This window comes from Papio anubis, chromosome 16, assembly GCF_008728515.1.
Source record: "Papio anubis isolate 15944 chromosome 16, Panubis1.0, whole genome shotgun sequence".
Classification (NCBI taxonomy): domain Eukaryota; kingdom Metazoa; phylum Chordata; class Mammalia; order Primates; family Cercopithecidae; genus Papio; species Papio anubis.
This window is the reverse complement of record NC_044991.1, coordinates 29,748,255-30,033,100: the sequence shown is the minus strand read 5'-3', so window position 1 is coordinate 30,033,100 and position 284,846 is coordinate 29,748,255. Positions and strand designations below refer to the sequence as shown.

Here is a 284,846-nt window from a genome sequence, read left to right as displayed (position 1 = left end):
TGTTTGCAATATCCCTCATGCAGAGCCTGAGTAAATAAGTGAGTCTTTTAAGATCATCTCTGAACAGGGGATGTGGCCCTCTGCCTCCCTGGTTCAATGAGGTACACTGATACCAGGGTGGAAGAGAGATTTAAAGCAGCATGTCATAGTAAGAAAGCCTGCAGAGCCACTTCTGGTTGACAATCGTGGATGATGAGTGCCGGCAGTCCAGCTCCTTCTGCTCTGAGCTGTTTCTCCACTGCTTTGAGATCAGCCTCTTAACAAACTTGGTCCCCAGGTACAAGCCCTCCTGAGACATTTGGTTAAGGAGAGGAGCTTCCCATTTCTCCCCGTCTCCTTTCAGCCACCAGACATCAAAGGGAGCAGTGCTGAGGCCGTTTAAATGGGCTTCTCCATAGAATGAGCCCTTCTGTTGGAAACTGGGTTATGCACAAACCATTCACAATGGCTCTTTACACCCCAGGAGCACTAAGATCCCCCTAATCTTCAGTCAAAACAGAGCATGAAGGTGGTGTATTCATCCCAAAGGCACTGGGCATCTGAAAATTAGGGAGGGGTGGGACTACCCACATTCAGGGCTTTGACTTTCCAGCCACAATGACAAGACCACAAGACCTCAGGGAGGACTCCATCCTTCTCATTCTTTATGTTGTGGACCCGTAAAAAGTGCAAGGCGGGAGGCTGAGGCAGGCAGCTCATGAGATCAGGAGATTGAGACCATCCTGGCCAACATGGTGAAACCCTGTCTCTACTAAAAACACAAAAATTAGCCGGGTATGGTGGCGCATGCCTGTAATCCCAGCTACTCAGGAGGCTGAGGCAGAAGAATGGCTTAAACCCAGCAGGCAGAGATTCCAATGAGCCGAGATCGTGCCACTGCACTCGTCTAAGACTCAGTCTCTAAATAAATAAATAAAAGTGCAAGGGTTTTTTTGTTTTGTTTGTTTTTTCTTTTTTTTTTTTTTTTTGAGGCAGAATTTTGCTCTTGTTGTCCAGGCTGGAGTGCAATGGTATGATCTCAGTTCACTGCCTCCCTGGTTCAAGCGATTCTCCTGCCTCAGTCTCCTCAGCAGCTGGGATTACAGGCATTCGCCACCATGCCTGGTTAATTTTGTGTTTTTAGTAGAGACGGGGTTTCACCATGTTGGCCAGGCTGGTCTTGAACTGACCTCAGGTGATCTGACCTCCTCGGCTTCCCAAAATGTTGGGATTACAGGCATGAGCCACCGTGCCTGGCCACAAGGCATCCTCACAAGAGTTTTGCTACCATTATCTCCTGTTACAATTGAGGAAATTGAGGTATGCGGAGGTTAAATGATGCACCTATCAGAGCCAAGCAGATAGATGGCACAGTTATATTAGTCTGGTTTAAGAAGAGTTTAATTTTTTTTTTTTTTTTTTTCTTGAGATGGAGTCTCGCTCAGTCACCCAGGCTGGAGTGCAGTGGCACGGGCTCACTGCAAGCTCCACCTCCCAGGTTCACGCCATTCTCCTGCCTCAGCCTCCTGAGTAGCTGGGACTACAGGCGCCCGCCACCACGCCCGGCTAATTTTTTGTATTTTTAGTAGAGACGGGGTTTCACGGTGTTAGCCAGGATGGTCTCGATCTCCTGACCTCGTGATCCGCCCGCCTCGGCCTCCCAAAGTGCTGAGATTACAGGCATGAGCCACTGCGCCCGGCCTTATGAAGAGTTTAATAAAGGTACCATTTACAGAGATGCTGACAGTGTATTTTTGTTGTTGTTGTTGAGATGGAGTCTTACTCTGTCACCCAGTCTGGAGTGCTATGGCTCAATTTCGGCTCACTACAACCTCCAGCGCCCAGGTTCAAGTGATCCCCCTGCCTCAGCCTCCTGAGTAGCTGGGATTACAGGCACCTGCCACCACACCTGGCTGATTTAGTAAGGACGGGGTTTCACCTTGTTGGCCAGGCTGGTCTTGAACTCCTGGCCTCAGGTGATCCGCCCGCCTTGGCCTCCCAAAGTGCTGGGATTATAGACATGAGCCACTGTGCCCAGCAGTATATTGGTTTTCTATTGCTCCATAACAAATAACCACAAACTTAGTGGCTTTAAACAACACCCCTCCATTAGGTCATAGTTCTGTAAGTTAACAGGCCAGGAATGGCCTGATTTTCTTCTCAATGTGTCACAAGTTTAAAGTTAAGGTGTTGCTGAAGCTGTCATCTCATCTGAGGTTCAGAGTTCCCTTTCAAACTTTTTCCAGTTGTTGGCAGAATTCAGTTCGTTGCGGTTGTAGGACTGAAGCCCCGGCTTCCTTGCTGGTTGTTGTCCAGGAGCTGCTTTTATCTTTTAGAGACCACAAAAGTCCACAGGCAATTCACAGCATGGATGTTTTCTCCTTCAAGGACAGCAGGTGGCTGTCTCTCACTCTTCAACTCTCTTTGACTTCTAAGGGTCACCTGATTAGGCCAGGCCCACCCAGGATAATCTTCCTCTTGATGAACTCAAATCAACCTAGTAAGAGTGTGAAATGCTATCATATTTACAAGTCCAGCCCACACTCAAGGGGAGGGCATTATGCAGGGTGTGTTCACCAGGGGAGCAAGAATCTTGGCGGCCAGTTTAGTATTCTGCAACTCAGAGATAGGAAGCAGGAAACCACCTGGAATACTGCAGCTCCCTGGGAATAGCAGTGGCGGGACTTGCTTACAAGCCCTAGTTGAGAATAGATGAGGAGCTGAGAGACACAGAAGGCTGTGGGGAGAGAGTATCCAGGAAGATGCTGGGTCCTTTGGTTGAAGGATACAGGTAGTCCACAGTTAGTCGGCATGGAGGGAGCTAGAAAAATAAATAGCCTGACCTCAGTTTCCTTTCTTTTTCTTTTTTTTTTTTTTTGTAACAGAGTTTTGCTCTTGTTGCCCAGGCTGGAGTGCAATGGCGTGATCTCGGCTCACTGCAACCTCCACCTCCTGGTTCAAGGGATTCTCCTGCCTCAGCCTCCCAAGTTGCTGGGATTACAAGTGCCCACCACCACGCCTGGCTAATTTTTTGTATTTTTGGTAGAGACAGGGTTTCGCCATGTTGGCCAAGCTTGTCTCGAACTCCTAACCTCAGGTAATCCACCTGCCTCAGCCTCCCAAAGTGCTGGGATTACAGGCATGAGCCACCGCACCCGGCCTCCTTTCTTTTTTGAGATGGAGTCTTGCTCTGTCACCCAGGCTTGAGTGCAATGGCGAGGTCTTGGCTCACTATAACCTCCACCTCCCAGGTTCAAGCAATTCTCCTGCCTCAGCCTCCTGAGTAGCTGGGATTACAGGTGCATGCCACCACACCCAGCTAATTTTTGTAGTTTTAGTAGAGACGGGGTTTCACTATGTTGACCAGCTGCTCTCAAACTCCTGACCTCGTGATCTGCATGCCTCGGCCTCCCAAAGTGATGGCAAAGATCCCAAAGATTACAGGCATGAGCCACTGCGCCCAACCACTTTCTAACTTTCATCTTCTGTTGTAGTTGTCCTTTGGCTGATCTTAACACGAAGCTGAGTAAGCGAGCCAGCTTACTGATGCAGTCAGTAGAGGCCAACTTCTCAGGGAGATAACAGGTTGGGGGAGTATGGAGTGTGGATCGGGAGAGGTAAGGAGATGATATTTGGCACAAGTACTTCTTAGAGTCACACATCTTGTCATGATAGACCTCAGATTCAAATTCCAGTCTGTTTAAAGTCAAATCATACCATTTATGCATCCATCCATCCATCCTTCTGTTTCCTGAGTGCCTACTGTGTGGCAGGCACTCTGCTAACCTAACAACCCAGAGAGAGACATACTTATATTCCTATTTTATAAATGCCTAAAGAGGTTAAGTAAATAATCCAGAGTCACAGCCTATGAGTGGCAAAGCTAGAATTCTAATTTAATTCCAAATTTGATTTCTACCCTCTCCACCCCCAACCACCCATACTGACCAACATATTCGTTCATCAGACTTTTACTGCATGTCTTAAGTAAGCTGTGCACTGTGTTCAGAGCTGAATGATACACCAGTCTTATGTCTTCATGATACCCACAGTCTGGTAGAAGAAACAGACCTGTACACAGGTTATTGTGCAGTGTTCGGGGACAGGAACTTTGAGAGAGGAACGAATGGTGCCCACTTGTGGGCATATAGGAGAGGTCTGCTCGGCTGGGGAAAGACAGCATCCTTTTGAGGTGGGTTTTGAAGGATGCATAAGATTTTAAGGGGACAGTGCATCTTTGGAGCGCATCATATCTTTGTAGTTCTGGAGGGGGCACCACGGACGCTTCTGGATGACTTGGAGTCACACGTGTCTTGGGGAGAAAACTGCTCCTGTCTGGGCCCTGACTGCTGAGGAGGGAGCTGCCATGCACTTTTCCCTGGCATTTTTCCTACATGCTGAGTACAGAAGCTTTAGTTTTCTGGCATGTTCTGTGCATTCCTTTCCTGTTCTCCCTGGTTTTCCTTTCTCTTGTAGTATTTTAGTATTTATTTTACAGTGGTATTCAGTCTCTGAAGGCTTTTGAGGGCATCACGTGTAGCAGGCTGTGGTATTTTTAGGGGTTTAAGACTTTTTCTGAGGGAACCTCCCCTGTGTAGAGGGAGAGAGAGGGACGCCCCGCTCAGGTTGGAGTCAGGGTCAGGGCCAGGCCCAGATTTGGCTGGCTGCCTCGTGTCCAAGCCTCAGAGGGAGGATCTGTTGGGCTTTGCTGAATTTTAAAATCTGAGTTCCTGCCATCAGGACACAGGGGTCACTTTTCTTCACTTTTGGGCAGCGCGTGTCCTCTCGTGTCCCTCCCATTGTGGCCGCCTGACCAGTGGCGAGGGACTCCTCGGTGTGGGTTTTCTGTCCTCTTTGCAGAAATGTCTAATTTGGGGCCTCTGCCCAGTTTGGGGTGCATGATTTGTTGTTGTTTTAAATTGCCATGTAGTACTGTTAATGTGTTGTATATTTCCGGTAAGAACCCCTTACCAGATACATGATTCCCCAAAACTGTCGTCCAAACTTTGGGCTCATTTTTTCCTTTGTGGTGCAGAAGCTTTTCAGTTTGCTGTAGCCCACATGGTTGTTCTTGCTTTCCTTGCATGTGACTTTGGTACCCAATTAAAAAAAAATCATTCACAAACCATTCCATCCTCCATGAGGTTTTTACTATTCCTCTCTTTTTAAAACTCTTTCCAACCGATGAGCATGGATTCAAGTTGTCCTGAAAGTAAGCTCCCCCTGTCTTTTCTTACAGGAATTTTATAATTTTTTGTGGTTTCAGGTTTTGTGTTCAGGTCTTTAATCCATTTTGAGTTGATTTTTTCTGTACTGTGTAACAGACGGGTCCTATTTCTTTCTTTCTTCATTTTTATTTTTTGCATGTGGATATCAGTTTCCTCAAAATCATTTCATGAAGAAACTCTCCTGTGCCCATTGTGTCTTTCTGATGTCTGGTGCTGATTTCTTTTGCTCAGGAGGTATACCCAGTAGTGGGATTGCTAGCTCTTACCGTAGTTGTATTTTCTGTCATTTTCTTTGAGACAGGGTTTCTTCTGTCACCCAGGCTGCAGTGCAGTGGTGCAATCACGGCTCACTGTGGCCTCTTACCTCCAAAGCCCAATCAGCCCTCCCACCTCAGCCTCCAGTAGCTGAGATCACAGGCACACACCACCATGCCTGGCTAAGTTTTTTATTTCTTTGTAGAGACAGGGTTTTGCCATGTTGCCCAGGCTGGCCTCAAACTCCTGAGCTCAAGCAATCTGCCCACACTGACCTCCTGGTAGCTGTATTTTCAGTTTTTTGAAAACAGTAACTTCCAACTCTTTACCATACAATATGTGCTAATTTATCTTCCCATCAACAGGTTATAAGAGTTCCCTTTTCTCCAATTCCATACCAGCATTCTTTTAAAAATTTTATGGCCAGGAACAGTGGTTCATGCCTGTAGTCCCAGCGCTTTGGGAGGATACAGGTGGTGCTACCAGAACTCCCAGCACTTTGGGAGGATGAGGGGAGGGTGCCTGTAGTCCCAGTACCTGGTGGGAGGATGTGAGGGAGGTGGTGCCTGAAACCCAGCACTTTGGGAGGGTGAAGTGGTGGCAGGCTGTAGTCCCAGGAGGATGAGGGGAGGTGGTGCGCGCCTGTAGTCCCAGCACTTTGGGAGGGTGAAGCGTGGTGGCAGGCGTCTGTAGTCCCAGCACTTTGGGAGGATGAGGGAGGTGTGTGCACAGTCCTGCACTTTGGGAGGATGAGGGGAGGTGGTGCGCGCCTGTAGTCCCAGCACCAGGGTGAAGGCGGGTGGCAGGCTGCCTGTAGTCCCAGCACTTTGGGAGGATGAGGGGGAGGTGGAAGGCCACTTGTAGTCCCAGCACTTTGGGAGGATGAGGGGAGGTGGTGCCTGTAGTCCCAGCACTCTGGGAGGGTGAAGCGTGGTGGCAGGCGTCTGTAGTCCCAGCACTTTGGGAGGATGAGGGGAGGTGGTGCGCGCCTGTAGTCCCAGCGCTTTGGTAGGATGAGGCGAGGTGGTGTGCCCCTATAGTCCCAGCGCTTTGGGAGGATGAGGTGAGGCGGTGCGCGCCTGTAGTCCCATATACTCAGGAGGCTGAAGTGGGATGATCACTTGAGCTAGGGAGGTCAAAGCTGCAGTGAGCTGGGATCACGACACTGCACTTCAGCTTGGGTGACACAGTGAGTCCCTGTCTCAAAAAATTAAAAAAAGATCTTTTTAGTAACATTTATTTCAATAAGAGTAAAATGGTATCTGAATGTGGTTTTGAGGTACATTTTTTTTTCTTTTTTTGAGACGGAGTCTCACTCTGCTGCTCAGGCTAGAGTACAGTGGCATGATCTCAGCTCACTGCAAGCTCCACCTCCTGGCTTCACGCCATTCTCCTGCCTCAGCCTCCCAAGTAGCTGTGACTACAGGCGCCCGCCAGCACGCCTGGCTAACTTTTTTGTGTTTTAAAGTAGAGACGGGGTTTCACCGTGTTAGCCAGGATGGTCTCGATCTCCCGACCTCGTGATCTGCCCGCCTCAGCCTCCTAAATTGCTAGGATTACAGGCGTGAGCCACTGCGCCCGGCCGAGGACTTTTTCTTACGTGTTGGTCAATTTTGTGTCATCTTTGCAGAGAAGTCTACTCAGGTTCTTTGTTTTGGTTTGGTTATGTATTTTTATGCTACCTTGCGTTGTTTTTTTCTGTGTACATGTTTGATAACAACCAGTTATCACTTACACGATTCCCTCAGATTTTCTTTTTTTCCTTTTTTTTTTTTTGAGACAGAGTCTCATTCTCTCACCCAGGCTGGCACGCAGTGGCACATCACAGGGACATGTATATTGGCTACCTACAGCTTTGCAATGTAATTTGCTATCAGGGATTGTGAGTTCCCCAACTTTGTATTTTTCAGGATTCCTTAGATGTTCAGGGTCATTAGTGGTTCCAGGTGAATATTAGCATTTTATATCATATTTCTTAAATTTTTGGTGTATAATAAAGTACACAATTAGAGGTTATGCTGGGACATGTTTTTATCTTTGGGGACATTTTGATACATGTATATTTTGAGTAATGATCAAATCAGGGTACTTAGCATGACTGTTCCCTCATTGAGGTACTATTTCTTTGTTGTGAGTACATTCAAATTGCTCCCTTCTAGTTCTTTGAAAAATACAGTATTTTGTTAACCAGAGTTACCAAGCTGTGGTATAGAAAACCAGAATGTGTTTCTCCAAACTCACTGTAACTTTGTTTCCATAACCAATCCCTCCTATCCCCCTCCTTCCCCTCTCCTCAGGAAACCACTGCTGTACCTTCTGCTTGAAGGTAAAGTTTTTTGGATTCCATGTAAGTGCGCCCATGTAGTGTTTGTCTTTCTCTGCCTAGTCGATTTCATTTAATGTAATGTCTTCCAGGTTCGTCTGTGTTTTTGCAAATGACATGACATCATGAATTTATTCCTCCTAACGAAAACTTTGTACCCTTTGAACGGCATCTCCCTGTCTGCTTTACCCCCCAACACACCACAGCCTCTCATAACCCCTTTTCTACCCGTTATTTCTATAAATTTGGCTTTTTTAGATTCCACATATACATGAGATCATGTGGTACTTATCTTTCCTGTCTGGCTTATTTCACTTAGTGTAATGTTCTCCAGGTTTATTCATGTGGTTGCAAATGACACAATTTCCTTCTTTTAAAAAAAATGCCCAGCAGCACTAATCATTAGGGAAATGCAAATTAAAACCACAACAGTATCACTTTACATCTGTTAGAATGATTAATATTTAAAAAATGAAAGGTAACAAGTGTTGAGGGGGATGTGGAGAAAATGGAACCCTAGTACACTGTTGGAGTGAAGGTAAATTAGTACAGGCATTATGAAAAACGGCATGAAAATTAATCAAAAAACTAAAAATAGAATCACCACATGAGGTCAGGTGCAATGGCTCACACCTTTACTCCCAGCACTTCGGGAGGCTGAGTTTGGAGGACTGCTTGAGCCCATGAGGTAGAGGCTGCAGTGAGCCGAGATCATGCCACTGCATTCCAGCCTGGGCAACAGAGCAATACTTTCTCTTGGGAAAAAAAAAATTACCACATGACGCAGCAATCCTACTTCTGGCTATATATCTAAGGAAACTGAAATCAGTATGTCCAAAGAGATACCTACACCCCCATATTTACTGCAGCATTATTCACAACAGCCAAGATAGGGAACAACCTAAGTGTCTATCAACAGAAGCACGGATAAAGTGTGTGTGTGTGTGTGTGTGTGTGTGTGTATATATATATTTATTTTTTAAACTATAAGTTCTAGGGTACATGTGCACAACGTGCAGATTTGTTACATGTGTATACATGTGCTGTGTTGGTTTGCTGCACCCATTAACTCTTCATTTACATTAAGTATTTATTCTAATGCTATCCCTCCCCCATCCCTCCACCCCACAACAGGCCCCAGTGTGTGATGTTCCCCGCCCTGTGTCCAAGTGTTCTCATTGTTCAATTCCCACCTATAAGTGAGAACATGTGGTGTCTGGTTTTCTGTCCTTGCGATAGTTTGCTCAGAATGATGGTTTCCAGTTTCATCCATGTTGCTACAAAGGACATGAACTAGACTGGCTAGCCATATGTAGAAAGCTGAAACTGGATCCCTTCCTCACACCTTACACAAAAATTAATTCAAGATGGACTAAAGACTTAAATGTGAGACCTAAAACCATAAAAATCCTAGAAGCAAAAACCTAGGCAATACCATTCAGGACATAGGCATGGGCAAGGACTTCATGACTAAAACACTAAAGTACATATTTTTTTAAAGAAAATCTTCTTCAGTGATTTTCTTATCTAGTTTTTCCATGCCTATTTTCAGCAGGTTGCATTAACATATACGTGGTGACTTAGCTTTCTAAAAAGAGCTATGGTATAATGAATATATGCCACTTGCCAGAAACCATGGTCAATACCATACGTACCTCATTCCTAAGTGACCTATAAACATAGCAAGGCCGGCATCACCATGTCCATTTTATAGATGAAAAGACTGAGGCTTGGTGGTGCTGAGAGATAGGTCTAAAGCTACAAGTTTACCAAGTAACAAAGTCAATTTAATCATAAGCACATTCATTTCTTTGTTCACTTTTCAGATACAATGTTTAAAAACACGTCAAATGATTAAGCACTTCCTATTTGTTTTACTCTGAAATATAGTGATGTCCTTTGCCAGTTACTTAAAAATGTTTTGTCCTTACTCTGACGTATGAGTAACTGGTGTGTTTGTTTTTGAGAAGGGTCTTACTCTGTCATTCAGGCTGAAGTGCAGTGGCATGATGTCAGCTCACTGCAATCTCTGCCTCCCAGGCTCAAGTGATCCTCCTACCTCAGCCTCCCAAGTAGCTGGGATTACAGGCACACACCACCAGGTCTGGCTGATTTTTTGTAGAGAGGAGGTTTTTGCCTTGTTGTCCAGACTGGTCTTGAACTCTGAGTGCAAGCAATTTGCCCAATTGGCTTCCAAAAGTGCTGGATTACAAGCATGAACCATAGTGCCCTGCCTACTGTTGTTTTTTGATAGCTTGTTTGCCCTCTTTTTCCCTTTCTTACCCTCCCTCCCCTGATGGTCTCCCTCCCCTTTATAGATATAGGGTAAGTGGCCTCAAGCCAGTACCTTGGACATTTACCTCTACTATATTTTGGGCCAGGACATTATAACTAAATTTAATAACTATTTGAAACAAACATCAAGTTAAGATTTTGCTACAAGAAAGGTGGGTGGACATATATGAATAGTTTGGGAGTAAATGTCAATCTTTACCTTCCTGAGGCCTTATATTTTTTGTTTTTGTCCTGGTAGTTACTTTCTACATTTTAAGTTTTTTTTCTTTTAAAACCTTTATTGTTGACAGGTTTTTCCACTTACATTATTTATCTCAGAAATCACAGGAGAGACTGTACCCGGTATTAGTTTTCTGTGGATGTGCAACCACCACAAATGTACTGGCTTAAACAACAAGTATTTATGATCTCTCAGTTCCTGTGTGGCACAGTTTCGTGTGTCCTATACTCAGGGTCTCGCAAGGCTCAGTCAAGATCTTGCCTGGGCCATGCTCTTCCCTGAAAATTCTACTAGAGAGAAACTCACTTCCAGGCTTTTTCAGGTTGTTAGCAGAAGTAACTTCCTTGAGAGGCTGTAGTTCCAAGGAGCTCAGCTTTTTGCTGCCTGTTGGCTGAAAGCTGCCCACAGTTCCTTGCCACGTGGGCATCCTCAACTTAGCAGTTTACTACATCAAGCCAGCAAAGCGGGTATGTGCCCCAGTCTCCTACGATGCAGTCCTAAATAATGTGGTCAAGGGAGTCTTAGACAATATAATCAATGGAATCAGAGGAATCACATCACTTTTGCTGTATTCTCTGGGTTAGAAGAAAGTCACAGGTCCCACTCACATTGAAGAGGAAGGGATTTCACAAAATCATGGACACCAGGCACTTTATATCTATCCATGCCCACATTTTACAGAACAACAGAAAGACCATAAAATGGAACTCTGAGAAATTATCATTCAACATACAACTTTGGTTGCCAAGCCCTCAGGCTACTTTTAAAAATATAAACGTATGTCCCAGTTTAGATATATGAATATTTCAAGTTTCCTGGAGTCCTTCTTTTAAGATCACAAAGAAGGAATGTAACTTTATAGCTTAGGTGATATATAAAAAAATGAAGATCAGATGTAACCCGAAACTGAGTTTTTTTTCTTTTCTTCTTCTTTTTTTTTTTTTTTGAGACGGAGTCCCACTGGAGTGCAGTGGCACGATCTCGGCTCACCACAACCTCCACCTCCCAGGTTCAAGCGATTGTCCTGCCTCAGCCTCCCGAGTAGCTGGGACTACAGGTGCACACCACCATGCCTGGCTAATTTTTGTATTTTTAGCAGAGACAGGGTTTTGCTATGTTGGCCAGGCTGGTCTTGAACTCCTGACCTCATGATCCGCCCGCCTCAGCCTCCCAAAGTGCTGGGATTACAGGCATGGCCAACTATGCCCGGCCCAGAAACTGAGTTTCTACTCTGGCAAGTTAAACATAAAAAGTTAGTACATCTCAGGCTGGGTGCAGTGGCTCAGGCCTGCAATCCCAGCACTGTGGGAGGCCCAGGTGGGCAGATCACCTAAGGTCAGGAGTTCAAGATCAGCCTGGCCAACATGGTGAAACCCCGTCTCTACTAAAAGTACAAAAATCAGCTGGGCCTGGTGGCAGGTGCCTGTAATCCTAGCTACTTGGGAGGCTGAGGTAGGAGAATCTCTTGAACCTGGGAGGCAGAGGTTGCAGTTAGCCGAGATTGTGCCACTGCACTCCAGCCTGGACAACAGAGCAGACTCAGTCCTTAAAAAAAAAAAAAAAAAAAGGCTGGGTGCAGTGGCTCAAGCCTGTAATCCCATTGCTTAAATGAATGTATATACTCTTTTCTAACTTGAATTTATTCCCTATTCTTAGCGTATGAACTTTTTAATAGACTTTAACTTCTAAACAGTGAATTGAAATTCTCAATACAGTGAATTCTATAGGAAAAAAGAATACTACATAAAATGATTATTGTTCATGTATTAGTCACTTCTACAAATTACTTAAAGCAAAACTATTAGAAGGCAGGCCATAATTAAGGGAAGATCTCAAGAAGACTCCTAGTGCAGTTCTTAATATTTTTACTCCTGATTTTCATACTATTATTAATAATGATAAACCTCTCATTTGAAAATACTTGTACAAGGAAGCAGGACAAGTGAAATGATTTTGTAAACCCCAGCCAATCTCCAAGAGAATAATGATCATATTAAAAGTAATGGCAATGACATCACTCTGCATTAGTAAATAAGAGTTTGTTTATGAAGCCCTTTTACATGCCCCAAACCAAACTTGATTTCCAGTGACAATATGTTAATATTATGCTTTATAGAGCTCTGAGCCACACACTGATTATTTGTTCATGTGTTAAGGTAAATGCAAGATTTTTCCCTGGTCCCATGCCCAAGCACTTGCCTGATTCTCACATTTAATTACTTGGGCATATCTTGATTACTGTATCTTTGGTACTGCATTTTCGAAAGAGGGCATTCATTTTATCCACGGATAATGTTTATCATCAAAAAAAGAACCTACCCTTACTTTATTGCATAGATTGTCTGAAGTCCATGGCTCTTGTTAGAAAATTTGCCCATATTTTAGTAAAATTTTTGTCCTAAGACTGGGTAGAGCTAGGTGGGGCAAATTTGCCTCTGCTCCATGTCAGCTTCTATGGCTCATTGGGAAGACTGAAGGGTTCATTTTCTTTATTTTGAGACAAAGTCTCGCTCTTTCGCCCAGCCTGTAGTGCAATGGCACGATCTCAGCTCACTGCAACCTCTGCCTCTCTGGTTCAAGTGATTCTCCTGCCTCAGCCTCCAGAGTAGCTGGGACTACAGGCATGTGCCACCATGCCCGGTTAATTTTTTCTATTTTTAGAAGAGATGGGGTTTCACCGTGTTAGCCAGGATGGTCTGGATGGGCTGACCTCGTGATCCGCCCGCCTTGGCCTCCCAAAGTGCTGGGATTACAGGCATAAGCCACCGTGCCCAGCCTGTTATGGCTTTTTAAAAATAATTGGAAAGAGCTCCACATAGTAAGAGAGTGAGGTCTTCCACAACCAATCAACAACGAGCTGAGTCTTCTCACCAACGGCCATGGGATGAGGCATCTTGGAAGCTGATTCACTTATAGCAAAGCGTAAGAAATTTTCAAAGTATTTTTTTTTTTTTTTGACACAGAGTTTTGCTCGGGGGCTCAAGCTGGAGTGCAGTAGTGTGATCTTGGCTCACTGCAACCTCTGCATCCCAGGTTCAAGCAATTCTCATGCCTCAGCCTCCCAAGAAGCTGGGATTACAGGCATGTGCCACCATGCATGGTTACTTTTTTATTTTATTTTTTTATTTTTAGTAGGGACAGGGTTTTTCCGTGTTGGTCAGGCTGGTCTCAAACTCCTGGCCTCAAGCAGTCCTCCTGCCTCAGCCTTCCCAAGTACTGTGATTACAGGTGTGAGTCACCATGCCCAGCCAGAAAGAGTAATTTACCACTAATCACCTCCTCCTCTTTCCTGTTACTATTGTCCAGCATTTTATTTTCACCTCAATTTTTCTATTGCCCAAGTTGGTTATCTATTGCCCAAGTTGGTTATACTCCTAAGGTGCTTATTCAGATTTACCTGTGTTTACCAGTTTCTTTACCCACTGCTATGCCAGTTATGAATTTACTGCCTCTCAGCTCCCAAACTCAGCTTGGTTGTCTTGTGTATTGATACTGGAGCTGGATCCTGTGTACTTGGATTTCTCCTTTACCAGCTGATACAATGCCACGTTATACTAGGTCAGTAAGGGGAAACAGGTTCACTGCAGAGGAAAGTGGCTTCTCTTTCTGGTTCCTGTGTTCTCCCATTCTTGTCTTCTTAGTCCTATTGGCAGCAGTGTGCATGCATCCTGCAACAAGTTTTGCTGACACTCTGGAGTGGGGCTTTCTACTTACCAATGTGAGCTCAGAATCCCTTGCTCTCTAGCCTTGCTTCTTGCATTTTCTTCTTCCTGGGATCAAATTTCTTCTCTTTCTTTTATTGTGTGGGTTATTATTATTATTATTTTTTTAGATGGAGTTTTGCTCTTATTGCCCAGGCTGGAGTGTAATGGTGCGATCTCGGCTCACCACAACCTCTGCCTCCTGGGTTCAAGTGATTCTCCTGCCTCAGCCTCCTGAGTAGCTGGAATTACAGGCATGTGCCACCATGCCCAGCTAATTTTGTATTTTTAGTAGAGACAGGGTTTCTCCATGTTGGTCAGGCTGGTCTCGAACTCCTGACCTCAGGTGACCTGCCTGCCTCAGCCTCCCAAAATGCTGGGATTACAGGCGTGAGCCACTGCGTCTGGTCTCTTTTATTGTTTTAAGGAGGGCTTATTAGTAGTAAATTCTGTCTTTGTTTAGCACTTGATCTTCAATGATGAACATGTCTTTCCTGAGCACCCACTTTTGAATGATAATTTGGGTATAAAATTCTAGATTGGCAGTTAATTCCTCTCAAGACTTACAAGATATGATTCCACTCACTTTTGTCTTTTTTGTTTTATGAAGTTTGCTTCTAGTTTAATTTCTTTATAAATAATCTGACTATCCTTTTACTGATTCTGCTGTCTTTAATGTTTGAAAGTTTCACTTTTTTGTCTAGATGTGAATTTCTTATGTTTTCCGCTATCACTGTGTGTTCTGAATCTGAAAATGAGTTATTTTATTTCTAAAGTAAAGTCAGCCAGTATCACTTTAAACGCTTCCTCTTACTCATTTTCCAGTTTTTCCTTCTGGTACTTTCTACTGACATATGCTGGACTTTTATATTCTATCCTACATACCTCTTAACCTTTTATATTTTTAAATTTTCATCTCTTTCTGCTATCTCTTGATAATGTCTTCAAATGTATTCTCTTTTTCTGTCTTTAATGGTTTTTTAATGTCACGTTTATCCTGTTCACTAAGTTAGTATTTCAATGATCTTTGTTTAATTCTGGTATTAGAAAGTTGTGTCTAATCTTTACTTTATCCTGTCCACTAGGTTTTATTATTTCAATTACAATATTTTTCATTCTGCATTTTTTTTGCCATCTGTTCTTCAGAATCTTTTTTTTTTTTTTTTTAACTTTAAATCCTTATATTTGCCTTTACTTATATAAAACTCTTGGTGGGTTATGTGTAAATCTGTTCTTTTGTGTATCTGCTGACCATCCCTCATGGGACTTGTTTACTCATGTGTTTTGTAATTGTGGATTGTGAAGTCATCTTAAGTGGGGCTTTTCTGTGGGAGGCTGTGGGGCCTAGGTTATGGCTATGCTCCTACAGAGTGATACACTGTGCATCCTCCTAACACCTGAGTTGACACTGTCCTGGAACCAATTTAAATTGCCACCTGTAGTTTTCCACACTAAGTAATTTAAGTTTTGGACTCAAAACCATGGCAAGATGTATTTCCAGGGTTTCAATTTGGAAAGATAAACTTTAATTTAAGAAAAATCCGGATTCTAGAGACCTCTTCTGTGAGAATACCTTTTTAGTTGCATCTAGATAGGCAGAAAAACTTAAGCTGCTAGCAACTATCAACTTTAATAATTCACCCACCCCCATCCTCGACTGCCACAATATCACCTCAACTATCTACTTCTATTTATTTTTTGTATTTGTAAATTTTCTTTTCACATTGTATGGTATGGCTGCATGATAATTTACTTAAACCTTTATTTATAAGCTTTCGGATTGTTTTTTCTATTTTAATACACAGTATTTCTATGAAAATTCTCAAAGGTATTGAGTATTGTGGATATTATTTAGGATAGAGTATAAAGGTTAAATAACTAATCTAGTATCAATCTTCCAGTACCTGTGAAAATTTTCAGGTTGTATGAAATTTTGTCCAGCAGCATTCCGCACCACAGGGAAGGCAAATACTTGGAATCAACCAGGTTGGGTTTTTCTCTTCAGAAGAGTAAAATAAAGGAAAGAGTCAGTGTGGTTAGGCTCGGTGTGGTGGCTCATGCCTGTAATCCCAGCACTTTGGGAGACTGAGGCAGGAAGATTGCTTGAGCTCAGGAGTTTGAAACCAGCCTGGGAAATATGGTAAAACCCCGTCTCTACTAAAAATACAAAAATTAGCCAGGTGTGGTGGCAGGGGCCTGTAGACCCAGCTACTTGGAGGGCTGAGGTGGGAGGGGATCACTTGAGCCCAGGAGGTCGAAGCTACAGTGAGCTGAAATTGCACTAGTGCACTCCAGCCTGGGTGACAAAGTGAGACCCTGTTATGAAAGAAAAAAAAGAAAAGAAAAGGAAAGAAAAAAAGGACAGGAGGCAGTGGCCAGAACAGCATGTAAGTGGGATAATTCTTGGGTAATGAAAAGGACTAGAATGCAGGTGATGGACTTTGGTGACAAAATGCAAACTATGCATACAACAAGGAGAGTTAATGTTCAGAATATGTGAAAAAACTTTCACAATAACTCCAAGGAAAGACTTAGGTTTTCACTACAAAGAAATGCTAAGTGCTGAGGTGATAGATCTACTAAATACCCTGATTTGACTATTGCTCAATGCACACATGTACAGAAACATCACACTGTATCCCACAAATACCCACAATTATCACATATCAATTAAAATAAAACTTCTAAAATATGGAAAACTTCTTAAAAGTAAACAAACAAACAAAAATCAGGAAAAGCAGAGGCCACAGAATTAAATCAGGCCATTTAAATGGACATTCAAGTCAGTCAGGATGAACTCAAGTATAAGACTTTAGGAAAAGTGTGAAAGTTTTCACTGAAAATTTCCAAGAGATCTGAAGGTGGCAGTGCCAGGGAACTAGCAGTGGGGGTGGGTAGCACATGTTTCTAAGAGCAAGAGATTTTCTAATAGGAGGAGAGAAATAATGATTCCCAAGGAATTGGAAGGAGCAAAGAGACTCTATAAACCACATTCCCACCTGAAGTACTTTAAGTACTCTGGAGTTTGAGAGAATGTGTAATCTCTACTTGACATCCAAGGGAAGCAATGCCCTCAAGGGAAATCCAGGTTACAGTTACAGCCAGGAGATGCAAGGAACTGTCAAAGATAGAGCAGCCAAAGGAAATCAGGACATTGGCTTGTCATACAGCTGGACTTCCAGAGATGACAACTGAATGTTTTGTGCAGTGTGGGAGGAAAGGGGTGCTGGACCAAGGGAGAGAATTCAGAATATAGTGGTAAGAGTGCAGGAGAGAATGGGAGAACAAAGGGGCTTAGGGTTTGGATAGTGATCACAGAAACCAGGAATGTTCAGCAGAGAGGGTTGCTCCATCAGACAAAAGAATGGAGAAGTGTGCAGGGGCCTTCTTAGCCATCCCACATGGAATCAGATAGCTCAGCAAGAAAGTCTAAATCTAGTCATTACGTGTCCAGGAGTGGGCAGTCCTCCTGCTAGCATTGGCCCTATGTTTATGGTTCCTGTTAAGAGGACAGGGGAACAGGGACCAAGAGGTTACTACAGAAAGTCAAGTTGTGCTCTGAAGCGCCCCCTGCAGGACCCTGTCCAGAGAGACAGGAGCGGTTGAGGCTGCTGGTCAGCACTCTGGGCTATTTTGTGCTCCCTCCCACCTGCTCCTCCTTTTGGCCCAAGTTCTAGTCCCACTTGCTTTGTCACCCCCTCCCTGTTTATGGCAGCTTCCTCTCTGGTCTTCAGTGTCCTCGTTGATACAGTGAACATAGCATCTCTCCTCTAATCACATATATTCATACAGTAAGCATAAATGATGTGAAAGTACTTTGAAAAATGTAGTAAGTGAAAGAGCACTGACTTCTTCCCATTTTCCCAAGTCCTGCTTCAGAACCACTCTCCTAGGCCCCCAGTCCCTAGCTCCATCTTGGACCTTTGATCAAACTTTGCCTACTGAGGGGCATAACTACATGGTATCCCCAGAACGGGGACTAATATTACAGCCCCCATTTCTTCTCTGCTATTTGCCATGATACTCTTAAACCTAGAGACTGGGATCCTCTCCCTAGGCCAAAAGGGAGGGGCACACAGGCATCATAATGGGCATTCAGACATGGTATGATGCAAGGGGTGGGCATGTTATAAATGCTGGGGTAGGTCTGGGCACATCCCACTTACTCATTTGGACTCACTGGGAGAAGGGATTAACTAGAATTCTCATTGGAAGAAATGACAGGAAAGCTCCCTCCAATTTCTCAATTTCCACCCCGCCCGATACCCAGTTTGATTCCGCACCCTCCTAATCCATGCCACCCTTGTAATCCAACCCGCTCTCCTAAGGCAACCCACTTACCCCCCCTTTATCCTCAATCTGCCAAGCCCCTTCCTCCTCTCCAGAAGCATGTGGATTTTTCAGTTTTCTGCCCTAACTGTTATCCCACTGTGGCTCATACCTGCCCTCCCCACTACCCTACCCTAATACTCTACCTGCCCTGCTCTTCTGCTCTTCATCACAGACTATCTATTTGCCAATGCCGTGGTCCCACAACTCTTTCTGGCAACTTCCCTATCTATGCCTCTAGCCCTCTTAGCCCTGCTTGCCAAAGCTGTGGTTTCAGAGCTCTTTCCTGTGACTCCCCTATCTATCCACCTACTCCTCCTCCTAGCCCTGCTTGCCAGTGCTGTGGTCCCAGAATTCCTTCCTGTCACTCCCCTGTCTATCCGCCTACTCCTCATCCTAGCCCTACTACTTCCCGATACTCTAGTCCCAGAACTCTTTCCTGTGACTCCTTTATCTATTCCTCTACTACTACTTCTAGCTCTGTTTGCGAATGCTGTGGTCCCTGAACTTTTTCCTGTCACTCCCCTATCGATCCCCCTACTCCTCCTTGTAGCCCTTCTTTCTAGAACTCAGCCTCCAGCCCTGCCACCTGCAACCAGACCTGGCGATTCAAAGATCTCATCTTGGAGATGTTTTTCCTGCTCCTGGAGCAGTTTTGGTGCAGTTCAGAATGGCCAGGACCATGGCTTCAGCAGCCTGACGTGGTGGACAAAGGAAATGCAAGACAATGGCAAACCTGCATTCAGCCTCAGTAAGTCACGGGAGCCCTTCTCCATGGCCAGGTCCTGGTCACCTACTGCTATCTGTATTTTGCCTTCACTCCCATCTTGTTAATCCTCTTTGATTTTCTTTCTCTAAACAGTCTGCTCCTTTCCTTCCCTGCCTGATCAGCCAGATGGCCTAAGCTTCTACATTTGTCCCTGGCTTCTCCATGGAACTCAGTCTGTAGCCACAGAACAAACCACAGGGCCAGAGACAGAGAAAGTAGAGGTGAATGAGGAGTGGGAAGCACCTCATCTGTTCTCAAGGAGGGTAAGTCCTGCCCTGGGTTAAAGTAAGGGCAAGAACCATTACCCCTGAGAGCTCACAGGGCACAAGGCCCCTGCTAGAGACAGAGCGAGACTCAGTTTTGATTTTGTTCATGTTTTTTGGGTCTTTTTTATTCCAGAATTTATTTGTATTCACCCTAGGATTCCAGAACCACGGCAGGGACTTTAGATATCTAGAGTCAACAGAATCTCAATTAAAATCTCACTATATTTTTGAGAATTTGACAACTAAAATTTATACAGAAATGCAAAAAGCCAAGGTTAGTCCACATTCTCCTAAGACATTTTTGCCTACCAGATACCAGAACTCATCATGAAAATTATAGTAATTAAGATAGTGTAGGAGTGGGGAAAACACAGACAAGCAGACAAATGCCACAGATCCAGAGCACAAGGACTGCCACACTGCTCTGCCCATGCATGGCTACTGAACACTTGAGACGTGCTATTAAGTGTAGAACTTACACTGGAATTTTGTTGTTGTTTTTAAAAAGAATTATTTATTTACCAAATCTGAGACATGTTAGATACAACCAATTTTGTTTACATATTTTAAATCAATTTTGAAGTGTTACACACACACACACGCACGCATACAACAGTTGTCCTGAGGTGAAAGTCACCTTCTCAATAAACTGTTGCAAGTGTTCTCACCCAAGGTTGAAAAATTGTTTATCCTGAACATGAAAACCTGTAACAAACTTAATTATGTAAAAGTCATTACTTGTAGTTTTCCTGTTGCAAAGATTAAAAAAAAAAAAAGTACAACTAATATATATGAGTCATAATGTAATCCTGGATTGTCCCCATACCAAAACCAGAGGCTCTTCTAATTTTAAACCCATCATCGGAGAACAAGAGAAAGTCATTTCATTTTACACAAAGCAAAATGTACATGTGTTGAAAAAGAAAGACCTAAAGAAAGACCGAAACAAAAACCCCGGGGCGGACCCTGATGCCCGAAACAAAGACCGCTGATCAAAAACAAAATGGCGGCTATATATCACTGCAATGAAATCCAAGAGGCTTCAACCCTTTGGCATCAGAAATCCAGATTTTTCCAATTATGTAAATGCATGTTTCTTATGTGCCAAGAGGGAGGGAAGCGGATGTGCCAGTGTGGAAAGAAAAAGAGCCACCACTCACTGGCAATTTTAAACCCATCATCAGAGAACAAGAGAAAGTCATTTCGATTCTCTCACCCAGGGAACTAGCTTTAACAGAAAATTAGGAGGTCAGGCAGAAACCCAAAAATGATTATTAGCTACTTGTGTCATCAATTTAACTGGAGGTGACTGAGTCCTAAGGTTCAATGTAAAAATGTATGGGGCAAAATGTATGCTGAGTTGTAGCTTTAAAGCAAAACAAGAAAACAAAGTAGAAAAGTACCCAGCCTGGCAGCATACGCCCAAGTCAGAGAGCTCTGCCATTAGGATGGGCAGAAACCATCAAGATTCATACTGTTGTTTCTCGTAAGGACTCAACAAAATCTTAGTGACCTGAACCACAAATTGAGGGAGTCCAAAGAATGCAGTCATTTTAGTACAGTACAGGCTTTGTGCTGACTTCCTGAACAAACTGCATTTTATTGTGAAAACAAAAAGAAGAAATAATAAAAAACTATACCCCATATTTCACTTAATGGAGGGAGCATTCAAATAAGAAATTATGCCAATCAACTGTCAAATTTCCACTATAACTTTCCTGAAAAGGTGTTTCCCCCTCCAATATCCCAGTATCTACTAATCACAAAGAAACATAAGTTGTGAATGTATAGTTCAGAAAATAAAAATGGAGAAACTAATGATATTATTATGACCAAGATGTTTGGTAAACAGTGAATTCAGAGTTTAGGATCATCAGGAAGAGGCCTTTTTTTTTTTTTGAGACAGAGTCTCTGTCACCTAGACTGGAGTACAGTGGTGTGATCTTGGCTCACTGCAACCTCCACCTCCTGGGTTCAAGGGATTCTCTTTCCTCAGCCTCCTGAGTAGCTGGGATTACAGGCTCACACCACCACGCCCAGCTAATTTTTGTATTTTTAGTAGAGACAGGGTTTCACCATGTTGGTCAGGCTGGTCTTGAACTCCTGACCTTGTGATCCGCTGGGATCACAGGCGTAAGCCACCGTGACCAGCCAGGAAGAGGCTTCTTAAATAAGCCTCTGGACTTCAAAAAAGCTTTTCAGGTAGTAGATCTGTCCCAATGTCATGGCAACTAGAACAAGAGCTTCAAAGAAGGACCAAAGAACCACTCTGCTGTTTGTGTTGTTGTTGATGGCTCCATGTATCCTCTCCCGATTTCCATGTATTCCTGTTTGTGCTTTCCAGCTGTCATCGCCACTGCTAGCTCACTGATCATTTCTTCTAAGTTGTTCTGGTGAGCTTCTTTTTCCATGTCTTGTCCTTTTGGAGCCTCCCCAATATCAATGGTGAACATCACTATTTTTGGAGTCATGGTAGACATCTGGTTACTAAAACAAACTTCGGAATCCATGTGAGCAGCAAATGTGTATTTCCCACTGGATTCTCCATCTCCTATGTAAATCCCTTTATTATCTGGTCCTATTATCTCCACATTGATGTCCAGGAAGCTGCCCTCCGCCACCTCAGAGATGAGGCCCATCTTGGTACCCGAGGTGACCCGCTCAAAGGAGCACTCCTCGGCATGTGGGTTGATGCTAATAAAGTAGCCTGAGACCATGGCCAGGAGCGCGGCCAGGAGCACCAGCAGGTCAGCAAGGGTCACCATGGTGGGGCTGGGGCCGAAGCCAGGACCTGGACTGCGGCCTCCAGAGGCGCCCCTGCTGCCGCCCCGCTAGAATTTTAAACAGTAGGAAAAACGGACTGGGTACGGTGGTTCACGCCTGTAATCCCAGCACTTTGGGAGACCAAGGTGGGTGGATCACGAGGTCAAGAGTTCGAGACCAGCCTGGCCAAGACAGTGAAACCCCATCTCTATTAAAAATACCAAAAAAAAAAAAAAAAAAATTAGCCAGGAGCAGTGGCAGGTGCCTGTAATCCCAGCTACTCAGGAGGCTGAGGCAGGAGAAAATAAATAAATTAAGTAGAAAGAACAATGTCAAATGTCTCAATTTTTTTTTTTTTTTCTTGAGACAGGAGTTTCACTCTTGTTGCCCAGGCTGGAGTGTAATAATGCAATCTCGGCTCACTGCAACCTCCATCTCCTGGGTTTAAGCAGTTCTCCTGCCTCAGCCTCCCAAGTAGCTGGGATTACAGACATGCTCCACCACGACAGGCTAATTTTTTGTATTTAGTAGAGACAGAGTCTCACCATGTTGGTCAGGCTGGTCTCCAACTGCTGACCTCATGTGATCTGCCCGCCTCAGCCTCCCAAAGTGCTGGGATTACAGGCATGAGCCACCATGCCCAGCCATGTGTCAATTTTTATATTGAAACTTTGAAAGTAAAATAACTTGGATATACCAAGTTAAATAAAACATTATTAACATTAGCTTTATCAGGTTCCTTTTTCTCTCCGATGTGGACACTAGATATTTAGCCTAGGTACACAATATTTAGTCTAAATAGGCAATACATGTCTCACTTCATATTTTTATTGCATGGCACTGATCTAGAAGATAACAGAACTATATCTTTAGGACATCAAATTAGGAAAAGATGCCATAAATGGCAATTAAGAAGCAATAACCATAAAGGGAAACACTAATATAATTTGACCACATTTAAAGTTCTGGTGTCAAAAGACAGCATTAAGAGACTAAAACAGCAAGCCACAAACAGAAAAAATGTATTTGCAGCACACATGATTCTCAATAAAGAACTTCAACAAGCTAATAAATAGGCAACCAATCCAATAGAAAAACACGTTCAACAGAGTCTCCCGAACACCCAAACGCATCCCGCAGAACATAGTGTCAGAATGAATGTATGGCGGGGAAGAGTGTTTAGGCACACACTAAATTGGGTGGCTAATTCACCCATCCTAGGGATACCTTTGGATCTTTTAAAGTAAGTGATATTATATGAAGTATCCAAAGTCATTCATAAAAACAAAACTTAAGATAGGGACTGCTAAGGCTGGAGGGACAGGGAAATGCAGAGTTGTTTCATGAGTGCAAAGATGTTCTGGAGACTGGTTTCATGCAATGTGAATATACTTTTGTGTACTTAAAAATGCCTAAGATGGGAAGGCCGAGGAGGGCAGATCACAAGTCATGAGTTCGAGACCAGCCTGGCCAATATGGTGAAACCCCATCTCTACCACAATATAAAACTATTAGCTGGGCGTGGTGGTGTACGCCTGTAGTCCCAGCTACTCGGGAGGCTGAGGCAGGAGAATTGCTTGAACCCAGGAGGCAGAGGTTGCAGTGAGTGGAGATTGCACCATTGCACTCCAGCCTGGATGACAGAGCTAGACTAGACTGTTTCCAAAAAAAAAAAAAAAAAATGCCTAAGATGGTAAGTTTTATATTATGTGTATTTTACAAATAAATATTTTAAAAACCTCTAAAGTCACCATGTTACTTAGAATCAGAAAGAGTTATTCTGTCTATATTATCGTGTTGGTGATACTGGCCACATTGACCAGAATGTTCTTCATATAGAAAATCTCCAGTTTTCTGAGACAGACACAGAGTTTGGATTCTTGACATCTGCTTTTAAGTAGGGAGAGATTTCTGACTCCTTACAAAATTTCTTTTAGAGAATGATTGGCCAAGATGAGATCCAATCATATGTCCATCATCTCCTGGGTCATCCACTTGGTGGTGAGTCCTTTCCAGGCCATGTGCAGGGGCAGTTCCAGTAACCAGGCAGGAGCTGAGAAGCCCAGGCAGGTGAGTTGAGCGCTGGAAGCAGGCGGGGTGTGAAGTAAGACCCTGAGAAGTGGGAGCGGGGTGAGGTGGATGGGCAATAAAAACAAGACCTACTCCAGAAGGGTGGTACCACAGGGACAGTTGCCTGGAGATGGAAAAGGATGCAGTTGCCTGGAGTCGGCAAAAGGCGCGGAGCAGGTAGGGAGCAAGAGGGCACCCAGAGTGCTCCAGACCAGACCAAGCAGCATGGAGGCGATGGTGGGACACCCGAGGGGGCAGGCGAACCCAGATGAGGTTCATCGGGACCAGATTTTGTGGGGTCTGCGTGACCGTATCAAGCCATGTGGAGGCCATGGTGGGACATCCAAGAGAGGAGGTGACGCCAGATGAGGTTTATTGGGACCAGATCTTGTGGGGACTGCGTGACCATATCAAGCCGTGTAGAGGCCACGGTGGGACACCCGAGGGAGCAGGTGACCCCACATGAGGTTCATCAGGACCAGATCTTGTGGGGACCGCGTGACAAGATCAAGCCGTGTGGAGGCCACGGTGGGACACCCGAAGGAGCAGGCGACCACAGATGAGGTTCATCAGATCTTACGGGGACCACCTGACTAGATCAAGCCGTGTGAAGTCCACGGTGGGACACTCCAGGGAGCAGGCAACCCCAGAGAAGGTTCATCGGGACCAGATCTTCTGGGGACCGCCTGACCAGATCAAGCCATGGGGAGGGCACAGGGGACATCTGAGGGAGCAGGTGACACCAGATGACGTTCACTGGGACCAGATCTTGTGGGGACTGCCTGACCAGATCAAGTTGTATGGAGACCACGGTGGGACACCCGAGAGACCAGGCGACCCCACATGAGGTTCATCAGATCTTATGGGGTCCGCCTGACCAGACCAAGCTGTGTGGAGGCCACGGTGGGACACTGACAGAGCAGGCAAACCCAGATGAGGTTCATCAGATATTCTGGGGACCGCATGATCAGATCAAGCTGTGTGGAAGCCACGGTGGGACACCCAAGGGAGCAGGCGATCCCAGGTGAGGTTCATCAGATCTTGTGGGGACCGCTTGACTATATCAAGCCATGTGGAGGCCACGGTGGGACACCTGAGGGAGCCGGCGACCCCAGATGAGGTTCGTTGGGACCAGATCTTGTGTTTACCGCATGAGCAGATCAAGTCGTTTGGAGGCCACGGTGGGCCACCCGAGGGAGCAGGCGACCCCAGATAACGTTAGTTGAGACCAAATCTTGTGGGGACAGCATGACCAGATCAAGCCGTGTGGAGTCCACAGTAGGACACCCAAGGGAGTAGGTGACCTCAGATGAGGTTCATTGGGACCAGATCTTGTGGGGACCGCCTGACCAGATCACGCCGTGTGGAGGCCACGGTGGGACACCTGAGGGAGCAGGCGACCCCAGATGAGATTCATCGGTACCAGATCTTGTGGGGACCGCCTGAGCAGATCAGGCCGTGTGGAGGCCACGGTGGGACACCCGAGGGAGCAGGTGACCCTACATGAGGTTCATCAGATTTTGTGGGGACTGCGTGACCACATCAAGTCATGTGGAGGCCACAGTGGGCCACCCGAGAGAGCAGACGACCCCAGATGAGGTTTGTTGAGACCAGATCTTCTGGGGACAGTGTGACCAGACCAAGCTGTGTGGAGTCCACAGTGGGACACCCAAGGGAGCAGGCGACCCCAGATGAGGTTCATCTGGACCAGATCTTGTGGGGACTGCCTGACCAGATCACGCTGTGTGGAGGCCATGGTGGGACACCCGAGGGAACAAACGACCCCAGATGAGGTTCGTCAGATCTTGTGGGGTCTGCCTGAGCAGACCACACCATGTGGAGGCCATGGTGGGTCACCCGACGGAGCAGGCGACCCCAGATGAGGTTCATCAGATCTTGTGGGGACGGCATGAGCAGATCAAGATGTGTGGAGGCCATGGTAGGACACCCGAGGGAGCAGGCGACCCCAGATGAGGTTCATCAGATTTTGTGGGGACCGCCTGACCATATCAAGCCATGTGGGGGCCACGGTGGGACACCCGAGGCAGCAGGCGACCTCAGATGAGGTTCTACCGAATCAGATCTTGTGGGGACCGCCTGACCGGATGAAGCCGTGTGGAGGCCACGGTGGGACACCTGAGGGAGCAGGTGACCCTACATGAGGTTCATCAGATCTTGTGGGGACTGCATGACCACATCAAGCCGTGTGGAGGGCACAGTGGGCCACCCGAGGGAGCAGATGACCCCAGATGAGGTTAGTTGAGACCATATCTTGTGGGGACAGTGTGACCAGATCAAGCCATGTGGAGTCTACAGTGGGACACCTGAGGGAGCAGGCGACCCCAGATGAGGTTCATCTGGACCAGATCTTTTGGGGACCGCCTGACCAGATCACACCGTGTGGAGGCCACGGTGGGACACCCAAGGGAACAAACGACCCCAGATGAGGTTCGTCAGATCTTGTGGGGTCTGCCTGAGCAGACCACGCCATGTGGAGGCCATGGTGGGTCACCCGACGGAGCAGGAGACCCCCAGATAAGGTTCATCAGATCTCGTGGGGATGGCATGAGCAGATCAAGATGTGTGGAGGCCATGGTAGGACACCCAAGGGAGCAGGTGACCCCAGATGTGGTTCATCAGATTTTGTGGCGACTGCCTGACCATATCAAGCCATGTGGAGGCCACGGTGGGACACCCGAGGCAGCAGGCGACCCCAGATGAGGTTCTACCGAATCAGATCTTGTGGGGACCGCCTGACCAGATGAAGCCGTGTGGAGGCGAAGGTGGGACACCCGAGGCAGCAGGCGACTGCAGATGAGGTTTGTCAGGACCAGATCTTGTGGGGACTGTGTGACCACATCACGCCGTGTGGAGGCCACGGTGGGGCACCCAAGGGAGCAAGTGACCCCACATGAGGTTTATCACATCTTGTGGGGATCGCATGAGCAGATCAACCTGTGTCAAGGCCACGGTGGGACACCCAAGGGAGCGGGCGACCCCAGATGAGGTTTTACCGAACCAGATCTTGTGGGGACCACCTGACCAAATCAAGCCGTGTGGAGGCCACGGTGGGACACTTGAGGGAGCAGGTGACCCCAGTACAGGCTCGTCAGATCTTGTGGGGTCTGCCTGAGCAGACCAAGTCGTGTGGAGGCCACGGTGGGACACCCGATGGAACAGGAGACCCCAGATGAGGTTCATCAGATCTTGTGGGGACCGCCTGACCAGATCAAGCCGTGTGGAGGCCACGGTGGGACACCTAAGGGAACAAGCAACCCCAGATGAGGTTCGTCAGATCTTGTGGGGTCCGCCTGAGCAGACCAAGTGTGTGGAGGCCATGATGGGACACCCGATGGAGCAGGCGACCCCAGATGAGGTTCATCAGATCTTGTGGGGACCGCATGATCAGATCAAGCTGTGTGGAGGCCAAGATAGGACACCCAAGGGAGCAGGCCACCCCAGATGAGGTTCATCAGATCTTGCAGAGACCGCTTGGGCAGATCAAGCTGTGTGGAGGCTATGGTGGGCCATCTGAAGACCCCAGATGAGGTTTGTTGAGACTAGATCTTGTGGGGAGAGCGTGATCAGATCAAGCTGTGTGGAGGCCACGGTGGGACACCCCCGAAGCAGCAGGCGACCCCAGATGAGGTTCACAGGACCAGATCTTGTGGGGGCTACGTGACCGCATCAAGCAGTGTGGAGGCCACGGTGGGACACCCGAGGGAGCAGGCGACCCCACATGAGGTTCGTCAGATCTTGTGGGGACTGCATGAGCAGATCAAGCTGTGTGGAGGCCATGGTGGGCCACCCGAGGGAGCAGGCGACCCCAGATGAAGTTTGTTGAGATCAGATCTTGTGGGGACAGCGTGACCAGATCAAGCCGTGTGCAGTCCACCGTGGGATACCCGAGGGAGCAGGCAACCCCAGATGAGGGTCATCGGGACCAGATCTTGGGACCACGTGACCATATCAAGCCGTGTGGAGGCCACGGTGGGACACTCGAAGGAGCAGGTGACTGCAGATGAGGTTCATCGTGACCAGATCTTGTAGGCACTGCCTGACCAGATCAAGGCGTTTGGAGGCCATGGTGGGACAGCCAAGGGAGCAGGTGACCCCAGATGAGGTTCATCAGATCTTGTGGGGACTGCCTGACCAGATCAAGCTGTGTGGAGGCCACGGCGGGATACCCAAGGGAGCAGGCAACCCCAGATGAGGTTCATCAGATCTTGTGGGACTGTGTGAGCAGATCAAGCCATGTGGAGGCCACAGCAGGACACCTGAGGGAGCAGGTGACCCCAGATGGGGTTCATCAGGAGCAGATCTTGTGGGAACTGCTCTTCAGTTATGAACCTACAAACTCGATACGCAGCATCACATGTATGCTCTCTGCAAGGGTGATGGGCCTGGTAGGATGGAGGAAAGGCCAGAATGGGGAGTTCTCCCACGGAAAAAAGGAGAGAGTCCTGGTGGCTGTGGAATGAAGGGTGTGGGTCCCAGTGAAGGAATAGATGCCTTCTCGCACCCCACCTCCTTTCATAGATGTTAGGAGCGACATCTTTGGAAGACGCCTCGCCTACATCACATCAGATGTATTAAATACACCAAAATGCATCCACATTCCACGAAACATTTTCACTGTGGAGATGAGAGACTGAATACCTTTTTCTAATTTTGCTTTTGAAATATATTTTGCAAGATTGTTACATTTTGGTTTTCTTGGTATTTTGGTTTCTAATAAGCTAGAGGTTTCTACTCAGGTTTCTGATCTTCTCTCAGACCTTCAGAAAGCTCAGAGGTAGGAGCCTCTGGGCTACGGTGCTCCCCTGATGAAGCAGCCCTGCGCTCCACTCTCATCACTGTGCACACTCCACCAGCCTGTCACATCAGTTCCCCCTAGGCTGCTGGGCCTTAGACGGAGCCCCTGCATCCAGCCATATATATATATATAAATTCTTTGCTTGTCATTTTTGATTAGTGTAAGAAGCCTAGACTGGCTAGAAGTTCTGAATTTAAATCTGTGCTCTGTGACACTGGATGCTCACTTTTCCTTTCTGGACTTGTTTTTTCATCTGAAAAAATGGAAATGCAACCTGTCACCCTCTGAGAGTGTTTTATTTTAAGAGTTGAAGACTTGTTTAAAGCTCGTAGCTCAGAGTAGGTACACAATAAAGAATGGCCATCATTGCTCTATTAGTCATTACCCAATGATTATGAGCCTTCACTTGTCTCCAGGTAAAATAAGTTAATTTCAGCCATGTATTTCAGGTCCACGCACAAAACCACCTCCCAGCTCTCTTCCCTGGACAACCCACAGGTACCGAACTCACCAGGTGGAAAGCCAGGCTCACCCTGCCTCTTCTTCCCCACCCTCTGCTACTCCTCCAGAAGGTCCTGTGTCTCAGCCAAAGGCATCAGTCATCCACTCTCCCTGTTAGAAGCCCAGGAGTCATCCCCAGGGTCTCTCCCTCACTCCACACGCATAGGGAGACACGAGTCCTATTGGTTTCTTCACATTTCTCTCACCTGATCCACCTGTTCCCACCTCAGCGAAAGACTGCATGTCTGCATTCACACCACTTTTCACCTTCTAAACAGCACCCCAATCTGCCTCTCTCTCCATCCTCACTCCGGAAGCCTCAGCAGGGCTATGCTATCTCCTGCCTAGATTGTTCTGATGGGTTTCCCAACTACTCTCTTTCCCTCCCACCCATCCCCTCCACCCCTGCTAGCTAGGGCTTTGCTAGGAGGCCAATTAGATCACATCAGTCTCCACACAAGGTCTTTCAGTGGCCCTCACAGCTCCTGAGCTTAAATAAATCAGCACACATGGCCCCTTTGGTTCTGGTTCCTGTCTAGATTCAGCCCATACTCCCTTCCATCTCTCCACCCATATCTCTATTTCTTTATATAAATTATTATTATTATTTGAGACACAGTCTCATTCTGTCACCAGGCTGGAGTGCAGTGGCGTGGTCTCAGTTCACTGCAACCTCCGCCTCCCGGGTTGAAGCGATTGTCCTGCCTCAGCCTCCCAAGCAGCCGGGACTACAGGTACATGCCACCACACCTGGCTAATGTTTTGTATTTTTAGTAGATACGGGGTTTCACCATGTTAGCCAGGATGGTCTCAATCTCCTGACCTCGTGATCTAGCTGCCTTGGCCTGCCAAAGTGCTGGGATTACAGGCGTGAGAGCCACTGGGCCCCGCCTATAAATTATTTTTGAGAGGCGTCGCACTCTGTCACTCAAGGCTGGATTGCAGTGGTGTGACCACAGCTCACTGCAGCCTTGAACTCCTGCCTGCCTCAGCCTGTGGAGCAGCTGGTGGTATAGGCGCGTGCCACCACAACTGGCTTTTCTTTCTGTACAGACAGGACCTTACTATGTTGCCCAGGCTGATCTCCAGCTCCTGGTCTCTAGCAATCCTCCCCGCTCAGCCTCAGCCTCCAAAAGTGTTGGGATTACAGGTGTGAGCCCCTGCATCCAGCCATATATATATATAAATTCTTTGCTTGTCATTTTTGATTAGTGTAAGAAGCCTAGACTGGCTAGAAGTTCTGAATTTAAATCCGTGCTCTGTGACACTGGATGCTCACTTTTCCTTTCTGGACTTGTTTTTTCATCTGAAAAAATGGAAATGCAACCTGTCACCCTCTGAGAGTGTTTTATTTTAAGAGTTGAAGACTTGTTTAAAGCTCGTAGCTCAGAGTAGGTACACAATAAAGAATGGCCATCATTGCTCTATTAGTCATTACCCAATGATTATGAGCCTTCACTTGTCTCCAGGTAAAATAAGTTAATTTCAGCCATGTATTTCCTTAGTCCCCACTCCCCATGCCTCTCTTGTCTGGTGTCATCTCACATCATACAGCAGCTCAGTGATGGTGCTGGCCAATCTTGGTGTATATTCACATCTGTGTCCTTAGCACTCCATGGTACTAGCTCTGCAGCCACCTCTGTGGCCTGGCATAAAAGATTCGTAAGATAAGGTGGGTGAAAAGATGTGGCCCCAGAGGCATAACTAATCCAGAAAAAGGCCACTGGGAGTGCTTCTGGACCTACCAGGTACAGTCTGATGTCTACCTGGATTCTCCCTTTTAGGATTTCTCACATGGTTCTTACCTGGTATATTCAAACAGGCATTTTCTCCAAATAGGCTTTTCTTTTCAAAGTCTTTTCTTTTTAAGCCAGCTTGGTTACAATGGACAGCTGGGCATTATTAGGTCCACAGGACCAAGGGGATGACTGACATGAAATTGCTGGAGAAGATGGAACTGACTAAAGAGGACTAGAGAACTTTGTCTAGTAGAAAGTGGCTATTGTTTTAGTAGTTTTAAAACTTGCCAAACTCAAATGAACAGGGTGTTAGACTTAAATTGTTTGATCATTATACAATGTGTATGTGTACCAAAACATCAAACTGGACCTCATTAAGTATATACAATTATAATGTTTTAATTACATAATTTAAAAAATTCAGTATCTTCCAATTAGTTTGGAGAACTGAGTAACATAAAAAATTAAAAATTGCAGGACAAATTTTAACACAAATTTTTACTTAATTGGCACACGGGATTTAAAAGTACCATAACTTAGTAGGCAGGAAAATGAATTCTTCCTACATGTTACTGTGAGGTATTGTTGCCACCATTACGATCATTAAATAGTGAAATAAACTCAGAGCCACACATTCAAGGTCTTATAACAGTGAAGTATTGAACCAAGTTTTCAAACTTAATAAACCATATTTAATCACATTTTTCACAAGAAAAATAAATTATATACTTTCCTTATTTAATATATTAAAGGTAAATTCACTGATAAGACCTTGAAAAAGTGACAATATTCTAGCCGGGCGCAGTGGCTCACACCTGTGATCCCAGCACTTTGGGAGGCCGAGGTGGGCGGATCATGAGGTCAGGAGAGCGAGACCATCCTGGCTAACATGATGAAACTCCGTCTCTAGTAAAAACACACACACACACAAAATTAGCTGGGCATGGCGGTACGCACCTGTAGTCCAGCTACTAGGGAAGCTGAGGCAGGAGAACTGCTTGAACCTGGGAGGTGGAGGTTGTAGTGAGCCAAGATTGCACCATTGCACTCCAGATGGGAGAGCGAGCGAGACTCCGTTTCAAAAAAAAAACAACAAAAAACAAAAAGCAACAACATTCTGAAAGTGTTGACATAGTACTGTTTTGGACATGAAGTGTAATTCGATAAATGCTGCCAACATTTTTCCAAAGATCTCAGAGTGTAAATTTTTTTTTTTTTTTTTTTTTTTTTTTGAGGCAGGTGCTCTGTAAGCCCAGGCACGGAGTGCAGTGTCTCGGCTCACTGCAAGCCTCCCGAGTTCCGTCATTCTCCTGCCTCAGCCCCTCCAGTAGCTGGGACCACAGGCGCCCGCCATGCGCCCGGCTAATTTTTCTATTTTAGTAGAGGCGGGTTTTTACCATGATGCCGATCTCCTGACCTTGTGATCGCCAGCCTCGGCCTCCCAAAGTCTCAGGATACAACCACGGCCTCCGGCCTCAAAATCAAATTTTTTAAAATCTCAATTCTAGAAGGAAATAACTTACGTGCATGTTTCTAAATGCAAAGTATGTTATTGCCAAGGAATTAATGACCAGGAAGCAGTAAGCAAGAAAAGGGATTTATTTTCTTTTTAGGATTATTTTAAGAATTTCTTCGTAGCTTAGCTAATTATCTTCAAATCCCAAATACTATATTCTCAAAGATCACACTATCACCTACTACATCATAAAACAAGTTATATGGTGTGAAAAGAAAGAAATCTCGGGACTCCCAAATCACTAACCCAAAGGCAAGTCAAGGTGGGAACTGCATCAGGCAAACTTGCTCCCAGTTTATTCCTAAATAAGATAGCTACAAAGACAAAGAGGCTACATACCTCCTCCCTCACCATTTGCCCACAAGGGATTTCCTTAAGCCAGACTAAGGCGTTAAGTGAAGATTACTCTCCCCTTCTCTCACATATAAATTGTGTAATCAGAAAAAGGCTAATCAGAGACTCAAAAGAATGCAGCCATTTGTCTTATTTACTTATGACCTGGAAGCCCCCTCCCATGCTTCAAGTTGTCCTGCCTTTCTGGACAAAATCAATGGACATCTTACATATACTGGTTGATCGCTCACATCTCTCTAAAATGTCTAAAAGCAAGCTGTAGCCAACCACCTTCGGCATGTCCTCAAAACTTCCTGAGGGTGTGTCACATCCACAACCTCGGCAAAGTAAAATCTCCAAATTTACTGAGACCTGTCTCACATATTTTGGGTTCACAATGGAACAGAGTGGCCCTCAGCTTTCTGCTGCACAGAGCTGACTTGAATCTTCTTTGGTGATCGGGGAGTTCTCATCACACCCCATCTGGTGGAAGAGCATGCGGGCATTCCATATCTTTGTTGTACACAAGTATGTGTTTGCTTTACAGCACTGCATTAAGAAATCTAAATAAAGTTTTCTTGTCTTGACAATCTAAAGCAAAGGCCCCATGAATCCAGCAAGTAACTACTTACTAAATGTGTTGAATGCAAAGCATAAGTAAAACGAGGATCTTTTTAGGGTATCGCTTAGAGTGGAAGTCAGGGGACCTCAGTTCTGGCACCAAAATCGATCCCTCATTTGGAGGGTGATAGGGCAGGAAATAAGGGGAGGAAGGGCAGGAAATAAGAGCTGTTTGATAACAGAGTAAGGGAAAGAGGATAAATATCCTATGGAAGACAAATTTGAGCAAATGGCAAGCAACATTTAAAAGTATGTTCTGTGGCACAGGGTGGGATCATCCCTGGCTTCGTTTGGCAATTTCTGCAGACTGGCCAAATCTAGATAATTTCTGGCAATGATACTCTATTTAACCACCATCGTATGCATGACTACGATGGCATGATCTGGAACTCGAATATAGTTTATCTAGTACAGGCAGAAATTTGGAAATGCCCCTGGAATATCTCAAAATTAGGTTTCAGAAATGCTAACATCTCTGCCAAATGATTTTCAAATAGCTAACTGTGATTGGGTTTTTTGATGTAGTTTCCCTCATACATTTTTTTGTCCTGGGAGTGGGGGGTTTGGAGGTAGAGACTGCTTTGCCACGCTGACTCATGAATATGGTAAAAGTATAGGTGTTAAAAATATGTTCTCCGCCGGGCGCGGTGGCTCAAGCCTGTAATCCCAGTACTTTGGGAGGCCAAGACTGGCAGATCACAAGGTCAGGAGATCGAGACCATCCTGGCTAACACAGTGAAACCCTGTCTCTACTAAAAAATGCAAAAAAACTAGCCGGGCGAGGTGGCGGGTGCCTGTAGTCCCAGCTACTCGGGAGGCTGAGGTAGGAGAATGGCGTGAACCTGGGAGGTGGAGCTTGCAGTGAGCTGAGATCCGGCCACTGCACTCCAGCCTGGGCGACAGAGCAAGACTCCATCTCAAAAAAAAAAAAAATATATATATATATATCTATATATATATGTATATGTTCTCTAATTAATTATGCTCCTATGTAAGTGAAAAGGAAATTTGAAAATTTTAATGGACAACTTCTTCTGAAACTTTTAAGGTTACATTTCTTTATTAGTTTCTCCTTGATATTCATTTCATCTCAACAGCATGCCTCCCCTCCCCCATCTACTCGTGGTTCTATATATAGCCACAGCAGCAGTACTAAAAAAAAAATAGCCTATTCTATTTTTAATATAAATAATCCTACTTCCAATTTTATAGAAAACTAAATTTAAAATGTGCTTCACCAAAGCATTTGCACTCCAGGGCTCATCATTTAGGTCTAAGTCTTCTGTAACCTTGTCATTAAATTTATACCACTTTCCTTTTCTACATCCCCCTAGAACCCAGAGATCAAACACAAGCTTAAAAACAAACATCCTTATCCCCAGCATTTATCTCTATGCACTGTCTACAAATAAAGCAGCTACCATTTTAAACATCTAAGAAAAATGTGGCAACGATTATTTCAATTTATAAAATAAACTTTTCGAATTGAAGGGGTAAAACTGGTTACATCAAGCTTGAAAAATTCAGAATGAAATGAGGTCAAAGAACAAAGCCAGCAAGCCAGCGTGTCCTGCACCACAAAGGTGAGTGTGGATGATAAGGGAGGCGGAGAGGACAGCGGAGAGGCTGCTAGCTGATGGATGAGCAAGCACCGCCTCCAGAGATCCTCCCCACCTGTCCTTCATGAAGGAAAAGCAGGGGCCTGCGTGTGCTGCCCATTGTATGTAATGACACTAAGTGCATAGTTGTCTGTGAGGGCACCTTTTTTTTTTTTTTTTTTCCAGGAACCCTCCACCTTCCTAGATCTATATATACTTCACCTATCTTCACCAATTTCCAAAGAAGAATTCTGCCAAGCCATTCCCAAAACTGTAAGGCTCCACATTCAGCACCCAGGGAAACTATGCTTTAGCAAAAAGGCCATATTAATGTAGATTAATAACAGCAAGACCCAATGAAGTCAGAAGCAGATAAGATCCGATTTCCTAGTTTAATCCCAGAATAACTACCTCTTCAATTTAATTACAGTATCTCAGAAAGGCCAAGTCTGGGAAAGCCTAGGTAGCCCCTGGTTTGAGCATTAAACATTCTCCTTCACAGCAGTGACAAGGCTGCGCTCTAGAAACAAGGCTCCTGTGACAAGATCTGCCTGTTCGGGAGCAGCAGCTGCTTCAGACAAGGGGCTTCTCGGAACACGGGGCCACAGCCTTTCATATGGCGAATGAAACATGAGAACAGAAGAAGAAAGAATTGAGTGAGGAAATAGTTTTTAAAAATTTCAGGAAGAGAAAAAGTTACCCTTATTTGTTCATCATGTTTACTGGAGCATCTAATCTCCCAGTCAAATCCAAATCTCATTAGATCAATTATCAAGACACCATGTCAAAGCTTAATGTAGGTTTTTACTTAATGTAGTTTCTACTGAAACAGAATTCACAGACATAAACAAATACATAGAAAAGGTAAATACATTTTATTCACCTGACAATGAATGAAATCCAGCTTGCTACAAAGTAGTTATCTAATTTTCTTTTCTGTTTTTTCCCTGTGATTTAAAACTGGCTCATCTGGTAGCAACTTGGTGACTGGAGTCCAGTGAATCAGCTGGGTTTGAGCTACAGGGTGTGGGAGAGGAGTAGGGAAATCTGATTTTGGCTTGCTACTCATACCACGATTCCCAGGAAAGTTACTGTACCTCAGGCTTCTTGTCTGTAAAATGAGAGAATATTGCCTGGATACCTCACGAGCTGATCATTTCAAGGGAAGATTAAAAAATAAGGCAATATACAGACCTAAGAAATATGTTTTTGAGGACAGATACCTTATAACAGCGGTTGACAAACTATACCAGTGGGCCCAGTGCAGCCTGCCATCAGCTCCTGTAGATAAAGTCTTGTTAAAGCACAACCATGCCCATTTGTTTACTATTGTCCATGGCTGCTTTTGCGCAACAGCAGCAGCAAAATTGAGTAAATCAAAGACCACACGGCCCATAAAGCCTGAAGTTTTTTTTTTTTTGTTTTTTGAGATGGGGTCTTGCTCTGTCGCCAGGGTGGACACGATCTCGGCTCACTGCAACCTCCACCTCTCGGGTTCAAGCGATTCTCCTGCCTCAGCCTCCCGAGTAGTTGGGACTACAGGTGCACAAGACCACACCTGGACACTTTTTTGTATTTTTAGTAGAGACAGGGTTTCATCATGTTGGCCAGGATGGTCTCGATCTCTTGACCTCATGATCCGCCTTGCTTTGGCTCTCAAAGTGCTGGGATTACAGGCATGAGCCACCGTGCCCAGCCAAAGCCAAAAATTATTTAAAAAAACAAAACTCGCCAATTCCGATCTGTAACGTAACTTTGAACTTGATAAATGTGTAAAGGTGGTTTTAATGAATTATTTTAATACTATTTCTACTGCATGTATCTTCTTCTTCTAAATAGTCATAACCCCAAATCTCCTTCCTGGTTATAAAGTGACATGCTAGAAAGATTCCTTTTGGTTTTGAGAGGTTTTTTTTTGTTTCATTTATGTTTCTTTTTTGAGATGGAGTCTTGCTTTGTCACCCAGGCTGGAGTGCAAGTGGCAAGATCTTGGCTCACTGCAACCTCTGCCTCCCAGGTTCAAGCGATTCTCCTGCTTCAGCCTCCTGAGTAGCTGCAATTACAGACATCCACCACCACACCCAGCTAGTTTTTTTTTTTTTTTTTTTTTTTTTTTTTTTTTTTTTTTTTTTTTGGTATTTTTAGTAGAAATGGGGTTTCACCATAATGACCAGGCTGGTCTCGAACTCCTGACCTCATCCACCCACCTCGGCTTCCCAAAGTGCTGGGATTACAGGCATGAGCTGCCATGCCCAGCCAATTTTGTGGCTTTTTAACTACAGTTCTCCGAAGAAAGAATACAATGCTCATTGCATTTTAGGGGTCTCCTCCCCAGAACTGACCTGTGGAGTGCATTTATTGGAATGGCAAAGCTTCCTTTAATTAGAGTGGATGTGAATACTAAAAACACCCACATACAAAACTCAAATGTGAACAAGAAAAATTGTCCAGTGTGCTTCAACATCTTTGAGGCTTCTAGGCCCCAAAGGAGCCACGTGAGTTCCCCTGCTCCCTGCCTGGCTTGTTCCCCTGTTGGCTGAACTGGTGTCCCCCATCAATCCTCAACCTCATGTGTCTCCATCTCCTGTCAGCCCATTAAACAAGCCAACCACATCCTCCCACAGGCACCAGAGACCACCATACCCCCTTGTTCCTACAAAGCCTGCCTCCACGCCCCTCTGCTTCACTCTATTCCTGAGTGCACCCCTCGTCTGGCCCTGCCTGGTGCGTGGCGTCCTCTTCCCCAGGCCGTGAGTATCTGTAACTCATAAGCTGCTGTCGATCACATCTGTCCAGCGCAAGGTGTCATGTGTTCAGCTACCTTGTGCTATTTAGGGTGGGGCATTCTTCCTTCACCAACATGGTGAACGATGATGACAGAATGGGGTGCAACTGGGAGCCACCAGCAGTCAGGCTATGGGCAAATCATTTCTAAGAAAGGATGTTGGCAAAGCACCACAGTATAAAAATTCCTTCCACTGCACAGATCAACTTGCTTTTTACATGAAGTTTGTTTCATTTGAGAAAAGCACTGGGATAATGAGCACCAAAGAGATTCTTCCCTATGCTGTATTACGTGGCAGCAGGCCGACCTCCCGCTGATAATCAGAGTCAATTTTCCCTGCAGGTTGTGACTTTTTTCTCTTCTGGGTGGTTTCTTGGCACCAGCGCTAAAAGTGATCAAGCAGCAGCCGTAGCTGAAAGTTCAGCAAGACTCTTATGCCCACTGATGGAAATAATTTCCTTCTGGAAGTCAGGACTTCTCAACATGTAGAGCTTGAAGTTGCAGGGACCAGAGCATAAATTTCAAGTGAGTCACAGAGAGTTATGAGGAAGGTGGCGCCATCTCTATTTTCCATCCCTTACACCAAGTGAAGACACAGCGGTGTTACATAACAATCATTGATTTAAGGTGTATACTCTGCCCTGGAAAGTAGTACCTGTGGTAAATTAAATATGGCTAAAGATATTTTGCTATGGGTCCCACTGAGATGTCACTGAGAGGGAGAGTCTATTTCTCCTCCTCCTGAATCTGGGCCAGGTCTGTGACTTGTGTGGTTAATAGTGTGCTACAGAAGTGATACCCCACGAGGCTGGGACAGGGGCTCACGCTGCAATCCAAGCACTTTGGGAGGCCAAGGCAGGTGAATCCCTTGAGTCCAGGAGTTCGAGATCAGCCTGGACAAAGTGTTTGTAAAATCCCATTTCTATAAAAAATACAAAAATTAGCCGAATGCAGTGCCAGGTAGCTGTAGTTCTGCCTAATCAGGAGGCTGAGGTGGGAGGACCACCTAAGCCCAGGAGGTTGAAGCAGCAGTGAGCTGTGATTGTGCCCTTGCACTCCAGCCTGGATGACAGAGTGGGAGGCTGTCTCAAAAACTTAAGAAAATAATTAAATAAAACAGTGGATGAGATAACAAAAATGTATTGTACACCATGCAGCCGTAAAAGAAAAGTCACATCCTTGGCAGCAATGTGGATGGAGCTGCAGGCCATGATCATAAGCAAACTAAGCCCCGAACAGAAAACCAAATGCCGCATGTTCTCATTTACAAGTGGGAGCTAAACTACCAATACACCTGAACATGAAGGGAACAACAGACACCGCGAATGACTACCAGATGCCCCACCCAAAAAAGCGAGAGGGACCCGCTCTGCGGGTCCTCCGCTCACTGCCTGGGTCATGAAGTTGCTGGGACCCCACCCCCAAGCCTCAGTGTCATGCAATCAACAGATGTAACTAACCTGCATGTGTACCCTTTAATCTATAATAATAAGAGTAAAGAGTATTGAAAGAAGCGAAGAAAATAATAAATGAAAAAACACAATCTATAGTTATCCAAACAATCCACGACTGTCACAAACACAGAACGAGGACCCAATGGACAGAATGAGGCAGCCAAATACTCAACCCAACATGGTATGTAGGGAACATATTTTTCAAAACACCGAAAAGACACAATGGGAGAGAGTCTGGTTCAAGAAGTGATTTTGAGAAAACTCAATATTCACATGCAAAATACTGAAATAAGACCTTTACATTGTATGGTACACAAAAATCAACACAAAATGAATTAAGGACCTAAACTCAATCTTGAAACTGCAAAGGTCCAATAAGAAAACATAGGTTGGGCGTTTATTTTGGGAAACCTGTATCCACGCACACAGGTTGCAAAAAGTAAAAAAATGATCATAACATTAAAGGAAAAATTAGGGGAAATACCCCCACAGATAATGCAATGGCTTGGCTCTGTGTGTGTGTGTGTGTTTTGTGGGGTGGAGGCTTGATACAAAAATTACTGCTAACATATGCAAATATAAACAATGACACTAGTGACACTTTAGAACTTCTACAGGGGGAAGGAAACAATGAAACAAACAAACAAAAAATGCATCCTAAAGACTGGGAGCGAATTATGGAAAGTCCTACCTCTGAAATAGGTTGTTATTTAACACCTACCATAAATTAAGTGAAAAACAACAACAAATACCCAAGCTAAGAGGATGAATAGACGTGTGTGCAAAGAAGACAGGAAATTGACTCACAGGTAACAGTTTCTCAGTATCACTAATCCTCACAAAAATGTCAATCAGAACTGTAGTCAGGTACCATATAATTCCAGTTAGAATATTACAAAAGACAACAGACAAAAATCAAAATTGCTGAAGGCGATGGCTGGTGCAGACTTGCAGGAAGGAAAACGCTTGTACGCTCTTTGTGTGAATGTAAATTAGTATACACGCTATGCAAAACTGTTGGAGGTTTCTTAAAAAAGTAAAAGGTCAAAGTACAACTACCACTCCAGGTAGCAACCCCACCACTGGGTACACATTTAGAGGAAACGAAATCCCTGTGTTGAAGAGGTATCTGCCTTCCCATGTGTCCTGAAGCACTAGTCACAATAGCCAAGGTATGGAATCAACCTAACTGTCCATCCACAGATGAAGAGATAAATGAACTGGATATACACGACGGAACGCACTTCAGCCTTCAGCCACAACACTCCAGGAAATCACGTGATCCGCAGCCACCTGGAGAAACCTTGAAGACAATTAGGTGAAATGAAATGAGAGACACACACACTGCGTGACATTAGGCAAATGGAATCCCAAGAACACTGTCTCCTAGAAGCAGAACTTTCAATAGGTGTTACTAGAGGCTGGAGAGAGGAGGGGGCATGGGCAGGGATTGGTAACGGGTACAGAGTGACACTCAGAGGTGAGGAATCCATTCTGGTGTTCTAGTCCACAGCAGGGTGCCCAGGGTCAACAACCTCTGAGGGAATTTTTCAAAATCAGCTGGAAAGGATGGTTCTGAATGTTCTCTCCACAGAGAAATAATCACGATGGAAGGTCACAGAGATGCCAGATTTGATCATGATGCTACGTATATATCAAAACGTCCCTTGCACCCTCTGGTTACATACATACACTCTATAGCAATGAAACTGCCATCAACTGTTGGGAGAATTCATTCTAACTGGAGTGAGATAGAATCTGAGTGTGGTTTCATTTATGTTTTGGTGTGAATCAGCCACGCTGATAATCTTATCTTTTACCTGTGCGTCAACCTCATGTTTTCCGGTCCTCTGCCCACTTTTACACATCAAATTAAAAACAAATTAACAATAACTTGGCAAATATAACTAATCATGCAAACACACAAAATCAAAACCACCACTCAGATTCCATCTCACGCTAGATGGAATGGATACAAAAAAAAAAATGGTGAAAAATATTAAAAGACAAAAAATGATGGTGTGGATTTCCACAGAAAGGGAACTTGCCTCCACAATTCATGGAAACATCAACTAGCATACACACTAAAGAAACCACTTGGAGTTTCCTCCAAACCTTAAAACTACAACTACCATTTCATCCAGCAATTCTACCACTAGGTGTATACACAGAGCACATGAAATCAAGCCACGGAAGAGATTATCTGCGTTCCCAGGTGGAATCCAGCACTATGCAGAATGGCCAAGATGAGAAATCAGCCTGCCTGTCCATCCGCAGATGAAGGGATAAGGAAACTGTCCCCTGCGTAGACACTGGAATACTCTTCAGCCAGAAAAATACAACGAAATCCCATCACGGAAGTCACACGGTTGCACCTGGAGAACATGGTGGTAAATGAAATGAGCCAGGCAGACACAAACAAACTTTGCATCCTCTCACTCACGCAGAAGCTGAGAAACTTTGTCTCAAAGACCTAGAAAGCATAATCATGGTTACCAGAGGTTGGGAGGAAGAAGGGGAATGGGCAGGGATTGGAAAGGTGTACAAAGTTCCACACGAGAGGAAGGAAATCCTGTTTTTCTATTTCACAGCAGGGTGACCAGGGTTAACGGTATTAGATAGCTTGAAAGGAGGATACAGAAGCTTCTCGTTACAAAAGAATAAACAATGGTACGAAATAACAGAGACGCTAAATACCCTGATTTCGTCATTCCACAATGTATGCAAAGACCAAAATGTCGCACTCTATTCTCTCATTGTATTCCTTTACTATTTGGCGAATTTGTTTAAATAAATATAAATACATGATGTTAAAATTCATTATGGGACCATGAATCACCCTGAATTTCTTCCAAAGCAATCCTGAGACATCCAGACCACATCAGATGCATCTCACCCACTGATTTCAAATTTCATGGAAAAACTGAGTACCTGCTTCCACATAGCGCAGTGGAACACAAGGGAGAACCCAGAAGTAAACCCACACACCAAAAACCGTCTGACCCTCGACAGAATCCACAAAAATAAGCAAGGGGGAAAGGATGCCCTATTCAATCAACGGTGCTGGGATAAGTGGCTAGCCATGTGCGGAAGAGTAACACTGGGCCCCTACCTCTAACCAGACACAAAAAGAAACCCCAGATGAATGAAAGGTTTTTTTTTTGTTTTTGTTTTTTTTGAGACGGACTCTCGCTCTGTCACCCAGACTGGAGTGCAGTGGTGCAGTCTCAGCTCACTGCAACCTCCGTCTCTCAGGTTCAAGCGATTCTTCTGCCTCAGCCTCCTGAGTAGCTGGGATTACAGGCATGCACCATCACGCCCGGCTAATTTTTGTATTTTTAGTAGAGACAGGGTTTCACCACGTTGGTTAGGCTGATCTTGAACTCCTGACCTTGTGATCTGCCTGCCTTGGCCTCCCAAAGTGCTAGGACTACAGGCGTGAGCCACCACTCCTGGCCTGAATTAAAGGTTTAAATGGAAAACCTCAAACTATTAAAATCCTGCAAGAAAACATACAAAATACCTCTCTACACATAGGCTTTGGCAAAGAATCTATGTGGCTTTGTCCCCAAAGGAAATGACAAAAAAGTTGACAAGTCAGACTTAGTACTCTAAAGAACTGCCAAAGAACAAAATAAATTAGTGACAGAGTAACAGTCAGCCTGCAGAGTGGGAGAACATGCTCCCAAACTGGGTCTGATCAAGGTCTCATGTCCAGAATCTTCAAGGACCGTAAGCCAGTCATTCAGCAAAGAACAAAAAATCCCATTAATATATGGGCAAGGGATGTGAACACACACTTCTCAAAGGACAATGTTCAAGTGACCAGCAGAGGGAAACATGCTCAAACCCACTCATCAACAGAGAAATGCCAATCAAGAGCAGGTCGAGATACCATCCCACACCACTCAGAACAGTGATGACTATGCAAAGAACAGATAATTTCGTATTTTTAGTACAGACGGGGGGTTTCTCCATGTTGGTCAGGCTAGTCTCAAACTCCCGACCTCAGGTGATCTGCCTGCCTCAGCCTCCTGAAGTGCTGGGATTACAGGCGTGAGCCCCCGTGCCTGGCCACCGAGGATTATTCTTTTTTTTTTTTTGAGACGGAGTTTTGCTCCATCACCCAGGCTGGAGCGCAGTGGCACTATCTTTGGCTCACTGCAAGCTCTGCCTCCTGGGTTCACACCGTTCTCCTGCCTCAGCCTCCTACCTGGGACTACAGGCGCCTACCACCACGCCCAGCTAATTTTTTGTATTTTTAGTAGAGACAGGGTGTTTCACTATGTTAGTCAGGATGGTCGTGATCACCTGACCTTGTGATCTGCCCACCTCGGCCTCCCAGAGTGTTGGGATTACAGGCGTGAGCCACTGCACCCGGCCCACTGAGGACTATTCTAATCCATGCAGTGGAGGAGAAGGATGAGGAGGAAGACTGAAGTTATCTGCTAATGGCTTCCCCTATAATTTTTGACCATTCTTAACTTGGTAATATTAATACATATATGTGGATATGTGGAGAAAAGAACCTTTCAGAAATGCAGAATCTCAGGCTCACTCCAGACCTACTGAGTCAGAATTCACATTCTCCAGGAGCCCAGAGGATCTGTGGTTTGGACTTACCTTCGTGGGAGAAGTCATAAAGTTGAGCAACTTCTTTTTGACTTATTAGTCAATTCATGCCATCTTTTTAGAGATGTCTATTAAGGGCCTTTACCCAGTTTTAGCTTTGGCATTAGTGGTGGTGGAGTTGTTGTATTTTTTTTTTTTTCCAAACACAGTGGTGTTAGTTTCTTGGACATGTTAGATAACAACCGCTTTCATAGTTTTTCAGATCTGTCTCCAAATCTGCAGGACACCTTCTCTTTTGATTCATTGGTTTCATTCCCATGGAGCATCTCTAAAGCTTTCCATAGTCCTACGTGTTTCTACTTGCATGTGTACATGGTGATTTTGGTGTCCCGTCACAAAAAAAGGAAACAAGATCGCATTTTCTGTGCGTTTCTTCTTCCTACATTTCCCTTTTGTTTCTTTCCTTTTGGCTATCTAGGGAAGGGACTCTATCCTTGGGGGGGGGGGAGCCCACACAAAACAGGGTCCAGGTTACTCTCATCCTCATGATCATAACTGTCTCTCCTGCTGGTTTTAGGGGTGGATTCTCAGACTGTGGTGACCCAGGAGCCATCGTTGTCAGTGTCCTCTGGAGGAACAGTCACACTCACCTGTGGCCTGAGCTCTGGCCTAGTCTCTACCAGTAACTACCCCACCTGGTACCAGCAGACCCCAGGCCAGGCTCCGCGCACGCTCATCTACAGCACAAACACTCGTCCTTCCGGGGTCCCTGATCGCTTCTCTGGCTCCATCCTTGGGAACAAAGCTGCCCTCACCATCACGGGGGCTCAGGCAGACGATGAATCTGATTATTACTGTACGCTCTACATGGGTAGTGGCATTTCCATGGCGATTTAAACCTATGAGGAAGTGCAACCAAAACCTCTTTATATACTCACAACAGTTCAGCCCTTACAGATGGGAGGGAAAGTGAGAGGGTGGAAATGGTCAACACGGTGAGTGAGGAGTCTCCTTGCCCCAGTCTCTGATGCAGGGGTTCACTGCCAGGTGCCTCTCCCAGTCTCTCCCCGGGTGTGTCCACCTCCCCAGTGTGACTGTTCCATGGCTGTGCTTCCTCTCCACTGAGAATAATGTGGAGGGAGAATTATCTACAAAATATATAAGCTCACAGTGAGTCACAGAGACCCCTGTGCCCCAGGAAGACACTTCTTACTCAAAGAGAATTAACAGGCATATGCTCATTCATTAATTTGACCACGGAGACTGACTTAATATTTTATTTATCACCGAAGTGGGAGCATTTTCAGGGAGCTTGTTAAACATGCAGTTCTCCAACCTAAACCACCTAAGTCTGAATCTTGGGTTGGTGCCAGATAACCTGTACTTAACAAGTTGTACATGAAATTTTTCATTAGTGTTAATGTTTGGGAAGAGCCTACTTTTATTATTATAAAATTATTCACAGGGATCTCTGTTTAAAATGATGTCAGGTTAATATTCCATAATCCCACTCTCCTAAATTCCCATTCAAAACCCCCCAAATACTCAGAAACAGATTTTAAATCTCAAGCCATAGCAAAAATTATAACTTGATTTATGCAGACAGACTTGGGAGGAATTTCTAAAAGCGTAAGTTCTTAGGTGCCAGGTGTGGTGATTCATGCCTATAATCACAATACTTTGGGAGGCTGAGGCAAGAGGACTGCTTGAAGCCAGGATGAGGCCAGTGTCTTCCACATAGCAAGACTCCGCCATGAAAGAAAGAAAGAAAAAGATGTAAGTCCCTTCAGGAATTTCGAAAAACATGTTTCCTTAGGGTATATTTAGTGGTCCATATGAATATGTTACTGAAAACCATCCCATGGAGGACTGGCTTCCAGAATCCCTTCTCCCTCCCACTGAGCTCACCTACCTGTGGCTCTGGCTCTCAGGGTCTTTGTAGGACACAGGGCTCAGCCTTCCCCATCCTCTACCTCTAATCACAGATTGTTCCACAGGATCATGGTTCCACTGAGATCCTCTCCCATAGATGCGTACTTGTCCTGAACAGTGTCTCTTAACATAATGCTGGCAAGACAGGAAGGACTGAGGGATGACTAAGCCTTGAAGCCACCAGAAGATGGCAGTAACGTCACTGCTGAGCTTTGCTGGGCCAGACTCAGGCTCCCACCCTCCTCCCTTCCTCTGACTCTTTCTTCTGGACACCCAGGATCCGGGAGCTTTCTCCACTCAATCTGGGCTCTGGGTTGAGTCCCTCAATAGGACAGAGGAAGTGCTTCAGGGGGATCTAACACAAGTGAGGGCAGATTTTAAGACTGTCCATGCACAGAAAACCCTGTGAAAAGAAACAAACCAGCCCTACTTGTGTCTGTGCACCTGAGTACTTAGGACTGTTTTCCTGATCTCCTGGTTGAGTCAAGATTACAAATGTGTGGTTTGTTATCCAGATCAAGAGAAATCCATGACAGTTTACGAAGACAAAGACGACAACTACCCTGATCTACTTCTCACACAATTAAGACACAAGGTCAGGGGATCACAACCATCCTGGCTAACACAGTGAAACCCCGTCTCTACTAAAAATACAAAAAATTAGCCGGGCGTGGTGGTAGGCGCCTGTAGTCCCAGCTACGCAGGACGCTGAGGCAGGAGAACGGCATGAACCCAGGAGGCAGAGCTTGCAGTGAGCCAAAGATAGTGCCACTGCACTCCAGCCTGGGCAATGGAGCAAGACTCCGTCTCAAACAAAACAAAACAAAACAAATCCTAAAATTCATATGGAACCAAAAAAAAAAAAAAAAGCCCTCAAAGCCAAAGTAAGACTAAGGAAAAAAAAAAAAAAATCTAGGGGCATCACATTACCCAACTTTAAACTATATGACAAGCCTAGAGTTACCAAAACAGCATGGTACTGGTATAAAAATAGGCACATAGACAAATGGAACAGAATAGAGAATCAAAAATAAAACCAAATACTTATAGTCAACTGACCTTTGACAGAGCAAATACAAAGTGGGGAAAGGATACTCTATTCAACAAATGGTGCTAGGATAATTTGAAAACCACATTTAGAAGAAAGAACTGGATCCTCATCTCTCACTTTTTACAAAAATTGAGATGGATGAAAGACTTAAATCTAAGCCCTGAGACCACAAAAATTCTAGAATATAACATTAAAAAAGCTATTCTAGACATTGGCTTAGGCAAAGACTTCATGACCAAGAACTCAAAAGCAAATGGAACAAAAACAAAGATAAGTAGCTAGGACCAAATTAAGCTGGAAAGTTTCTTCACAGAAAAAGAAATAATCAGCAGAGTAAACAGACAACCCACAGATTAGGAGAAAATATTTTGCAAACTATGCATCTGACAAAGGACTAATGCCCAGAATCTATATGGAACTCAAACAAATTAGCAAGAATAAACAAATAATCCCATCAAAAAGTGGGCAAAGGACATGACTAGACAATTCTCAAAAGAAGATATACAAATGGCCAAGAAACAAATGAAAACATGCTCAGTATCACTAATTATCAGGGAAATGCACATCAAAACCACAATGAGATATCACCTTACTCCTGCAAGAATAGCCACAATTAATAAAATAAAATAACAGATGTTGGCATGAATATGGTGTAAAGGGGAACATTTTTACACTGCTGGTGGGAATGTAAACTAGTACAACCACTATGGAAAACAGTATGGAGATTCCTTAAAGATCTAAAAATAGAAATACTATTTCATCCGCAATTCCACTACTGCTTATATACCCAGATAAAAAGAAGTTATATGAAAAAGACACTTGCACAATATGTAAAAATATTAAACACATAGCACAAAAAATGAATAACAGGGTAACTTTGGTTATAACTTTAAATGAGAAAATCCAAAGTAAAACAACAGTATATAATATAAATATCATATAAAATGCACAAGAATAATTTATACTTAAAATTTTTTAAATTTAATATTAACAAAAGTAAATCTAATATACCACACAAGTAGGTATTCAATAAAACTAAATACAATTATGTTTAACTTTATAAACTATGTTACACTATGAAAAAAATCCCATTAACTTTTGAATATTTAGCCAAGGAAACCAAGTACATCTCTTCTTTAAAAGTTTTGATTCCAATTTTAACAAACAGGTGTTTTTGACAACCAGTTTATTTCCTTACTGAAATTTTCAAGGCACAGAAAGAACAAAAGAAGTAATATCCATTACATTGCCCAAAAGAACAGTACCTGGAGGATTTAGAGGCAAAAATGAAGCCTGAGAATAGCAGGACATAGACATATTTCGTAACATAGACTCATAGCAGAATCACGGTTATGTTGGTTCACTAGGGAAGAAAACACTAAACAGCTCTTGCAAACACACTCAATATACAGTAAGATAGCTTGTGATTTTAATGAGTTAGCAATGCAGAACAATGAGGCAAAAGCAAACAAAAAAACTAAAAAAACACTAAAAACAAAAATAAATCAATTTTCTAGAAACATTTTTAAAGACTTTGCTTGATTTACCAAAGAATTCAGTATTGCTTTATTCTGTCTCCATTTTATTTTATAATGGAACCCATCTAATTTTATGCTAAATGTATGCTGTAAGGACACCTTGCTACTCTGGAAAGAATAAGAGGACAGTGGACAGAATTCCATACTCTATTAAAAAGAGTATCTCCAGCCTGGCGACAGAGCGAGACTGTCTCCAAAGAAAAAAAAAAAAAAAAAGAGTGTGTTTTCATATATGATTTTGTGACTCTACATTTTTAAGTAAGGATAAAGAACTTGGTGATTAATTGATAACTCAGTTACTCATCAATGCCATCAGACGCCTTGAATATACTGTAGGAACAGCATCTGGAAGAGGAGGAGGTGGGAGACCTGAGTAATAATTCAGACGGAGCTGATTTCCACGATCTTATTTTCCCATTATCTGCAGCTCAGAATTTAACTAAGTATTTGTGTTAACCTGTATTGTTAATCTGGGTGAATGACCTCAGAAGACACCAGGCAGCTGGATGCCTGCACTTTTTTAGATTTCGTGCTAATGGTTCATCTACTCTCCCCATCCCTGACACTTTGATACTTCCTTGAAATTGGATTACGTATGAGATAGAAACAAAGAATGCAGGTGTTATAATGACTCTTTCTCAGGAGCCACTGCATTGGTGTTCATGATGCATTACTGTACCAGGTGCCTCCCTCTTCTTGTTAAGGCCCTTCTTTATTCCCTGAGATGTGCTCATCACGAGATAGCTTCAAGCATATCATATGCTTGCTTTGCCAGTTATAGCAACCATGAAAATAAATTTACGGCATCATATATAGCCTGAATATTCTCAGATGTTTCTAATAGCTCTTAAAACAGAATGTTTTCCACAGAGTTGCTATACACACATGCTCTCAGCTTATGTAAACTTGTGTTTTTATTGGTCTTAAAGCAAAACTTTTCCTAAAATTGAGAAAGGAACTGAAGTCTATTGTCATTATATGAAGAAAGATACAGCATCTAATATTGTGAACTTCTCTATTTTAAGATGTTTCCAGACATCAAGACTGGATAATACAATTATTTAACAATTTGGAATATAAAGAAATGAAAAAAAACTTTATACTACATTACTAACATCTTTGTTTGAGCATGGCTGCCTTATAAATTTTTGGTAGTTCACTGAAAATAATGGCTACTTGTGAGAAAACTGAAATAGCCTAGGACATAGAAGACAGAGATAGAAAGAAAAGGTAAATTAACTATTTGTGCCACATGGTAAAGAAAGTTTGCAGTATGTAGTCATTAAATGTACTTGCTTATAGTTACATAATATAACCAATGATGAATAATTTTAAGTGCAATTTAGAATTCGGAATGTTTTATATTTAATATATGTTTCTGAAAGAAATATAAGATCTACTGAATGGGGAGACCCTTTCTATGTGTAATTACTTACAAATGGAGAAAACTTTTACAATACTTTGTACACTTTAGCTATAGACTATAATTCAAGAGATTCAGTAAGAATAGCTTTTCGTAACTTAAATATTCTACATTTTCCTTGCATACATTTTTGCCTTTAATCACGTATTTTATTTCACCTAAGATGGTAGAGAATATACATACAGTAAGATTACATTAATAATTACTATAATAATGATCCACGACAAATTTAGTTTTAAGTGCAGCGGGAAAAAAAGTTTAATAAAAACAACAGAGACATACAATATGTGACTTTTCACAGTTTGTCTCCCATATTATTCCTATCATTTACTCTGTGTTTCTGGGGTTAAGTAATATTAAGATTAGGTATAAGTGTTTTAATGTGCTTTTAATTATTAAATATAAATGTATCACATAGCAATTATATTCAACACACTATTATTTCAAGCTATGTACAATTTTAATAATTTCATACAGATTGCTTTGAAAATGAGAGCGAATCTGAATATTAACCAATAATCACAGAAATATTTATAGTGCAAATATTCTCAGCAAGATTTGAATTGTTGGTAAATTCAAAACAGAAATACAAAGAAAATTTTGTATAATATTTTTCATCTAGTTTATGTTACAATGTTTTAAATTCAGATTAATCACATATCATGATACAATGTTTTTGGTTTTGTTTTTTTGAGACAGTCTCCCTCCGTTGCCCAGGCTGGTGTACAGTGGCATGATCTTGGCTCACTGCAACCCCTGCCTCCCGTGTTGTTCACATGATTCTTGTATCTCAGTCTCCCGAGTAGCTGGGATTATAGCAGTGTGCCACTGTGGCTATTTTTATTTTTATTTTTTGTAGTTTTAGTAAAGATAGCGTTTTGCTATGTTGGCCAGGTTGGTCTGGAACTCCCGGCCTCAAGTGATCCACCCACCTCAACTTCCCAAAGTACCAAGATTACGTGCATGAGCCATGGCACCCGGCCCTGATATAATGTTTGAAAGTAGTGGGTGAATGCTGCATTTGAGATACTAGAGACCTATTTGGAGCATTAAGCGAATGCATCTTACTCTCTTCCTTCTTCTAAGAATGTATTCTTTACTATTCTATGCAATGGCTTACATATCTGCATATTTTCTTGGCTTGTCTACATGATACACAAATATTTGGATACAGATAGAAATATAAGTCACTCATCTAAAAGCTTTTCAACCTGACATGTAAATACAGGTTATGTGAAAATGGAATGGTAAAGTGTTACTGAAGAACTTTTACTATGGTTCGCGTTTGGTAATATTTGCTAATATTCTAAAAACAAAATAAAACCCCAAAAATACCTTGATTTCATAATGTAAACATCTGATGTCTAAATCAAGACATATATTTTAACTAATTTTATTCTGGTGCTGCATAATTTCATAACAGATTAAATACTAGCTGAGACTCATGAGAGGTAAACTAGTGAATTATCCCATTAAGATAAATTTTGTTTCGGGGAAGTAACATCTTAATTTAAATGGAGAAATTTACTAAATCAAGTACCAAGATTTTATTTCTGCTACTAAATGGAAGATACAAGTAAAATGTAAATACATTCCATCATTCTATTCTTTACTATCATGAGAATATAGACAGCATATTTTACACAGAGCATACAAAGCCTTATGTTCATTGAATTACAAGTAAAATATATGTATGTGTAAATAATTATATATCTAATTTAGACAGTAAATGACAGAATTTACTTATTTACCTGTGCGAGATGGAATTTGATTCTAGCAATTATTCCAGGTACGATAACTGGCTGAAAACGGGACATGAAGTAAACTGGTATGCTTAAGAGTAACGACATCAAGTAAATTCATGATAATGTCTCCAAGCAAGGCAAAACCACTCTCATGAGCTAAGAAATGAGAGGCTACTTATTTTGACAAAGTTGACTTCAACGACTTGGGGAACCAAGGACTGCATGTACGTGGATACTTGTTTTGTACCCCCCGCCAAAAATGTGTTTCCACTGTAATATTTGGGAACCCATTATTTCCCGATTTATGCTCTTATTTTCATATAAGAGAACAGTTGATACTCCAAAATCAACTTAAATTTTAATTAACCAAATACAATGTTTTTAAAGACAAAAAAAATTCATAGTAAGAGTTAAGCCAACAGAAAGATAGGGAATACAAAACAGAAAATCAATAAACCAAAATTAGATGTTTGAAAAGATACCAACATTGGCAAATGTTTACTTAGGTTAAGCAAGAAAAAGAAGAGACTCACATTGCTGGAATCAGCAATAAAAGAGAACTCATCACTGCCAGTATTACAAAATAAAAATAAAAGACAATGCAATGAAAATCTTAGGCTAAAAAAATTAGATAGCCTAGATAGAAGGGATGAATTCCTAGAAAGACACAAACTAAAACAGATGAAACGACTAAGGAGAAATAGAAAATCTACATAGATCTACAGAAGGTAAAAAGATTGGATTGTAATTTTGAAAACTTACAATAAAAATCTCAAGTAGCTTCTCAGGTGAAATCTATCAAACACTCTTGAGAAATTAGTATCAATTGTTCACCAACTGTTGCAGAAAATAAAAGGAGAGAGAACACTTCCCAATTCATTTTATAAAGCTAGAATTACTGACACAAAAACTTTATCACAAAACAATATAGGCCAGTATCTTTCATTTTGTGTGTGTGTGTGTGTGATGGAGTCTCACTCTGTCGCCCAGGCTGGAGTGCAGTGGTGCAATCTCAACTCACTGCGACCTCCACCTTCCAGGTTCAAGTGATTCTCCTGCCTCAGCCTCCCAAGTAGCTGGGATTACAGGCATGCAGCACCACACCTGGCTAGTTTTTGTATTTTTAGTATAGACAAGGTTTCACCATGTTGGGCAGTCTGGTCTTGAACTCCTGACCTCAGGTGATCTGCCCACCTAGGCCTCCCAAAGTGTTGGGATTACACAGGCGTGAGCCGCCACACCCAGCCCATTGTTTTATAAAATCAAAAATCTTCAACAAAATACTGCCAAACTGAATCCAGAAACATATAAGATAGATTATGCGCTACATGCAGATGTGATTTACCCCAGGAATGCACCATTGATTTACTATTTGAAAATTAGTGCATGCGAATGCTGCATTAACAGAATAAAAGACAAAAATATATGAGCATCTCAGACAGAAAGCATTTGAGAAAATATCACACATTTTCATCATAAAAACACTCCAAATGTATGGACAATAAAATAACTTCCTGAAACTAGTGAAGAAAATTTTATCTATGAAACCCACAGCTATCATTATACTCAGCAATGAGAGGGTAAATGACTCATCAGTTACAAGAATGTCCACTCTTGCAAATTTTATTCAACATTATACTGTAGATTCTAGCGAGGTGTAGTGAAGAACGGAAAATTTAACACATTCTTATTGGAAAGAAAATAAATTTTTAAATATTTACACATCACACGATCTCACATAATTCTAAGAAATTCAATAAAATACTATTAGAAATAAATTTAACATAGTTTCAAGATATAGATACAATACTACAAAATGAATTTTATTTCTATATACTATCAATGAACTGTTTTAAAATGGTATTAAGGAAACAAAACCATGTATAATACCAACAAAACAAGTAATAAATTTAGAAATTAACAAGAGCAGTGCAAAACTCATACTTTGAAACCTGCAAAATATTGTTAAAGTAAGTTGAAGAAGAACTAAATAAATGAGAAGAGGTGGAGTGAGATGGCAGAATAGAACGCTCCGTGATTGTCTCCCTGCAGGAACATCAAATTGAACCACCATCCAACAATCTAAGCAAATGAATACCTTCACAAAAACCAAAGAAATCAGGTGACAGATCACAGAACCTGGTTTTAGCCTAGAAACAAAAAAAGACACATTAAAGAGGGTGGAAAAGACAGTCTTGCGGTGCCTATACCACCCCTCCCCCTCAACCCCAGGCAGTGCAGAGAGAGAATGTGTCCACTTCCAGGAGGGAGAAGAAAGCGTGCATGAAACTTTGCCTTGGAGCCCAGTACCATCTCTGCTACAGTAAAACACAGCACTGGACAGAACTCCATTGTCCTTGATTCGGCCAGTGCCCACAGACAAACCATTTAGATATAACCTGGGCTAGGAGGGAATCCACGGCCCCATGGGACAAACCTGAGTCCTAACTTGCTTCAACACCAGCTGATTAAAGTGGCCTCAGGCTCTGAATAAACTTCAGTGGCAGGCAGGCCACAGCCACTGTGGTCCTTGGGTGAGCCCCAGCAACCAGTGATGGTCTGGGAGGCTGTGGGCTTCATATGTGACATCAGCTACAGTGGGCACAGGGCTGCCTGTGTTACCCTAATCCCAACTCCAGGCAGTGTAGTGCAGTGCAGAGAGAACTCCTTTCCTATGCAGGAAAGAGGAGAACCCAGTCCCAGCTCCACCACAGTGGACGCAGTATCAGACAGAACACTGTGGTCCTGATCCCAGGCAGGAGCTCCCAGGCACCTCTAGACCCACCTGGAGGCAGAAGGGAATCTGCTGCCCTGGTGGGATGGGCCTGAACACTGGCCAGCTTCACCACCAGTAGACTAATATGGCCTAAATAAGTCAGCAGCCGTCAGGCAATAGCGGCCACAGGACTCAGACAAGCCCCAGTGCTGCTCTGGTCCGAGAGGCTGTGGGCTTTGGGTATGTGGTGCCAGTTGCAGTGGCCATGGGAGTACCCAAACTACCCTTCTCCCAGATCCATAAAGTTCAATACCCAGACTCCTTCCAATGAGAAGAAGAGGGAAGTGAATGAAACACTTTGGCTGGGAACCCAGGGAACCCCTCCCTTATCTTCTCAAGTCCATTAGGTGCCTCTGGGACCTCAGTCTTGCAAGAGTCACAGTGAACCTGAGCTTAGGGCACCCTGATGCTGAAACAGCTTCGGTGACCACAAGCTTAGGGAACTCAACAGTCAGTACCCTTGGAATTTCTGGAAGACCATCTAAAGGAGGACAGGTACAAACAAGACCAGACTACAAAGACAGGAATAAATACCGACTTACTCAATTCCCAGGCAGGAACATAGGCCCAAAAGTATTAAGAATATTCAGGGAAGTATGACCGCACCAAACAATTAACAAGTCACCAGTGACTTAGGAGAGAGAAAGATGTGAAACTCTTCAGAGAGGGAAGTAACAAATAGCTGTTTTGAGGAAACTCAATGAAATTTTAAAAATATAAAAAAGTAGTTCAGAAATTTATCAAAGACATTTAACAAAGAGATTGAAATAATTTTAAAATACCACAGAAACCTCAAAGCTGAAAAAATATAATGGACGAACTGAAAAATGCATGAGAGGGCCTCAACAGCAGAACTGATCCAACAGAAGAAAGAATCAGTAAGGTCACCCAGGCCATTTGAAATACACAATAGGAGAAATAAGAAAAGAATAAAAAGAATGAAAAAGGCTTAGGAAATCTATGGGACAGCATCAGAAGAACAAATTTAAGAGTCACTGGTCTTCAAGAGAAAGCAGAGAAAGATAAGAAAGCTTATTCAAAAAGATCATAACAGAAACCTTTCCAATTCAAGAGAAATACATAAATATCCAGGTACATGAAGACCAAAGATCATCAAGTAGATTCAAGCCAAGTAAGACTATGCCAAGGTGGCCAGGTTTGGTGGCTCACGCCTGTAATCCCAAGCACTTTGGGAGGCTGAGGTGGGCGGATCACCTGAGGTCAGGAGTTTGAGACCAGCCCGGCCAACAAGGTGAAACCCCATCTCTACTAAAATACAAAAATTAGCTGGGTGTGGTGGTGGGTGCCTGTAATCCCAGCTACTTGGGAGGCTGAGGCAAGAGGATCGCTTGAACCCAGGAGGTCTGAGGTTGCACTGAGCCAAGACCGTGCCACTGTACTCCAGCCTGGGCAACAAGAGTGAGAGACTCTGTCTCAAAAAAAAAAAAAAAAAGATTATGCCAAGACATATAATAATCCAACTCCAAATGTCAAGGACAAAGAGGATACTATAAACAACAAGAGAAGTGAATCAAACAACATATGGAGGACCTTTGATATGTCAGGAAACAGAGTTCTCAGCAAAAATTAAACAGGCTGGGGGCTTCCCTCCCATGGGGGAAGTGGGATGACATATTCAGTGTGCTTAAGAAAAACAATACCAATGAAAAAAACCACACCCAACAAATATACATCCTCCAAAAATGAAGAAGAGATAAATACTTTCCCAGACAAAAGCTGAGGAAATGCATCACTACCAAACCTGTTTTATACGAAATGCTAAATGGAGTTCTTCAGTCTGAAAGAAAATGATGCTAACAAGTAACAGGAAACCATCTGAAGGTATAAATCTCCTTAATACAATTAAGTACACAGATAAATTTAAAATAATACTGTAGTTGTGATGTGTAAGCAACCTGTGTCTTTCATATAAAGGCTTGAATACAAAATTGTTAAAAATAATAATATAGCCCAACAATTTTTAAAGGTATACAGAATATAAAAACATACTGAAAGACATCCAAATACAAAACGTGTGTGTGTTGTGGGGGATAGAGTTACAAGGTAAATGTTTTTTTGTTTCTTTTTTGTTCTTTGCAATCAAGGTTAAGTTTTCTTCAGTTAAAAATAACTTGTTATAATTATGTTTAGCCTCATGGTGAAAAGAAAACAAAAATCAGTAATAGACACCCTCAAAATAAAAAGCAAGGAATTAACACACACTACCAGAGAAAATTACCTCACTACAAATAAAGACAGGAAGGAAGGGAAAGAGCAAGGAAAAGAAAGGAAGAAAGAAGGAGAGAGAAAGAAGAAACAAGAGAGAACAAAAGAAAAAGAGAGCGTAGTAAAACAATCAGAAAACAAGTAAAAAATGGCAATAGTACGTTTTTACCTGTTAGTAATAACCTTGTATATAAATTAATTAAATTCTCCGACTAAGACAGAATGGCTGAATGGATTAAAAGACGAGACCCAACTAGACACTGCCTAAGACACTCAGTTCACCTATAAAGACATACGTAGACTGAAAGTGAAGGGATGATAAAAGATATCCCATACAAATGGAAACAAAAAAAGCAGGAGTAGCTATACTTGTATCTGATAAAATAGACTTTAAGTCAAAAAAAGAAAAACTAGAAAGATAATTATATAAGGGTAAACAAGTCAAAACAGCAGTATAAAAGTAGAAAGATCTCAAATATCCAATCTGACAATACACTAAGTAATGAGAAAAACAACAAAAATCAAATTAGTAGAAAAAAATAAAGATTAGAGAAAAAATTTAAAAAATAGAAACTAAAAAAAATACAAAAAGTCAAATGGAACCAAGAGCTGGGGTTTTTTTGAAAGTCAAAATTGACAAGCTTTAACTAGACTAAAAAAAACTGAAATAAAATGAGAGATGAAAAAGGAGACATTCAGTTGATTACACAAAAATACAAAGGATTTTAAGAGATTACTAAAAACACCTATATACAAATTGAAAAATCTAGGAGAAATGAATAAATTTCTGGACATATAACCAAGTCCCAAGATAGAATGATAGAGAAATAAAAAACCTGAACAAACGAATAATGAGTAATGCAATTAAAACAGTAATAAAAAGTCTCCTGTCAATTGAAGAAAAACACACGAATCATGGTCTTACTGCTGAATTCTACCAAACGTTTTTAAAACAACAAATCCCAATTTTGCTCAAAATATTCCCCAAAAAATGAACAGGAAGGAATACTTTCAAACTTGTTCTATAAGGCGAGCATTACCCTGGCACGAAAGCTAGACCAGGACACAACACAAAAAGAAAACCACACACAAATATCCCTGATGAACACAGATGTAAAAAAGCCTCAACAAAATACTTGAAAATTGCATTTGACAATACAATAAAAAGATAATCTGCTATGATCAAGTGAGATTCATCTGAGGAAAATGAGGATGATTCAATAAACACAAATAAATGTGATACGTCATATTCAGCAAATCAACAACAAAAACCATATAATCATTTCAGTGGATGCTGAAAAAAATAAAATTCAACATTCCTTCGTGATAAAAACTCAACAAAATGAATACAAAAGGAACATTACTCAGCACAATAAAGGCCATATATGACAAACCCACTGCTAACATAATCAATGGGGAAAATTTAAAAGCTCTTCCTCTAAGATCTGGAACAAGCGTGGCTACTTTTACCACTTTTATTCATCATAGTATTATAAGTCCTAGCTAGAGCAATTAGGCAGGAGAATGCAATAAAGGGCATCCAAACTGGGAAAAAAGGAGACAAGTTTTCTCTGTCTTCAGGTGACATGATCATATAAAAGAGAACCCTAAAGATTCCACAAAAATCTTACTAGAAATAATAAATTTAGTAAAACTGCAAGACACAATATCAATATACAAAAACGAGTAGCACACCCATGAGCCAATAGTGAAACACCTAAGAAAAATCAAGAAAGCGGCCGGGCGCGGTGGCTCAAGCCTGTAATCCCAGCACTTTGGGAGGCCGAGACGGGAGGATCACGAGGTCAGGAGATCGAGACCATCCTGGCTAACACAGTGAAACCCCGTCTCTACTAAAAAATACAAAAAAAACTTAGCCGGGCGAGGTGGCAGGCGTCTGTAGTCCCAGCTACTCGGGAGGCTGAGGCAGGAGAATGGCGTGAACCCGGGAGGCGGAGCTTGCAGTGAGCTGAGATCCGGCCACTGCACTCCAGCCTGGGTGACAGAGCGAGACTCCGTCTCAAAAAAATAAAAAATAAAAAAAAAATCAAGAAAGCTATTTAATTAACAGTACTCACCAAAAAAAGATACCTAGGGATAAACTTAACCAAAAAGGCAAAAGATCCCACAATGAAAACTATAAAACACATTGATAAAAGATATTAAAGAAGACGCAAGTAAAAAGAAAGTTATCCAATGTCCACGCACTAGAAAGAATATTGTTAGAATACCTATGTCACCCAATATATGATTTACAAAATCAATGCAATCCATGTTAAATTACAAAAGATGTTCTTCATAGAAACACAAAAAAGAAAATCCTAAAATTTACGTGGAAATGCAAAATATCTTCAGATAGACAAAAGAATGTCAAATAAAAAGAAAAAAGCTGGAGGCATAACACTACCTGATTTCAAAATACACTACAAATCTATAGTAACCAAAACAGCATGGTACTGGCAAAAAAAGGGGGGGCAGGGAGAGACAGAGAGACAGAGACAAATGACAGACACACAGACAAATGAAACAGAATAGAGAACTGAGAAATGAATCCACACATTTACAGTCACCTCATTTTTAACAAAGGCACCAAGAACACACATTCGGGAAGGACAATCTCTTCAATAAACTGCGCTAGGAAAACCCAACACCCACAGGTAGAAGAATAAATCTAGCCCGTTATCTTACCATGTAAGAAAATCAACTTAAAATAAAGGTTTAAATATAGGATCTGAAACTATGAAAATATTAGATTAGAAAACATAGGAAAAATGCTTTATGAAATTGGTTAGGACAAGGAATTTTCAAATAGACACCAAAAGCACAAGCAAAAAAAGCAAAAATAGACAAATGGAATTACATTAAACTTCAAAACTTCTGCAAAGCAGAGGACGCAATCCATAGAAGGAAGAAACAATCCAGAGACTGGAAATATCTGCAAACTATGCATCAAGCAAGGGATTAATATACAAAATATATAAAGAACTCAAAAACTACTCAAAAGCAAAAATACAAATAATCTGATTTAAAAATAAAAAAAAAAAATCTACCCAAAACCTTTGTCCCCCACCATTTATTTCCCCGCCTTCTTTTTTTCCTGACCCTTCAGACCCCTCCCTCTCGCCATCCTTTTTCTTCCTCCATCTACCTCAAAACTTCTTCCCCACCACTTTTTACCCACCGTCTTTTCGCAACACCTTCTCTACTCTCCCGCTCACCACTCTCTTCCCCATCCATCTACCCAAAAACTTTCCCCACTGTTTTTACCTATCCTCTTTTTCCCCCCTTCCGCTCTCATTAGCCTTTTGCTCCTCCATAATCCCAAAAACATTTCCCTCCATTTTTTCCCAAAGCCCTTTTCCTACTCCTGCTGCTAACCACCCTTTCCCCCTCCATCTACCCAAAACCTGTTTTCCTATCGTTTTTTTACCCTCCTCCTTGCTACCCTCTATTCCTTCCTCATCTATCCAAAAACGTTTCCCCACTGTCTTTTCATAAAGCCTTCTCCACACTTCCGCTCGCCACCCTCTTTCCCCGTCCATCCACCCCCATTTTTCCCCTCCGTCTTTTCACAAAGCCCTTCCCACTTCCGGCTCGCCCTCTTCTTTCCCCTATCCTGCTTGCCACCCTTTTTTTGCCCTCCATCTACCCCAAAACTATTTTCCCCATCATCTTTTTCCCAATCCTCTCCTCTTTCCTACCTCCCTCTCGCCACCCTCTCTTCTCCTCCCACTTGCCACTCTTCTCCCCCTCCATCTACCCAAAAGCTTTTTACCCACCTTTTTTCTTTCTGCACCATCTTTCTTTTCTGCCCTCCATCTTTTCGCAAAACCTTCTCTCTCTCCCACTCACCACCCTCTTTTTGCTTCTCCTGCTTGTCACCCTCTTTTCCCCCTCCATCTACTCAAAAACATTTTCCCCCACAGTCTGTTTGGAAAACCTTGTCTCCCTCGCTCACCACTCTTGCCCCCTCCTACTCACCACCCTCTTTCCCCCTCCATCTACCCAAAAAGTTTTTTCCTCACTTTCTTTCCCCTTCACCATCTTTTCACAAAGCCTTTTCCCTGCTCCTGCTCACCAACCTCTTTTCCCCACTCCCGCCCCTCTCCCACACACCACCCTCTTTTCACCCTCCATCTACCCCCAAAACTATTTTTCCATCGTCGTTTTCCCAACCCTCCTTCCCCCTTCCTGCTTGTCACCCTCTTTTCCCCCTCCATCTACCCAAAAACTTTGCCCCCACTCTTTTCCCCACCATCTTTTACGGCTCCTGCTTGCCACTCTCTTTTCCCCTTATATCCACCCAAAACCTTTTCTCCCTCCCCATTGTCTTTTCACAAAACCTTCTCTCCCTCTCGCTCGCCGCCGTTTTACCCCCTTTACCAGTCTCTTTACTCCTTCCACTTGCAACCCACTTTTCCCCCTCCATTTACCCAAAAACTGCTTTCTCCTTCTTACCGCTCAGGCCAGGTTGCAGTCTTCATTGTGGCCACCAATCACAGCGAGGCGAGCCCCGGTGCCACAGACCCGCATAAAGCAGGCGTCTCTCCTTTGGCCTCTTCTTCCTCTAAGCCAGGCGGGAGCTACTGGGGCGTCATACACAGAAGAATCTGGAATGGCCTGACCCACGCTCAGCATGCTTTATATATGGAAGTTATACCACTGTGTCCTGAACTACATGTTCTGATTGGATGGGAGAAAAACCTCTAGGCCTACTCTGATTGGACTTTATTATCATGTTCTGATTGGATGAGAGCAATTCTTTAGCCAACCAATCAGAACGTGATAATAAAGTCCAATCAGAGTAGGCCTAGAGGTTTTCTCTCATCCAATCAGAACATGTTGTCTGGGAATTCAGTTGCAAAACCTCCCTATATAAAGCCAGCTGAGGGGGCCAGGAGACAGGCCATTACCAGGCTCTTGTGTGTCTTCCTGCCCTGCTGCTTGGTGCTCCGCTTAGAGAAGGGGATGGGGAAGAGGAAGACACCTGCTGGATGCTGGAGACTTGAGTCTGTGACAGCATGGCTGGCTTTGCTGTGGTTTGTGGTGGCCGTGGAGACCGCAGCGGCGAGAGCGGTAGGAAGGCAGCCCACAGCGGGAGTATGGCCAGAGTGGTAGAAAAGGCAGCAGGGTAGGTGTGGTATCTGGGAGTGCACTGCTCGCTGCGGGGGCAGGTTGGGCACGCTATCCCGGGTTGCATTGCCTGGGCGGGTTCCATACAGTATGCATGGTGCCTCAGTTTATCCATCTTTACAATGGGAGCAGTACTAAGGTTTCCTTTTTCTTCTCAGTTGACTGAATTATGTCCCTAGTCTGTCTTCTTGCCACTCTTGATGCTCATATGAGAGGACCTAAGGTAGTTTCAGACAACCTGGGACTCCTGGGAAAAACAGAAGGTGCTGCAGACTCCATTTTAGGAGAAACCTCTGTTTCTCTGTTTTCCTCATGGAACCCCAGGAACGGTAAGCAGACAGGTCCCTCTCAAAATCTAAGGCTCGGCCGGGCCCTGTGGCTCATGCCTGTAATCCCAGCACTGTGGGAGGCCGGCGGGCGGATCACCTGAGGTCAGGAGTTCAAGACCAGCCTGGCCATGGTGAAACCCGGTCTGTGCTAAAAATACAAAAAAATTAGCCGGGCGTGGTGGTGCGTGCCTGTAATCCCAGCTACTCGGGAAGCTGAGGCAGGAGAATCTCTTGAACCTGGGAGGCAGAGGTTGCGGTGAGACGAGATGGCGCCATTGCACTGTGGCCTGGGCAACAAGAGTGAAACTCGGTCTCAAAAAAAAAAAAAAAAAAAAAGAAAAAAAAAAAATCTAAGGCTCTATTCTGTTTTGCCTTGCCTTATCTGACCTTTTTGATTTGGGGGGCCATCAGAAATTAGTAGAGGAGAGAGATCTAAAGAAAGTTGTGGAAACTGAGCGCTATAATTCCAGCACTTTGGGAGGCTAAGGTAGGCAAATCACCTGAGGTCAGGAGTTCGAGAGCAGCCTGACCAACATGGAGAAACCCCATCTCTATTAAAAATACAAAATTAGCCAGGTGTTGTGGCACATGCCTGTAATCCCAGCTACTCAGGAGGCTGAGGCAGGAGAATTGCTTGAACCCGGGAGGCAGAGGTTGCAGTGAGCAGAGATCACACCATTGCACTCCAGTCTGGGCAACAAGAGCAAAACTCCATCTCAGAAAAAAAGAAAAAGAAAAAGTTGTGGATATGAAGATATATTTATGATAAGATAGGTTATGAAGGAAAGAAATTTTATGTGAGAGAGCATCTTGTATGGCAAATTCTTGTCCTAAAGTAGAATGACTAGGAAAGAGAGAAATATAGGACAAGTCAGAAAGTCATAAGATGGGAAGAAAAACTTAAAAGTGCTAGATCTTCTCCTGTCTAGAAGTGTGTGTGATGCTTGTATGAAGGAGCTTTAATTAATTGGATTAAAGGAAAATGAAAGCTCTTAAATATTTTGTCAGAAAAATAGACACTCTTGGCCGGGCGCGGTGGCTCAAGCCTGTAATCCCAGCACTTTGGGAGGCCGAGGCAGGCCGGATCCGCGAGGTCAGGAGATGAGGCCATCCTGGCTGGCACGGTGAAACCCGTCTCTACCATACAAAAACCTTGAGGCAGTGGCCGAGAGCCTGTAGTCCCAGCTACTCGGGAGGCTGAACCAGGAGAATGGCGTAAAGCCGGGGAGGCGGAGCTTTGCAGTGAGCAGAGATCCGACCACCTTGCCTCAGCCTGGGTGACAGAGCAGACTCCGTCTCAAAAAAAAAAAAAAGAAAAATAGTCTCATGCCTTTTATTTCACATGACTTAAGTATTCTTTGGGAAATACAGTTTTAAAATTATTGGTAAAAAAAAAGTCTTTAAAGTTTAGACATTTGTTCTAAATTAAGTCAGAGGTTAAATTGGCTAAGTGCTTTAATGTCATAAACTGCTTCTTTGACTTTGGAAAATTGTTTAGTTTACCTGGTTTAGAGCCATTCATTAGATTTCTAAGTGACACCTGGAACAGGTGGAGTGAGCCATGTCTCCCAACTATGTTGGAAAGAGACTTTATCTGCAGTTCTGTCTTGTATCGTAGACTCTGCCCCTGGTACGTAATTAAAACTGCTTACACTGAAAAGAAACAGTACGTGTTTTTGATTTTTAAAAGGCATGGGAGGCCGGGCGCGGTGGCTCAAGCCTGTAATCCTAGCACTTTGGGAGGCCGAGACGGGCGGATCACGAGGTCAGGAGATCGAGACCAGCCTGGCTAACACGGTGAAACCCCATCTCTACCAAAAAAATACAAAAAACTAGCCGGGCGAGGTGGCAGGCGCCTGTAGTCCCAGCTACTCAGGAGGCTGAGGCAGGAGAATGGCGTAGACCCAGGAGGCAGAGCTTGCAGTGAGCTGAGATCCGGCCACTGCACTCCAGCCTGGGCGACAGAGCAAGACTCCGTCTCAAAAAAAAAAAAAAAAAAAAGGCATGGGAATATGGGTTTTTTAAAAAATTGTTTTGTCTAATTTAGAAAATTTAAATGACCTCAAGGTCACTTCAGGCCTCATCCCTCCATCCCCGCTTGAGCTGCCAGATCCAGAAGAGGCATTTGCATGGCAGCCACCCAGAGCTGCCACCTCCAGAGCTGGCGAGGGCAGGATGGAAACTGGGAGGGAAAGGGGGCAGATGCTGGTTCAAGGAGTCTAAACCCACAAGTGCTGAGCAAACTTGCTGGGCTGCAAGTTTACCTGCAGCCCACGAGGTGACAGCAGTTCTTTTTTTGGGGAGGGTCTCTGTCGCCCGGCCTGGTGCGGTAACCGATCTCACTGCTTCCTTCCGAGTTTCACGCCATTCTCCTGCCAACCTCCCAACCAACTGGGACTGCAGAGCGCCCACTCCATCTATGACCCCAGACTGGCTGTTAGTGAAACGAGGGTTTCACCTCGTGATCCACCCGTCTCGGCCTCCCAAAGTGCTGGGATTACAGGCTTGAGCCACCGTGCCCGGCCGACCCAGCAGTTCAACAAACTGCTAAGGACCTGAAAATAGCACTTAAGCCTGGGCTACTTGCTGGGCCTGCATCCACTCTAGGGTCACGCCCAGAGTCCTAGCACTGCGGACGCACCCCACAGTCCCTGGGGGGAAGCGCTGGGCTGGGAGGGGCCTGGAGCCTTGTCTAGGGTATCACTTTTGCAAATTCATTTTGTTCAGCAGCACAGGATGGCCGCTGAGGCCCGGGCCCTGGCCTGGGTTGGCATTAGTGCGGCTCTACTGGAGCGGGCGCAGAGCTTTGGGAGTTCCCCACTTCTGGTCGTGTTTTGGCTTGTACAGCTTGGCTGCCTCCTTGTTCTGGGTGATCCCGAGCTTGGTCTACTTGAAGGATTCCAAGCACTTCCTCATGGACCTGTGGAAGATATCCCAGTCCTGCTTCTTGTCCTCAGTTGGTGTGGCTGTAGCGATGCATGACCTCCTTCCCCGGCTTGCACAGGTACTGCTGCAGCGTGTGGTGCATGACCGTGTGCTCCCTGTACCAAATGCTCTGCCATGCTGCCCCAGGGACTGAATGTCCAGACAGACGGCGCTGATGTTCTCCCTCAGGAGGTAGGAGACAGAGGCCACCATAGTGGACGATCGTGGTGTGAAGTCCACGTTTACCACATTATTAGCACTTGGGGAGCTGATGAAGGCCAGGGACCTCAGGCACTCTCCCTTGGTCACTTAGCTGATGGCATCCTTCAGGTTCAGCTTGTGGAAGACATTGAGGATCCCATCTGGAGACTTCTGGGCCAGCCTTCTCATGAGGACTCCGCTGAGGAAATTCTTGTCAAAGTGGGACCACATCTCTCTGAGATAATTGTGCCTGATATGCCTGGATATGTCCTTGATGGCCAAGAGGATGTGGTCGAAGGCGTGGCAGTGCAGCTTCTCATGGAGCGTGGGCTCCCGATGTTCACTCCTCTTCACCCTTCAGCCACTGCACCAGGGGCTTGATGGTCAGACCCCAGAAGATGACCCTGAAGATGATGACGGTGGTGCCGACAAACAGGTTATTTTCCTTGACCTTGTTTCCATTCAGAAGCATGACCAGGATGAAGGCCATGGCCCCATGCAGGCCTCCACAGGACATGACCACCTGGTCTATGATCTCCAGCCGCACCGTCCAATAGCAGTCCAGGAGCCAGGACTGGATGACACTGATGGCGTCGGCACATGAAGGTGAAGGGCAGTGCAGGAGGAGAAAGGCCCTGTTCCACATCCAGATGAGCAGGTGCATGGCTAAGATGCCCAGGGACATGAAGATGGGATTGGTGCCACTGGCCAGCATCTTAATGGTGTAGCACATGGTGGTGGCCAACTGCTCCTAGATGTTGGCCTTCACATACTCATGGCAGCAGATGCCACAGAAGATGATGGCCAGGATGGTCTCCAGCAACAGCTTCTCAGACATCAGGATGGACAGGTAGGAGATGACGAACATGAAACCAGGCTCAATGATGTGCACGTGCTTGGTGAGGTGGGTCACCAGTGACAGCGGAAAGGCAAAGACCACCCCCATCAGCGTGCCCCCCAGGCTCACCACAGACTACACCTTCCATAGAGTCCATGCTGGTCACGTTGTCACCACCCAGTGTCACAAAAGATTGAAACATATTGTACAGAAACACAATGACAGAGTCATTCAGTAGCTACTCCCTGAAGATGATGGTGAACATGACCTCATTGACATGAACCTCCTCAAATGCAACCAGGACAGCTGCCGGGTCAACAGTGGTGATCAGGCTGCTGAACAGGAGGCAGTCCAGCAGCCCTATCTGCAGGTTGCCCATGAGCCTACTAAGGGAGATGCCATAGAGGGACAGGATGGTGGTGGCTGTATTCCACATGGTGCTGATGACCTTGTACAGCAGGATGGTGCCCAGGTTTCCAAAGAAGACCCTGTTGGGGATGAAGTAGCTGGTGTCTAGCATGATGGGGGACATCAGCATGAAGGATGCTATGTGTTTGGCCACCCAGATGGGCTGCCCGGCACCAGGCCCAGGATGATGAGCAGGGCGCTCTCAGGGACCATGCTGGTGACCTTGTGGGACAGGTAGAACCAGTCCTGGCCAGGCTGGCCTCAAGGATGCAGAGCACAATCATATACAGGTCTTGGACATTGGCCCGTTCAAAGGCGACCACCTGGGAGCTCTGGCTCACATCATGCACACTACTGTGGTCCTCCTTGACACCCCCTCACCCATAGCAGCCACCCCAGCACCAGCACCAGTGCCATCGGCAGCCCCCCGCAGCAACATCACTGCTGTGTCTCAATGCCAGCCTGGGACACGCATGTTGTGGGGAGTCCTAGCTGTGCTTGACTGATGCACCCTGCTGGGGCTGCTGAACTCACAACCCAGCAAGGAGCCCACGGGGCTTTGGGGCTGTTGCTGATGGCAGTCCCCTTGTTTTGTTTTTTAATCAGATGTCACTTTTATAAGTACACACAGATAAAATATCATCAAAGTAAGATATTCTTAAAACTTTTTTTTAGTTCAAAGTTCTTCTGTATCACTTTTGACTTAAAGTCATCAGTGCCCTCATTTTCCCACATTGTTTTCTGTTCCATCAAGAGAAAGGGACAACCAACTACCACCCATGAGCCAGATGTGGTGCTCCACTCGTTTTTGCAAATAAAGTTTTGTTGGGGCCGGGCGCCGTGGCTCATGCCTGTAATCCCAGCACTTTGGGAGGCTGAGGCAGACGGATCACGGGGTCAGGAGATTGAGACCATCCTGGCTTACAAGGTGAAACCCCGTCTCTACTAAAAATATTTAAAAAAAAAAAAATAGCCGTGCGTGGTGGCGGGCGCCTGTAGTCCCAGCTACTCGGGAAGCTGAGGCAGGAGAATGGCATGAACCCGGGAGGCGGAGCTTGCAGCGAGCCGAGCTTGCAGTGAGCCGAGATCGCGCCACTGCACTCCAGCCTGGCAGCCTGGGCGACAGAGTAAGACTCCGTCTCAAAAAAAAAAAAAAAAAAAAAAAAAAGGACACGATCTTGTTCTCTCACTCAAGACTGAAGTGCAGTGGCATGATTTAGGCTCATGACAGCCTCAATCTCCTAGGCTCAAGTGACCCTTCTGCCTCAGCCCCCCAAGTATCTGGGACTATAGGGGTGCACCACCACACCTGAATACTTTTTTTTTTTTTTTTTTGTAGAGACAGGACTTTGCCATGCTGCCCAGGCTGGACATCTTATGTTTTTAGAAACAGAGTCTCGCTCTGTCACCCCAGGCTGGAGTGCAGATGGTGCCGCCATCATAGGTCACTGTAGCCTCAACTCCTAGGCCCAAGGAGGGAGCCATTCTCCAACCTCAGCCTTCTAAGTAGCTAGGACCATAGGCACACCCCACCATGCCCAGCTATTTCATGTTTTAATGTTTTTGTAGAGATGGGGGCGTCACTGTGTTGCCCAGGCTGGTCTCAAATGCCTGGCCTCAAGAGATCCTTCTGTCTTGGTTTCCCAAAGTGCTGAGATTTCAGGCGTCTCACACCTGGCCTCATGCAGGTCCCATGCCTGGCCTCACTTAATTCTTGACCAAATAACCTATTAATAGGGCAGTTGCCAAGTGGTGGTTCTCTAACTTCATTCTTCCTGTATTGATTACTGGGTCAGTGGTCATTCTGTGGTAGGGAAGACTTTTCTCTTTGCTGTTTGTTTATTCAGGTATATCCGTGTGGATCGGGGGCGGCGGTGAAGTTTGCACATTGTGCAATTGAACAAGTTGTGATACGTCCCTGCTGTCATTGATTTTGATGTCCAGACTGCCCCTGGCTTGGCCAGTGAGCCCCTAACTTGGGCCTGTTTCCATATCTCCCTCAGGACACCAGCCATGTCCTTTGCTTCCTACAGCCTCCACACACTAGCCTCCTGAAGCCACACGTCTCTCATCAGACGTCTGTGAGTGCAGACCCTGCCTCCCAGGAGGCCTGGAGGTCAGAAACTCTGCTCCAGGTGAGAGCTGAGCTGGTCTCAGCTTCTGTTTCAAAAGAAACTATTCAGCCACCTTCCACCATGTGGGGCAGAGTCCCAGAGGTGGCCCCTCAGCCTGGGGCTGATTCTAAATTGTTGGTATTTTTCTGCAATGACATTTAGAAAACATGAAAATAAATCTGCCTACCCACCTAACTTACATGCCATGGATGGTGTTTTTCATCCCAGGACCCCCCATCCGTCGGAGTTGTTTCATTTTGCTTATGGTGATATGATCATTGCAGAGTCTCTCGGTGTCCCCCTCTCGTGGTGTTGGAGATGTTTCCTATGATTACCATCATGTGGATATTCAGCACTGCCCCAGTAGCACTTTTGTGACATGGAATGGTGAGGGGTTTGTGCAGCCTCCACAGGCCTTCTGTTGATTCAGGGGATCCAAATAGTAGGTGACAGAATCTTTTGTTTTCCCAGGAGGCTCCAGCCTCTCACAATGGTGTGGGCTGGCTCGCTCCCTGAGTCCTGGCTGTGTCTTCTGAGCACACCTTGGAGAGATCTGGCAGGTGCTGCTTCTGATACTGGATCCTAGGACTGATCTGGTAGCCACAGCCTCGCTGTTGACGCCTGGTATGTAGATAAGACAGGATTCTGTCTCCGACCTCAGACATAACTCCTAGTATGTGGGGTGCCGTGCTTTTTGAAGCCTCCAAACCATTTCACAGCAGCCTCAGGTGCTAGAATGGTAGGAACCATTGCCCCGTTCACAGAGGGGACCATGATACCCAGACAGCTCTTGGCTGTGTGGACAGTGGGATGTGCTGGCCATGAAGAGGACAGGAGACCATGACACAGGCTTATAGGACAGAACTGGAAGGTTCTGCTGTTTCCTGGACCAAAGCATTAATGCTGCTTGTTTTTTTAATTAAGAAAAAAATTTTAATTGTAAAATATACATAACATAAAATGTACTGTCTTAACCATTGCCAAGTGTACAGTCAGTAGTGTTAAATACATTCACGTTGTTGTGCATCCAATCTCCAGAATCTTGCAAAACTGAATCTGAACCGGACGAGGTGTGGGAACTCACTCCTATAATCCTAGCACTGTGGGAGGCCGAGGTGGGAAAGATTGCTTGAGGCCAGGAGTTTGAGACCAGCCTCGCCAACGTAGTGAGACCCTGTCTCTCTCTCTCTTTTTTTAAACAGAGTCTCGTTCTGTCGCCCAGGCTGGAGTGCAATGATGTGATCTCGGCTCACTGCAACCTCTATCCCCCAGGTTCAAGCGATTCTGCTGCCTCAGCCTCCCGAGTAGCTAGGATTACAGGCACCTGCCACCGTGCCTGGCTAATTTTTGTATTTTTAGTAGAGTTGGGCTTCTCCATCTTGGCCAGGCTGGTCTTGAACTTCTGACTTCATGATGCACCTGCCTCAGCCTCCCAAAGTGCTGGGATTACAGGTGTGAGCCACCGTGCCCAGCCCCCCCATCTCTTTTAATAAAAAAAGACACTGAACAATTAAACAATGGTGGTGTCTCCTTCACCATCAGCAGTGCCTTTGTGTTTTCCCATGAAGTGATGGCCTGGGGCAGACCCATGCCCAGCATAGTGGCATCATAGTTAGCCTCCTGTCCATCCCCCACTCCCCCACCTCCTCCAGAGCATGAGCAAGCAGCTGTACTCATGGTGTGTGGGGGCCTGGCGCCCTCCTACATGCAGCCTGGCCTGCTTCCTCCCCCTCCGCCTCGCCTCTCCCCACTCCCTCTCTGGGCAGTGTGCCCTAGGCACACAACCTGTAGTCTGGTGCCCATGGCGTCTGTGCATCAGTGTGCTTGGGAGACTTTGGCTTTGTTGCTGACAAAATTCTTGAGGGCTTTCTCCAGAATGAAGGACCTGTGGGTGATGGAGTTAAACTACAGAAGAGCCTCCTGTCACTTTTTCTTTGGTTCTGGGGAAGAGCTGTGGGTCTGCCTCTGCCACAGTCTCTGCAGCCTGTTCTGTGGCCCCATGCTTTGCCATGTGAAGGATCTCTCAGAGCATAGGTTCCCCCAAATCCTCACCCTCGGCATCACCTGGAAGGAGAACGAGGAAAAGCTGGGGACCCCATCTTGGGCCTCCTGAGTCACAGAGCCTGCAGTGCCCTTCCTGCTTCCAGAGCAGACTTGCTGCGTGTGCCTGGGGGCCTGGTTTGTTCCCAGGGCCCCGCTTCTCCCTGGGGCTCTAGGGCGCTTGCTCAGCGCTCTTGCATGTTGCTTGACCTGGCAGGGGCAGGGGCCGCTGCACTGTGTCACCTTCTTGTCTGCTGGTTCTGCCTACTGAGTAAGTGGAAATACACCTACTTTCAAGGGCCAGGCAGGAAGGCTCTTCTGGGCTGTTGCCTGTGAGGATTCTGTGTCCTCACGGGCCAAGGGAACTGGCAGGGGGTTGTCCCTGCAGAGGGCAGGAGGTGCCTTTCCCTTCTTCCCAATGTTCACTTCCTCTTGGCCAGACCTTGGGGCGGGTGGGCCCTGCTCAGAATGACTTGCAGTGGCAGGACCAAGTACCCAGAGATGCTCCACTCTTTGCCTCTTCCAGTTGAGGCAAAAAACAAAATGTGAGAAAACTGAGTGGGTAGGAGTCAGAGAAAGGCAGCTGTGGAGGTCTGTGTCCCCCAAGGCCCCTTGCCGCTTGCCCAGGCCTATGCTGCACCTGCCATACAGAAATCCCTGCCCGTCCCTGCTAGCCCTTATTTCCAGATGCAGGAAGTGAGGCTCCCGGGGTTGCCCTGCACTCACTAGTTGAATCCAAGGTGCGTGCTTGCTCCCTGGTGGCCCTGTGGGCCGTAAAGATGGCCGACGGCCCCACAGGCCACTGTGTTCCTTTAAGCGAGGACAGAGACACACTGGAGAACTGTGTCTGATTCCTGCCTGAGCCCCAGGTCTGGCATAGAGGAAGGCTGTGAAGGCGACACCTTCCTGCCCTGCTCCTTCCCGCTCTGCTCTGTGTGCTGTGGCATCTAGCAGGTGTGTCCTGATCTCTCCTGTGTGGAGCCCAGTGGCCGTGCTGCTTGGGCAGGAGGCATGGCGCTCATGAGGCAGGATATGCGCCAGGCCAGCTCTGGCTGTGCTGGGCTGAAGGGGTGCTTCGGACGCTGCAGCGCTGCAGGGCGGTAGATTGGAGGGTCCTGGCTGGGGGCCAGCTTAGCTTGTTTCCTGCTGCCTCTGAGTCTGTGTGGCTGTGGCCAGGTCCTCGGGGGCTCCTGCCCTTGGGAGCCCTCCATATCTGGAGGGTGGGAGTTCCTGGTGCATTAGGAGAGGCTGCCTCCTAGAGTCAGAGCTGATGCACACACCACCTCGGCTGATCTCCAGACTTGGGGGTGCGGAGGGCAGGACCTGGGGGCCTGAGCCTGTGCTCCTGTCTGTGCTACCCTTGGGGACCTGTCGTCATCCTCAGCTCTCAGAGAGATCCACTCAGGGAGGGGACATTGCTTGGGTTTTAGACACATAGGAATTGATCATGTCATATGCAAATTTGATAAATTTCTCAAAACAACCCAGGGAAATCCAGTCAATTACATATGTGTCTTCTCTGGGCAGAGTCCCTCTCCTGGAACATGCTTTGACAGTTTCTTTTCTGGGCCTTGGGATCTTGAGGCCTTGGTGGCTGACAGCATGTCCCAGAGAAGACCCTGAGCACTTGAAGGGCTGTGGCGTGCACATGGCACACACAGTGTGGCCTCAGAGTCACTGGGGAGAGCGGGTCCTATCTGGAAGGGCGGTGAGTTGGGCCCTTCCAATGAGCTAGTGAGGCCTTTAGGCCTCAGCGACACTGAGAGGCCACCCCGGTGAGCTGGAGGGTCTATCCACCCCCAGCCTCCAAGGCTGAGGAGAGTGCCGCCACAGCCCTGGCCTGGCTGCCGAGGAGGGTGCTGCGCTGGCCGCGGCTGCTGGGACTGCAATTGTTTGGATGGTCACTGACCACGCTTTTGTTGTCGTTTTTCTCCTCACTTCTGGGCTCGTTCTCATTGCTTTCTTTCTCCACTTCCCCCTCCTATGTCCGGTCCCATGTTTCCCCTTCCCCACCCTGTCCTCTCATGCTTTCCTCTTCTGCCTCTTCCGGCTTCTCTCTGTTCACCGTCTCAGGTGGAGGTTCTGCACTACCGACTCTGTCTCCAGCGCCCACCACAGCCCCCTGCAGCCCAGCCTCCAGGCCCTCCACACCTACCAAGTACATGCTGTGCTCCTTGATTCCCTTCCCCTGCCCAGAGTGCGTGTCCGTGCCTGGCAAAGCAAGGGGCTGGCTGGGCCCAGCCGCGGGTGACAGAAGCTACTTTCAGGCAGAGCGAAGCCCCTGTGTTGCGGGAGGCAGAGATCAGCCTCCAGCCTGGCCTGGCCCTTGGCTTTGCAGACTGGCCTGGTTTGTGGGGGTGGGGTGTGGCTGTGTGGCAGAACAAGGCACGTGGCCCGGACTGGCCAGCTCCCCACCAGTGGAGGAGTCCCAAGGTCTCTGGTGTTGAGACTCCTTGCTTGGCCCTGGTTTGAAGAGCTGGAGTCGTGAGGCCTCTGCAGTGGCCCAGTTCACCCCCACTCTGCAGGGCCTGGTGCTCAGGAAGGAGCTGAAGACACAGAGGCCTGGGACTTACAGTAATGTGGGTGCTGCCCTGTTCAGAACTGTCACCCACGCTGGAGGTTCTGTGAGACTCTGTGTGTGAGGCAGGGGGTTGGCGAGGACCTGGAGCTTGGCCCTATAGCCCACAGAGGCTGTCAGTCCTTGACGGCCCGGCCTGGGCCCCGCCTTCACCTAGGGAGCCTCGGCCACTCGTAGACACCTCCAGAGGGGGATGAGAATAGGTAGCGACCTCATAGAGGTCGTGGTCTGCCTAGGCACAAATGACAAGTGTATGGATGGATTTGAGGTCAGTGAAGCAGAGTTCAGGCCCATGGGGGATTTCGGAGATGACAGAGTTAGCGAGTCTGTGAGAACCCGGGGGATGAGCTGTGCCCACAGCCAGGGGCCTTCCCCGTTCACCCTGCGAAGGAGCACACGTGATTGAATGGGAATTTGAGCACAGGATGGATAAACATGGGGGGCCTGAGTGCCGGTGGGATGAGTGGCAACCACAGCATGTGGTGGCATCCCTGTTCTGCGGAAGCCACTGGAGAAGACTTGGGTCAGGGAGGGAGGGCAGTGTCCAGGAAGCATCTAGTAACCCCCATGGCAGTAGGGGTGACCAGGGAGGTCCTGGAGGGGTGAGCTGAGGTGTTGTGAGGCTGGGCCCAGTGGGAAATGTGGGGCTTTGGGGACACATCTTTAAGAAGCAAGCAGGTACGACTGTGGCCAGGGACTCCACGTGGGACTGTGGCCCAGGAGGGGTGCAGAGCTGAGGGAAATCTGTGGCTCCGCAAACCTGTGGGAAAATAGCCTGAGGCTTTCATGTGACTGCCAGGGACAGGGCCCGACACCAGCCCCTCCAGACCCTCTGGAAGGACCAGGTGAGGCTGGGTAAGTGCACCCGCAGGGAAGGCAGGTTCCCAGTTCCCATGTGGATGCTGTCCCCTCCCGTGAGTTGAGGGAGCATGTCATGGCTCAGGATCCCAGGCCAGGATGGGAGGGAGGGCCGGGGTGAGACTGGAGGAGAAGGACGCTGGTCTGACTTCCCACCCGCTGGTGCCCTTCTAGTCAGGTAGTATAGGGACTGGTTTTCTCCTTCCTTCCAAAGCAATGCAAATTCATTGCCCAAAGACTTAAAGATACAGCTAGATAGAAGAAAGTAGCCGGACACAGTGGCTCAAACCTGTAATCCCAGAACTTTGGGAGGCCAAGGCATGCAGACTGCTTGAGCTCAGGAGTTTGAGACCAGCCTGGGAAACATGGCGAGACCCCTGCCTCTACAAAAAAAGAAAAGAAAAGAAAAATTAGCTGGGTGTGGTGGTGTGTGCCTGTGGTCTCAGCTACTCGGGAGGCTGAAGTGGGAGGATCCCTTGAGCCCAGGAGGCAGAGGTTGCAGTGAACCGACATCATGCTGTTGCACTCCAGCCTGGGTGACACAGTGAGACTCTGTCTCAAAAAAAAAAAAAAAAAAAAAAAGAAGAAGAAAATACCTCCCACCCTATAGCTCCATTCTCAGCCTCAATCACTGATCTGTGGGGTGTGTCACCTGGACCTGTGGGGACATTTTCCTGATGGGGAGACTTGAGTGGGCAATGATGTGAGCAGTGGTCCATGCGGGGTCTGCAGCATCCCAGGATATACCCAGAGGCCGGGCCCTGCAGCAGCCTCAGCATCACAGATGGGTTGAGGCCCAAAGGGCTGGGGGTAAGCATGGAGAGGTGAGCATGTCCACTCGGACTCAGTGCCCCTGTTCCCCTGTCCTCATCCACTCTTGATGCTCCCACCTGCCCTCCCAATGCTGAGCAACCAGAGAGAGCCCACGGCCAGCAAAAAGGCTTTCCTCACGGGTGTAGGTCTCCAGGATCCTGCTTGTACATTGTAAATCAAAAGCTTGGCCTGTTAGCTTGACTGTGCTCTTGTCTTGGGGTTTTCCTGACCACAAGTCTGTGGGCAACAGAGGAATTGATATCCAGGGATTGTCCTGGGCTGAGCCCTTACCTGGCTGTGTCCAGAATGAGGAGCAGTTGGAAGGAATTGGGGAGGAAAGCGAAGGTACTACTCTGTCACCCAGGCTAGAGTGCAGTGGCACGATCCTAGCTCACTGTGCCAAGAACTCCTGGGCTCAAGTGATCCTCCCACCCTAGCCTCTTGAGTAATTAGAACTACAGGCACACACCACCATGTCCAGCTAACTTTTTAAGTTTTGTAGAGACAGGGCCTCCCTATGTTGCCCAGGCTAATCTCGAATTCCTGGCCTCAGCCATCTTACCTGGGAGACCCTGGACCCAGAGCTTGGGGGTGACACCCGCCTCCTCCTGCCCTGAGGATCAAGATAGGCAGCAATGGCCAAGGGCACAACGTGGCGGGCCATGGCCCTGTGCCACCCACTGGGGGTATGCAGCGATGCAGAAGCAGATGTGTCTGTCTCAGCGAGTCCTCTTCAGGTGGGCTGTGTGGGCGCTGGGCCAAGCACTTCCCTACCACAAGCTGGCCGCAGTTCAGACCAAGCAGTGCAAGGCACATCCGCTGGGTGCCAGGCACAGTGGTGGCCCCACTCTTTGCCTGGCTTGTGCCTCCTGTGTGGAGGCAGATCAACTGCCCCAGGACAGGATGTGGTCAGACCTGGAGGCCACGTGCTGCAGCCCTTCCCAGGCCCTGACCCCTCCTCCTCCACCGAGGAATCGTTCATGCCCACCAAGGAGCACATAATGGTGGTGCGCCTGCCACTGAAGCACCTGCACACCTTTGCCAACAGCCTGAAGCCAGAGCAGACCTCACCTTTTGGCCACTCCCATACCAGCAGCCCCCTGGAGGCGTTCAGTGTCTCGTCCTCTTTCCCCCACTCTGGTGTTGCCCACAGCGACCTCTCCCCAGGGCATGGGGGGCAGGGTGAGGGGAATCCTTCCCTGCTCACTGTGAGGCCTCTGGAGGTTGACACAGGTGCCTTCTCAGCTAGCCTGGTGGGGCTGCTGGCTGGTCTCTGGCTTCCAGAGCCTCTCTCTCCAGACTGGCCAAAGAGGCCCCATCACGCTGCCATCACTTGCTCCTCCCCACCCCTGTCAGGACAAGGGCTGGGGTGGTCCTGACTCCCAGGCCCACTGGGGCTGGCAGAGTGGGCTGTTTTGTGTGGGGCTGAGGTAAGGTGTGTGCAGGGGATGCAATGGCTTGGTCGCCTGCATGCTGGGTGTGTCCTTGGGATGTTCCCTAACCTTGGTTTCTTCCTCTGAAAAATGGGGCTGAAACAAGCTCTTACCTCTCAGAGGTGCCCAGTGCTCTCCCCTGGCAGAGCCAACCCTTGCTAATGGGAGCCCCAGGCAGGGCCACCTTACTGTGCAAGCAGTGGTGACCCTCCCCTCCCCTGCAGGCCGCTGTCCCGAGGTTCGTCCAGCAGAAACTCTACCTGTTCTGCAGCATTGCTTTGGCCACTGGCCCCTGGTCCCATTGTTCGGAGCTAGGAGTGTCAGCTCCATCTCATGCGGGCTTGAGTCCTCTGTGTGCCCCAGTGAGGGAGGTCCCCTGGGGTGGATGAAGGAGGAGAACAAATGTTGTCACAGAGACCTTGGAGAAGAGGGGCCTTGGAGGTCACATTGTTCTTTCTGTTTCAGTTTCCAAAGCCAACCCTCAGGTACAGCAAAGCCCTGCCCCGTGCCATCTGTCTGGTGTCAAACGGGTTTCTACTCTTACACAACCAGGGAGCACTGGGTCCTGTGGGCTGGGAAAAGCCCACCCACGACCCTGGCTTCTGAAGCGACAGTGAGAGCGCCAAACCTCACAGGGCTGTGCGTGTCTCTCCTGCGCCCTCTGGGGGATGTGGGAAAAGTCAGTGTAGCTGCCGCCTGGGGACCTGGCCTCCAGACCACGGGAAGATTTGGCCCCAGCCACTGGGCCTTCAGCACACACCTCCCCGACAGGTCCTGGAGGTGTGGCTGAGCTACCTGCAGCCGTGGCGATGTGCGGCTGACAAGCAGGCTCCCAGCAGCGACTCCCAGCCCTGGTGTGCCTGAGAAATGGTAAGCCCTGGCCCCCTCTCCTCACAGCCATGCCACTGGCTCCCCTGGGCAGATGTTGCTCCAGTGGGTGGAGGCCAGGACAGCGGCCTATGCTGGGGTCAGCCTGGCCCTGGCTCTGGCGGCCTCCTGGGCTCCTCTCTCAGCCCCTGCTGAGTGGCGCACAGACCAGCCCTTCCTAGGCTCAACTTTGCCAGGTCCTAGAATGGGTTTCTCATGGAAGCAGTGGATGACCTGTCCCTTTTCCCTTCTGGCCCAGACAGATTTTCATAGTGACCTGCAAACTGTGCCTTGACCCTTCCTTACCAGCACAGAGCAAACCAGTGGCTGCCTTCCCCTCATCTCCTGCTTCATCCTCACAGCAGACCTCCCAGGCGTCCGTGGCACCTGGCATAGCCACTGACCTCTCCCTTCCTTGCCCAAGGCCTTCCCCTTTGGACCCTCTGGGGGATCCTCCCTCAGCCCCCTCAGGCTCTGGGCCAGCCTCTGCCATGGTGGCTTCAGTCCTCTTGGAAAGGGGCCTCAGCCCTGCTAAGGATTCAGCATCCTCAGAGGGCCTGGGTCTCACCTGCCTGTGTCCTGCCCTCCCTGCCTGCCAACAGTCCTCTGAGCTGTCATCCATGACACTTTGTCACCTTGGCCAGGGAGAGTCTGAAAGCCTGGGAACAAGCAGGGGTATTAGGGGCATGGACGGGCGCAGCCCCCACCTCCAGCTCCAGTGGGAAGGCTGGCCCCAACCTGCCACCTCGGTCCCCAGGGTGCCCTTTGTCCAGGAGAACCTGCTGATGTACACCAAGTTGTTCGTGGGCTTCCTGAACCACATGCTCCACACAGACCTGGTCAGCCCCAAGCACGTGCTCATGGTGTTCTGAATGGCCAAAGTGTTTGCCCAGCCCAACCTAGCCAAGATGATCCAGAACGGTAAGTCCTCGGCCCAGGCCAGCCTGGCAGACCCCGACCCAGCCAGACCAGAGCCAGGCCCTTAGCTGGTGGGCGACACCTCTTCAAGAGGGACCCACGTGTCCAGAGTGGGCCTTGGCAAAGGTTGCTGTGGAGACTCCTGGGACACATCTGCGCAGTTAAGGCTGGGACCGGCTGGCAGGCACCAGGCACTGGGTGGAGGACAGCAGGTATACCCACAGAGGGGGCTGCACAGACCAAGCTGCGGCCCCATGGCACCACAATTTCTCCCTGGCAACTCGTGGCAGCAGCCTTGGGAGGCTGTCTTGGTCTCTGGCGTGCGTTTGTCTTGGCTGGGTTGGACATTGGCTTCTGTCACTCCTCCCGGTGTTTGCCCTCCTGTAGATACTGCTGGGGGCTCTGTGAGCACCAGCTCCCTCATTTGCCCTCCCCATGTCAGCCACCTACTAAATGGGAGACACTGCCAGGCAGGGCCTCAGGAGGACACCCCTGGGTCATGGCTCCCCAGATATCTCGGAGGCATCCTGAAAACCTGTGGGCAGTAACCAGGTACTCTGTGCCTCCGGAAGTGGGCGCTAGGTTTGTCTCCTGCCTTCCAGTTTGAGCAGCTGTTCCTGGAGCCGGAGCTCGTCATCCCCCACTGCCAGCACCGACTCTTCACAGCCTGCACATTCACCAGCGGCTTCCTGTCATCGTGGCCACCAGTGGTCACTGATACCTCCTTCAAGGTGAAGAGCCACGTCTACAGCCTGGAGGGCCAGGACTGCAAGTACACCCTGATGTTCAGGCCTGAGGCCCACACCCTGGTGAGTGGGTTGGTGGTGCCCATCCACAGGGCCTCTGGAGCCACGGGGCTCAGCAGAGGCAGGAAAGTGCTGTGTCCTGGCTGGAAGGAGGGAGGTTGGGCGTAGAGTTGACGCACTTCTCCTTCCCGTTTCAGTAAAGTCTGATTTGTTTCTGATAACGAAGGCAGTGTTGGGAAATTTCGCATTTAGAAGATCATCCTTTAGTCTTTAAAAGTCCTCCAGCAGAAGCTGCTCCTCCCGTCACTCAGTGATCTGGCTGTGCATACATCTTAGGGCCCCCAGTCAGCCTGCCTTGGTGGCAGCACAGGCCTCTCCTGCCAGTGACCTGCTCTTGCCTCCCTTGCAGGTCCTGCACCTCACTCAGCTCATCACGCAGGCCAAGCACATGGCCAAGTCCATCTCAGACCCGTGTGTGGAGAGTCCAGCCGGCTGCTCCTTCCTATTGTGGCCGGGCTTTGGCCCCACGGACACCAACGGCTCCTCTTCAGCCAATGACCTGGACGAGATGGGGCAGGACAGCATCCGGAAGACAGACGAGTGCCTGGAGGAGGCCCTGGAGTATCTGTGCCAGATATTCCAGGTATGAGCAATGGGGCCTACCCCACGGCCATTAGGGTCCCCTTCCCCGAAGGGTCCACTCCCCCTTAGCCTGTGGTCTGCCACGCACCTGTCCCAGGCCCCATGCAGATGAACCCAGTGTTGTGGGAGGCAGGCCCACACCCCGAGTCTGGGTGCCCTCGTCGCCACCGTCAGAAGCTGGTGGGGTGAAGACTGGTCCCTTCCTTCACCTTGACACTGAGGACAGAGGCGCTTCTCTCTCTCTGGCAGCTCAGTGAAGCGCAGCTCACGCAGTTCACACTTGCCTTGGACACCATCCAGGATGAGAATGGAAAGCAGCAGCTCCGACTGCATTGCAGGTGAGGATGGACTTATCCCTACGTCCCTGGGCCAGTACCAGGTGAGAGGCCCAAGTCCCAGAGTTGTATGGGCTGGGCCCTGACCTGTCCCCAGCTCCCTCCTCTGCTGTGAGCAGAGATGGCTTGGCTCTTCTGAATTGTGTGCAGGGGCCATGTTTTCTTTTCTTTCTTTTTTTTGAAACAAAGTCTCCCTCTGTCGCCCAGGCTGGAGTGCAGTGGCAAGATCTCAGCTCACTGCGGCCTCTCCGCCTCCGGTTCAGCGATTTTCCCCTCGGCCTCTTGGTGGTGGCTGGGATTATGAGGCCATGTGCCACTGTGCCTGTGCTTTTTTTTGAGGCGGAGTCACAAAGCTCGTCGCCAGGCTAAAGTGCTTTGGTGGAGTCTGGCTCCATGGCCCAGGCTGGAGTGCAGTGGCAGGATCTCAGGCTCACTGCAAGCTCCGCCTCCCAGGTTCCCCACCATTCTCCTGCCTCCAGCCTCCTGGTGGCTGGGACTGCAGGCCCATGCACCAAGCCCGACTGGTTTTGTATTTTTTTAGTAGAGACAGGGTTTCACCGTGTTAGCCAGGCTGGTCTCGATCTCCCTGACCTCGTGATCCCGCCCGTCGGCCTCCCAGTGCTGGGATCAAACGGAAACCCACAGCGCCAGCCCAAAATTTTTATGGCCCACACTTAGTAGAGACTGGCGTTTTCACCGTGTTAGCCGGGATGGTCTCCCATCTCCTGACCTCGTGATCCACCTTCCTCGGCCTCACAAAGTGCTGAGATTACAGGTGTGAGCCACGGCACCTGGCCAATTTTTGTATTTTTAACAGAGACAGGGTTTCATCATATTCGTCAGGCTGGTCTCTAACTCTAGACCTCGTGATTCACCTGTCTGGGCCTCCTAAAGTGCTGGGATTATAGGCGTGAGCCACCGCGCCTGGTCAGGGCCATGTTTTCTGACCCAACCCTACGACCTGGGTTTCTAGATCAACAGGCTGCAGAGGTTTGAAATTGAGTATTGGGGGGACCCGGAGCTGCTGCCCCTCTGGGGCTATGAGATTACCAGCTTGGTTCGAGCACCCTTCCGGCTGTCATCTGCCATCAAACAGAGTGAGTGGGCAGGAGGGCCGGCCTGGCCTCTTCAGAGAGGGTTCTGGGTGCTCCTGCCTGGGGTGCAGTCCCAGGGTGGCCTATGGGGGTGGGGTGCACCTGAGGCCTGTGGTGCCACCACCCCATACCCCCGTGCCACTGTCTGCGCTTCAGTTTGCAGACCAGATGGCGGCTCTGTGTTCCTGAGATGACTCCCTTGGCAGCTTCTGTCACTACCGCCTCACAGAGCCCACGCTGACCAGCGGCCCCAGGCTCAGCCTGTGCTTTCTGGGCAGCTACCTGACACTGCCCTGGCTGCTGCTGGCTTTCTTCGTGGCTTCTCTGTTTTGCGTCGGGCCCCTCACCTGTGCACTGCTGTTTACTCTGGGCTATGTCCTCTACTCCTCAGCCAGGACGCTGCTGACCAAGCTGGGGAAGCTGCACCAGCCCTGATGGCATTGGACGTGGGAGGCCACTCCAGGTGGGAACACGGTTATCTTTGGGCTCCTGGTTGGGAGCAGGGGGATTCCTGCAGTCGTGGAGGCATCTGGGGGAAACGGGACTGAGAAGGGAGGGAAGGTAGCTTCAATAAAATCAAGTGCTCAAAGACACAGCAACCGTTTGATGATGTACTTAAGTATTCAAAATAATGACAACTACAGACTGACTGACAGAAGCCACCATGGGATCTCTTACACCTTCATTCACCCCACAGACGACACACCAGGGAGAACAGCATCTCAGTGGTGATTTTTTCTATTTTTTTTTGAGACGGAGTCTTGCTCTGTCACCCAGGCTGGAGTGCAGCGGCACCATCTCGGCTCACTGCAACCTCCACCTCCCAGGTTCAAGCGATTCTCCTGCCTCAGCCTCCTAAGTAACTGGGACTACAGGCTCGTGCCACCATGCCCGACTAATTTTTTATATTTTTAGTAGAGATGGGTTTTCCCCATGTTAGCCAGAATGGTCTCGATCTCCTAACCTCGTGATCCGCCTGCTTCAGCCTCCCAAAGTGCTGGGATTACAGGCATGAGCCACCGCACCCGGCCTCAGTGGTGATTTTCAAACCAAGCCTTTGTTTTTGATGTGGGGTTCTTTTTAATGATTTTCAAATTTAAATGTTGTAATTTGTATTTTGGTTTTTGTTTTGTTTTGTTTTTTGAGACGGAGTCTCGCTCTGTCACCCAGGCTGGAGTGCAGTGGCGCGATCTCGGCTCACTGCAAGCTCCTCCTCCCAGGTTCAAGCAATTCTCCTGCCTCAGCCTCCCGAGTAGCTGGGATTACAGGCATGTGCCACCATGCCTGGCTAATTTTTGTATTTTTGGTACAGATGGGGTTTCACCATGTTGGTCAGGCTGGTCTCAAACTCCTGACCTCATGTGAGCCACCCACCTCAGCTTCCCAAAGTGTGAGCCACTGTGCCCGGCCAGTGCTTTGTATTTTTATGTAAACTCAGAATAATGGCATTTTAGGGCCTGTGACCAAAAACCAAACCAAGTTTGTAACTCCACCAGGGATCTGAATAAACCTGCCCTTGTTTTTGAGTTTTCCACCGCCTAGGCTCAGTATCCAGGCGGTTCACCCACACAGGGTCCCTGAACACGCAGGGGCTGCAGAAACAGCTGCTGGGCACCCTCACCCAGGTTGGCCCCTCACCCCAGTGTCCATGGGCCTGGCCCTCTGGTTTCCTTTGCTTTCCTTGCCCAGGAGCACAGTAGACATGGCAGCAGCAAAACCAAGGTGCATGTTAACACTGAAGTGCCTGTGACAGAAAGGTTGAGGGCCTGCTTGAATCTTTTTTTTTTTTTCTTTTTTTTTTTTTTTTTTGAGACAGAGTCTCTGTCGCTCAGGCTGGAGTCCTGTGGCATGATCTTGGCTCACTGCAACCTCCGGCTCCTGGGTTCAAGCGATTCTTCTGCCTCAGCCTCCTGAGTAGCTGGGATTACAGGTAGATGGCACCACACCCAGCCTGAGCCTGCTGGGCCTGAGCCATGTGAATTTTGCCTTCTACTTAATATCAACATTGAGTAGATTGGCCTGTAATCCCAGAACTTTGGGAAACCAAGGCAGGGAGGATCACTTGAGCCAAGAAGTTTAAGCCCAGCCTGGGCAATATAGCAAGACCCCATCCCTACAAAAGATTCAAAAAGTTGGCTGGGCGTGTGGCTCACACCTATAATCCCAGCACTTTGGGAGGCCAAGATGGGCAGATCACCTGAGGTCAGGAGTTCGAGATCAGCCTGGCCAACATGGTGAAACTTCGTCTCTACTAAAGACATAAAAATTAGCTGGGTGTGGTGCCACCTACCTGTAATCCCAGCTACTCGGGAGGTTGAGGCAGGAGAATCACTTGAACCTGGGAGCCGGAGGTTGCAGTGAGCCAAGATCGTGCCACTGCACTTCAGCCTGGGCGACAGAGTGAGACTCTGTCTCAAAAAAAAAAAAAAAAAAAAAAGATTCAAGAAGCTAGGTGTGGTGGTGGCTCATACATGTGGTCCCAGCTACTTGAGGTGGGGTGGGAGGATCACCTGGGCCCAGAAGGTCAAGGCTGCAGTGAGCCATGATCATGTCACTGCACTTCAGCCTGGGTGACAGAGCATATGCTACCGTGTCTATGGCTTCCAGAAGCTCTGAGGATCTCGCGAGTGGCTAGGGACTGTGCACTCAGCCCCAGGGCAGTGTCTGGCCAGGAGTGGAGGCAGACACAACCTACTGAGTAGAGAACTAAGCACAGCAAAGCTGAGTGAGGAGGCAGGGTCTTGGTAGTTGGGGCCCAGACACTGGAGAGAAAGGAGGACTACTGGCATGAGAGCACCGGACGCTGGAGAGAACGGGGGACTACTGGCACAAGAGCAGAAGCAAAATGCAGTTAGGGGTCCCAGCCGGGAGGCACTGGGGGGGACTTCCAGGGGAGGCCTGGGGTTGGAGCAATTCAGGAACCAGTTCTGGGGCACAAGGAGGAGGAAGCTCTGGATACATCTAGGAGGGAGGCTGGTGGCCGGGGTCCTGAGGAGGCCAGGCTGAAGGAATTTCTTGCACGTTCTTGTCTCTCCACCCCTGGACGCCTCCAGAGTGATTTATTCTAACCGCTGCCACCTCCTCAACTCCTAGGATGCCCTCAACTTTTTGCCACTAGGCCACACTCCCCTGCTGTGAACAGGCCAAATCCAGATGCTTCTCAGACCACCTGGCCTGGAGCCTCTGGCAGCACAGCTTCAGGCTCTCCGGACACCACCCTTGCCCCCTGCACCTCCACACCCCACTCCTCGCACCAGACAACGCTGTTCCCCTGGAACCCATTTGTGGCTCACTCTCTTCCATGACCAACACATCCTATCTCTAGGATGTACCAGCACCCGCATGACCCGAGGTGACTCAGATTCTGGTCACCTCGTGCAGGTGACCCACCAGAAGAGGCCCTGTGCAATCAGGAGAAATCGATACCTTTCCTCTTGGACATCCAAGAGCAAGTTAGATCCCCTAAATGGCCAATAACCCTGACATTTCCAACATAAATGAGAGAGGACTCTTTGTATTTTTCTGAGACAAGTTCTCGCTATGTTGCCCAGGCTGGAGTGCAATGCACCATCATGGCTCACTGCAGCCTCCAACTTCTGGGCTCAAGCAATCCTCCCACCTCAGCATCCCAAGTAGCCAGGACTACAGGCACACACCACCACACTCTGCTAATTTTTAAATTTTTTTTGTAGAGATAGGGTCTCACTACGTTGCCAGGCTGGTCTTAAACTCCTGGGCTCAAGTGATCTGCCAGCTTCTTTATCCCAAAGCGCTGGGTTTACAGGTGTGAGCCACCACACTGGAGAGAGGACTCATGTAGCCTTCACTTTAAAAATTAAGCTAGCTTCCCTTCACTCTCAAACCAGAATCCTCAGCACAATTTCTCAAGTGAGAAGGGGCCAAAAGAAATCAAATTGTTTCCCAATCAAGAATTTCTACTTTTGGCCAGGCACAGTGGCTCACGCCTGTAATCCCAGAACTTTGGGAGGCCGAGGCAGCTGGATCGCCTGAGCTCAGGAGTTTGAGACCAGCCTGGGCAACATGGCGAAACCCCATCTCTACTAAAAAATACAAAAAATTAGCCAAGCCATGGAGGCTTACACCTGTGGTCCCAGCTACTCAGAAGGCTGAGGTGGGAGGATCACTTGAGCATGGGAGATGGAGGCTGCAGTGAGCCAAGATTGCATCACTGCACTCCAGCCCGGGCAACAGAGTGAGAGACCTGTCTCAAAAAAAAAAAAGAATTAAGGAAAGGAGAAAAGAAAAAAAAAAGCAATTCCTACTTTCTCCCAACGAGTATTCCAGCTATGAAAATCACCATTGACTTTAATATCCATGTGAATCTTTGTATGCACTTAAGAGGTCAGAAGAATGCAAAAAAGTGAGAGGAAGAGGAAGAGCAAATGCTTTTCAGCCACAGCAAAAGGCTGGCACTTCGGAGGGTGGAGGCCTTTTGAACCCAGCCCAGCCCAGGGGAGCACAGCGTCAAGCCAAGGGTGTCACCAGCAACTTCTCTCTCCACTGTTGGGTCTTCCTGACTTCAACGCATCTGCAGCCTCCTCCCTCCAGCTACCTCCAGCTATGCTGACCTCTGGGAGAGCAGCCAGGGAGCACCCACCTGGCTGCATGTGCTGACTCGGACTTCCCAAGGAGTGCTCAGAGCACTTTTTTCTCAAGATGCTCAGGAGAAAAGCTACCCAGGCCTTCCAGAGAACCAGACTTTCTCCTCTTAAGATTCAAAATGGTAAGCTGGGCGTGGTGGCTCATGCCTGTAATTCCAGCACTTTGGGAGGCCGAGGCGGGCGGATCACGAGGTCAGGAGATCGAGACCATCCTGGCTAACACAGTGAAACTCCGTCTCTACTAAAAAATACAAAAAATAAGCCGGGCGTGGTGGCGGGCGTTTGTAGTCCCAGCTCCTTGGGAAGCTGAGGCAAGAGAATGGCATGAACCTGGGAGGCGGAGCTTGCAGTGAGCCGAGATCATGCCACTGCACTCCAGCCTAGGCGACAGAGTGAGACTCTGTCTCAAAAAAAAAAAAAAAAAAAAAGATTCAAAAGGTAAGCTGGGCATGGTGGCTCACGCCTGTAATCCCAGCACTTTGGGAGGCCGAGGCGGGTGGATCATGAGGTCAGGAGATCAAGACCATCCTGGTTAGCACGGTGAAACCCCATCTCTACTAAAAATAAAAAAAATTAGCTGGGTGTGGTGGCGCACACCTGTAATCCCAGCTACTTAGGAGGCTGAGGCATGAGAATCGCTTGAACCTGGGAGGCAGAGGTTGCGGTGAGCCAAAATTGCACCATTGCACTCCAGCCTGGGCAACAAGAGCAGAACTCGGTCTCGAAAAAAAAAGATTCACAATGGAGACTGGGCCTGGTGGTTCATGCCTGTAATCCTAGCACTTTGGGAGACCAAGATGGGAGGACTGCTTGAACCCAGGAGTTCAAGACCAGCCTAGACAACATAGCAAGACCCTGTCTCTGTTTAAACAAACAAACAAAAAAGCCTAGGCAACATAGGGAGACCCCGTCTCTACAAACAATAAAAAATAAAAAATTAGCGGTGGGGCGCAGTGGCTCACGCCTGTAATCCCAGCATTTTGGGAGGCTGAGCGGGGTGGATCATGAGGTCAGATTGAGACCATCCTGGCTAGCATGGTGAAACCCCATCTCTACTAAAAATACAAAAAATTAGCCTGGCGTGGTGGCGGGTGCCTGTGGTCCCAGCTGCTCTGGAGGCTGAGGCAGGAGAATGGCGTGAACCCGGGAGGCGGAGCTTGCAGTGAGGTGAGGTCACACCACTGCACTTCAGCCTGGGTGACAGAGCAAGACTCCATCTCAAAAAAAAAATGCTGGGTAGGATGGTGCATGCCTGTGGTCCCAGCTACTTACGAGATTGAGGCAGGAGGATCACTTGAGCCCAGAAGGTTAAGGCTGCAGTGAGTAGTGATCGCACTACTGCACTCCAGCCTGGGCTACAGAGTGAGACACTGTCTCAAAAAACAATTAACAACAAAGAGCCAGGACCGAGCATGGTGTCTCATGCCTGTAATCCCAGCACTTTGTGAGGTCAAGGTGGGTAGGTCACTTGACATCAGGAGTTCTAGACTAGCCTGGCCAACATGGTGAAACCTCATCTTTACTAAAAATACAAAAATTAGCCAGGCGTGGTGGTGCATGCCTCTAATCCCAGCTACTCAGAAGGCTGAGGCAGGAGAATCACTTGAACCTGGGAGGCAGAGGTTACAGTGAGCCAAGATCACGCCACTGCTCTCTAGCCTGGGTGACAGTGAGACTCCTTCTAAAAAAAAATAAATAAATAAAAAATGAGAGTTATAAATTGGCACCTGGCACCAGGGAGAGGCCAGTTCCTGATGGGTCACACCTGTTTCACTAAAGTGTTAATTGAATGCAGGCACAAGGGAGAAGCAATTTCCTGGCCATGTGTATTAAGAGACAAAATGGCAGAGTATGACTTTCTGGGGGCACCCCACCAGAAAAAGGAAGAAAGCCTCAAATAGGCATATGTACAGTTTCCTAAACACACTGCGTACGCTCACCTCCCAAGGGCAAGGAGGGCACTGTGCATGTAAGCAGCCCACCCTAGGGAAAGAATGATGGGAAATGGGCCAGTCTATAAAGTGCTAGGATCAAGGTTAAACACCGCACTTGACCTTTATATGCTGCTTAGGTCTCTTCCAAGAATACTTTCCTTTCTTTCCTGTTCTAAAACTTTTTAAAATAAACTTTCACTCCTGCTCTGAAACTTGCCTCGGTCTCTTTTTCTGCCTGGGCACCAGGGAAGGAGTGGGGAAGGGAGGGAGGGAGCACAGAAGCAGAGCAGGCCCTGGCCTCACTGGGCCCTGGTGAGGGCCACACAGGCCCGACTCCCAGCACACACCACTCCTGAGGATGCTCAAGGTGACAGTCCCTCTACTCACCCCCAGCTGCTTCTGAGCCCCTTGGCTGTGGTAGCACTTGTCATCTTGCCTGCATTGAAGCCAATCCTGAAGAACACCTTTGTCTCTCAGCAGAAGAGGCTTCAGGCAATGTGGACCAAGCACCTGCACCGCTCAGGGCCTTTGAGATACCCGCATCTGCACCCACAGCTTTCCACTGCCAGGCCCACCAACCTCCAAGTGGATTCTGGCTCTCTATAGCATTTCCTGGTAATTCTACTACTTTTAAGCCTGGCTAAATTCCAAGATAAATGACTCAAGATAGATAAAGTATTTGATCTCCAAACTGACAAAACAACAGCTAGTTTGTTTTCTAGCTATTATTTCGGTATTTGGCATTTACACAAAAGCACATGATGAAGTAAAACCTTACCTGCTGAAGACTAAAAATAAAGCTTGTTTCTTTCCAAGTCATGTGCTTGGATCCTCACTATCAGGCGTCCCTTCCCGGCCCCTGGTCCCTAGTCCAGCCCCTGCTATCTGCAGGGACCTGCCTGGGCAGCCAAGTCTTGCTCATCCCGGGACCTGGCAGCTGCCCTGGAAGAGAAGCGTTGCCAGAGCTGCGCCCACCCTCCCTGGAGGTGGGAGGGCTTTCCTGGTCCCCCGGCTGGGCCAGAGCTGCCTTCGAAACACAAATCAGCCTGGGTCTCTTGCCCAGACTGCATGCTCCTGGGGGCAAGATGCCATCTTCTCCTGCCCTGACAAAACACTGCTGACAGGGGGTCCAGCCAAGCTCATCTTCCTTCCTGGAGGGCCATCTCCAGAGTGCTGTGGCCACGCCCGCGCCACCCCTCCCACCACAGCACAGCTGCGTCCATTGTCTGGGGGTGGCCAGCTTAGTGTCCACCCTCACCTGGCAGCACAGTCCTCCCAGTACCATGGCCCCCCTTCCTTGGCATGAATCTCAGCCCATTTCTACCTCAGGGAGCAGGAACTTTGCCAGGAAGCTGGGGGATCAACCAGGCCAAGGAATGGGACGGTGTATCAGACCAGGAGAGCTGAGGTCCAGGGTGTCCAGGGCCAGACTGGACACTGCCAGCCCCAAGGCTGACAGCATCCTGACAGGACAGCGAGCCCAGATTCATGGAGAAGGGGACACAGTGATGAACAACTGGCAAACACGGGAATAATAAATTTATTATAATCACAGATGGTGGGGTAGTGCACATAAAAAGGGGGGACCTCTTCTCACCAGAGGGCTGCTGGCCAGTGCCCAGAGTGGCAGGCAACACAGGAAGGCGCTCCCCGCATGGCCCCGGCCTGCTGCCAAGCCCATTCTCTCTGGGTGGCTCAGTGTGTGGTGCTCTGAGGACGCGGGTCCCAAGGGCCTTGCTCTTCATCCTTCACAGTGGGGACATGGCCCTCATGCCAGTGGTGCAGGGGTGCCAGCAGCAGGACCCCCGATGTCCCTGCTCCCTGGGTGCCCCACAGTGCTCAGCAGGAATGCCGTGAGGGCTGAGGCCCAGCTGGTGGCAGGAAGCCGGCAGCACCCATGGGCCAGCACTCCCTCCAAAAGGCAGCCTGTGCCCTGGACTTGGGGGCTTCCCTGGGGGGTGCTGCACCTGCCCAAAGCAGCGTAGCCTGAACCCAAAACTGTGACGAGAGAATCCCATGTGTGTTTTAAGGGTTTCCTATGTCCTCTGTGTTCTCCTATAGAAATGAGTAGCAGTGTGTCTAGCACACACAAGATGCTCTAAACACCCTGAGTGCACCCTCACACTGCTGAGATGGACCTGGGCCCTGGACAGGCCACGGTGAGAGCAGCCCGAGGATCTCATCTGGCTCCTTGGAGGAAGTCACATGGAGGGCCTTCTCTAAGAAGTTGGCCAACGCCCCCCAAGCAGCCCGCTCCACTGCGCCTATCCCAGTTCTGTACAGGTGTGGGATTTCGTTTGGCAGGTCCCCAAGGCAGAAGATAAAAGCAGGAAAGCTAACCTAACCCCAGGCTCTCTAAGGAAGCCAACACCTAGAAGTGTCTGACAGGAGGCATGTGTCCTTGGCCCCGATGAGGCTGTGGGCCATCCCTGCAGTTATGGCTAGGCGGCTGAGAGGCAGGCCTGGTGGACGCTCTGGGCCCAGGTGTTGAGCAAGGCGGTGACCGAGTGCTTGTCCGGGAGCTGCAGCAGCCTGGAGGTCATGCAGCGGTGCACCGACTGGAGGAAGGGGTTGGCGTCTGCAACAACATAGCAGGTGTGAACCTAAGGCAGCCAGTGCAGAGCTCGCTCCTGGCATACCCGGCAGTGCTCCGCAAGGGGCAGCCCCAGGCTCCAGCCGAAGCACCAGGAGGTGATGTCCTGCATGGTGCCCGGCCTTCAGGTTCTCCTCCCAAAGCCTCATCGTCAGTGAAGAACTGAATCTGAACAGGATCTAGCGCTCTGCCTCTAACAACCTTGGGGACCCAGCCCGGCTCTGCTGTGCCAGCTCTGGGCTCAGGGAGACTGCCCCCTGCCACCGTAGTTCTCTCTGGAGCCACATCACCCAGATGGGGCCCTGTGCGCTCAAGCTGCCGGTGGGACCCATCAGCCCCGCCAAGGTAGTGGCCTCTGGGAAGCTAGTGGCCTCCGGGAAGAGCAGGGTCTGTCCTTGAGCCATGGGCTTACTCACCCCTCACCCACTGAACACAACCACCCTGGACAGTTGACCTGACACAAGTTGAAGGGGCGAAGGGACACAGTGGGAGCAGAGACCCTTTCCTCTCAGGTGACCACTGGATAACCCGCTCCTGTCTGTGCAGGAGGAGCCAGAAGAGGTGAGGGAGGGGCTTGAGCTGGAGAGGGGCAGGAGCGCAGAGCGGCTGTCCCCGCTGCAGTGGAAGCCTGGTTTTCCACAATGACCCCTGCTTGCCCTGGGTCCCCAGACAGCTCCTCTGGGTCTACCTACCGTACTGCCACTGCCGGTCGATCCACAGCGGGCTTTGGGCAGGATAGTCAGCGGGCACACTGAGCTCCAGCGGTGGCACACTCGGGAGGTCCTTGTCATCTGCAACACAGAAGGCTGTATCTGTGACCTGAACAAGCCCCAGCCTGCCCTGCCTCACAGCCCTGCTCTGGAACAGGACTCTTCACACCCTGGGAGGTTCTGGTGAGGCTTGTGGCAAAGCCTGGAAGAGGTCTCTCTGACTCTCAGATTTCCAAACATGAAGCCTGGAGTGCCCTGCATCGATGGGTGCCCAGAGGTCCTGCCTACCACCTCCCTAGGGCCCCAGAGCCACATCTGTGTTGGGGAGGTGAGAGTGTGCGGGCTTTGGCAGTGAGGACTGAGGCATCATCAGGCTGTCTGGGGCCTGGTGTGTATGAGGATAGAGCAGACAGCCTGGCGGGGCGTGAATACAGGGGGGGTTCTGGGCGCTGTGCCCTCTGGCTCAGACGGCAGAGTCCTGGGGCTGCAGTCAGGGCCTGCTTTCCCATGCCAGCCCCAGCCCTCTGGACACTCACCCAGCTTGCAGATCAGGTGGACAGTGCCATTGTTGCTGCAGTGAGAAGGGTCCAGGTTTACTAGGAACTTGGGGTCCAGCCTGGCCACCTCGCCCTGGAGCACACTGGGGATGCTCTGCCGCTCATCATCCTCAAGCCTGCGCTTCCGGGTGCACACCACCGGGGCCCTGGGGAGGCGGCATGGTGACCACACCGGGCACACGCGGCCCAGGGCTGGCCGCCCTCCGCGAAGCCCAGCCCAGCTGGACGTACGTGATGGGTGGGCCGTGAATGGCGGTCATGGCTGGAACGAATGTGCGGTACAGGGAATGGTTGAAGACAGGTGAGCGGATGTTGGCCAGGACGGCGTCCAGGAGCGGCTGGCATAGGTACTGCTGTTTGGTCGGTGGCACCGGGGGCGGTGGGGGAGTGGGCTGGAGGCAGGATGGGCACGGTCAGCAGCCCAGGACCCGAGGGTTCCCCATTTAGGGGGCTTTCACACCCCAGGCCCGTTGTCACTCACAGCCAGATTCCTGAGGCCTCTCTCACAGCCTCCACCCTTGTGCAGACAATGTTGGCTGATTCTGGGAATAATCCCCCACCCCTGCAGCCTGTCTTCCCTACAGTCCCTGCCTCCTCTGAACTGGGTGGAGGAGGCACCCATGGGGGCCATAGACAGAGGGTGACTTCTCCCATGCTCCCATCCAGCACAGCAGACCTGGCCTGGAAGCCTCGTGGGCAGGGTCCAAGGTCAGGCCCAGCCCCCACCCAGATGCCCTGACCTTGAAGGACCATCCCAGCGGTGCTCCCAGGAGCTCTTGGGGGAGCCCTGGTTCCCCTAGGGGTGTCTGGCATCCCACTCACCACCGCCATGTCATTCTTGAGTTTCTCCAGGGCGATCTCACACTTTTGCAACGTCTTCAGGGGACACCTGCAGAGAGAGAGGACTTGGGCTGACCTCTGTGCTGGAAGAGTGGGAGACATGGCAGCTCTCAGGCTGGGATCCCAACCACTGCCACTGGGCCTTGGCCATCAGAAACCTCCTCTGCAGGAGCTCCTACCAGATGACCGGCTGTTCCCAGACCCAGAGTTGAAGGCAGGCAGCCCTCAAACCCAGGAGTTGCTTGTCCCTGGTTGGCAGAGTGAGGCGATGGGGCAAGAGAAGGGACAGTGGCCAGGCCCCTCATTAGGCTGGGAATGCCTCATTCTCATGTAGGCCAGTCCCTGCCCTGCTCATCCCTATAACCCTAACAAAGGATCAACCCATGAAGGCCTGGAGGACCACCCAATAGTGACTGGCATTCTATCCAGACAAGCAGAACAGAGAGACCCTTCTAGACAGGGGTGGGGGGAATAGCCTGAGTTGAGGTGAGAGGGAGGTATATGCCAGTGCCCATGCAGTTTGGAGGCACTGCCCGAGCACTGATCCTCACAGCACCGTGGCCAGTGGCCCTGCCTTCCACCTGCTTCTCACCAGAGCCATCTTGTTTCATTTTCAAGACAGCACACATGAGCTACAAATGGGTAACTGAGATGCAGTCGCCTGCCCATGGTCACTGGCAAGTCAGGGGCCGAACTCCAGGTCAGGCTCAGGCCCATCAGGCCAGCTGATGGTGAGGCCACTGCAAGCTGGGCCCCTGGCTGCTGGCTGGTGAGGTCTGGCTGTGATGGCCCAGCATGAGGGCCACAGCAGCAGCCAGGAGTAGGGCAAAGGCTGGGCACCGGCCAAGATGAAGCCTGGGCTTGAAGCCTCAGCACACACCAGAGTGGAGCCTTGGAGGCCTCTGGCCAGGGCTCAAAGAGCTGCCCGGTGCCTTTGCTAAATCTACATCATCACCAAGTGCTCATCCATGGCTGGGCTATCCATGCCCCTGTGGACCCTCCGTGGGCTGTGTGCAAAGCTCACCGCTTCGAGGGGTCTGTCAGAATATCCAGAAGGCTCTTCATCTTACTCAGGTCCTTTTTTCTGTCTGGGACAGAAGAGAGGACACTAAGACACAAGCTCGGCAGTGTCCCCAGGGTGCAGGCCCTGCCCCGGCCGCAGCCCACCTTCGTTCTTGTCGATCTTGTTGATCATGCGACGCAGGGGCTCGATGTACTTGGACAGCTGCTTCAGCTTGTCCAGGTACTGCTGCTCCTCGGCCTGGCTGGAGCCGGCTGGGCTCATGACAGAGCTGGGGTTCACTGCAGGACACAGGTGGGTGAGGCCACTCGACCCTCAGGCGGGGAGCGTGAGCTCTGAGGGCCCCAGAGCTCGCACACCCAGTATGAGCTGAGGCCTCATAACGGTGAGCGGTGTGACCTCAGCACCTCAACCCACCAGGCCGAGTACAGGTCACACGATGGGGCCATGGACCCCAGGCCCAACTTACCAGGTGTGTTTAAAGGTCCAGGTGAGGGGACACTGAAGTTCTGTGGGGTCCGTGCCGTCACTGGGCTCTGGGAGGGCTGTGGTGAAGGGCTGGGCAGGAAGCTACTGGGGGACGGGGCAGGGCCGGAGCTGCAGACAAGTGAGAGAAACATGTGAGCTGGGGTCCAGGCAGGGCCAGCCTTGAGGTCCAGGCAGGGAGGGACACCCCAGGCCAGGCCTACCTGACGTTGGAGTTGGGCTGTGAGCCGGGCTGGCCAGGCTGCGGGGACGGCTGCGGGGGAGGGGGCATCGACTGTGGGGTCTGCACCTGCTGGCCCGGTGATGGCGAGGACAGCATGGGGAGGCTGCTCTGGCTGACCTGGAAGTGGAGGGGCTCAGCTGGCGCACTGCCACACACCCGCCCACCTCCACACCACCTGCCCACCTCACACACAGGCCCGTTCTCCCGCACAGCCTCACCACACACCTGTGTCTTCATCCAAATGCCAAGAGGACATACACACAGGCACATCCCCCAGCATGGCACACAGCATGAGATGACCAAGGAACTGGCAGGGGGGCCACGCAGGGCAGCCCTTGTGCCTTGGCCAGGGGCCCACAGAGACACAGGCTTTGAGGGCTGTGTCATAGATGTGTGAGGAAAAGGGCAGTCTGGGAGGTAATGCCCTCGGCTGGCACTAGCCTGGCCTTCCCTGCCACGCCTGCCTATCCTGTGACGTGCTCCTTTGTGGGTTGGTGAGGACCTTGCTCTGCTGACCAGTGGGACTGTCTTCCCACATGCTTCCACAAGCCCCCGCAGCCCACAGGCTGACTGCACCAAGGACAATCCCGCTGGCCGCGGCCATCTGTTTGGTTAACACATGCAGCTGCAGGGCTGATCCCAGGCTGTGTCCCACCTGGACCTGCTTAATTGGAGTGAGGTGGCCCAGGGAGCCACACACACACCCATGGTGGCACTGGTATCAGCCCACACCAGTGCCCCTGGAAGAGGCGAGCTACTCAGTGTCAAAGACACCTGGGCCCAGAGCCTGGTTCTGCCATGCAGGTGTGCACCTAAGTCCTCTGAGGCCCTGTGTGTCTGCAGAGCAAGGCTGCTGCTCTGCTCCCCAGGCCTTATTGGGCACAATACAAATAAGATCGATCAGCCCATTGTCTGCACAAGGGACACCACTGTCTTCATCCGTAAACTCTAGGGATGAAACCACACCACCCAGGCATCAGGGACAAGCATGTGTGAAACACCCACACCTTCCTGGGGTGGAGCACAGATGGCAGTTTTGATGGGGAGGACAGCTGCCTGCCAGACCCGGGTGAATGGCCTCCCCTAGAGGGACTCTCAGCAAAGAGGTCTGCCTTGTCACACTGGGGGAACCCTGAAGGCCCTGCTAGCTTCAGAGGCCCCCATGGGCCCACGGTGGCATTTCCCACACCCTAGTCAACCCCCTGCATGCCGAGCATCCCCTCACAGCCTGCCTAGGAGCCAGGCCCCTGGACCGTCCATTTCTGTAGACCAACTCAGTGCTTCTCCTGGGGCACTCTGGCCATGAGCACCTGTCTGGGGCCACAGCTCACACAACCCCCCAAGCACCTCCACCACAGTGCTCTGAGTACTGGGACAGGACTGCTGCTTTCTAAGCTCCTTAAATTGGGAACCAGGCCCAGAGCCCACAAACAGAATGCTGCCCTCCTCACCACCCCACCAGGCAGCAGAGGGCAGGGTGGCACTGCCCTTTCAGCACCACCTGGATCAAGCTCCTGGAGCGGAATGCTCTTTCTGTCCTGCCTGTTCCATGGGGTGTGCCTGACAGTGCTGCAAGGGATGTTGGGTGCAGGCCGCTCCTGAACCATGTGTGCTGGGAGACCAGGGGGTAGGGGGCTAAGGCACAGGGTGTGACCACAGCAGGGCACTTCCAGCATGGCTGGGTCAGAGGTCCCTATCCAAAGCCACTGGCCCAGTGGACATCAACCGATGGAATGGACTGTTACCACTGCTTTGTGATCAAGACACTGCTGCCTGGGAGAGGAGGGGCAGAGTAAAGGAGCCCCAGCCTCAGCCTGCCGGGCCTCATCGCTCTACTTAGTGGAGCAAAATGGCTCGTGGTGATTCTCGCAAAGGTTAGCAAGGTCAGAATTGTGACTGATGTGACTTCATTTGCTAAAATTCTGAGTTGAACAAGTACAAAGGTTTCTCCCACCAAAGTCCTGTGCATTCACGGTGCTGGGGTGCACAGAGCCCTGGCTGAAGGGGAGTGAGGGCATGTCTCAGACACCGGAACACATGTTCTAGACTCATCCAGGTGTCAACAAAATCCCAAGGCCAGAAAATTCCATACAGAGAACCACAGACGGCACCGAGGAGTGGGAAGTAAAGACTTCGGGCTCCACGCTCAGCCCAACCCTGTGGAGCACGGCCCGCCCTGTGGTGGGGTCCCTTCTAAAGCCCCCAGCAGCCCCGTCACCACTCTGCCTTTCCTGACCCGTGCCTGACTTGCTGCTGCTCTCTACCTGCACCCCAGAAAGCTGTCTCACAAGCTCACCTCTTTCTGCTTGAAGGTCAGGCCCCTCCCCCTCGCCTCTCTCTGACCGCCTCTTCCAGAGAGGTGCTGTGCCTGAGCAGCTGGCCCTTCTAGGAGATGGTCAGCTCTTGTCTGCGGCCTAAAGCTCAGCATTTCTCTGAGGAGCAAGGCAGCTGCAGGCTGGGCAGAGGCCGCCGAGCAGGGAAGGCCACCACACGGCCCTCATTGCCACTCGAGAGTTCTTATCTGCTCTCGAACCTCAGGAAGCCCAGCACCCACTTTGGCCCCGAAGCAGCAATCTCACCAGCCACGCCCGTGGGACCCCCAAGCACCCACCCAGAACTTAGGTCTATCTCAGTTCTTCAGCTGCTCCAGGCCAGGGCAGCTGGCAGCCAGCAGAACCCAGAGGATGGGAGGCAGGGAGATTTCCAGTGGGAAGAAAAACAAACGAAGGGCACCCTTTCATTTCCAAGAGCACGAGAACAGGAAGCCAGGCCCTGTGCCCAGGTGTCAGTGGTAGACAGTCCAAGTCCAGCACCTGGGATGAGAAGCAGCACCCCAAAGACTCATCTGAAGACAGAACTGGCTCTAGAGAGGCAGCCAGAGAGGTGAGAAAGAAACCTCCCAGCCCTTGGGCTCATGTCGGGTCTGGGACTGGAGCAGGAAACAGGGAGGCAACAGTGCCTCTCCAGTCAAAGGATGAGCCCCTAGCGGGCACAGGGCCAAGGACCAAGAGGAACTGCTGCTCTGCGCACTCTGTGGTCATATTCGGCCAGGGGCGCGGGCGCCGGTGTGTCACAGCTACTAGCAAAGGGCCCAGGACAAGAATGTCACACCTGCTAGGGAAAGAGCTTCTAAGTGCACACCACCTGTCACCTGTGTCACAGGTTGGGAACAGGGAGCTCAGAGGGAAGTGACTTGCTCAAGGTCACCCTAGTGATGAAGGGAGCTCAGGCACGTTAAACATCAACACCCCAGCAACAATGGCATGAACTGCATTTCTGGGAAAGGGACCCACACAGCAGCCTGGAGCTGAAGGCAGGTGAACACAGTGGGCCAGAGAGGAGGTGGGAGGGCAGAAAGGCTGGTCCAAGGAGCTCCATCCCACAGAGGAACCCTAAGGCAAGGCTGGCAGCACTGCGCGCTCCCCTCGGTCCCCCCCATATACTGGGAACCGTTCCTTGCTCCAGGCTCCAGCACTCAGTGTGCCCCCTAGAGGCCCTCCCCAGGGCGCAGTGGAACACGGCTTTCACCCTGGCAGCTGGCAGCCAGCAGAGCCCAGAGGATGGGAGGCAGGGAGATTTCTAGTGGGAAGAACAACAAACAAAGGGAACCCATTCATTTCCAAGAGCATGAGAGCAGGAAACCAGGCCCTGTGCCCAGGTGTTTGTGGCAGGCAGTCCAAGTCCAGCACCTGGGATGAGAAGCAGCTCCCCAAAGACTCATCCAAAGACAGGCTCTAGGCTCTAGGGAGGCAGCCAGAGAGGCGAGAAAGAAAACTCCCAGTCCTTGGGCTCGTGTCAGGTCTGGGATTGGAGCAGGGAACAGGGAGGCAACAGTGTCTCTCTAGTCAAATGACAAGCCCCTAGTGAGGAAGGCACTGCCTGCTTACACCTGCCAAGGGAGGATTGTGGCATGGGTTATGCCACCCCCTGGGCCCCTGTGCTGGGCACCATATCCAGCATGCACCCAGCACAGAATCCTGCTTGGACCTGGTAGCCTGAGTCCGTGAGGCATGCCCACCGTTACAGGAAGATGCAGCCATGGGCCGTCAAGACAGAGGGAGGAAGCCCGGGCCCTGCGAGCCCTCTGGAGAAGAGCCCGTGGGGCACGTACGTTCCCACTCTTTTAGCTCCACCTGTTTTCTTGGACCCAATTTGTTGCCACAAGGAAAGAACAAGAGCAGACAGGCAGTGTGGTCTCCAGACTTCGTCTTGCTGACTGCTGAGGGCAGGTAGCTGGAAGGACAGTGGCCACTGGATGGCCAACTGGACACACCAGAGTCAGCAGGTTCTGGCTCCTGAGAGCTCAGATGGGACACAGTGGGGCAATTCCGGTGAGGTCAACAGATACGTTGCTGGGATAAACTCTCTTTTCTCGGAAGGGACTGGATTGAAAGATAATGACACAAAAGCAGCAGCACACCTCTGGAGCCAGCTGGTGTGGGCAGGTGAATGCCCTTGGTACACAGGGCCCAGCATGCTTCACGTCCCCAAGGCTGTCCCACAGCCAGGTATGGGAGGCTGTACCAGGGAGCCTTGTACTGCAGCCAAACGTAGAGGGCTGAGCTGGGGGAGGGCCCTCTGCGGGGAAGGCCAGGACCAGCAAGGGCTGCAGAGCAGCTGCCTGGGCAGCAGGGAGGCCTCCACTCCAGGGTGTCCCTCCATTGGCTTTTCTCCCTCCCTAAACTCCTGCCAGTTTCCTTTCTTGCAGCTGACAAGCATGAACAAATCTGCTTTAAAAACACAGAACAAGGCTGGGTGCAGTGGTTCAGGCCTATAATCCCAAAACTTTGGGTTGCCGAGGCGGGCGGATCACCTGAAGTTAGGAGTTCAAGACCAGCCTGGCCAACATGGTGAAACCCCATCTCTACTAGAAATACAAAAATTAGCCAGGCATGCTGGCAGGCACCTGTAATTCCAGCTACTTGGGAGGCTGAGGCAGGAGAATCACTTGAACCCAGGAGGTGGCGGCTGCAGTGAGCCAAGATCACGCCATTGCACTCCTACCTGGGGGACAAGCATGAGACTCTGTCTCAAAAAAAGAAAAACAAACAAATAAACAACAACAACAACAAAACAGAAACAAAACCAGAACTTTGCCCCAGTTCTGTGCCTTCCTTCCTCTTTCCATAAATCCTGTGGCTTTTGTCTACTGCCAGGACAAGGAATACTTTCTAAATGCCGCCACATTTGTCCTCAGTGAACAATCCCAAAGGTTCAGAGGTGTGCCCCTCACTGCCAGTGCGAATGGGCAGAACCTGGTGACTAAATCTGTGTGGAGTTAGCCAGCATCTTCCCATGCCGGTGCTCTCACTCAACCCACACAGTGCAAAGAGGACAAACCAGAATTCTCCATGGCATTTACTCCAAGGCACTAACTTTTTGGCTTCATCATATATTTCTCTATGCTTCCTCTGCTCCACCTTACCTCCTTGCCTATGGGGATTGGAAGCTTCTAAAGAGAGTGAGACTTATTAGCTGGCATAACTCAGGGCAGCCTTAATCTAAGGGCCAGGGAAGGTTGGGGAGGGAAAGACTGAGTGGGTTTGGGAACTGGTGGGAAGGAGGGAGGGAGGGGCTGCCTATGAGAAGTCTAGGTGGCAACACCAGCAGCTGGGTGTGGGGAGTGGCCAGCCCACAACACAGTATGGGCAAGCCAAAGCCCAGGACAGAGCCTGGTCTTGCGGGATAATGGGGGGGCCCACCCGAGAGTGCCCAGTAAACAAGAAGGAGGAGCCAGGTCATCAGCCCAGCAGGAAGGGGAGTGAGGAGTTGCCAGAAGAATCCTGCTGAGAGGCCAAGGCGCAAGGGTTTCATTTGAGCCCTCGATACTGACTTGGTGGCTCCCTGGGGGCACTCTCAGTCTGTAAAAGGGGCTAAATGTTCGAACTATGACCTGCTGCAACGAGAAACAGTGAGGCTCTGTACACAAAGAGCTTAGCTCAAGGCCTGGCACTGGCACGTATCACACACTGAAAACATTGGGGACTTTTTGTGTTTATAAAAATCAGTCCTACACGCTGCTACTAAAGTCATTCCTCCACATAACAACCCAACCTGATTCTGTGAACCCAGTGGATACTAAGCCAGAGGCTACAGGAAAGGAGAAGAAGCAGTTTTAGCAGACAAGAATGCAGAACCCAAAGGGGTCTGTCTGGTCAAGGAGACACCAGCAGCATGTGAGTGGATCCGGAGCTCACAGCCTCCAGGCCATGGGGAACTGCACCCTGGCTTCTGCCCACACTGGCCTCCTTTCCACCACAGCCAAACAACCTACTTCCTCACCCCCAACTTCCGCTCCTCTGGAGAGCTCTTTCACCAAAGCCTTTCCACCAGCCAATTCCAGGCACTTCCTCCCGCTGTAATTCAACAACTACCAAAAAGGAGGTCCCTGCCAGAGAACCTAAGTTCCAGTCAGTAACTATGTAAATGGCACATCTCGGGTAACCCAGGGGGTTAGTATGCAGGGAAGGCAAAAGCTTAACATGCACCCAATGGGGGCCCAGGCCACTCTCTTGGCAGTGTGTGGTGTGTGGCACCGGACTTGGGCCCACATGGACCAAGGGCCATCCTGGCTCAGCCTCCACTTCTTCCTCTGTAGAACAGAGCTGCAGAGACAGCGCTGCACAAGCCAGGGTGGTGGCAGTGCCTGCACCTGGGCATTCAGGGATGGGCAGGGACCACTGTCTGCTAGGCTTATAGAGGCATTTCCCCTAAAACAGAAACTGAATTGTAAAGTTCTTTTGGCAAATTTGAGGTTTCCACAACAAACCCACTAAAATGGAAAGCCTGTATGATTAGAGAACTTCAGCATCATTTTATTCTCAGAACCTTAGCACAGTGCCTGGCACACAGAATGCATGTGGTAACTACTTGTTAAACAAATGACTGTACCATGGAGCAATTCCAAATTTCATACAATAAAGAGAAGCCGGGAATTCATATCCCTGAAAAGCAAAATGTACACAGAAGTCTACCTCTACCTAGAAAGGGGATGTGTATTACAAATTACACACTCTACACAGCAAACTCTACAACAGCATGGCCCAATGCCATCTTGGCCACAAAGGCCACGTTCTGGAGTCTGTGCTATCCACTGCAGCAGCCACTAGCTTCCCTGTGGGCAAATGAGGGCTTGAAATTTATTTGGTACAACTGAGGAACTGCATTTTTTCATTTTATTTAATTTTAGTTGACTTTTGGGTTTTTTTTTTTTTTTTTCCATTTTTAAAATATATGGCCGGGCGCGGTGGCTCATGCCTGTAATTCCAGCACTTTGGGAGGCTGAGGCGGGTGGATCATGAGGTCAGGAGATCAACACCATCCTGGCTAACACGGTGAAACCCCGTCTCTACTAAAAATAGAAAAATTTAGCCGAGTATGGTGGCGGGCGCCTGTGGTCCCAGCTACTCAGGAGGCTGAGGCAGAAGAATGGTGCAAACCCAGGAGGCAGATCTTGCAGTGAGCCGAGATTGTGCCATTGCACTCCAGACTGGGCCAGAGAGCGAGACTCTGTCTCAAAAAATAAAAAAAATACACACACATATATATATATTTTTTCCCATGAAAAATAAAACATATATGTATATATAATTAGAGAGTATGTCGCTATGTGAACCAGGCTGGTCTCAAACTCCCAGCCTCAAGTGATCCTCCCATCTCGGCCTCCTAAGGTGTTGGGATTACAGGCATGAGCCCCTGTGCCCGGCCTAATTTTAGTTAATTTAAATGTAAACAGCCACACATGCTTAGATAGCACAGCTCTAGAAAGCAAAACTTTTGCTTAGCTTCTGTTTTATTTTTATCATGAAAATGCGTACAGTATAACTATTTTAAGCTGAAAAGACCCAGATATTTATTCATATCCTCTCAAGAAGCACAAGCTGGGCTTAGCTTCATTTAAAAAAAAAAAAAAAGGTGACTGTGGGTTTGGCACTCTGAAAGCCACCATAAAGGAAGTCACCGGCAATGATAATGACAGGTGTGCTTTACAAAGGCGCTCAGAGGACGCCCCGAGCTCCCAGCCGTGCCCTGGGCGCTGCCCCGTTAAATACCTGTGCCATGGGCTGTCTGCCCAAAGGGATGGAGCTTGACGGGACGGCGGACACAGCGGTGGTAGGCGGGAACCGGGCTCTTATGTGCATCCCACCTTGGGCCAAGGCTTCCGTGATCATCTTTGAGGACAGAGGGACAACAGACAAGGTGATCGCAACAAAGAAACTCAGTGCCTGGGCAGATGGAGAGGACATGTGTAGCCTCTGCAAGAAGGAGCACCAGGGTGAGGAACCCTTGGACAGCTCGGGGCAGCCTGGGAGGGGAGGCCGCCCACACATTCAAGCCCACAGCACCTCCAGGTCTATCTGGGCATTGGGAATCTAGAAGATTTGCCAAGAATGCTGCTTCCAGACCTTTCTATTCTATTGGCTGCTCTCCTGCACTGGTGTCCTCAACACACTTCTGAACACACCTCACTAACAGATTAGAATTCTATAGCCCACAGAACCATCAGAGCCAGACCTTGAGGGCCGGCGCTGGTGTTTCTGGAGACCAGGCTCCCGGGGACAGACGTCAAGAGTACATTCCACCAAAGCTTGTGATGAGAATACTCGACTCCCACTGAACCATGAGCTCAGGTAAGCCTGCTCACAGCATCCTTTCTTCTCAGTGGCACACTTCTTACAGCCCAAACCCAAATCATCCACCTCTCCTCCTCCAGGCCTGAGGCTGCTGGTTCTGGTATCTATTGAGGAACTGGTTTTCTTTCAGAACAAAAATGGGCAAAGGTGAGCAAGAGAAGCCTAGGGGGACTGCTTGGCAGGCCTCCGCCCTGATGAGGAAGTTCACCTCCACAGGGATGTGAGTCAGGAACTCCAGTATGAGCCAGGACCATTTCCCTCATCAATGGACACTTCTTGAACTACAAAGGCAGCAGGGCAGCTGAGCACTGTTGTGGGCCCAGGCCCGACCACTCTTGCTCTGGGTTTTGAGTTGGGGATAGGGCCCGAGTCTCGTTTCTAGAGAGCAAGGCCTACAGGCACTTAGGATGGTAACAAACTAGAATAAAACACGCCAGGCTCAGAAAGAAAGCAGGACTGATCCACGGAAAAACAACACATCTCATGGTGGGAGGCTGTGCTCTGGGTCCCAAGTTCCGGAAGGTGCTGCCAGCCTTCAGTACAGGCAGCGACGGATGCCAGTAACAGAGCTCCAGCAGGAGAGTGGCTGCAGGGAGACCTGTGGCCTCACACACAGGGCCCACACTCGCAACCATGGGCACACACAGGAGGCACGAGAAGACGGGGTGACACAGCCTAGCAGATGCCAACCAGAACCTCACTCGTTCCTCCTGCAGCCAGAACAACAAATGAACTAACTGGGGGTGAGAAACAAAGAAGCGATCCCAATGGGGTAAGAGTCTATTTACCACTACCTGCGGCACTTCGGAGGAGCCCGTCTGAGAGTGCAGCAGTGCTCAACAGCACTCGTTCCACAAGGGAGAAAAGCCTGGAAGTAAGTCAGATGGTATGAGAGAAGCAAACTTTTTTCCAGGAAGAGAAAAACAAACAAAAAAACACAAGGAAGGCAAAGCTTAAGTCTAATGTACTGCTGACTGGTATTCTTATAACTGAGAACTCCTGATAAGGAAAGCCCAATTTGTTTCAACTACAAACGCCAACCCAAAAGCACCAGTTATGTCTACTGGATCCGATGAGCCAGGCAGCTCTCAACAACACTTCACTACTTCCCAACACACATCTACCCAGAGAGGAGTCCAAAAAACCTCTCCCCGCTCCCAGGTCTGACTCTCCCCACTGCAGTCACTGTGCAGAAGGATCCACAGAAAAGAGAGAGGGTCCTCCAGGGTGGCCAAGGCTTCAGTAGAGCAGCTGTGAATCAGCAATGCCACATACATGTCTATAATGGAGGTCTGTCTTTGATAATCCTTTGTGACTTGTAAATTAGAGTTTGGTTTTCACATACTAAAAGAACAGAAGGTTAAACGACAAAGTATTATAAGGACTGTTTGAAAATGAGATGCATGGCGAGGTACAGTGGCTTACGCCTGTAATTGCAGCACTTTGGGAGGCCAAAGTGGGCACATCTCTTGAGGCCAGGAGTTCAAGACCAGCCTGGCCAACATAACGAAACCCCGTCTCTACTAAAAATACAAACATTAGCCAGGTGTGATGGCGCATACCTGTAATCCCAGCCACTTGGGAAGCTGAGGCAAGAGAATTGCTTGAACCCAGGAGGTGGGGTTGCAGTGAGCCAAGATCGAGCCAATGCACTCCAGCCTGGGCAACAGAGCAAGACTGTCTCAAAAAAAACAAAAAAACAAAAACAAACAAACAAACAAAAAACAAAAAACAAAAACCCGGCACAGTGACTTATGCCTGTAATCCCAGCACTTTGGGAGGCCAAGGTGGGTGGATCACCTGAGGTCGGGAATTCAAGACCAGCGAGAAAACCCTGTCTCTACTAAAAATACAAAATTAGCCAGGCACAAGCCTGTAATCCCAGCTACTTGGGAGGCTGAGGCAGGAGAATCTCTTGAACCCAGTAGGCGGAGATTGCAGTGAGCTGAGATTGCGCTATTGCACTCCAGCCTGGGTGACAGAGTAAGAGCCTCTGTCTTAAAAAAAGAAGAAAAAAAAAAGAAAACAAGATGCATTCTGTCCTGTTTCTTGCTTTTTTAAAGAGACAAGAGTCTTGCTCTGTCTCCCAGGCTACAGTGCAATGCTGTCATCACAGCTCACTGCAGCCTCAAACCCCTGGGCTTGCATCATCCTCCCATCTCAGCCTCCCGAGTAGCTGGGACTGCAGACATGCACCACTGTGCCCAGCTAATTTTTTATTTTTATTTTTTTGTAGAGACAGGGTCTTGCTGTGTTGCCCAGGATAGTTTTGAACTCCTGGTCTCAAGTGATCCTCTCACCTCTTTTCCCAAAGTGTTGGGATTACAGGCATGAGCCACTGTGCCTGGCATGTCCTGGTTTTACAGGGGAGAAAGAGAAGTCTGCTGTGTCCTGCTAAATCCCCCTGTGGGTGACATCGCCCTTCTCAGCTAATAAATAACACTGGAAAGAGAACCAGGTGTGCACAGCACAAGGCTGAGCAATTTTTCTAGAATACTCAGTCCCAGGCTACCCTTTACCACACCCATCACCACAGTACTGCAAAGGGCCTAACAGGGCGCCTCTCTTCGGCTCTAAGATGGACTTGAGAGACAGGGCATGGAGGGCTGCCTGCATTGGGGCCCCCAGTCCCAGAATTTCATTCATGAACTCAGAGGCCTGTTTCCACAGCATGCAGCAGCTTACACATACAAAGCTGCAACACGTGGTCACCACGTCCTGATGTCCACTGTGTGAACAACACAAGGGGAGCTCCAATCTGCATCTCTGACCTCCTGGTTAGATGGCGGCTGATCAGATCTGAAGGCCCTCAAAGTGAACCAGTCACTCACCTCTATTAGTTTCGGGAACAATCTAGGAACAATCTAGGACATCAAGATATGTGTCATTGGTAACAGCAAAAAATTGGAAATTATTACAAGGTCCAAGAACAAGACGGTAACTGAGGATGGCAGGAGACATTCACAGAGTATGATGAGAGTCCCTTGGCGTCGACCAGGGCTTTCTAATTAAAGGAGAACATTTCATCCCATGTTGATGTGGAAGATGCTGCACAAAAACCGCAGGATAGCATGGCCTTGATTATGGCCAGAACCAGAAAGGACACCAGACCTTCTCTCTCATGGAATGGTTCTCTTACTTCTATTCCTCTCCACTTTCTGGGTTCTACAGTTACCACACATACTTTTAAAGTTTTCAGATCAGAGTACCGTAGCCTCACCTGGTCACTGTGCCAATTCAAGATTCAAAAGAAGATCATCAATCCAGAGGGCCCCTCAGAGCACTTGCTGCGCCCAAACCCCCCCATCCCCCAGCAGGGGGAGCTGCTATTGGTGGAACAATACAGTGAGGGTGTCCAATCAGCCCCCAAGAAACTGCACTGCTTGCAACAAGGCAAGACCAAGCTCTGAGAGAAAACCAGCAGAATGCAGGTTACAGAATTTCAAGGTGCTACATTTGGACTGAGAAGCACCTCATAGATACGCCCTACCCACTGCTGGACTTTGAGAAACTACAAGGCTCCTCTGCCACTAGCACTTGGGAATCCCCCGCAAGGCAGCACATGGTGCCACAGGGCAGGTAGGCAATGATTCTTAAAACACTAAACTCACTCGGCAATGAACCACAGTGGTAACCACTCTCCATCCTTCCTGTGCCAGCTGGGCGGGGACCTCCACATGAAACAAGGGGTGGAGAAACTGACAGGAAGACCAGCGCTTCAAGGACAGGCTCAGCATGGGCCATGAGCACACACAACTGGCATCCTGCTTCTGGAAGGTGATGGGATGCCAGTGAGACTGCAGAGCGGACACTTCCTTGAGCTAGAAGCCTAACGAACGTACCAGCTGGGCCTGCACCAGCTGAGAACATGGGCTGTTCCATGGCTGTTCACTTTCCAAATACCAAGAAATGGAAAGAAAAGGAAAGTTCGGCTGGGCACAGTGGCTCATGCCTGTAATCCCAGCACCTTGGGAGGCTGAGGCAGGTGGATCACTTGAAGTCAGGAGCTTAGGACCAGCCTGGCCCATCTCTACTAAAAATACAAAAAATAAAATAAAATAAAATAAAATAAAATAAAATAAAATAAATTAGCTGGGCATAGTGGCACATGCCTGTAGTCCCAGCTACTTGGGAGCAAAGGCAGGACAATTGCTTGAATCTGGCAGATGGAGGCTGTAGTGAGCCAAGATTGCACCATTGCACTCCAGCCACTCTAGCCTAGGTGACAGAGCAAGACTTTGTCCAAAAAAAAAAAAAGGAAGGAGGGAAGGAGGGAGGGAGGGAGGCAGGAGTTCTAGGCTGGGAGTGATGGCTCATGCCTGTAATCCCAGCACTTTGGGAGGCTGAGGCGGGTGAATCACTTGAGGTCAGGAGTTCAAACCAGCCTGGCCAACGTGGTGAAACCCTATTGCTACTAAAAATACAAAAATTAGCCAGGTGTGGTGGTGTGTGTCTGTAGTCCCAGCTACTTGGGAGGCTGAGGCACAAGAATCGCCTGAACCCAGGAGGCAGAGGTTGCAGTGAGCCAAGATCGCGCAACTGCAACCCAGCCCAGATGACAGAGTGAGACTCTATCTCAAAAAAAAAAAAGAAAGAAAGAAAGAAAAGAGCAGTTCTTGCTTTCCTGCTGGGCTTGACCTGCAGTATAGAAGTTTCTGGCCGGGCACGGTGGCTCATGCCTGTAATCTCAGCACTTTGGGAGGCCAAGGTGGGCGGATCACGAGGTCAAGAGATCGAGACCATTTTGGCCAACATGGTGAAACTCTGTCTCTATTAAAAATACAAAAATTAGCCTGGCATGGTGGTGCGCAGCACTTGTAGTCCCAGCTACTTGGGAAGCTGACGCAGGAGAATCACTTGAACCCAGGAGGCAGAGGTTGCAGTGAGCCAAGATCGTGCCACTGTACTCCAGCCTGGCGATAGAGACTCCATCTCAAAAGTTTCCATGAAGTAAGGTCCTGAACAGAGGAGCGACGGTCCAAAGAGGCAAAGGCAGCAGCTTCCACTGGCTGGGCGGTCACTATGTGCCACCACTAAGCTGACTGTGAACACACCACATCCCTCCTCTGCATGAGCCCAGGACAAGGGAGCCCCCCCGGAGGCCTGAGGACATGCCGAGACACACAGGGAGGTGGCAGAGACCTCCAACTTTGTCACACGAAGTGGTCAGCCTCCCCCAGTTGTAAGTAAACGTGAGTTCTGTGGTATGTTTCATACAGGGCTCCACCTAAGTAAGAATGTGACATGGGGACCCTGGCCCCAAGTCATTTGGTGCCATGCCAAGGTAGGATGCTAACCTCAGCTGCAGCTAAACACCTCAGATTCCCTCCTCAGACAGCTTCCCAGGGACTTAAAAGAGGTAGCAGGCACCAGGAAGGACATTACTGAGCACCCCCCAGGTGTGAGATGAAGCCTGCCACCCTTAAGACGACAGCAAAGTGCAGGCGCACTGCCAGCTGTGGGCTGGGACCCAGCCACAGTCTTATCACATCAACTAGCACATTCTGACTCTTTCTAAAGGCAACACCCCCTCCGAGTCAGGACCAACAGTGTTTCCACCATCATGCGGAAAGCGGAAAAACTGAAGCCCCAGACCGTACGTCTCCCCACCTCAGTGGCAGTAAGGAGAGGAGGGGCTATAGGAGAAGGTACAGAAACCCTGGGACTCCAATCCCAGGACGCTAGGAGGCCAGGTGAGGCCATCTGCATTCCATTGACACGTGACACATAGAGACACACACATGTTCCACACATGTGACACACCAGCAAGCTCAGCAACACGGGAGCGGCACGCTTCTCACCACACAGCACCAGAGTCCCCGAGTGCAGGTGAGCACCAGGATGCCCTCTCCCTCACTCCTGCTGCATGTGGCTCCCATCTGCTTCCGAGTGTCTAGAAAGCTGCCCTCCACCCTGGTCAGCTCTGTACTCAGACTCTCAAATGGAACGTGAGAGGTGAGGACAAAACTGCAGCCTTCTACTCTCTGATACGTGTTCCCTGAGTCACTCAGAGTGGCAAGGAAGAGGGATGATGAAGGATGCCCAAGCAAAGCTGGAAACGACACGCACTATGAGACTGGTGGGTCCTAGACATGACCAAGCAGAGCTGCCCACCCCAAGGACTCCAGGGGTGTCTTGCAGAGTGCAAGGGGGAGAGAAGCAACTGCTTTACCAACTTAGCCCCCAGCCCCTAATCCAACCAGAATCCTCACTGTAGCACTCCATGTGCAGGTGACCATGCACCTGCTGGTGACTATGGAGCCCTCCACCCCCAGGCCCTCACCTGGACTCCGGGAGCCACCATCTGGGCAGCCTGAGCTGTCTGTACTGCCGTCTGCTGCTGCACCTGGGGCTGCACGGGGGGCTGCTGCACCACCATCGGAGCTCGGACCTTGAGGGAGAAAGAGAGAATGTGATTTGGAGCCACCTGGGTCAGAGAGCAGAACCCAGTCCTCCTGCGGGAGCTTAGGAAATGGAGCCTTTCTTGAGATGAGGAATGGGACTTTCATGACTTCATGTGCTGTGATGTCACCTCACTAGCCATCTAGGATCCCATTAGCTCAAATCCAATTCTGGCAAGTGGCAGCGTGGCCCTCCCACTGGGATGTCTCCACACATCCCTCAGCACCAGCTATCACCATAAGCACTGACAGCTTCCAATGCAGAGCTTACAGCCTAGCCTGCTCATCCTCTGGGCCAAGCATGCTGATGGTCCATGAGAGCCTCACTCAGCCTGATTTGTTGAAGGTGGGTCAGCTGGCCAGCAGAGGGCAGGGCATAGAAGCTCCTGTCTGTATTCTCAGCATTCTGGGAGGCCGAGGCCAGCGGATCGCTTAAGTCCAGGAGATCAAAACTAGCCTGGGCAACATGGTCAAACCCCATCTCTACAAAATATACAAAAATTTGGCTAGATGTGGGGATGCACGCCTGTAGTCCCAGCTACTTGGGAGGCTGAGGTGGGAGAATCGCTTGAGCGAGGGAGGTCTGATCACGTCAGTGCACTCCAGCCTGGACAACATAGAGAGACCCTGTCTTCAAAACAAAAAAAAGTGCGGGTGGGGGGCAAGCTTGGGCAAAAGGGGCAACTGTGGAGCCACTGCATGGAGGGGTCTCCAGAGGGACGAGATGGGCCCGCACTACCACACAGGGGGCTCTTCCTTAGACATCTCCAAGCCACCAGGGCAAACCCTGCCAGGGCACATTCCACCATGCAGCACACAAGGGTTTCATTCTGCACAGTCCCAGGGGTCAGGCAGTGTGTTGACTCCCAGGTGACAGATGAGTGACCGTATCTGCTCCTCACAACTCTCCTGGACTTCCAGCCTGCCTGTGAGGCCTCTTGTTCACCCCTACATTTGGCTCAGGCCCCACTCCACTCATGAATCACAAATAGAAAAGGCCACAAAAACCAAGTGAGCCAGAGTTATCCAAATGGCCCCTTGATGCAGCTACCTCCATCCTGGTGATCATACTCTATCCTCTGTGCCAATGTCACTGAGTAGACTGGCTTTGTGCAGAGATACAAAATGAGACTGGGAATAAAAGTATTTTATATTAATACTCCCCTCGAAAATATAGTAATGAACTTTGTTCTCCTGAGACTTGGCAGAGTGTAAAGAAAACAAAAAAGATATTTGCTTAGAACATTAACTCTGAGCAGTTGGCAAACCACCAGATACTGATGGAGCTGGCACATTCTTCCATGTGGTGCCCATTAGTCGAAGTGCTCACACCCTGAAAGGGCCCACAGAACTGCTGCAATCAGCCACACTGCTTGGAATGCGACTTGGTGCCCCAGCAGCAGCAGCAGCCAGCACCCTGCGCAGGGTGCAGAAGCAGCTCTCAGAACACAAAACGCAAAACACATGATTCCCTGCTGAGCCATGCTAGAATCAGCAGGGCTGGCAAGGGGCGGGGGCTGCCTGAAGTCTCAGCACTTGAAGAATAGGACATGCTATCTCTAGTCAAAGAGTCTAGAAACTACTGACAGAGTCATGGGCTGCATGTGCTCCAGTGCGGGCCACAGGTACTCACAAATTTCAGTGGTGGTTGGGTATACAACATTTGTCCAGGGAGAGCTTGTGCCTGTGACACCAAAGGCTGGGTCTGTGACTGTGGCGGGAGTTGTGATGGTTGGTTCTGAGCAACAGGAGGCTGCTGGGGCTGTGGTGGCGGCTGGTGGTGCTGTGGATGATGCATCTGCTGCAGCTGCTGGGGCAGAGCTTGGGTGGGCGGAGGCTGTGGCTGCTGCATCGGTGGCTGCTGAATTGGCGGCTGGGCCTGCAAAGCCTGCTGCTGCTGCTGTTGCTGCTGCTGCTGCTGCTGCTGTTGCTGTTGCTGGAGCTGCAGCTGTGCCATTCGCTGCAGCTGCTGCTGCTGCTGCTGTATCTAGAGACAGACCAAGCAGCACTCGGTTATCGCTCATTTGCCTCTGTGGTACCAGCTCCTCCCTGTGACACTCTGGGCCCCAGGAAGCCCAGGTGGCCATCTGCAGAGCCATCAAGAAGGCCTTCCTGGCTGGGTGCAGTGGCTGATGCCTATAATCCCAGCACTTTGGGAGGCCGAGGTGGGCAGATCACCTGAGGTCAGGAGTTCGAGACCAGCTGGACAACCCGGCGAAACCCTGTCTCTACTAAAAATACAAAAATTAGCCAGGCATGGTGGCTCACACCTGTAATCCCAACTACTTGGGAGGTTGAGGCAGGAGCGCTACCTGGGAGGCTGAGGCAAGAGAATCACTTGAACCGGCGGAGTGGAGGTTGCAGTGAGCTAAGATCACGCCGCCCCACTCCAGCCTGGGCGACACAGTAAGACTCAGAAAAAGTCTCGAGAAAAAAAAAAAGAAAAGAAAAGAAAAAAAAAGGCCTTCCTGAGCTGACAGGCTGACCTCTCACTCACACGGGGAGAGGCACATCTCCCATAGAAAGACTCTGGGCCCCCGAGGCCAACACCAGCTGCCTTCCTGACACTGAGGAGGCACCAAGCGTGTGCCTGGGCTCTGGTCTACCATTCCACTAGGATGGTTCAGAGGACATATCTAGAAGCTTCAGCAAAAGGTGACAATGAACAGGTATAGCTCCATGGAAGCTAGGATAAAAGCTGAGGCAACTGCAGATTTCTGAAGCCTCTGTAATGATGCTTGCTTTGCCCCTACAGGTCAGTGGCATGAGCCTCACGGTGACAGTCAAGATCTGCTGGTTAGCATGAGAAGGAAAACTGTGGCTGCAGATGCACTGTCAACTCTGGGACAGGGGCCCCAAGATCCAGAGAAGCCCAGCAAGCTGAGGCCTGAAGGAGTAGGAGGGTGGTGGGGGCCCTTTGGGGCTTTCCTCTCCCAACCAAGACCTGCTGTGAGGGCAGATGTTTAACATGTCTAGACTCTCTATGGAAACCACGGGAAGCTGAACAACTTCTGAGAAGCAGTGCTGCTAACATGACATCACCATCACCCCATGGAACACCAGCTGGAGGCTGACTAACACTGAGCCCAGAACCCAAGACAGAGAGGTAAACAGGAGGCACATGTGTCCTCAGCCAAAATGGTCCACAGTGGCTCAAGTAGTCCCAAGCCTCAGAGTGTTCATCTCACTTCTTGCTTCAGCTCACTCTTGTTTGAATCCCTCGCAGCCCCTGAAGCACACAGGAGGCCTGCCGCCAGATGCCCCGAGCACAAATGGAAGGGCTCGATCACAGAACCTTCCTAGTGAGTCAGGTCCTGTTTTTCCTACCTGTCTCAGACTTTTCTTTTTTCTTTCCTTTTTTTTTTTTTTTTTTTGAGACGGAGTCTTGCTGTCACCCAGGCTGGAGTGCAGTGGTGCGATCTCGGCTCACTGCAACCTCCGCCTCCCAGGTTCTAGCAATTCTCCTGACTCAGCCTCCCGAATAGCTGGGATTATAGGTGTGCGCCACCATGTCCAGCTAATTTTTTGTATTTTTAGTAGACGGGGTATTTTTAGACGGGGTATCACCATGCTGGCCAGGCTCGTCTCGAACTCTTGACCTGGTGATCCGCCTGCCTCAGTTTCCCAAAGTGCTGGGATTATAGGCATGAGCCACTGGGCCCAGCCTTGTCCCAGACTTTTCGAGAAGCCCATGGAAAAAGGCAGGCACACATGTGTCAAGAGGACCCTTGACACGGGTGGCTCCGTGCACTGCACCCAGCATCGTGACTGATGCCAGCCCAGGGCTCACATTGCAGGAGGGAGGCCAAGAGCAGGAACAGGGGACCTGGTACCTGTTGCTGATTTTGATGATGTAATTTAATTAGATGCTGCTGCTGCTGCTGTTGCTGCTGGAGCTGCTGCTGCTGCTGCTGCACTACTGCTTGGAACTGCTGCTGCATGGCACTCTGCTGAGCCTGGAACTGCTGCTGTTGCTGCTGCTGCTGCTGCTGTAGCGCCGCCTGCTGCTGCTGCTGGAATTGCTGCTGTTGCTGCTGCTGCTGCAGCGCCACCTGCTGGAGCTGCAGCTGGGCTGAGAAAAGACCAGAGTTGCCAGTCAGTCCACAAGGCAGGTTTCCAGAAACGCTGCAGGGCTGCACAGCGAGGGACAAAACAGCCAGCAAAGTCTCCACTGCCACGGCTGCCGCTGGAATCTGAACGTTCCATTTACCACAGACAGAAAGATAGAATACGAAGTAGCATTTGTGTTGATTTTGGAATTTCCTATCACGAGTTACTCTGTAATAACCAAAGAGAAAAGAAAAGGGACAACTGAGTCTTTTGGATAGATAAGAAGCCTAGACTCTGGAAATCAGTAATCTCCTCTCTGTCTCTATGGATTGGCCACTTCTGGACTCTGTACGAATGGCACTGAACATGTGCTGTTTTGTGACTAGCTTCTTTAGCATAATAGTTACGAGTTCGCCCATGTCGTGGCATGTATCAGCTTTTCCGTGTTATTTTTATCGCCAAATAGTATTCTACAACACCGATTTCCTGTGTTTTATTTATCCATTCATCAGCTGATGAACATTTGGGCTGCTTCTACTTTGTGGCTATTATGAAAACTGCTTATATGAACAGTCAATTACAAGATTTTCTGAGGTAAGGTTTCTTTTGGGGTGAACATAAAAATGTTCTAAAATTGTGATGATGGCTGCACAACTCTGTGAGTTACACTAAAACCTACCGAGTGGAGCACTTCAGATGGGTGAATTGTATGCCGAAGAGAATGATGTCTCAATATAGCTGTATTAAAGAAATATGGAGAGATCCTTTGTATACTTTGCCGTTTCCTCCAATGGTAACATTCTACAAAATTACAAGGTATCATAACCATGATGTGTGCTCACTTGTGTGGGTGTGTGTACTCAGTTCTGGACAATTTAACCACCTGGGTGGGTTCAGTCACCACCAGTCAATACACTACACAGTTCCCATACCACAAGGATCCCTCATGTTGCCACCTCTCTCAGCAACCCTGACCCACAAACTCTGGCAACTACTGCAGCATCCTCCATTTCTAAAATTTTGTCATTTCAAAATTACATATAATATTTCAAAAATGGAACCATACAGTATGAACCTTTGGCTTTTTACATTCAGCATACAGGTTGTAGTTCTAGCAACAGTTCCTTCCTTGTACTGCCAGGGTATTCCATGGTACAAGCACCTCACACTGTGTTTAACTATTCACATGAAGGACATTTGGGTAACTGCAGATTTGGGCTACCACAAATAAAGCTGCTGTTAAAATTTGTGCCTGGGTTTTCATGCGAGGTTTTCATTTCTCTAGGAAAAATACCCAAGAGTGTAACTGCAGAGTTGCATATTTCATTTTGAAAGAAGGTAAAACCACTTTACATTCTGACCAGCAATATGAGTGATTCAGTTTCTCTGTCACCAAGATTTGAGGTTGTCACTATTCATTTTAGCAATTCTGATGGGTGTAAGATTTTTTTTTTTTTGAGATGGGATTTCACTCTGTTGCCCAGACTGGACTGAAATGGTGCCATTGTGGCTCACTGCACCCTTGACCTCCTGGGCTTAAGTGACCCTCCTGCCTCAGCCTCTCGAGCAGCTGGAACTACAGGTGCATGCCAGCAAACTCAACTAATTTGTAAAATTTTTGTAGAGACAGTCTCACTTTGTTGCCCAGGCTGATCTCAAACTCCTGGGTTCAAGTGATCCTCCTGCCTCGACTTCACAAAGTGTTGAGATTATAGGCATGGGTCACTGTACCTGGCCACATGTAAAACTTTTAAAATTTATTTTGTAACAGATTTCTAATTCTGACATTCATAAAACATGTATGACCGGCTGGGTGCAGTGGCTCACACCTGTAATCCCAGCACTTTGGGAGGCTCAGGAGGATCATTTGAGGTCAGGAGTTTGAGACCAGCTTGTCCAACATGGTGAAACCCCATCTCTACTAAAAATACAAAAATTAGTGGGCATGGTGGCACGCGCCTGTAATCCCAGCTACTCGGGAGGCTGAGGCAGGAGAACTGCTTGAGCCCAGGAGGCAGAGGTTGCAGTGAGCCAAGATTGCACCACTGCACTCCAGCCTGGGTGACAGAGTGAGACTGTCTCAAAACAACAACAACAACGACAAAAAGTATGACAATACTTTTACATTTTCTGAAATGTGTTGAAGCTTGCTTTATGATTTTTAGAAACATATTGTTCCATCATATGCTTATATTAAGTTGTTCATTACATTGTTCAAATTTTCTGTAAATGAATTTTTGGTCTGTTTATCAATAACAAAGAGATGTAATTGAAGTAATTACCTAATACATCTTTCTTCATCTTTTTGTTTATTTGTTTGTTTCTTTTTTGATTTCGCTCTGTCATCCAGGCTGGAATGCTGTGTCTCCATCATGGCTCATTGCAGCCTCGGCGTTCTGGGCTCAAGCAAGTCATCCTCCCACCTCAGCCTCACAAGTAGATGGGACTACAGGTGTGTACCACCACACCCAGCCAATTTTATTGACTGACTGATTGAGATAGAGTCTCACTGCAGCTCAGGCTGGAGTGCAATAGTGCAGTCATGGCTCACTGCAGCCTTGACCGCCCAGGGTCAAGTGATCCTCTTACCTCAGCATCTCAAGTGTACCTACAGGTAATTTTTAAATTTTATTAGAAATGGGTCTCCTATTTTGCCGAGGTTGGTCTTGAACTCCTGGGCTCAAGTGATCCTCCCACCTCAGCTTCCCAAAGTGTTGGGATTACAGATGTGAGCCACTGCACTCGGCCTTTCTTCATCTTTTATTTAAAAATAAAATTTTGAGTGTTTTACTTACAATCCTTTCACATGTTATATTGTAGGTGTGTGTTTCTTCTAACAATAAAACAACTGTGCTGTTTCATTTCCATTTGTTCTCACATTTCCTATCTTTCAGCAGAAAAGTTTAGTCCACTCACATTTATTATGATTACTTATATTTTTAAACTTATTTCTATTAATATTTGTCTTTCCTTTTCTCTTTTTTTTTTTTTTTTTGAGATGGAGTCTCATTCTGTCTCCAGACTGGAGTGCAGTGGTGTGATCTCGGTTCACTGCGACCTCCGCCTCCTGGGTTCTAGCGATTCTCCTGCCTCAGCCTCCCAAGTAGCTGGGATTACAGGCATGCACCACCATGTCCAGCTAATTTTTCGTATTTTTAGGAGAGACAGGTTTTCACCATGTTGGCCAGGATCGTCTCAATCTCCTGACTTCGTGATCTGCCTGACTCAGTTTCCTAAAGTGCTGGGATTACAGGCGTGAGTCACCGCACCAGGCCTTTGTCTTTCCTTTTCTAAGCTTTGTATTTTTTGATTGCATTTTTGCTAGATGACTGGACTGAACTTTGTATTATCTGGATTTCTGCCTTATCCTATTTTTTCTACTGATTTTAAATTTTATGAATTATTTCCATTGTTTTAGCAGTAAGTTTTCAATTTTATCATGCATATTTAACTTAAAATATAAACCTTATCAATATTTTAGCATTTCCCAAATTTACTACTTTTTAAAGTAGGTTTTATATGTACATGACAGAACCGATATTCACACTCTATCTCCCTGCTGACTTTCATTTATATCATATTTTGTTGATCTTAACTCTTCACAGCAGACATTCTATTAAGAGGCTGGATGGGCCGGGCGCGGTGGCTCAAGCCTGTAATCCCAGCACTTTGGGAGGCCGAGATGGGCGGATCACAAGGTCAGGAAATCGAGACCATCCTGGCTAACATGGTGAAACCCCGTCTCTACTAAAAATACAAAAAAAAAACTAGCCGGGTGAGGTGGCGGGCGCCTGTAGTCCCAGCTACTCGGGAGGCTGAGGCAGGAGAATGGCGTAAACCCGGGAGGCGGAGCTTGCAGTGAGCTGAGATCCAGCCACTGCACTCCAGCCTGGGCGACAGAGCGAGACTCCGTCTCAAAAAAAAAAAAAAAAAAAAGGCTGGATGGATGTGAGGCTAGGGATACAGCCTCTGAGCGAGGCTGCCTGGACTCAAAACCTCAACTCTGTCACTGCTCATTGCCTCAGTTTTCCCTGTTAGAAAACACAATAATAGTATCCACTCCACACACTGGACTAAGAATTAAATAATCTATTATGTAAGTAAAACACTCAAAATAGTGCCTGGGGTTGGGTGCTGTGGCTCATGCCCATAATCTCAGCACTTTGCACAGCCGAGGCAGCAGATCGCCTGAGCCCAGAAATTCAAGACCAGCCTGGGCAACATGAGGAGACCCTAGGTCTATAAATAATAATAATAATAGGCCGGGCACGGTGGCTCACGCCTGTAATCCCAGCACTTTGGGATGCCAAGGTGGGCAGATCATGAGGTCAGGAGATCGAGACCAACTGGCCAACATGGTGAAACCCTGTCTCTACTAAAAATACAAAAATTAGCTGGGCGTGGTGGCGCGAGCCTGTTGTCCCAGCTAATTGGGAGGCTGAGGCAGGAGAATTGCTTGAACCTAGGAAGTGGAGGTTGCAGTGGGCTGAGATTGTGCCATTGCACTCCAGTATGGTGACAGAGTGAGATTCCATCTCAAAAAAAAAATAACAATAAAATAAAATAAATAAAATAGTGCTTGGAATGTGGCAAGTCTGTATGGAAGTTAGCTTGACTGTTTTATTTTACAGAGGTAAATTTTTATTTACACCAGGGATTTTCAACCTTTTCGCTACACTACTGACACTTGACCCAGATGATTCTATGTTGTGGGGTGCTGGCCCGTATTTGTAAGATGGTTAGCAGCATCTCTGACTTCCACCCATTATGCACCAGCAGCACCCCCACAGTAGTGACATCCCAAAATGTCTCCGGACATTGTCAAATATCCCCTGTGGTGGAACGTCACCCAGGGTGAGAATCACTGGTTTAGATTTACACACATTTACTATCACCTACGCTCAACGTTTCTTTTCCCATTTTATACCTTGCATCACCTGAGAGGGAAGAGGAGAGGATAAACAAAAGAATATATCTAAGAGTGCAAAAGGCTTATTGGAAAAAGGAGAAAAAAGGATATATCCTTTAGAAAATCTTTTACTGAAAGTTTCTAAGGCTAGGTTTATCTAAAAATGGCTTGCTTTCCACATCCTTGAGTCTTGCTGGCATACAAATGTGACTGGCAGCTCTATTCTCAGTGCTTTAACAATATTCTATTATCTTTCTGACTCCACTGCTGAGTGTACTCCTTGCTCCTTTGCAGCAACTGACTATTTCTAAGATATTCCTCTGGCCTTTGGTGCTCCGCAGTCTCACATCAAATGAGATGGCTAACTAGGTTGGGGCCAGATGGGCTTTTCTCAGTAGTTATCCCCTCACATATTGTTTTCTTCCATTCTCTCCATTTGATCCTTTTGGGGCTTTGCTTGGATGCCAATTCAAATTTCTGATCTTATCCTCATTTCTTACCCTTGCTTTCATATTTTCCATGTGCTCTTCTCTGTGCTACATTCTAGGTAATTTCTTCAAATGTAGCTTCTATTACACAAATTCTTTCTTCAGCTGTATCTAATGTGCTGTTTATCCATCCACTTCCTTTGTTCAAAAATTATACTGCTAATTTCTACAGCTTTCATTTGGTTCCATTTCAAATCTGCTTCATCGCTCCTGATGATGCTTTTTCATTTGAATTTCTGCTTTTTCTTTTCTTTTTTGTTTTCTATTTTTTCAGAGATGGTGTCTCGCTCCATCCCCCAGGCTGGAGTACAGTAGTGAAATCATAGTTCACCATAGCCTCAAACTCCTGGCCTCAAGCAAATCCTCCTGCCTTAGCCTTCCGAGTAGCCAGGAGTGTAGTTATGTGCCACTGTGCCCGGCTCTCCACTTTATTTCTTTATACACCCCATGGCCCATATCTAACAGTTCCTGAATGTGTGGTCACTGGGCATGCCTACATGTGTCTATTATTTCTGTTCGCCTTCATGGTGTCTCTCCTTCCCTTCATGGCTGGTGATCTCTGTATGCTGATTGCTTGACCTTAATGAACAACTGTCACAGGTCTTACACTGGGGACATGTTCCTCCAATCTGCACCTGCTTCTGGGGGACCTGGGGGGTGACCACAGGACCCAGCACAAACCCTGGCTGACTAGAGGAATCCCAAGCTTACTTTCCCCCACCCTGCAGCAGCCGAGGCTCAGGAGGACAAAGCCTCCCCAACTGCTGCAGGCCAGCAATCCAAAGTGCACCCTAACCAGGACCTAGTTATCCAGGAGGAGGACATGTCCTCAGCACCCAGTCCGTCACACAGCTGGCAGCAGAAATTATTTTTAAAGTCAGCTTCACATGCACGTGATATAAAACTCATTGAGAAACAGAAATGCACAGCGTGAAAAGCTTTGCTTCCAACTCTGTACTGCAGCCCCAGCCATAGGAACAACCAGCAGTTTCAGCCTTTTCAGACTAACCTGGGTCACCTGAAAACTACCACAATGTCCCCTGGCCTACCCTTTGAGAATCCCTGGCAAAACCTCTGCCCCAGGCTCTGCCCTCTTGGTGGCACCAGATGAAGATCTGAAAGGGCCTTAATCATGTAGTAGTCTTTGGGAAAGGTATCAGGAAGGGATATTAAATGCCCATCAGGCAACACCACTAGTTTCAGGGAGACCAGGGAGGCAAGTGGTAAAGGGCAGGGAGATATGGTCTCTGACAAAGGTGGTAACAAGATCCTGAAGTACAGAATCCACTGTAACTTTTCTTTTTTTTCTTTTGAGATGGAGTTTCCCTCTCTTGCCCAGGCTGGAGTGTAGTGGTGCGATCTCGGCTCACTGCAAGCTCCGCCTCCCAGGTTCACGCCATTCTCCTGCCTCAGTCTCCCGAGTATCTGGGACTACAGGCGCCCGCCACCATGCCCGGATGATTTTTTGTATTTTTAGTAGATATGGGGTCTCACCATGTTAGCCAGGATGGTCTTGATCTCCTGACCTCGCGATCCGCCCACCTTGGCCTCCCAGTGTTGGGATTACAGGCATGAGTCACCGTGCCTGGCCCCCACTGTAACTTTCAACTAGTGCCACACACAGAAGACCAGGCCCCTTGGAAGCTAAAAACAGGATTTGGGCCAAGGTCATACTGGGGAGGGCAAGGGCAGGATATCAAGCTTCACCACTGAACTTCTGACAAAACTGGTTTAAGACAAAGTCTCTGGAGTGGGATGACAAGGCAACTCATGTGAGCATTCTAAACTCAAATACATTTAAAAACAATTTATTATCAAATATAAGCTCATGATAAAAAAAAAAAATGCACCCAGTACACGAGAGTAGAACATGACAAGGAACTTGAGCCAGTACTTCTGTGGGTCCTCCCTAAACCCAGCTGGCGTACGTATCTGATGTGCTAAGAAGAGTGAGGTGATGAGAGCTTGGGACGAAGAACCAAGCAGATTGTTCTAGGACGAGGAAACCAGCATGTACTGAGAGTTAGACGACACGAAGTAAGAGGAGAATTAAGGTATGAGAAGGGAAGGTGGCTCGGGATGGAGGAAGACTCCAGAGCAGGAGTGGGTAGAAATGAGCATGCCTATGGCCTCAAAGAATAGGAAACCTGACACAGGATGGGGTAGGAGCATGAGGATGGTGTCAGGCAGCAGCTTTGATCCCGGCTCTTGGCCTGGGGTGTGACTCCAGCTCTCATTAGCAGCTGGACAAAGCAGAGGGGGTGATGCTGCCCTCTTCATAGGGTTATCATGAGGGATGTGTGATAAAAATACACTGAAGCACCAAAGCCTGTACACAGATATCCACAGCAGCTTTGTTTGCATAATAGTAGCCAAAAGCAGGAAACAACCCAATGTCCTTCATGGGTGAATGAATAAACTGTGGAAAATCCGTTCCATGGAATATTACTTAGTGATGAAAAGGAATGAACTACTGATAAAACCTGGGTGGATCTCAAAGATCTCAGACTGAATTTAAAAAGCCAATCTCAAAAAGTCACATATGGTATGATTCCATTTATACAACATTCACAAAAGGACAGAACTACAGAGACACACGACAGATCAGCAATTGTCAGGGCTTAGGGCTGGAGGGAGGGTGTGATCTCTGAAAGATAACACAAGAGAGCTGGTTGGTGGTAATGGAACGGCTCTGCATGCCAATTGTGGTGATGGCTACTTGATTTGACATGTGGTAAAATCTCACAGACCTACACATACACATATATGCAGCCCAAGAATGAGTGTAAAAAACTGATGAAGTTGGCTGGGCATGATGGCTCACGCCTGTAATCCCAGCACTTTGGGAGGCTCAGGAGGGAGGATCACTTGAGGTCAGCAGTTTGAGACCAGCCTGGCCAACATGGTGAAACCCCATCTCTACTAAAAATACAAAATTAGCTGGGCATGGCGGCAGGCACCGGTAGTCCCAGGTAGTCAGGAGGTTGAGGCAAGAGAATTGCTTGAACCCAGGAGGCAGAAGTTGCAGTGAGCTGAGATCACGCCACTTCACTCCAGCCTGGGCAACAAGAGTGAAACTCTGTCTCAAAATTAAAAAAAAAAAAAATGAAGTCCAAGTTAAGTCTCTAACTGAGGTGATTACACTGCCTCAACATTAATTTCTTGGTTTTGACCATGTTCTGTGTAAGATATTGTTACTGGGGAGAGCTGGGTAGAGGGCATGTGGGAACTCTCTGTGCTAGTCTACAACTTCCTGTGACTCCTAAACTATTTTAAAAATAAAAAGTTATATGAAAGGGAAAAAAACACTAAAGGACTTTGCAGTGGGCACAGCACACTCCAAGAAATGTTGATGGGACTCGAAGATACATCAACATAGGTCCTGAGGGTGGGCGTGGTGGTTCACGCCTGTAATCCCAACACTTTGGGAGGCCAAGGTGGGCGATCACTTGAGCCCAGGAGTTCAAGACAAGCCTGGGCAACATGGTGAAGTCCCATCTCCACATAAAATACAAAATATTAGCCGGGCGCGGTGCTGTGAGCCTGTAGTCCCAGCTACTTGGGAGGCTGTGGTGTGAGGGTCACCTGAGCCCAGGATGTCGAGGCTGCAGTGAGCCGTGATTGTGCCACTGCACTCCAGTGTGGCCCACAGAGCAAGACCCCATCTCAAAAGACAGTCCTGGAAAGAAGAGGGAGGTTCTTTACCTCCCCTTGAGAGCAGCTTTGGTTCACCTGTAACACCTGATCACAGCCCAGTTCCCCACCAGGGCAGCCGTGTGGAGAGGACATAGAGTCTCCTTCACAGAAAGGAAGTCAGAAGATAATACGGCTGCAAGCCACACCCAGGGTGACCAAGTGGCAAGGGCACCACTAGAAGAGATGGTGCCCAGAGCTCGGGCAGACAGTGGAGTTGTGGGTGCTGGCACTCAGCCCTGCCTCGTGGCTGAGAACCCCCTGAAACACACTGTATCTATCTCAGCCACAAAACACAAACCTTTGGCTGGAGTCTCCGGCCATCCCCACCCTCCTGCCCAGGGCTAGGAGGAGGGCCCAGGATCACTTAACCCTTCTGGGAGCTCAAAGAAGATTGGAAGCCACATACAACAAAGATTTAAAAAAAAAAAAAAAAGCGATTTGGAGCTTCTCCATGCTTTTCTTGATACCATCATAAGCACAGGAATAAAATGTGTTATCGTTTGCAAGGAAAGTGGCAAATCCTCCAGGAAGCGTGGTACTCACTCTGTGGAGTTGCCGTAGACACGACAGCCATGCTGTGAGGGGCCATCCCCGAGGTCCCAGGAGGCGGCTGCCCTGAGAGGGACATTGGTTGTCCCATGGCACCAAGGCTACCCATCCCGCCCAGAGACTGTCCCGGGCCCCGAGGAGGCATGCCAATTCCGGCGGCTCCCGCGGCGGGTCCGCCAGTCAGGCTCTGGAGTGCATTCATAGGATCTGTGGGAACACAAGGGCAGAGCTTCTCAGGAAAGGGACTAACAGACTGACCATGGCTCAAATGGCGTAAGGCTCACAGAGCATAGATCTCTCCTACCTACAGGCTCAATCCCCTCACAGCCCCAAGCAGTAAGAGACTAGGCTCCTGGAGACTCCCAAATATGAGTGGGTAGGATGCCAGGTGTGTTGGTCATTGCACGACCCATACCTCTAGCCTGGCCTGGTCCAGGGTCCTAATGTTAAGGGACAAATGACCTCTCTGATGTCTGCAGGTGCACTAAAGATGGGCTGAGGCCTTGAGGGCAGGTGGCTACTCCCACCTCTCCTGACTGTCCAGCCCTCCTGCTGGGTGAGCACACAAAGCACGATGGGCCCTTCTGAGCAAGCAGAAACACAGTGGCCAGGGGATGCTCTCCCAGGGAGGGCACAAGTCCACAGGCACACAGAGCTCCACTCCTACTGTTGCACAGTCCAACTCAGCCTGGGCCCCTGTGTGCAGGGCCACCATGCCAGAACAGCTGAGGGGTGCAGAGGAGGGCTCCACAGAGCACCGAGGAGAAATGTGCCAAGCCCACCAGGTCAGCAGCTCAGTGAGCAATGCCACAACAAAGGACAAGGATGCCATTGTCACAACAGTGTGGACTTAATAGCAAACAGCTACCCACAGACAGATATGGCCTGGCAGGACCACCATGTCACACAACTGGGTGGTGCCCAGGACCCCATGCTCCAATGCCAAGGGGCCCAGATGTTCTGGCCACATGCCCTTGCTGCTGCTCAGCCCAGCTGGCCAAGAATCCCTGTCCTGGCTAAGAGGTGAGACCCACACAGGCAGAGACAGCTGGCATGTACAGCTCTACTGTCTAGGGCAGGGCAGACAGTGGTGTGCAGCCTGTGAGGCCAGTGCACTCCCTTCCCAATGGCAGAATGCAGTTGGCCAGCCTGGATCTGTTAAACCCCTTCCCTCATAGCTTAGTCAGCAGAGACCAAGGCTGAGTTGACAGAATTCCCCTTCTGTGATAAACCCTGAAATTTAAAAATATGGATTTCTAAACTTTTTTTTTTTTTTTTTTTTTGAGATGGAGTCTCACTCTGTCACCCAGGTTGGAGCGCAGCGGTACAATCTCAGCTCACTACAACCTCCGCCTCCCAGGTTCAAGCGATTCTCATGCCTCAGCCTCCCGAGTAGCTGGGACTACAATGCGTGCCACCACACCCGGCTAATTTTTGTATTTTTAGTAGAGACGGAGTTTTACCACGTTGGCCAGGCTGGTCTCGAACTCCTGACCTCAAGTGATCTGCCTGCCTCAGCCTCCCAAAGTGTTGGGATTACAGGCATGAGCCACAGCACCCAGCCAGATTTCTAAATTTACAAAGAAACTTTGTAACTTAAAAAAGTGAATTCACAGCATTTTCTCAGAAATGCTGCTACATATTATTACACTGAAAACAGCATAATAATTCTCTACAACAGAGCTCAACACTTTTGGATAATGTCTTAATAGCTTTGTGTTTATCTTTTTGCTGGGCAAAGGCAGCATTTGTATGAAACGGGATGGGGAGGATCATGTGACTTCACAGTCTGCAGGAAGACGAAGGCTGGAGAGGTCGGGGCACAGCTGGTCAGCCTCCTCCCTCCACAGCTCTCTCCGCAAGTATTCTCCTCTACTGACAGGTTAATCCAGGCACATGAGGCATGCACTATGTCATTCTTGTCACCTCAAATCCAAAGTTGGGAGAAACTTTAACTCAAAAGGGAAAACTCTTACCACTGACGGAAGCTTGAGATTTCTTGTTATCTATATGAAAACACAAACGAAAAAAACCAAAGTAAACAAAGTTTTATATAACCACATATTTCCATGGGTAGGTCAGTTCTGTAGGCATTTGCCCAAGCCTCAATCCCCACAGAGCTCCTAGTACTGCCCGCTACCAGGGGAAGTGTTTCCACTCTTGGCAGCGCTGACCCCACAAGGGACCTGGGAGCAGAGGGTGCAGAGTAGCTCCAGGGTCAACTTGGGGCCTTAGGGAGCTGCCCCCAAGGCTGAAGCACTCTGGGGTTGGGGACTCTGGGCCTACTCTGGCTTTCCTTTTTTCCAGGTCCAGAGTCTTAGCTCAGCCCTAAGAAAACAAGTAACAAGAACACTACAGGAACCCATGGCAGGGCTGGAGTGGTGCTGAGACTTGACACTGCCTCCCTTTGCAGTCTGCTCTGGTGAGGCAGTGTCTCTGTTACCTAGATGAGGAAACTGAGGCTGTCCACGGCCAGCTGGAAGCCAGTCCAGCTGACCCCAGTGCCCAGTGGAGAACTTCTGTAGCAGCCATGGGGCCCTGAGCCTCCTGCTTGGCTGCTCCCCATGACCCCATAAGCCCCACAGGACTGTGTGCACCAGGTGGGACACTGTCCCTGAAAGCAGAACATGGGGAGTCTGCCAGCGCATCTGGGCCAGATCATCTGGGCTATTCCTTCTCCTCTTACACATCCCGGCACCTTCCCAACACCACAGAGAAAGTGAAGTTCACCTTGCTGGCCATTCTGGTAAAAAGTTAGTATGGAAAGAAGCAAAACCTACCAGGCTCTGGGGTGCTCAGTGTCTCCCTTTGCCCTAACAACAGACACTGAAGGTACAGCTGCCTGTCCCTAACCCACAGGGGAATAGCAATAGGACTCGCCAAACACGTGCTCCAAGGACAGGCCTATGTCAAGAGAAGCCTGCCTCTGGTGGTTACGCAGCGGCAGTGGGCAGGAGCCATCGTTGGCTGAAAACACAGAGCAGCTGCTGGCCCCAGTTTCCTTCACAGGCTGTGGCCATCCAGGAACACTTGGTGTCCACATACTTCCAAGTAACACACACAAGCACCAAGACCCGGGCCCTAGGATGTAATGACAACTCACTTCTGCAGAGCTGGGGCCACTGCCTGGTTGATAGAACCACACTGGGCCCTCTGAATCAGAGGAGGCACAACGTGAGGTAAACACGGGGGCCCTCAACACAGCAGGGAGCCAGGGTGCAGACTCAGGAGGTCCTCCTCAGAAGCTTCCAGTCTGGAGGGAACATATGCCTAAGTGTCTCTGGCCTCCAGGGGTCAATAAAATCAACTTTTAGGGAAGAAGAGTTTCTGTTCCAGGGTAAACAGAACTTCCCAGAAGTAAAAACAACAGCCCTAGGAAAAGGGAGATTAAGTGAGCAGTGAAACAGCAACCCCGTTTAGACCACTTTGAGGACAGCATTTCCATGATGCTAGAATCAGCATTTTTGAGGCCAAGGCTCTGGGAGGATGGGGGATCTGGAATCAAATGCAAGGCAGTGAAGAACTTCCCAAAAGGAAGTGAGGTGACACAGACCTTCTGACTCAGGCACCACGGCCTGCCCAGAAAGCTCTGCTGAGGCAGCGTCAGGGCTGGCCTCTCACAGAGATCTCAACAACCCAGAAATGTGAAATCTTACTTACGAATGTCTCGAAAATGGATAATGAGCCTGGCCACGAGAGAAAGGTATTCGTCCTAAAAGTAAAAACAGGAAGCAGTTTAATCCCAAATGAAGAAGCGCAGTCATCGGACTCCCCCTTCCCGCCCCCTCGCCTGCTGGCGCCGAGCTGAAGCCCGAAGCCCATTCTGCAAGGCAGACTCAGACACTCGGCCTCTTCTGGAATCCGCCTCTCGGAAGGGAGCCGTCAGTGCTTAGCTAGGCGGGCCAATAACAGGCACAAAGAAACAAGAAGGGGACAGAGAGCCTCCAATGGCCACTCCTCTCCCCTGATGGAAAGGCACTCAGCTGAGAGAGCTGTGAGCCATCTTGAGTGCCGTCTTTTTGTCACAAAGGGGACAGGCAGGTTGGGGGGATGAGGCACTAGCCTGAGGGCACAAGGCCTGTCAGAGGCAGCCGTGGGTGGGCCGCTGTGTCTTTGCACTATGTGTACGGAAGGGCTTTCGTTTCTCAGCCCAGCCTGTTGCTGCCTTTTCACTGATGACGCAGTACCTGCTGCAAATCTGGATGGCACTCCCTTGGCTGTGCTTTCCGGGAGAATCTGTGTTCATCTGCATTTATGCAAGGGCAAGGGAGAGGGTGAAGCCCACTCTCAGGTGAGGTGAAGGCTGCTGGCTGCTAAGGCCCGCTATGTGCAGGCTGCTGTGTTTCTGGGATTGCCTGGCAGGGCCTGCCTCCCACCCATTGTCCTCTTTGGCCCCAAGGACACTTACTTGCAGGTGTTTCAGGGAAATCACTGCTGTGAGTTGGTCTTGTGGTCAATACAGGGATGTCTGAGGTAAAGTCTTATTTCAGAGAAGCATCCTTGCCCTCTGCTGAAGTGCCCATCCTTCTGGCAGGGAAGCCTGGAAGGGGCAAAGCCCCGGCTCCCTGCCCTGCTCACCCAACCTTCCTCCTGAGTCACTGTGACACTAAGAGTTCATCCACTACACTCATAAGATGGCAGGGCAGAGGGAAGGATGATGAAAAGTGGTCTCAGGTGAGGGTAAAAATATAAAGACACTTCCGAAATCTTTATCATCCCACATCTATTTCCAAACTCTACCCTATTTCTTTTTTTCGGCTCGGGGAAATTAGCACAGGACAACATGAAGAGGAAAGGCCCAGGAGAGAGGAGAAGCTGGGATAAGCAGCGAGGCCTGGCCAGAACAAGGGGGCACCAAGGAGGTTTCGGCTGTCCCCATTATTCCTGACAGGAAAGCTGATGTGCATGTGAATGTGGCCCGCAGGCAGTCAGTCCCTGAAGGACAGTGGTATGAGAATGGGGGCAATGGAGGTGTGGGAACCTGAGGACACTCAGGAACAGAAGCGAGGTGGCCAGGTATGAGGGGAGAAGGGCCTCGGGGCCAGCCAGGTCGACATCTCACAGCTCCTAAGGCCCTGGACTATTTCTTAGGTCTGCAATACTTCAAATGAATTTGTTTTCTCCACATCCATAAACGGTAAAACAAGGGGAAGTAGGTTTCAAAAGCAACAAGATACTTCTACTTAGACATAAGACACTTAAACAAGGCTCAGGACCATGTCCCCAAAGCTCTTCTGCATAAAACCAGGGCTGAGCAAGACCCACTGCCAGCCCAGCCCCTGGAATGCAGGGGGCAGGCATCGTCACTCTGCAGAGCCCAGCACCACTCCTGACCCACAGCAGAGGGCAGCCACTGCAACCTGCTCCAGTTCCACTACCAGACCAGCATGAGGAGGCTTAGTGGGGAGTGCGGAGGGAGGGGATGCCTGATGTGAGAAACAAGCACAGGAAGCTGTCACACTGCCAGCCAAGGAGCTTTCTTGTGGGCGATGATATTTCCCACATTCCCCCAAACACGGGTTTATCTAGGAATATCCAGGGGCGAACGCAATAGGTCAGCCACAACAGCTCCTTTCCGGGAGAGAAAGGCCTGGATCCAAAACTGTGCCTCTGATCCCCCTGGCTGGGTTCTTTCACTCCTGACTCCTCACCATCCACCCCCAACCCCATCCAGATGGACAGATTATTACGCCCCTTTCTGCTCCAAAGCACACCAACTCCCCTAGAGCTGCTGCAGAATAAAGGGCTAAAGAGTCAGGAACCTCCCTTATCTTCACACGATCTGCTCCAGCTCCCCTGCTGGCTATCAAAATATAACTGTCCAGTTGCACCTGAGGCTGAGTATTACAAACCATAAACAATGAACATCATGACAGTAACAGCTAGCACTTGGCACTTTATGGCGCCAGGCACCGGAGTTAACAATTCACATGCATTATCGCCTTGATTTCTCCCAACCACCCAGAGGCAGGTACTACTAACACATCCAGTTTACAGATAAGAAAATAGAAACGTTAAAAAGCTCCATAGAGGCCAATCGTGGAGGCTCACATCTATTATTCCAACATTTTGGAAAGTCAAGGCAGGAGGGTCCCTTGAGGCCAGGAGTTTAAGACCAGCCTGGGCAACGTAGTAAGACACCATCTCTACAAAACGAACAAACAAACAAGCAAACAAACAAACATTACCCTGGTGTGGTGGCACATGCCAGTGGTCCCAGAGTGGGAGGCTGAGGCATTAGCCTGAGAGATCAATGCTGCAATGAACTGTGAACACTCCACTACACTCCAGCTTGGGCGACAGAGTGAGACCCCACCTCAAAAAGTTAAAAGCTTCATAGAATTTCCACATTTGCTTGACATGTGGAAATCTTGCACAAGTGCCTCACAACACATTGTGGAGTGAACACAAGGAAGAAGAAAGGAGAGAAACACACGCTCCATGCCACATACACTGCATGACATACACCTTTTATATAAGACCTAGGGAACCCAAACACACATATTTGCTTAAATCTGCCATGAGAAACACTGGAAAGACACACCAAAATAGGAAACCGACAAACCAGCAAGTATCAGGAACTGGGCTGGAAATGTGCCCTTTCTAAACCCACGGTGTTATGAGTTTTCACTTCAGAAGCACATAAATCTTTTACTATTGAGAAAATAAAGCCAAATCAGGTCAGGCACGGTGGCTCACACCTGTAATCCCAGTACTTTTGGAGGCCAAGATAGGAGGATCACCTGAGGACAGGAGTTCAAGACCAGCCTGGCCAACAAGGTGAAACTCTAGCTCTACTAAAAATACAAAAAAAATTAGCCAGGCATGGTGGCGTATGCCTGTAATCTCAGCTACTTGGGAGGCTGAGGCAGGAGAATTGCTTGAACCCAGGAGGCAGAGGTTGCAGTGAGCCAAGATCACACCACTGCACTCCAGCCTGGGCAACAAGAGTGAAAACTCTGTCTCAAAACAAACAAAAAAAGCAAATCAAAGCCAGGCACAATGGCACAATCCTGTAATCCCAGCTACTTGGAAGGATAAAGTAAAGTAGGAGGATTGCTTGCGCCAGGAGTTCAGGGGCAACTCAGTAAATTTTATTTCTCTAAAAAAAAAAATATATATATATATATTTTTTGAGATGGGGTCTCACTCTGTTGCCCAGGCTGGAGTGCAGTGCAGTGGTGCGATCACAGCTCACTGCCGTTTCAACCTCATGGGCTCAAGTGAGCCTTCCCACCTCAGTCTCCTGAGCAGCTGGGACCACATGCAAGCACCACCACACCCAGCTAATTTTTTTTTTGAGACAGAGTCTCACTCTGTGGCCCAGGCTGGAGTGCAGTGGCACGATCTCAGCTCACTGCAAGCTCCGCCTCTCAGGTGCAAGTTATTCTCCTGTCTCAGCCTCCCAAGCAGCTGGGACTACAGGCGCCCGCCACCACGCCCAGCTAATTTTTTGTATTTTTTAGTAGAGACAGGGGTTTCACCAAGTTAGCCAGGATGGTCTCGATCTCCTGACCTTCTGATCCGCCCACCTTGGCCTCCCAAAGTGCTGGGATTACAGGCGTGAGTCACTGCGACTGGCCAATTTTTTGTATTTTTTGTAGAGACACGGTTTTGCCATGTTGGCCAGGCTTGTCTTTTGCTCAGTCCTCAACCTCCAAAAGTGCTGGGATTACAGGTGTGAGTCACTGTGGCCAACCTGAAATATTTTTCTAAAATGAAAAGTATAGCAAATCAAAAGAAAAAGGTACAATTCCTAAACATTCCAAATAAACTAAAACAAATGAGCTGAATATTAAGTTGGTGGCAGAGTCATATAGGGAAAAGAAATCTTTTGAGAAGCTTTTTAAAAAACTGAAACAAAAAGCAAAACATTCTCAATAAAAGGGATACATTTTAAGGGCAATTAGAACTTCAAGGTAATCTTAAAATTTTAGTCTAGCTTTTGTTATCAGGGGTAATATAAACTGTTTATTCTGAAACGATTTCAAAGTAAAGCAAGCAAGTATGCTAATAATATTAGAAACCAAGATATTCATAGTAACAGAAAAGACACATGTTTAAAATGAAAGAAGTAAAAACCCTATATATAAGGTTAAATTTGAATTAGAAATATTAGTGTAAAATTATGGGGTTTTGTTGTTGCTGTTATTTCAAAAACATGTTTTTTCTTAGTTCTGTTCACTAAAAGGCCCAAAGCAATGAACAGAGCAGCGCCCACATAGCACGCTCAAAATGCCACTTTACCGGCAGAAGTCCCCAGGGTTCACTCCCTAGAGGAGCAGCCAATCTGGGTCTAAATGCCAGCAGACTAAGAAAAACTAAACAGGTTGTGTGAGGGCCTCAAGAGACACAGGAGCTCCTGCTAGATGAGGATGGGACCATCTAAGCATCAAAATGAATGACAGCAATGGACCAGAACACCCCAGATACACAGCTCTGAGCTCAAAATGTCACTCACAGAGAACCCATCTGTGGCCCTTGGGGGGATGCCTTAGACTGGAAAGATCAGAAAAACAGCATTCCTGGAGGTCCTGAACACACAGGGTTTCAAACAATCATCTAGCCCTGGCTGACTTTCTTGACAAAAAAAACCTCCGTATAATGAATGTGGGAGAAAAGCCAGAACTAGTCTACAATCCCTAATTAAATGATGAAATCATCGGAAAGATAATAGGAACTTTACAAGGGTCAGGCTGTTGTTGCTCTCCAAACCTCCAAACTGTGGTCTTATGGGAATATCAAGATGCCCAGAAATACAAATTAAGGCAATACTTCGGAAATATTTTTGCTAAAAGACCACGGCATCCTCTCTGCTCTTCGATTTAGCACCCAGTTCGTAAGAAGGAGGGGGCAGGCAAGATGAATCAGGAGCTTAGGAGACATCAGAGCCCATGGGGAGGGCTGCAGGACAGCTGGGCTGCTCCTTCACCAGGCTGGGAGGGGCCCGAAGGGAAAAAAGACCCTCATTTGGATCCTGATTCAAAGAAGCCAACTATTAGGAAAAAAGCATTGGAACTTGAAAGAGGCCTTCCCACTGATGACAATAGTGACTCCATGTGATTGTCAGGTGGGGCCCTAGCACAGGCCGGTGTGGAGATGCTCAGCAGAGATACAACCCTGAGGGTGGGGATGTGCCCTCCACACTTCAGGAGAGACACAGAGACAGCCAAGGGAAAAGTCACCAAACCACAGCAACTGCTGACTCCGGGTTAGAGGAATATGACACCTCTGTGCTTTCATGTCTCAGAGTTTTCCTAATAGATTTAAAAATACCATCAAATTCCTGAAAGAGTGCTTCCATGATAGTATCCGTAGCCCCATGGGACCTTGGCCCCAGCCCACAGGACATGCCATCAGAAACCAAACAGGGATGAGGCAGCCCCAGCAGTGCCCCCCACCCAAGGAAATCACACAGCCCTGACCTGGCCACGAAGGAAAAACAGACCTGTTATCCATCATTTTCACTCATTCCATTAAAAATATATGTACAGGCTGGCTGAGATACCCATTTAAAACATGCCATTCAATGGTTTTGGGTACTACATTCAGAGTTCTGCAGCATTACCAAAATCAATTTTAGAGCATTTTCTTTCTTTCTTTTTTTTTTTTTTTTGAGGCGGAGTCTCACTCTGTCACCCAGGCTGGAGTGCAGTGGCGCCATCTTAGCTCACTGCAACCTCCACTTCCTGGGTTCAAGTGATTCTCCTGCCTCACCCTCCCTAGTAGCTAGGACTACAAGTATATGCCATCATCCCCAACTGATTTTTGCATTTTTAGTAGAGGCAGGATTTCACCATGTTGTCCAGGCTGGTCTCAAACTCCTGGCCTCAAGTGATCCGCTGGCCTCGGTCTCCAAAGTGTTGGCATTACAGGTGTGGGCCACCATGCCCGGCCTAATTTTAGAACATTTTCATCACTCCAAATGAAAACTCCATTTCTCCTACAGCACGCTTGGCAATCACTAATCAACTTTCTATCTGTGGCAGGCTAAATAATAGTCCTTAAATCAGGTCCTATTCCCTGGAACCTGTAAATGCTGCCTTATTTGAGAAAAGGGTCTTTGCAGATGCGATTAAGTTAAACATCTTGAGATGGAGGGCTATCCTGGATTATGTAGGTGGGCCCTAAGTGCAATTGCATGTATCCTCCTACGAGGGAGGCAGAAGGAAAATTCACACACACAAAGAAGGCGATGTGAAGATGGAATACAGAGAGAATTTATTTACCTTGTGATGCTGGACTTGAAGACTGGAGTGATACAGCCACAAGCCAAGGAGTACCAGCAGTGACCAAAAGCTAAAAGATGCAAGAAACAGGTTCCTCTCCTATTGCCTCCCTGCTGCCACTGTGATTTTTACCCATGGTAACTGACTTTGAGTTTCTGGCCTTGAAAACTGTGAGATTAAATTTGTTTTTTGTTTTTTTTTTTTCCAGATGGAGTCTCGCTCTGTCACCCAGGCTGGAGTGCAGTGGCTCGATCTCGGCTCACTGCAAACTCCACCTCCCAGGTTCAGCCATTCTCCTGCCTCAGCCTCCCGAGTAGCTGGGACTCCAGGCGCCTGCCACCACCCCCAGCTAGTTGTTTTGTATTTTTAGTAGAGATGGGGTTTTACCGTGTTAGCCAGGATGGGCACGATCTCCTGATCTTGTGATCTGCCCGCCTTGGCCTCCCAAAGTGCTGGGATTATAGGTGTGAGCCACCACGTTTGGCCTAAATTTCTGTTCTTTTAAGCCACCAAGTTTGTAGTAACTTGTTATAGCAGCCACAGGAAACATAAATTTTGTTACCAGGAGTGGGGTGCCTAAAAACGTAGCAGTGGCTTTGTAACTCAATAATGAAGGGGTGCTAGTAGAATTATGAGAAGCATGACAGAAAAGGCCTAGGTTTCCTTGAACAGGCTGTGGGGTAGATATGTGGATGTTAAAGACTCTGTCACCCAGACTGCCTTAAAGGAAATGAGGAACTTAATACACAAAGTCTGTGTTATCTTCAAGAATACATGCACTATCAAAAACAAAATGTTGGTAGAAGCATGAACATTAAAGGTGATTCTAAAGGCACAAAGGAAACAAGGAACATGTTACTGGAAACCAGAGCAAAGGTGATCTTTGTAATATAACGGCAAAAAGTTTAGCTGGATTGTGTCCTGTAGCTGTGTGGAAGGCAGAATCATAAGCAATAAGCTTGCACATTTAGCTGAGCAGACTTCCAATCAAAGCATTCAAGACTCAGCTTGGGCCGGGCGCAGTGACTTATGCCTGTAATCTCAGCACTTTGGGAGGCTGAGGCAGGCAGATCACCTGAGGTCAGGAGTTCAAGACCAGCCTGGCCAACATGGTGAAATCCCGTCTTTACTAAAAATACAAAAATTAGCCAGGCATGGTGGTGGGCACCTGTAATCTCAGTTACTTGGGAGGCTGAGGCAGGAGAATCACTTGAACCCGGGAGGCAGAGGTTGCAATGAGCAGAGATCGCGCTACTGCACTCCAGCCTGGACGACAGAGTGACTCCGTCTCAAAAAAAAAAAAAAAGCAACCACAAAAAGATAAATTAAAGGGTAAAAAAAAAAAAAAAATTTTTAAAAAAAAAAAAAAAAAAAAGAGAGAGAGAGAGAGAAATTGAGGGAAGAACTGTTAGGCAGAAAGGAATCCACACTTAATGATTTGGGAAATTCTCAGGCTATTTAGATCGGAATAAACCAAAATGCTAAAACTAGGAGATTCACTGTTAGGAAAGTGTGTTCTGTAGAGAATGCCAAGGGTGTGGCATATCTTGCAATTTTTTTCTAGTGCCAAAGAGATTAAACATGGAACTTACGAATCCCCTCAATCATCTCGCAGAAGTAAGGAAACAGAGATGAAATTATCTAGGAAAGATCTGTGGAGAAACCTCATCTAATACTATGAATTCCATCATATATGCAGAAGTTCCACAAGGATTTTGAGAATGTTCTACCAGCAGAAACACTGCCAGCTTGGAGTAGAAAGTTTACAGAAGAGACAAAATCAAAGAACTCCCAAAATTTTAGAAGCAGGAATAGGCTGATAAAACTACTCAGCCTCAAACACATGCTACCCTTTAAGAAAGTGAGGGCAGAGCCACGGGCTCAGAAGTCAAGAGACAGGAGCCTCCAACTTTATGGTAACCTGTTATGACAGCCATGGGAAACTAATACACTATTTCTATAGATCTGCCTATTCTCTGGGCATTTTATAAAAACGCAGCATGTCATCCTTTGTGGCTGCTTCATTTCATTCACATAATGTTTTTAAGCTTCATCCATGTGGTAGCATGTATCAGCCCTTCATTCCTTCATGTGGCCACATGATACCCACTGTATGGCTATTCTACATTCTGTTTATCCATTCATCTGCTGGTAGATATTTGGGTTGTTTCCACTTTTAGCTATTTACTATGTTATAATAATGCTATAAATGTTTGTGTATATGTTTTTGTGTGGACATGCTTTCTTTTCTCTTGGGTATATACCTAGGAGTGAAACTTCTGGGTCGTATGGTAACTCTACATTCAATTTTTTTAGGAACTGTCATACTGTTTTTCACAGCAGCTGTACCATTTCACATTCTCTCTAGCAATGTATGAGAATTCCAATTTCTCCACCAGGCATGGTGGCTCACCCCTGTAGTCCCAGCACTTTGAGGAGGCCAAGATGGGTATACTACCTGAGGTCAGGAGTTCGAGACCAGCATGGCCAACAGGATGAGACCCTGTCTCTACTAAAAATACAAAAATTAGCCGGGCCTTGGCTGGGCGTGGCAGCTCACACCTGTAATCCCAGCACTTTGGAGGCTTATGCAGGTGGATCATGAAGTCAAGAGATCAAGATCATTCTGGCCAACACGGTGAATCCCCATCTCTACATCTAACAAAAGTTAGCTGGGCATAGTGGCGCGTACCTGTAGTCCCAGCTACTCGGGAGGCTGAGGCAGGGGAATTGCTTGAACCTCGGAGGCGGAGGTTGCGGTGAGCCGAGATTGCGCCACCGCACTCCAGTCTGGTGACAGAGCGAGACTCCGTTGCAAAAAAAAAAAAAAAATTAGCTGAGTGTGGTAGTGTGTGCCTATAGTCCCAGCTACTCAGGAGACTGAGGCAGGAAAATCACTGGAAGTCGGGAGGCAGAGGCTGTAGTGAGACAAGATTGTGCCACTGCACTCTAGCCTGGGTGACAGAGCAAGACTCCGTCTCAAAAAGAAAGAAAATTCCATTTTCTCTACATCTTTGCCAACACTTATCATTGTTGTGTTTTAAATCACAATCATTATAATGGAAATGAAGTGGCACCTCATTGTGGCTTTTATTTGCAATCCACTAATGACTAGTGACGTGGAGCCTCTTTTCACGTGGTTGTTGGCCATTTGTATCTCTTCTTTGGAGATACATTTATTCAAGTACTTTGCCTATTTTGTAGTTGCTTTTTTTTTTTTTTTTTTGGTGTTGCTGAGTTGTAGGAGTTCTTTATGTATTCTGGATATTAAACCCTTACCTGACATGGGATTTGCAAATACTTTCTCCCATTCCATGGGTTGTTTTTCCCTCTTTCGACAGTGTCCTATGATGTACAGGTTTTTAATTCTGATGAAGTCAAATTTATCTATGTTTTTTGTAGCTTGTGCTTTTTGGGCATATCTAAGAAACCACTGCCTAATCCAAGGTCATGAAGATGTATGCCTCTGCTTTCTTCTAAGATATTTACAGTTTTAGCTTGTAAATTTAGGTTTTTGACCCATTTGGGGTTAATATTTTTTGAAGTTTTTTAGAGACAGAGTCTCACTCTGTCACCCAGGCTGCAGCATGTTGGTACAATCACAGCTTACTGTAATCTCAAACTCCTGGGCTCAAGTGACCCTCCAGCCTCAGCCTGTCGATTAGGCAGGACTACAGGCACGTGCCACCATCCCTGGCTGGTGTTTTTTATTTTAAGTTTTGTATAGGGTGTGAAGTTGGGGCTCAACCTCAGTATTTTGTATGTAGTTACCCAGTTGTCCTAGCAACTACTGTGGTTTATGTATTTAAAAATTTTATTTTTGTTCGGGTGTGGTGGCTCACACTTGTAATTCCACCGCTTTGAGGGGCCGAGGCGGGCGAATCACGAGGTCAGGAGTTCAAGATCATCCTGGCCAACATGGTTAAACCACGTCTCTACTAAAAATACAAAAAATTAGCCGGGTGTAGTGGCAGGTGCCTAATCCCAGCTACTCGGGAGGCTGAGGCAGGAGAATCACTTGAACCCAGGAGGTGGAGGTTGCAGTGAGCCGAGATTGTGCCACTGCACTCCAGCCAGGACGACAGAGTGAGACTCCATCTCGGAAAAAAAAAAAAAAAAAAAAAAATTATATATAAAACGTTTTTGATGACCATAAAATGAATAATAGAACAAATGTCAGTGGACCCCTGACCCAGCTTAAATTTAAAAATAAAAAAGGAGGCATACAAGCTTGCTCTCCCCTCATCATTCCTTTGACTTGCCCCACACAGGTAAACTGGGGGAGACGTCACAAGAATTAGATGGTGTTCATAAAGTACTTAGCTCTCAGTGCCTTAATATATGCATAATATGGCTACTGAAAACCAAACCATTATAATTTAAAACAGGGTTTATGAACAAGTAGGTTTACTAAGTATGGTGCAGGAGTCTTGATGGTCACACATTTAGATAGAGTGGAGCAAAGGAGCACTGCCTACCGGTAGAGATGACACTCGACCCTCATTCTGAACCAGCTGCATGCAGCACAACTCACGTCTTTCCAGCACATATCAATAATTAATACATCAACTGTTCGATTTTTTTTCTTTTCTTTTTTGAGATGGAATCTCACTCTGCGCCTAGGTTGGAATGCAGTGGTGCAATCTCAGTTAACTGCAACCTCTGTCTCCTGGGTTCAAGCCTCTGCCTCCCAAATAGCTAGGAGTACAGGCGTGTGATACCACACCTGGCTAATTTTTGTAATTTTTATATTTTTAGTAGAGACAGGGTTTTACCATGTTGGCCAGGCTGGTCTCAAACTCCTGACCTCAAGTGATCTGCCCACCTCAGCCTCCTGAAACTGCACCCAGCCACATCTTTTAATGTACAAACCATGCTTTTCTCAGCTCTAAGACTAAGCACTGAATGCTGGGGCCAGTAATTGTCCTTGATGAATAGGTATAGCAGAAGACGTATTCATATTTGATGAAAAGCCTGATCCTAGGCTTGTGAGGTCCCTCGGAAAGGCTGAAGCAGCCAGGCGCAGTGGTTCATGTCTATAATCCCAGCACTCTGGGAGGCCGAGGAGGGAGAATTGCTTGAGGACAGGAGTTCAAGACCAGCCTGGACAAAACAGTGAGACCCTGTCTCTACAAAAAACATTTTAAATATAGTCAATCTTTGAATCATATGTTTTATGAAAAAAAAAAAAAAGTTTTAAAAAAATTAGCCAGCATAGTGGTGCATACCTCCCAGCTACTCGGGAGGCTGGGTAGAGCACTTGAACCCAGAAGTTTGAGGCTTCAGTGAGCCATGATCACACCACTGTACTCCAGCCTGCGCAACAGAGCAATACCTTGACTCAAACAAAACAAAACAAAGCAAAACAAAAAGAAAGCTGAAGGTAGGAAAGTATCTTCATTAATCAGAGGCATGTTGGCATCTTTGTTCTCTCTTGGTCTCCTGGGGAACACAGTTGGGCCTATCTTTTTGCCCCTTGATTCTAGCTGTTTTGTTGTTCACTTAGACCTTCCTCTCTGATGAATTCCAAGGTGGCTTCCCAGTTCTGATGCTCCCTCAGCCTCCCTAGTCCCTGAGTTTCACCTTAGCTCCTCAGTCAGGGTTCAGCTCTGTACTAGTCATTTCTAAACTACAAACCAGAGACATGTACTACTCCTCTTCTTTTCTTTTTCTTTTTTTTGAGATGGAGTCTCACTCTGTTGCCCAGGCTGGAGTGCAGTGGCGTGCTCTCGACTCACTGCAACCTTCACCTCCTGGGTTCAGGCAATTCTCCTGCCTCAATCTCCTGAGTAGCTGGGATTACAGGCACACCACCACCACGCCTGGCTAATTTTTGTATTTTTAGTAGAGATGGGATTTCGCCATATTGGCCAGGATGGTCTCGATCTCCTGACCTCCTGATCCACCCGCCTCGGCGTCCCAAAGTGCTGGAATTACAGGTATGAGCCACTGCATCCCAGCCAACATGTACTACTTTTCCATAGTACTATGTGAAGTGGAAAATAGGTGATAGGAGTTTAATTTTTAACAGGCAAAGTAAGCAAATGCCCAGAAATACATCCAGTTCCAGTAAATATATGTCTGCACTGCCCCTGTAGTGCTGATACAGAGGTGCCAGGACCCTGATTGTCTTCTCATTCAATGGGTGCCAAATCTTCTTGAACTTTCCTTTAGGAGGCTGGCTGGAATGTTTGGAGATGCCATTATCACTATCACCTACCACCCCTAGGCATAGCTATTTTTGTATCCCTCAGTCTTCCTTAGACAGAGAGTAGTCCCACCCATAAAAATTAAAGTGTTAAGGAATTAAAGTGGGTGTTTGGGTGTCTTTTGCTTGACAGATGGGAGTCAGTAAGAGATGTGGCTAAGAGTGTGGGCTCTGACATTAGCCAAATGACATCCTGAGCAAAACAATTAGCATCTGCATGCCTTAGTTTCCTTGCCTGTAAACAGGAAAGAGTGGCACTGTAACCGAGTAAGGATCAAATGAGTTCACACGCATGAAGCATGCAGAACAGGGCCTTCTAGGCAGACATCACTGTAGAATGCACAAATGGGGCCTGGCTGTGAGACCTGGAGCCAGGCAATGACAGGATAAGGAGGGCTTTAACTTGGGGTGCTGACACTCACACTGAAGGTATGAGCTCACTCCAGACAATTTGGTGAATTCCTTTAGACAAGTACACACAAGGCTTTCCTTGCTCTGGGGTATACGCTAGATAGCCTGAGGTGCCCATTAGTGCCTGGTTTTCTTTGGGATGGGCACCTCTGGACTCGGAAGCCTGCCAGGACTGCAATGGAGAGTAATCCTTCTCCTCCATGAGCCACAACCTCTCAGACCCTCTTGGGGTCTGGAAACACAGAGAAACTACTTCTCCCTATCCTATTCCCTGCTCAGGGGTCCCACCTTTTACATTCCTTCAGAGCTGTTCCAACAGGGTCTCAGGCAGCAAGGGCAGGTAACAAGTGTGCCTGGGCTGCCATCTGACCTGGAGAGTCCTATCACAGTCCACCTGCTGAGATGGTCCTCACAATACTAGCTGGCATTGCCTCCATGAGGAGCTTCAGCAGTAAGTAAAAAGATGGCCACCAGACAATATCCAAGTAAGATGTCTGTCCCTGTAAAAACGATGTAGGAAATTTCTAATAGTTCTTACACATATTTGTCTTCCAATTAATCAGAGCTTCTTCCTGGAGTTTGGGATTTAGAAATGGCTTGATAAAAGGAAATGGACTAAAATCATTATGGCACAGTGTGCAGGCTACAGTTAATTCAGGGGCCAACACAGAGAGAGCTGTCATAGGAAGGGGCAGTTGTTCTGCTGGACGCCTCTTTTGGGAGGGAAGGATTAATCCTAAGGTGCTGGGCATGTCTCTGTGGTAGCTAGTCTCCACAGTGCTCCCAAAATAATTAATGGCCTGCCTATAGACTGCCATTCTCATCAAAAGGTAGAGGTAATTTACCCTCCCCTGAACCTGCACTGGCCTTGGGACTTACTGTTTCCAAGTGATGTTCTAGGAGTTGTGAGGACTGGCAGCTTCCACTTCTTCCCTCTCTTGCAAGCCAGCTGCCATGCTAAAAGGAAGTCCAGCTATGCTACTAAAGATACCACATGGGGGCCATGTAAAGAAAACTGATGTGCAGCCTGATGAAGCCTTTATTGCCCTGTCAGCATGGCTGGGCTGCGGATGGAAAGCAGTCACGTGAAAACTCACAAGTGAGGCCGGGTGCGATGGCTCACACCTGTAATCCCAGCACTTTGGGAGGTCGAGAGGGGTGGATCACCTGAGGTCAGGAGTTCGAGACCACCCTGGCCAACATGGTGAAACCCCGTCTCTACTAAAAATGTAGAAATTAGCTGGGCGTGGCAGTGTGTGCCTGTAATCCCAGCTACTCGAGAGGCTGAGGCAGAATAGCTCAAACCCGGGAGGTGGAGGTTGCAGTGAGCCGGGATCGTGTCACTGCACTCCAGCCTGGCGACAGAGCCCTTATGAATCTGAGATAGCCCTTACAAAAATTCATTTAATTATAAGAAAATACAAACTAGCCAGGCACGGTGGCTCACGCCTATAATTCCAGCACTTTGGGAGGCAGAGGTAGGTGGATTGCCTGAGGTCTGGAGTTCAAGACCAGCCTGACCAACATGGTGAAACCCATCTCTACTAAAAATACAAAAATTAGCTGGACGTGGTGGCAGAAGAATCACTTGAACGCGGGAGGCGGAGGTTGCAGTGAGCTGAGATTGTGCCACTGCACTCCAGCCTGGGCGACAGAGTGAGACTCCATCTCAAAAGAAAAAAAAAAAGAAAAAGAAAAAAGAAAAGAAAAGAAAAAAGAGAAAAAAGAAAAAGAATATACAAACTAACAAAAACAATTAAAAATTGTCAATTTTTTTTTAAGACGGAGTTTCACTCTTGTTGCCTAGGCTGGAGTGCACTGGCGCGATCTTGGCTCACACCAACCTCCGCCTCCCGGGTTCAAGCAATTCTCCCGCCTCAGGCTCCTGAGTAGTTGGGATTACAGGCATGTGCCACCATGCCCAGCTAATTTTGTAGTTTTAGTAGAGACGGGGGTTTCTCCATGTTGGCCTGGCCGGTCTTGAACTCTCGACCTCAGGTGATCTGCCTACCTAGGCCTCCCAATGTGCTGGAATTACAGGCATGAGCCACCGTGCCTGGCCAAAAATTGTTAATTTAAAAAAGGGCGTTGTGGCTCAAGCCTATAATCCCAACACTTTGGGAGGCCGAGGGGGGTGGATTACCTGAGGTCAGGAGTTTGAGACCAGCCTGGCCAACATGGTGAAACCTTGTCTCTACTAAAAATACACAAATTAGCCGGGCATGGTGGCACACACCTGTAATCCCAGCTATTCAGGAGCTGAGACAGGAGAATTGCTTCAGCCCAGGAGACGGCGGCTGCAGTGAGCCAAGATCGTGCCATGGCACTCCAGCCTGGCCAACAGAGTGAGACTGTCTCAAAAAAAATAAAAATAAAAGTAAAAAAATAAATAAAAATCCCCCCATATATTTGCAAATTATATATCTAATAACAGACTTATATCCAAATGCATAAAGAACTATTACAACCCAACAATAAAAAGACTAACAACCCAGTTTAAAAATGAACAGAGGATCTGAATAGACATTACTCCAAAGAAAATATACAAATGGCCAAAAAGCACATGAAAAAGATGCTCAGCATCATTAGTCACTAGGCAAATGCAAATCAAAACAATGAGACACCACTTCACACCCATTACACAATGGCTACAATTAAAATAGACAACGAGTACTGGAGAGGATGAGGAGAAACTGAAACCTCATTTAAGTTGCTGGTGAGAATTTAAAATAGTGCAGTTGCTTTGGGAAATCTGGTATTTCCTCAAAAGGTCAAATACAGGGGTACGATATGACCCAGCAACTCTACCCCTAGGTATATACCCAAGAGAAATGAAAACACAGCCCACACAAAAATTTATACATGAACTATTGTTCTGCTTATTCATAATAACCAAAAAGTAGAAACTATGTAAATGTCCACCAACTAATGAATGGCTATAAAATATGTGATATGGCCATCCAGAAAAGGAATATTTGACAATAAAAAGGAACAAAGTTGACTACGCGCGGTGCGGTGGCTCACGCCTGTAATCCCAGCACTTTTGAAGGTCAAGGCAGGTGGATCACCTGAGGTCAGGAGTTCGAAATCAGCCTGGTTAACATAGCCCTAGACCATGGCAAAACCCCATCTCTACTAAAAACACAAAAACTAGCCAGGCATGGTGGTAGCACACACCTGTAATCCCAGCTACTAAGGAGGCTGAGGCAGAAGAACTGCTTGAACCCAGTGGGTGGAGGTTGCAGTGAGCCAAGATTGTGCCACTGCACTCCAGCCTGGGTGACAGAGCGAGATTCCACCTAAAAAAAAAAAAAAGAGGAGGCCAGGCACGGTGGCTCATGCCTGTAATCCCAGCACTTTGGGAGGCCGAGGCAGGCAGATCACGAGGTCAGGAGATCGAGACCATCCTGGCTAACAAGGTGAAACCCTGTCTCTATTAAAAATACAAAAAATTAGCCGGGCGTGGTGGCGGGGCCCTGTAGTCCCAGCTACTTGGAAGGCTGAGGCAGGAGAATGGTGTGAACCCGGGAAGCGGAGCTTGCAGTGAGCGGAGATTGCACCACTGCACTCCAGCCTGGGGGACAGAGCAAGACTCTGTCTCAAAAAAAAAAAAAAAAAAAAAGAGGAATAAAGTATATAGCAAACATGGTTCATGGACCTTGAACCTTGAAAATATTATGCTAAGTGAAATAAGCCATCTGCAAAATGAAAACATATATTGTACAAGGATGGGTGCAGTGGCTCACGCCTGTAATCCCTGCACTTTGGGAGGCTGAGGCAGGCGGATCACCCGAGGTCAGGAGTTTGACCAGCCTGGCCAACATGATGAAACCCGGTCTCTACTAAAAATACAAAAAATTAGTCGGGCGTGGTGGTGGGCGCCTGTAATACCAGCTACTTGGGAGTCTGAGGCGGAGGAATCGCTTGAACCTGGTAGGCAGAGGTTGCAGTAAGCTGAGATTGTGCCACTGCACTCCAACCTGGGCAACAAGAGGAAAACTCTGTCTCAAAAAAACAAAAAATAAAAAATATATATATTGTACAATTGTATATTGTATATGGAAAATTCCGAATAGGCAAATCTATAGCAGTAGAAAGTGTAAGTGGTAGCTGAGGGTTGAAGGAAAAGGGAGTATGACTGCTATCAGGTATAAAGTTTCTTTAAAAAATGTTGAAGGCTGAGCATGGTGGCTCACACTTGTAATCCCAGCACTTAGGGAGGCCAAGGCAGGAGGATAGCTTGAGATCAGGAGTTCAAGACCAGCCTGGTCAACATAGTGGGACCCCGTCTCCACAAAAACATAAAAAACTTAGCCGGGTGTGGTGGCACACGCCTGTAGTTCCAGCTACTCAGAAGACTAAAAAAGGAGGATCACTTAAGTCTGGGATGTTGAGGCTGCAGTGGGCTGAGATCACGCCACTACACTCCAGCCTGGGTACAGAGTGAGACCCTGTCTCAAAAAAAAAAAAATTCTAAAATTAGGCCAGGCTTGGTGGCTCGCACCTGTGACCCCAGCACTTTGGGAGGCCTAGGCAAGAGGATGGCATATGGCCAGTAGTTTGAAACCACCCTGAGCAACATAGTGAAGCTAGCTGCATCTCTTTTTATTTATTAATAAATGTTTCAAAATTAGATTTTGGTGATGGCCGCACAACTCTGTGAATATCCTAAAGACCACTGAAATGTAAACTTTAAAGCATGAATCCTATAGCTCTTAAAGAAAAAGAAAAGGCTTATCAAACAGATCCCTAGTACAGAGCCCACTCTACCCCACCTCAGTCCCTGTGCTCTTGCAGCTCTGCCTTGCACACACACGTGCACACAAGTGCATATGTGTCTTGTTCATTTCTAATAAAATGGTTCTGTCCCAGGGACAGATGAAAGGAGGTGGTCACATAAAGCCCTCAATGTGGTGCCCCACCCAGGGAGAGAGCCCACATGTAGTGGAAATCCTTCTTCTCCACTCCACCTGTGACGAGTTCTAGATAAGCATCACCTTCTTCACTTAGCAAAAGGGGACAGGAATGATTCTGGGCGCATGCCTCAGGGCCCTGTAGGGCTTAGGTAAGGACCCCTAGTAGGGGCTGAGGACAAACCAGGTTCTTGCTCATGGCACTGATCCCTTCCACAGGAGCAGCTAGGGGCCTGAGCAAGCTTCCAGTAGGATTCACGGGGGCTGACAACAGATGGAAGGTGCCGGCAGTGAGGTCTGGGGCTAGAGGCTGGGCCTGCATCCCAAATGCCCTCCTTGTACCATGGACACACAGGAAGACCCAGACTGCTGCAGGCAAAGCCAACGGTGCCTGTGATCAATCAATGAGTAACCACCCCACCCCTACACCCTAGGACACCCAACAGAGAGGTTCCAGAGTCTGTCACACTCTCCTCTCCAAGGCTCTCTGCCAGAGGGGCTCCACTCACTAGGGCCTTACCCGGGTCTTGGCCTTCAGGAACACATGGCTCTCCATATCCTTGCTGGATTTACTGTGTGCCACGCCAGCTTTCCTCATGGCATCCTCACTGAAACACAAAAGGAGAAGAGACGTTTGCACACACCAGTGAGTTCACCACTGTGGGGCCCTGGTCAACAGGCCCTGCACTAGCAGCTGCCCCTGGTGACAAGGTGCTATCAGACCCAGCACACCAGCCTGGCTGAGGTCCAGGAGACGAATATAGGAAGGGGCACTCAATAGAGAGCAACGATAGGCCACTGAGTGAGGGAGAGAGCGAGCAGGGTGATCAGAAAAAAGGGACAGGAAAGGTGGTCGCCATGAAGCAAAGAGAGAGCCCTGGCATGAGGGGGCAGGAGGCTAGCCCCTAGGGATGGCTCACAACCAGTTCAGGATCAAGGACTACTGGGTGGCCAGCTGGCCTCTATTTCCTGCTCTCTGAGTGGCCTGCGTTCCCCACGAACTCTGCCAGATGGTGTAGCACCCTGGTTCCAGATTTGCTTCCTCCTATAAAATGAAGGGGACACATGAAGTCACCTCTCAATTCCTCTCAAGGCATGGGTCTGTCCCCATGTGGGACAATGCAGGTCCTATATGTGGGATCAAAGAGACAAGCTTCTAGCTTAACTTCTAGCTAGCGACAAGAGGAGAAAGACCACATAAATGTGAAAAGTATCTTTAAAAACCGATTTACCAACAATTTTGTACCAAGATAGAATCCTATGAAGGGTTTTTCATCACACTGCTGCTCCACGGGGATAAAAAGTCATGTACGTCAGTTAAGCTGGACCCCCCTTGAATGCAGCACATGCTGCCCCACCCCACCCCACCCCCCACCTCCCACACTCACACACGGAAAGACAAAAACAAGTGTGCATCTGTTAGAAAGGCCTGGACTGTGGCTACCAGGGGCGGGCGGCTCTGGTCTGCTCATGGCCTGCCTTCTTCCTAGTGGGATGGGTCTCTTTCTTGCCTGGCCTCCCACCCTGGGTTTGCTGATAAAGAAACAAGTGGCCAGGTGCAGTGCCTCACGACTGTAATCCCAACACTTTGGGAGGCCAAGGCAGGTGGATCGTCTGAGGTCAAGAGTTCAAGACCAGCCTGACCAACATGGTGAAACCCCATCTCTATTAAAAATACAAAATTAGCCGGGTGTAGTGGTGCATGCCTGTAATCCCAGCTACAAAGGAGGCCGAGGCAGGAGAATTGCTTGAACCCAGGAGGTGGAGGTTGCAGTGAGCCGAGATCACGCCATTGCACTCCAGCCTGGGTGACAGAGTGAGAAAAAAAAAGAAAAAAAGAAACAGGCTGGGTGCGGTGGCTCTCAGTAACCTGGCACTTTGGGAGGCTACATGGGTGGATCAAGGGTCGGTGAGATCATGCACTATCCGCTACAACATGGTGAAACCCTTGTCTCTACTAAAATACAAAAAATTAGCTGGGCATGATGGCAGGAGCCTGTAGTCCCAGCTACTTGGGAGGCTGAGGTGGCAGCCCAAGTGGAACCCGGGAGGCAGGGCTTGGCAGGAGCTTTGAGATTCTGACTCACCGCACTCCAGCCTAGGGAGACAGGCGAGACTCCGCCCCAAAAGTTAGGCTAAGCATGTCAGGGCTCTGGGGCCTTGCCTCTGAGTGAATTGAATAGGCCCAGTCCAGCCCATGCTAGAAAGCATTCCGACCACTCCAAACAGCAACCAGCTAACCTCAGGAAACTGAAGGAATGTACACACGGGGCTGCAGCAATACGACTGTGATTCTTAAAGACATCACAGAAAGAAGGTTTAATGCTCAGAGGTGCACACATCTGTCTTAACGTACAAAGAAAAACAAAATGACATTGACCTATCACCTTGCTAGATTCAAAAAGCATTCTTGGGCCGGGTACAGTGGCTCAGGACTGTAATCCCAGCACTTTGGGAGGCCAAGGCAGGTGGATCACCTGAGGTCAGGAGTTTTGAGACCAGTCTAACATTACGAAACCCTGTTTCTACTAAAAATACAAAAATCAGTCCGGCATGGTGGCAGGCACCTGTGGTCCCAGCTACTCGGGAAGCTGAGGCAGGAGAATTGCTTGAACCCAGGAGGCAGAGGTTGCAGTGAGCTAAGACGGCACCACTGCACTCTAGCCTGGGCAACAGAATGAGACTCCTGCACTCCTGGAGTTCCTACCTCCCTGTCTGCTTCCTGAAGCCTAAATTGAGGCGAGGAGGCAGCAAGGGGTTCCTGCTCACAAGGCATCCAGGGGTGGAACAGAGAAGTAAGGGGAAAGGTCACCAGAGTCACAAAAGATGAGAGAGTTAACAATTCAGGAGGATAATGACAACCAGCTCACGCACGGTGCTGGGTCAGAGTTCTGGGGAAGCGAGGCATGGGTGGGCTGGGAGGACCCTGTGCGCATGCTCTCAGGTTGGCGCGGGGCTGGCTCTCCACACCCAGAGGCTGAGATGACAGCTGCTAGGCCCCAAGAGGTCAGTGAACATTTCTGATAGAAGTGGCTGCATAGGCCTGTTTCCTGAAGGTTGTCTCACCTGTGCCCCTCAAGGCAGGTATGCCCTTCAAGAGCATACCTGTTCTTCCCACCTTCCTTTTTTCTTTTTCTTTTGATTTTTGAGACAAGGTCTCGCTCTGTCACAGGTTCAGCGCAGTGGTGCAAACACAGCTCACTGCAGCTTCAAACTCCTGGGCTCAAGTATCCTTCTACCAAAGCCTCCCAGATAGCTGGGACTACAGGCATGTGCCACTATGCCTAGCTAATTTTTTTTATTTTTTACTTTTTTTGTAGAGACAGGGTCTTCCTTTGTTGCTCAGGCTGGTCTCAAACTCCTGGCCTTAAGTGATCCTCTACCTTGGCCTCCCAAAGCACTGGAACCAATAGGGAGACCCAGGGGAGAGCAGTAGAAACAGCAGGGGAGCACTTGCAGGCCAAGCGGGACAGCCTGGAGGCTGGTTCTGTGAGGAGTGGGGAGGCTGTCGGTGGCGGATGTGACCAGGAGTCAGAGATAGAGAAGGTGCAGAAGAGTCTGGGAAGTGACAACCAGTTACACGGATGGGCCCTGTGCCCACCAACAGCGATCAGAGAGCAAAGCCAGGCTTGATACAAAAGCAGTCCTTTTGAGCTGCTACTGGCCATCTTTGAGAGTGTCAGCAGACTGGCAGGCCCCAGAGAGACACTGTCTTGGTGCAGCAGAGACACCTGGCACAGTCAGAGAGACAGGATCTAGAAACACAGCTTAGTGCAATAGCTTTGAGGTGATGGGATGACCAGGTTGAAGAAATGTGCTTGGTGAGCCGAAGGCAAGGTGGCACCATACACCAGGGGATGTGCTGGCGGATGAGCCCGTCCTGTCCTGGGTAACGTCACAGATGACGTGGACACCGTGAGCACCAACTGTCAGCTACTCAGAGCCTGAGGAGCATGGACCAAGCTGGAGGCCGGAAACAGGCAAGTCTTGACAGGCCAACACCAGGAAACTGAGCTGGGATAAATGTCCACTTCTGCATGAGCTTCAGGGGGTCAGAGTGGGGCCGAGGAGCAAGGTGCTCCTCCAGCAAGGCCAGGGCTCCGAACAGCAGCACTGTGCAATGTCACTCCCACATCTCCTCCACAGCATCCACCCATGGAGGCCCAGCAGGTTTGGTGGCCAGTTAGACCCTATGCGGTTTGCAGTTCTGTCAACCGTATTTTTAAAAACGTCTTTGCTCCTGTTTCTAGTTTGAAGATCATGTGCCACAAAAGAGATAAAGTGAAAAAGAACCCAGGAACTCTGCAGCTAATCCCCCACACTTTCTCGCTGATGCCTGCCCTTTCCTCTCCAGCTGGCCTGGCGCTTTTCAGAGGCATCCCCTGCCTGGGCATTGACTCCATGAGGGCACCCATTTCACACTCATGCTGAGGTCAAGTCCCCTTCCTTCCTCCCTTAGACCTAACACGCCTGCTGTGGGAGGCTGCAGGCAGGACCCAGGCCCACCTTCAGAACAGGACTGGCTGCTCCCAAAGCCCCCTTCTGATCTCCCTAAGCTGGGCTCTGCCGCCATCCCCAGCATGCCTTCCTGAGCAGCCAGACCCGAATGGGTCTCTGTCTCCTGAAAACAAAACCCTTCAAGCCACTGTCACGAAATGAAAGGAAACTATCACACAAGGAGACAGCCCCAAACATGGAGCAAGGAGCACAGCCTCAGACAAAGAAGAGAGAACCAACCTGTCACGGTGAGCTCTGCCCCAACACAAGCAAGCCCAGAAGACGAGGGCCCGTCCAGCCAGATGAGGGCAGGGAGCAGACTGATGTCAGCTCACAAGGGAAGACCCTCGATGACTGTCCTGCCACAGTCCTGTCCAACATAAGCAACAGGTTCGAAAACAGTACAGGCCTATGAGGCGGCCGCCGAAGAACCCAAGGCTGCCTGGGTGGTGTTCACACTAGCTGACGAAGGGGGCGGGGAGCCACTCCCTGTTTGCAACCAGCCAGACCTCTGAACACAAGGGTTGTTATCTGCTCAGAGCACACAGTCCCTTGCTGTGAACTGGGCTCCCATGCTCTGCCTTGGGCCATGGTCTAGCTGGTTGCCATAGCTATGTCTCTGCATTCAGTCAGGGTTCAACTGGTATCTAGCTTAGACAGAAGCCTCCCAGGGGACCGATTCATCATTACAGGCCCTTGGAGCTCCCCCACCAGGGGGTCTGAGGATGTCCTACTGTCCAGAACTGTCCCCAGAACATGGTGTGTCTTAATGGCACTGCCTGACCCTGCCTGAGCTCTTGGTGTCTTCATCTCCCAGCACCAAGTGCCCATCCCAGAAACTTGGGAACCCCCTTCACTTTCTGACTGCCGCCTTTAATTCTCCAAAGTTCCAATCTTTGCCCCAACTCCCACTGCACCTGTGGCAATTCCTCCCAAAAGGCCTCTGTCTCCCGTTCCCATTCCTATCCCCACGGCCTCACCAGCTCCCCAGGTCACATGACTGCCAGTGAGCAACTGCCACTGAGTGTGGGAAGCAACCTGAGCCCCTGCTTGCCTTGAGCCTCGCTCCTCACCAGCAGGGCAGGCAGCCTGTCCAGAAGGCCACCGAGGGACCTACTCCTGCACCTGCCCCACACACTCTCCCCAGGGCCCCGGGGACAATGACCTACTGTCTGGCACATTAACTGACTATCCCACCCTGCTCCCACCCAGGCACCCCTGCTGTCAGCTGCACAGAAACCCTGTAGCCACCTCACCCATGTCTGTGGCACTTCCTGGAGGAATCTCTGGTTCCCGTGTGCCAGTCCCACTATACCAAGAACACCCTGAGAGCAGAGACAACGGCGTCCACTTTTGTGTGCAGCAGGCAGTCATCACTGCCAGGCAAAATAACTGGCTCTTTTTAACACAAGGAGTGGTACTGTCATGCATTTTGATGGGACACGACGTGCAGAACGGAGAATCAGCGTGGCAGCCATGGGGGAAACCAGGCCTCAAACAAGCACGTCCTGGCAGTGGAGGACAGGGTGCCTGGGGGAAGGCGTGTGCTGGGGCAGGCAGCTGGGCCTGGCAGGAAGCAGACAGAGGAGGAGGGGCCTGGGCTCAAATTCCAACCTAGCCACTCACCAGCTCTCCGTCTTGGGAGAGGCACTCCCTCCCCCAAAGCGTGGCCTCTTCATAAAGGAGGGCTCTGAGAGGCTGTGGCCAGGATGAAGGTGCACAGAGAGGACCGGGCAGTGAGGACAGGCCCAGTGTTGGCTGGGTCTTTAGGGCTTCTGCCCAGCATGGGCCTGTTGTTCCTCACCTCCTTCCTATTCCAAATTGGGAAACTCTGTCAACAAGAGCCCAGTCCCAGTCCTTGTAATCTGAATGAGACTAAGATAAAGCAAAAAACTGGCAAACTGAGCATCCTAGGGAAGGAGCACAGGGCATCAAGCTCAAAGCCTGCTAAGGCCAGTGAGGCCTGAGGTAAGCTGCCCCAGTCTGCCCTCAACCCATCTGGGAGCGCCTCCCTGTCCTTCCTTTGCACAGACAGTGGGGACAGTGCCAACCTCACAGGTGGCCCTGAGGATGACAGTAGTTAATATTATAAGGCACTGGACATACAGGAAGTGCTAGGTATGCATTAAAGAAATAAGTCAGGCAACAACCTGCCCAAATGTGCAACAGGACAGCATCCCAAAACACCTCCGCCATGTGTTGAGGTTATTGTCGCCCCCTCCCTAGCAGACGATGGACCAATGAGCATGTGCAGCTCCCTCAGGCAGAGCCACCCTCCCACTGGAGCTCTGAGTCACCTGCAGTGTACCCTGAGGCCAGCCCCACAGCCCACAGGAAGGACACTCACACAGGCATGTTGATGAGGCATGAACTGGCCTCCCCACCCCAACTCCCGCTCTGCTCCGCTCCACGCCCTGACTCTTCCCTCCACACCCACCCTGGTTCTCACCAAGGACCCTCTCCCCTCTGAATGAGGCCTCTCCCCTGACCCCACCCTCTTTACCACTGCTCCCCCTGCCACACTGCCAGGCCCCCTTCCCTGGTCTAACTACTTTCCCATTGCTGAATGCGGGCATGAATTCCCAGGACGGCCAGCTCCTCTGTCCTCCTGCTGGTGTCTAAAGCAGGAAGGTGCTTTCCTCCCTGGGGCACAGACTCACCCTCCTGACCTCAGGGGGACAGGATGATTCCTTCTAGCCATTTATGGGACAGATTTATGTTCTGCTCCAAGGAAACTTCTGTGAGTTTCTTCTATTTTTGAGAAATACAACACCTATCAATCAAGTGAACTCTCATAGGGCGGAATAAATTTTTGGCAGCTCCACTTCACCCCACCCAAGAAGCCTCCTGGTAAATTGCTGCCTGTGTGTGCAGTCTGCTTGCCCACCTGGGACAGGAGCCCACAGCTTGTACGTGGGCCCCTTACCCTATGTGTTGAAAACCTAAATCACAGAGGACCAAAAGACAACAGAAGGAGAGTTAGACAATATCAGGATGATGGTTTCCTAAGCATGTCACCAGAAGCAGACACCATAAAGGAAAAAAGATTTTCCCATATTAAACAAAAGATTGGGGCTAGGTGTGGTGGTTCACACCTGTAATCCCAGCAATCTGGGAGGCAGAGGAAGGTGGATCACTTGAGGTCAGGAGTTCGAGACCAGCCTGGCCAACATGGTGAAACCCGTCTCTACTAAAAATACAAAAATTAGCTGAGCACGGTAGCTCACACCTGTAATCCCAGCACTTTGGGAGCCAAGGCAGGTGGATCACCTGTGGTCAGGAGTTCAAGACCAGACTGGCCAACGTGGTGAAACCCCATCTCTACTAAAAATACAAAAAGTTAGCCGGGCATGGTGCCTGCAATCCCAGCTACTTGGAAGGCTGAGGTAGGAGAATGGTTTGAACCCGGGAGGCGGAGGTTGCAGTGAGCCGAGATCCTGCCACTGCACCCCAGCCTGGGCAACAAGAGTGAAACTCGGTCTCGAAAATAAAAAATAAAAATACAAAAATTAGCCAGGCATGGTGGTGTGCGCTATAATCCCAGTTACTTGGGAGGCTGAGGCAGGAGAATCGCTTGAACCTGGGAGATAAGGGTTGCAGTGAGCCAAGATCAAGCCATTGCACTCCAGCCTGGGCAACAAGAGTAAAACTCTAACTCATATATATAAAAATTAGCTGGGCATGGTGGTGTGTGGCTGTAATCCCAGTTACTTGGGAAGCTGAGGCAAGATAATTGCTTGAACCAGGGAGGTGGAGGCTGCAGTGAGCCGAGATAGCACCACTGCACTCCAGTCTGGGTAACAGAGTGAGACTCTGTCTCTAAATAAATAAATAACAAATATGAACCTCCAAGTTGAAATGAGGGACCATATCTGCACATTTAATTCCCTTCCATCCTAAAACCACGGAAAAAAAAAGGAAGAATGGAAATGGTCGCCTCAACAGCCTTTTAGAAGCTGGAAAGCTGATGGCCCAGTGGTAATGTACACAGCAAGAGGACCAAGAAACCAGAGTCCTAAGTAACACTGAGGAGGGGGAGAGCCCTAGGTCTTTGCCAGGTTGTGGCCAGGCTGCAACACGTGCTCTGGGACAGAGGGTTAAAGCTGTCCCTGTATCCCCCACACCCCAATTTCACACTGTGGGTAGCTGCTCCTACACCAGGTGACCACAGGAGGTATACTCTTTGGAAAAGCATGAAACAGATAGTCACTGGATGAGGGGATCAACCACCCAGTTGAAAAGGCACAGGTAGGACACTGAGAGAGGTGGACTGCGTGGTCATCTGTGCTCTGGTCTGAGTGACTAGATTGATGCACACTAACTGCCGAGACCCACTGGCCCATCAGCCTCCTCCATCCCAGTGAGCAGCAGGCTGGCAGCCAGGCCTTCACCCATAGCCCGGTGTCTGGAAGACCATGCTCTAGGGCAGGGTCTCCAATCCCTGGGCCACAGACCAGTACAGGTCTGTGGGCTGTTAGAAACCAGGCCTCACAGCAGTAGGTGAGCAAGCATTACCGTCTGAGGTCCGCCTCCTGTCAGATCAGTGGTGGCATCGGATTCTCATAGGAGCACAAACCCCACTATGAACTGTGCATGTGAGGGATCCAGGTCGCACACTCCTTATGAGAGTCTAAAGCCTGATGATCTGAGGTGGAACAATTTCATCCTAAAACCATCCTCATCTGCCAGTCTGTAGAAAAATTGTCTTCTGTGAAACCGGTCCTTGGTGCCAAAAATGTTGGGGACCATTGTTCTGGAGGAAGGACTCAGAATCTGCAGCCAGATGAGCCTTCAATGAAGTTCCCAGTCAACAAGCTTCACGTGCTGGAAGAGACTCCTAGGCTTTGGAGGGCCCCTCTCAGAGTGAGCAACCAGCCAAGGGCAGCCAAATGCCATTAACATGGCCAATAAAGACCCCAAAAGAAAAGAGTAATTTAAGGTAACAGAAATTCAGCAAGAAGGAAATGTAGAATTTATTAGGCCAGGTGCAGTGGTTCACACCTGTAATCTCAGTACTTTCAGAGGCTGAGACGAGAGGATCACTTGAGGTCAGGAGTTTGATTTTGTTGCTTTTTTTTTTTTTGAGACGGAGTCCCGCTCTGTTGCCCAGGCTGGAGTACAGTGGCATGATCTTGGCTCACTGCAACCTCCACCTCCCAGGTTCAAGTGATTCTTCTGCCTCAGCCTCCCAAGTAGCTGGGACTATAGGTGCGTGTTACCATGCCCAGCTAATTTTTGTATTTTTAGTAGAGACGGGGTTTCACCATATTGACCAGGCTGGTCTCGAACTCTTGACCTTGTGATCTGCCCGCCTTGGCCTCCCAAAGTGCTAGGATTACGGGTGTGAGCCACCACATCCGGCTGAGGTCAGGAGTTTGAGACCAGCCTGGGCAACATCACAAGATCCCATCTCTACAAAAAATAAAAATACTTGCCAGGAGTGGTGGTGCATGCCTATAGTCCCAGCTACTTGGGAGGCTGAAGTGGGAGGATCACTTGAGCCCAGGAGTTCGAGGCCACAGTGAGCCATGAACACATCACTGCATTCCAGCCTGGGCAATAAAGTGAAAATTTACCCAAAAAACAGAATTTATTATAATACATATAAATATTATACTACATTGTATCCATTTAACAGGAACCGGTGCTATAAAAAGGGAAAAGTCAGATTATGAAAAAGGAAAAAAAGGAGTTCTTGGAAATAAAAGCATGTTAGCAGTGAAAGGTCAAAGACAAAATTGTGGAAATCACTTAGAGAGCAGAGCTAAAAGAAAAAGAGATAGAAAACAGGAGATAAAAGATAAAATTAGAGGCCCAAAGAGTGAACATTAAACACTCCAGCAGAGGAAGTGTAGGGAGTGAGATTCCCCTGAAATGACTCAAGGGAACTTCCCGAGTAGAGCAGGACTTGAGTTTGGGGATCAAGGCAAGTCACTGTGAGGCTCAGAGCCAGCACCTCAGGAGAAAGACAAGGCCAGCACAAGGGCAGCACAGTGGAACGTCATTTTAAATCCCCCAGTTAGCATGTCCCACCAGGGGGCCTAGATGCACCCAAACTGGCATGGTCTCCAGAAAGTTAATTCCCAGGAGTCCCTTCTCAGGAAACTAGCAGAATAAGGGAATAAATCACAAAGGATGAGACACGGGATATAGGAAACAAGGGACCCAACAAAGGAGGGCAACAGTCCTAGTCTGGACAGACAAACAACAGACAAGCACGCTGAGGGCTGTCACACCATGCCTGCGGCCACTGCCTAGAGGGTTCCAGAAGGGAGGTCCAAGAGGGTCACCGCCCACCTCCTTTGGGAGGCCAAAGTGGGTGGATCACTTGAGACCACAGGTTTGAACTGAAACTGACAGACAGCCCACTCGCACTAAGCCTGAAGATAACTGTACTGAGAGACAACCGGAAAATAAAGGAAGAATAGGAATAGATACACAGAAAACTGGGCAAACAGTGTTCAAAAGGCAATTCTTTCCTAGGAAAAAAGTTAACAAGCAATTGCAGTACACCACTATGCTCAGCTCTGAATATCATTTGTGTAGGCAGAAAACATAAACATTCATTACTGATTTATGCAGAAAGTAAAATACTGGAAGAATGAGGGAGGAGAAGCAGAGATAATGGCGATGGAAGGGAGCTACAGAGCAAGCCAACAGATAAATGTAAAATGCCAAGTTGCAAGAGCGGCACGCGCCTATTACCTAGAATCAGAGGTATATGCCAGAAGAAAGCTCAGATGTAAAGGCAGTTGCTACCTCTTGGGAGAACTGGCAGAGTTGGAACCACAGTAGTTTCTTGTCTTTTTACAGTTTATGTGATATATTATGTTGATAAAATTTAAAGTAATTAAAAATTAAATGAGGCTGAGAGTGGTGGCTCATGCTTGAGCCCAGGAGTTCAAGACAGGCCTGGGCAATATAGTGAAACCCCATCTCTACAAAAAATACAACAACTTAGCCAGTTACAGTGGTGCATGCCTGCAGTCCCAGCAACTTGGGGGCTGAGGTGGGAGGATTTCTTGAGCCCAGGAGGCGGAGGCTGCAGCAAGCCGAGATCGTGTCACTACACTACAGCCTGGGTAAAACGGTAAGACCCTGTCTCAAAAAAAAAAAAATTTTTTTAATAAAATTAAATGACAAAATGCACATAAAGAGTGTCATAGAGAAATACTCAGCAAACAATAGCTATTAAGAAGGGTCATGTGGCCGGGTGCAGTGGCTCACACCTGTAATCCCAACATTTTGGGAAGCTGAGATGGGTGGATCACCTGAGGTGGGGAGTTTGAGACCAGCCTGAACAACATGGAGAAAACCCGTTTCTACTGAAAATACAAAATTAGCCAGGTGTGGTGGCACATGCCTGTAAACTCAGCTACTCATTTGGCTGAGGCAGGAGAATCGCTTGAACCCGGGAGGCAGAGGTTGCAGTGAGCCGAGATCGCGCCGCTGCACTCCAGCCTGGGTGACAGAGCTAGACTCCATCTCAAAACAAAAAAACAAAAAACCTGCCACATATTCCTTCTGCAAGTGGTCCCACAGTCAGCGCATGGATGGAGTTGGAAGGGACCTCCAGGTGAGTGAGGCCAATGGCACAGGCAAAGCAGTTCCTCCCACCCCCACCAATCTGAGAGGTGCCTTCTGGCTCAAAGGCCTCACCACACTCCCAGCCAGAAAAGCCCCTTCTCTGTCCTCCACCAGTGCAGGGCTTGTTCTCATCTAGCCTTCTGACCTTCACGAGGTCTCTAGACAGCTATAGGGTGGCATCCCACACTGTCCCTAGACTTCTTCCAATCCTGCAGCCAATTTACTGCCCCACTGCCCAGGTGGTTTCATCTCTAAGGCAGGAAATGATGAGATACCGATTGTTTAGTCATCAATGTACCCAAAGCAAACACATGGCCTCTCCACCTCTCAGGTAGCTGAGAGCACATTTGTCAAACTGTATCCCAAACAGACTGCAACTTTTCCTTTACTGGAACTTCTACATTCTGGTTCTTTTGCTTTTTAAAGAAACATAAAAGTGTTTTTTAACAAGATAAAAATATATACTTCAGAATTTAACTCTCCACCCACATGTAGGAATGGATATTTTGGTCTTGTAGAAAGAAAATCTCGAATCATACCAATACAGGAGACTTCAAACACTGTACACCCCTCTGGACTGCTTGATGACACTTTCTTGCCTCTATTCTCAAGATCTCTCAACTCCCAGTAAACGAGATCATTGAAAGAACTAACCTGCAGAAAAGGCTGCTGTTCTTTAAACTGTGTGCTATTGTCTAAGCTAGTTCAGAAGAATACATGAGCTTCCTTCACATACTCCAATCTGTTGATTTGACTTCTAAAGAACCAGCAGAGCTGGAAAGGCCTTGAGATCTCTGTCCTGGTGCTGGCCTGGGGCTTCCCTAGGTCTAGCCTGAAAGTGTCCCCACTCACCAGCAGGAAAGCATGTGGCAAGGATGAGATCTGCCAACCCAAATGCTGATCTCACATGGCTCTGTGGTATTTGGTGGGGGTGGGGAAGCTCGATCTTTTAGAGATCTGCACTCAAGTACTCATAGTTGAAATCATCTGGTATCTGGGATGTGATTTAAAATAGTCCAGGAGGTGGTGAGGAAGGGTGGGTGAAGCAACACTGGCCATATGTTGCTAACTCTCAAAGTAGTTGGGAGACCATTTTTCTATTATCTCTACTTCTGGGAACACTTGAAAAAGTCCATAACAAACTTTTTTTTTTTTTTTAAAAGGAAGTCAAATGCTTATCTCAAGCCTGTGGGATGACTGTGCATGATTCACACCTCATGTGAACCTGGGCTGTGAGCATGCAGGTCCCAGCCAGACTGAGCATGCAGGTCCCAGCCAGACTCCATCCTGGGAGAGAACACAACTTAAGCCATGGGAAACCTGTAACTCAAAACTGAACTCACAGTCACAGCCTAGTTTCAGTTTAAAAATACATGTGTATATATATTTACATATTTAAAATGCATACATATCAAGCTATAAGCACACACAGGACTGGTGGAAATATATCAATATGTCAGTAACAGCCAGCTCTGGGGAGAGGGTATGGAAAACACCTTCCTGTTTTTCAGTCCTCTACAATGTTATCTGGAATGGAATGAAGTACTACACCCACAAGTCCTGAAGCTACTGACCAAAACAGGAGGGAGAGACGGGACCAGGGATGCCATGACTGGAGTCTGATGGTTTCCACCATGCCCCATCCTCTCATCCCACAGTCTTTCTTCACATCTGCTCTGCCCACCACAGCCCTGCTCTGGAGTTCTCTGCTCTGCCCCTTCTGCCATCCCCACCTAGGCAGATGGGTTTCATCCAGCCTCCAGGGCGGCCCACCCACTTGTTCCTGCAGCAGGCTGCTCTTCCCAGGTTTGCTTCCCCATCTCCCACTGGCTGTTGGAAATTTCACCCGCACCCACTCCGCACATCATCACCTTACACCCAGCCCTCAGATCAGTAGAGAGGCTGCGGCAGGAGAACTGGTGGAGTGCATACCAGTGGCTTCCTCCTCCCTTCCTCCTGCAAATTCATAGACACATGCACAGAGAACACGAGCATTCACACATGGAACCACCAAATCCTACCACTTATTTCCTTGTGGGCTCCCTCCCTCCTAGATCATCCTTTCCACTCCTTTTTTTCTTTTTTTAAATCATCTTTTCCATTCCTACTGTCACTGCACCCAGTAAATTTCAATGTGCATTCAAAATCAATGACAGAGCCTGTTATAAAGGCAGGTTCCTTGACAATGCCAGGTGTTGGCAAGGATGTCTAGCAAGTGGAACTCCCTCACATTTTGCTGGTAGGAATGTAAACTAGTACCACTTGGAAAGAGTGTTCAGCAGAATATGCTAAGAGACACATCCCCTGACCCAGCCCTCTATTTAACTTCTAGGTGCACAGCCCAGAGAATTAAGTGCATATATTTATCAGAAGACACAACCAAAGTCATTCCTGGTGTTGCCTTCATGTAGCCAACACCTGGAACTAACACCAAAGTTCATTAGGCACAAAACAAAAAAGTAATCTGGAACAGAGTCCTCCATGGAATAACACATCATAAACAAGAACAGGCTGGGCACGGTGGCTCACGCCTATAAGCCCAGTATGTTGGGAGGCCAAGGCAGGTGGATCACCTGAGGTCAGGAGTTCAACACCAGCCTGCCCAACATGGCGAAACCCCATCTCTACTAAAAATACAAAAATTAGCCAGGCACGGTGGTACATGCCTGTAGTCCCAGCTACTCTGGAGGCTGAGGTAGGTGAATCACGTGGAGGCGGAGGTTGCAGTGAGCTGAGATTGAGCCACTGCACTCCAGCGTAGGCAACAGAGCAAGACTCTGTCTCAAAAACAGATAGATAGATAAATAAGGCCGGGCATGGTGGCTCACACCTGTAATCCCAGCACTTTGGGAGGCTGAGGTCGGGGATCACGGGGTCAGGAGATCGAGACCATCCCAGCTAATACGGTGAAACCCCAACTCTACTAAAAAACTACAAAAAAAATTAGCCATTTGTGGTGGCAGGTGCCTGTAGTCCCAGCTACTCGAGAGGCTGAGGCAGGAGAATGGTATGAACCTGGGAGGCAGAGCTTGCAGTGAGCCAAGATCGGGCCACTGCACTTCAGCCTGGGCAACAGAGCAAGACTCCGTCTCAAAAAAAAAAAAAAAAAAAAGGCTGGGCACGGTGGCTCACTTCTGTAATCCCAGCACTTTGGGAGGCCAAGGTGGGTGGATCCCCTGAGGTCAGGAGTTCGAGACCAGCCTGGCCAACATGGTAAAACCCCATCTCTACTAAAAATACAAAAATTAAGGGCTGGGCGCGGTGGCTCACACCTGTAATCCCAGCACTTTGGGAGGCTGAGGTGGGCAGATCATGAGGTCAGGAGATGGAGACCATCCTGGCTAACATGGTGAAACCCCGTCTCTACTAAAAATACAAAAAAATTAGCCAGGCATGGTGGCGGGCGCCTACAGTCCCAGCTACTCAGAGGCTGAGGAAGGAGAATGGCATGAACCCAGGAGGCGGAGTTTGCAGTGAGCCGAGATCGCGCCACTGACTCCAGCCTGGGCGACACAGCAAGACTCCATCTCAAAAAATCAAATGAAATAAAAATACAAAAATTAGCCAGGTATGGTGGTGTGTGCCTATAATCCCAGCTCCTCGGGAGGCTGAGGCAGGAGAATTGCTGGAACCTAGGAGGCAGAGGTTGCAGAGAGCCAACATTGTGCTACTGCACTCCAGCCTGGGTAACAGAGTGAGACTCTGTCTCAAAAAAAAAAAAAAAAAAAAAAAAAAAGGAAGGCTGAGGTGGGAAGATTGCTTGAGCCCAGGAGATCGAGACTGCAGTGAGCCAAGATTGCACCATTGCACGCTACCCTGGGCAATAGGGCAGACCCCGTTTCAAAAAAAAAAAGATGGCACAGAGTGTGATTGCAGAGATTCCAAATGTCTCCCTGGCCATGGAAGTCAGAAGAGTGGTGCAGTTTGCCCTGGCTGGATGCAAATCTGAGGAGTATGAACAGTTCTCTGGTGGCACACTCAAGACTGGAGGCATGTGTATCGTTTACTGTGATAGGGATTATACCTCAATTTAAATACCCCATGAAATAAGCAAGAGCTTTGAGCCCCGTGCCCCAGGACCCTGCCCTGTCCTTTGGTTGGCCTGAACGCCTACTACAGAGCACTTGACAGGGACTTCTCCCTCACATGAATGAAAGCAGACTGACACCACTTGCAGGACGTATGGTGACCTACTGGGGCTTCTGAGGACGAACCCTGAGTTCCATTTCACAACAGGGGCTCCATCTCACACATGGCAGCCAGATCACTTCCTCAAAGGTCATGTCTGATGAGGAAGACTGAAAGGAAGCTTGGAAAGAGCAGAAGAGAAGGGCAGCAGGGACGTGGGATGAGTCACTTCTTAACCTACAAGCACTGCCTTCACCAAGCCCCAAGAGCCCACCAACACAAGGTACTCAGGCTGGGAAGAACAGAAGTTCCAGGGGTGGGGGTCTTGCTGGTCCCCTGCCTTTGGCCCAGATGTCCCTCATTCCCCTTCAACCCTCCAGCTCACACTTCACTCTTATGTGAGCCCCTATCTCTCCCCCAGATTCATAGGCACAGAGCTCAGAGAAGATGCTGGAGCCAAGGATTAAAACAAATCCTGCCAAAGAGAAGGGCCAGTTAAAAAAAATTTTAAAAAAAGACAGAAACAAATAAAAGGAAACAGAGTCCAGAAGGAGGGGGCCCCCAGGGAGTATGGGAAGATGGTATAAGTGAGAACGAGCTGGTGAATCCCAGGGAAGAGGATGCCTGAGTGCTTTTACTGTCCCTGCAACTCTCTGTACATTTGAAATATTCTCAAAATAAAAAGCTCAGGCCGGGTGCAATGGCTCACACCTGTAATCCCAGCACTTTGGGAGGACGAGGCAGGCAGATCACCTAAGGTCAGAAGTTTGAGACCAGCTTGGCCAACATGGTGAAATCCCCATCTGTAATAAAAATACAAAAATTAGCCAGGTGTGGTGGTACAGGCCTGTAATCCCAGCTACTCAGGAGGCTGAGGCACGAGAATTGATTGAACTCAGAAGGTGGAGGTTGCAGTAAGCCAAGGTCATGCCACTGCACTCCAGCCTGGGCAACAGAGCGAGACTGTCTCAAAAAAACATATATAAATAAAAATAAAAACACCCTCAAAATAAGGAGACATGGGGCTTGGAAAAAAGGTAAACCATCTTCTCCAAGGACTCACTGCCCTAAATAACAGTTACTGCACATCAAGCTGCTTAACCCAATCACGGGGCCTCTATTAACAGCCCTGCACCTAGGCTAGAGAGTCATTACTAAAGTTGAGGCGAACATCTCCCTTACAGGGTGACCGTTTAGAGGTAATTTCGCCTTGGCTCTTATTCTATTCCCGTTTGTTCTCTAGCCCGTACTCCCCTTTGTCTTTAAATAAATGTCTCAGGGCCAGGCACAGTGGCTCACACCTGTAATCCCAGCACTTTGGGAGGCGGAGGCAGCAGATCGCTCAAGCCCAGGAGTTGGAGACCAGCCAACATGGCAAAACCCTGTCTCTACAAAAAATACACAAATTAGCCGGGCATGGTGGCACACACCTGTGGTCCCAGCTACTTGGGAGGCTGATGTGGGAGGATCGCTTGAGCCCTGAAGTGGAGGTTGCAGCGAGCCACAATCACGCTACTGCACTCCAGCCTGAGTGACAGTGAGACCCTGCCAAATAAATAAATAAATAAATAAATAAATAAATGTCTCAAAAAGAAAATCAACCATCACAAGCTGTGAGGGAAAAAAAAGTTCAAAATGAGAAGTTCAGAATGGTTTAGGTAGCACTGACGGACAAAACCATGGCAGGCTTTAATTAAAGCCAGCACTGCTTTCCACAACCCTACATATAATTATTATGTACTTCATCTAGGCAAAGATATTGTGCTAAGAACTACAAGAGACACAGAGCTATGGTTCCAGGTACCACACTCAAGGAATTTCCAATGCTGTTGGCAAGGCAAAAAATAGTTAATCTGTTCAGTTCATGTTAGGATGCACTCAATGAGGGCTCTGGAGCCACCATAGGCTGAGCTAACCATCAGGGGTCAACTGGAGGGGATGAAGCCAAGGTCAAAGCTTCACCAGAGAAAGTCACAGAGACAGAGGAAGAGCCAGTCACTACAGCATCCAGAGAGGGCATGGTGTGGCACAAAGCTCTCGTGCCAATATGAAGAAAAGTAACTTGGAAGGACAGTGTCAAACTGAAAGGGAAAGGGCCTCAAGCTCCCTTGCACAGATGGAAAGGATGGAATCATCTTGGGAAGGCTGGTCTGGCATTGAGGGTCCAGGTGAGAGAGGTCACATATCCTGAATACAGAGCACACAGTGATTTTCCACCTCAGATAACTAGCTATAGCCACCTCACTTACAGACAGGTCCACCCTATCTAAAGATTTCTGATGACAAAAGCAATATGCATTCATTCTTGACAAAAATACACACAGGTATACATGTAGTGAAAATTACATGGAAAATTAAAATCATGGCTGGGCACAGTGGCTAACGCCTATAATCCCACCACTTTGGGAGGCCGAGGTGGGCGGATCATTTGGGGCCAGGAGTTTGAGACCAGCCTGGCCAATATAATGAAACCCCATCTCTACTAAAAATACAAAAATTAGCTGGGTGTGGTTTCGCGCGCCTGTAATCCCAGCTACTCAGGAGGCTGAGGCAGAGAATCGCTTGAACCTGGGAGGCGGAGGCTGCAATGAGGCAAGATCACGCCACTGCACGCCAGCCTGGGCGACAGAGCGAGACTCCATCTGAAACAAAGAAAAAATTAAAATCATTCATAACAGTTAAAGACATCTGTTTAATAAAACTCAGCCTGTACCATGCATCCTGCTTGGTAACAAGCACTTGTCGATGTTGACGCCTTATGGCAGTCCCTCCCGTCAATGTCAACAGCAGCACAGAGCCCATCGCCTGCAGCTACAACTCTAACCAAGCTCCCACTGTTGGTCTGTTTCACACATCCCACTCCTGAGACAATGATGTGGCAATGAGCATCCTCATCACCATCAGGCTTTGAATACTTTCCTGATTGTGCCCTTGGAGGAAATAGACATTTAAGGTACTGGTATAAACAGTATTGCCAAAAGGCCTTCCAGAAAAAATGGCTCTAATTTAAGTGTCCCCAGCTGAGCTGGCTGGTTGCCTACATCTTCCTGTGGTGCTTCTGCCATCTCTACCTGAGGTGAATGTCCCCTCAGGACAGCCCCCATCACCATAGCAGCTGAATGGGCCTATAACAGTACTTAGAAAACTGGCACTGGACAGACTTACCAATCCCCCTGCTATAGCACTCCTGAGAGGCAGGAAATGATTGATTCAAGTTCCTGCCCTGAGAAGTTCAGACCAGGAGGAGATAAGCCTTCAAACAACCCAAGGGCAACCTAGAAACTCCTCACCAAGCCTGTGAAAAGAGCAAGGGGGTGGGGGCAGTGAGAAGAGCACGGGGGTGGGGGCAGTGAGAAGAGCACGGGGGTGGGGGCAGCGGAAGGCCCAGCCTCCTTGGAGAACGGCTGCACCACTCAGGCACGGAAAGGAAGGATCTTTGAGGCAGGCGAAAAAACTGGATGAAGAGCAGGGAGCAAGAACTGAGATTGTCTGAGGGTCCACTGCCAGTTTGGTATGATGGAGCACAGGTCAAGGAACTGGCAGGCAGGTGCAGACGCTGCAGGAAGGGTCAAGACTAAGAACAGAATCCACAGACAGTGGGCAGCCACTAAAACACTCTGGGCATCAAAATAACTGGGGAGGACCAGGAGTAGTGGCTCATGCCTGTAATCCAACACTTTGGGAGGCAAAGGCAGGAGGATCACTTGAAGCCAAGAGTTCAAGGCCAGCCTGGGCAACAAACCAAGACCTGGTCTCTACCAAAAAAAAAAAAAAAAAAAAAAAAAAAGAAAATTAGCCAGCCCATGGTGGCACCTGCCCTTAGTCCCAGCTATTTGGGAAGCTAAGGCAGGAAGATCACTTAAGCCCAGGAGTTGGAGGCTGCAGTGAACTATGATCGTACCGCTGCACTGGGGAACAGAGCAAGACCTTTTCTCAAAAAAAAGTAATAATAATTGTGTGGCAATCAAGTACATGAAACAAGAGTTGATAATCACTGAAGCAGAGTGGTGGCTATATGGACATAGGGGTCTTTATTCTATTTGGTTTTGTGATTTAAATTTTTCATTTGGAATTTTAAAAAATTCATTAAAATTCCTTAAAATGTTTTCCCTCCAGATATTTAACAGAAATTACTGTCCCAAGGAATGCTTTAAAGGGGGCTAGTACCCCACAGCCCTGCCATGATAGTGGCAGGGAGATAACCATGTGGTCATGGTCCTTCCTACCTTGGGATGCCCAGCATGGGTCCTTGACTGGCCACAGACACAGACAGCATCACAAACAGCAGTAACAGCTGGAAGACCTCTGGTCAGGGTGGATGTCAGGGCCTGCAACTGTGGTAGGCACGTGGGGTCACTTACAAAAGGGACCTGGTAGGGCTGGGGGCTAAGGTTTGAGGGGTACTGGTTGGCAGAGGCCAAAGATCAAAGGGGCTTGCCGGCTGGCTCTTCCTCTGCTGTTAGGGTCCAATGACCCACGGGAGCTGCTAAAGTTATAAAGAAGCCACCAGCATCAGGCCTCTTTACCGGGTCTCCCAGTACATTTGGCTTGGGTTAACTTTGAGCCGCTCCTCTCGCTCCCCCATTCCCAACAGCCTGCAACCTCTCTTTCCAAAATTAAAAGGTGGTTTGGGCCGAGCACAGTGACTCACGCCTGTAATCCAAGCACTTTGGGAGGCCGAGGTGGGTGGATTACCTGAGGTCAGGAGTTCGAGGCCAGTCTGGCCAACATGGTGAGACCCCATCTCTACTAAAATACAAAAAATTAGCCAGGGATGGTGGCAGGATCCTGCAATCCCAGCTACTCGGGAGGCTGAGGCAGGAGAATCGCCTGAACCTGGGAGATGGGGATTGCAGTGAGCCGAGATCATGCCACTGCACTCCAGCCCGGGCAACAAGAGTGAAACTCCATCTTAAAAAAAAAAAAAAAAGGTGGTTTGTCTGTCTTGTCCTGTTGTGGTTCAGCAACTATTTCTATTTTATTTATTTATTTATTTTTTTTTTTTTTTTTTTTTGGGGACAGGTCTAGCTCTGCAGCCCAGGCTGGAGTGCAGTGGCGTGATCTTGGCTCCTTGACCATGCCTCGGGTTTCGCCAATTCTCCTGCCTCAGCCTCCCGAGTAGCTGGGACTACAGGCACCGCCACCTGTGGCTAGTTTTGTATTTTTTAGTAGGGCGGGGTTTCACATGGCCAGGATAGTCTCGATCTCCTGACCTGCGTGATCCGCCCGTCTCGGCCTCCCAAAGTGCTGGGATTACAGGCTTGAGCCACCGCGCCCGGCCTATGTATTTTTTAGATGGAGTCTCACTCTGTCACCCAGGCTGGAGTGAAGTGGCATGATCTTGATTGAGTGTAACCTCTGCCTTTCAGGTTCAAGCGATTCTCCTGCCTCAGCCTCCCAAGTAGCTGGGACTACAGGTGTGTGCCACTATGCCTGGCTACTTTTTGTATTTTTAGTAGAGATGGGGTTTCATTATGTTGGCCAGGCTGGTCTTGAACTCTTGAGCTCAAGGAGGATATATATATATATATCATATATATGTTACTTATATAAAATTTTATATATGTTCTCTATATAATATATATGCACACATATATACATACATACACATACATATACACACTATGTGTGTGTGTGTATATATATATTTGGGTTTTTTTTGAGACTAAGTCTCCCTCTGTCGCTAGGCTGGAGTGCAGTGGCACGATCTTGGCTCACTGCAACCTCTGCCTCCTGGGTTCAAGCCATTCTCCTACCTCGGCCTTCTAAGCAGCTGGGACTACAGGCACCCGCCACCACGCCTGGCTAGTTTTTGTATTTTTAGTAGAGACGGGGTTTTCATCATGTTGGCCAGGCTGGTCTCGAGCTCCTGACCTCAGGTGATCTGCCTGCCTCGGCTCCCCAAAGTGCTAGCCACCGTGCCCAGCCTAAATATATTTTTTGTAGAGCCAAGGCTTCACCATGTTGCCCAGGCTGGTCTCAAATTCCTGAGCTCAAGCAATCCACTCACCTTAGCCTCCCAAAGTGCTAGGATTACAGGCATAAGCCACCGCGCCCGGCCTTCATAAACTTTATTATGAGATTTTTTGGCGACTTATTTTTTTTACCTCATCAGCTATCATTAGTGTTAGTGTATCTTATGTGTGGCCCAAAACAATTCTTCTTCTTCCTATGTGGCCCAGGGAAGCCAAAAGACTGGACACCCCTGATTTACAACATGCAGAGTAACTCTAAGCAGCTGTGGCCTCTCCTCTAGGCTTCACTTTCCTCATCTTATAAATGGGAGTAACATGTGCATCTACTGACAAAGCAAGCATGAAGAGGGGATGAGTCAACATCTGTCAACTCCCGCAACAGGGCTTGGCATAGCATGCCTGCCGCATGTCAGCTGCTGTTGAGAAAGCCCTGAACTCCTGAGCAGATGACTGAGGGCTCAGGTCACTGTCACGACTGGCCTAGAGGCTCAACAATCACTTCCTATTTGCCCATCAGGAGCAGCCCTATGGGGCATTTGGACTGTGAATGTGAAGAAAGGGACAGAAAGGGCCCCTAGCCTCAAGGAATGGACATTCTAGCAATAGGTTATACACAGATACCTGTAAGCCAGTGCAGTCACTTAGGTGACAACCAGGCTATGAAGCTGGAAAACAAGGGCCGGAACTGCACCAGAAGGGCACAGAGCTGTGAGTGGGAAAAGCCACAGAAAAAGCTCAGCCAAGGCTGACTCACTGGCTTCTGCCTATGGCAAGGACCATAACCCACAGGCAGAATCTTGGCTTGCAAGTTTAAAGGCACTCCCTATCCTTCTGAAGACCTCTCCAGATCCCTGGAAGTTGCTGTTCAGTTGTATGTTTTGTTCCTTGTGTTGTCTTACTTGGAGCTCACGTCTCCCTGGAGGCTTCACTAGAAGAGGTGGCTGACCTGCTAGTCCCAGCTCCATTCCATGCTTCCCCGAGCCCCTTCTGGCACTTCACCAGATACTGGACTGTCCTTTCCCAGTTGTGTCACCTCCTCTCTGTACTGTTTTGCCCAATGGACATCTATTTATTTCATCTTTATATGTGCAATCTGCTGTACAGAGGAGTGGGAGGGATAAAAGTCTCAAGAAAAAGATGACAGAAAAATAAAAAAGAATTGAAAGAAAATAGCTGATAAGGTCCTTTTGTTCATTCACAGCTTAAATATTTTCTACAAACCTGTATGACAGGTGCAGCACTAGTCATTGCACGTGCACGCTTGTTCTCTGAGAGACTACAGCCCAGAGACAGGCTCAACATTAACCCAGCAATCCCGTGAGGAAGTCCAAGCCCCAGAAAGGCCAGTTAAATTGGTTCTAGGGGTGGCTTATCCTGCAGTTTCTGCAGGGAGAGTAGATGTTCAATGAAGAGTCAACAAAGGCAAGCACGGTGGCTCACACCTGTAATTCCAGCCCTTTGGGAGGCCGAGGCAGGTGGATCGCTTGAGCCCAGGAGATTAAGACCAGCCTGGGAAACATGGTGAAACCCTTTCTCTTACACAAAATACAAAAATTAGCTGGGCCTGGTGGCATGAGTCTGTAGTACCAGCTACTTGGGAAGGCTGAGGTGGGAGGATTGCTTAAGCCAGGGAGGCAAAGGTTGCAGTGGGCCAAGATCATGCCACTGCACTCCAACCTGGGTGATAGAGCAAGATTGTCTCAAAAAAAAAAAAAAAAGCCAACATGAACCTACTAACAATTTCCCAACTACCCTCCCCACAGGCTCCAATAAGTGTCATCAATTTCCCTAACCAGGCTTGGGGTATCGGGGTATTACCTTCATTCTCCAAGACTATAGAATCTCCTACTTCTGCAAGGGCACAGGAGGTTGTGGCAGGGAGCTCACCACTGAGTCCCAAGACCTCTGCAAAGGCTTGTACAGAGGTCTCTTCATTTTTCCCTTCCACCATACCTGTAAAACAGATTGGCCTCCTACCATTTCATTGATGAGGGATACAATTAAGAAAGGCTCGGCCAGGTGCAGTGGCTCACGCCAGTAATCCCAGCACTTTGGGAGGCCGACACAGGTGGATCATGAGGTTGGGAGTTCAAGACTAGCCTGACCAAGATGGTTAAACCCCATCTCTACTAAAAACACAAAAATTAGCCAGGCATGGTGGCAGGTGCCTGTAATCCCAGCTACTCGGGAGGCTGAGGCAAAGAACTGCTTGAACCCAGGAGGCGGAGGTTGCAGTGAGCCGAGATCGCGCCATTGCACTCTAGCCTGGGCCACAGGGCAAGACTTCATCTCAAAAAAAAAGAAAAAAAAGAAAAAAAAAGAACAGCTACCAAGTGGAGAAAGCAGGGGCTCCAGAGCTTTACAATGTACACTGGTTCTGGTAAAAAACACCACTGCACTGGAGAATCACTTGAGTACAGGAGCTTGAGGCTGCAGTGAGCTATGATCACAACACCTGCACTCCAGCCCAAGTGACAAAGCAAGACTCTGTCTCTTAAAAAATAAAAAAATAGGCTGGGCGAAGTGGCTCACGCCTGTAATCCCAGCACTTCGGGAGGCCGAGGCGGGTGGATCACGAGGTCAGGAGATCAAGACCATCCTGGCTAACATGGTGAAACCCGGTCTCTACTAAAAATACAAAAACAATTAGCCGGGCATGGTGGAAGGCGCCTGTAGTCCCAGCTATCTGGGAGGATGAGGCATGAGAATGGCGTGAACCCAGGAGGTGGAGCTTGCAGTGAGGCGAGATTGCACCACTGCACTCCAGCCTGGGTGACAGAGACTCCGCCTCAAAAAATAAATTAATTAATTAAAAAATAAAGAATGCCACTGTAATACAAGAGGTGACCCGGCTGGGTGCGGTGGCTCACACCTGTAATCCCAGCACTTTGGGAGGCTGAGGCGGGCGGATCACGAGGTCAGGAGTTCGAGACCAGCCTGACCAACATGGTGAAACCCCATCTCTACTAAAAATACAAAAATTAGCCAGGTCTGGTGGTGCGTGCCTGTAATCCCAGCTACTCAGGAGGCTGAGGCAGGAGAATCGCTTGAACCTGGGAGGCAGAGGTTGCAGGAGCCGAGATCACGCCACTGCACTCCAGCCTGGGCAACAGAGTGAGACTCTGTCTCAAAAAAAAAAAAAAAAAAAAAAGAAAAATTAGCTGGGCATGGTGGTGGGCGCCTGTAATCCCAGCTACCTGGGAGGCTGAGGCAGGAGAATGGAGTGAACCCCGGGAGGCAGAGCTTGCAGTGAGCTGAGATCGCACCACTGCACTCCAACCTGGGCGACAGAGCGAGACTCCATCTCAAAAAAAAAAAAAAAAGAGGTGACTCACACAGCCCCCTGCCACTCTTCAATAAGTGTTTTGTGTACCACATACCAAGCTTCATAGGTATGAGGTCCTATGGGAAACTAAAAAGTGCTGAGATAAAACATGTCAGAGGTGGTGACCCACTTTAGATCAAGCAGGGAAGGATCCTCTGAGTATCTGATACTGAGCAGACACCTAAAAGAAGGAGCTAGTCATGAATACAGTGGCGGGGAGGAGTCTACTCATTTTTGAATACCTTAAACACTTGATAATAAATTGGTTAAAAATAAAGAGCTCAGGGGCCAGGCATAGTGGCTCACATCTGTAATCCCAGTGCTTTGGAAGGCTGAGTAGGGAGGATCACCTGAACCCAGGAGTTCCAGACCAGTCTGGGCAACATGGTGAAACCTCATCTCTACAAAAAATATAAAAATCAGTCAGGCGTGGTGGTGTGTGCCTGTAGTCCCACCTACTCAGAAGGCTACGGTGGGAGGATCGTTTGAGCCTGGAAGGCCAAGGCTGCAGTAAGCTATCATCATACCACTGCACTCTAATTTGGGCCACAGAGCAAGATTCTGTCTCAAAAAAAAAAAAAAAGCTTAGAATGTTCAAGAAGCTGAAAGACCAGAGAGGTCAGAACAGGGTGGGGGTAGGAGAAAAGGTGACTACACCAGGTCAGGGTGAGGGGCTAGGAGGGTGGGACATCTGGAGTTTTATTCTAATGCTAAGAGAAGTCACTGATTGTTCTGCAGCAGGGCAGTGACTACACTTCAGGCCTCACCCTCACTTGTGCTGTTGAGGGAAGAAGGATGGGACTGGGAAGAGAGCAGGAGACCACAGCCCAGAATGGGCGTGGGTGAGGTGGAGGCAGTGGAGGGCTAAGAGGCTGAACTGGAGAGTCTCTGCAATGGCTGTCTAGTCATAGCCAGCCTCGACTCAAAATCCCTTTTCCTTACTGGGAGCCAGGAGACTAGATTACATACTAGCTCATGCTCTGGGGCACTGTTCCCTAGGCTCTTGGTAGAGACAGTTAACTAACCATCAGATGTTTTCTCCTCTATCAGACCTTAACATGCTTTCTTTTTTTTTTTTTTTTTTTGAGACAGGGTCTCGCTCTGTGGCCCAGGTTGGAGTGCAGTGGTGTGATCGTAGCTCACTGCAGTCTCGACCTCCCGGGCTAAAGTGATCCCCCCACCCCGCCCCGCCCCCGCCTCAACCTCCAGAGTAGCTGGGACTACGAGTACATGCCACCACACCCAGTTAATTGTTATATTTTTTTATGTTGCCTAGGCTGGTCTCAAACTCCTGGACTCAAGCAGTCCCAGATCTCAGCCTCCCACAGGACTGGGATTACAGGTGTGAGCCACAGTGCCTGGCCAAGCAAGATACTTTCTCTATCCCTTCATCAACTATAAATTACTTGGGTACAAAGCATTTCCCAAAATGGCTAAATTTAAACAACAGTGTAAAAATATGGGAGGAAGTTAAGTGTTAAAGGTATGTCCAGAATTCTAATGCAAATCTTTTTTTAAAGCAAATTTTTTGACCTTGTGAGCACAATAAATCAAGGCACCAAGAATCACGACTTTCAACGTGAACCCTAGAGAGAAAGTGAATCCTAGAGAGAATACAGACAAATTTGAGAACTGAGAACACCCACATCACCACCTAGGGAAGGCAACCTTTGAAACTGCTCCTCCCTGCTGTGGTAGGAGAACGCCCATCTCGTGCCTTATCCCTAGAACTTGGGAATATGCTACATTAGATGGCAAAAGGAACTCTGCAGATGTAATTAAAATACAAACTTTAAAATAAAGAGATTATCCTGGCTTCTCCGAGTGCACTAAATCTAATCTGAGCCCTGAAAAGCAGGATATTTTCTCTAGCTGAAATCAGAGATGTGGCAGAAGAACTGGCCCTCGCTGGAGGGAGACACATAAAAAGCATGAGAAAGAATTCGGGCAGCTTCTGGGAACAAAGATTGACTCCTGGCTAACAGCTAGTAAGGAAAGAGGGCACCTCAGTCCTACAAGCTCAAGGAACTGAATATGGCCAACAGCATAAATGGGCTTGCAAGCAGGTTCCACCCCAGGGCCTCCAGTAAGAAATGTACCCTGCCAACATCTTGATTTCAGCCTTGTTAGGCCCTAAGCAGGAGACCTAGTGAAACCTACCTGGACCTCTGACCTACAGAAACTACCAGATGATAAATGTGTGTTTTTTGTTTGTTTTTGAGACGGAGTCCTGCTCTGTCACCAGGCTGGAGTGCAGTGGCGTGATCTCGGCTCACTGCAACCTCCGCCTCCCGGGTTCAAGCAATTCTCCTGCCTCAGACTCCTGAGCAGCTGGGACTACAGGTGTGTGCCATCACACCCAGCTAATTTTTGTATTTTTAGTAGAGACAGGGATTCATCGTGTTGGCCAGGATGGTCTTGGTCTCTTGACCTCACGATCCACCCGCCTCAGTCTCCCAAAGTGCTGGGATTACACGCGTGAGCCACCACGCTCGGCCAAATGTGTGTTGTTTTAAGATGCTAAATTTGTGGTAATTTGTTAGAGCAGCAATAGAAAAATACACAAACAGCAATCTCAAAAAAAAAAAAAAAAAAAAGAACTCAATTCTCCTGGAAGCAAAATAAAGCTAAGTTAGGAAATATCCAGTCACTCTCAACACCCATAAACTCTTCAATCACCCTCCCAGTCCTCTAACACTTTCCCTGCCCCCATTTTCTGTGATGACAACTCACCCTTCCAGTTCTTAAATTCAGGGCTTTCCAAAGAAGAACCCTTGCCCTGGGGACTTTTCTTGCAGGAACCCTGAAGTGGGATATCTCTCAAGATTTCACCTACAGATAACTACAGTGTATCAGTAAAACACTGTTCACTGATTGTGCAATATCCCCAGAAATATCCCAAGGCTATTCTTCCCAAAGCCCATAGCTACTAACTCTACAGTCCCTACTCTTTCCACTGTACTGAAAGGTTTCCCAGCATTCAGCCTGGCTTCCTTCCTTCCACAATGCTTCACCCTACACCCCACCCCCCTCCATCCAGTTAGTCATCAAGAATTGTCTACATTCCCCTTCCTCTGGAATCTGTCTTCCTCTTTCAGTTTCTACCACTGTCTAATGCAGGCCTTTATAATCTCCCGACCGACTAGGTCATGCCACAATCATTTCATGGAGCAATGTGGCAGGCAGTGAACTAGCAGTGAGAATACAAGGATGAAAAAGGACAGGTTCCCCACTCCCTGCAAATGTTCAAACTCCCTTAATGGCTTAACTGGTCTCTCTTCTCTGTCCTTTATCCATCTCCAGGGACTCTAGGGATATTCCCAACACTGGCATTTCACTACTTCAAAGAATGCCACATGCCAAACACAGGCTCAACTCCTTAGCACAACACCCCCACTAAAGTGCTAGTACCCGCTCACCCTCATTCCATTATCTCCTGAGCTCCCTTACTCCTCGAGCCCCGGAACTCTCAGCCTACAAGGTCCTCCCTCCACGCAGTAAATGCACATGTTTCCTAACTCCTCAGCTTGGAATGGTGGCTATTTACACTCCTACTTGTCTTTCTAGGACTCAATTTATTCGTCATCTACTCACTAGACTGCCCCTGGTCTGCTCAAGTTAACTGCCGCTTCGCAAGAAACCCCTGCAGTATACACAACATTACAGACGGACAAGACTGCACCGTGACGGTTCCTTTACCGACAATGCCATCCCTCAGGAAAGGGGCTGTGTCTCCGGCAAATCTGTGGCGAGCACAACACGCCAATAAGCTCAGTTAAAAACTGCTAATAGAAACAAGCAGTCGGTGGTAAGGGGCTAGAGTTCCTCTGGGCGGGGCCACTGACCCCAGTTCTTCACTCTCTCCTCCAGAAACGACGATCGCTTCCTGACAGCGGCTTCCTGCCATCCTTTGGCAAAGTCCACATTCCTTCGGGGGGTCACCCTTAGATCCTCCGTCCCACCGCCCACACCCCAAACAACTACCTTCCCAATCTCATCTTACATCCACCCTCCTCCCATCACTTTCTCTCACCGTTGACGCGCTTTTCTGGAAGAGAAAACATGAAGTACCCAGCTCTGCTACACACACTACAGCCGGTTGCCTCTCTCCCTTTCCCTATTCAGTGTGGTTCAAAAAGCGGGGGAAAGTCTGCACCCAAAGCACACAAATGACGAATGAGAAAGCTCAAGACGATGATTCATAAGCCAGGGCTCGTTGGTTTGCAGAGCTCGGCCCCAGGAAAGCTAACGAGCAGTCCATGTCGGGAACAGAGGGGAGAGACAGGGGAGGCCCGCGCCCTGGGACCCACGCAAATCCCCGGCGCCTTCTGTCTCCCGGAGCCCTAGGTTTCTCACGGATCCGGCCCTGGCCTCGCCCGCCACGCGAAGGAGGAAGGCCCGGCAATCCAGCCCCCTGCCCCGACCACTACTCACATTTGACTGACCAGCTTCTGCCGGAAGGCGGTGCTCCGCCAGTCGGTCTCTTGCCCTGAAACGTCCATGCCTGTTCCCCAGCTCCCGCCGCCCGTAGCCCGCCCGGCCGCGACCGCCGCTGCCTCAGCCACAGAGCCAGGCCCAAACCCGGAAACCGTCCGCGGCGCCTCGGCCGGGGCCGGAAGTGAAGGGGGGTTGTGGGAAATGGAGTCTCACGCATAGGCCTGTGGGAAATGAAGTTCCCCGCCGAGGACGAAGCGGTCTCAGCTCCGCCCGGCTGGGAGACACACGCCCCTCTTCCAGTGCAGCTGTGGAACAGGGCAGATGCTCCCACAGCAGGCCGGCGCCTGACAGCCTGCATCTTCTGCGACTCTTCAGTGTGCTGGCCTTATCTACTCCCTGACATCCAGACCCCTCCGGTATGCCGGGCCAAGCTGCCAGCTATCTGCTATCTATAGTAATGTTAGGGAGAGAGTGTTTGTCAAATATGTGTGGGTACCTACTGTGTGCCAGTGCAATGTGATCTGGGATCTGCTTTCCTGCGACTGCCCTGCTAGCGCCGCCTCCGAAAAGCGACCAGATGGACTCTCATCACCGCTTCGCTCTTAGATTTTTTTGAATCTCACATGTCACCAATGGCTGTATTTGGGGGTTGTGGATGTGAGGCCCCTAAACCACGTTTATCAATTTTTAGACATGGGCTTTCCCCTTTGACCAGCAACCATGTCCGCTTCATGGAGAACTCAGCCTAGCTAGTAGCTGGAGGCCAGATGTCAAACGAATTTGATAGGTGAAGGTGAGCGAGCTGAAGGTGGGATGAGGGGTTATGGGGGCCTGAGAATACTTTTAGGAATGTGAAAGTTCTGCCTCCTCGGAACTATGGGGCCTTTATCTGTTACCCCGAGGAGGGAGGTGACGTGAGGAAAATCTGGAGCCCAAGTGGTTCATAAGTACCAGGTGGACACCAACCAATACGGGCCTCAGAGAGTGTGGACTGGCACCTACTGAAGCCTAAGTGCCAGGCCCCTGCTAGGCACTGTACGCCCCTTGAAACTGTGCCCCAGACAGGAGGTTGAGGGTGGTAGGGAGTGGGTGGGAGAGGAGTGAGCATTCTCCCCAAAGAGGCCTCTCTTGCCAACAGGGTGTCAGGTCTTGTGTTGATGTGAGGGCTGTTCATGTTTTCAAACATTTTCTGCTCTAATACTCCCAAAGTTAATTTTTCTTTTTTTCTTTTTTTGAGATGGAATTTAGCCCTTCTTGGCCAGGCTGGAGTGCAATGGCACCATCTCGGCTCACTACAACCTCCGCCTCTGCCTGCTGGGTTCAAGCAATTCTCCCACCTCAGCCTCCCCAGTAGCTGGGATGACAAGTGTACCCCACCATGCCTGGCTAATTTTTGTATTTTTAGTAGAGACAGGATTTCACCGTGTTGGCTGGGCTGGTCTCAAACTCCTGACCTCAGGTGATCCGCCTACCTCGGCCTCCCAAAGTGCTGGGATTATAGACATAAGCCACCGTGCCCGGTGGCAAAACTAATTTTTTTTTTTTTTTTTTTTTGAGATGGAGTCTCGCCCTGTTGCCCAGGCTGGAGTGCTGTAGTGCCATCTCGGCTCACTGCAACCTCTGCCTCCCGGGTTCAAGTGATTCTCCTGCCTCAGCCTCCTAAGTAGCTGGGATTACACATGTCTGCCACCAAGCCTGGCTAATTTTTTGTATGCTTAGTAGAGACAGGGCTTCACCATCTTGGCCAGGCTGAAAACTAATTTTTAAAAACTGTATCTAGAGTGTTCATCTTGTCCGGGGTTGCCCAGGAAATTCCACATTTTAGTGTTCTTTTATTTTTTTTTTTTTTTGAGACAGAGTCTCGCTCTGACACCCAGACTGGGGTGCAGTGGCGCAATCTCGGCTCACTGCATCCTCCGCCTCTCGGGTTCAAGTGATTCTCCTGCCTCAGTCTCCTGAGTATCTGCGACTACAAGCACCTGGCACCACAACTGGGTAATTTTTGTATTTTTGGTGGAGACAGGGTTTCACCATGTTAGCCAGGATGTTCTCAATCTCCTGACCAGGTGATCCACCCACCCTGGCATCCCAAAGTGTTAGGAGTACAGGCGTGAGCCACCGTGCCCGGACTTGTTTTTTTTTGTTTTTTTTTTTGAGACAGTCTTGCTAGGTCGGCTAGGCTGGAGTGCAGTGGCACCATCTCCACTCAGCCTCTGCCTTCCAGGTTCAAGTGATTCTTATGCCTCAGCCTCCCCAGTAGCTGGGACTACAGGTGAGTGCCACCACACCCAACTAATTTTTTTTTTTTTTTTTTTTTTTTTTTAGTAAAGACGGGGTTTCACCATGTTGCCCAGGCTGGTCTTGAACTCCTGACAGGTGATCCGCCTGTCTCAGCCTGTCTCACTGTGCCCAGCCCCAGGTTTAAATTTTGAAAGTCCTGTGTTCTGGCTGGGCGTGGTGGCTCACGCCTGTAATCCCAGCACTTTGGGAGGCCGAGGCAGGTGGATCACCTGAGGTCAGGAGTTCCAGACCAGCCTAGTCAACATGGTGAAACCCCATCTCTACTAAAAATACAAAAATAGCCAGGCATGGTGGTGCGCGCCTGTAATCCCAGCTACTCGGGTGGCTGAGGCACGAGAATCACTTGAAACCAGGAGGTAGAGGTTGCAGTGAGCTGAGATCGTGCCATTGCACTGCAGCCTGGGTGACAAGAGCGAAACTGTCTCAAACAAACAAACGAACATGTTAATAGGGTACTCAGAACAACCCTCCCTCTTCTGCACTGTGGTTGATGGAGCCACAGACACATAATTCACAGACACAGGCAGAGAGAGGCCTGGAACTTTGCCGGGAGTTTGTCATCACAATAAAATTGAGTGACTATTCCCTTTGGTATTTTCCTCAGAGCTCTTTTTCTACTTGTCCCTGCATTCGGTTGGTGGTGCCCAGGGCAATGATCCCTGGTGAGAGACCTGGAAAGGTGGACCAGGGAAAGTAGGAGGCCATGGGAAGGTTGATCCTGAAGTGGACTTGCCCTCTCTTGACACTGTAGACCCTCCTGGGATCCCCCATCTGGATGTTGATGGTTTAGATGTCTGAGAATAAATGATGGAGGAAGCCGAGAGTATGCAGAGGCCAGACCTGCATCCCACACTATGTTCTGGGGATCCTCATCTCGGGGGAGATCCTCACTGCTCATGTGGCCATGTCTCTAGTCTCCAGGTTCCTGCAGGCTACTGTGCCAAAGCTGTTTCCACTCAATGGCCACGTATTTCCTGGACACCATTCTGGGCTCTGCAGGAGGTAGGAGGTGGAAGCTTCCCAGGCAGATCAAGCTTCCCCCTCGAGAGCTTAGCACAAGCCCTTTGAGCCTGTGGCTGTCTCCCTACAGCCTCACCTCTAATCTTCCTCCTTACTTTGGCACTCAGTCCCTGGGAGGTGATGACCTGCCCCGCATTCCATCCTAGCACCAGCCAGATGTAACTCCTCTGTGTGTTTGGCCCGGAGCCTGTAATCACTTATGTATGTGGAGGTAGGGAGGGAGTGGTTGTTTTTTCTTTTCTTTTCTTTTTTGAGATAGAGTCTCACTCTGTAGCCGAGGCTGGAGTGCAGTCGTGCAATCTCGACTCATTGCAACCTCCACCTCCTGGGTTCAAGCAATTCTCCTGCCTCAGCCTCCCAAGTAGCTGGGACTACAGGTGTGCGCTGCCATGCCTGGCTAATTTTTTGTATTTTAGTAGAGACAGGGTTTCAACATGTTGCCCAGGCTGATCTCGAACTCCTGAGTTCAGGCAATCCGCCATCCTTGGCCTCCCAAAGCGCTGGGATTACAGACATGAGCCACCACGCCCGGCGGTTATTGTTTCTAAAAGCCATACATGGTAGAAACTTTAGAAAGGCCCAAACATTATGAATCCCATCATCCAGAGGCAGCATTGTCAGTATTTTGGTAAATTTTCTTGTCCTCTCTGTTCGTTTAAAAACTGTAATGGGGGCCAGGCGCAGTGGCGCACATCTATAATCCCAGCATTTTGGGAGGCTGAGGTGGGCCGATCACCTGAGGTCAGGAGTTCAAGAGCACTCTGGGCAACATGGTGAAACCCCGTGTCTACTAAAAATACAAAAATTAGCTGGGCGTGGTGGCACATGTCTGTAATCCGGCTACTTGGGAGGCTGAAGCAGGAGGATCACTTGAACCTGGGAGACGGAGGTTGCAGTGAGCTGAGATGGCACCACTGCCCTCAAGCATGGGCAACAGAGTGAGACTCCGTCTCCAACAAACAAACAAACAAAAAATGTAATGGATCATGCTGTAGATGCCATTTGAATCCTGTGTTGTAAACCTAATGTTAGAGCCTAGGTATTTTCATAAGTATTAATTTATTATTAACTAAAATTTTCATTAAAATTTAATTATAATTTTGATTATAGAATTACATCATGGGTAAATCTATATAACACCAAGTGTAACAAATTTTTTTTTTTTTTTTTGAGACAGAGTCTCGCTCTGCTGCCCAGGCTGGAGTGCAGTGGCGTGATCTTGGCTCACTGCAAGCTCCGCCTCCCGGGTTCATGCCATTCTCCTGCCTCAGCCTCCCGAGTAGCTGGGACTACAGGCGCCCGCCACCTCGCCCGGCTAGTTTTTTTGTATTTTTTAGTAGAGACGGGGTTTCACCGTGTCAGCCAGGATGGTCTCGATCTCCTGACCTCGTGATCCGCCCGTCTCGGCCTCCCAAAGTGCTGGGATTACAGGCTTGAGCCACCGCGCCCGGCCAAGTGTAACAAATTTAAAAGGCGATTTTAAGGCCGAGCGGGTGTGGTGGCTCACACCTGTAATCCTAGCACTTTGGGAGGCTGAGGTGGGTGGATCACCTGAGGTCAGGAATTTGAGACCAGCCTGGTCAAATGGTGAAATCCCATCTCTACTAAAAATACAAAAATTAGCTAGGTGTGGGGGCGTGCGCCTGTAGAGGCAGGAGAATTGCTTGAACCCGGGAGGTAGAGGTTGCAGTGAGCCAAGATTGCACCAGGGCCCGGTGTCACTCCAGCCTGGGTGACAGAGCGAGACTGCATCTCGAAAAACAAAACAAAACAAAACAAAACAAAAAACAAACCAGACAATTTTAATAGCAGTATCATATGCCATATCTATGAATCTCTCACGCCTTGCTCACTCCAACATTCTTGGACATGTAAGTCGACAGTGTCATCTTGGTGCACAGTTTCAGAAATTGTCCTGAATCCAGGCTTTAGAAATGTATCCTGGGGCCGGATGCAGTGGCTCATGCCTATAATCCTAGCACTTTGGGAGGCTGAGGCAGACAGCTCACTTGAGGTCAGAAGTTTGAGACCAGCCTGGTCAACAATACCCAACCCTATCTCTACTAGAAATACAAAAAGTAGCCAGGTGTTGTGGCACATGCTTGTAATCCCAGCTACTGAGGAGGTTGAGGCAGGAGGAGGATCACTTGAACCCGGGAGGGGGAAGCTGCAAGTGAGCCGAGATGGAGCCACTGCACTCCAAGCCTGGGTGACAGTGTGAGACTCTGTTTCCAAAAAAAAAAAAAGAAATGCATCCGGGATCTGTCCATCCACGGGTGCTGATATGGTTTGGCTGTGTCCGCAATGAAATCTCAACTTGAATTTTATCTCCCAGAATTCCCAAGTGTTGTGGGAGGGACCCTGGAAGGTAATTGAATCAAGGGGCAGGTCTTTCCCAAAAATGAACTGATGGGTTTATCAGGGGTTTCTGCTTTTGCTTCTTCCTCATTTTCTCTGGCCCTCACTGTGTAAGAAGTGCTTTTCACCTCCCGCCATGATTCTGAGGCCTCCCCAGCCATATGGGACTGTAAGTCCAATTTAACTTCTTTTACGTCCCAGTCTTGGGTATGTCTTTATCAGCAGCATGAAAACAGAATAATACAGGTGCTGTCATGGCGGATGTTGCTTGCCAGTCAGGTGCTCCTGTTCTCAGGTCTCACCATCCTGTCCTAGCGAATCATGCACATGGAAGTGCTCATCCAGGTGGGATATGAGCCTCTTCCCCCAACAGGACGAAATATTTTGGGGTGGCAAGTATGTCAGCTTTCTCGTTTCTTTTGTTATGCTCTGAACATTGCCAGCATTGACAGGAGGCATGGGTTGCTCACAGGCTTAACTCCATGACTGCATTCGGGGGTCCTTGGAACTGTGGTCCATGGTAAAGTTTTATAGCATTACCAGGAGTGTGACAAGAGTGAGAAGTTAGGACCTGGATATGAACAAAAAGAAATCTCATCTTCCTTTGACCAAATCATCAAGGAAACAACTCAAGAGATGATCGTTTGTTCAGCTGCTGCCCTTATCACGTCCCTTCCATGTGCTCACTCTAAGATCTATGGCACAATTCACTGGGAAAGAATCCAAGTTCTGTGGACTTTGTGACACCATACTAACCATTTATCAGAAAGAGGGTATCCTAGGATTTTTCCCAGGTCTTGTTCCTCACCTCCTAGGTGATGACATTTCTTTGTGGCTGTGTGACTCACTAGCCTACCACCTTGTTGATACCCATGCAATGGACAGTGGGGTTTCTATCATGAATGAAATGAAGAGTTATTCTCAAGCTGTCACAGGATTTTTTTTGCCAGTATGTTGACCTATCCCTTTGTGATTGTCTCCCATCTTATGGCTGTTAACAACTGTGGTCTTGCTGGTGGATGCCCTCCTTACTCCCCAATATATACTTCTTGGATAGATTGCTGAGGTATGCTATGAAGAGAAGAAATATGAGCCTAGGAAATAGCTTGTTTTTCCAGATACAAGCCCTTTGGGAAGAGAAGACTTATTGTTGTGACCTGAGAATGTTAATATGAAGATGTGGGGCAGGGACTATGACATTTCTATAGTTTCAGATGCACAGGATTATGGGAGAGAATGTTGATTTGTATATAATTTGGCATGCTTTTGAAATAATCATTTACTCTTGGGGAAAAGCAGAAATGCATCCTGGGTCTCAGGGACAAACATATTAAGGCTCTTTATATAATTTCACACATTACAGATATTACAGGATAATTTTCAAAAATAGGAGGCTGAGGTGGGAGGATTGCCTGAGCTCAAGAGTGAACCCAGGAGGAGTTGGAGGCTGCAGTGAGCTATGATTTCACCACTGCACTCCAACCTGGGTAACAATGAGACCCTGTCTGAGGAAAACAAAAAATCAAAAATAGGTACAACCGTAACTGTTATACTGATACTAACTCATGTTAAAAAACAAGGTTTCACTTAGGCCACAAAACAAGACCTGATCTCTACAAAAAAATAAAATTAGCCATGTGTGGTGGCACATATCTGTAGTCCCAGCTACTTGGGAGGCTGAGGTGGGAGGATCATTTGAGCCCAGGAAGTTGAGGCTGCAGCGAGTTGAGATTGCCCCTGCACTCCAGCCTCAGTGACAAAGCAACGCCCTGTCTCAAAAAGAAAAAAAAAAAAAATCCTCCCTTTTTTCTTTTTTCGAGACACAGTCTTGCTCTGCCACCCAGGCTGAAGTGCAGTGGCGCGATCTCGGCTTACTGCAAGCTCTGCCTCCCGGGTTCAAGCCATTCTGCCTCAGCCTCCCAAGTAGCTGGGACTACAGGCGTGCCCACCACCTCGCCTGGCTAATTTTTGTATTTTTAGTAGAGACGGGGGTTTCACCCTGTTAGCCAGGATGGTCTTGATCTCCTGACCTCGTGATCCGCCTGCCTCGGCCTCCCAAAGTGCTGGGATTACAGGTGTGAGCCACCATGCCTGGCCCTCTTGTTTTTTTTTTTTTAAACTTCCATGCATCAAGCAATTCATGTTTGTTTTGAGACGGAGTCTCACTCTCACCCAAGCTGGAGTGCAGTGGTGCCATCTTGGCTCACTGCAACCTCCACCTCCCGGGTTCAAGCGATTCTTCTGCCTCAGCCTCCCCAGTAACTGGGATTACAGGCACATGCCACCATACTTGGCTAATTTTTTGTATTTTTAGTAGAGATGGGGTTTCACCATGTTGGCTAGGCTGGTCTCAAACTCCTGACCTCAAATGATCCACCTGCCTTGGTCTCCCAAAGTGCTGGGATTACAGGCATGGGCCACCACGCCCAGCCATGCAATTCATTTTTTTGAGACGAAGTCTCACTCTGTTGCCTGGGCTGGAGTATAGCAGCCCGATCTTGGCTCACTGCAACCTCCGCCTCCCCAGTTCAAGTGATTCTCCTGCCTCAGCCTCCCAAGTAGCTGGGATTACAGGCGTGTACCACCATGCCCAGCTAATTTTTTTTTTTTGAGATGGAGTCTCGCACTGTCTCCTGGGCTGGAGTACAGTGGCACAATCTCGGCTCACTGCAACCTCCACCTCCCAGGTTCAAGTGATTCTCCTGCCTCAGCCTCCCGAGTAGCTGGGATTACAGGTGCCTGCCACCACACCCGGCCTTAATTTTATATTTTTAGTAGAGACCAGGTTTCACCATATTGGCCAGGCTGGTCTTGAACTCCTGACCTCAGTGATTCGCCCGCCTTGGCCCCCCAAACTGCTGGGACTACAGGGGTGAGCCCAGCTGTAATTAATTTTTATTGCACATTTTGCTCTTAGGTTGGATTGATAATTTTATTATCTTTACCATTTAGTAGTGATAACATAAACTTGTTTGACTAGTCTGTCAGTTTTCTTTTTTGAAACAGTCTTGCTCTGTTGCCCAGGCTGGAGTGCAGTGGGGTGATCTCAGCTCACTGCAAGCTCCACTTCCCAGGTTCACCCCATTCTCCTGCCTCAGTCCCCCCCAAGTAGCTGGGACTACAGGCGCCCGCCACCACGCCTGGCTAATTTTTTGTATTTTTAGTGGAGATGGGGTTTCACCATGTTAGCCAGGATGGGCTTGATCTGCTGACCTCATGATCCGCCTGTCTTGGCCTCCCACAGGCATGAACCACTGCGCCTGGCCTAGTCCCATCAATTTTCAAACTAGCTTTATTTACTAAAGAATATCCGAGATCACGTAAACTAAAAAGCATTTGGATTAGTTTCTATTTTTCTTAAAATTTTGGTAATATTTAGCTTGTATGAATGCTCATTTACCTCCCTCTAAGACCAAAAATCCTTTTATGACACCACAGACAAAACAGACATCTTCAAAGGAGGGTACAATTTGAATAGAACTCCTTTAAGGGATTTAAAAAATTTAGGCCAGGCGCAGTGACTCACTGTAATCCCAAGACTTTGGGAGGCCGAGGTGGGTGGATCACTACATCAAGAGATCGAGACCATCCTGGCCAACATGGTGAAACCTCGTCTCTACTAAAAATACAAAAATTAGCTGGGCATGGTAGCTCGCACCTGTAGTCCCAGCTACTCAGGAGGCTGAGGCAGGAAAATCGCTTGAACCTGGGAGGCAGAGGTTGCAGAGAGCTGAGATAGCATCACTGCACTCCAGCCTGGAGACAGAGTGAGACTCTGTCTCAAAAAAATAAAATAATAATAATAATTCAGTTAATAATACTGAATATGGATATATATAATATTCAAACATACATACATACATATACACAAATATAAACACATAAAAACACAAATATCTTATAGCTTTCATTCCAAAATGGTAGTTGTGAGTCAGTAAAACACAGTAATACAAACTCACTGTTCTCTCTCTCTCTCTGTCTCTCTCTCTCTATATATATATATACTTTTTTTTTTTTTAAAGAGATGGAGTCTTCCTGCTCTATTGCCAGGCTGGTGCAGTGGTCCAATCTTGGCTCACTGCAACCTCCGCCTCCTGGGTTCAAGTGATTCTCCTGCCTCAGTCTCCCAAGTAGCTGGAACTACAGGTGCGTGTCACCACACCTGGCTAATTTTTTTTGTATTATTAGGAGAGACGGGGTTTCACTATATTGGCCAGGCTGGTCTCAAACTCCTGACCTTGTGATCTGCCTGCCTCGGCCTCCCAAAGGGCTGGGATTACAGGGGTGAGCCACCACACCTGGCCCCCCAAAAAAAAGACTTTAAAAAGAGTTTTCATTTGCCCAGTTTCCAAACAGTTTCATTTTTTCTCTTTTTATCCTTAGATGGTTGTTTTTGCAGGATTTTGAGTCCCTTTAGGGGAGGGAGCCCTAATGTTTAAGTGACTGAAGTGCTGAAGTGGAAAAAGTTCTGGCAGGTTGGACTGAATGGGGACATATCAAAGGAATCAAGGAAATTGGAGGAAATATCAAAGGTGGCAAAAGGAGGAAAGGGGAGCAAAAGCAACTGGAAAGGAGAAATCTCAGAGGGGCTTGTTTGGGAAGATTGCAAGTTTCCCAAAGAACCCAATGAAGTTGTCCATTATCCTTAGCAAAAATCATGGCAATACAGAAAGGAAGCAGGAGGCAGAGCCGGTAGAGGGCAGGGACTCCAGAAGAGGGGCTTTAGGTGACCAAGAAGACCCCAATGGAGAAGCAGGATCCAATAGAAAGAATATCAACTTCCGATTACGCCATCTTCTTTTCTGTTTTTTGAGATGGAGTCTCACTTTGTTGCCCAGGATGGAGTGCAGTGGTGTGATCTTGGCTCACTGCAGCCTCCACCCACCGAGTTCAAGCGATTCTCCTGCCTCAGCCTCTCAAGTAGCTGGGATTACAGGTGCCTGCCACTGCACCCAGCTAATTTTTTTGTATTTTTAGTAGAGATACGGTTTCACCATCTTGGCCAGGTTGGTCTCGAACTCCTGACCTCGTGATCCACTCGCCTCAACCTCCCAAAGTGCTGGGACTACAGGTGTAATCCCAGCTGGGCACTGGGCCACTGTGCCCAGCCCCGATTATGCCATCTTCTGATCATAGAGCTGTAAAAAAAAAAAAAAAAAATTTCAAATATCTCATTATCAGTTTTCAGCCAGAACAGATAGTACATATTCCTGGCAGTACTGAACACTCTTCCCTACCACCACCCTGCCCACCCACCACTTTTCTTCTTGTAAACCAAAGGTACCTACCAAGCAACTGAGAACCAAAACCAATAAGCATTTTATGACTTAACCATGGACAAAAGAGATATCCTCAAGGCTGGGCACAATGGGTCATGCCTGTAATCTCAGCACTCTGGGAAGTCAAGGTGGGAGGACCACCTGAGGCCAGGAGTTCCTGACCAGTCTGGGCGAGACCCTGTCTCTTAAAAAGAGAGAGAAAGAAAGATACCCTCCAAAGAGGGTGCACAAAGATTCAGCACTCTCAAATCCATACCATTTGCAAAGACATTCAAAAGAAAGAAGGTACCTTTGGTTTTTTTTGTTTTGTTTTGTTTTGAGATGGAGTCTCGCTCTGTCACCCAGGCTAGAGTACAGTGGCGCGACCTTGGCTCACTGCAACCTCTGCCTCCTAGATTCAACTGATTTTCCTGCCTCAGCCTCCCAAGTAGCTAGGATTACAGGCATGGGCCACCATGCCTGGCTAATTTTTTTGTAATTTTAGTAGAGATGGGGTTTCACCATGTTGATCAGGCTGGTCTCTAACTCCCGACCTTGTGATCTGCCTGCCTCAGCCTCCTAAAGTGCTGGGATTACAGGTGTGAGCCACCGTGCCCGGCCAGAAGGCACCTTTGTTGACACAGGTGACTAAGGATGTCATCTCATACAGAACAGTGTCACGTCTCCAGTCATGGACTGACTCATCTATAACACCAATGAATATTGAGACAACAAAAACCCCTTATGGACTAGGCCCACTTATTACAAACTCCTCTGTCATGGTCAGAAAAAGAGAAGGTTTAGAACCTTGTCTTTGGCCGGGCGTGGTCCTTCATGCCTGTAATCCTAGCACTTTGGGAGGCTGAGACAGGTGGATTGAGGCCAGGAGTTCCTGACCAGCCTGGGTGAGACCTTATATCTTAAAAACAAACGAGGCCAGGTGCAGTGGCTCACGCCTGTAATCCCAGCACTTTGGGAGGCCAAGGCGGGCAGATCACCTGAGGTCAGGAGTTCGAGACCAGCCTGACTAACATGGTGAAACCCTGTCTCCACTAAAAATACAGAAATTAGCTGGGCGGAGTGGCAGGTGCCTGTAATCCCAGCCACTTGGGCGGGTGAGCCAAGATTCCGCCACTGCACTCCAGCCTGGGTGACAGAGCAAGACTCCGTCTCAGAAAACAATTGAAAAAAAAGAAAAAAAGGAAAAAAAAAAAAAAAAAAGAGAGACCACCCCTCGCAACATGGTAAATCCCCCTCTTTACTAAAAATACAAAAAAAAATTACCTGGGTGAGGTAGTGTGCACCTGTAGCCCCAGCTACTCAGGAGGCTGAGGCAGAAGAATCACTTGAGCCCAGGATGCAGAAGTTGCAGTGAGCCGAGATCATGCTACCATGCCACTGCACTCCAGCCTCGGCGAAAGAGCAAGACATTAAAACAAAACAAAAACCAAACAAACAAACAAAAAACGAACCTTCTCTTTTTCTGACCAGGACAGAGGAGTTTGTAATGACGCAAGCTGTCCTAAAGCAAGCTGTCACTTGCACCCACTGGCTATTCAGAGATCGGGGAGAATATTCTCACTGGTCATAAAGCCAAGCTCTCAGGACACAAACAAAACAAACAGGAAAGAGGTAGCTGTGCCTGGGAGGAAAGGATCAGTAACAAACGGTTACCCCTAAAACAAATTTAAGCAAGAGTCACAATGCGGACACAATATTTTCTTCTGCTAATTTGAATTTGGAAAGGAAGGGACAAGAAGTTTTTACCTTCTACTCTCAGCTGAGTACTACAGGCAGCGATCTGGGACAGTCGACCTTGGTAAGAATGCTTACCTTTTGCCAGTTGTCCCAAGTGGGGTGTCTTTGCCACCCCATTTGTTTGCTGGGTGCCAGAAAGAGTAGGGAGAAAGGAAATATTTTTTCCTCACCTATCACAAGGTTCCTGGTTGACACCCCTCTAACAAAGGACAGATTAACAAGAGAAAAGCATATCAATTTATTTAATATAAATTTCATATGACACAGTTAGTCTTCAGAAAAAAGCCCCAGTGTCCAGTGAGGGGTACATTCTCTGCCTTTTTTTTTTTTTGAGACGGAGTCTCACTCTGTTGCTCAGGCTGGAGTGCAGTGGCGTGATCTCGGCTCACTGTAAGCTCTGCCTCCCAGGTTCATGCCATTCTCCTACCTCAGCCTCCTGAGTAGCTGGGACTAGAGGTGCCCACCACCATGCCTGGCTAATTTTTTGTATTTTTAGTAGAGCCGGGTTTCATCGTGTTAGCCAGAATGGTCTCGATCTCCTGACCTTGTGATCCGCCCGCCTCGGCTTCCCAAAGTGCTGGGATTACAGGCGTGAGCCACCGCGCCCAGCCAATTCTCTGCCTTGAAGATGGTGCTTATTACAGCGTCCTCACCTGGCAAAAGTAGGGGATGAACTCCCTCAAACCTCTTTTATACACTGATCCCATGGTAACTTCACCCTCATGACCTAAACCCCTCCCAAAGGCCCTACTTTATAACAGTATCACACTGAGGATTCAGTTCCAACATAGGAATTTTGGGGGTACCAACATTCAGACCACAGTGGCCTCCTTGTCGCTGCCCCAGGACTCCTTTTCCTCTCCTCTCTGGGTCCACCCTTACACCTGGTCCCATTGGGCCTTGGAGATCAGTCTTCCCCTACCTGAGGCCAAGCTGGGCCTCATCTTCCCCCAAACCTGCTCTTGCTCTGGCTCCCGTGTAGCCAGGGTGGGCCTACTTCCCCACCCATCTCCTGGGCTCAATCTTTACACATCACTGGATTTATACTGGGGAAGCTGCTTCCTTCCCGGGTTTCTAGCCTGCTCCACTCTATCTTCACTCCCTGCCTGTCTGAGACCAGGCACTATGGCTGGCTCCCTACTTAGTCTTCCTCTCCACCAGGTTGGCATCTGCCCACCCTGGCTAAAGGGTGCCCTCAGGGCTAAGTCTAGCCTCCAGAGGGCAGGGTCTGCTCTCCAACCTTCCCTTCAGGCTCAGAAATCCAGTGGAATTATGAAAATTCCAGGAGGTATCCTGGAAACCTCCATACCACTCACTTTGAAGGATCTCACCTCCACGCGTTTGCTGACACTGTCCCCTTCATGGAACGCTTTTCTTACTCCCAAAGTCCTCGTCTGTTACACGTAGGGGGTTCTCCTCCAGAAAGCCTTTCTAGGAGGAAGCCCACTCGCATTTGGAACCTCTGCCTCTGGAGGCCAATCCTGTTCACCTGATCCTTGTCTGGGACCCTCAGTTATTTCTCTGGACTCAGCCAGGACAGCAATTCTCTTTCATCTATTTTCTTCCTTTTACATTCCCCCCCCCTTTTTTTTTTTTTTTTGAGACGGAGTCTCGCTCTGTCACCAGAGCGATCTCGGCTCGCTGCAACCTCCACCTCCGGGGTTCAAGCGATTCTCCTGCCTCAGGCTTCCGAGTAGCTGGGAATACAGGTGCGCGCCACTATGACCGGCTAGTTTTTGTGTGTGTGTTTTAGTAGAGATGGGGTTTCACCATGTTGGCCAGGATGGTCTTGATCTCCTGACCTCGTGATCCGCCTGTCTCAGCCTCCCAAAGTGTTGGGATTACACGCACGAGCCACCACGCCCGGCCCCACCTTTCTTTTTAACCATGAGCCATCTCCAGCCATATCCTCCCCGCACCACTTTCTCCACCCTTCACAGTCCCTCTCAAAACCACAGTGTGGGACACGCCAATCTTATCCCATCAGGAGGCTCTGTGGCTCCAAGCTCTGGGCGCAGCCGTTACGGATACGCCTTGGAGGATGGGATCCGCTTGGAGGTGAGGTGGAGAAAAATGAATGCCAAGAGCCGCGCACGGACCTCTGGGACCAGGCTTTAAGACTGGGAATTAGATTTACTGCAAAATATCAGTAAAGGAACGGGCACACAAACTAGCACCTGTTCACCCTGGCGGTGTTCGGCGATTCTCCCCGATATCCCGCAGGGGGCGCGCTACCTTCAGCGGCACGGACCGCGGTGGGAGCGGGGAAGGAGCAGGCGCGGGAGGGAGGGAATGAGTGCGTGACGAAGGGAACGAGTAAAGGAGGGGAGGGGGAAAGAAGGGAATCAAAGAGGGAGGGAGGCAATGGGAGGGGGTAGAGAGGGAGGGAGGAAAAGGGGGGGGAAGTGAGACAAGGAAGGAAGGAATGAGAGAGGGAGGGGAGAACGAGAGTGAAGGAGGGAGGGAAAGGGAATGAAAGAGGGAGGGATGAGGGGGGAGAGAGGGAGGGAGTGAATGAGTGAGGAAGGATAGGAATGGGGGTTAAGACAGGGAGGGAGGTAACGAGAGGGAGGGGAGAATGAGAGTGAAGGAGGCAGGGAGGGAATGAGTGAGGGAAGAAGGGAATGGTGGGTGAGACAGGGAGGGAGGGAATGGGGATGGAGGGGAGAATAAGAGAGTGTAGAAGGGAGGGAGAGAATCAGAGGGGGGAGTAAGAGAGGAAGGGAGGAGAGAAGAGAGTGAAGAAGCGAATGATGAAAGGGGAGGGAGGATATGAGCGGGGAGGGAGATAGTGAGGAAGGGCAGGAGGGAGTGAGTCGAGGAATGAGGGCAGGACCGAGGCAAGGAAAAAGTCAATGGGTTCAGAAGGCGCGACCCTCGGCAAATTCACTCATTCGTTGGTTCGGCCCCGCCAAGTGCCAGGTGCCGCGCTAGTGCGGGGACTCACTGAGCCTTGGCGGTCGCTGCTGTCCTCCGCAGAGCGCCGGAGGGGAGCCGCCCCCCGTCTCCCCGCCGCAGGGCCGCCCCGCGCTGCTACCCCGCCCAGCCAGGCACCCCGGGGCCCGCGTCCAACCCGCCCGGCGCCTGCGCGGCGCGCCCACGTGACGGCCGAGGGCCCCGCCCCGCCGGCGCCGCTGGCCCCGCCTCCGCCTCCCGCCTCCCGCCTCCCTCCTGCTGCGAGCGCGGCCTCGGCTGGCGGCGGCACCAGGTCAGCTGCGAGGCGTGGGCCGGGCGGGTCGCGCGGCGGCGAACGCGGGGGGCGGGCGGCAAGCAGGCATCGCTGGGCCGGGGGCAAGCTAGCAGCGCGGAATCCGAGGGGCGCGGGGGCGGACGCGGGCCGGAGGCGCGGGGGCGGCGACCTGAGGAGAGCCCGCGGCCTGACGTGGCGGGGACGCGGCCGGTGGATCCCTGGGCGCGTAGAGGCCGGGATCTGGCGCTCGGCCGGGGGCCAGGGTGCGAGGCCTCCTCAGCGCGGCTGCGGGCGGGCCCTGTTGCCTGTGGCGGGTCCGAGGGCGGCCTTCCTGGCGGCGACCCTCCGCGCTGGAGCGGGCGGCCTTGCAACAGGCGGGCGACTTGGGGCCGGCCTGACGAGCCTCAGTTCCCTCAGTCGGGCCCGGGGACTGCAGCCGTAGGAGCCCAGCCCCGCCAGCTCGCCGGGTTTCCTGAGAGGAGCTGGAGATCGCGCTGTCAGTGCAAAATCACCAGAGCGCGAAGCGTCGGCTGCCAGTTCTGACCATTTTAGATCCGCTGCGGGCGGAGCCGAGTGGATCTGGGGCGGGTAGCGGGGCACCGCCACCTTTCGCCTGGGCTCCTCCCTGGGCGCCCTCGCTCCGGCCCTCCGCGGGGCCGGGCCTGGGTGCGCCGAGTGCCTCCAAGTCGGCTCCCTGGGAGGTTCTTCCAGAGCGCACCCTTTGGAAGGCTCCCCCGCTGGGAATCAGGACCCACTCCCTCTCTACCCGAGCCGCCTCCTTTGCCTTTGTGGCCGACCTTGCTTCATGCTGCCAAGGATTGAGTTTCTTTGAGGGGATACTGCTCGTTCGGGGGGCCTACAGAGGACTGAGGATATCTACTCAGTAAAATGGTAGCGAATTGAAAGTTCCTCTAAAATAATTTTGACTCTGCCATCCATCACTTCATAAAAATTCGTCTTATATCCTTCAGTTTGTACCTATGTGGCACATTAAGCTTCCTTTCTGCTCCCCACTAAAACTTCGAACAGCACAAAACAGAGGGAACTTGGCTTGTGATGACTAGAATTGGGGATATGAGACTGGCGAAGAGCTTCAGGCTACAGTAGCCATGTGTCAAATGAAAATGGGGCCTTGGGGCGGGCGCAGTGGCTCTTGCCTGTAATCCTAACACTTTGGGAGGCCAGGGTGGGTGGAAAACTTGAGGTCAGGAGTTAAAGAGTCCAGCCTGGCCAACACGGTGAAACCCCGTCTCTACTGAAAATACAAAAATTAGCTGGGTGTGGTGGCGCGCGCCTGTAATCCCAGCTACTCGGGAGGCTGAGGTAGGAGAATCGCTTGAACCCAGGAGATGAAGGCTGCAGTGAGCCAAGACCCTACCACTGTGCTCCAGCCTACACCATGTAGTGAAACCCCTTCTCTACAAAGAAAATTTGAAAAATTAGCCGGGCGCAGTGGTGAGCTCCTGTTGTTCCAGCTACTGAGGAAGCTGAGATGGGAGGACCACTTGAACCTGGGAGCTTGAGGCTGCAGTGAACCTCAAGCTGTCTCACCCCAGATAGCCAGGACTACAGGTGTACGCCACTATGGCTTGTTAGTTTTTAAATTTTTTGTAGAGAAAGGGTCGTGCTATATTGCCCAGGGTGGTCTTGAACTCCACCTACCTGGACCTCCCAAGGCACTGGGATTACAGGCATGAGCCACCATGCCCAGCCTACTTTGCACTTTTTTTTTTTGAGACAAAGTCTCGCTGTTGCCCAGGCTGGAGTGCAATGGTGCAATCTTGGCTCACTGCAACCTCTGCCCCCTGGGTTCAATCGATTCTCCTGCCTCAGCTTCCCCTTTCCTCAGCCTTTCGAGTAGCTGGGATAACAGGTGTGTGCCACCACACTCCGCTAATTTTTGTATTTTTAGTAGAGATGGGGTTTCACCATATTGGCCAGGCTGGTCTTGAACTCTTGACCTCAGGTGATCCTCCCACCTTGGCCTCCCAAAGTGCTGGGATTATAGGCAGGAGCCACTGTGCCCAGCCTACTTTGCACATTGGTTTTTTTTGTTGTTGTTTGTTTTTTGTTTTTAAGACGGAGTCTCACACTGTCACGCAGGTTGGAGTGCAGTCGCGTGACTCTCCTGCCTCAGCCTCCCTAGTAATTGGGATTACAGGTGCCTGCCACCATGCCTGGCTAATTTTTTGTATTTTTAGTAGAGATGGGGTTTCACTATGTTAACCAGGCTGGTCTTGAACTCCTGACCTCGTGATCCGCCCGCCTCAGCCTCCCAAAGTGCTGGGATTACAGGCGTGGGCCACCGCGCCTGGCCACTTTGCATATTTTGACTGTTGCCTAAGGTTCTGTCAAATCACTGTGCCATGACATCTGTTCTCCTAAGGGTAGACGTTTTGGTGGTTTTAAATGTTGCACTCTGTGCTATGCTCCTTTGCAGCAGAGAATTGATTCATTTTTCGGCACATCCCCCTTAGCCCCTAGCTACGTTTCTTAAATTGTACTTGGTAAATGTACTTTGCCTGCCCATGGAAGATGTCTTTCTATTTTACTGTACTTGTTCTTGCAGTAGGTGTTTAGGGAGTAGCTGCCGTTTATCCCTTCCCAAGACAGCAGAGGCGCTACTGTGCTCATAGAAGGTGGGGATCCACCTAGGGGCTTGATGTCTGTTGAGGTAGTCAGTTGTGGAGGTCACCCTCAGAGAAGGAGGCCCTCTTGACTCTGTGGTGGTCATGGTGGTGATGAGGAAGCTGAGGCGTGGATATATGAGACAAGTACCCAGAGTCTATCATTAGCAAGTGGTGCAGCCAGCCATGGGGGCTTTTGAGATGTTTGTGAGATAAAGCCTCACCCCTTAAGAAGCCGGAATCTCCTTGTGGTGGGTAAATAGGCAGGTTTGGGCTGGGCATGGTGGCTCACACCTGTAATCCCAGCCCTTTGGGAGGCCAAAAGCGGACGGATCACCTGAGGTCAGGAATGTGAGACCAGCCTGACCAACATCGTGAAACCGCTCTGCTAAAAATTAGCTGGGTGTGGTGGCGCATGCCTGTAATCCCAGCTACTAGGGAGGCTGAGGCAGGAGAATCACTTGAACCTGAGAGGCAGAGGTTGCAGTGAGCCGAGATCACACCACTGCACTCTAGCCTGGATGACAGAGCAAGACTCCGTCTAAAAAAAAAAAAGGCAGGTTTGAGTGGTGGGGCATATTTGTCATGTTCTTTGTACAACGATAGAGGGAGAAGTAATAGAGCTAGACCTTGACCAATATGGGACTATGAGAGACAGAATGGCCTAGATGGGTGACTAAAGGTGTTCAGAGGATAACAGGTATCCCTTTTGGACTAAGGACTACTAATGGGGCTGAGTAGGTAAGGCTTGAAGGAGAGCAGCCTGGGGAGGATGAGGCAAGAGGTAGGGAAACTGGTTGGGGCATCATTGCTGTGGTCTGACCCAGAGTAGTGGCCCTGGAGGAGTAGAGGGTGGCTGACTGAGACGGAGGAGAGGTGAACGAATCAGAACTAGTGGGTTCATAGGGCACACGGGTTAGAAAGGAAAAATATCATTAAGACAGTGAGGTTTTCAACATGGAAATGGTAGCTATACCAATAAGAAAATTAGACAAGTTGGAGGGCTACTAGCTAGAATAAGCACTGAGCTGTAGGTGAAACTGGGAATGTGAACCCTTGGGAAAGAAGGGCGGGATCGAGCAGGGTGTGTGGGATGAAAGGGAGAGGTCAGAAAAGGGAGAATTATCATAGGGCAGAGTTTCCAGGCAAGAGAATCCTAAGTGAGAGGTGGTCATGGGGGATACACCTTGGCTCTGGCCATCTCTGGGGCCTTGGTGAGAAAGACGAGTCAGCCCAGGGAGGGGGAAAGGAATGGGTGGGTGGCTGGGTAGAGGTCCCAGGTCCTGGAGGCAGACTGAGGGGCAGGTATAGATAACTGAGTATGTTTGATGGGAAGCAGTAGAGCATCCAAGGGGTGGGGTGGGGGGGTGACCCTGAGCCTCAGTAGTGAAGAGGGAGACCTCTTCTTTTTGGCAAGTTTTATATTAGCATCTATTTTTCATTTTTTCTTTTAAAGATATATAATCATGTGCCACACAGTGACGTTTCAGTCAATGACAGACCAGACCACATGAAGGATGGTGGTCCCATATTTTTACTGTACCTTGTCTATGTTTAGATACACAAATACTCACCATTGTGTTACAGTTGCCTATGGTATTCAGTACTGTGATATTGTGAAATATATATTTGGTCTTGTCTCATTTCTTGGCATACAACTTATAAAATCTTTGGACTCTCCAGAGTGATGCCTTTTTGTATGCTGGCCAGCATCCCCTAGGTAGCTTCAGGATGGAGGCTGGTCATAGGAAAGGCCAAGGCAGGATAAGAGGGTTGGGACTTTAAGCCTCACCTCTCAACCTCTGGAGAGGGGAGATGGGCTGAAGATTAAGTTCATCACCAATGGCCAGTGATTTAATCAGTCATGCCAACATAATGAAGCTTTCATAAAAATTCAAAATGACTGGGTTTGGAAAACTTTGGGATAGTTGAATACATGGAGGCTCCTAAAGGGTGATGTTCCTGGAGAGGGTCTGGAGGCTCTGCACCACTTCCCACATGCCTGGCTCCATGCATCTCTTCATCTGTATCCTTTGCAATAACCCTTTATAACAAACCAGTAGACATGAGTATTTTCCTGAGTTCTGTGAGTCGCTGTAACAAATTAATTAAACCCAAGAAGGGGGTCTTGGGAACCCCAATTTGTAGCTTATTGGTCAGAAGCACAGGTGAAACAACCTGGGAGACTGAGCCCTCAACCTGTGGGATCAGACACTGTCTTCGGGTAGATAGTGTTAGAGTTGAATTAGAATTAGAACACGGGTCCGCAACCTCAGGCCTCAGACCTGTATCAGTCTGTAGCTGGTTAGGAACCAGGTGGCACGGCAGGAGGTGAGTGGAGGGGGATCCAGCATTACCACCTGAGCTCCATCTCCTGTCAGATCAGAGGTAGCATCAGATTCTCATGGGAGCACAAACCCTATTGTGAACCGTGCATGTGAGGGATCCAGATGAAGAGATGCATGGGGCCAGGCATGTGGGCTCCATATGAGAATCTAACTACTGCCTGATAATCTGAGGTGGAACAGTTTCATCTTGAAACCATTCCCTGACCCCGTGGAAAAATTGTCTTCCACCAAACTGGTCCCTAGTGCCAAAAAGATTGGGGACTGCTGAATTAGAGGATACCCAGATGGTATCTGTGGCAGAATTGATTGCTTGCTTGTTAATGGGGAAAACCCTCACACATTTGGTCACAGAAGTCTCCTGGGTTTGTTGTGGTATGAGAGGAGAGGAAAAATATGCTGTATAAGTATGTAGCCTAGGAGCAATTGGCTGTACCTTATGGCCTAGATATGTAGTAGTCTCTACCATCTAGGTTTGTGTAGGTGTACCCTGTGATGTTCACACAATGAGGAAATTGTCTCCAGCGGTACATGTCTCAGAATGTATCCCCAACATTAAGTGATGCATGACTGGAGGTAATTGGAGAATAAACATATTTTGAGGAGAGGAAAGTAGGATGAAGTGAGGTGGAGAAGACAGATGTTCACATCTTGTAGCTCTGACTGTGCTGTGCCTACAGAGCCTGCAGCTTGGCCATGCCTCGCAGTGTAGGACTGGCCACTCCCTGACCCGAGCAGCTGGCTGTCCACAGCCACTTTTGGTTGGTCCATGGTAAAAGTGCATTTGCAGTAGGTTCGTTTTACTGGTTAGGTTTTAGAGGCTCCTATTCAAATCAGTTTGCGGTTTTTGAGCGTACTGACTCAATTGTTAGAAGGTAACCTTTAATTTAAAAGGCAATGCAGATGAATTTAAATGCATCAGGTTCAATCACAGTTACTGTGCTTGACTCTCAGAATCTCAGTAAAAGAAAGTAGGCCCTGGAAATGCCACCCCCTTGGCACCCACCTCCCAGACTCCTGGCTCTGTGTCTCCTGACCACAACTCAGGTCTCGCCATTTTTACGCATCCATTACTGAGGAAGAACCCAATTTTGTTCATTCAATGGGAGGGAGGAAGAGCTTTTGAGAACCTGGTGTGTGCTTATGTTTCATATTCATTGTTTTTACCAATTTTAGAATACCCCAATGGGGTGGGTGCTTTTATCTCTCTTTTTACAATTGGGGAACTCGAGGCTCAGGTTAGTCATGTTGTAAGTCCCCGTGAAGTGGTGCTCCAACCCAGGTCAGTCTGTTTCCCAAAACCCTTCTGTTTGACTTTCATGCGGAAGAAGATAAAATGCGATGAAGAGTCTTGGGCATGATGGCGCACAGATCATCAGGAAGAAGGCCATCAGGAAGTTGGACTAGAGGTGGGAGGGGAGAAGGAATTATGGATTTGGGAAAAGAGGGAAAACAGGTGAGCCTGAGGGAGGCACAGGAGCAAGGGGAGCAACAGAGCTGGCCAGTCTGTGTGTGGTAGGGCTGATGCTTGCCTGCTTACCCCCATCCCCTCTGTTTTGCCAGCTGACAGGCTGAAGTGGTAAGGGATCTTGTGGCTGTCAGGATGGCAGAGGAGCAGGAGTTCACCCAGCTCTGCAAGTTGCCTGCGCAGCCCTCCCACCCACACTGCGTGAACAATACCTACCGCAGCGCACAGCACTCCCAGGCTCTGCTCCGAGGGCTGCTGGCTCTCCGGGACAGCGGGATCCTCTTCGATGTTGTGCTGGTGGTGGAGGGCAGACACATCGAGGCCCATCGCATCCTGCTAGCTGCATCCTGTGATTACTTCAGGTGAGTTCACTAGAACTGTTCGTAAGAAGAATAACAAAGATAATCCTGGCTCTGCTAATAAAGGTACTGGCGGTGACAGCAGTTGGTCTCCTGCTCACCTCAGAGCCTCCCCCACTCCTTGTGGTTATGACTTAGTCAACAAGTATGAGAGACAGAAGGGGGTCTTAGAGTTCATTTTTCATTCAGCGATCCTGTCTCTTGGGCTTTGCCTTCCCTTACCTTCCTTTTCTTTTTCCTTTTCTCTCTTTTCTCTTTTCTTTCCTCCTTTCTCTCCTTCCCTCCCTTCCCCTCCCCTCCCTTCCCATTCCTCCCCTCCCTGGTAATTATTGCTGTGTATGCATCACCTTCTGGCTCACATCTCTCATCCCTCAGGTGTTAGCCTCTGGCCCTCCCAGTGAGCTCTGTGGCCCCTCAGGGATTTCTTATGGCCTCCTTCGTGACCCCATCCCAGCACTTGGCACAGTGTGAGGAACCACTGGCTTATCTGTCTTTTCCACTGGGCGGGAATTTGTCTCTTATCCCTAGTGCCTAACGTGGTTTTCACATATTCAAGCAATACCCATGGCTTAAATGAATAAATTTATGTGCACAAATAGCAGATCAGTACACCATTTGCCCCATTGTCTGCACTGCTCTGCACTCAAGGAGGTGGGTGTCACCACACTTATTTCACATAGGTGGCATGAGCCTGAGAAGGACTGAGGGCCACTCATGGTCCCCAGCAAGGTTGTCATGGGACTCCAAGCCTGAGGTGTTCCATTCTAGCTCTGATTCTGTTCGATCATTTTGTCTTCAAGGCTTGGTTGTAGTTCTCTCTCTCCCTCCTTCTGTCTTTTTTAAATTAGGAACTATCAAGCAAAATATGTATGGTTTAAGTGCCTTCTGTCTCCAGAAGGAGTTTTGGAGAATGTGACCCAGTGGTGGCTTGGTGCAGATGTGCCAAGGAGCAGCAGAGTTCTTTCAGTTCACCAGGGAAATTCAACTGAGGCCTTTAATAAAGATTAAGATAACATACAGGACAGTGGGTAGGGTGGGGGAGCTGAGGGCCCCCTGCAGGGGGCTTAGGACCTGTACAGGAGAGGATGGCCAGAGGCTGCAGAGCCTGTGGGATCCCCTGGGCTCACCCTCTCAGCCCTTCTTGATTTAGTGCCATACCACTCTTTCTGAAAATGACAGTGTAGGCACTGCCTTTCCCTAACTTATCACAAACCTTATGTGGCTTTCCATGTCCTCCAGGAGCAATTTCTAGCCCTTTCCACAACCCCTCTTGGGTAAACCTCTTATGAGAGGTGTCCTGCTCTCTGGGATGATTACAATGCATCACTAACACCCCCTGCATCCCTCCACTTCCATTGGGAAGGGGAGCAGGCGAGTGGCAACATTATTGGAAGAGCCCAGACTCTCATCTCAGAGATGTGTATGTGTGTGTATATGTGTGTGTGTGTGTGTGTGTATATATATATGAATATATATATATGAAATAGAGGCCAGGCGCGGTGACTCACACCTGTAATCCCAGCACTTTGGGAGGCCGAGGCAGGTGGATCACTTGAGGCCAGGAGTTTGAGACTAGCCTGACCAACATGGTGAAATCCTGTCTCTACTAAAAAAAAAAGAAACCAAAAAATAAAAATTAGCTAGGTGTGGTGGTGGGTGCCTATAATCACAGCTACTTGGGAGGCTGAGGCAGGAGAATCGCTTGAACACGGGATGCGGAGGTTGCAGTGAGCTGGGATTGTGCCACTGCACTCCAGCCTGGGCGACAGAGCAAGACCCTGTTTCAAAAAAACAAAAAAGAGGCCGGGTGTGGTGGCTCATGCCTGTAATCCTAGCGCTTTGGGAGGCCAAGGTGGGGTGGATCACCTGAGATTAGGAGTTGGAGACCAGCCTGGCCAACATAGTAAAACCCCGTCTCTACTAAAAATACAAAAACTAGCGGGGTGTGGTGGCACATGCCTGTAATCCCAGCTACTTGGGAGGCTGAGGCAGGAGAATTGCTTGAACCCAGGAGGTGGGGGTTGCAGTGAGCTGAGAAAGAGGCCAGGCTCAGTGGCTCACTCCTGTAATTTCAGCACTTTGAGAGGCGGAGGAGGGCGGATCACCTGAGGTCAGGAGTTGGAGACCAGCCTAACCAACATGACAAAACCCTGTCTCTACTAAAAATACAAAATTAGCTGGGCGTGGTAGCACATACCTGTAATTCCAGCTACTTGGGAGGCTGAAACAGGAGAATTGCTTGAACCGGGAGGTGGAGGTTGCAGTGAGCCGAGATCGCGCCACTGTATTCCAGCCTGCTCCCCTTTCCAATGGAGTGGAGGGATGCGGGGGGTGTTAGTGATGCATTGTAGTCATCCTGGAGAGCAGGACACCTCTCGTAAGAGGTTTACCCAAGGGGTGCTGTGGAAAGGGCTAGAAATTGCTCCTCGAGGACACGGAAAGTCACATAAGGTTTTTGATAAGTTAGGGAAAGGCAGTGCCTACACTGTCATTTTCAGAAAGAAAGAAATAGACCATTCCCAAGTGTTAGCGTGTTTATTATTTGTTTTAGTTATTTGTGAAATGTTAAAATGATAAAGGACTATTTTTTTCCCAGTATGACTGGTAAAGATGTGTAAGAGATATGGGCAAGGGTAGAGAGAAGGGTATTTGGGGATGGGCTGGCCCATAGTTTAGGGCCCTGCAGTTGTACGCCGGGTGTCTGTGTAGGTGTCGTTCCCGTGGGATGATGCACCCGGTGCTGAGACATGTTGCAGGACAGAGCCCTTCTGTTCTGTGTTATCCAATGGAGCTGCTTGCAAACTGGGCAGTGTGGTTTGTCTACTGATAGGGAGTGAAAAACCTCAGGACCTGGTGGAAGATGATCCCACTGTGAAGATCTGGAAGGATCTTGCTGTACTCTGGGGTGACGAGGAGGGAGGCTTCTATTTACCATTATGCAGTTGTTTGAGGCAAATTACTTTTTTTTTAGGACAGAGTCTCCTTACTCTATCCCACCCAGGCCTGGAGTCACAGTGGGTGCAATCTCCATCCTGCAACCTCTGCTCCCTGGGTTTCAGTAAATTCTCACCTCATCAGGCCAGCTGGGACTACAGGCAGCAGCGCTCCCTGCCTTAGCTAATTTTTGTACTTTTATTTGAGCAGGTTTTCACCATGGCCGGGCTGATCCTGAACTCTAGGCCTGAATTTGCCCTCCTGTACCTCCCAAAGTGCTGGGATTGCAGATGTGAGGCCACTGGCCAGGCCGCATTGTTGTTTGTTTGTGATTCTGCGCCTGTCCCAGGCTGTGGTTGCATTGCGGAGGGTGATCAATCAACTCCCTCCCGGGTTCAGTGATTCTCACCTCCATAGCCCTCCACAAGAGTAGCTGGGATTACAGACATCGCCCACAAACCCAGCTAGATTTTTGTGTTTTCCATTAGAGGCGGACATCCACGTTGGGCTAAGGCTGGTCTCAGCACTCCTGACCTCAGGTCGCTGCCAGCCTCCCAAAGTGTTCGGATTACATATGTGAGCCACTGTGCCCGGCCTCTTCTCTGCCTTTTCTGTCCTGTGGAATTTTTTCTTCTTTGGCCTGCCTGAAATGCCTCCTCCTCTGGAGAGCTTTCCCTAATTGTCCCTCGATGTTTCCCAGGTGGAGGAATCTCAGTTTTCCTGAAGGGCAGAGAGCTGTACTGCCCTGCTGCAGGACGCTTCCTCTGCTCTTTCCGTGTGCTTTATACATGGTTTAGGAATTTGATGGCCAGACTGCATCTTCTTTTTTTGACTTTTGTTAATAACTTTTCATTGCACACTTATTTTGGCTCCCCTGACCCTACACCCACCTTGTATGCTTTAACCTTATATGCTTCTGAGGTGGTTTCTCCTCCCCTCCTGGACCCTTATAGTCTGAAGGGCCCAAGGGCTCTATTCTTTATATACAACCTCCACAAGTCACGTCGTCCCTCTCTTAGTTTTCATACCATCTGTGAATTATCAAAGACTGCTTTGCTGAACTCAGTGTCTGTTACTTTAGAAGTTTGGATATAGTTGATGATTTTATTTTTTAAAAATTAATAGCACTTTATCCCCAAAAGAGAGAGAAAGTTGTATTCCCCACAAAACACAAAGCCCAGATGTTTCCCAGGGTAGGTGTGCCTTGGCTCAGTAGGTTTCAGGTTTTTCCAGCAGTTTCAGAAGAAAGAAAAAAATTTTTTTTTAAAATTAGCCGGGCAGGCCCGGCTGGAGCAGCAGTGGCTCAAACCTGTAATCCCAGCGCACTTTGGGGAGGCGAAGGGCGGGTGGATCAGAGATCAGGAGTCGAGACCATCCCCTGGCTAACACAGAGCCCGTCTCTACTAAAAAATACAAAAACTGGCAGGCCGGAGTGGGGCGCCTGTAGTCCCAGCTACTTTCGGGGGCTGAGAGCAGGAAGGGAGGTCGTGAACCCGGGAGAGGCGGGCTTGCAGTGAGCTGAGATCCGGCCACTGCACTCAGCCCTGGACCACAGAGAGCTGAGACTCTGTCTCAAAACCCGGGGCACGTGGCATGGCCTGTAGTCTGGCTACTTGGGAGGAGGCTGAGGAGGGAGGACAACCCAGACTTTAGAGGTTGGGCTGCAGTTAGCTTCACTTGATCACACCACTATACTCCAGCTTGGATGAGCAGAGTGGGGAACCCTATTTTTCTCTTTAAAAAAAAAAAAAGAAAGCTGAAGCCACGGTGGCTCCTGCCATCCCAAGCGTTTTGGGAGACCAAGGTGGGCAGATTGCTTGAGCCCAAGAGTTCGAGACCAACCTGGGCAATGTGACGAAACCCCATGTTTACAAAAAATACAAAAATTAGGGCTGGTCACGGTGGCTCACACATGTAATCCCAGCACAATGGGAGCCCAAGGCCAGCAGATCACTTGAGGCCAGGAGTTAGACACCAGTGTGGCCAACATGGCAAAACCCCTTCTCTACCAAAAATACAAAAATTAACTGGGCATAGTGGTGCACACCTTTAATTCTAGCTACCCAGGAGGGTGAGGCTTGAGAATCGCTTGAGCCTGGGAGGTGAAGGTTGCAGTGAGCTGAGATCGTGCCACTGCACTCCAGACTGGATGAGAGAATGAGATTCTGGCTCAAAAAGAAAAAAACAAACAAGGCTGGGCACGGTGGCTCACACCTGTAATCCTAGCACTTTGGGAGGCTGAGGCGGGTGGATCACCTGAGCTCCAGAGTTGGAGACCAGCCCAGCCAACATCCCTACTAAAAATACAAAAATTAGGTTGTTGGCAAAGTCTGAGTCCTGTCCTCTCGCTCTCCTCCCTGGATAGCATGAGCTTCACCACTCGCTCCACTTTCTCCACCAACCACCGGCTATGGTGCCTGGCCGGTCAGCAGTATGACCAGCGTCTATGCAGGCACCAAGGGCTCTGGTTCCTGGATCTTCATGTCCCGCTCCACCAGCTTCCAGGGCAGCATGGGGTCTGGGGGCCTGGCTTCGGGGATGGCTGGGGATCTGGCAGGAATGGGAGGCATCCATAATGAGAAGGAGACCATATGAAGCCTGAATGACCCCTGGCCTCCTACCTGGACAGAGCGAGGAGCCTGGAGACCAAGAACCGGAAGCTGGAGAGCAAAATCCGGGAGCACTTGGAGAAGAAGGGACCCAGGTCAGAGACTGGAGGCATTACTTCAAGACCATCGAGGACCTGAGAGCTCAGATCTTTGCAAATACTGTGGACAACACCCATATCATTCTGTAGACTGACAATGCCCGTCTTGCTACTGATGACTTTAGAGTCAAGTATGAGACAGAGTTGGCCATGCACTAGTCTGTGGAGAGCGACATACGTGGGCTTCACAAAGTCATTGATGACACCAATGTCCATCAGCTGCAGCTGGAGACAGGGATCGAGGCTTTCAAGGAGGAGCTGCTCTTCATGAAGAACCATGAAGAGGGAGTAAAAGGCCTACAAACCCAGATTGCCAGCTCTAGGTTAACTGTGGAGGTAGATGCCCCCAAATCTCAGGACCTCGCCAAGATCATGGCAGACATCCAGGCTCAATATGACAAGCTGGCTTGGAAGAAACGAGAGGAGCTGGACAAGTACTGGTCTCAGCAGATTAAGGAGAGCACCACAGTGGTCACTACGCAGTCCACTGAGGTTGGAGCTGCTGACATGACAATCACAGAGCCGAGACGTACGTCCAGTCCTTGGAGATGGACCTGGACTCTATGAGAAATCTGAAGGCCAGCTTGGAGAACAGCCTGAGGGAGGTGGAGGCCTGCAGATGGAGCAGCTCAACGGGATCCTGCTGCACCTGGAGTCAGAGGTGGCACAGACCCCGGCAGAGGGACAGCGCCAGGCCCAGGAGTACGAGGCCCTGGTGAACATTAAGGTCAAGCTGGAGGCTGAGATCGCCACCTACCACCGCCTGCTGGAAGATGGGTGAGGACTTCAATCTTGGTGATGCCCTGGACAGCAGCAACTCCATGCAAACCATCCAAAAGACCACTACCCTCCTGATAGTGGATGGCAAAGTGGTGTTTGAGACCAACGACACCAAAGTTCTGAGACATTAAGCCACCAGAAGCAGGGTATCGTTTGGGGAGCAGGAGGCCAATAAAAAGTTCAGAGGTCAAAAAAAAAAATACAAAAATTAGCCAGGTGTCATGGCACATACCTGTAATCCCAGCTACTTGGGAGGCTGAGGCAGAAGTACCGCTTGAACCTGGGAGGCGGAGGTTACAGTGAGCTGAGATCGCACCACTGCACACCAGCCTGGGCGACAGAGTGAGACTCCATCTCAAAAAAAGAAAAAAAAAGAAAGTAAAAAACCAGACAAAACAAAACATAAATTAGCCAGGCACGCCTATAGTCTCAGCTTCTGGGGAAGCTGAGATGGGAGGATTGCTTAAACCTGGGGAGGTCAAGGCTACAGTGAGCCATGAGTTGTGAGTGTGCACTGCACTCCAACCTGGGTGACCCAGCGAGACCTTGTCTCAAAAAAAAAAAAAAAAAAAATTGGTTTAATGCTGGGGAATCTTACTAGTTACATGCCAGGGAATCATGGCATTCATCAATTCATGGCAACCCAACACATCTGCACACATGTCTATATAGCATATCTGCAGACATGGTGAACAGGCATGTGATAACATTCAGCATCCATTCTCACAGTTAAAAGTTTTTTGAGCAGGGTGTGGTGGCTCAAACCTATAGTCCCAGCTACGTGGGAGAGTAGGCTGGAGGATTGCTTGAGCCCAGGAGTTCTGGGCTGCAGTGTGCCATGCCAATAGGGTATCCACACTAAATTTGGCATCAGTATGGTGACCTTTCTAGAGCAGGGTTGCCTAAAGAGGGGTGAACTGGCCCAGGATGGAAATGGACCAGGTCGAAACTCCCATGCTGATGAGTAGTGGGATCATGTCACTGCACTGCAGCCTGGACACCATAGCAAGGGTCCATCTCTCACAAACAAACAAAAACCAAAGAACGTTTTGGGCTGGGCAGGGTGCCTCAAACCTATAACGCTAGCACTTTGGGAGGCTGAGGTGGGCAGATCAGTTCAGTCCTGGAGTTTGAGATTAGCCTAGGCAACATGGCAAAACCCTATCTCTGCAAAAAATACAAAAATTAGCTGGGCATGGTGGTGCACACCTGTAGTCCCCACTACTTGGGAGGCTGAGGTGAGAGGATTGCTTGAGCCCGGAGGTCAAGGCTGCAGCGAGCCAAGCCAAGATGGTGCTACTACAGTCCAGCTTGAGTGACAGAGTGAGACTCCGTTTCCAAAAGAAAAAAAAAAAAAATTTTTTTTTTTTTTCAAGGGATTCTTGTTCAAGTTCAAGTGATTCTCGCACCTCAGCTTCCTGAGTAGCTGTGAGTACAGGTGCGTGCCACCACACCCGGCTAATTTTTGTATTTTTTGATAGAGACAGGGTTTCACCATGTTGGCCAGGCTGGTCTCAAACTCCTGATGTCAAGTGATCCACCCACCTTGGCCTCCCAAAGTGCTGGGATTATAGGCGTGAGCCACCGCACCCAGCCTATTTTTATGTATTATTATTTTTTAGACTAGTCAAATGCAGTATTGAGAAGAGGGGACAGAGAAGAATAAGGAGTTTGATCTGTTACTGCCTATGAACAACCAACTGAGATAACTCAACTACCTTTGGACCAGCCAAACGTCTTAAAAAAATGGTGTAAATTCATTAAACCACAGAACCCACCCAAAACTCAAGAATATTTTCGAGGCTAATTATATTTTTTATCCTAGTGCGAGTCTTTATACTTTTTTGGGGGGCATATTAAAGTATTGAAGAGGAGGCACCAACCCAGATCCCATGGGATGTAAGATCCTATGTGGCATGTGTACAGTATTTCTCACGTTGGAACCTTCTGAATTCTAAAATACACTTGACTTAAAGAGTTTGGACAAGGGATCGAGGACCTGAACAAGCTGACCCAGGAAATATTTTTCTCCCCCATCTCACACCAGAGGCAGCACACTGGTTTGCCATTCTGTACCTCGCGGAGGTCCTGGGCACCAGCAGTAGAGATGGCCCTCATTCTCTGTGCTGTGGAGTGTTCTGTGCTGTCGATGTCCTCTGTTTATTTTGTCATTCCCCTGCTACTGGGTACTGGTGAACAGTTTTTTTAAAATTGTGGTTCTAAAAAAATAAACACAAATAACATTTATCATATAGTTCAGTAATGTTACGATTATTCACATTATTATGAAACAGATCTCCAGAACTTTTTAATCTTACAAATCTGAGACTCTATACTCACTAAACCACAACTCCCTTTTCTCCTTTACCCCCAGGCCCTGGCAGCTACCATTCGACTTTCAGTCTCTATGAATTAAACTATTCTAAGTACCTCATAAGTAGAATCACACAGCATTAGCCCTTTATCACTTGCTTATTTCATTTGGCATCATGTCCTTAAGGATCATGTGTGTTATAACATGTGACATGATTTCCCTCATTTTGCAGGCTGAATAGTGTGCCATTTTATGGATATACCACATTTTGTTCGTCTATACACCTATCAAGGGATACTTGGTTTGCTTCCATCTCTTGTCTATTACGTATAATGCTGCTATGAACATGGGTGTGCAAATATCTGAGACTCTGCTTTCAGTTCTTTTGGCTATATCCCCAGAAGTGGAATTGCTGGGTCATTCTATTGATAATTTTCTGAGGAACATAGCAGTTGCACCACTTTTTATTCCCACCAACAGTGCACAAGGGTTATAGTTTCTCCACATCCTTGCTAAAGCTTGTTATTTTCTGGTTTTTTTGTTTGTTTGTTTTGTTTATTGAGACAGGATTTTGGTCTGTCACCCCAGCTGGAGTTCGGGGGCACCATCATAGCTCCACCTCCTGGGCTCAAGCAATGCTTCTGAAGCCTCCCAAGTAGCTGGGACTATAGGCATGCACCACCATGTCTGGCCAGTTTTTTAAAAAATATATTTGTAGAGATAGAATCTTACTGTCTCCCAGGCTGGTCTCAAACTCCTGGGCTTAAGCAATCCTTCCACCTCAGCCTCCCTAAGTGCTGGGATTATGGACATGAGATTATAGATGTGAACCACCACGCCCAGCCTACTTTTTTGTGTTTTGTTTTTGTTTTTGTTTTTGGTTTTTTTTGTTTGTTTGTTTTTGTTTGTTTTTTGTTTTTTTTTTTTTTGAGATGGAGTCTCGCTGTATCTCCCAGGCTGGAGTGCAGTGGCGCGATCTTGGCTCATTGTAAGCTCCGCCTCCCGGGTTTACGCCATTCTCCTGCCTCAGCCTCCCAAGTAGCTGGGACTACAGGCGCCCGCCACCACGCCCGGCTAGTTTTTTGTATTTTTAGTAGAGACGGGGTTTCACCATGTTAGCCAGAATAGTCTCGATCTCCTGACCTCGTGATCCACCCGCCTCGGCCTCCCAAAGTGCTGGGATTACAGGCTTGAGCCACCGCGCCCAGCCTTTTTTGTTTGTTTTGTTGTTTTTTTATAGTGGTCATCCTAATGGATATGAGGTGTGGACAACTTTTTAAAATTTTTAAATCTTTATTTTGACATAATTCCTGACTTATAGAAAAATAGTGATAAAAGGATACACATTTGTGTCAGGCCACGCATGGTGGTACATGCCTATAGTCCCAACTACTTGGGAGGCTGAGGCAGAAGCATCACTTAAGCCCAGGAGGTTGAGGCTGCAGTGAGCCAAAAATGAATTTTATTTTATTTTATTTTTTTTGAGACAGAGTCTCACTCCGTCACCCAGGCTGGAGTGTATCGTCTTGGCTCACTGCAACCTCCACCTCCCAGGTTCAAGCAATTCTCGTGCCTCAGCCTCCCAAGTAGCTGAGATTACAGGTGCCTACCACCACACCCAGCTAATTTTTGCATTTTTACTAGAGACAGGGTTTCACCATGTGGGCTAACTTGGTCTTGAACTCCTGACCTCAGGTGATCTGCCCACCTCGGCCTCCCAAAGTGCTGGGATATAGGCCTGAGCCACCGCGCCTGGCCCCAAAAATGAATGTTTAAAGAATTAAGTGTGGGCCGGGCGCGGTGGCTCAATTCCAGCACTTTGGGAGGCTGAGGCGAGTGGATCACCTGAGGTCAGGAGTTCAAGACTAGCCTGGCCAACGTGGAGAAACCCCGTCTCTACTAAAAATGCAAAATTAGCTGGGTGTGGTGGCGCATCCCTATAATCCCAGCTACTCGGGAGGCTGAGGTAGGAGAATCGCTTGAACCTGGGAGGTGGAGGTTACAGTGAGCCAAAATCGTGCCATTGCACTCCAGCCTGGGCAACATGAGCAAAACTCTGTCTCAGAAAAAAAAAAAAAAAAGAATTATATTTGGTAAATTTTTTGTTAAAAAGGAAGAACAATAAAAAGGAGTGACTATATATTTTGTTTTTCTTTTGGGCTCTTTTTTCTCTCTGGTTTTTATTTTGAAATATTTAAATCCTATAGAAAAGTTGAAAGTTAAGTCTAGTGAACACCTGTACTCTTGGCTTCAATTCATCAGTTAACATTTTGCATATTCACTTCAGAGTAAGTTTTAGATATCATGACAATTTATCTCTAAAAACTTCAGTTCAGCTCTCTAAGGATGAGGAGATTCTTTGACATACCTATAATACTATCATAATATCAAAAATTTATAATTGAGCCGTGTTCCATGGCGAATGATTTTAGTCCCAGCTACTTAGGAGGCTAAGGTGGGAGGATCACTTGAGCACAGGAGTTTAAGTCCAGCTTGAGCAACATAGCAACCCTGTCTCTAAAAAAATAAAAATGAAAAAGAAATGTGTAATCATTCTATAATTTCATCTGATACTGAGTCCATGTTCAAATTTTCCTGATTGTACCCCAAATGTCTTATATCTTCTTTCTCCTCCCTCCATTCATGATCCATGCAGTGAACTTTTTTTTTTTTTAGGAGACAGAGTCTCATTTTGTTGCCCAGGCTGGGCAATGGTGTCATGATAGCTCACTGCAGCCTCAAAATACTGGGCTCAAGCAATGCTCCCACATCAGCATTTATAATTGATGGGATTACGGATGCGTGCCACCATGCCCAGCTAATTTTTTTTTAAGAGATGGGGTCTTTCTGTGTTGCCCCATCTGGTCTTTTTTTTTTCTTCTTCTTTTTCTTTTTCTTTTAAGGCAGAATGTTGCTCTGTTGCCAAAGCTGAAGAGTAGTGGTGCGATTTCGGTTCACTGCAACCTCCGCCTCCCAGGTTCAAGTGATTTTGGTGCCTCAGCCACCCGAGTAGCTGAGATTATAGGTGTGCACCACCATGCAGCTAATTTTTGTGTTTTTAGTAGAGGCGAGGTTTCACCATGTTGACCAGGCTGGCCTCGAACTCTTGGCCTCAAGTGATCTACCTGCTTTGGGCTCCCAAAGTGCTGGGATTACAGGTGTGAACTATCGCACCCGGCTGCCCAGTCTGGTCTTAAAGTCCTGGCCTCAAGCAGTCTTCCTGCCTTGGCCCCCAAAGGATTATAAGATTTTTTTTTTTCTTAAAATGACACACATTTGTGTCAGGCCAGGCATGGTGGCTCACATCTGTAATTCCAGCACTATGGGAGGCTGAGGCGGGTGCATCACATGAGGTCAGGAGTTCGAGATCAGCCTGACCAACATGGTGAAACCCTGTCTCTACTAAAAATACAAAATAGCCAGGCATGATGGCACATGCCTGTAATTCCAGCTACTTGGAGGCTGAGGCAGGAGAATCGCTTGAACCCGGTAGGCGGAGGTTGTAGTGAGCCGAGATTGCGCCATTGCACTCCAGCCTGGGCAACAAGAGCGAGACTCTGTCTCAAAAAAAAAAAAAAAAAAATCTGTGTCAATCAAAGCACCCACACCCTGCTCAGGGCGGGCAGTCTTGAAATGTTGCCATCTTCACTGCTGCCAATATAGTCCCAGAGGTGCCAGCAGAAGAATCAGACAGGAGAAGTGCATGTATCAGCACAGTCCTGGAAAGTCCAGGAGAGCCAACCAGATCACTACAAAGAGCATGGGAAAGTGCCCCGAGGGCTTGGCCATGCATGGAGTGAAATGTCTGGGAATAAATGTAACAAGTATGTGCCAGGTCTGTAGGAAGATGACTTGTAAGACCTCCAAATAGACCCAGAGGATGGCTGGACAGTTAAAAAGGTCCACTGTGTCCATTATAGAAATGCCGTTTATCTCTACATTAACCTAGATGTTTAACATAACCCACCAAAATACCAAGAGGGTTTATTTGGGGCAATTACAGAAACTTGATTCTAAAATTCAAATGTAAAAAGGAAGCAGTGACCAGGAAATTGTTGAAAACAAAAATAACGAAAGGAGACTATTCCTATCCTATGTGATAAAGATAGCCTCAAAAATTAGAGGAAGGGGCCAGGTGCGGTGACTCACGCCTGTAATCCCAGCACTTTGGGAGGCTGAGGCGGACGGATCACAGGGTGAGGAGTTCAAGATCAGCCTGGCCACCATAGTGATAACCCCGTCTCTACTAAAAATACAAAATTAGCCGGCTGTGGTGGCACATGCCTGTAATCCTAGCTACTGGGGAGGCTGAGGCAGGAGAATCTCCTAAACTTGGGAGGTGGAGGTTGCGGTGAGCCAAGATCTCACCACTGCACTCCAGCTTGGGCGACAGAGTGAAGCTTTGTCTCAAAAAAAAAAAAAAAAAAAAATTAGAGAAAGGAGGGAAGAGTTCAGAGTTGCCATCTAGAAAAACAAAGTTGGACCCTTGCTTCATACCTTATACCAAAATAAATTCCAGGTAGATCAACAGTTTTAAATGTGAAAGAAATGTGAAAGATTCAACAGTAAAAACACTAGAGGAAAATATGGGAAATGTTTTCTAAATAATCTCAGAAGGAAAAAGCCTTCCTGAGTTTGACACAAAACTTGGAGGCAAGTAAATGATAAATTTGATCACATTGAAAACGAAGATAGGCTGGTCCGAAGGTAGTGAGTTACCTCAGTTGGTTGTTCACAGTCACAGATCCAACTCCAGGTTCTACTGTTTCACCTTCTACTTCTTTCACTGCACTTAACTAGACTTAAGGAAAAAAAAAAAGACAAATTTCTGCATGGCAAAAAAGCAATACAGAATCAAAAGATAGGGGAAACTCCTCATCAATAAAGGGGCAGATTTCTTCAAATTGATAAGATAGAATCTAATAGAAAACTGACTAAGAATCTGAACTGTTCAGAAAAGAAAATGGAAATGGCTCTTTAACATGTGAGGACATTTTCTGTACCTTTTGTGATGAGGTTTTCCCTCTCGTGGTAGTGAGTTAGAGCTGGTGTCTTCCTGGGTTGGGGGTAGAGGGTGCAGGCACCAGTCCCTGCTATTAGGAATGATGTAAAAAGAGTGACTTGACAATACTTTCAAAGTATAAATGTATGTAAACCCTTCAACCCAGCAAATGTATTTGTGGGATTTAATCCTGGCATATGCATACTCAGCATGTTGTAAGAGTGAGGCTATTTATCATGTGAACTAACTGGAAATTATAAGTAACCTAAATGTACCCCTGTAGGAATGGGTTAAAGAAGTGAGATAGCTGGCTGGGCATGGTGGCTCATGCCTATAATCCCAGCACTTTGGGAGGCTGAGGCGGGTGCATCACCTGAGATCAGGAGTTTGAGTCCAGCCTGGCCAACGTGGTGAAATCCTGTCTCTACTAAAAATACAAAAATTAGCCGGGCATAGTGGCACACGACTATAATCCCATCTACACCCGGGAGGCTGTGGCATGAGAATCACTTGAACCTGGGAGGCGGAGGTTGCGGTGAGCCGAGATTGCGCCATTATACTCCAGCCTGGGTGACAAGAGTGAAATTGCATCTTAAAAAAAAAAATAAAGTGAAACAGTCTTTGCAAAGAGTGAAGCAGTCCTGTGTACATCGATCCAAAAAAAAAAAAGCCAAGTGAGATGTGGAATATGACTGCCCTGGGAATACTGCGGCCCTGGGAGGGGAACTCACTGATATCTGGGAGCAGAGGCAAGGGGACTTTCACCACAATCTATGCTGTATTTTTTTTTTTTTTTTTTGAGAGACAGAGTTTCACTCTTGTTGCCCAGGCTGGAGTGCAATGGTGCGATCTCAGCTCACTGCAACCTCCGCGTCCTGGGTTCAAGCGATTCTCCTGCCTCAGCCTCCATCTGAGGAACTCAGAGGAGACACCATCACGCCCAGCTAATTTTTGTATTTTTAGTAGAGATGCAATTTCACCTTATGGGCCAGGCTGGTTTTGAACTCCTGACCTGAAATGATCTGCCTGCCTCGGCCTCCCAAAGTTCTGGGATTACAGATGTGAGTCACCGTGCCTGGCCTCCTTCTGCTCTTTGAATGATAGTTGGCATTTGGTAGGAACTTCATAAATATACATTGAATGAAACGACTTGTATTAGGTTCCCATTAATTCATTGCTTTGAAATGTGCTCTGGAGTTGCTACTGCTCCGATCCAGGAACTGCACTGATGAACACAGCAGAAGCAAGCTGTGCGTGGCCTCCCCTCCTGAGGCTCATACGGGACTCCTTGGGCCCATGAAAAGGGAAACAGGACAATTTCCAGGATGGCTGCCCAGACTTGGTCAGGATCCTTTTGTGGGATGGCTCATGCGTGCACACAGTTCACTCAGAGCACAGAGTGGGTCAGCCCACTCCCCGGGCCCTGCCACCAGCACCAGGTTCTTCTCTGAATACTGTCACTCTTGGCAACCTGGGCTTGAGTCCTTGTTGGTATAACTCAATTTTCTTGTGTCTTCACTTTTCAGAGGAATGTTTGCTGGGGGATTGAAAGAGATGGAACAGGAAGAGGTCCTGATCCACGGCGTGTCCTACAATGCTATGTGCCAAATCCTACATTTCATATACACCTCCGAGCTGGAGCTCAGCCTGAGCAATGTGCAAGAGACACTGGTGGCTGCCTGCCAGCTTCAGGTGAGGCATGTCTCGTCTAGCAAGGCAGACCCACACCCAGGTGGGGTTCCCTGAGATGCCCATGATGCCTGCCAGGCACTAGCATTGGCTTGAAGATGGGTCAGGAGCGTGAGGAGACCAAGCAGTGAAGAAGGCCATGAAGTGGGGAGGACTCTGGAGTTGTGCCCTAGAGCTAAAACAGAGCTGCTTCAGACACCCCAGGCCCTCTGCCTTTGCCCTCTTCACTATTGCTGGTTGTTTCCCCACTGTCTGAGTCTCCCTGTCATTGAAAGCATCCTGAACATAAGCAGGTAGGCTGACCCGAGGCTGCATGCGGACGTCCTGTGTGCTTTGGAGTCTGGCATTGCGGAGCGTCCACCAGCATTGCTGCCAGGGCCCTTCCTGCCTGTGCCCGCACTGGACCACTTCAGTCTCTTGAAAACATATGCTTTTTGTTATTGAACTTTATCTATGTATTTCTCCATCCATCCATCCATGCATGCATGCATCCATCCATCTGCTCATTCAATTTATTGGAGACAAGCTCTCTCTCTCTTGCCCAGGCTAGAGTGCAGTGGCACAATCACAGCTCACTGCAGCCTCAACCTCTTGGACTCCAGCAATCCTTCTGCCTCAGCCTCCTAAGTAGTTGGGACCTACAGGCATGTGCCACCACACCTGGCTAATTTTTAAATGTATTTTTTAGTAGAGACAGGGGTTTCACCATGTTAGCCTAGGATGGTCTTGATCTCCTGACCTCGTGATCCGCCTGTCTCGGCCTCCCAAAGTGCTGGGATTACAGGCTTGAGCCACCGCGCCCGGCCTGTTTATTTTTTTTAAAGGACAGGATCTCACTCTGTTACCCAGACTGTAATGCAATGGCATGATCATAGTTCACTGTAACCTCCACCCCCTAGGCTCAAGTGATCCTCCTGCCTCAGCCTTCTGAGTAGCTGGGACTAAAGATACATGCCACTGTGCCTAGCTGATACATATATGTATATATATTTTTATACGGATGGCATGGGGCCTTGTTTTTTGTTTGTTTGTTTGTTTGTTTTGTTTTTTTGAGACAGACTCTTGCTCTGTCACCCAGGCTGGCATGCAGTGGCACGATCTCGGCTCACTGCAACCTCTGCCTCCTGGGTTCAAGCCTTCTGCCTCAGCCTCCTGAGTAGCTGGGATTACAGGCATGTGCCACCATGCCCGGCTAGTTTTATTTATATTTTTAGTAGAGATGGGGTTTCTCCATGTTGGTCAGGCTGGTCTCGAACTCCCGACCTCAGGTGATCCATCTGCCTTGGCCTCCCAAAGTGCTGGGATTACAGATGTGAGCCACTGCGCCCAGCGAGGGATGGGGCCTTGTTATGTTGCCCAGGCTAGTCTCAAACTCTTGGCCTCAGGTGATACTCTCACCTTGGATTCCCAAAGTTCTGGGATTACAGGTGTGAGCCTCTGTGCCCAACCTGTTATTGAAGTTTAAGTACTTGTTTTCCTACAGAATTCAAAAAGTTTTCTGAGGCTTTGACAGTGTGACTTATGCTTTGGAGGATTATTCTCAGTGGTGTGGGTGCAGTTACACAGGACTGGGCCTGCAGGTGCCTTTGAACTATCAATCAGAGGCCTGATATGAGTTGAGAGTCACCTCTTCCCACATTTCTTAAAAGTGAAACAAAGTGCTATGCTAAGTTCATCATTCTGACCTTTCTTCCCATGAGGGCAGGTTTGGCGCAATTAAGAAAACACTCAAGTCCTAGGAAAACCAACCTGTTCGGGGGCATATGGAGGTGCCACCCCACGTGACAAGGCCCTGGCGGCCTCCCTGTGCCCTATTCTCAGATTGTTAGGACCTGGATGCTGGGTGGGTTGATCTGAGATGACTGACTTGTCTCACCATACCTGCATGGTGAGTAGATGGAGTTGGGTTTTACAACAAAAGAATTTCCCCCCCTTCTTTTGTTTAGAGATCTCTTCTGTCCCCACATCCCTGTCATTTTCACTTTGGGAACACTCGTCCAGTTCTCCACCCTGGCAGCAGTTAATTCCTGATTCAGCTGCCTTTGAAACATTTCCCCCAGCATGGCTCAGCTCCAGCCGTCCTATCTCCTCCTTCACACCTGCCACTCTCCTGGAGCTCCCCTGCCAGTCCCCCTGCTCTGTGTGTCCTGTGACCATCCTGCCAGTTCCCTGGGCTCAACCTCAGTGACTCCTTGAGCCTGTCCACCTTCTTCATTCCCTGTGTCCAAGTGAGGACAGGTCGTCCTTCTCAGTATTGCTTGTAACCATCTCTGTTCTGTGTTTCCATTTCCTTCCCCTTTGCCTGGCCTCCATCTCTATATTTCTGCCATTTCCTTCTTCTCCCTGCAGCGATCACACACACTGAAACCAGATCATCTTCCTAACACCACTTTCACTCTCACCAGTCAGCTTGGAGGCCTACAGTCTCTCTCTGTCGGTTTGGCCAGTGCTCCCGACAGCCCTGGGTCGTCTCCCCTACTGCCTCAGAGGCCATCTCAGGGGCAGCAGCCTAGCTTTGTTTTTTAACATATCAGGCTTCTGGGCCAGGCTTGGAGGTTCATGCCTGTAATCCCAGCACCTTTGGAGGCCAAGGTGAGAGGATCGCTTGAGGCCAGGAGTTTGAGATCAGCCTGGTCAACAAAGCGAGACCCCATCTCTACAGAAGCTTTTTAAAAATAGCCGGGCATAGTGGTATGCACCTGTAGTTCCAGCTATTCGGGAGGCTGAGGTGGGAGGATCACTCGAGCCCAGGAGGTGGAGACTGCAGTAAGCTGTGATCACACTACTACATGCCAGCTTATCTCAAAAATCAGGCTTCTTTGCAATATTGTTTTATAGCAGGTTTTACTTGGCATGACCATGTCAAGTCCATAGGCCTGTAGGATTGTGTGTGTTCACATAGCTAGTGACTATTGGGAGCTTTCCCCATGTGTTGTGCCCTGCACTAGGCCTGGGACCAGACTCTTCACGGTGTCCCCAGAGGCCTGAGTCTGATTCCCAGTAACATGTGCCCCAAGCACATGCAGTCCCTTCTGTGAGCCTCTTATGGGGCTTTTGCACATCCTGAGCCCAGGCTGGTTCCTCTGTGAGATTTCACTGAGCAGAAGGCCCACTGCTCTAAAAATAGGACTGAAAGGAGTATCAGCGTGGTCCTCTCAAGGAGCTGCTGCTGCCCAGGCTTCTTCAGAGCTGTTTGTGCTCACATTCTGCCCAAAACTTGGTCTTCAGGACCCTGGCCCATGACAAACCAGAATTTTAGGAAAACCTAGTCATTTGGAAAGAAGTGGCAAAGCAGAAGTACTGGCAAAGGGGGAAAACAGAAGGTCAAGTGAAGATGGTCAGGGCCGAACAAAGCACCATGGGATACCTTGTGTAGGCACAGAAGATGGTCAGGGCCGAGCAAAGCACCATGGGGATACCTCGTGTAGGCACAGAAGATGGTCAGGGCCAAGCGAAGTACCACTAGGGATACCTAGTGTAGGCACATACCTGCCTGACATTTGGTAGGTCCCATCCAGCCTTTAGCATGTCACCTTGCAAGCAATATTAGATGTCTTTTGAATTTTAAAAAAGTTATTGTTAGTATTTATTGATAAACTTTAAATACCTTGGCCGGACGCTATGGCTCACGCACTATGGCTCACGCACTATCCCAGCACTTTGGGAGGCCGAGGCGGGCGGATCATGAGGTCAGGAGATCAAGACCATCCTGGCTAACACGGTGAAACCCAGTCTCTACTAAATATACAAAAAATTAGCCGGGCGTGGTGGCGGGCACCTGTTGTCCCAGCTACTTGGGAGGCTGAGGTGGGAGAATGGTGTAAACCCGGAAGGCGGAGCTTGCAGTGAGCCGAGATCGCGCCACTGCACTCCAGCCTGGGCAACAGAGCGAGACTCTGTCTCAACAAAAATAAATAAATAAATAAAAATTTAAAAATAAATAAATAAATAAATACCAGCAGAATTATTCCATGTGTAATGGTTAATTTATTGATGATCCTGGATAAGCCAGGTATTTCCATTTTTAGAGAAACTGATTTATTGCACTGAACCCATGACTGGAGTTGGTAGCAGGGGGGTTCCCACAAGAGGGGACCCCACAGCATCCTGAAATGGAGCTGGTTTGGGATTCCGAAGAAAGAAGCATCAAACACCAGGGTGATCTGGCCAGAGCGTTTATTAGGGGGAACTTACGTATAGAGTGGTGCAGCATGTCCTCAAGACAGATAAGGGAAAAGAGAGGCTTTACCCAGGCTTGCCCATGGAGTGGGTTAGGGTATGGAGTTTCAATTAGGGTTTAAGGAATTTGTCTCAGGGCCAGAACCAGTTTTTCTTTCAGTGTTTTGGGTAACAACCTTGATGCCTTTATCAGTGCCTGGGAATGTTCAAGGGCCCGGTTTGGGTTCAAGCCTGCTGGGAAAACCTGCAGTTGACTGGGTCACAGAGGTCAAGATACTCTGTCATTTTCAATCTGAACTCGGAAAGAAAGGAGGTAGGCACTGGGGGGCCCCACTGAACCTCTAAAATCCTGCTTTCCTAAAGAATTTATCAACACCTGGTTTGTTCTCCCAGGCAGTTTTCCCTAGGACCCTTACCTTTGTCTTCTATTCTCCAAGATTTGGTTGTTCACAGGGTGGCCTTTAACAGCCTGCTAGTTGTGGCCTCATTCCCATCTCCCTCCAGTGCCATTCTCTCTCGCCGTCCTTTCAAACCACTAGTGCTTCCCCACGGTTGGGAAGGGTTGATGTGGCCACCTGGGAGCCCCTTCACTTACTGGAGTCAAGTGGGTCTTGACCCAGCTGGGGACCTCAGGAACCCTGAGTCAGGGATCACTTGAGCCCAGAAGCTTGAGACTTCAGTGAGCTGTGATCTTGCCATGGCACTCCAGCCTGGGTGACAGAGCAAGACCCTGTCTCAAATTTTAAAAAGAAAAAAGAAAAAGAATTCTAAGTCAGGTTTCTGGGTTGGTGCTGGTTAGGTGTCTGAGAGGCTCTGAGCACTCCTAGGGAACCAGGGTGGATGTTCTGGCAGGGGGGAAAGGCCGGGTTTGCTTTTGCTCCCAGCACTTTTGGAGAGGCAGGCTTTTCTAGAGAATCCTAGGGTAAGGATGGGGGTGGTCTTAGGTCCTTTCCAAACCACAGATACATGACACAGTAACCGTTTGTGCTGCTTCCTGCTTTTCTGGAGAGCCAGTACTTTTTTTTTTTTTAAGATGGAGTCTCACTCTGTCACCCAGGTTGGAGTGCAATGGCGCGATCTTGGCTCACTGCAGCCTCTGCCTCCTGGGTTCAAGCGATTCTTCTGCCTCAGCCTCCTGAGTAGCTGGGATTATAGATGCGCACCACCACGCCCAGCCAATTTTTGTATTTTTAGTAGAAACGGGGTTTCACCATGTTGGTCGGGCTGGTCTCGATCTCCTGACCTCGTGATCCACTCGCCTCGGCCTCCCAAAGTGCTGGGATTACAGGCTTAAGCCACCATGCCTGGCTGAGCCAGTACTTTTGATCTAAGAGGGAGCTGACGTATATCAAGGGTCCACTCCTATGTGCTCTCTTATTTTCATCATACTCCTCTTCACTTTAATGATCCCTGTTTTATAGATGAGGAGATTGAGGCTTAGAGAGGTTAAAAACATTCTGTATGGGAAGCTGAGGCAGGAGAATCATTTGAACCTGGGAGGCAGAGGTGGTAGTGAGCCGAGATTGCGCCACTGCACTCCATTCTGGGCAACAAGAGTGAAACTTCGTCTCAAAAAAAAAAAAAAAAACAAAACAACAAAACATGCTGTATATCCTGTCACCTGGTATGTTTCCAAACCAGGACTTAAACCCAGTCTGCAGTAAGCCCCAGTCTCCAGTGTGTCAGAAAAGGTCAGGGACAATTAAGGAGGACTTCCCTTCCACTTTGCCTGGCCCACAAGGGCCTGTATTTCTGCCATCATTCTGTCTCCCACCCCCAGATGCTGTTCGCCAGCCCAGGCTTGAATGGGTGTCATTCTCTCTGCAGATCCCAGAAATTATCCATTTCTGCTGTGATTTCCTCATGTCCTGGGTGGACGAAGAGAACATTCTTGATGTCTACCGGCTGGCAGAGCTGTTTGATTTGAGCCGCCTGACTGAGCAACTGGACACCTACATCCTCAAAAACTTTGTGGCCTTCTCTCGGACTGACAAGTACCGCCAGCTTCCACTGGAGAAGGTCTACTCCCTCCTCAGCAGCAATCGCCTGGAGGTCTCCTGCGAGACTGAGGTATACGAGGGAGCCCTTCTCTACCATTACAGCCTGGAGCAGGTGCAGGCTGACCAGATCTCGCTGCACGAGCCCCCAAAGCTCCTTGAGACAGTGCGGTTTCCGCTGATGGAAGCTGAGGTCCTGCAGCGGCTGCATGACAAGCTGGACCCTAGCCCATTGAAGGACACAGTGGCCAGTGCCCTCATGTACCACCGGAACGAGAGCCTACAGCCCAGCCTGCAGAGCCCGCAAACGGAGCTGCGGTCGGACTTCCAGTGCGTTGTGGGCTTCGGGGGCATTCACTCCACGCCGTCCACTGTCCTCAGCGACCAGGCCAAGTATCTAAACCCTTTACTGGGAGAGTGGAAGCACTTCACTGCCTCCCTGGCCCCCCGCATGTCCAACCAGGGCATCGCGGTGCTCAACAACTTCGTATACTTGATTGGAGGGGACAACAATGTCCAAGGATTTCGAGCAGAGTCCCGATGCTGGAGGTAGGACAGGGTGCTAGCTGGTCCCTTTGTCTTCAGGTGATGTGAGGGTGTGGAAGTCATGGGCTGAGAGAGTTGCTCAGGTTCCCCCAGCCTTTCACATGAGCTTCACTTGTCATTGTGGAATAAAGTCTGGGTGAATTCAGAGAAGGTGGACAGCAGTGAGATAAGGGAAGGGGACATCCGGATTGCCTTCTTTCCTGCATGTCCTCTACTCCTCAGAAACCCATTTACCCTGGACCCCTGCTCAGCCTCTTTGGGGTGGGCTAGGTTGTGAGTGTATTGTGCAGGAGGAGACGGGAGGGGAGCCCACAGCAGGAAAGGCAGTCGGACTGGGATGGAGAGGACCTAGGAGCAGTGGCAGCTGGGCAGCCTCGCCCTCCGTCGTGCTCTCTCTCAGCTTTGATGCATATTGTTTCAGTTCCCTTCGCCAGTCTGCCTTGCTCTTTCTTCTTTCTTACCTGCTCGCTAATGGTGGAACAGACTTCCTGCTTCTGTGTCTGAGCAGCATGCAGTCTTCAGCCCAGGGGAGTGGTAAAGGCCAACAAGCATCACTGAGCCTCATGCTGCATTTTCGCTGTGCCCTGCAGTCAGCCACACACTTAGCACAATTTCCCCTGGGGGGAGGCAGTTTTCCCAAGAGAGGGTTTTGTGGACTGCTGTGGTCCGTAGGATGCACCTGGCTCTATCAGTCACTTAGGCTGTGATCTCACAAATGCATTTCTGAGCAGAGCAAGGGACAGTGGGTCAAGCCCACCAGCCTCAACTACCATTAGATTTCCAGGGATCCCTCCACCTTACCTTGGTGCATGTGAGAAATCCCCCCACCCTTCATGCTGAAAGACGGAGCTGTGCTGGAGAGAGAGAGATTGCTAACTATTTCCAGCAGCCATGAGCTAGATGCTGACTGAGTTCATGTTCATGTTTCTGTTTTCTGGGATCAGGGTGGGGTAGGGCCTGGCCTGGCCATGCCACTTGGAATCAAGCATAGTGATCCTGACCAAGGAGGAGAAGACCATTTCTAGGCCACCTGTCTACTCCTGGCCCCAGGAAGTGATCTCCTTTGTTAAGCTGATGAGACTCAGAGGTTGGCAATAACACATTGTGGTTAAGTATGAGGAAGGGCAGGTTTCAGAAAAAAGGAAACAGCTACCTTTATTTCCTCCCTAAACAAAAGTTGTCCCCCCAGTGGGTGTGGCCACACCAGGTTCAGACTTCCCTCTGGCCAAACCTTAAACCTTCTTTTTTAGGGGACTCGGTTTCCCAGTTGGGGGGCCAAGGCCAGACCACCCTGCTGAGAGTAACCTACAGACCTGCAAAGCCAATCTCTCCAGAGTGTTTTGGCCTCTGACCCTTAGCAGAAGGTAGAGACAGCTGTGTGCCCAGCAGGGATGCTGGATGTTTCCACAGAACTGTCCCTGGGGGGTGACAGCTAGGGATTCTGCCTGCCCCTGTCCTCTGTCCACCTGCTATGGGCCATTGATCTCACTTTCACTTACAGTGGGAGTATGAATTTCCCCTTGTGAAGGGGTGTTTGTGAGACCAAAGCTGAACTCTGAGTAATGCTAATATTAGCCCCTGTAACCAATAACCAGTCCCAAACCCCTGTCTGAGAGTAGGATCACAATGGCAAGTGGGGTCGGCAAGACCTGCCTTGAGAGAGTAGGTACCCACAGAGTGGAAGTGGCGGGAAGGGCCACAGCCCTACTGGTTAACCCAGGGGTGTATCATTTCTCCAGAATGAAGGCTTCATTAACCTTCCAGTGGACTCAAAACTTCCACATGAATCCTTAATTTGAATATTCTAAGAGTTTGGATCTTTCTCTGCTTTCTCATTTCATCAGCCTTAGAACTGGTGAATTCTAAAAGCTATAGGCTTTTAGAATATAAGGAAACAAGATTTTACAGTAAATTAGGCTTTGCATTTTGATGAGTTACTTACCAGGTTATATCTTAAAGCATTGATACAGAAACTGCATATTTTAAAACCTTACCTCTCTTGGAGCAAATTGTGTTTGTCTCCAAGATACTACTTTTTTTCTTTCATTCCTTCTTTCTTTGTATCTATATTATCTACATTATTCTTTGTACCTTTCCCATAGCCATAGCCCTGTGGATTACTGAACACCAACTGCATAGTATACCTAGTAGTAGCTGGTTACATGCTGCTATGTGCCCTGACCCTACTTAAAATAATAATTTAGGCTATGTGCAGATCATGTCAATAATCCCAGCACTTTGAGAGGTTGAGGCAGCAGGATCTCTTGAGCCCAGGAATTCAAGATCAGCCTGGGCAACAAAGCGAGACCCCGTCTCTACCGAAAAAAAAAAAAAATTAGCTGGGCCTGATGGTGCGTGCTTGCAGCCCTGGCTACTTGGAAGGCTGAGGCAGGAGGATCACTTGAGCTCAGGAGTTTTAGACTTCGGTGAACTATGATCATGCCCCTGTACTGTAGCCTGGGCAACAGAGTGAGACCCTGTCTCTAAAAAAATTTGTTTTAAATAATGTGATTTTTCCCTGGGCATTTTCGTGGCTGCTAATATTTTAAAGTACGTTTAATTTTTTTTTTTTTTTTTTTTGAGAGGAGTCTAGCTCTGTCACCCAGGCTGGAGTACACTGGCATGATCTCGGCTCACTGCAACCTCTGCCTCCTGGGTTCAAGCCATTCTCCTGCCTCAGCCTCCCAAATAGCTGGGATTACAGGCACCCACCACCACGCCCAGCTAACTTTTTTGTTTTGGGGGGTTTTTTTGATATGGAGTCTCGCTCTTTTCTGCCCAGGCTAGAGTGCAATGGTGTGATCTTGGCTCACTGCAACCTCCGCCTCCCAGGTTCAAGCAATTCTGCCTCAGCCTCCTGAGTAGTTGGGATTACAGGTGTGTGCCACTATGCCCCGCTAATTTTGTATTTTTTGTAGAGATGGGGTTTCACCATGTTGGCCAGGCTGGTCTCGAACTCCTGACCTCAGGTTATCCACCTGCCTCAGCCTCCCAAAGTGCTGGGATTACAGGTGTGAGCCACCACGCCCCGCCATTGTTTTGTATTTTTAGTAGAGATGGAGTTTCACCATGTTGACCAAGCTGGTCTTGAACTCCTGACTTCAGGTGATCCGCCCACCTCAGCCTCCCAAAGTGTTGAGATTACAGGCATGAGCCACCGTGCCTGGTCAGTACATTTAATTTATTTAAAAAAATTTAATAGACATTAAAACATTAATAGTCATGCAAATGCTTAAGTCATAGAAATACAGAAGAAAAACAGTCTACTGTTTTTTTTATTTTTTATTTTTGAAACGGACTCTCACTGTATCCTAGGCTGGAGTGCAGTGGTGTGATCTCGGCTTACTGCAAGCTCTGCCTCCCGGGTTCACACCATTCTCCTGCCTCAGCCTCCCGAGTAGCTGGGACTACAGGCGCCTGCCACCAGCCTGGCTAATTTTTTGTATTTTTAGTAGAGACAGGGCCTCACCGTGTTAGCCAGGATGGTTAGCCAGTCTTGATCTCCTGACCTCGTGATCTGCCTGCCTCAGCCTCCCAAAGTGCTGAGATTATAGGTGTGAGCCACCACATCTGGCCACAGTCTACTGAATTTAACAGGAATTCCAGAATATTTTTGTACCAGCTCTAGGGTTCATGTCTGAGTTTAAAATAGGATGATACAAATCTGAGTTAAAGTGACTCTCCTAGTCAGTTTCAGCTGCTATAACAAATACTACAGATGGAGTGACTTAGACAACATACCTCTATTTCTCACTGTCTGGACACTAGGAAGTCCAAGATCATGGTATTGGCCAGTTCAGTCCCGGTAAGGGCCCTTTCCGTCTGTGTTCTCACATGGTGGAGAGAAAGAGCTGTAGTCTTGGGCACTAAGCCCGTCATGGGGCTCCACCCTCATGACCTGATCACCTCCCGAAGGCCATGTCTCCCAGTAGCATCACATTGGGGGTTAGGCCTTCAACATAGGGGTTTTGGGGGAATCCAAACATCTAGTCCATAGCAATAACTAAAATTGTTTACATCTTTATATGCAAAAATAAAGCTTATTTTTATTAGAAAAATATTGCTTGAGGACTTACTCTAATAAAGTAGAAAATTAATTCAATAAAGGGGAAGGAGGGATACAGGACACAACAGGGAAATAAGAAATCAGTGGAACTTTGGCTATGTCTAAATTATTGACATATGGTATCACTGTTGGTGTCTTTTTTTTTTTTTTTTTTTTTTTTTTTTTGGTGGGCTGGAGTCTTGCTCTGTCGCCCAGGCTGGAGTGCAGTGGCATGATATCAGCTCACTGCAACTTCCACCTCCCAAGTTCAGGTGATTCTCCTACCTCAGCCTCCGGAGTAACTGGAACTACAGGCACACGCCACCATGCCTGGCTAATTTTTTATATTTTTAGTGGAGACGGGGTTTCACCACATTGGCCAGTCTGGTCTTGAACTCCTGACCTCGTGATCCACCCGCCTCGGCCTCCCAAAGTGCTGGGATTACAGGTGTGAGCCACCACGCCCGGCCCTGTATGTGTCTTTAAATTTGAAGCCACAAATCCACATGAACTCAGCTTTAAAAGCTGTTAGGACAGTAGACGAGAAGAGCAAACAGAAGCACATGGAGGGTCCTATCTCACTGTAGTTGCAGACACTTGGGGTGCAGATGTTGATTGAGCCAGAATGAACACATGAGAGGAAAGATTTGTACATAAAGGAGCATGGCGCACAGGAAAGGCAGTGAACAGCACCATCCCAGCCAGTTGACGGGGCCTCTGTGAGTGCTGTGCCCCAAGCCTGGACTGCTGGTCCCTAGCCAGACCTTATTCTGGCTTGTGCCCCAGGTCATGCAGGTCTCAGACCTTGCCTTCTCAGGAGGCCTTTCCTGATCACTGGACGGAAGCTCTGCCCTCCCCAGGCCCTGCTAACTAGCAGGTCACTCATCTCCTTACCTCCCTTTCTTTCCTTCACAGTGTCTGTCATTATATCGAGCACTGCTCTGGTTAGCCTGTTTCCATTCTGCAGGGAAAGGCAGGGCCCTGACCTCTTGAGGCTCCCTCTGGATGTAGTGCTGAGCACTGTGCCCCATCCACAGTGGGAGGCCTGGGAATGTTGATAGAGTGAATGAATGATTCATTGCTGGTAATCTTATTCCTTTGTTTAATTCATTCAGCAGACAGAACATAATCTGTCCTGAGCCAAAGGCTATACTGAGTTCTAGGAATATAGAAATGAACCCTGATCCATTAGAACCCCAAAGTTAACAAGGACCCTTTTCATGCTCATCTTTTATGATTCCTCTTGATAGCTTTTCTAGGCAGGTGATATCACCTCATTGGACAGGTGCAGAACTGAGTAAACTCCAAGAGATTAAAACTGATGCCCAGGCAGACCCAGCTAGACAGGGCAGAGCCCAGGATTCACACCAGGTCAGGGGCACCCAGGTGTGTGTCCTCTCCTGTTGGCCCTGCCTCCTGAGGCTCTTGTTTGCTGCATTCCTGGTAGGCAGGGAGGGGCTGGCCACGCTGCAGGGGCTGGAGGAAGCAGCAGCAGAGCACAGCTAACTTGTGCTTTGGAGCAAAGGATGAAACTGATCTTTTCACTGACCAGCATAGGGCACAGGCCAAAGAAAATTTTGGTTACTGTCTTGTGAGCCAGTTGAAGTTAGACTTGTTCTCTTTGGAATAAGTCTTCCTCTGGAGAAATAAAAACACTTGTCTGAAAGAGGCTGTAACTATCTGTGGGCTGTTGGGCAAGGAGGCTTCAGACACTGGCTTTGAGCTCACTGGGTCCTGGCCCCTCATGGCTCTATGATCATCTCTGCTCCACACTGCAGGCCATGCTCCCTGTTGGTGCTCAGCCCAGGAGCCCCCCTTGGGTCCTAGCCAGACTCCTCTACCCTCATGGGCCTGCTGCAGCGAGTCCAGTGCCTTTTCTCCCATGGGGGGTCCCTGGAATCTCACACACCCTGCCCTTACAGAGCCTGCAGTCCAGGGTGGGAGTTAACCCTTTCCAGTTTCCCAGAGAGGGAGGCCTTGAGTGGAGGGGAGGTCAGAAAACTCGGGGCTGGCAGCATGGTGGGAGGAGGTGAAAGTACGATGACTAGAGCCTTGTGTGCTGCTGTTGACAAAGCTTGAGGGTATGATGGGTGCTGTGTGCAGGGTGTGCCTGAGCAGACCACTCCTGATGGAGTGCTGGGGGAAGTTCAAGGCCGCGAGGCCAGTGAGGGGGCTGATGCACCCATCCAGTGGAGAGGCTATATTTGGAGGCCCTCCTGAGTGGGAGCAAGGCTATGTGGATGATGAGATGAGGTAAGTGAGATGGAAGTGGCTGTACAGCCATTGAAGCTGAGGCAGGAGGATTGCCTAAGTCCAGGAGTTTGAGACCAGCCTGGACAATATATGTCACAGGTGTCAAGATCTTGTCTCTATCAAAAAAAAAAAAAAAAAAAATAGTTGACGTAGTGGTGCATACCTCTAGTCCCAGCTACTCGGGAGACTGAGGTGGTAGGATCACTTAAGCCCAGGAGGTCGAGGCTACAGTGAGCCATGATTGTGCCACTGCACTTCCACTTCCACTTCAGCCTAGGGGACAGAGAGACCCAGTCTCACAAAAAAAGAAAAAAAAAAAAAAAAAAGAAGCCATTGGACAGCCCAGGTGGACAGTTAGGTGGAAACACAGAAGGCTCCTGGCCACTCCTTCCATTCTGTGTTTGGGGAAGCACCTGTGCTCAGGTGTGTAACAGCCTGCAGGCCTGGCTGTAGATCGGTGTGCACTGGTGTGTGGGGCAGTTGGGGAGGGTTCAGCTGGGCCGAGGCAAAGCAGAAATGGGACCAGAACAAGAGGTGCAAGCCTGCGGGGCAGCCTCCCTGCCTAGTCAGTGCTGTGCTTTCCTCATATCTTGGCACAGGTATGACCCACGGCACAACCGCTGGTTCCAGATCCAGTCCCTGCAGCAGGAGCACGCCGACCTGTCCGTGTGTGTTGTAGGCAGGTACATCTACGCTGTGGCGGGCCGTGACTACCACAACGACCTGAATGCTGTGGAGCGCTACGACCCTGCCACCAACTGCTGGGCATATGTGGCTCCACTCAAGAGGGAGGTAAGGAAGAAGAGGGGCCTTCTCCTGCCTAATTTCCTTCCCCAGGATGTGCAAAGAGTGAGAGGCCCAGGTGTTAAGACCTGTCCCAGGTCAGGGAAACAGGCTCAGTGAGCAGAATCCATGCTTCTCCAGAGACCCTGCATTGAATGCATTGATGAGGCCCTGTGAGGTTCAGCCAGCCCACCTGGGGAGGCTCATCAAGGATCCAGACCCCATTGCTCAGAATTGCACCCCACTTGTGAGTCTCACATGCTGAGACCTTGTCACACCACCTTGGCCCTGGCAAGCTGCTTTAACCTTATAGTTCAAATGTGGATAGAACATTTGCTCTTTGTGCAGCTGAGATGAGCTGGGACACTTCCAGAGATGTTAAACAGGAAGGGGCCCTGAGAGAGGTGAGGGCCCTCAGTAGCCCAGCTCACTGGCCTATCCTCAGACCTCTTCCCTCTAGGTCCCCTGAAGGGTGGGGCCTTCCAGAGCCAAGAAACACTCGAAGGTTTTATTTTTTATATTAAATCCTATGTTTGAATATTGGGACAACTTGAAAAGAAAACAAAATCATGTGCATCCTATATAATACTTTTATTCCAATTTGAAGATGTTTAAAATTATGTTCATTGTGGAAAAGTGATGTTTTAGGGAGGTGCCTCTTTTTTATATTATGGCTTTGGGGTACTCAGGCCTGGTGTAACAACCAGCCATGGGATCCCAGGGAAGGAACAGGCCTTGCTGGCCCCCTATTTCCTGGGTCTCAGCTTCCGAGAACAGGATATGCACGCTGCTAGTACTGGCATAGCATTTGTGGAGCACCTGCTGTGGGCCAGGTACACCTTTGGGGATTCCCAAGAGGCAGATGATGGTATGGAGGGCAGGTTCTACCTGCACTGCCTCAGGGAGTTTAGCAAGAGCTCTGGCCTTTGTAAGCCTCTTTCCAGTATCTCTCATGACCCCTAATCCCCCTAGGGACTTAGACTTTGACTTCAGGGAGTGAGGGCTAGTGTCTCCTCAATGGATCCAGCTCTTTATCCAGGTCATTCACATAGCCCACACAGATTTCTGTCTCTTGGGCAGCTGTGAGCTGCAAGCTGTGACCTGCTCCTTGCTCTCAGCTTCTTTGGGGAGAAGGAAGCCTCTTTGGAAGGACACTCCCTACCCCCATCCTGGGGAAAGGAACAGATTTTGCATGGAGAAGATCAGGAAGTCCTTGAGACCAAGCGGACAAGAAGGGCTCTTGGGTTCTGTTCCAGGAAGGGTGATGGGGGAAGCCTCCTAGGTGGGTGTTGTGTGAGGGGCTTAGCAATTTCTTTGTCTGCGGCAGCTGGGGAAGCAGCAGTTCTCCAGCTTGGCCACAGAGGGGCAGCCTTGGCTTTCAACTAGCTGCGTCCTGGCTGCCGGTGTTCCTTCTTTCATGCATGCATTCATTCCGCAACTACTAAGCACCAAGTACCAAGTCCTGGGAATCCAGTGGTGACAAGAAATGAGAAAGACTCCCCACTCCATGGTGTTTACAGCCTTGTAGGAGAAACCACTCTTAACCAGCAAACAAATCAATAAAGTGGTTACAATTATGGTAAGTGAAATGAAGAGGGGGCTGAACTGAAGCATTTCCAGGGAGGGGGCTCTGGTAGGATGAATCTAGAGGGACTTTTTGGGGAATGTCCACCTGAGGAGATGTCAATTAGACCTACCATTTACAGAGGGAGGAAATGTTACTGGGAATGTGTCCTCAGTTCTTATCTTTTTGGTTAAAAGACTTTAAGCAAGAGACATGCATTAACAAAGATTAAGTGTAAGGCCCTTAATTAAGATTAAGTACATTCTGAAGGCTGAGGCAGAGCACGCTGCTCCAGAATAAGATCGCCCCAACTGGCACTGGGAAACCTCCCTTACGGGAGGTTTAATGATTATGCATAAATGGGCGGGAAGAGGTGTTACTCATAAGCATGTTTTGTTTGGGTGGTCTAGCAGCGCATGCACTGTGGCTCTACATGCTAGTGCATTTATCGCATGTCTCATTAGCATCTTAAATCTTCACCGAGGAGGTGTGTTTTTTACCGTTACAATGAGCAAAAGTTACTTTCGAAGCAAGCAAAACTGGGGCAAAATATACAACACAGGCTCCTTGGGGTGGAAAGTCCCTTGTGGGGTTAGTTCCTATTTGAGCTGGATAAGCTCAACTGAAAGAGGGGTTGGGGCTTTTGAAACCCCAGGTGTGGTTAACATGTCTCAGAGGTCATAGTCCCTTCCGGGCATGCTAGGGGCTGAGGCCGACCTGGAATCCACTTCCCTGCTCATATCTAATCATCTGCCTAGTCTAACAGAAGGACCTTCCAGGGCAGGAGACGGGCTCACAGCTTTTCCTGAGCAGAGGAAGAAACATGGGGCATGCTTGTAGGAAAAGAAAGCCCAAGGATCAAGAGCAGAGCAAGTGAGGCTGGCCCTGGGTCATCGCGTGGTCTGGGTTGAAGGCAGCAGTAACCTGTGCTGACACACAGCTGTGGAGCTGGAGGGAGATGGGAGGGTTCAGAGTATAGTGTGGAGGTAAACTGATCAGGCTTGCTGATGGATCAGATGTTGGGGAATGAAAAAGGATAGGTCATGTTGGCAGGGCACGGTGGCTCACGCCTGTAATCTCAGCACTTTGGGAGGCCCAGGCGGGCAGATCACCTGAGGTCAGGAGTTAAAGACCACCCTGGCCAACATGGTGAAACCCCATCTCTATTAAAAATATAAAAATTAGCTGGGCATGGTGGCGGGTGCCTGTAGTCCCAGCTACTCTGGAGGTTGAAGCAGGAGAATGGCGTGAACCCGGGAGGCAAAGGTTGCAGTGAGCCGAGATCACACCACTGCATTCCAGCCTGGGCAACAGAGCAAGACTCTGTCTGAAAACAAACAAAAAACCTCACAGGATTGGTACACTGAATATTACAAAAAACCGATGAAAGAAATAAAAGAAGATGTGAATAGATGGAGAGACATACCAAGTCCATGGATTGGAAGAGTCCAATAGTAAGAATGTCAGTTCTTTCCCAACCCAATTAATAATACATATATTAATATAGTATTCCTTATATTGGTATAGTATTAATACAGGAATACTAGTATTTCTATCAAAACTTCAGGAATGTTTTTTGTACTATTAAGGGAAAATGAAAATGGAAGCTGAGGTTTGGATATGCCCCTAGGCCAACTGCCTCTAGCCATGTAACTGAAAGTTAAGCTGTCCTCCCTCAGTGTGATAGCATTACAAAGAAAGCTTATGCACAGTAGGGAACAATATACTTCCTCATTCATGCTTTATAAACTGTGCTGTAACTGCTGTGAATTGGGGCTTCATACCACTTCCAGTTTGGGGTTTCTTGGTTCATGAAATCTTTTACAGGCACAATAAGCTTTTTAAAATATTTTTATTTGTTTATTTTTTGAGACAGAGTCTCACTCTGTCACCCAGGCTGGAGTGAAGTGGCATGACCCTGGCTCACTGCAACCTCTGCCTCACTGGTTCAAGTGATTCTCCTGCCTCAGCCTCCTGAGTAGCTGGGATTACAGGTGAGCACCACCATGCCCAGCTAGTATTTATATTTTTAGTATCATGAGGGTTTCACCATATTTATAGCCCAGACTGTTCTTGAACCCCTGGTCTCAAGTGATCTGCCTGCCTCGGCCGAAGTGCAGGGATTAGAGAAGTGAGCCATTACACCCAGCCTAAAATTTTTTTTTATTGCTGGGTGCAGTGGCTCATGTCTGTAATCCTGGCACTTTGGAAGGCCGAGGATGGTGTATCACTTGAGGTCAGGAGTTCAAGACCAGCCTCACCAACATGGTGAAACCCCGTCTCTACTAAAAATACAAATATTAGCTGGGTGTGGTGCCACACACCTGTAATCCCAGCTACTCGGGAGGCTGAGGCACAAGAATCGCTTGAAGCCAGGAGGCAGAGGTTGCAATGAGCCAAGTTTGTGCCACTGCACTCCAGCCTGGGTGACAGAGTGAGACTCTGTCTCAAAAAATAATAATAAAATAAATTTTAAAATAAGTAATTTTTAAATTTTGATTTGATTTTACTTGTGATAGTAGATGTAAATGAGATTATTCTGAAATTTATATATAAAGGCAAAGGAACTAGAATAGCTCAAATAATTTTGAAAAAGAACAATAAAATGGGAGGAATCTGCCCAATTTCAAGATTACTACATAGCTACAGTAATCAAAGCTGTGGTGTGGATAGAGTGTTAGACACATAGACCAGTGAAACAGAATGGAAAACCCACAGACCCGGGTAAACATGCCCAGTTGTGTTACACATGATTTTGGACAAAGGTGCAGAAGCAATAGAGTGGAGGAAAGATATCTTTCAGCAAATAGTGTTGGAGCAATTAGATATCCATCGGCAAAAAAATGGACATCAACCCAAGTCCCATACCATACACCAAAATTAATTCAAAATGGCTTATGGAGTTAAATGTAAAACCATCAAACTTCTAGGAAAAAAAAGAAAATCTTTTTTTTTTTTTTGAGACTGTTGATTTTTAATATTTTCTTTAAAAAATACAAAGGAAATTAACTCTGTGGGTTAATACAATTCAGAGAAAGAGGGAAAAATGGAATTTCAGAGCAAAGGTTGTTTAGGTTATCACATTCCCACACTCCCAATACCTATAAAACAAGAATTTCACTCCATGACACAGAGGAATATTGAATGATAGCCCAGAAATGTTGATAGTTGAGGTACTGAAACTAACAAAAGGATTTTGGTTGTCCTTGGTTATTCTGTCCTGTGATGAATAAAATATACACTAAAGGACAGGTAAGGAAAACTTATAGCAGAAAAAAGACTAAATGTACCAAACACAGCAGTACAAACCACTCCTTGGCAGAAGTGTGCTTCTGAAAGAATGGGGCAGTAATCAGGTAGCTGAAATAGTAGGCTACTGTCACTCCCAGCCCATCCCCAAATAAATAGTGTGGAAGTGTAATCGTGTAGTATTTGATTCAAAAAAGAAAGTCTTTCACCCCCATTCAAGGCAAACATTGCCATGGCCAGATGAGCCCTGGCAGGTAATAAGACAACTGTAAAATCACAGGTACTTCTAGTTTATCCCCAGTTATACCGAACTCCCACATTGATGTCATCTTCTCTCATCCCAATATTTGTTCACTCTTTTATTTCCCCAAGGTGCGAAAGACCTTGGGGAAATAAAAAGATCTTTCAAATAATATGCCCTTCTCCATCTTCCAAGCTATGTAATGCTTCAGTGCTGTTCTAAGTTCACTGACATTCCATCCAGTTCAGTTTACTTCACTTATTCTAACTTCAATTGTGATATATAAATCCTGACCTCCAAAAGAAGTGTCAGATGAGTCTCTCTCCCTTGGCCCCAAAGTTTTGTGGGGTTTTCCCTTTTGTTTCTCTCTAGAATGGAACTGTGTTGCCCCTAGCTACCTGGAGATTAGAAAATGTATTTGTTCTTGGAAAAAAAAAAAAAGACTTGAATTTTACCAAGTTTACCTAAATTGGTATCCTTCCAATCATCTAGGCTGGATATTACCCACATCTAGTAGGCAATACTCACCTTAGTTCTTTGCAACGTATGAGGCACAACATACATATAGTACACCAAGCACGTGGTAAGTTAGAAATGACAGGAAAGTGCTCCCCAAAGCAGTGGGAGAGGTCATGTGGTCTCTTACATCCATTCAATGTACATTCTTTTCCCTGGAGTATGTTACCCACCCTTCTCAGGAACAACAACCAGGACGAGGGGGAGTATGTGTCAAATAAGTACAATCATCACTGCACTGGTGCCTGTAATCACCCTGTGCACACAGTGAGAAACAGACATTCTGGAAAGGATTCTTGATTCTCCCACTAACTGTCCGCTGGACTGGTCACTAGCTCTGGATGGTGCTCCAACAATGGTCACTTCTTGTGGAGAACACACACCAGCATCACAGCGCTGGGTTCCCATGGATGTCACGACTTCCCAGCTGTCGATGATAGGGTCATAACATTCAATGCTACTTAGCAGGGAATTACCATCATATCCTGAAGTTGCATAGAGTCTCCCCCAAAGCACTGTGGCCCCTACATTGCATCGTGGAGTGGTCATATTGGTGACACTTGTCCAGGAATCAGTGAGAATGTTGTATGCTTCATTGGAAGAAAGGTGGGCTGTACCATCAAATCCCCCCACCACATAAATATGGTCATTCAGCAGGGCTACTCCCACATCAGAACACTCGATGGCCATTGATGTAACATTAGTCCGATGTCCTGTATGAGGGTATATTTCTCAACTGAATTTAAGATATTCAAGCCGTCATACCCTCCTAGACAGTGGATCACTCCGCTGGCCACTACGGGTCCAGCACCTTCCTGGGCTGCCTGCATATCTCCCAGCATGCTCCACTGGTCAATGTTTGGATCATACCACTCCATACTGGTGTGACACCTGCTTCCATCAAAGTCTCCAGAGACATAGGTCATATCTCCCCAGGTGGTGGCTCCAGCAAGACCTTGTCAGACATTCATCGGGGTCACAGAATACCAGACCCCATCCTCATCTGCTGTGTAGTCTAGACATTCCACTGAACTAAGGCAGGAACAGCTATCATAGCCACCAATAATGTAGATTCGGTCATGTAGGGACACTGAGGCCACATAATGTCTGTTACGAGTGATGTTTGGCAAAAATCTCCACTCCTGAGTCTTAGGGTCATATTTCTCTACCACGTCAATGGGAGACTGCTGGCTTCCGAAGCCCCCAGCCACCAAAAGCACTTCATTGACTCCTAGGTGAGCCCTTGTCCTGGGTCCCTGCATCTGACACTGAAGTTCAGGCCTCAGATGAAACTTCTTTGCTTCATCCACCAGATCCCTGCATTGTAAACTACAGCGGAAGAAAGGCTCAGCATCTGTTACATCTGTGATATACCTGGGGGTTAGCAGGGGCATCCGCACATACTGTAGCAGGTTAGGCAAGGGTTTTTCCCGCTGTTTCTTGACATGCTTCAGGCAGTTGATGACAGCCTCAAAGACTGGCTCTTCAGAATCCACCTGAATTTCATCGCACTTGATTAGCTTTTCCACCCCTCCTTGACTCGGAAGAATGAACTCTTCATGCTATACCACTTCAGAAAAATGCTTCTGGCTGCTTGCATCAGGTCAACACAATTGGGGTTTTAGCAAAATCCCTAATAACCCAGGCAATTAGAAGGGTCCAACTGACTAAGAACTCACAACAGGCTTGTTTCACACCTTTCAACTGAAGCAGACAGGTTGCAGGAAGCAGTTCTTGTGCATTCTCCACTGTCACATGTACTGTTTCTGTGTGCACAAAGTCCGATAAAATGTCCATGGTAGAGGCAGTCAAACTTTGGATATCAACATAAGGTTTCCCCTTCTGTGAAAGCTCACTAGTGAACATGGCACAGAAGTAATCACTACAGGCAACCAGCACAATCCAATGGGCAGGGAAGTCTTTCTGCTCTACTCTCAATGTCACATCATAGGGTATTGCTTTTCCTGAGGGAGTTCATTGAATTGAGGATGGATTTAGCATGAGTATTTGTCATTATGTCTTTGGGGGCCATAATGCCTCCCATAAAGCAGTGCAAAAAAAGAACAAAATGGGTCCTTGGATTCTGCAACTCTGCTCCTGAAACCACACAGCCGCGCCAGGGCCCATCCCCAGCCTGTGAGGATGGAGTGGGGCATGGGGCCAGCAGGCAGCTCAGGAGGAGCCGAAGTGTCGCCACCGTCGCCCACCCCCCCAACCCCCTGGGTGCAGAGGCTCTGGAGCCGTCCGGGTCTGGTCCCTGCGGCGGCCGTGTGATGTGATGACCAGAAGAAAATCTTGAGGATCTAGCTAGAGCAAGGAATTGTTAGACTTGACCTCAAAAGTATGAGCCATAAAAAGAAAAATTGATAAGCTGGACTTCATCAAAATTAAAAAATATTTGCAAACCACCTATCTGACAAAGGACTAGTATTAAATAAATACATATATAAACAACTCTTAAAACTCAATGAAAGGCCAGACGCGGTGACTCACACCTGTGATCCCAACATTTTGAAAGGCCAAAGTGGGCGGATCACGAGGTCAGGAGTTCGAGACCAGCCTGGCCAACATGGTGAAACCCCGTGTCTACTAAATATACAAAAATTAGTCGGGCGCAGTGGCACACGCCTGTAATCCCAGCTACTTGGGAGGCCGAGGCAGGAGAATCGCTTGAACCTGGGAGGTGGAGGTTGCAGTGAGCCGAGACAGTGCACTCCAACCTGGGCGACAGAGTGAGTGTTCGTCTCAAAACAAAACAAAACCTTGGCAAAATACTGCAAATAACCCCATTAGAAAGAGGGCAAAAGAAGCTGGGCACGGTGACTCACACCTGTAATCCCAGCGCTTTGAGAGGCCGAGGCGGGTGGATCACGAGGTCAGGAGATTGAGACCATCCTGGCTAACACAGTGAAACCCCGTCTCTACTAAAAATACAAAACATTAGCTGGGTGTGGTGATAGACGCCTTGTAGTCCCAGCCACTCGGGAGGCTGAGGCAGGAGAATGGCGTGAACCTGGGAGACAGAGCTTGCAGTGAGCCGAGATCATGCCGCTGCACTCCAGCCTGGGCGACAGAGCGAGACTCTGTCTCAAAAAAAAAAAAAGAAGGCAAAAGAGTTGAAGAAGCATTTCACTGAAGAGGATATACAGATGGCAGATAAGCATATAAGGAGATGTGTAACATTATTAGCTATTAGGGAGATGCAGATTAAAGCCACAGTGAGAGAACTACCTCAGGATGACTAAAATAAAAAGTAGTGACAGTACAAAATACTGGTGACTGTGCAGGGAAACTATGCTCATGCATTGCTGATAGGAATGTGAAATGGTACAGCCACTCTGGAAAACAGATCTGGCAGTTCTTCCAACTATCATGTGACCCAGCAGTTACCATCCTGGGTGTTTATCCTAGAGAAATGAAAACTACTCTGTATACGTTAGCCAGGCATGGTGATGCGTGCCTGTAATCCCAGCTACTTGGGAGGCTGAGGCATGAGAATTGCTTGAACCCAGGAGGCAGAAGTTGCAGTGAGCCAAGATTTTGCCACTATACTCCAGCATGGGCAATAGACCAAGATCCTGTCTCAAAAAATAAAAAATTTTTAAAAACTTACCTGTACATGAAGATTAATAGTAGCTTTATTGGTAATAGCCAGAAACTGGAAACAAATCAGATGTTTTCAACAGTGAATGGTTAAACAAGCTGTGGTGGATACACATGGAATACTACTCAGCAATAGAAAAGGAACTAACTATTGGTACATGTTGAATACCCCTTATCTGAAATGCTGGGGACCAGAAGTGTTTTGGATTTCAGATTTTTTCAGATTTTGGAATCTTTGCATTATAGTTACTGCTTTAGCATTTCTTATCCAAAAGTCTGAAATGCATTTCGTTTGAGTGCCATGTATGTACTCAAAAAGTCTCAGATTTTGAATGTACTCAACCTGTACATGCAATAACTTGGTAGAACCTGGGTTGGGGTAGAAAGCCAATGTCAGAAGGTTGTATACTGATTTAATTCAGACAACACTCTTGAAGTTACAAAATGGTAGAAATAGAGAGGAGATTGGTGGTTTCCAGGGCTTAAGGAAGGGATTAGGGTAAGGGAGGTGAGTGGGTGTCACCCTAAAGGGCAGCCCCTTGGGATCCTGGTGGCTGTGTCCGCGTCAGCATCCTGGTGACACTGTGATATAGTGACACAGGCTCTTACCATTGCGGAAGGAAGGCACATGGGACCTCTGTATTGTTACTTCCAAGTATACGTTACTCTACACTTATCTCAAAATTAAAAGTTTAATTCAAAAGAAAAACCTCAGCTGGGTGTGGTGGCTCATGCCTATAATCCTAGCACTTTGGGAGGCTGAGGCAGGCAGGTCACAAGGTCAGGAAATCGAGACCATCCTGGCCAACATGGTGAAACCCCGTCTCTACTAAAAATACAAAAATTCGCTGGGCTTGGTGGTGCATGCCTGTAATCCCAGCTACTTGGGAGGCTGAGGCAGGAGAATCATTTGAACCAGGGAGTCGGAGGTTGCAGTGAGCCGAGATCACGCCATAGCACTCCAGCCTGGTGACAGAGCGAGACTCCGTCTAAAAAAAAAAGAAAAACCCCCCAGACCCTTACTGGTGATAGGAGAAGACCTAAACCAAACCCTTGGTGTGTTTTCTTCCTCCCCACTGCTTTGTCCACCTCTCTAGACTCTTGTTTTGTCGCCCACATGGCCTCAGTGTTAGTGACTTGCCCGGTGACATAGCTCTGGAGGCTTCACACCCTGAGGGGCTCCTCTACCCTCAAAACACCCAGGGCCTTGCCTTGGGGCCTTCTATCGGCCTGCTCGGTGTGAGGGGTGGGTTCTCTTACCTTGGGGCCAAGGTAAGAGGTTCCCGTGATGGGGGCAGGCTGGGCCTGTAGAGATAGCCCACCAGAGGGAAGGTAAAAAGCCCACAAAAGATTGAGGACCAGGATCCAGAGCCATGTGTATTTTTCTCCCCACATCATAAGTTTGATGTCAGATATTATTTACAAACAGATTTTGAAAGCAGGGTCAGCAGGCCTGGAGGATTGCACGTCCAGTGGGAGTTGGGGAGGGGTGCAGGCCACTGAGGGCAGGTCAGCAGTCCCCAGGGTTCTGTGGCTTCTCCCAGACTGGCTTGAAAAAAATGCTTTTATTTTCTTGGAGTTCCCCCATGCAGATGTTAACTTTAGGGGCAAAGGAAAGACAAAGGTTACATTTCATCTCTGAGTCTATAGATGTATCTCCTATTGGGAAGAGGTTAGAGGTCAGTGACAAAGACAGTATGTCCCATGAGAATCGAGGGAGGATTCTTGTCTGTATGTGAGGAGTAAGTGGGAAGTGGTGCAGCCTCACAGTGTTGTCAGGCAGATGTGGGGTGGTGATTGGCCTTGACAGAGTACCCAGCCACCCTTCCTCACTGCCCTCTCACGCCATTTCTCCTGGTGGCTCCACACAGGTGTATGCCCACGCAGGCGCGACGCTGGAGGGGAAGATGTATATCACCTGCGGCCGCAGAGGGGAGGATTACCTGAAAGAGACACACTGCTACGACCCAGGCAGCAACACTTGGCACACACTGGCTGATGGGCCTGTGCGGCGCGCCTGGCACGGCATGGCGACCCTCCTCAGCAAGCTGTATGTGATCGGGGGCAGCAACAACGATGCCGGATACAGGAGGGATGTGCACCAGGTGAGTGGGGCCGGGGGCTGTCCACACCCGTCATCATTCCCAACCCTCTCAGTTGTTGTTGATGGAAAATGTAATTGAAACATGTGCCTTTTTAAAATAGACTATTTTTCAAAGCAGTTTTAGGTTCACAGCAAAATTAAGTGGAAGGTACAGTTTCCATACACCCCTTTTTCCCTGCATACACATACAGCCTCCCCACTGCAGACCTCTCGCTCCACAGGGGTGGATATGTCACAGTTGTAGAAACTGCATTGATGCGTCACCATCAACCAGAGTCCACAGTGTTCACTCTTGGTACATTCTGTAGGTTTGGACAAATGTCACCATGACAGTATCATACACATACACATCTACCTTTGCTTATTATTCTTAAAAACTTTTAGGCCGGATTTGGTGGCACATGCCTGTAATCCAAGCAGTTTGGGAAGCCAAGGTGAGAGGATCGCTTGAGCTCAGGAGATTGAGACCAGCCTGGGCAACATGTTGAAACCCCATCTCTACAAAAATACAAAAATTAGCCAGGTGTGGTGGTGCATGCCTGTAATCTCAGCTACTTGGGAGGCTGAGGTGGGGGGATGGTTTGAGCCCAGGAGGCAGAGGTTGCGGTAAGCTGAGACCACGCCACTGCACTCCAGCCTGGGTGACAGAGCCAGGCCTTGTCTCAAAAAAAAAAACTTTTAGAGTCAGGCTGGCGGCACATACCTGTAGTCCTAGCTACTCAGGGGGCTGAGGTGGGAGGATCGTTTCAGCCCAGCAGTTGGAGGCTTCATTGAGCTATGATCACACTGCTGTTCCCCAGCCTCGGTGACAGAATGAGACCCTGTCTCTATTAAAAACAAAACAAAACAAACAAAAGAACAAAACTTTTATTATAAAGTTAATATAACCACATTGCAGGAACTTTAAAAAATAGAGATGGGTGGCCAGGCATGGTGGCTCACGCCTGTAACTGCAGCACTTTGGGAGGCCGAGGCGGGTGGATCTCTAGGTCAGGCGTTCAAGACCAGCTTGGCCAAGATGGTGAAACCCCATCTCTATTAAAAATACAAAAATTAGCCAGGTGCGCTGGTGGGCGCCTATAATCCCAGTTACTTGGGAAGGCTGAGGCAGGAGAATCGCTGGAACCCGGGGGGCGGAGGTTGCAGTGAGCCGAGATCGCACGACTGCACTCCAGCCTGGGCAACAGAGCAAGACTCCGTCTCAAAAAAAGAAAAAAAAATAGAGATGGGTGAGGAAAAGCATTTATAATCAGGCCCCTGCAGCACTGTTTTTCCATATGACCATCTTCAGTATTGACCGTGTATGTTTTCTGCCTGAAAGCATCCCGTTCTGAGCTGGGCACAGTGGCTCACGCCTGTAATCCCTGCACTTCGGGAAGCCAAGGCAGGTGGATGGCTTGAGTCCAGGAATTGATACCAGCCTGGGCAACAGGGTGAAACCCCATCTCTACTAAAAATACAAAAAAAAAATTAGTCGGGCATGGTGGCTTGCACCTGTGGTCCCAGCTACTTGGGAGGCTGAGAGAGAATCACCTGAGCCCAGGAGGTTGAGGCTGCAGTGAACCTCAGTGATGGTGCCACCGCACTCCAGCCTGAGTGACAGAGCGAGACCTTGTCTCAAACAAACAAACAAACAAACAAAAAAGAGCATCCTATATCCCATTCTGCTTCTCTCAGTGACTTTTGTCCTGGGCATTTTCTAGTTTAACACTCAATCTTCATAATCCCCTCTTGTGTCTGAGTTTTAACTATTCCAAATAACATGACAAGTAACAGTTGCTTTGTTGGACTTTTCAAGTATTTTGGATTATTTCCTTAGGTTCATGCCACAGTTCTCAAAGTGTGATTCTCAGACTAACAGAGTCTACATCACCTGGGAACGCTGTGTGATGAAGCACCTCAGACCCACTGATTCAGAAGCCCTGAGGGTGGGGCTTGGCAATCTGGGTTTTAACAGGCCCTCTGCTTGTGAGATCCTCCGGACAGCACATTCATTTTCTATTGCTGCAGTAACCTATCTCCACAAACTTAGCAACTTAAGATAAATGTATTCTGCATTCACAAGTCCTCTGACAGGGCCTTGCCAGGCTAAAACCAGGGTGTGGTCAGGGCATCTTTCCTTTGTGGAGACCCTAGTGGGGATCTGCCTCCTTGCTCACCCAGGTGTTTAGAAGAATTCAGTCCCTGGCAGTTGCAGTCCCATTTCCTTGCTAGCTGTCAGCTGAGGGCCTTCTTGGCTTCTAAAGGTCCCCACTTTTCCTGGCTTCGGGGTGCTTCATCTTCAAAGCCAGCAATGGCAGGTTGAGTCCTCCTCACTTCTCAGCTCTCTCATCTGGCTTTACCCTTCCTTTCTTTTGATGGAGTCTTGGTCTGTCACCCAGGCTGGGGGGTAGTGGTGCAATCTCAGCTAACTGCAACCTCTGCCTCCTGGGTTTAGGCGATTCTCCTGCTGTAGCCTCCTGAGTAGCTGGGAGGACTGCAGGTGTTCGCCACCACACCTAGCTAATCTTTGTGTTTTTAGTAGATGGAGTTTTGCCATGTTGGCCAGGCTGGTCTCAAACTCCTGACCTCAGGTGATCCATGCACCTCAGCCTCCCAAAGTGCTGGGATTACAGGTGTGAGCCACCACCCCCAGCCTCCCCTTCCACTTTTTTTTTTTTTTTTTGAGATGGAGTCTCGCTCTGTCACCAGGCTGGAGTGCAGTGGTGCTCTTGGCTTACTGCACCCTTCGCCTCCTGGGTTCAAGCGATTCTCCTGCCTCAGCCTCCCGAGTAGCTGGGGTTACAGGGATGTGCCACCATGCCCAGCTGATTTTTGTATTTTTAGTAGAGACGGGGCTTCATCGTGTTGGCCAGGATGATCTCGATCTCTTGACCTTGTGATCCTCCCGCTTTGGCCTCCCAAAGTGCTGGGATTACAGGTGTGAGCCACTGTGCCCAGCCTCTCCCCTTCCACTTTTAAGGGCTCATGCAATTGGATGGGTCACCTGGAAAATCCAGGAAAACTGCCTCATCTCAGGGTCTGCACCTTTAATTCTTTTTTTTTTTTTTTCTGTATTCTCGCACCCTCGATCCTATCTGCAAAGCCCCTTTGGCCACTTAAGGTAGCATATTCTGGAGATTAGGAACTAGACATCTTTGGGGGCCACTATTCTGCCACCATAGCTAGAGAACCAAAAACGGCTAATCAGTTAAGAAGATAAGATTTTCATGGCTCTTAATACTTATTGCCAAATTCCTTTTCTGGCATGTCAGACAGATACATAGTAGTATGGCTTTACCACACCCTCACCAGCATTGGGTTTTGTGATTTTTCTTCTCTGCAGTGGTTGCTAGTTAATAGTTGGAAAATTTGTCTCTGATGTTTTGATTTTGTATTTCTTGAATTACTAGTAGGTTGAACATTTTTCCATGTCTTTGTTTACTGTTTTGGACAATTTTGAAGACAAGAGAATGTTGATGTTGATTACTCCGCAAGGAATTACTTCCACTTTCTGTCTCCTCCCCCTGTCCTGCTGCCTGTGTTGAGTGCTGCAGGTGAGGTTGAAGACATTTCAGTGGAGTCCCTGTTTCTCAGGCAGCTTCCGTTTCCTGGAGGGGAGAGAAGCAGTGCCCTCAGACATGGGGAACAACCACATGCTGATGGGGGCATAGCCACACACTTGAGGGCAGAGACTGGCTTAGGGCCAGGTGGCCTGAAGGAAGGGCTAGGCTCGAGCAAAGCCAGAGGGAATTGGATCATTCTAGGGGAGGGCCCAAAAGACAGGCTCCTGCAGACTCAGCCATCCCTGAGTGAGAGAGCAGCAGCCTAGCCCATGGGCAGGATGTTTCAACACTGGCCCTGTGCCATCCTTCCAGGGGGTCTGACCTGTTGGAATGGTGGGTAACTGTGGCCACCTTGGTCAGTGGGCTTGTAGGGGAGCTGGTAGCCTTGTCCCAGCAGGTGCTGGGCTTTATTCTGGCCTTGGCTTTGCAGGTGGCCTGCTACAGCTGCACGTCTGGACAGTGGTCTTCCGTCTGCCCACTCCCTGCTGGGCACGGTGAGCCTGGCATTGCCGTGCTGGACAACAGGATCTATGTGCTAGGTGGCCGCTCACACAACCGTGGCAGCCGCACGGGCTATGTGCACATTTACGATGTGGAGAAGGACTGCTGGGAGGAGGGGCCCCAGCTGGACAACTCCATCTCAGGCCTGGCGGCCTGTGTGCTCACCTTGCCTCGCTCCCTGCTCCTCGAGCCGCCCCGCGGTACCCCTGACCGCAGCCAGGCCGACCCGGACTTTGCCTCTGAGGTGATGAGTGTGTCTGACTGGGAGGAGTTTGACAACTCCAGTGAGGACTAGGCTTCCTGTGCCTGGTGTCAGAGGGAAGGGCGGCTGGGGCTGCAGGGCAGTGAAACCCACGCAGCCTAGGCCACAGCACTTTACTCCAGGGCAGGGCCCCCTGCCCCTGTTGGCCACAGCTTGGGGGCCCTGCCCTCTTTCTTCACACCAGCCCCTTGGCCAGCCTGCCGCAGGCATCTCAGGGCCGTGCAGATCCCGGCCTGTGGATTACATCACAGCAGGAAATGCTTCTGAAAGGCTTTGGTCTTCCTCAGTGAGCCCTGGAGGGGTTGGCCTTCTCTTTCCTCCCTGCCTAGATCAGTCCTTATCCAAAGGGACCTGGGAGCTGACAGCCTGGGCAGGGGGGCTGAGGTACGTGGCAGCCCTCTTTCTGTGAATGGGGTGGGCCTGTGGGAGTAGCTGGGGTTGGAGGATGAGAGCTCCTGAGGGGCAGAGGAGCAGAGATGCATCAGCTCTCCTGGGACTGGCTCTGTGATAAAAAGACCCCTCCCGCTGGGTTTTCAGACCCCATGTTGTTGATCAATGAAATAAAGCATCTTACAGAAGGTGTTAACTGTTTTTCTGTAGCCACAGCCTCAGTTCCTTTCCACAGTGCATCCAAGCTGCATCCCTGGGAAGTGTGGCTTCTGGGGTCAGAGCTGCCGTCTGGGAGGCTGTGGAAGCCCAGGCCAGAAGCCAAGTGGCGCTAGGAAGACCCTGCCTGAGAGGGAAGCACAGTCAACTCCACAAGCTAACAGGGCAGTCAGTGGGAAAGCTGGAACTTGCCCTGGTCTGGCGACAGGTGGTTGTGTAGCCCACTTGAGTGTCTTTTCTGGTGTGGAACTTGTCTCCCAACCAGGGCAGCACACAGAATTTCAGTTCAGCTCCAGTTAGGAGTCTCTCAGCCTGAGAGGGTCAGGGAGCCAGAGCCTCAGCACCTGGGAGCGGGGCAGCATCACAGGGGCATGGAGGGTGGCCCCTCTGGCCTGTGCCCGGCTCTTCCCAACCTCCTAAAGCTGAGTGTGCTGGGGAGGGGATCTGCATGTGCTACAGGTTTTCCAGGTAACCCTTAGACACCCAGTCTCAAGGACCACACTGGCACAGCAGCTGGGACCCTCCCCTTTTCACCTGTCCCAGTGCTTTTCTTGCCCTCTTGAGACCACCAGGCTTAGCCTGCACCCTGCATGGATGGGCTGTGAGTCCACACCAGCGTGACCACAGGGCTGCACCACACGAAGCTTTCTTCCATCTAGATGCCCTCACAGGGTCTGCACCTGCAGACTCCTACTATGGGCCTTGTGCCCAAAGCCATCCTGCAGACAGGGCTGTAACTGGCCAAGGCCCCATCCTCTCCCAGTTGACTGGGCAGAGCATGGGGACAGCCATGTGTTTTTGCTGGCATCCTGTCCCGGAAGAGAAGGGGGCAGTGTGCTGCTTGATGGGAGGAGAGGGGATGGGGAGGGGGGATCATCAGTCACTCTGGGCTCTCCTAAATGGATACCCCAAGGATTCTTGAGAGTAGAGGCAAATCCCTCGGAGTTGGCCTGTGCCTCCAGGGCTGTGGTATGTGGGTGTGTGTGAGACCTGAAGACCTTCCTCACTGTCCTGGGCCCTGAGTACCCCTGAGGAAACATGACATCGCCTTAGGGTAGCAGACGCGGTGTTGAGCCCCGGTGGGGCAGGATGGCTACACACTCCAGTGTCATCTCCCTTCTCCCGAGGGTGGGGTTCAGAGTAGGAACCCCACTCTGTGGGTCTCAGACCCAGCACTTCCTGTATCTCTGCTACCACCTGGCAGGCCAGGGCAGTAGCTCCTGCAGACCTCAGAGGTTTCTGGAAAGGAGCACCAGACATGCCCCACCACTCTCCAGTGTGTTCTGACACCATGCTGGCTGGCACCATCTCACCTGAGCCACCAGCCACAGCCACAGGTTTGCAGGAGGCCTCTGGTCTGCAGGAGCAGGAAGGGCTCACTGAGGTCCTGCACAGCCTGGGGAGGAGTGGAGAGTGCCTTGGAATTGGATGCAGCCTGGCCCTGCCAATGTCGGCCTTGGGGCGCAGCTGGGTTTCTAAGGGCTACATCTCATACCCCTGAGCTGAGGCAGCCCAACTTGTGCTCTCCAGTGTGGCTAGGCTCCTGGTCCCTGCTTTCAGGCAAAACCCTCCTCAGCCTTCAAGGTCCACTTCCTTCTGGCAGCCATCCTGGCCAAAGCCAGCAGGCCAGGGCTCCAGGCTCCAGCAGTTTGCCTGTGTGGTGGTCAATTGTCTGTGGGTTCCTTCTACATCCTGGTGCCACGTGGATGATCCTTCATTCCTCCCATACTTCTCAGTCTTCCCCCAGGGGTGCAGTGGTGGCTGGGACAAATGAGGGCTCTGCTCATGACACCCAAAGTTACCATCCACTGCAAGGGATGTATGCACCAGGTCATGAGGTGAGGCTGGGGACGATGCTTGTCCTGAGAGCATTGGTGGATAGCCACATGCGAGATTAAAAAGACTACTCTGGGTGACAAACAGGGGTGGGCAGAGATCTGAGACATTTAGGAGGTCCTGAGGGATTGGGGGGGCACCATCCAGGTGGTGCCCTTCCTGTACAGAGGTGGCACATGGGGGTGGGAACAGGTCTGGGGGAAGGAGAAAGGTGATGGAATTTGATATGCCTGTTCATGACCTCCATCCAGCTGAGGTGAGTGTCCCCTCCAGCCCAGGGGGTCAGTGCCTCTAAAGCCGGGAGCTGGGCTGGGATAGACCCTGCAGCCACTGGGACCTCTGCTGGCCTTTATTGGGAGCAGTAATCTGGATCCTCCGTGGGAGGGGCCCCAGCACTGGGAGGGCACTGCTGAGGTCAGGGCTGTGCCCAGGCTGAGCTGCCCAGAAGTGGTTGGCCTGTTTATTTGTCCCCAAGTTGTTGCATTTGTGTCCACACTGGTTCCACTTCTCTTTCAGCCCACCCCACCTCCCTCGTGCACCAACATGGCTGAGTGAGGAGCCTGCTCTTCCCCATCCCACTCTCTGCCTGTACCAGCCTGGTGATGCCTGTGGCCTTAGGCCTTTCAGTGGCTCCTCCTCCAAGCCCCCTTCTCCAGCCCCACCTTTCATGGCTATCTGGCCACACCTGGAGAGACTCTGCCTGCCCTCCCTCAGTGAGCCTGTGGGCCACATGTGGCCTGCTCCCCAAAGAACACAGGTGCCCTCTCCCTGCTCAGGCCTTCTGCCAGCTCCCAAGTCCCCAAAAGACATCCTCACTAGGACCTGGCTACACACGGGACATTTGTGCTCCCTGCCCAAGCTCCCAACTCCTTGGACCTGAGAGTGGGTCTGCCCCAGTTGCCCCCCCCCCCGGGGACCTGCACCCTGCTGCTTCCCAGTCCAAGTCCAGCTTCCCTGCTGGCTCCCTAGGGCTTGTCCCTCTGTCTTGCTCCCTTCCCACACCTTCCCTCTGCTTTGTGCTGTTACCCACCTTGCCTGATGCAGGAGTTCCCACTCCAGCCCCAACCTCTCCTGGAAATCCGACAGCCAGCAGAACCCACTGCCCAGACTCCCCGAGCCCCCTTCACTCCTCAACTAGGATTGCAGGGTTTCCATCCCGGGGGTCTCCTTCTGTCGACTTCTTCCTACCGCAGTCCACAGCCGGGCCATTCTACCTCCTCTGCATCTCTCCCATCCGTCCCTACGGAGACCCCTTCCCCCAGGCCTCGGGTCCGGACCCAGTCTACCACAGGCCTCAAGCATCCTGCTCGGTCCGCCCCTTGCGAGTTTTGAGTGCGCAGGAGTGCGCAGGGGGAGCTGACCGCACATCTCAGCACTACAAGGACTTCGCAGTGGGGTGCTGTGGAGTTGGCTTTCGGCCTCGACCTGGGCTGTCTGAGGGCCTCACTCCCTTAGCCGGTTCCGAGGCGCTGGGGGCGGGGGTGGGCTTGCGGAGTCGCGGCCGTGTCCCCCATCCGCCTTCCCGTCCCGGGCCTGGCTACGCAGTGGGCGCGCGGGGGCGGCTGCTTCGGGAGATGTTTCGGGAGCGGACGGAAAGGCGCGGGAACCGGGGATTCCTCGGGTGGCCCCTCCTTCCCGCAGCGCTCGGCGGGCCTTCTCCAAGTTCGCCCCCAAGTTTGCGAGCGGCCGAATGGGGGCGGGGGCTGCGCGGAGGGGCGGTGGCTAGGCCGGAGGGTGGGGTCTGGCGCGCGGGGCGGGCGCTGCCGCCTGGCCGGCCGCGGCTGGCCCGGGATCAGGGAGCCGATGTGGAATTTCCTGCCCGGCCCGGCGCCCCTCCTGCCGCCCCCCGCCCGGCCTCGCACTCCGCTTCCGGCCGCTCTCGCTGCGGCCGCACCCGCGCCCGTGCCCGCCCCGCGCCTGCCCCGCGCCTCATGGAGGGCGCAGGGCCCCGGGGGGCCGGGCCGGCGCGGCGCCGGGGAGCCGGGGGGCCGCCGTCACCGCTGCTGCCGTCGCTGCTGCTGCTACTGCTGCTCTGGATAGTGCCGGACCCCGTGGCGCCCCAGGAACTGAACCCTCGCGGCCGCAACGTGTGCCGTGCTCCCGGGTAGGAGCCGGCCTGGCTGGGGGAGGGGGCCGAGAGGGACGCTCGGGGCAGTGGGGTGGCGGCACCCGGCATTGGAAGGGGGCTCCCGGAACTTCCCTACGCCAAATGTGGGCCCCTTCGTTTCCCTCGCCAACGCGACTCCGTTCCAGGCCCAGCCTCGGCCACGGGCCACGACCGTGCATCCGAGGGTACCCTGGACGAGAAGTCACCTGAGGGGAGGACGGAGTGCCGTGGGCACCTAGGGGATGACACGCATTATCCGGGATGTCAGGAAAGACCTGAAAAAAGGGACCCTTGGCCGAGTTGTGAAGTCCACGGGGAAATGCCGGGGAAGGGCATTCAAGCAAAAGGAACTGCATGTGCTAAAGCCCCGCACTGGTCCGACTGGAACCGGGAGTGGGAGTGAGGAGGAAGGTCGGGGAGGAGGAGCGGTGCTAGCCCAGGAGGTCCTGGAGCAAGCCAGACTTGGAAAGGCAGACTCGTGTCTTAGAACGGGCGCGGGTGGGAGGGTGGTGACCCAGGCGAGCGTCGAGGAACCGGCGCTCGAAGTGTACCAGAAGCGGGAGGTGGAAGGGCTGTGACAGGCACAGGGGACGGGAGGATGTGGAAACCCTGGCGACAACCAGGGTGCAAGAAGTGGCCACGCAAAGGTGGGGCACCGGCTGGGGAAGCCAATGTGGGACAGGCAGGGGACAGGCCCGGCCGGTGGCGAGTGGGGGGTGAGCCAGGGAGCTTGCACCGAGGACAGACAGCCGAGCCCCGGACGCCAGGAGTTGGGAGCTGGGGTCGGGGGAGCCGGTGGGCTGGCCAAAGGCCACAGCAAGGTCAAGGGCATCTCCACGCAGGGGTGAGGAGCGGGCGTGTGGGGGCGCCTTGGCGTGGACTGTGGACGCCGCACAGGCTGGCAGCCGCAGAGGCGGCCGCCGGGCTCCGAGCTGGGTCGCGTCGGGGCGCCTGGGCCACGGAGCCCGGGCAAGCCGAGTCCAGGGACTCGGCGCCGCAGACAAGGGGCTGTGAGGGGACCGCGCGGGGTTTCCGAACTCTGGTCCCGAGGCGCGCAGACCCCTCCCCGCTGCGAGCCCCGCCTCCGGGGCGGGGGCCGGCCTGGCCCGCCATCTGCTTCGCATCGATGCCGCCGCCGCCGACTCCCGGGCCTCCCCGGCCCCAGGAATGCAGCGGCGGCGGCAGGCGGGGCTGTGCCTGGAGAGGGGGAGGGCGCGATCGCCGTGGGCTCTGTCTACTCACTCCAGTCCTCTTTCCCCCGCAGGCCCGGGACCAGGGATGGGGGTCCGGTGCCAGGCTCTAACTGTCCGGAGCCTGAGAGCCCTTTGCTCCCGCTCCCCTTGTCTGCAGACCTCCCAGGAAGCTCCTGCTCCAGGAACCGAGAGCCCGGGTTTGGGTTCCGATCCTGGTGCCACCCCTACCCAGCTGTGTGGACCTGGGCAAGTCGTTTGACCTCTCTGGGCCTGTCTCCACCTCTGTAAAATGGGATTAGGGATCACAACCCCCTCATGGGGCTAAGTGGGGATCGCTATGGTCAATGAGTGGCAAGCGTCGATGGGAAGGGCAGTCACTCTGGGCCCTGCCCACCTGGGGTCTGGGACATCCGTTTGTTGTCCTCCCACGTCTTGCAAGGCTTCCATCAGCCCTTCCCTTTCCTGGGAGGCAGGAGAATGGGGAGAGGAGAGTACAGAGCCAGTAAAATCCTAAGCACCTACAGTGTGCCAAGCCTGTATTGGTGTAAGGAAGCTGTGGTGGAGATCCTGACCCTGTGGCAGAGGAGACCTACAGTCCAGAAAAGCAAGTGTGTCTAGACATCTAGCAAGAGCTGGGAGGTGTTGAGTTGGGGAGTGCTGTTTCCTTTAGGGTGGTCTGGGGAGACCCGCTGAGAAGGTGGTGAGTGAGCACAGGCCTGCAGGAGAGCATAGAGGCCCTGTGGGTGTCTGGGGCAAGGTTCCCAAGGCAGAGGGCCTGTGGAAGTACAAGAAAGATCCAGGGGGCTAGGCAGAGCCCAGGAGGGACTGGTGGAGGAGCTGCCAGAGAGTGAGGGTGGGCAGGCCACTGTGGGCTGCCACTGCTCAGAAGACTTGGACTTTTCCTCTGAGGGCCATGGGACCCCCTGGGGCTTTGCACAGAGAAAGGGTGGGATCTGACCAGGATTGGCTGCCAGGTGGCAAACACTTCACACCCTGAGGGGCAGGGGGTGGAAGCTGGGGCCAGTTACAAAAAGCCAGGGAGATGGAGGGTGGCTCTCACAAGGCTGGGATAGGGAAGGGGAAGTGATCCCATTTTAGATGTCCTTTAGAAGCTAGAGCTCAGCATCTTTTTTCTCAATGGATCTTGTGTAGACAAGAAAGAGAAGCCAGAGATGCTTCTCCAGGTCTCAGCCTCCCAGCCTTAAAGGACAGGCAGGGGTTATCTGAGACAGGGAAGACTCAGGGTGCAAGGAGGTCAAGAGTTCAGGTTTGGGTTGGTTGAGCATGAGGCCCATGAGGCCTCCCTCTGGTGATGTCATCTATTGGGCAGTTGGATTTGCAAGTCTAGCATTGACGGGCGAGCCCTGCTGGAGGGTCCAAGGTGTTGTCAGGGTTCAGTGAGCTTCCCGAGGGAGCTAGTGTGAGCAGAAGAGAGATCTGAGGATGGGGACAGAAACCAGAGGAGAAGTGTCCAGGCAGGGCAGGAGGAGGGCCAGGCAGGTGTGGGGTCTCAAGGGTGTGGCAGGCAGAGAAGCCTTTCTGCCTGGATTTGGGGGAGAACATGGATAGGTATGGATACCATGAGCCAACTTGAAGATGTGAGAACTCACAGTGGGTTTGAATCGCAGAAGAAATAATGCTCTATGAGGGAGAAACCTACAGCATGTCTTTTTTTTTTTTTTTTTTTTTTTTGAGAACGAGTCTCACTCTCTTGCCCAGGCTGGAGTGCAGTGGCCGGGTCTCAGCTTACTGCAAGCTGCGCCTCCCGGGTTTACACCATTCTCCTGCCTCAGCCTCCTGAGTAGCTGGGACTACAGGCGCCTGCCACCTCACCCGGCTAGCTTTTTTGTATTTTTTAGTAGAGACGGGGTTTCACCATGTTAGCCAGGATGGTCTTGATCTCCTGACCTCGTGATCCGCCCATCTCGGCCTCCCAAAGTGCTGGGATTACAGGCTTGAGCCACGGCACTGGGCCTCCCTACACAGCATGTCTTACTTGCTGAGGGGCCTGGGCCCAGCCTATGGCTTGGCTCCTCAGGGTCTTACCCACTTACAGAGCAAGCATGGGAGTGGCCCTGCAGCAGGCCATCTTTCCCCACCCATCTTTGTAAGATCTTCAGAGAGTCGGCTTGCCACCACCACCTGGCCTTTTCTGCCAGCCCTTCCAAGAAGGAAAGCATCTTGTCCTCAGTGAACCCAAATGGACTCTGTCCTGCTGGTGGGTATTAGCTCTGCTGGGGTTAGGCCTGGGTGCCCACTAAGCCAGGGATGACCGAGTGCACTCAGAGGCACTGCAGCCTGCCCTCAGGATCCTTTGTGCTTAATATGTGCCAAACCACTTCATAGGTCTGGGTTCTCTCTCTCTCTCTCTCTTTCTCTCCCCTATCTCTATCTCTCTTTTTGAGACAGGGTTTCACTCTTGCCCAGGCTGGAGAGCAGTGGTGCCGTCATAGCTCACTGCAGCCTCAAACTCTTTGGGCTCAAGTGATCCTCTTGCCTCAGCTTCCTGAGTAGCTGGGACTACAGGTACATGCCACCATGCCTGGCTAAAAACATCTTGGCTCTCTTAATCTTCCTACAGTAGGACCAAACCCATGAGCCCTACTATATAGCTAAGGAGCCTGAAGCTCAAAGAGCTTAAGCTCCATGCCTGAGGTCACACCGCAAGTGGCAAACCCAGACATCAAACCCAGCTGAGTGTGGCCCTAAAACTAGGCTGCTAGCCACAGAACCACATGTCCAGGGCAGAAGGGGGTTAGTGCTTCCAGGGCAATTCCAGCAGGCTACCTGGCAAAGCTCCTCACAGGAGGGACACCTGCAGAGGCTCTCCATCCAGTGGCCACGGTTCAGAAGCAGACACAAGTGGGTGGGTGATGGCCAGCAGACCTGGGTCTCCCTGCATTTGGGCACCTTGGTGCTCCCTGGGTCAGGGCTGGGTGGGTGGAGACGTGGGGGCAGGGGCCAGGAAAAGCCAGGCCTTCGTATTCCTGTCTCTGGTTTTCAGTTTTAGTCGTGGAAAATACACTGAACCGATTCCCCAAAGTTTGGGATTTTATGGTCCTGTTCGCCAGGTCCCATCTTTGACCTGAAGGAGAGCCAAGCCTTGTTCAGGAGGAGGGGCCTCGAGGCCCAGGTGCTCTGTGCAGGGGGGTGGAATTCTGTCTAGCTGGGGAATGGTTGGGGCATCTTCTGCAGCCTGGGCAGGAGCGTGCCAGGCACGTACTATCCTTAAATGCATGGTGTGGAGGAGCCAGTCTGTCCCATCCCACTGGGGTCTTCAGGCTTCCTTCCAAACTCCCCCCACCACCACATCCTGGTTCTGAATTCAGATACTGAATCCGAGCCTGCTTGTGAAGAAGCACGCTTCTTTTCTCTAAAGTGCGAATGGTTGTTACGTGCCTTTAGGATTGAGGCGAAGTTCTGGGTTGGCTGGGACCCTAGGATCCTGCAGCCTTGGTGGTTGTTCCTTCTCAGCCTCCTCTGCCCCTGAATGTGGGCTAACCCCAGCTCATCTCCTATGAATCCTCTCTAGCCATCATGGCTTCACTCAGGCAGGGCCTCCAAACCTTTGTGCTCACATACCCCATCCACCCGGGGTTTTAGAGGTTGTGCTCTCCTGAAGTGCTGCGGTTAGAAAGGACCTACTGAGGTAGCATTGTGTACTCTATAAAGCCAAATCAAATGGAACAAGAGGAAGACCATCAGCATAAACAAGCCTGGCATGCTGGCTCATGCCTGCAATACCAGCACTTTGGGAGGCCGAGGCAGATGGATCACTTGAGGTCAGAAGTTCAAGACCAGCCTGGCCAACATGGCGAAACCCCGTCTCTAGTAAAAAATACAAAAATTAGCCATGTGTGGTGGCACGCGCCTGTAATCCCAGCTACTAGGGAGGTTGAGGCAGGAGAATTGCTTGAACCTGGGAGGCAGAAGTTGCAGTTAGCTGAGATTGTGCCACTGCACTCCAGCCTAGGCAACAGAGCGAGACTCTGTTTCAAAAACAACAACAAAGGCATAAACAGATGCTCTAGTAGCTCCTTCCTCCACCCTGGTCCCTGAGCCCTTTTGCCACAGTTTGACCTTCCTCCTGCACATGGAGGACTCCCCATGTGCCTGCTCTTTCCCTAGTGGCTGGGTGGGCCTCACCCCACCTCCCTCCAGAAGCCCCTCTGCCAAGTGGTCACCTCACTGTGTCTACATGCCACCCCCCACCCAGAGGCTGCCCCTCCCCAGTGGAGCTCAGCCCCAGGGTTGGGGCATCTAGGTGTGTCCCTGTGGCCCAGCCAGTCCTAGTTCTGTCCTTGTCATGTCATATCATATCACATCTGGATCCATGACACCCATTAGGCCGGGCCCTCCACTTGGAGGGATGCCCTAGACCCTCACGTTTGAGCAGGTCCTGAGGCCCATGGTCCTCTTCCTGGCTGCTACCTCACTGTGGTCCTTCCTGGGACTCCAAGGCCACTTTTCTCAGGCCTAGTGGCTGTGGGAGGAAGACACAAAGGAGTTAGGTGAGATGGGGTGGCGGTTCTGGGCTGGAAAGTTCTTGGCGGTCAGGTCTGTTTGTGGCAATCCTCCACCGCCAGACACATTGCCTGGCAGGACCTCAGTAACCACCCCCCTAGGACAGGAGCACAAATGCAGAGGCAGGGAGTCTGTGAGGAGGCTGCAGAGGAGCCCTGAGCAGATGGGGGCTGGGGGAGGGGCATTGGGCTCAGATGTCCTCCCTCTGCTCGCAGCTCCCAGGTGCCCACGTGCTGCGCTGGCTGGAGGCAGCAAGGGGACGAGTGTGGGATTGGTGAGTGGTCATCCCGGGTACCTGGGGCGGGGTCGGGGGCGGGGCTAGGACGCGCAGCAGCTCTGGCCTGTCTGGTCCACAGCGGTGTGCGAAGGCAACTCGACGTGCTCGGAGAATGAGGTGTGCGTGAGGCCTGGCGAGTGCCGCTGCCGCCACGGCTACTTCGGTGCCAACTGCGACACCAGTGAGCGTGGGGTCGGGCCGGTATTGGTCGGTGGGGCGGAATCCTGGAGAGATGGGGCGGGGTCCAGGGTGGGTCGGGGTCGGATCGTCTTCGGGGCGGGTCCCCAAAGGTGGCGGCTGGAGTGCGGGACGCGGGCAGGTTCTGGCTGGCTGGGGGCACCCACTCAAGCACCGGGGCCTTCCACCCCCTCCGCTCCTCCCCCGCAGAGTGCCCGCGCCAGTTCTGGGGCCCCGACTGCAAGGAGCTGTGTAGCTGCCACCCACACGGGCAGTGCGAGGACGTGACAGGCCAGTGTACTTGTCACGCGCGGCGCTGGGGCGCGCGCTGCGAGCATGCGTGCCAGTGCCAGCACGGCACGTGCCACCCGCGGAGCGGCGCGTGCCGCTGTGAGCCCGGCTGGTGGGGCGCGCAGTGCGCCAGCGCGTGCTACTGCAGCGCCACGTCGCGCTGCGACCCACAGACCGGCGCCTGCCTGTGCCACGCAGGCTGGTGGGGCCGCAGCTGCAACAACCAGTGCGCCTGCAACTCGTCTCCCTGCGAGCAGCAGAGCGGCCGCTGTCAGTGCCGCGAGCGTACGTTCGGCGCGCGCTGCGATCGCTACTGCCAGTGCTTCCGCGGCCGCTGCCACCCTGTGGACGGCACGTGTGCCTGCGAGCCGGGCTACCGCGGCAAGTACTGTCGCGAGCCGTGCCCCGCTGGCTTCTACGGCTTGGGCTGTCGCCGCCGGTAAGCGCGGTCTCTCGGCCAGGGAGGGAGGAGGTGGAAGGGCGGGCCGCCGATGGGGGCAGGGGTGAGGCGGGTCCCAGCCTTCCCTAGCCTCCGACCCCTCCCCCAGGTGTGGCCAGTGTAAGGGCCAGCAGCCGTGCACGGTAGCCGAGGGCCGCTGCTTGACGTGCGAGCCCGGCTGGAACGGAACCAAGTGCGACCAGCCTTGCGCCACCGGTTTCTATGGCGAGGGCTGCAGCCACCGCTGTCCGCCGTGCCGCGACGGCCATGCCTGTAACCATGTCACTGGCAAGTGTACGCGCTGCAACGCGGGCTGGATCGGCGACCGGTGAGCAGCCCTGCTTCCGTCGGCCCAGACACGCAGCCCCCTGCCCTGCCTCCCCCATGAAGGCCCTCTGTCGAGGGCACTGTGGTCCGTTTGCTTCCATTTCTGCTGACGCCTCCTCCCATCTTTCCAAGGTGCGAGACCAAGTGTAGCAATGGCACCTACGGCGAGGACTGCGCCTTCGTATGCGCCGATTGCGGCAGCGGCCACTGCGACTTTCAGTCGGGGCGCTGCCTGTGCAGTCCTGGCGTCCACGGGCCCCAGTGAGTGCCCCGGGACCGGGAGGGGGTGGAGGGCTTGTATCTGCCACAAGGGAGGGTCCAGCCAGACCCCAGGGGCCGATGAGGTGGCCTTTCCACCCTGGGCTGGGTTATCACCTCAGCCTTGGTCCCTTACCCCAGATAGGGGGTGACAGTAGGCTCTTTGAGGGCAGTTTCCTGCCCTTATGTCGGGAAGCCCACGTTCAGCGCCGGATCTGGTGACCAGTCCAGCCTGCGTCAGTGGGCTCTTGAGGTGACCCCGAGTTGGTATAGAAGGAGCAGGGACCTCCACTTACAGCCAAGGGTCTGGTTCAGCAGCCCCACTTCCCACCCACCCAAGTCAGCCCCAGCAGTGGGCGCTGCTGCGCGGCCACCACGGGTCCTATCCCCCAGGTACCCCCAACTGGTTGTGCAACATTCGTTTCCAAAACATCCACCACCCCAATATGTGCCACGGGCAGGGCTGGGCTTCAAACCCTAGACGATGAATGGAGCGCGAGAGAGCCCGGTTCTGGGACCCTGGACCCTGGGCCCTGGCCGCGGGTGAGGGGTGAGGGTAGGGGGCATCCTAGGGGGGCGGCTGTGGCCTGCCTTGACCCTATGTCCCGGCAGCTGTAACGTGACGTGCCCGCCCGGACTCCACGGCGCGGACTGTGCTCAGGCCTGCAGCTGCCACGAGGATTCGTGCGACCCGGTCACTGGTGCCTGCTACCTAGGTAAGTGGATGAGGGGCGTCCCGTTAAGGAATGCAGGTGGGGGCAGAAACCGCGCTGACCCCATAATCCCCTACAGAGACCAACCAGCGCAAGGGTGTGATGGGCGCGGGCGCGCTGCTCGTCCTTCTTGTCTGCCTGCTGCTCTCGCTGCTCGGCTGCTGCTGCGCTTGCCGGGGCAAGGACCCTGCGCGCCGGTAAGCCCAGATACTGCCCCGCTTTCGCCTGGGTTCAGGCCGCACCCTCTGGGTGCCACCGGACCCAGATCCAGCTCTTCCCGGCCCCCGCCCCGGACGTGGCCCCGCCCCTTCTGTGCTCGGCACTAGCCGAGATCTAATCGCCCCTGGGTACCGCCCCGGCCCCGCCCCTCCGCTCAGACCCCGCCCCCGCAGGGAGCTGTCGCTTGGGAGGAAGAAGGCTCCGCACCGACTATGCGGACGCTTCAGTCGCATCAGCATGAAGCTGCCCCGGATCCCGCTCCGCAGGCAGAAACTACCCAAAGTCGTAGGTAAGGATGACAGCGCGGGATCTCTGGGAGAAACACCTCTGGACGCAGGAAGCTGCTGGGAAATGGGTGTGAGGGGCCCCAGATCTCAGTGAGGAAATGGGGGACCTTGAGTGTTGATGTGCGTGGGCGCGAGGAGGTGCGACCAGAGGGAAGGTAAGAGGTGTGGCAGCTGAGGGCGAGGCCGGGTAGGAAGGCAGGAGTCCTAGGTGCGCGGGCTGATGTGGGCGTGCGTCAGAAGCGTTGGCCCCGAGAGTGATCGCATCAGGGGTGTGTGGGCAGCGGGGTGCTGCAGGCTCCCCCAGTCTGTGGGAGAATGCTGTATATCCCGGCCAGAGCTGCTGGGGGAATGCGTGGGCACGGGAGTGCCCTGCCCCAAGGAGAGGACCCGCCCCTCCTGCCTACATCCCCAGCAGTACCGAGATCCTCCTGGAAAGTGGGCAGGCTGGTCCCCACCCACCAACAGGATGGGGGTGGGGTGGGGTGTGCCGCTTCTCTCCGTGCTGACTCCCACCTGGGTGGACCCTCTCTTCCTCTCTTTCCCACTTATTTCTAAAGATGGAGGGGAAGGGGGCTCAGACCCTTGGGACATGAAGGAAACAGCTGAGAAAACCCCTTGGCCAAGCCGGGCGCAGTGGTTCACGCCTGTAATCCCAGCACTTTGGGAGGCCAAGGAGGGTGGATCACCTGAGGTCGGGAGTTCAAGACCAGCCTGACCAACATGGAGAAACCCCGTCTCTACTAAAAATACAAAATTAGGCGGGTGTGGTGGTGCATGCCTGTAATCGCAGCTGCTCCGGACGCTGAGGCAAGAGAATTGCTTGAACCTGAGAGGCAGAGGTTGCAGTGAGCTGAGATCGTGCCATTGCACTCCAGCCTGGGCAACAAGAGCAAAACTCTGTTACAAAAAAAGAAAAAGAAGAAAGAAAGAAAGAAAGAAGAAAGAAAGAAAGAGAGAAAGAGAGAAAGAGAAAGAGAGAGAGAGAGAGAGAGAGAGAGAGAAAGGAAGAAGGAAAGAAAGGAAGAAGGAAAGAAAGGAGGAAGGAAAGAAAGGAGGAAGGAAGAAAGGAGGAAAGAAAGGAGGAAAAGAAAGGAGGAAAGAAAGGGAGGAAAGAAAGGAGGAAAGAAAGGAAAGAAAGGAAAGAAAGGAAGAAGGAAGGAAGGAAGGAAGGAAGGAAGGAAGGAAGGAAGGAAGGAAGGAGAAAAAAAAGAAAAGCCCTTGGCCCACCTAGCAGCATGGCATCTGGGGACATAGGTGTGGGAGTGGACCCCACATCCCTCTGTGGAATGGAGGCCAGGCTAGCCAGCTTCTGGGGCTCCCTGTTGTGGGGTCTGCATCTCTGAAGGCCAGGCCTAGGGTGCAGCTTGCTGAGATGGGCTGAACCAAAAATGCAGCCCTGTCACTGCGCATTTGGGCTCAGAAGTGCTCCAAGGCTCCCCTGAGTCTCACAAGGCAGGGCCTAAAACAGAGCTTGGAGGCCTTGGTGGCCTCTCTCAGCCCCGTCTCCCACCTTTCTGGCCTTTTCCCAACATGTCAGCCCAACCTTTTCCAGCTCCCTGGCTGCACACACTTGCCTTGCACCTTAACACATGTTTTGCTCATGTTTCTTTTCTGGGTTCACCTCTACCCATTCTCCAGTCCTGGTCCAGTGTCACCCTACCTGTTGAGTTGCCTGTGCCCCCTGCAGTCTGAGAGTAGGGCTGGTCTTGGTCACTCCATCAACATTTGTGACAGCAGGGGCTAATGAGGGCACTGGCTGGGGCAGAGTGGACCCTTGGCAGCTCTGCCTCATCCTTCCCCAGTGGCCCACCACGACCTGGATAACACACTCAACTGCAGCTTCCTGGAGCCACCCTCAGGGCTGGAGCAGCCCTCACCATCCTGGTCCTCTCGGGCCTCCTTCTCCTCGTTTGACACCACTGACGAAGGCCCTGTGTACTGTGTACCCCATGAGGGTGAGTAAGGCGCTGCTTGGGCATCACTCCAGCCCAGCAAAATGGTCCCATGGAAAAGCTGTGTTCTGGGCGGGCCACAGGAGAGGGGCAGGCAGCATGGAGAGGAAGGGCTTTGCCATGCTGGTACCTGAGGGTTGGCCACAGAGCTGAGGCCATAGAGCTGGACTCTGCTGTTCAGTGCTGGAGACAGGTGTGGGGAGATGGGTAGGCCACAGCCCAGGTTGCTTCTGGGGGAAAGTAGGCAGAGAGAAGTTTCCGGGCTTAGGTAGGGGGTGGCAGAGGAGACGGGAGGAAGGGATCCAGAGTATGTGGGTGCACCTTCGACCTTCACCTGCGGCCTTGGGTCCACAGATAGCAGAAAGGAGCCTGCCAGGCTGGGATTCTGCCCTGTCTCCTCCCTTGCCCGTGCCCCCAGATGCCCTGGGCAGGTGACCAACTCAGAACCTCAGAAGCCTTATCACTTGTTTTTTTTTTTTTTTTTTTTGAGACGGAGTCTCGCTCTGTCGCCCAGGCTGGAGTGCAGTGGCACAATCTTGGCTCACTGCAAGCTCTGCCTCCCTGGTTCACGCCATTCTCCTGCTTCAGTCTCCCAAGTAGCTGGGACTACAGGCGCCCGCCACCACGCCCGGCTAATTTTTTTTTTTGTATTTTAGTAGAGACGGGGTTTCACCGTGTTAGCCAGGATGGTCTCGATCTCCTGACCTCGTGATCCGCCCGTCTTGGCCTCCCAAAGTGTTGGGAGTACAGGCTTGAGCCACTGCGCCCGGCCTTTTTTTTTTTTTTTTTTTTTTTTTGAGACGGAGTCTGGCTCTGTCACCCAGACTGGAGTGTAGAGGCGAGATCTCCACTCACTGCAACCTCCGCCTGCTGGGTTCAAGCAATGCTCTTGCCTCAGCCTCCCGAGCAGCTGGGATTACAGGAGCCCACCACCACGCCCAGCTAATTTTCGTATTTTTAGTAGAGACGGGGTTTCACCATGTTGGCCAGTCTGGTCTCGAACTCCTGACCTCAGGTGATCCACCCGCCTCAGCCTCCCAGAGTGCTGGGATTACAGGCGTGAGCCACTGCGCCCGACTAGAAGCCTTATCTCTAAAAGAAGGATAATGGAACCCCCGTGGGGATGTTCCAGCATCAAATTCGATGATGCAGGCTCCCAAGGCTGGAAAGGTGTCGGGGCAGGGCTGCCAGGCCAGGCCAAGGTTGGGCTTCAGTCGCATGAATGCACCCATCACTCCCGGCACAGCCTGAGTTCAGAGTCAGCCTCACAGACTGAGGCTCTGAACTACGTGTGCGGTTGGTGCTCTGTGCCAGGCACGTCTGGATGCCAGGGTGACACAGCGCCAAGGGCATGGGTAGAGGAGGGAAGGTGAAGGTTTGTGCCTGGAGGTTGGAACCCCTAAAGCTATTCCTGAAGGCTGTGAGCACCCTGCTCTTCCCTTGCCAGAAGCACCAGAGGAGAGCCGGGACCCCGAAGTCCCCACTGTTCCTGTCGAGGCGCCGGCGCCGTCCCCCGTGCCCTTGACCACGCCAGCGTCCGCCGAGGAGGCGATGCCCCTCCCCGCGTCCTCCGACAGCGAGCGGTCAGCGTCCAGCGTGGAGGGGCCTGGCGGGGCTCTGTACGCGCGCGTGGCCCGACGCGAGGCCCGGCCGGCCCGGGCCCGGGGCGAGATTGGGGGCCTGTCGCTGTCGCCATCGCCCGAGCGCAGAAAACCGCCGCCGCCTGACCCCGCCACCAAGCCTAAGGTGTCCTGGATCCACAGCAGGCACAGCGCCGTTGCAGCTGGCCGTGCGCCGTCACCACCGCCGCCAGGACCCGAGGCCGCGCCCAGCCCCAGCAAGAGAAAACGGACGCCCAGCGACAAATCGGCGCAGCCGGTCGAGCACGGCAGCCCCGGGACCCGCGACCCAACGCCGCGGCCCCCCGGGCTGCCCGAGGAGGCGACGGCCCTCGCTGCGCCCTCGCCGCCCAGGGCCCGAGCGCGGGGCCGCGGCCCGAGCCTCTTGGAGCCCACGGACGCCGGCGGTCCCCCGCGAAGCGCGCCCGAGGCTGCCTCCATGTTGGCCGCGGAGCTGCGCGGCAAGACTCGCAGCCTGGGCCGCGCCGAGGGGGCCTTGGGCGCGCAGGGCCCCAGGGAGAAGCCGGCGCCCCCACAGAAAGCCAAGCGCTCGGTGCTGCCAGCCTCGCCCGCCCGCGCGCCCCCAGCAACCGAAACCCCAGGGCCTGAGAAGGCGGCGACCGACGTGCCCGCGCCTGAGACGCCCCGGAAGAAGACCCCTATCCAGAAGCCTCCGCGCAAGAAGAGCAGGGAGGCGGCGGGCGAGGGGGGCAGGGCGGGCGCGCCCACCCTGTAGCAGGCTGTGGCTCCTCCGCGCGCAGCTCCCTCAGCTTCGCAGCGCCGCCTGCCACCCTACGCCTCCCACGCGCCTGGGCACGGGCGGCCTCCTATTGGCCGAGCGCCGCGTGGCTAGCGGAGGCGTCTCATTGGCTCAGGTCCTGCAGCGGCTCCTGGATTGGAGCAGTGTGCTCTGTCGGGAAGGGCCCATCCTGTTGGTCGAGGCCTGACAGGGGCTTAGCGGGCGACTCCCTCCCCATTGGCCAAGTTATGGAGCGCTCCGACCAGGCTGCGTCTCATTGGCCAAAGATGGGAGGGTTCCGCCTAAAGACCGCCTCTTACTGGCCACGAGTGGACTTGGTTGCGGCTACCTTCTCATTGGTTGAGGCCAGAAGCACTTCTGCCCAGGCTGCCTCTCCCCGGCTAGGGCCTGGTGCTTCTGGCTGGAGGGTCCCTCCTTTGGCCTTACCAACAGAACCCGGGGCTACCTCCACTGGCTGGGCTCCCGGGCATCTGGTTGACCCCAGCCTGGGGAGGAGGGCTGGTCTCCGCTCCTCAGGGGCTTAGTCCGTCCCACCCCTTCCCTTCCCTGGCAACCGGAGCCCCGGCCCCTCAGCTGTCAGCTGGTTTTGATGGCCTCCCACTGCCCCACACACCGCGGGACCTCCAGGGGCGACTCTAGTGGCCTGAGGAGATGTATTTATAGGCCCCCAGCAGGGCTGCTCCCACCCTGGCCGGTGCCCCAGGATGGGCTCCTCCCGGCGGGGGCTTGGCCAAAGCTTTCTTAATAAAGTGCCTTTCCCCTCGTGCTCTGATCACTTCCTGTTTGCAGGCTTCGGCCAAAGATGCCCCCCAGAAGTAACTTTATGTGACGACCTGTCCTGCACTCTCCCCCACCCCTTATCTCAGCGGGGAGCCCTGGAGCCCTGGCGTGGGTCTCCCGGGACCATGGTGGAAGTGGGCTGCGTCAACCCACATGCCTCATTTGTTTATCAAGTTTATGCGGCCCCATCCGGCCTGCCCCATCCTGGACTGGTCACGGGGAGGAAAGCTGGGTAGGGGCAGATCAGGCGGAGTCCCTGACTGAAAGGGACAGGCGATCTGGGCATTTCCCCTGGCCGCTGCTATTAAACTTGGGCCTCAGAGCTGTTGGTAGCAGCTTGCGGGGGGTGCAGAGGCTGAGGCCAGGGGGCCGCGGGCGCTGACTCCAGCCGGGCCTCCTCCAGCACAAACAAGCCGGTCTCCTGCTGCACAGAGCCCTGCTGTCTGCCTCAACGGGTTCCTTGTCCTCAGCCGGAAACTCTCCTGACTGCCAGCCCCGCCTGCTCCTGCGGGAGGTTGAGGGAGACGGAGGGAGCGACCTGCGCAGATCCCCCGCCCCCAAGCCAGACCCTGCTGCCTTGCCCTCGATGTGTGACCATCTGTGCCCCAAGGCCTCCCTGCTCTTGACCCGCCTACCCTGAGCGGGTTCATCCTCCCGGGCAGGCCTCCTAAGTGACCCTCTTAAGCCACAGACCCTCACCTTCCATGGCCCCTCCTGTCCCCACACTAAGTTCCCCCAGCTCCTGCCTGTCCGGTCTCTTCTGGCCTCCTGCCTCTCCCCCCCGGGCCTCTTCCTGTTCTCCTGCATCTCATCATTTGATGCCCAGCTCAAAGTCTTGCCCTGCTGCCAGGATCTTCCGATCACCCTGCAGCCGCCGCACAGTGCTCATCGGTCTCACGCTGGCAACTTGGGGCTCTCGTCCTGGCCACACTCTCATCCTCTGGCCAGATGCCCCACTGAGGTCAACTTTGGTCACCCATCTCAGAGGGCTCAGCCATCTGAGCGGAGGCTGTGTCCTGCCCTGGGTCGACCGTCCAGAGCAGCTGGCAGGACACAGGCAGCACGTGGAATGTGGGATCCCTGCCTCTGGGCCACACTGCCTCCCTGAAGCCAGCTGGGCACCCTCCCAGCCATGGCCCTGTGGCTGGAAAGCCTCTGCTCTGTTCCGGCACAGCGCCATGCGGGCTGCTGGGATTGAGGCCAAGAAGGCAGATGCCCAGCCGGGCTCAGCGAGGGCAGGGCAGTGCCTGCGTGTGGATGAGGGGTGGGCAGTGCAGGGGCTCAGACCACATTCTTGCCTAGGCGGTGTCCACCCCCCAGAATCATCAAGATGCCACACCGCTGTTTCCTGAAACCCCCCAAGCCCTCAGCTCTTGCTATTCCTCCTCCCCCAGCCTGGACCAGCATGATTTGGAGAGAACAGGGATGTCCCAGTGACCAGGCCTTTCTGGGGACCTCTCCTTGCCCTTCCCTGGGAACCCCCCTAGGTGTTGAAGACTCTACCTGTGGGTGCCTCACAAAACAGGGGACCCCTCTCCACCCACCACCAGCCATCCCCTGCCCCCAGGAGGGTCCCAGTGGCTGCTGGGAAGGGAGATGCTGGGACCCCTCCAGCCTCCTGCCTCCCACCACCGGCTTCTCCCCACCCCCTCGGGGCTCACAGCAGTGCCAGCTCCCAGGGCAGGCGCCACAAAAGGGAACCGCGGCTGCTGGAACCTCCGTTGCCATGGGGATGGGGACCACAGGACCCACATCTGGTAGCGATTGAGGAGGAAAAATTATGAGTCGTGGAAAACGCAAATATTTTTTGTAGCACAGAGCACAAAGGAGTGGGAGGAATGTGGGGACCAGGCCCAGCCTGGTTTCAAGCAGACGCAGCCCACGGCACACAGAGGCCTGCAGACACTAACCCTGCGCCACACACATGCTCCTCTAGACTCAGAAACGCCAACACAGACACACAGCCCAAAATGCAGACATGCACACACAAAGCCAGCAGAACCCCAGAAACACAAAGACAGCACACACACTGCAACACACACCCACACAGCACTGGGCCCAGAGGAACACAGCCACTCACCTGCCAACACACGCACACGACACTCTACTAGACCGAAACACTCACCCTCCAACACACACATACAATCCACCGCTCACAGAGATAGACGCGCTGCAACACACACACAGCCAGCCTACACTACTATGGGGGACACTTACCCCACAACACGCACATAACAATGGAAAAAAAGACTGACTCTGCAACATACAACATGTATCACCAGACACAGAAACACCGAGACAGAGGCTCGTTGCAGCACACACACCATAGGCCACAAAGAAACCACGAGAGAGACAACCCTGCAACATACACACTTCACCAAAGTCAGAAGCGTATGTATCTCATACAAAATACACACTCATCCTGCACACATACATCTTCCACCAGATACACAGAAACATGACAGAAATACATCAAACACACTCGCCAAACACACCACCTGCAGCACATAGCTCACCACCAGACAGAAATGCAGATAGGCCGGGGGCAGTGGCTCACGCCTGTCATCCCAGTACTTTGGGAGGCCGAGGCAGGCAGATCACTTGAGGTCAGGAGTTTGAGACCAGCCTGGCCAACATGGTGAGACCCTGTCTCTACTAAAAATACAAAAAATTAGCCAGGCGTGGTGGCACGCACCTGTAATCTCAGCTTCTTGGGGGGCTGAGGTGGGAGAATTGCTTGAATCCAGGAGGCAGAATTTTCAGTGAGTGGAGATCACATCACTGCGCTCTAGCCTGGGCGACAGACTGAGACTCCGTCTCAAAAAAAAAAAAAAAACAAAACGAAAATGTAGACACAGACATGCACCCTGCACCCACCACACCACACTCACAGAACACACCTCATCCTGCAAAACACACACACACGCACACACACACCCTCTGACACACAGAAACTCCAAGAGACCCTCACTCTGCAACCATAGACACCTTTCACCAGACACGTAGAAACAGCAACTTACGCAACTTGCGACACGCACATGTGCTGCCAGAGCTGACTAAATACTAAGGCGCACACATCAGCCGACACACAGAAGTGTACCCATCCTACGGACAGACGGCATACACAGCATCCACGCCCTACTAGGCATGAAGGCGGGCACCCACCCTAAAATGCACTCACTGTGCTAGAAACAGATCATAAGGCCTGGCGTGGTGGCTCACGCCTGTCATCCCCACACTCTGGAAAGCCAAGGCAGGAGGTGCACTTGAGTACAGGAGTTCGGCTCGTATCTGTGGTCTTTCACCCTGCAAATACACATACAAACATGCCGCCAGGCACACAGAAACACCAAGACACAATGGGAACACACACTGGGAACATGCAAACTCCTCCACACACCAGAACATGGAGGCTGCTGGCAGTCCTGAATTCGTCTCAGCCCTGGGCTCCGGGGAAATGGTGCTTGCTGAGAAATTGCCCCGTCCTTTGTGTTCTGAGAAATAGTGAGCCCAGAAGAAGCACTTTGCTCTTGTCCATTCCAAGACCCCGCCTCCAGCCTTCAGCATGAGTCTCTTATTTGTCGGGCCGCTCCTTCCTCATCAGTGAATTTTCTTCCCATACCAGTAGCCTGAATAAAGTCATCTCCTTATGTGTCTGGTGCATTCCCCCAACAGTCGTTGTGCCTTGATGTGGCAAGGGTTGGACTTACCTTTCCGTCCCCAGTGACTGCAACCAGGTGGTGAGCCGCCTGTGAGACCCACAAGCCGCCCCTGACTGGCAATCAGGGTGGGGGACCTTCAGTGAGTGTGACCCCTGGTCGTGTGCTCCCGGCTTTTGTCCGTTGGTAGCATAGTGACAATTTTATTTTGATTCTTTCAGTTTCATGGTCTGACCATTTGGTGATCTTTTTAAACAGATTGGTGGTTTATAGACATCTTGTCTCTGTTGGGTGAGAGAGGACAGTGTGTGGTTTGAGAGTCTTTTCTGTTTGTTCATTTGTTTAGTTTAGTTAAAAATTTTGGGTGAGATTGGTGGCTCACACCTATAATCCCAGTGCTTTGGGAGGCGGAAGTGGGAGGATCACTTGAGGATAGGAGTTCAAAACCAGCGACCCCCATCTCTAATAAATAAGTAAATAAATAATTTAGCCACGCATGGTGGTGGTGTGCACCTGCAATCCCAGCTACTCCGGAGGTTGAGGTGGGAGAATCCCTCGATCCCAGGAGTTTGAGGCGCACCACTGTACTCCAGCCTGGGCAACCGAGTGAGAACCTGTCTCTAAAAAGTCCAAGAATTTGTCCCCAGTGGGAAGATGGTTTGGAGATGTGGTCAGCCACATACATGGATGGAGTTGTGTTGTCATGAATGCTTCATTTAGGTGGATTGGCTGTCATACGCACAGGTAAGCGACACACCCAACAGTTAGTATGCTTGAAAATAGGCCTGTAGCTGGGCGCGGTGGCTCCCGCCTGTAATCCCAGCACTTTGGGAGGCCGAGACGGGTGGATCACAAGGTCAGGAGATCGAGACCATCCTGGCTAACACGGTGAAACTCCATCTCTACTAAAAATACAAAAAAAAAACCGGGCAAGGATAGCCGGGTGAGGTGGTGGGCGCCTGTAGTCCCAGTTACTCAGGAGGCTGAGGCAGGAGAATGGCATGAACCCGGGAGGCGGAGCTTGCAGTGAGCCGAGATTGAGCCACTGCATTCCAGCCTGGGTGGCGAGACTCCGCCTCAAAAAAAAGAAAATAGGCCTGTTCCTTGGGTGGAGCTAACATGCAGATGATTGGCAAAGCCTCCTGAGAAGCAGTGGGGTCAGGGCTGGGGTTAGGAGGGCAGAGGTCAGGGCTAGGGTTAGGAGGGCAGCCTACAAGAGTTGAAAACCACCTAGTGAATCTATGGTGGTTGGGCTGCTAGGGAGGAAAAGGAGGAGTGGGAAGGTGGGAGAAAGGCCTTTGACAGGGTTACAGTAGGAAGCAGGGTGTGGAGGAGTCGACCTGGGGCCAGCTCAGTTGTGTGGACGGTGGTCAGGTGTCATCCATCTTCGGGTGAGGTCACGGTCTGGATGAGTCCAGCTGCAGGGCTGAGGTCACTCACCTGGGAAAGAAGCTGGTTGGGGTGAGCTCCTGGGCCTCCCTGAGTTTGCAGTGACCTTCGCCCAATAATGGACCTCGAGACATCTGTGAGGGAGTCCTAGAACCACAGGACTGTGGTTGGACAGAGCTAGTGAAGAAGCCATTGTCCTGGCGTCACACTGGGGATACAGTGATTCCAAAGCTGCCTGCTGCATACACCCCACAGGAAGTATTCCAGCAGGGCTTCCTATTAATAGTCTGACATGCATTGTGAGGGGCAAAATGTGCACACGTGACACTCATTGGAGAGCCTCAGCAGTGGGCATTCCATTTACATTGCTGCTTCCCGTGTGTGTGTCGGGGGTCCTCCCTTATGAGTTTATTTTTTTCTGAAATAAAAAACAAATTGTTTAAAGTACTTATTTGGCCGGGCGCAGTGGCTCGCGCCTGTAATCCCAGCACTTTGGGAGGCCGAGGAGGGTGGATCACTTGAGGCTGCGAGTTCAAGACCAGCCTGGCCAACATGGTGAAACCCCGTCTCTACTAATAATACAAAAATTACCTGGGCGTGATGGCGCCTGCCTGTAATCCCAGCTACTCACTGCAACCTCCGCCTCCCGGGCTCCAGCGATCCTCGTCCCTCAGCCTCCTGGTATTTGCTGGTTTTAGAGGCGAAGTCTGGGCAGGTCAACCTGGCTGGAGCGCAGAGGCTATTCCTAGGCGCGATGCCACTACCGACGCGCTCCGTTTTCCACCGGGGCTGCCTCCCTCTTCCCTAGGCGGCCTGGTGGCAGAGGCCACCATACCGATGCCGGCCTCAGTGCGGACCTGGATCGGCACAGCGCACTACAGCACAGAACTCCCCGTCACGCGATTCTCCTGCCTCACTCCTGAGCAGCTGGGACCTCAGGCACGCGCGGCGCCGGCCCCTGGAGCTCAGAACAGCCGTTAGGACTGCATCCGGCACCAGGCAGCCAGCGGCGAGGGGGACATAGGATCGTGCTGCCATCTGGTGGCTGGATGGGTAGCTGCTGCTTTTTTTTTTTCTTTTTGAGGCACAGCCTCTCTCTGTGGCCCAGGCTGGACGCAGTCACTCAACAACCGCTCACTGCAGCCTCCATCCCCCACTCCCCCCGCCCCGGCCCAATACATCCTCCTATCTCAGCCTCCCAAAGTGCTGAGATTACAAGTGTGAGCCACCGCACCGGGCCGGTACCACTTTTTTTTTTTTTTTCTTTTGAGACGGAGTATCACCCTATCTCCCAGGCTGGAGTTTAGTGGCGCAATCTAGGCTTACCGCAACCTCTGCCTCCCGGAATCAAGCGAGTCTCCTGCCTTAGCCTCCTGAGTAGCTGGGATTACTGGCGCACACCACCACGCCCGATTAATTTTTGTATTTTTAGTAGAGATGGAGTTTCACCATGTTGGCCAGGCTGGTCTCGAACTCCTGACTTCAAGTGATCTGACCACCTCCGCCCACCAAAGTGCTGGGATTACAGGCACGAGCCACCACCCCCGGCCGGTAGCGTCTTTGAAGAGCTTAAACAAGTGTGGGTAACAGTCTGGGGGAACTTCTGCGCAGTTCTGATTGTGCAGCCCAGTGGGGCCTGTTACAGGGATTTGGTGTCCCAGGCCCAGATTATCCCCCAAAGTAGGCATAGCCAGGTGAGGAAAGCCAGAAGTCAGCGACAAATACTGTGCAGTTCCACATATGTGGAGTATCTAGAGGAGTCAGATTTGTAGAGAGAGGCAGGGCCTGGTGACTAACGTCTGTTATCCCAGGATTTGGGGAGGCTAAGGTGAGTGGATCACTTCTGAGGTCAGGAGTTCGAGACCAGCTTGGCCAACATGCTACTAAAAATACAAAAATACAAAAAATACAAAATTTACTAAAGATACAAAAATTAGCCGGACGTGGTCGTGCATGCCTGTAATCCCAGCTACTTGTGAGGCTGAGGAAGGAGAATCACTTGGACCCAGGAGACAGAGGTTGCAGTGAACCGAGACTGCGCCACTGCCTTGGCACTGCACTCCAGCCTGGGTGGCTAGCAAAACTTTATCTCAAAGAAAACAAATGAACAACAACAACAACAAAAAAAAATTAGCAGGGCATGGTGGTATGCGCCTGTAGCCCTAGCTTCTCGGGAGGCTGAGGCAGGAGAATCACTTGAACCCCGGAGGCAGAGGTTGCAGTGAGCTGAGATCGCACCACTGCACTCCAGCTTGGGCGACAGAGCTGGACTCCATCTCAAAAAAAGAAAAAAGAAAAAAGACAAAAAAATTCGTAGAAACAGAAGGTGGAACCGTGGTTACCAGGGGTTGGGAGGGGTGGGAATTAGTGTTTAATGGGTGCAGAGTTTCAGTTTCAGATGATGAAAAGATTCTAGAAATAGATGGCTGTGAATGTACTTAATGTCACTAAACTGTACACTGAAAAATGATTAAATTAGTGCTCGCTTTGGCAACACATATACTAAAATCAGAATGATAGAAGATTCGCATCGCCCCGCCCGAGGACGACACGTGAATTTGTGAAGCGTTCCATGTTTTTATTTTATTTTATTTTATTTTTTGAGACGGAGTCTCGCTCTGTCGCCCAGGTTGGAGTGCAGTGGCGCCATCTCGGCTCACTGCAAGCTCTGTCTCCTGGGTTCACACCATTCTCCTGCCTCAGCCTCCCGAGTAGCTGGGACTACAGGCGCCCGCCACCAAACCCGGCTAATTTTTTGTATTTTTAGTAGAGATGGGGTTTCACGGTGGTCTCGATCTCCTGACCTTGTGATCCGCCCACCTCGACCTCCCAAAGTGATGAGATTACAGGTGTAAGCCACCACGCCCGACCAAAGCATTCCATATTTTTAAACAGATATATAGACCAATGGAACAGAACAGGAGCCTCAGAAATAACATCACACATCTACAACCATCTGATCTTTGACAAACCTGACAAAAACAAGAAATGGAAAAAGGATTCCTTATTTAATAATGCTGCTGGGAAAACTGGCTAGCCACATGCAGAAAACAGAAACTGGACCCCTTTCTTATACCTTATACAAAAATTAACTCAAAATAGATTAAAGACTTAAATGTAAAACCCAAAAACCATAAAAACCCTAGAAGAAAACTTAGGTAATACCATTCAGGATATCGGCATGGGCAAAGACTTCATGACAAAACACCAAAAGCAATGGCAACAAAAGCCAGAATTGACACAGAGAATGTAATCAAACTAAAGAGCTTCTGCACAGCAAACAAAACTATCCTCAGAGTGAACAGGCAACCTACAGAATGGGAGAAAACTTTTGCACGCTACCCATCTGACAAAGGGCTCATATCCAGAATCTAGAAGGAACTTAAATAAATTTACAGGAAAAAAACAACCCCATCAAAAAGTGGGTAAAGGATATGAACAGACACTTCTCAAAAGAAGACATTTATGTGGCCAACAAACATATGAAAAAAAGCTCATCATCACTGGTCATTAGAGAAATGCAAATCAAAACCACAATGAGATGCCATCTCATGCCAGTTAGAATGGCGATTATTAGGGGCCGGGTGCGGTGGCCCATGCCTGTAATCCCAGCACTTTGGGAGGCCGAGGCGGGTGGATCATGAGGTCAGAAGACCGAGACCATCCTGGTTAACACGGTGAAACCCCATCTCTACTAAAAATACAAAAAATTAGCTGGGCATGTGGCAGGAGCCTGTAGTCCCAGCTACTCGGGAGGCTGAGGCAGGAGAATGGCGTGAACCTGGGAGGCAGAGCTTGCAGTGAGCCGAGATCGCGCCACTGCACTCCAGCCTGGGTGACAGAGCAAGACTCTGTCTCAAAAACAAAAAACAAAACAAAACAAAAACAGAATGGCGATTATTAAAAAGTCAGAAAACAACATGCTGGCGAGGCTGTGGAGAAATAGGAACACTTTGACACTGTTGGTGGGAGTATAAATTAGTTCAGCCATTGTGGAAGACATTGTGGCGATTCCTCAAGGATCTAGAACCAGAAATACCATTTGACCCAGCAGTCCCATTACTGGGTATATACCCAAAGCATTATAAATCCTTCTACTATAAAGACACATGCACACGTATGTTGATTGCAGCACTATTTACAATAGCAAAGACTTGGAACCAACCAACCCAAATGTCCATCAATGATAGACTGGATAAAGAAAATGTGGCATATATACACCATGGAATACTAAGCAGCCATAAAAAATAATGAGCTCATGTCTTTTGCAGAGACGTGGATGAAGCTGGAAGCCATCATTTTCAGCAAACTAACACAGGAACAGAAAACCAAACACTGCATGTTCTCACTCATAAGTGGGAGGTGAACAAGAGAACACATGGACACAGGGAGGGGAAGATCACACACTGGGGCCTGGCTAGGGGTGGGGGGCAAGGGGAGGGACAGCATTAGGAGAAATGCCTAAGGCATGCAGGGCCTAAAACCTAGATGACAGGTTGACAGGTGCAGCAAACCATTATGGCATGTGTATACCTGTGTAAGAAACCTGCACGTGCTGCACATGAATCTCAGAACTTAAAGTAAAATTTTAAAAAATAAATAAAATTAAAATTTAAAAAATTATTAAAATAGGCTGGGCACGGTGGCCTAAGCCTGTAATCCTAATTACTCAGGAGGCCAAGGTGGGAGGATCCCTTGAGCCCAGGAGGTTGAGGCTGCGGTGATCTGCGAGGGCACCACTGTACTCCAGCCTGGGTGACAGAGTGAGATCATGTCCCAAAAAAAAAAAAAAAAAAAAAAAAGAAAAAGGTTAAATTGGTAAATTTTGTTATATATTTTACCACAATAAATAGAATGGAAGTAGAGGCTGAGAGGCTGTTGAATTAGGTACTGTGGAACACTTCAAGGAAGCAAAAATAGCAAATATTGGACAGCAAAAGACTGAATGGGCTCCATCCTTTCAGCCTGCTGGGGCTGGGGCCTCCACGGTCCCCTGGGTTAAGGTTTCAGCATCCACCGTGAGATGCCATTTGTTCTTTTCCATTGGAAGAACATGTCAAATCGGGCTGTTAAACGGAGAAACAGAAGGGATAGTCACCCCTTCTCTCAATCCTTGAAGTCCCTGTTTTAATGTATTTTGGGTCATATTAACGATTTTAATGGCTTGGGCAGGTCTTCAGGGTCTCGTCTGCCAAGACCAACAGTAAGGGACAAAGTGTGGGTTTTATTCCAATTGGAGCATCCATCCCAGTGATGGAAATTCAAGAGCAGAAAGAACTGAGACCACTGGAATATTCTGCAAAGCTATTACACCAGTGATCAGAGTGAGGCGGACTTGTTTGACTTCAATCTTATGCCCCAGGGAACAGAGGGAGTTCATCCCTTACATTTAGTGGGGTCTTTGTGGAAATAGTGTCAATTAAGGCCATAAAAGTTTGCTTAGTGCGTGGGAACCAGTGGACATTTGTGAATGCAATTGTCCTCTGTAGTGGCGAGGGTCAAGGAGTGTGCTGTGTCCCTAGCAAGGCTGGAGTGGTCACGGATGCTCCATTTTGGGGGATGTGATGTGGGCTCACATCTTGAGGATTTGGGTTTGGATTCTCTGTGTAACTTGTTTTAGAAGCGCCTGGACCTCTTTGGGGTCTTACCGTAAATCTGATTATCGGGGAAGCCCAGGTTGCAAAGTTACCAATCCCAGGGCTGTGTAGGGGGTGGCCGTGGAAGTTCTGAAACGGGGGCCCTTTCCTTATCAGTAGGGTTTGGTGCTTTGGGATGAGAAGACAGAGTCCTGGAATCCATCATTCCAGGCCATCGAGGGCCTCTGTAGGAGTAGTCACACGGGGCCGGGCATGGTGGTTCACACCTATAATCCCAGCACTTTGGGAGGCCAAGGTGGCAGGATTACTTAAGGCGAGGAGTTCAAGACCAGTCTGGGCAACACAAGGAGACCCCATCTCTACAAAAACTAAAAGCAATTACCCAGGCATGGTGGAGTGTGTCTGTAGTCCCACTACTCAGGAAACCGAGGCAGGATCACTTGAGCCCACAAGTTCGAGGCTGTAGTGAGCTGTGACTGCAGCACCACACTCCAGCCTGGGTGAGAGAGGGAGATCCTGTCTCTAAAAAAAAATAAAACAAAAGTGTAGTCACTTGACTAGTAAGGGGAGCTGTACAGCCTTCTAATTTGTAGGTTCTCCCCTGAAAAATAACTGCCAGATGCCTGTGTCAAAAGCCTTTCTCCTAGAACACCACGGGGTTGGGCCTCACTCCAGTTCTTCTGCCATACTTCTCCAACTCTTCCTTAAACTCTAATCCATGAATCCAGAGTAGGAGTTGGCAAGCTACAGCCTCCAGGCCAAATCTAGCTCACTGTGCATTTTCTTTTCTTTTCTTTTTTCTTTCTTTTATTTTCTTCCTTTCTTTTCCTCCCTCCTCCCTTTCCCCTTCCCTTCCCCTTTCCTATCCTTTCCTTTCCTTTTTGACAGGGTCTCACCCTGTTGCCCAGGCTGGAGTGCAGTGGTGCACTAAACCTCGACAGATCGCTTTAATGATTGGCATCAGTAGTAAAGGGTCTGTCTGCGGCAGGAGGAGGCTTTTGGGTTTTTGCTTTTGGGTCGCTTGGTTTTTAATTTTTTTTCTTCTCCTTTTTATGTGAAGCTTAAGGGCCACCGTAGCTGAAAGCCTTGCCGCTGAATGCTGAAACGTAACCTTCCCTGGCTGCTGTATAGATAACATGCGTAAGCCACCATGGTCACAGCTTCTTCGGTTGTTTTTCAGGAACTTGGGCCAGCTCCTGTCCAGTTCAAACTGGTTGAGACCACCAACCCTTCAACTGGGCCTGCGCAAGTGCCCAAAACGTGGCCTTTTGGCATTGGAGGGCCAAAAACTCTGCCTTCAGCTCATGCTAATGCTACCCTTTTCTGTACACGTGTCCTGTGAAATGCCATGAACTCCAGCCATGCTCGCACAGAACGAAGCTGTTATTTATCTTCAGGGGACGTGGATTCGAGAGATGTTGTCCCACCTCCCCGCTCAGTGCCCTTGCGAATAAATCTTTTCTCTTTTGCAAAACTGTGTCATAGTGTTGATTTACTGCGCCAGCAGAATGCACACGAACCTGGGTAGCAACAAAAGGCTGGAGGTCATGCCCAAGTATGCTGTAGGGGTGGGCAGAGGACTACCATGCCCAGCCAATTTTTGTATTTTTTTTTTTTTTTTAGTAGAGACAGGGTTTCACCATGTGGGCCAGATGGTCTCTATCTCTTGACCTTGTGATCCACCTGCCTCAGCCTCCCAAAGTGCTGGGATTATAGGCGTGAGCCACCACGCCCGGCCAGTATGTAGGCTTTTCGTATTTGAGTCTTCCACTTAGTATTATAATACGCACCAAAGGTTTCTCCGTGTCTTTTCATGGGTTGATAGCTCATTTGTTTTCGGCATTGAATAATACTCCATTGTCTGGATATACCAGAGTTCAGTTCAACAACTTGGTTTGTGAACTTCCAAGTTTCTTGGTTCCTTCCAAGCTATGGCAGTTATGAATAAAGGTGCTATAAGCATCCATGTGCAGGTTTTTGTGTGGACATAAGTTTCCAACTCATTTGACTAAATACCAGGGAGTGTGATTGCTGGGTCACATGGTAAGAGTATGCTTAGTTTTATAAGAAACTGCCAAACTGTCTTCCAAAGTGGCTGCATCACTTTATAATCCCATTGGCAATGAGTGCTGTTGTCAACGTTTTGAATTTTGGCCGTCCTAATATGCGTGTTGTGGAATCTCATTGTTTTAATTTGTAATTCCCTAAATGACATAAAATGTGAAGTATTTTTTCCATATGTTTATATCTGTTTATCTTTTTTGGTGAGGTATCTGTTCAGATATTTTGCCCACTTTTAAGTCAGGTTGTTCATTTCCTCCCTTCCTCCCTCCTTCTCTTTTCTTTTTTCTTTTCTTTTCTTTTCTTTTTTGAGACAGAGTCTCACTCTGTCACCCAGGCTGGAGTGCAGTGGCTCGATCTTGGCTCACTGCAACCTCTGTCTCCTGGGTTCAAGTGATTCTCCTGCCTCAGCCTTCTGAGTAGCTGGGATTACAGGCATGTGCCACCATGCCTGGCTAACTTTTTGTATTTTTAGTAGAGACGGGGTTTCACCGTGTTAGCCAGGATGGTCTTGATCTCCTGACCTCGTGATCCACCTGCCTCAGCCTCCCAAAGTACTGGGATTATAGGTGTGAGCCACTGCACCAGGCCTTTTTGTTTTTTTTTTTGAGATAAAGTTTCATTCTTGTCACCCAGGTTGGAGTGCAATGGCACGATCTTGGCTCGATGGAACCTCTGCCTCCCAGGTATAGGCAATTCTCCTGCCTAAGCCTCCCAAGTAGCTGGGAACACAGGCGCGTGCCACCACACCTGATTAATTTTTGTATTTTTAGTAGAGACGGGGTTTCACCATGTTGGCCAGGATGGTCTTGAACTTCTAATCTCAGGTGATCCGTCCGCCTTGGCTTCCCAAAATGTTGGGATTACAGGCATGAACCACCGTGCCCAGTCATTCATGTTCTTATTGTTGAGTTTTAAGAGTCCTTTTTGGCCGGGCACGGTGGCTCACACCTGTAATCCCAGCACTTTGGGAGGCCGAGGCAGGTGGATCATGAGGTCAAGAGATCAAGGCCACCCTGGCTAACACGGTGAAACCCTGTCTCTACTAAAAACACAAAAAAATTATTCGGGCGTGGTGGCAGGCGCCTGTAGTCCCAGCTACTTGGGAGGCTGAGGCAGGAGAATGGCGTGAACCCGGGAGGTAGAGGTTGCAGTGAGCCGAGATCGCGCCACTGCACTCCAGCCTGGGCGACAGAGCGAGACTCCGTCTCAAAAAAAAAAAAAAAAAAAAAAGTTATTTTTAAGATAACAGTCCTGTATCAGACTGTCAGATATGTCTTTTTTCCACTTCATGAGAAGTACAAGTATCTTACAATAAAACAGTTCTAATTTCTCCCTCCTATCCCTTGAATCATTGCTGCATTTCACTTATACATAGCTGTAATGATTGAAAACATTGTTGCTACGTATTTTGAACAATATGGTTCAAAATAAGGTTGTATATTAAGCCTTATTGCATAGATCAATTAAGAATAAGAAAAATATAAATTTTAAATTTTAGCTACACTTATTTTTTCTCTCCTGCGCTTCCATTCTTCATGTATATATGACATATATAAACTATATATAACATATTATAGTGTATCTTATATTAAACACGTATATATACATATATAAATATATATAACATATTATATGTATTTTATTAAGCACGTATATATACGTATATAAATATATATAACACATGTATTTTATTGAATATTATATTATTTCTCTGAAGAACTTCTTTTAACATTTCTTGCAGGGCTGGTCTACTTATAACAAATTTCTTCAATTTTTATTTGAGAACATATTTATTGCTACTTCCTTTTTGAAGGATAATCTCATAGGGTTCAGAATTCTAGGTCGGTGGGTTTTTTCTCTCAAAACTGTAAATATTTCACTCCACTCTTTTTGTTTTGATGGTTTCTGTGAAGAAGTCTAATGCAAGTCTTATCTTTGCCTTTTCCTCCTTGGCTTCTTTCAAGATTTTTTTCTTCATCTTGATTTTTTTTTTTTTTTTAGTTTGAAAATATGCCTAGGTATAGGCTTTTTGGCATTTATCCTTCTTGGCGTTCTCTGAGCTTCCTGGATCTGTGGTTTCATGCCTTTCATACCTGAAATTAATTTTGGAAAATTCTCATTCATTGTTGCTTCAAATGGCATTTTATACTTTGCCTTTAAGTACAGCTTGTAATTTTTAATTGAATGCCGAATATGTGGTGTCTTGTGGTGTGGTGATAAGGTGTGTGGGAGGACAAGGATACTACAGTCCTATGACGAGGTCTCTGTCTTTTAGGCACCCTGGGCTGTGACCTTCACAAGGATTTCCCAGTTTTTTTTCCACCTTAAGTGTGACAGGACAGTTAGAGAGGGCTGGAGTTGGGCAGTTTCCTTTCCCCGGGTTGCTAGGCTCTGATAAAATTGCAGTAGGTCAAGGTTTGACAAAAGAGTTTATACTGAGGGGCGGCCATGTCAAGAGCAGAATGCTCTGGGTATGCTTCGTTTCTTTTTTTTTTTTCTTTTTGTCGTTTGCCATACCCTTAGATGGCGTGGGTATATTTCAAAATGGCTTCTCTTCTCCTTTTGCTAGAAGCATGAAGGGATTTTTCTCCAATCTTCATTGTGAAAACCTGGTAGAGCTCATGGAGGTAAGATCACAAAAGTGTGAGCTTGCCTAACAGGCGTGCACTACCACACCCAGCTAATTTTTACATTTTTAGCAGAGACGGGGTTTCACCATGTTGGCCAGGCTGGTCTCGAACTCCTGACCTCAAGTGATCCCCCAGCCTCGGCCTCCCAAAGTGCTGGGATTACAGGCATGAGCCACCATACCCGGCCTCCTTGGGGTTATTTTCCTATTTATTTATTTATTTTTTGAGATGGAGTCTTGCTCTGTCGCCCGGGCTGGAGTGCAGTGGCCGGATCTCAGCTCACTGCAAGCTCCGCCTCCCGGGTTCACGCCATTCTCCTGCCTCAGCCTCCCGAGTAGCTGGGACTACAGGCGCCTGCCACCTCGCCCGGCTAGTTTTTTGTATTTTTAGTAGAGATGGGATTTCACCGTGTTAGCCAGGATGGTCTCGATCTCCTGACCTCGTGATCCACCCGTCTCGGCCTCCCAAAGTGCTGGGATTTCAGGCTTGAGCCACCGTGCCCGGCCCCTATTTATTTATTTATTGAGATGGAGTTTTGCTCTTGTTGCCCAGGCTGGAGTGCAATGGCACCATCTAGGCTCACCGCAACTTCCGCCTCCTGGGTTCAAGCGATTCTCCTGCCTCAGCCTCCTGAGTAGCTGGGATTACCATCATGCGCAGCTAATTTTGTATTTTTAGTAGAGATGGAGTTTCTCCATGTTGGTCTAGCTGGTCTCGAACTCCCGACCTCAGGTGATCCTCCCGCCTTCACCTCCCAAAGTTCTGGGATTACAGGCATGCGCCACTGCACCCAGCTCCTTGAAGTTTTTAATCTCAAACCTGGCCACGCTGAGCCTCCCGCAAATATAATGACAGGGTAGTTTTCTTGCCCCAGCACTGATTTCTCTGCAGGTTCCTGCTCATGGGTCTGTTCTCCACGAATTTGTGGTTCTCTCTGTGTCCTCTTCTCTGTATCTTTAACTTCAGGTGTGACACTGTTCTCTGTGGCCTCAGTTCTCTGAGAGATCTAAGAGGAGTTGTTGATTTTCAATTTGTTCAGATTTTCACCTGTTGTTAGGATGGAGTAATGACTTTCAAGCTCCTTCAATGCCAGCCCAGGGCCACTTTTCACATGTGCCATGCCACTGAACACCAGGGGTGTTTTTCTCCAACCCTGAGGAGCAGGATGTTTGTTCTGACAGAGGCATGGGAGTCAGCAGCTATAGAAGCATTTAAGCCTCATGGGGTGAGCCATCTGCTTTTAGGAGTATAGATCTAGGCATGTCACATGGCTTTCCTTTTAAAACACTAATCCCAGCTGTTCAGAATGGTCTCCTGTTATGTCCTGACCAAAATGCTTGCTGGAAACATTACGTTTTGCTTCCTCGGCAAAAATACTAAGTCTAGGGTGATAGCCCCCAAGAGTGTTTTGGTTTACGTTCCTAAGCTCCCACTCTGCATGCCTGTGCAACCCACCCTCCATCGAAACCCTGGACACTACAGCTTGGGTGAGCTTCTCTAGTTAGCAGCACTTTGCTTGTGTTGTCACACATTGTTGCTGAAAGAATTAACTGTGTCCCCACGCAGCTCCATGGGGAGGGGACACTTGGAAGCTTGTGCCTGGTTTCCTCTGGAAAAGACTCAGCTGATTTTAGTCTGTATCTTTTCGTTGTAACAAACCATAACTGTTCTGAGCCCTATGAGTCCCTCTAGCAAATTGTCAAGCTTGAAGGTGATCTTGCGGACCCTGACACAACATCATAACTCCATGGGGATAAGCGTGAGCCGCAGCAGCTGATGGGGATAAGCGTGAGCCGCAGCAGCCGATGGGGATAAGCATGAGCCGCAGCAGCCGATGGGGATAAGCGTGAGCCGCAGCAGTCGTTCTCATGAATCCTCTTAAACGCTGCTGCAGAGCAACACGTGAAAGGGTACCTCTGCTCCCAGCGGTGGTGTGGGACTGCCAAAGTCACAAACGTAGGAATCACCATGAGGCTGTGCCCTCATACTATTAAGAAACAGACAGGATCTCTGAGTAGGTCCCATAACCACCCCAAAAGCAATTCTTGGCCAGGCACAGTGGCTTACACCTGTAATCCCAGCAATTTGGGAGGCCAAGGTGGGTGGGGTGGATCACGAGGTCAGGAGATCGAGACCATCCTGGCTAACACGGTGAAACCCCGTCTCTACTAAAAACACAAAAATTAGCAGGGCGTGGTGGTGCACGACTGTAGTCCCAGCTACTTGGGAGGCTGAGGCGGGAGAATCGCTTGAACCCAGGAGGCGGAGCTTGCAGTGAGCTGAGATGGCACCACTGCACTCTGGGTGAGAGAGAGAGACTCCATCTCAAAAAAAAAAAAAAAAAAAAAGTAATTCTTTTCAAAAAATTAATTAGTTTTTGTTTTGTTTTTTTTGTTTGTTTTTTGGAGATGAAGTCTAGCTCTGTCGCCCAGGATGGAGTGCAGTGGTTTGATCTTGGCTCACTGCAACCTCCACCTCCCGTTCAAGCGATTCTCCTGCCTCAGCCTCCTGAGAAGCTGGGACTACAGGCGTGTACCACCACGCCCTGCTAATTTTTGTATTTTTAGTAGAGACGGGGTTTCACAACGTTGAGCAGGCTAGTCTTGAACTCCCGACCTCGTTATCTGCCCGCCTCAGTCTCCCAAAGTGCTGGGATTACAGGCAGGTGTGAGCCACTGTGCCTGGCCAAAAAAAAAAATTAATTAGTTTTTAAAGACAGGTCTTGCTCTGTTACCTAGGCTGGAGTGCAGCAGCGTAATAAAAGCTTACTGCAGCCTTGAACTCCTGGGCTTAGAGTCAATTAAGAAGCTACAGGGCTGGGTGCAGTGGCTCACGCCTGTAATCCCAGAACTCTGGGAGGCCGAGGCGGGCGGATCTCGTGATCAAGACCATCCTGGCCAACATGGTGAAATCCCCTCTCTACTAAAAACACAAAAATTAGCTGGATGTGGTGGTGTGCACCTGTAGTCTCAGCTACCCGGGAGGCAGAGGTTGCAGTGGGCCGAGACTGCAACCCTGCACTCCAGCCTGGTGACAGAGGGAGATTCCATCTCAAAAAAAAAAAAAAAAAGAAGCTACAATAATATAATAGACAATTCTAAAGTAATAGTGAGGAATACAATTCAAGAGTAATTTAAAAGTTAAATGTAATATATAGAACCAAAAAAGGAGTTAAGGGGCTAAGTGCCAATGAAAAGTATAAAGAAACAAAATCTAATAGACCTTATTATACAGAATTAGAAAATCTCTGTGCATTGGCTGGGCGCGGTGGCTCACACCTGCAATCCCAGCACTTTGGGAGGCTGAGGAGGGCAGATCACGAGGTCAGGAGATCGAGACCATCCTGGCTAACATGGTGAAACTCCATCTCTACTAAAAAAAATACAAACAAAATTAGCCAGGCATGGTGGCGGGTGCCTGTAGTCCCAGCTACTTGGGAGGCTGAGGCAGGAGAATGGCGTGAATCCAAGAGGCAGAGCCTGAAGTGAGCCGAGATTGCACCACTGCACTCCAGCCTGGGCAACTGAGCAAGACTCCATCTCATAAAAAGAAAAAAAAAAAAAAAAGAAAAGAAAAAGAAAACCTCTGTGCTTAAAAATGTTATAACAAAGACAGAAAATGTAGATGCCAAGGGGATATATATGTGTGTGTGTGTGTGTGTGTGTCTGTGCTTATGTGTCTATTTATGTGTGTATGTGTGTGTTTATGTGTCTGTGTGTGTGTGTATGTGTGTGGGTGTGAAATAAACCAAAGAGAACAGTGGACAAAAGACAGGAACAGCCCACACATATGAAGAGAAAAACAAACAGCCAACAAGCAGGGACAAATAATAGTCTTAAAGCCTCAAAATGGCAAATATAAAAATCAAGGCAGGAACGACCCCATGCTGGCCAGGGAGTGGTGACAGTGGCATGTCAGAGCCGCTGGGAACAGCTCACAGCAGGCCCACCAGGTCAGATTCCACCCAGGAACAGCGATGAGCTTGTGTTCATAACCTTCACCAGGTAACCGCATTTCTCAGAACGTACTCAGAGGAAATGATCAAAGATGGGCACAGAGGCCTATGTTAAATAATTATTTATAGGCAACATCTTGATGTTTAATAGTAAGGGAATAGATAAATTAAGATGCAACTGTAACATAGAAAATGATGTGGCCAATTATGCCTGAAAATATTTCATAACATGGAAAATACTTATCATAAAATGTTAAATGGAAAAGGATAAAAATAATACGTAGAATATGAATCTAATTTTCCTTTTTTTTTTTTTCTTTCTGAGATGGAGTTTTGCTCTTTTTTGTCACCCAGGCTGGAGTGCAGTGGCACAATCTGGGCTCACTGCAACCTCCACCTCCCGCGTTCAAGCGATTCTCCTGCCTGAGGCTCCCAAGTAGCTGGGATTACAGGTGCCTGCCACCACGCCCGGCTAATTTTGTATTTTTAGTAGAGACAGGGTTTCACCATGTTGGCCAGGCTGTTCTCGAACTCCTGACCTCAGGTGATCCGCCCACCTCAGCTTCCCAAAGTGCTGGGATTACAGGCATGAGCCACCGCACCCAGCCTAATTTTCTTTTAAATGAAAAACGATATGTATACATGCATAGAAAACAACCGGAAGACAATGTATCTAAATGTTAATAGTACTTATCTCCAGGTAATGATCCATGAACTGATTCTGAAGGTCTTTGTTTTGAGACAGGGTTTTGCTCTATCACCCAGGCTGGAGTGCAGTGGTGCCATTATGACTCACTACAGCCTTGACCTCCTGGCTTCAAGCGATCCTCCCACCATAGCCTCCAGAGTAGCTGCGACTATAGGCACGCACCACCATGCCCAGCTAATTTTTTTTGTATTTTTTGTAGAGATGGGATCTCCCTATGTTGCCCAGGCTGGTCTTGAACTCCTGGGCTCAAGCGATCTTGCGTTGGCCTCTCAAAGTACAGGCATGGGCCACTGAGCTGGAACCTGAGGGTCATTTTTATTATGATTTTGTGATTTTAAAAAATTTTTTCCAATATACATATAAAATTCATAATCAGGGAAAAGTTTTTACATACATAAAAGAAAAACACCAAGACTCCAATATAAAGAGGGACAAAGGGCATATTCAAATATTTTTCAAAAAGAAAGATCAATAGGCTGGGTGCAGTGGCTCATGCCTGTAACCCCAACACTTTGAGAGGTTGAGGTGGGAGGATCACTTGAGACCAGGAGTTCAATACCAGCCTGAGCAACACAGTGAGATCCCTCTGTTCCCCCCAAAATTTAGCTGGGCGTGGTGGTGCACACCTGCAGTCCCAAAGTCCCAACCATTCAGGAGGCTGAGGTGGGAGGATCACCTGAGCCAGGGAGGTTGGGGTTTCAGTGAGCTGTGATCACACCACTGCACCATGGAAATAACTTCAACATCCAACAAAAGAGTATCTAAGAGACCAGAGAGAACACTGTGCCTCTGTTTAGAAGTATAACAAGGAGAGTTTAGATGCTTGGAAAAAAAAAATTTGCTACAAAGCTAAATGGGGAAACAAGATAAAAACTATAGATATGCTATGTTTAAAATAATGCAAAGTTCTATATGAGCAAAGCAGAGGGTAATGTATCAAAGTGCAAAATGCAGTTTTATTAAGAATTATGGGGATTTTATTTTTCATAAGTCCACATTTTCTGAACTGTGGTTATTTTGCCAGCATAATTTAAAAAGCATACTGAAAGAATTTCATAAATGATAGCACTCCATACAAACGTAAAGTATTATCACCAAGAGGGCAGCTTATTCTTGCTTAGGACTGAGTAGAAATAACATTCATTCAAGATTAACTCTGTCTTCCTATCTCTGAAGAGTGTCGGGACAGGGAGAGCCACCTTTTCCAGGGTTTGTACAACACCTCCATGTGGGACCACCATGGAGCCCGTCTCCCTGGGCTTCAGCTCCCTGCCTCCAGTGGATGCTGGGAGGGGCTTCTTCTGTGACCTGGGTTGGTGACTGGTGCTACATAGTGAGAAGCCCTGCAGGGCAGCCTCACCAGCCCAGGGTGGCCTTGCCCAGCCCCAATCAGTGAAGGGGAGCCTCCAGACACATCTATCTTGATGTTGTGCCCATCTTCCCTGGATGCACTGGGCACTGCCTGGGAGTTCCCAATTTCTCACCAGGGGCTAAATGGCAAGAGGTGATGTTGGCATGTTAGGATCTGGCTACAACGCTGCTGGGCCATGCTGTGACAGCTGTGGGAACACCCCTGACTGCACTGTCACTAACACACAGCTCTGCAGTAGAGCTATTTACATGAGGTAAGTCCAGGAAATTCACTTTTTCCAAATGCCCACCGCCCAAGATTATTCTCCTCTCTAGCAATATAATAATGCTCACTGGAAAGTAATGCTATTCATAATTCTTGTTTTATTATTATTCTGAAAATAATAGTTTATGGAGGAAACTCCTGATGGAAGCCATGTCAGGAGTCCGTCCGAGGATACAACAGTTGATATACCTCCTTTTTATTTCACACAGGGTCTTGCTTTGCCACCCAGGCTGCAGTGCAGTGCTGTGAATCATGACTCACTGCAGCCTTGACCTCCCAGGCTCAAATAATCCTCCCACCTCAGCCTCCTGAGTAGCTGGGACCACAGGGACACGCCACCACATCTGGCTAATTTTTGCATTTTTTTTGTAGAGATGAGGTCTCACCATGTTGTCCAGGCTGGTCCTAGACTCCTGGGCTCAAGCGATCCCCTTGCCTTGGCCTCCCAAAGTGTTGAGATTACAGGTGTGAGCCATGGCACCCAACAATATCCCTTCTTTTTATTGGCAAGAAAAGATCTTTCCCCTTGTCAACAACTTCCAGGTCCATCAAGGAAAACAGGTGACGGGACTACCTCAAATGGCTCTCAACTTTCCTCCTGGAGTGTGGCCCTTCTGGGGAGGTGACTGACTTTAACTAAAAGAGGCACCCTGGCATGCAGACCTGATTGGGGTGATAAGGCAAGGCTCCCACACCTGGAGGAAGGTGGTCTGGATCTAGGAGCCAGGGAGGATCAGGTGCTTTCCTCCTTGAGTAGCTCAGAAGGCGGCTACTGACACCAAAGCACATCATGTTAGTTTCGAGGTTTGCTTCCCAGGGAGAAATTTCTGCCAGCTCGGGGCGGAACGACGCACAAGAGCTTTGCCACATCCAGCGCGTCGATGGGGTCCACGTCCCTCAGCCCAGCATCCCCTGCACCCAGCAGGCTGCCAGGCACGTAGTATGTGCTGAGCAAGTGTTTGTTGAACTGGATGGCCAAGGGCTTCCCCTGGCTGTGCAGCCTCTGGTGCTCAGTGAGGTGCGAGCTCCAGTTGAACATCTCCCCACACTGCTCACACTTAAACGACTTCTCCCCGGAGTGGATTTTCTGATGTTTAATGAGACAGTGGTTCTGACTGAAGGCTCTGCCACACTCGCCGCACTTGTAGGGCTTCTCACCAGTGTGGATGCGCTGGTGCACGATGAGGGACGAGTGGCAGCTGAAGGCTTTCCAACACTGGCTGCAGTCGAAGGGCTTCTCGCCTGTGTGGATGCGCCGGTGCACGATGAGGTAGGCGTGGGAGCTGAAGGCTTTGCCGCACTCGTTGCACTTGAAGGGCTTCTCGCCGCTGTGGATGCGCCTGTGCACGAGCAGGTACGCGTGGCAGCTGAAGCCCTTTCCGCAGTCGGCGCACTTGAAGGGCTTCTCGCCCGTGTGCGTCCTCTGGTGGAGGGTGAGGCGCGAGCGGCTGTTGAAGGCCTTCTCGCAGTCGCTGCACTTGAAAGGCTTGTCCCCACTGTGGATCTTCTCGTGCACGGTGAGGGACGAGTGGCAGGTGAAGGCCTTGCCGCAGGAGCCGCACTGGTAGGGCTTCTCGCCCGTGTGTATGCGGTGGTGGCGTGTGAGGTGCGTACGCTGGTTGAAGGCCTTGCCGCACTCGCCGCACCGGTAGGGCTTCTCGCCGGTGTGCACCCGCAGGTGCATGCTGAGCAGCGAGCTGCAGCTGAAGGCCTTCTCGCAGGCGCTGCACTTGTAGGGCCGCTCGCCCGTGTGGATGCGCTGATGCACGTTGAGGGACGAGTGGCAGCTGAAGGCCTTCCCGCACTCGCCGCAGAAGAAGGGCTTCTCGCCCGTGTGGATGCGCCGGTGCTCCAGGAGGTTGGTGCTCCAGGTGAAGGCCTTGCCGCACTCATCGCACTTGTAAGCCTTCTCCCGGCTGTGCCAGCGCCGGTGCAGCGTGAGGGAGGAGCTCTGGCGGAACGCCTTCCCGCATTCGCCGCACACGAACTCGCCCTCCCCGGCGCCCGCCCCGCGCTGCCGGCGCGCCTGGGGGAACTTGTGCGGCTCACTCAGCGTAGGGGCGTTTTCTCCCGCACACAGTCTAGCAGGAGCCTTGGTTCTGCCCTCAGTAGCCTGGACGTTCTTGCGTGTGTCCAGCAAGCGTCCCCCCTCGGGAACGCGTTGCTGGGCGAAGAGGGGACACCTAAGGGGGAATTTCTCTACAGGGACGTCCCAGACGATAGCATGTGCAGGCGCCCAGGGCGCAGCCTGACTCCTCCGCAGAGCACTGGCCTGGCGCCCCCACGCCTGCGCCCCGCCCAGGGGCCGCTCCGTGATGGGCTCCTGGGCGGGTTCTTCTTTGCAAATACCCTGCTGTTGAGAGGGCACCGCCTTCAGCTGCCATTCTGTAAGATATTGAAAGTGATTTTCTGTGAGCAAGCGGAAACCTGGCCTAGAATTCAGATTTGAGAACTGACCTGGAGATGCAGATAAGCCCAGAAAAGAGAGGAGAGGACACCAGGGCCAAGGCTGGAAGGCGCAGGCAGAGAGAAGGGAGAGCCCAGGATGAGATGTGCAAGCAAGAGCGGGAAGAAGGGAGAGGAAGAAAACGCAAGGAGCTACCAGAGAGTAAAGACTGGGAAAGGTGGAGAGGCCAAGGGAATCCCCGGAGGAGCAGCTACAAGCACCAAGGGGGCTGAGAAAGGGGCAAGCTGGGGAGCTGGTGATCAGGATTACACTCATTCACAGACACATCGGCTGACCGACTGCTGTGTCAATACCATGGCAGGTGATCGTAATACACAGGGCAAATACAAGTTTTTTGTGTGTTTGTATTTTTTGAGACA

At 49.4% G+C, this 284,846-nt stretch overlaps 6 protein-coding genes, 2 long non-coding RNA genes, 1 other non-coding gene and 5 pseudogenes across 16 annotated transcripts in view; 8 read left to right on the top strand and 6 right to left on the bottom strand.

Moving 5' to 3' along the window:
* Positions 1-16,267: 16,267 nt before the first annotated feature.
* LOC103888235 (extensin-like) lies at positions 16,268-28,903 on the top strand. 2 transcript variants are annotated; one of them, XM_031656488.1, is made up of 4 exons: positions 16,268-19,081; positions 19,193-19,362; positions 24,066-25,222; positions 25,358-28,903. In XM_031656488.1, the coding sequence occupies exon 1, from the start codon at positions 18,219-18,221 to the stop codon at positions 18,834-18,836; it is 618 nt and encodes a 205-aa protein (XP_031512348.1). In that variant the 5' UTR covers positions 16,268-18,218; the 3' UTR covers positions 18,837-19,081; positions 19,193-19,362; positions 24,066-25,222; positions 25,358-28,903. The 2 variants fall into 2 exon arrangements, with proteins under 2 accessions (XP_031512348.1, XP_031512347.1); XM_031656487.1 differs by having other exon boundaries at positions 24,066-28,903.
* LOC101004010 lies at positions 21,430-22,323 on the bottom strand (annotated as a pseudogene).
* Positions 28,904-45,710: 16,807 nt separating the features above from the next.
* LOC116270766 lies at positions 45,711-61,821 on the bottom strand. Of its 2 annotated transcripts, none has more exons than XR_004178958.1 (3): positions 61,283-61,821; positions 51,829-51,910; positions 45,711-46,200 (listed from the first exon to the last, which is right to left on the bottom strand). It is a non-coding gene; the product is annotated as an uncharacterized LOC116270766 (long non-coding RNA). The 2 variants fall into 2 exon arrangements; XR_004178957.1 differs by having other exon boundaries at positions 51,829-51,879.
* A 3,200-nt stretch (positions 61,822-65,021) lies between these two features.
* LOC101016223 lies at positions 65,022-69,437 on the bottom strand (annotated as a pseudogene).
* Positions 69,438-70,722: 1,285 nt separating this feature from the next.
* SMPD4 (sphingomyelin phosphodiesterase 4) lies at positions 70,723-81,646 on the top strand. The gene is given in 17 exon segments (XM_031656486.1): positions 70,723-72,909; positions 72,911-72,970; position 73,009; positions 75,298-75,377; position 75,431; positions 76,033-76,176; positions 76,719-76,758; positions 76,761-76,789; positions 77,248-77,364; positions 77,519-77,520; positions 78,119-78,282; positions 78,862-79,088; positions 79,435-79,668; positions 79,917-79,990; positions 79,992-80,046; positions 80,976-81,097; positions 81,249-81,646. Coding segments are annotated over 17 exon segments (1,833 nt in total). The 5' UTR covers positions 70,723-72,709; the 3' UTR covers positions 81,532-81,646.
* A 7,527-nt stretch (positions 81,647-89,173) lies between these two features.
* MED15 (mediator complex subunit 15) lies at positions 89,174-174,715 on the bottom strand. Of its 3 annotated transcripts, XM_003905251.4 has the most exons (18): positions 174,516-174,715; positions 145,090-145,177; positions 126,469-126,520; positions 124,785-124,814; positions 122,803-123,015; positions 112,950-113,188; positions 110,750-111,103; positions 108,999-109,106; positions 102,134-102,253; positions 94,063-94,199; positions 93,843-93,970; positions 93,520-93,654; positions 93,377-93,440; positions 92,335-92,401; positions 91,744-91,904; positions 91,492-91,658; positions 90,938-91,036; positions 89,174-90,230 (listed from the first exon to the last, which is right to left on the bottom strand). In XM_003905251.4, the coding sequence occupies exons 1-18, from the start codon at positions 174,581-174,583 to the stop codon at positions 90,094-90,096; spliced, it is 2,367 nt and encodes a 788-aa protein (XP_003905300.1). In that variant the 5' UTR covers positions 174,584-174,715; the 3' UTR covers positions 89,174-90,093. The 3 variants fall into 3 exon arrangements, with proteins under 3 accessions (XP_003905300.1, XP_003905299.1, XP_021777079.1); XM_003905250.4 differs by lacking the exon at positions 102,134-102,253; XM_021921387.2 differs by lacking the exons at positions 102,134-102,253; positions 122,803-123,015 and having other exon boundaries at positions 174,516-174,700.
* A 5,324-nt stretch (positions 174,716-180,039) lies between these two features.
* Positions 180,040-181,859, top strand: LOC103888231 (annotated as a pseudogene).
* Positions 181,860-190,334: 8,475 nt separating this feature from the next.
* Positions 190,335-242,608, top strand: KLHL22 (kelch like family member 22). The gene is made up of 7 exons (XM_031656485.1): positions 190,335-190,421; positions 196,939-197,205; positions 212,466-212,631; positions 218,635-219,353; positions 226,248-226,440; positions 237,476-237,709; positions 241,684-242,608. Exons 2-7 carry the CDS (start codon positions 196,979-196,981, stop codon positions 242,047-242,049), a joined length of 1,905 nt encoding a protein of 634 aa, XP_031512345.1. The 5' UTR covers positions 190,335-190,421; positions 196,939-196,978; the 3' UTR covers positions 242,050-242,608.
* Positions 202,356-203,904, top strand: LOC116270765 (annotated as a pseudogene).
* LOC103888230 lies at positions 231,801-234,084 on the bottom strand (annotated as a pseudogene). Its single transcript, XR_652674.4, has one exon. The product of XR_652674.4 is annotated as a kelch-like protein 12 pseudogene (transcript).
* Positions 242,609-246,226: 3,618 nt separating the features above from the next.
* SCARF2 (scavenger receptor class F member 2) lies at positions 246,227-260,366 on the top strand. Of its 2 annotated transcripts, XM_009216831.2 has the most exons (11): positions 246,243-246,562; positions 252,498-252,556; positions 252,639-252,740; positions 252,947-253,466; positions 253,576-253,794; positions 253,926-254,054; positions 254,664-254,767; positions 254,844-254,961; positions 255,157-255,272; positions 257,073-257,225; positions 258,670-260,366. In XM_009216831.2, exons 1-11 carry the CDS (start codon positions 246,390-246,392, stop codon positions 259,575-259,577), a joined length of 2,601 nt encoding a protein of 866 aa, XP_009215095.1. In that variant the 5' UTR covers positions 246,243-246,389; the 3' UTR covers positions 259,578-260,366. The 2 variants fall into 2 exon arrangements, with proteins under 2 accessions (XP_021777077.1, XP_009215095.1); XM_021921385.2 differs by lacking the exon at positions 257,073-257,225 and having other exon boundaries at positions 246,227-246,562.
* A 5,685-nt stretch (positions 260,367-266,051) lies between these two features.
* On the top strand, positions 266,052-272,500 carry LOC108580693. The gene is made up of 2 exons (XR_001892140.3): positions 266,052-266,482; positions 272,207-272,500. It is a non-coding gene; the product is annotated as an uncharacterized LOC108580693 (long non-coding RNA).
* Positions 267,908-268,009, top strand: LOC116270860. The gene has a single exon (XR_004179165.1). It is a non-coding gene; the product is annotated as a U6 spliceosomal RNA (small nuclear RNA).
* Positions 272,501-281,338: 8,838 nt separating the features above from the next.
* The window catches only part of ZNF74 (zinc finger protein 74), a 15,131-nt gene continuing 11,623 nt past the window's right edge, over positions 281,339-284,846 (bottom strand). For both annotated transcript variants that reach the window (XM_009216830.3, XM_003905245.4), the window contains exon 5: positions 281,339-284,405. In XM_009216830.3, coding sequence (XP_009215094.2) covers positions 282,814-284,405 — 1,592 coding nt within the window. In that variant the 3' untranslated portion in view covers positions 281,339-282,813. The remainder of the gene's footprint in view (positions 284,406-284,846) is intronic.

Excerpts from the sequence above, each read along its gene's own strand:
- SCARF2 (XM_009216831.2), top strand. The coding sequence starts at position 246,390 with ATGGAGGGCGCAGGGCCCCGGGGGGCCGGGCCGGCGCGGCGCCGGGGA. Across the intron at positions 252,741-252,946 it reads CGGTGCCAACTGCGACACCA|AGTGCCCGCGCCAGTTCTGG; the intron begins GTGAGCGTGGGG and ends CCTCCCCCGCAG. Across the intron at positions 257,226-258,669 it reads GTACTGTGTACCCCATGAGG|AAGCACCAGAGGAGAGCCGG; the intron begins GTGAGTAAGGCG and ends TTCCCTTGCCAG.
- MED15 (XM_003905251.4), bottom strand. The coding sequence starts at position 174,583 with ATGGACGTTTCAGGGCAAGAGACCGACTGGCGGAGCACCGCCTTCCGG. Across the intron at positions 102,254-108,998 it reads TGGTGGCTCCCGGAGTCCAG|ATGATCACGGAAGCCTTGGC; the intron begins GTGAGGGCCTGG and ends CTGTCCTCAAAG. Across the intron at positions 90,231-90,937 it reads CGACCGGCAGTGGCAGTACG|ACGCCAACCCCTTCCTCCAG; the intron begins GTAGGTAGACCC and ends ATGTTGTTGCAG.
- KLHL22 (XM_031656485.1), top strand. The coding sequence starts at position 196,979 with ATGGCAGAGGAGCAGGAGTTCACCCAGCTCTGCAAGTTGCCTGCGCAG. Across the intron at positions 197,206-212,465 it reads GCATCCTGTGATTACTTCAG|AGGAATGTTTGCTGGGGGAT; the intron begins GTGAGTTCACTA and ends TTCACTTTTCAG. Across the intron at positions 219,354-226,247 it reads GCAGAGTCCCGATGCTGGAG|GTATGACCCACGGCACAACC; the intron begins GTAGGACAGGGT and ends ATCTTGGCACAG.
- LOC103888235 (XM_031656488.1), top strand. The coding sequence starts at position 18,219 with ATGACAGGAAAGCTCCCTCCAATTTCTCAATTTCCACCCCGCCCGATA.